We start from the raw sequence: 253,438 nt of genomic DNA on the forward strand, positions 1-253,438 counted from the left end.
CACTGAAACATCCTCTGAGTGGGATCTAGTGAGGGATGAAATTCTGCAAGCATGGCCTGAGTCAAGAGCCTAAAGGGCAATTAGCGGAGAGTGAGTTACATGGAAAGCAGGGTCTGTCGGTTCATAACCAGGACATAGAGTCCTGGGGCTGTGGGTGAGCTGTGGATAAGAAGCTGTGTAAAGCGGGGAGAAGTCTATGCCTGGGACAAAGGGGCTGTGTTTTAAATAATGAGTTTGGGGTAGAGCTGCTGAAAACAGGGGTTAATTTTTTCATACCTACCTTTCTGGTCATTTGGTAATTAAAAGTCATTTGCTACTGCTGCTATAGTTGACTATTTTTACTTTCCAAATGGCAAAGTATTGAACATTATCATTTAAAGAGATCCTTAGATTTGGGCATACTCCCTCTATTATGTTAACTAGTTAAAGCTAGGATCTCTCAGACAGGCTTGAAGAAAATAAGGGCTGATGTCTTTGATTTAGCTGCATTGTGAATTTTGTCCTACGATATTTATCATATGCCTGCAAAAACCTATATATTAATATAAACACTTAAAATAGGTGAAGCTTTCTCCTAATAACACTATTGGCAAACTTCAGGGTTGCCAGCATTTTAAGATGTATCCAAGAATAGACATTCTTCCCCATGACCTTTGTTACCTGAAGATACTGATAGGTCCAGCAGCACACAGCCAAGTAGACAAGTAGTACAGTACAGGGAAACTCAGCTTTCCAGCTAAATGGCTACACATAACTTCAACCAGAGAAAGGGGAACTGAGGACGTTCATGGGAAAGTGGATGATTGTGTTTGAGGGACTTCCTTGTAATTACAGGACAGAACCATTTTTCTTCCTAATTCTAACCAGTTCCAGGGCTAGATTCAACTCCCTTTTCCCCATTACTTTTCTGCATCCTCTGTTGGGACTGTGTAAACAGTATTTTGAAATGAAGCAACCTTTCCTACTACGCTGAGTTTGCAGCTCAGTCCAGAACAACACGATTAATTCTGAAAAGATGGCAAATTGCAGCCAGGATGCGAGAGTGAACAGGGTGCAGAGGGGGAACAGCAGCAGGTTGTTAAAATAGCTTTGATGTCAAAGCAAGGAGAACATGCGGCTACATCCTGCCTTATCATGGCTGGTTCAAAAGTAGTGTGAAAGGCTGTCTCTGGCCTGAGGACTACCATGACTCAGCACCCTCCTCTGCATTACCTCTGTGGCAGTTTACTTCAGTTGTGCATCTTGATGTCTTGTACAGCAGTTGTACATCACGTTTTCATTTTCCTGTGTGGGTGATGGGTGTAGTGAAAGGTCCACAGTGTTCCACTCTTAAACTGGCTTATTATAACTACCCTAAGGTTTCTCAGTTCGGGGAGGAGGGGAGGGAGAGGGTCTGTATTTCTTCATATTTCAACAAAAGCTAGAGAGTGCGCTCTATTTTAAATAGAGCAGTGCCTTCAAGGGTAAGAAAAAACCAACAGGGGGAAGAAGAACTGAGAATTTTGAAATCATTTTAAGATACTCAAACTGATGGAAAGAGACGGTTCTGAGAGTCTACTTTTACTTACATACGAGCAGATTAGATGTTGAATGACATCAGTAAATATTTAGTGCTGGAAATTCCTGAGGGAGTTTATAAGGCTGCCAGACCTTAGGCACAAGCCCCACGCTCCCCTGCTTCTCTGTAAAGCACCATTCTGTCTTTTGCATCAGCTCCCCTTGTCAAAAGTTGAATCATCAGGCTTTATAGAGAGTTCTGGTACACAGAATAAATCCCCAGTCTGGGGATGGCAACTCATCTTTTTAGAGACTCATGTGGCAGTAGCAAAGCTTTCGGTGCTCAGGAGAGAAGTCATCTTGCAGTCTGAATTGCTAGCATAAATTTAATTTAAATCAAGTTTCATTGTGTTGGGAAACACTACAACTAAAAATCCTGTTACCGTATTTCTGCCTCTTTCTTGTGTTATGCAACTGTGGTTTGCATTTTAAAAAATGTATTAAATCATGGAAATCAGAGATGGGTGGAAAAAAGCCTAATAAGTCATTTTATCCATTTCCTCTGCCCCTGTAGAGGTGAATGCTTTGTCTAGTCTGGTTTTAAATGTCTCGAGTGATGAGGCCTCCACCTCTTACACAAGGGACTTTTCAGCCATTTAATAGGCATCTTTGTGAGGAAATGTTTTCTTCGTACTGATCTCAATTTTTTCTTCTGCATAAAGCAATCCCTCTACTGTGCTCCCACTGTTTTAACTTCTATGAAATCTGGGAAATGTATCATATTTATCCATTTCATCCTGTAGCTGAATAATTCATAATCCTTGTTGTTTAAGTAATGCAAGAGATAAGTAACCAGTTGCTGGACAGTTGTTAATACTCCACTGAGATGGTGTGCCGTGTACCAGCAGACATATTTCCTGGCAAGTCATGGCTGAGGCTTCATTCAACATTAGTGAGAGAAAAATGTCAAGTGAAACTGAAGAAGTGCATCTTCCTAAGCGCGTGCGTGGCAATATTGCTGAAATTTCAAGAGGTGCTGAGGCAAACAGCCTATTTCTTTAGAAAGAGCTTTTCTTTCTGAAAGTAGATGATTTTAATAAAAGTACACTTTCAAAAAGCATTTAAATATCCTTTTCAGAAGCAAACCTCTGTGTGAGAACCACTCTAAGCCAAAACTCTTAACTTGTTGAGAGACAAGGCTGGATTGATTGCCGCTCACTGCAGAGCAGTTTTTGCTGACAGCTTAGCTCAGAAGAGAAATCTAATCCAGTGTTAAGGAGAAGGGTTTGAAAAGATGTCTTTGCAACTGTGTCGTTGGATCGGATCTGTGCGTGAAAAAGTGACTCATGTCTTGACAACAGAAAAGTGCATTGTTGATTTAATTACCACGTATTAGATAATCCTCTGCCTATCTCAGATGACAAGAAGGGGCAGTGTGACTAAGGAAACCCTAGGTGGACAGGTGGACCTCATAGTTTTACATTCAACAGATACTTAAAGTGATACTATGCTTTATAAGAGAACGCTAAGCCAGGATCAGGTGGGCAGTCAGCTGGGTCAGGAAGGGTCTCTCTAACCTTAGAGTGCTCATGGATATATGCAGAAAAGTCCATGAACAACCCATGTGGATGGTGAACTTCCTCATTTACAGCAATCTGCTATTTGGAGACCTCTTGAGATGGAGGTTATGTTTGTATCTGTGGGACTGAGTCTTGCCTGTGGACTTCTGTGACTCCCTTAAAGTGTTTTTTTTTTAACCCATTCATAGAGTTATAATCTATAAAATCCTGCATCAGTGAGCTCCATAATTCAATTATATTCTTTGTAGAAAAGGTCTGCTTTGTCTTAAAAACTCCCAAGATACCAGTTACATGTCCCCTACTTTTTCTGATAGGAAAAGCAGTTCTGAGGTGTGATTGCCCACTGTTTCCTTCACACCCCTCAGAACTTCATCTGCCTCTAGAAATATTGCCATCATAATTTTATCCCTCAAACCTCTCCCCAGCTGCCTCTTTTGGTTCTAGTCAATCTGATCTCTCCTTAGACAGCAGGCTTTACATGACTAGCACCAGCCATTTTACTTGTATTTTACCTTTGCTGCTGCTACTTTTTTGGTTTGAGGCAGGGCAAAACACTCAGAAACAGGTTCTAATTAGTATCACTTGTAAGTAAGTTGTATGAGCATGTAAGATGTCTGTACTCGCATGGCCACTGAAATCACTTTGTCATTGATACAATTCCTTATGGTGTATCTGAGGTGTTACACTTGACTATGTCAGTTTATATATCACGCATTATATGGGGGACAAAACCATGTGCATCTATAAACTTACAGGTATTCATTCCAATTGTCCAGTTCATATGGGTGCAGGGGATGGTAGACTCCAGGAGAATATTCAGTTTAATCTTGGCATAGTCTTTGTACAGATTTTAGCCCTATTAGGCATGTGGCCTGACGTTGCTGGACTGAGCAGCTACTCATCAGCAAGCGCTGTAAGATGCCTTCCCTCTCTTGCCATAGTGGCGCACCTGCCTCACACACTTGCTGCAGCTGTACACAACACACTACGGCCTAGAGCTTTTTTCATGTACCCCATGCAGTGCTACAGGCTTAGGGAAAGTGGCTGGAAAGCTGCTCGGCAGAAAAGGACCTGGGCATGTTGGACATGAGCCAGCTTGTGCCCAGGCAGCTGAGGCCAACAGCATTCTGGCCTGTGTCAGCAACAGTGTGGCCAGCAGGGCCAGGGCAGCGATCATCCCCCTGTACTGGGCACTGGGGAGGCTGCACCTCAAATCAGTTCGGTTCTGGGTCCCTCACTGCAAGAGAGACATTGAGGTGCTGGAGCAGGTGCAGAGAAGGGCAACAAAGCTGGTGAAGGGTCTAGAGCATAAGTGTGATGAGGAGCATCTGCAGGAGCTGGGCTGTTTAGTCTGGAGAAGGGAAGGCTCAGGGGGGACCTTATTGCTCTCTGCAACTGCCTGAAAGGAGGTTGTAGTGAGGTGGGGGCTGGTCTCTCCTCCCAAGTAACAAGTGGTAGAACAAGAGGTAATGGCCTCAAGCCGTGCCAGGTGAGGTTTAGACTGGATATTAGGAACAATTTCTTCACAGAGAGGGTGCTCAGGCACAGAACAGGCTGCCCAGGGAAGTGGTGGAATCACCGTCCCTCGGAAGTGTTCACAAACCATGTAGATGAGGCCCTCAGTGACATGGGTTAGTGGTGGAATTGGCAGTCCTGAGGTAATGGCTGGACTTGATGATCTTAAAGGTCTTTTCTGACCTAGCGGATTCTATGACTCTACTGTAAGAATACTTTTTTTTTTTAAATGTCTTTTACCTCATCTTTTATTTCCTCAAGGGTTGTGGCCTTTTCCATGTCCTCCTTCATTGCAAGAAGAGGAGATGCTGGCAGATAAAAGTATAATAATAATGCTGTTTAGAGGATGAGTCCTTTACATTTGGTCCAGTTAGGGCAAAAGCTGGAGGTCTCTGCTTTCAGCTGCCAGGGATGTAAGCAGGGGGCTCAGACTTTGCTGTCCTGGGCCCTAGGGAAGGCTCCTTGCAACCTCTGGAGGACTCTGTGTTGATGCTCTTTACATCAATGTTCTTGCCTTTACTTAGAAAAACTGAATGACTGTAAATAATTTAAACCACCCCAACCCAACATTATTATTGCATTCAAACTAGATGGGACTCACTTGCTCTCAGCAAAGAATAAAATTCTGAGGCGAAACTCAGGGATTTTGTGGCACTTTCAGGGTCAGCAGCAAATCTCTGATGACATTTTGTTTGTTTTGGTAATGAAACAGGCTAAATAAAGCTGTGTAAATCATGCAGGTAGTTGGTGAAACTTTGCAAGAGGATTCTGAAAGTGTGGGGAAAATGTTTCTTTGTTTTAAAGAAGAAAGAAGAAAGAGGCTTAATCACACAACAGGGCTTGGGTGGAGAGGGCAAACAGCTGGAGGTTAAGTTGATAAGAGATTATAGAAATAATGCACAAAGACAGGTACAATGTGAAAAATATGTGTGCAAACTCTGGTGAATTATCCACACATTGTAGAGTATAATTCTTGATCTAGCAGACTAAGAAGGTTTAAGCACACATTGCTTTACTTTATACTTTGTCTCCTAAAATCCACTGGTTTTAAATTTCAGATCAGTTTGAGGCTTACTCAATGTAACGTGAGTTTTATGAGAGGAGTTTGACTGCTGTAACTTTGCCTTTTATCTTTTACCTTTGCCTTTTGTCTTTTTTAGTTTTGTGAAAAGAAGTCATAGTGTGGGGACTCCTTTTTGTTTGTTTTCATTTCAGGAGTGGAACAATGAAATACGACATAATCCTGCAGACAGCGAAACTATAACGTGGTAGCAAATGGGAAAAGTAAAACTCTTCCTATCTGAAATAATGAAGCATTAATGTAAAATCAGTTGTTTCACTCAATAAAAATTCAAACTTTTTCAGTAAAGATTTGTCATGGTAAGCGTATTTCTTAATGCCTGTATTTGGAGGTCTTTCAGATTTCATTCCTGTTATTCATCGGAACGGTTTAAATGTAAAGGTGGGTATGTGATAGTATTGCACATTATTTTAACCAAATATGACAACATATTTCTGTTTGCTGCATGGGAAGGTAAGGTATTTTGTTTAAAGGAAGACTGCAAAAACTTAAACAAAAGCTGGGCAGATTCCTAGATGATCACTCAACCACATATTTGTAAGATAAAATGACAGTGTAATTCCTGGTTTAGAAAAGGATGTTCTTGCCTGGAAACCTTTAGTAAAGGCATCTCTAGAACCTGAGCCACCGGTGTTTGCCTCTTCTGAAGGCTGCAAGCTGCAGGCTGTCCCTCTTGTTCTTGGGGAGGCAGCAGTGGAGCTTGGCTGCGGGGGACATGGGTGTGATCTGCACACTGGGAAATGCCGCTGCCCAGCAAACACACGTTCCACCAGAGTGAAGTAATGCTCCTTTAGCAGGACTGCAAGGACTGAAAGTGTTGTGTAACTGCTGGCTTCAAGCAGAGCTGGACCCTGTAAGAGCACAGCTCACAAGGTTGTGCTATGTAGTCTTGTAGTAGTAGGTAGAATAGGAAGATTTATTTGCATTATTATCCAGTATGTGACCTCTGATGTAATCTGCATTTTAAATGGATGAGACTTTGATGGAGTGATGTTTACATACAAAAGTCATGCAGTGACTTCTTTTTTAAATTGAAAATCCTCACCTGTTGCACTTTGCTTCCTTTTTCTCTATTAAACTGAGGGAAGGCTCAGAACATATATGAGCTTCTGATTTCTAGATCTCATGAGCTTCTCAGCTTGTAGATATTTGAACTTGTTGAATAAACCCACTTTAGCTGAGAGTAAACCATCCTTGGCAAAAGGTGGAGTTGCGCCATCTTCCCTCTTCCTAATGTAGAAATAAAAGCTCAAATTAAAATTTAGGCATTTGTTTTTCCACAGGAAATTCAAACATGGGAAGTTTCTGTTCAGTTTCATTTTTACCACAACAGAATTTCAGATATTTCCCCTGTTTTTTTTTTCCAACACAGCCCGATGCGTAGGTTAAGGAAATGAAGTGCAGTGCATCAGCAAATGAGAGTGACCTTCACTTGGGAGCTCATAGTTTCTTTGTTGAACTGCACTGCTAAAATAACCATTTCAAAAAACAAATAACTGTGAGAAGAGGCAGCTTTTAGTGCTCAGCCAGAATCACTGGAACCTCCAAAGAGGAAAATAAATGGATCTTAGACCCTGATTCTTGATACATCATAGCTAAAAGCCAGCTCTCCACCTCCTCATACATAGAAAATACCAGGAGCTTCTTACACCTCACAAAGGAATGCAGACGTGTGCCTCTTGCCATTGACACATTATTCAAAAGGCAAATTATTTGATGAGTAGTTTCAATAAAGGCTTTGGTGTTCTGACCCGGGTCGCACCTCAGCATCACCTGGTTGTACGTCCCTATAGCAACCAGGTGGGGAGCACCGGGAATGCTGCATCTCCCAGACCTTGAGCAATCGCAGCTCTTGAGAGATGTTACCTGCCAGCTGTGCCTGCTTGTCTGAAACATAAATCATGACTGAATCCTTGAACAAGGAGACACAGCTGAACCATTTGGTGCCAGACACCTCCGGGAAATGCTGTAGAGCAATCTGAGCTGGCTTCAAAGAGAGAACTGGGAGGAAGATGCTTGCAGGTACCACAGGCATGCTTTTACACAGTGTCAAGGGATGAAGCCCTGTGCTCCTGTTAACGTGAAGAGGAACGGAGCATTCCATTCCCAGCACAGCACTGCATGCATTTACCCAGTGTAAGCAGCTCATGTTGCATGAAGCGTTCTCTCCCCCTGCAGTGCTGTGTGCTGGTGGTGTAGCACTAACCCACAGTCACGAGGCTGGACTCGATGCGAGGTTTCTCCCTAATAGGCCACATTGCCTGCTGCATCTTTATCTTCTGCACTGCACAACTATTACAAGCCATAGGGCAGTGGCACTTGAGCATCGGCTGCCCCAGCCACCTTCCCCTCCCCATGGCCTGCCACAGGCCTGGCACCAAGCAACCATCTCCTCCCATCCTTCCGCACTGCCAGCCCCTTAGCTCTCCTTCCCTGTTCCCCAAGGGCTCCCTCCAGTGCCCTGCCTGCCTCGCTGCTGAGATTCTTAAGGAAACGTTTCAGCCATGTTCTCCTTCCATTCTGCTTTGTGTATTGCTTTGATGTATTTCCTTCTGTTCTGCACAAGGAACAAGCCCCAAATCACTAGACAAATCACATCACTTAGACCTGACTGACTAATCAAACAGAACACTTGACACAGTTAACTTAGACTTTTCTTTTCCCTGCTTGCAGCACAGCATCACAGAGGTCACTGTTCTCTGAAAATAACTCGTTGCTTGCTTATTGCTTTAAATTGGAATCTCTTTGAAGATTCTCCTCAGTGGAGTGATGACAGATGCTTGCAATTTGAACTGCGTTGTGGATTGCAATTGGTTAAAAGAGTCGGGGTGGTGTATCTTCAGCAGTGTGTGGCACAAATGCTTGTAATGCCTGAACATTTGTGCATAGATTTTAAACTTGTTTAAGGATGTGTAGGATTGGGACAAATTTATCTGAAATGTAAATGATCATTCTTAGGGAAAAAAAAAAATATATAATTGCAATTTGGACTCATTTGGAGTCACCAGGTTTCTAGATATCGTAAAGAAGATTAAAGCATGCATCCCATGCCATCTCTGCTGCTGGCTGTCCCAACAGCTTGTACCACAAGCACAAATCTTCCTTGTGAGCTCACCTGCAGACTACATCATGAACTCTCTCAAACCTCCTCCCATCTGCTCAGTGATGGATTCTAAACCAGGATAGAGCAAACAGGATAATGTGGATGTTGTTGCTCCAGTGCTTTACTACTCAGGAAGAGTAGGGCAGGATCTGCAGGGAAGCAAAGGGAAGTGGAGGAGTGGGGGCCCCCAGAGGGGGCAGTGATAGTCTTGTAAGAGAAGAAATGTGTTAACTACTGAAAGGAAGCAAAGCTGGATAGTTACATGGTAGATCCTCAAAGGATGACTAACCAAATGGGGGTCAGAATGGGTACTGGGCAGGGTGACCAAGAGTAATATTCCCGTCCAGGTCTGGGTCCAATATTTGCATTAACCAACCTGGCATTCAGGATGTACATATTCAAGGTTCGTGCAGGACTACCCAGTGCTCCCTTGGATAGCCCTGCATGGAAAAATCCATATTTGCTATGGTAAAGGAAAAAGCCAAGGTGAAGGTAAAAGAATAAATGGAAAAATCTACTAGAAAAAAATACACTTGTAAAGTTGCATGATCCTGAGAAATCACTTAGGATGGATTTAATAACCAATTGTTTCAGCAGTAGAAGAAATTTCCTATTGACAAAGCTTTTCTTCAACTGCTGCCAAGCATAAATTGAGGGATGTTTATTTTGGTGCATTTATCTGACAAAGAAGGATTGTTTCTGGCAAGTATTTTATACTGTATTAAGAAATCAGTCAAAACAAGCAAGCATGTGAAAATTACATTTTAGAAGTCATTTAAACCCACCATGCAGAGTCTCATACAGTAAAGGACACAGTGAGGGCAGATGTGGCTGGTTCACAAAAAGTATATTCATAAGGATGGCAATATATCTGCCTCTTTTAAGTTCCTGATGTGAGCAAAATTCTTCTGTATTCATGGATTTGTTTGAATTTGGGTTTTGCAGAGCCTACTACATTAGATAAGCCTGGTTTTGGCCTCGAGCTGTCTTTGCTTTGATGAGCTCCTCTCTCACTTCCATCTTATACAAGTACAGTGCCCCTCTTTTAACAGGTATCCAGGTATCCTTTGCCATCTTTTTTAAACACAGTTACTTAAAAGTCCATAAAAGGCAGGAAATTCACAGTCAGATCAGCTCTCAATCTTCATAGTAATCTCCCCATAGAGCCTGACCACATATGAATAAGAATTGTCTTCCTTTTGTTGGATTTGGTTTGGAGAGAATTATGGTTTACATTACAACATTCCTGATAGCGTGGTGACTCTAAAATCTGATTTGCCTTGACTGCAAAGCTTTAAAATGAGGATTATATCCTTCTAAGTCAGGAAAATATTCACGTGTCTGCTGCTGTAAGAAATGTGGTCTTAGCGCATGCTAGTGTCAAGCTTGTGTTTAGGATATTTATTTTTAGAGAGGTGAATTTAAGCAGCAGCTTAAGACCGTCTTGAACTGGAACATAGTAGATAACATTAACCTTTCCTTACTGACATCTAGTTTATCTAAACCATTTGAACTGCTAGTAAAAAAAAACCAAATTAAAACCTTGCTAGTAATGTTGTTTATACACACTGTAAATGTGTCCTCTGTTGCCTGTTGATGGTGTTTGTAACTCTGAACTGTTAATTACAGATAATTACAGTTTGGTGCAATCTAACTCTTTAAACTGATTTTTTATTTGTATTTTTAGTTTACTCAACTCTGTGATGTTGCATAAGCTTTTCATTAGTACTAGCTGCTGTTGACATCAAAATTAGCAAGTAAATTTAGCACAATACACTAATGTGCAGATAGAATGCTTCCTAATGAGTCTTTGGGGGATTTTTTAGATCATCTCTTTTTCCCCGTTAAGACATCAGCAATACGAAGCATCTTTATCTTCTGCCATCATGCACTCTTACAGCTTTCTGCTGTGTTTCTGCAGCAACACAATACAATCTTCACAGTTCAAGCAATAAAATGATTAAGTAAACGGTCATAATATTATGATAAGATCCACTAGCCACAGTTCATCATCAAATTTTATATAGAATGTGTAAAACCAAAATGCTTTGGACAAGAGATGGAGAGGATCTTGGAGTCCTTTATTAACATGGATGATGGTAACAGAAGAGGTGTAAGTCACTGATAAACTGCTGCTCATTACAGAGATCTTTAAAGATAGTAATAGACACGTTTACAGCACTTAGCATTGTCTAATTCAACTCAAATAGAAATCAACCCATAGATTTCCCTGACATTCTGTCTTGGGTGCTTAGAATGAAAATGATAGAGAATGAGGAGCTGAACAAAAGGCAGTTACCTAACCTCTCTGAGTCCTGAAAGCCTGTAGATTGCAGGTTATTATGGTACCTAAATGATAGGGATATTTTGATAAAAACTTTCTTTTACCTCACTGAAGAGTCACAGATCAAAAAGCAGGGGCTGGAGCACAGGGGATGAAAGGCAATGTAGTCTCTCTGCTTTACATTTATGTCTTTACTTTTTCAAAATGGGTTCTAATTGTTTCTTGAAATGCACCTGCCTTTAGCTCAATACTTCCAGGCTCAGTTTATTTGTAAGAATTTGGTCTGGCTCTTTCACCAGCAAAACAGCAAACTCCAGGGATAAAAACAATGCAAGATTCAACAGTGGCTCTTTCTATCTAGACCATATAATCAATACAATTTTAGAGCAACAAGAATGTAGTTTCCTTTCTACTACAAATCAGAGAATAATAAACAGCAAAAAAAACACATCAAGCTAAAAGTGAATAAGAAATGCGGTTTGACCTGAGTGTTTTGTGTTTGCAGCTCACCCAGGAACGAAGAGGAGGAGATTCTTGTTACCAACAGCAGATTCTGGTCCCACTTTCATGCAATATTTATAGTGGTTATCACACATATTTATGAACACTGACCGTGTGGATCGGTTCGATAATAAAACACAGGATTCAAAGGTACATGTACTACTGAAATAAATCACAGTTTGTCTGAAGTATGTGCATACGGCATTTGAAAGTACTGACTGCAAGATTTCAGCCACGAGGCAAGTTTCTGTACTCTGTGGTGTCTTTGGAGTTGCGAAATACTGTAACAGATGAAATTGCAGCTCCTCTTCAGCACTAGGGAGAAAGCCACTGCTGCCACTAAGTTCGTTTTATTTAATCAGCTTCAGTTTCTTTGTGATGCCAATATTCCTCACCTTCTGACCGTCTTCCCAGGAGCTGGACCTGTTCTGCCCACTGGCAGAACCCACATGTGGGTTTTCAAGGCTGTTAATTACTTAGTGTAAACTGACTGTAACTTGTATTGACACGCCCTCCAAGAAGACGGCTCATTGGAGTGGTTTGAACCACTCCTGGATACTCTTCCAAGATGGATAAATTTGGAGACAACTTCACCTTGCATTTCAGATGCCCAATTCTACCTTTATTTCTGTTTAAATTACTGTCTTTTAAGAATCTTACTGAAATAAATCGTATTGCAGGAAACCCAAAGAAACAGAAACTTTTTCAGTAACGAAGACTCACAGGAGCACCTGAACTCTCTGCAGGGAGAGGCAGTGTGTGATGAAAGAGCTGGAAAAGAAACAATCTTACCCAAGGAAATGTCTGTTAGGAGAAACTGGGGGCATTATCTCACAGCCCTGTGTAAGAAGGTGAAATCAAACTCATATAAACCCCTGCTCACCACCCACCCCCCAGAAAAAATGTAACCAAAAAACCCTACAAAGAAGGTGCTGCTAGGCATTAATTTGAACCGTGGTTATCTGCAGAGGTAACAAAAACCTTGTTGCTCAAACAGAAAAGAGGAAATGTTTCATATAAAGGCCACAGAAAAATCTGTGCAATTAGCTTCTCTGCAGAGATGCTACTCAACTGAATTTAAATTGGGAGGTAACAACTCCTGTGCTTGCTAAGATTCATCTAAATTTGAAGTATAAGCTTCAAATCTAGATGATCAAACAACAGCATGATTTATCTGTTAGATGTATTGAAAGAACTGAGCCTAGGGCTTGAATGCACACGTTTTTTGACCACATAATGCAACATGGTACTTCTGATCTCTGATCATTCTTTAAGATTTCTTTTTGTGTCTTGAGCAATGTACACCACTCATTTGTAAGGGGGATTGGTCAAATCCCAAGTTCTCATTTATTTCTGATTTCATTGTGTGAATGGTTTACTTAACTCCTTCCCATTCTGCATTAAAAGAGGCAGCATTCACACTCCTGCTGTGTACTCCAGCTGGCACTTGAGCACCCCACGAGCCAAGCCTTAAACTCTCCCCTCCTGCTCTGCTCTCAACTTGCCATTCACAGTAGGGGCTGAGCATCCTCCACAAGGTGAGACACTTCAATTCCTACTGACTTGACAGCTCAGCTTCTTCTCACAAGACTTTTCCTTGAAACAATTTTGGGTACAGAAAGACATTCTGAATGTATTCATGTCGCAAAGTGTTCTTTCTGAGACATCTGCAGAAAATACTTTTTAGACCTTGTAAGTCTAAAGCTGCATTTCTGAAGTGTAGAAAAGAATCGTGTTTTCACCCTCTCTGATTCTCTGTGTAAGAAATGCTGCTCCTTTTTTTTAATAGTCTTAATGGACAAATAGGTTTTCCTCATGATCGTTATTCATTGTAAACAGAACTTCTTAGTGCATTGGAGAAGATGAGAAAAGAAACATACACCAGATGTTAGCAACACTATTTATTGTCTTATTGGAAGGTGCTTGGGTATTGTGGTGATGACTGCAGTATAAAAACCTATGCAGAATAGAAACTAGCAACCAAGACGCTTTTGAGCTGAAATGAAAATAGGATTAAATTGTCCAACTGTGCAGCTCTGGTATTCTTTTTTCTTGTACGTAATGTGATAGGCTTTGCATTATTCTCCAGAATACTTCACTGGGCCAAATTCATTCTTAGATTAAATCCATTGACTTTAATAGACTTGTACAAGAGCTTAGTTTGGTCTATTGTATGTCGGATGTTTTATGCATGCAGCATCATTCCTAGGAGAAGATTACTTAAGGATAAAAATGTTATCTGCGTTTCAAGACATGGTCCGTCTTCCAGCTGAGACCCAAGAGAGCAAAGTAAAAATGTCAACAAATTAAGAATTGGCAGTCAGTCAGGAAAAGAAATTAAAATGCTTTTTGAATTTTTTTTTTCCATAGTTCCTTGAGAAGCATTTTTATGATGTTAGAAGGAAAAATGTTTCGGGGGGGAAAGTGGGGGGGTTCGTTTATCCTGTATTTAATTCATTTCTATCTTCATGATTAAAGAGCTTCAGTCAGCTACAGAGACTAATTAGGCTATGCTATAACAAGGATTACTGAACTGTAATTATTATTTATTCAAATCAGCACAAGAATTACTGACAATAGAAGACAATAGAAGCTAATGGAGGAAGAAGCAAAGGAGACCAGTAGTGATTTCAACTGCGTATCGCTAACCACCCCAGCAGTACAAAAGTAGTCATCTAATTGACAGCCTGAAATAGGGGCTTGCTGATATTTGCTCACAAGACATTAATTTCAATCATATTTTTAAACACTACCTCTTTTTAAAGAAATATCCTTGGAAAAAGATTATATGTAGGCTGTGAACACTAGTATTGCTAGCTAGTTGATGAAAGAAAGTGCCAAGAAAAAGCTACAGGCACATATTTGCCTGGTATTTTTATTGCATTTAAATTGTGTGGGGTTTTTGCTCATTCTCTGAAAGAGAGACTGCTTGATTGCTGCAAATGCCTACGGCTTTTCATCTGCAGTTTTAACCCACCAGTTACTTCCAAGCTGTACTTCTAGCATTCGGAAAACAATTCTGCCAGCACTATAATTTCACTGAAGAGTTTCAACACTCCCAAAATGAAACAGTGCCCCCTTGAACTGCCCCAGGGCCTCCTTGCCCTCCTTCCCTTCCCTCCTTACATGCTCCAGCTACCAAACTTGCCAGGCACATTATGGTACAGTACTGAGGTTTAAACTAGGCAAAGGTCTTGATGCAGAGAAAAACTGGCTGATGCAGAACATCAGTATTAACAGCCCCGATTTGTCTTGCTCTAATCTAGAACAAAAAGCTTCAGTTGGGTTGAACAAAAACATTTTGATTCTGGTCAATCCTAAAATATTTCATTTTTACCCAATTGGGTAAAAATTGAGATTTTGTGAAAACTGTCTTTGCATTTAGTTGTATTTTCTGGAAATGGAGCCTGACACCACTTAGGACTTCGGGTGCTAGTAACGTAAGGGAAGAGGCAGCCATTTAAAGCTGCAAGTCCCTTTCTAGTCCTTCTCTGTTCTCCCCTCCCAGCCTCGTTTCTCTGCCCCTCTGTTCATGTGATTCCAGAAACTCACAGGAGGGAAAGCAGGACATGGGGAGGGAAGGTAAGGAGGAAGGTTATTTTCCAGCAGGTATGTCCCCGGTGAGCGGCGGTGGGATAGATGTGATTTTGTCATTCTAACAGCATATGTGTCTTGCCAAGGGATAATCAATATGTAAAATCCCCTTATGGAATTTTGGTTTTCCTTTTGATGCAGAAGAGATGTGCATGTTTTCCTCCTTTGCAGCCTCAGGTCACGTACGTTTCTCTAACTTGATGCTGCATGCATAAGGAGGGGCATGTGGCAGGGCACAATCACAGCCTGGGAGGATATCACAAAAGATCTGAAGCGCAGACACGGCTAGGGCATGGATGCATGAATAAAAGTGCAAATAAAGATGCTGAAGTCTCCTTCACTCCTGTAAATTTGAGAGATGTCACTTTCCACAGGGATCCATGAGCTAGAGCCTTTTCTCATACAGAAAGCATAGCTGCCATTTTTGGGCTACTGAAACCTTGGGACTCCAGCAGCTCATCCGTATCACTGACACTATGAGATTTGAGAGATGAGTCCATTTGCCTTTACCTACACAAATATATATCCATATGGTCCATTTATTGTAACTATGCAGTGTCTTCAATACTGACCTAGCAATCCATAATGATTTCCTTGCTACCAACAGCATGCCACCCTCAGCTCAAACCTGAAGACACAGGTGATAAAAATTAATGTCCAGATGTATGATATGTATTGAAAACACAATTTTGCATTGTTAGTTTCATATAATCTGTGTGATTTTTTGTGTCTGAGCTCCAAAATGCTGCAACAAAGATGCAGTCTTTCTACATAATCTCCTTATTTGTTTCCTAAATCTTTCATTCAGCTTTATGCAGATGTTCAGTCTGCAGCTATGCAAAATTTCAGATGGTTGTAGACATAGAAAACATGATCCCAAGTGTTTACATAAGCAAAATCCATCAGCAATGCTGACTTGAAAACCTGAGCTGACTGTCCCTGCTTCATCTCTGCAGAGTCGGCTGATTAGCATTTGGGTTTTAACTTACCTCTTCAAAGTACAGCAAGTATACAGCTTGGTTCTTCTGAAGCACTTATGAGTTTATACACAGTAGCTGAAATTGAACTTCAGATGTCACCACACCGATCTCATCTGTCCTAGAGCATGCGTAAAAAGAAAGTGCTGATACACACTTCCACGCTCAGAAAAAGTTCCTGGGTTCTACTGGCAGATACTGCTCCGTTTTGACCACTGTTTGTTATAAAAGCCCCTTGGAGCAAAGGCATCCTATTTATTTTTGCATCATAATGTCCCGGGCTGTGACTAGGACCCTGCGATGCAATAGAAATAGAAATAATGTCGTAATAAAGGCACTCGGAAAATTCTGCTCAGCTGGCTTTCTGTTGCAGGAATTTGGCTTTCCTCTTGATGAGGTCATGTGAAAGGAGCATTTATTTATTCATTCATTATTTTTGCATATGTACAAAAAGGTTCTGGAAATGCACCCTCAGCACCTTTTACACAGCTACACGTTATAAAAATAACACTAAACCAAAGTGCAGAGGAGCCTCTTAAAATAAGTAGTTAAAAATACACTTGCCTAATGAAAAGCTGGAATCACATTTCTATACAGTGAGATTCTGCCCCCATCACGGTCATGTTCAGGGAAAAATCAGGGTCTTTATATTGAACTCATAGATTCAACAAATACAAGCTCCTTCTGACTGTGCAAAGTCAAAGAGTTCCAGAGCCTGAAGGCCAAATGTAAGCTCTGTGGAAGAACTTGGGATTTCAAGTGACTTTCTAGGCACAGCAAATAGGGGTGGTGTTAGTGTGCATGAGATTCTCCATATTGCTCTTCCGTGTTCCTATCAATCAATAAATTATATCTATTCTTCCAGCTATTCATGTCTCCAATATTACATCAGAATAAAAGGACAGGACTCACACAGAATATGGAATATTGAGATCATCTTCCCCTCAACAGCTGTGTATGAAAGTGAAGATACAGCAAAAATGATTGGGTCATTACTAGGTTAGGGTTTCTTCTCAGAGAGAAATTACAGTTTTCTGCTCCTGTTGCATTTCAAAGTGTTTCTTTGGATTACAGTCATATGAAAAATCTAAATACTTCATGGAACTACCTCTGCTGAAAGCTTTAAAATCATCTTCTGTGTGATGTTCTTTGTGAACACAGCATTGTATTCTGGCAAGATACAGTGGCTTAGTCATTCAGGCTGATTACTTTTGTCAGGCACTTCATATTGAGTGATCTTGCTTAGAAGCAATTATTTGGGGGAGGGGTTGTTTTAAACATAAAGTATCTTTTAACCTTTTTATTTTTAAATACATCCACATCTGTCTCATTCACTGGTTTGATTCATCAGATGTCATGAACTACAGAAAGATACACTCAGCGTGGATTTTGGAGGAGATGCTCAGAAGGATAACTTAAGAAGGATAACATCAGCTGTTGCTGATGCTGGAGGCCCTTCTCAAGGTCAGCACTGGCCAGTTGTGGGTACTGCCAGCAGGTATGGTACGGGAGGTAGGGCAAAAGGAGCTCGGAGTGCTTCACAGAACTGAAAACCCCACACCTGGAACCTGCTCCAGTACTCAGTCAGTGCCCAGAAACGGCATGAATGGCATCAGGTCCCATTTCAATGGTAAGAAGTATATGTCCAAAAGTTAAGGGACTGAACTGAGGTTTATGAGGTTTAATGGCTGGGTGTACCACTCCTTTAGGGGAAAAGCATATAAAGCAAAAAACTTCAAGCTTCTTCAGCCATTCACAGTAACCTTAACAAAAGTGAGATTACTTGCACATAAAATGAATTGTCCCACCGGCAACTTAAGGGTGGAACAAAAATATATCCCCAAACCAGTCACTGACTGTAATTTAGGGGCTTTACATCTGTAAATGATCTTGTACGGGATTTATTATCATTTTATGGATTGAATTCATTAATTTTTTGATTATCGATTCCTGTAAACAATTATTATCATTTACAGGAATGATAATAAGACTACAGTTTCTCACAGTGGTGCCAAAAAGAGAGCTCATTAATATTTAGCAGTCAGAGTACATCTCTACATAATACTCTCAATGAAAATATGTAAAATGAAAGTCTTCAGTGTGTATAAACTAATACAAAACTATTCAAAAACCCAAGCACCTCTCCTCATGTGATGGCCAAGTCACAATTGAGGTAATTCCACTTTATTAAATTCTGTTATTTCATTTGGGCACACTGGCAGCATTTCACATCAATTAGGTACTCGTTTCAGCAGCTGTACCGTACCTATTTATATGAATGTGCAAACTACTTCTGTCAGTTTTTTACAAGATTGGCTAGCATGAGTCTTTCAGCAACACCATGGATATTCTGTATGGTTTCTGCCAAGTTTAGAAAATGAATTTTCTGCTGAAAAGCCATTAGCTTTCTGCTATCATTAAAATTATTCAATGGAAATCTGTAATAGTGTGCGCTTTTCTTAAATGCGACAAAATTTGACCCGTGGCGGAGGGGGAAAATGTTTCTACACAAGCAGGAGCTACCTCAGAAAAACCTCACAAAAAACTAGGCACTCAGAACTGTAATCTCCTTTCATATATTGCAGAAAATGTGATGTCTTTCATGGATAATTATGTCCCCAAGTGACCTTTCTGATGCAAAATCTATTGGACTGCTTTCTTCCACCTGGAAACCTTAAGAAATGCTATAAGCTAAATTGTCGTTCATTAACAAAAGGAAACCTTTTACTTTCTTCTTGTGGCCACAGTATTCATTTATGATAACTTGAGGGTAGGGGTGAGAAGTTGGGTTCTTTGAGAGATGTGCATTTTATTTAGAAAGGAATTGCAGTCTAGTAAAAGCCTAAAGAAATGGAGGTTAGCTGTTGGTGGGTAATTTCCTTTCTCTTTCTAAATAGTTAAGCAGCTATCTATCACAATTTAAAATGTTTTCTTCTAGCTCTTTTGGAGTCACAATACTTATTTTCGGAAAGCTCTAGCTGATGTTGACATGTTAATGCTTTTCCAAATAAATGGACATTTATGTCATTTTTATGGTTACAAAGTTAATCGTATCTCCATCCTCCTGTGAGTCACTCCACATGCACCCCAGCAGAGATCACTCTTCATGTCAGCTGTAGAGGTGAAAGTCCCCTATTTTTAGAGGAGTCTACTGTGCTCTGTAGAGCAACCAGTCTCAGCCCAGATGCTCAGCAAGGTATAGCCATTTATGTCACTTTCCTGGGAAGTCTATGATCAGGTCTCATATTTAAATGATGATTAGGAAAAACAAAGGGTTAGATAACATCTAGAATTTTTTAAGTAGCTTATGCTAATTCACATAGATCTGTTCTAAGCTTTCTAACAATATTGGCTAACGTTGGTGTCACTGCTTTGCTGATTACTTTTGCTAAAAACATATGAATAGTTATTACCATGTTTATATTATTGCATCTTAACCTTGCACTCCATTGCTAACCAAAAACAATCCTAGCAACTCAAACACTCTAACTGAAGAACATACCATATTACTGTTTTCCTTTCTATACAACAAATGTGACATTAAGACTTTGTTGGATAAGACAGTAATTTCTGCATTTAAACATACATCTTGACTAAGTTGTATGAAACAAATGTTTTGACTTAAATATTTCATGCTTGCATTGCAGCACTGGCCGAGGGAGAGGCTTTAAGTTTTGCTGAGGTAAGGCAGACCTCTTCACAGCTGCTCTTCTGAGCTGCTGTGGGAAATAGCAACCTTCACCTTGGAGGGGCAGGGGAATGGGAGGAGAAGAGTGATATTTTGCCAGGCATCTCAAGAATTCAACCAGTGTCCAGATTTGGAACCAGGTAATAGTTGTAAGACATCTAGTTCAGCATATATTCTGGGTTAGATCCACAAATCAAGCCAATTTATCATAGAATCAGACAGAAGTGTTGTCTAGGTAAGGGATTTGAGCATTTAACTGGTAAAATTTGTTCATCTTGCAAGGATGTAGAAGATTCTTTTATCTCTTGCAGGGGTTTTGTTGTGGTTGGTTTTTTTTCTGAGCATGAAAAACAAACAAAAAAATCATACAGCATACTGTGTGCGCTGTATGCATCAGTATACTTCTTTGTTACAGCAGGAATGAAGACTTGGAAATCACTGTGGTTTCTCTTGCGATTCTTTGTAAGGCAGCCTTCTCTTGAAGCAGAATGTTTACATCTGATTCCATCAGAGAACATCATGTCCAAAAGGCTGGTTGGTTTTTGTCCAGATGTAACAGGTGAGCTGACAAAATGGAAGCATTTCTTTGCTGATGGTTGGCACTTATTTTGTAGAGATAGAAACGCATACAAGGCAGAGGAGAATCCAGTTTTCAGGCTCACAGGTAGAAGGCATGCCAAGAAGGTTGACTCTGAATAATCCTGGCGCTATAAAGAACCCTGAGCCTCTCCGTGCAGGTCAGATGGCTCCAAAGATGATGGGCTGCTTCTACATACCAGTTGTTAGAACCAGTTATCTCTGAACTTCCTTCACCTCACTTCCATGCTTCCAGTATTGCAATGCATAGTGGAGAAACAGGCTTCATCTTCTCTTCTTCTGCAATGGCCTCAGCACTTATTGTAACAAAGGTGAGACTAGCCCAAAGAGAGACAGGATTGTGGCTCTGCCACAGCCAAAGTGACTGAGAACCGATGCAGGGCTTGTATCTTCATTAGTTTTGCAACTATTTTTATGGGTTTGTTTTGGACTGTGCATGAAGCTCCCTCAGATATGCCCCTTATCACAAAGGAAGCCTCTGCGTAATTAATTCCCAACATAATGGTCCCACTTCATAATTAATTTATTCATTCTCTTGCTGTATAACTGTTTCTCTACTTAACTGACTTTGGTAATAGTTCTCTGCATAATTGATTCATATTGCTGTTGATTCTCCCCATTTTTATTTAATACCAGAAATGATTTGCTGTATGACTGCTTCATTGCTTAACTCATTATCTACACAACCGCTTGGTATCATAATTGATTCACTGCTTAACTGTCCCACAGGATAATGAACAGCAAGTAATGGCCATCCACTTTCCACCTCCATTTCCTTTCCCTACATCAGCCTTTTCCTTTCTTTATGTGACAACCTGAAGCTTTCCTGACAACACACCCAGACTGCTTATGCATCCTCGCACATACCATCACACTGCTCCTGATCCTACCTAACTCTCTTCACAACATATAATGTTCTTCTTAAAAAGCACATGTACACGGGTGACTTTGCCTTGTTTATTTGCACTGCCCTGCCTGAGATATCTGGGGAAAAAAAATGCAAATAAATATCCAGAAATTTAAAAAGACAACACACAACCATCCCTTGCTTCTTTCCTTCCTGCAGAGATGACCCCAAAACTCCAATTTGCTCTTTCCCTATTCACATGCATGGAAATTATAGTTTGTTCTGAATCTTGAGTATGAGCCAGATCTCCAAGGAGCAATTAAAATACGGCAAGGAAAGTCCTGCCTGACAGTCCCAGTGCAGGACTCATTTAAGAAGGAAATAAGAAAAGGGCTGTGGAGACATGAAATTCCTATTTGCAACTTAGATGATGCCCTATGTGTAAAAAGAATGAGAAAAAAGTAACTCCTATGGAAAATCTCCTCCCTTATTTCTGTCTTTCTGCATACAGAGATCAGGAACAGCTGCTGCTGCCCTTCTGTGCCACGAGATTTATTCCTCCTGCCTCTATTTAGCCAAAGGTAGTGAATCCATCAATATTTTGTATACAAGGTAATTCTTGGGGTGGCAGGAAGGGATATTGGTCCAAATTGTTCTCCACTGTAAGGCACTTAGTTTTGATAGCTTTAAACACAGATGGTGTTTATCTGTTCATTCTGCAGGTAAAGCATGTCTCATAAGAACATGGAAAGATTTAATATTCGAATATAAATGCCATTTTCTTATTGCTGTCAACCACAGCACTTGAATAAATATTATACACCCTTCCTTCAAGAAATCACAGTAGGGTTATCTCTGGCAATTGAACCAGCTTCTAGAGAGACATTCTGCTGGTGTTTTCTGCAAGGAGCTAGGTGCATGACCCCATCTGAAGATTCACGCGATAGTTGTTTAGCAACTTAGGGGATCGGGTCAATTGGTTTAAACCTTGCCTGGGTCCCAAGACTTCGAATCGGAGCGGCACTGACAGGCAGCACTATTAGCAGTTACTGCCATCTACGGGTCGGATCACCTTAGCTTTATTCCTCAGTGATCGTTTCTTTGTTACAAATATACCTGTTCTCATACATAAACAAATGCAATAGAAGAAATTACAGAATCATCACTGATTTCTCTACTAAAGAGAAAAAAAAATAACAGATGCATGATTTCACCTATGCATCCACCTGTAAAGAATGGGAGAAGATTTTGAATGCTTAATATTATTATCTGCTCTAGACAAGGGAAAAGATGACATCGCTTCCTTTTCCATTTTCAGTGTGTTAGGTGTCACCTTTGCTTTGAAACCACTGAGGCACACTCATCCCTGATAAACCAGCACTGAAATGACTTCTAATGCACCTTATCATTTGCATATTCATTTGAATGCTGTTATAGCCTTTTCTTTATTTTTTTTAATCCTTTCAAAGTGGGAAAGCATTCATGCACTGGTTACTCACATCCTTTTCCAGCCTGGGAGGCTTCTAGCTTTCCCCATTTAGAATTAAGAGCAGTTTGGGGTATTCACCACTCCTGACAGCTGTTAATCCCCCTCAACTCTGTACAGTCATTTTATGTTAAACATTTGAAGTAAGTAACAGGACTATTCAATGCTGGTTTGGACTGTGCCTGTGGTCCTTTTAGCTCATTAGTCATTCTCTAACAGTGGCTAGCCCCAGATGCTTGAGCAGGAAAGTGAAAAACCTCCACACTGGAAAATCAATGCAAGGGCACAGGAACCTGTCCCTTTCTATTACAGGTAAAATCCTTTTCACAAGCCAACCACATTAATCTAAAAACTGACTTCAGTTTTTGATCCCTCCTGATTCCTGTTGGAACATTTTCACAAGGACTGTCCTGTGGAGTACAAAACTTTTAATTTCTAACTTAAATGTATTTATGCACACTTCACACCAAATATGCCTTTATCGGTAATGTTCTTTTGCATAAGCAGTGGTTCTTTTCTCTTTCTCTGCCTATTTTGCACTATTTTGTTTAGAGATGGAAATAAGACACTCTCCCAACCTTTGTTTTGCCCAGTTAAACAAGCCAATCTCTTTTTAATCACATGACAGAAAAGACTCTTCATTCCCTTAATTATCCCGTTGACAGTAGGTTTCCAGTTTGAATCTGAACTCATCTTTCCGGTATTGGAGTGCCAGAACTGTAGTTTGTATCTAAAATGACATTATACTCAAGGGTCAATGAAACTTTCCATGTGAACCATTGAAAATACCCTACTTGATGCACCTTAGGGTTACATTTGCTTCCCTTGCAGTCACAGCACATTGGTGGGTCAACGATGCCCCTTACATCTCATTTTACCATCCCCTTTGGTTTTCACTTAAAAGTACTATCAGATACTGTCATTAGTCGTTATTTTGCATTTTGTGTTACTTCACTATTTCTGTTACCCCAGTTTTTAAAGTCATGCACCACTTCTTAATCCTTCTCTGCAGATTTCCCTGTTACAACCAAGGGAGTTATAAGTCTAGATCAGTGAATGCTGTGTGCCTTCAGGGACAAAGTTTACAGGACACTAAGCATGTAACCTTCAGCACTTGTTTCATTTATGGTCTCTAAGTAGGACCTAATGACTTCCATGGGGAAACGGATAGATTAAAGTCAAGTGTTAAGCAATGTAGAATCATGAGATAGCATAAAGTTGTTCATTGTCCTCTCCTGGCTTGCAACTGCATTGCTGATGCCTCTTCATGCAGGAATTAGTCCCCAGTGCTCAGTTAGAGAAACAGATAGCTCTGAAGCTGCTACAGTCTTCTGAAAGGGCCTCCAGAGTTCACTGAATCTACCTGCTGGTTAGTATATAACAATTTTCAGCACAGAGAAGGTCAAACCCCTGCCCTGTCCCTGGCAGTGTTCAAGGCCAGGTTGAACAGGGCTTTGGGTAACCTGGTTCAGTGGATGGAGTCCCTGCCGATAGCAGGGGATTGGAACAAGATGATCTTTCAGGTCCCCTCTGGCCCAAACCGTTCTGTGATTCTAGGATTCTGCAAAACAGGGGATCTGGAAGATTACACTGGAAAGGGAAAAAAATGAAAGCATTGACCTCTGATGCAGAGATAGAAAGTCAGTTGTACTGGGAGACCTCCGTAAGTAGCTGTAGTGACTTTGCTTCTCTTAGAGAAGATGAAACTGGGCATTGAAAGGGACCATTGAAGAAAAACTACCAAAGAAAATACACTGCACCAATTTCTGAATCATCCATAGATGAAAAGACAACTACCTGCAGATTCAGAAATGTCACCAATTACTGCCATGCTAACGCCAGGCGATGTGCATACAATGGCCAAGCAGATACAATGCACATTAGACAAGTTTCTGCTTTTACTTACAATGAATATAAACACGGCCGTGCGGGTGAGACCACCAACGTCCCTGAACTTTTACAGTGCCAAGCCGTTTGAGAAATGGCTATTCATGTAGAATTAGTTTGTGTGTACAATAATGACTCTCTGATACACTGAAGTAACATTTATAGTTTATTTTGTAGTAACATTGTTGGCTTCTACCCTTCTGGTTTATCACTGCAGCAGCTGGAAGTAATCGCTGCTACAGGTGCCAGCCTTGTGTACGTGCAATGTCCTCACTGCAGTCACAAGGTGTGCTGCTGTGGCACTGCTATGTGCTGCAGTAGCTCACTCACCTTTGCATTTATATGGATACATTGGAATTATTCCATTTTCATACTGATTTACCATAGTTACTGATTCTGGTAAGAAGAAGAAAACATGCTGCGTGGTTTTTGTGAGCACGTAGGCAACAGAAAAAATAGGCTTGTTCTGAAAGAAGTGCCACCTGGAGCGCACCCTCAGCAGGTTTGCTGATGACACCAAGTTGTATGGTGTACTTGACATGCTGGAGGGAAGGGATGCCATCCAGAGGGGCCTGGACAGGCTAGAGAGGTGGGCTCATGTGAACCTCATGAAGTTCAACAAGGACAAGGTTCTGCACCTGGGTAGGGGTAATGCCAAGCACAGGTACAGGCTGGGCAACGGTGCATTGAGAGCAGCCCTGCAGAGAAGGCCTTGGAGGTGCTGGTTGATGTAAGCTGGACATGAGCTGGCTTTGGTGTGTGCTCGCAGCCCAGAAACCCAACCGTGTCCTGGGCTGCATCAAAAGGAGCGTGACCAGCAGATGGAGGGAGGTGATCCTGCCCCTCTCATGAGACCCCATCTGCAGCACTGCGTCCAGCTCTGGGGCCCTCAGCGTACGAATAACATGCACATGTTGGAGCGAGTCCAGAGAAGTGCCACAAAGATGATCTGAGGTTGGAGCACCTTTCCTATGGAGATAGGCTGAGAGAGTTAGGCTTGTTCAGCCTGGAGAAGAGAAGACTCCGAGGAGACATTAGAGTAGGATTCCAGTACCTAAAACCCGGTTCCACTGGGGCCAGGCTGAGCCGGTACTGTCTCTGCCCGCAGGAGAGCACCGGGGACACTCCACTTCCCGCGGGCCCGCCCGCGCCGCTCTTCTAACCGCGCCGCGTGGCGTAAACCATGAAATCAACTGGCGCCGATCACAGCGTCACCCGCGTGCCCTGCCACGTGTCGGAGGCGGAAGTGAGGAGCCGGCGCGGGGCCGCGTGTTCAGTGATGGCGTTCTAGTAGCAGCATCGGCAGCAGCAGCGGTTTCGCTCCTTCCCCCCTTCCGTCCGTCCGTCCGTCGGGACCGGGTGGCGCGGCCATGGCCAAGGGCCAGGCGGTTGTGACCGCGGCTGTGAGCGGCGGGAGGCGGGCGCTGCTGCTGCTGCTGCCGTTGCGCTCGCGCGGCGCCCGGGGCGCCGCCTCAAGTGACTGCCGAGCGCCCCCGTTCCCGGTGCACCGCTGCCTTGGTGACTGGCAGCGGCTGGTGGTTAGCGGCAGCGCAGGGCGGGGAAGGCACGTCGGTGGGACCCGTGGGGAGAGCCGCTGCGGGGAGCGCGGTGAGAGCTTGAGGGGGCGGCGGGGGGGAAGCGGGTGCCCCATCACCTCACCCGAGCGCGGTAGTCCGGTGGCACGGAGAGGAAGGGGGGCGCTTCGGGCCGCGGCTGCTTTGGGGTCCCTCGGAGGGGCCGTTCTCAGGGCTGGGTCATCTTCCCCTAAGGGTAGACTTGATTCTCGATCTTTAAAACGGGTAGCGCACCGCCGTATGTTCTCTCCATGTGTTTGAAAATAGAATGACTTCGAGGGCAGAGTTCCGCCTCTGACAGTTTACGTCGTGTTCCGGCTTGCTTTCTTTGTGTCAGCTAGTTTATGCTAATGCCCAAGTGGAAACTATGCTGTCTGAGGTTTGCATTCACTGCTGAAAGTATTGTCTGTAAAAATAGTAAATGTCAAATTGTGAGGGATTGCCTTTTTTTCTAAAGGAGGCAGATAATGGAGGCTTTTAACAGAGTAGCAAAAGTCTGAGGATTTAGTTCTCAGAGCCCTGCACTGCTCACAGCATCCACTGATTATGCTGCTAATGATAAAGGAACAATTCTAAGATCATGACACTTGGTAGGATTTTCAAGGACATGATATTCTTGGAGAGCATCTCAGAAGTGCAGCAGTAGTGTTGTAGTGTGTTTTCAAGCTCTTGTACATAGAGCTTCTTAGTCAGGTACCTTTTTGTTTCAGGCAAGCTGTAGTAACCTCAAAGCACAATCTAGTATTTTTTCATAAATGGAGAATATTTGGTGTAGTAAGAAAACTCCTGAGAAACATATTGATTAATATACTTTCCTAAAAATAACCTATATTTTGGTTTTGTCTTTGTTTTGTTTTTTCCTCCAGGTGTAAGCGTCTCTGCATCACCATCCATACAAAGCAAAGAGAATGTTTCCTTTTTGGGAAATAGGAGGCTTTTTTTTGACACTCATGCACTGGTATGCCTCTTGGAACAAAATGGTAATTTGCTAGAAATGGGTAGCTGTTTTCAATGTCATTTCGTGAGTGGCTCTAAAAAGCCACTTTTACAAAGGTTGTTACTTACTTTTCTTTGACATGTGATGTTACAGCTTCAGTTTTATGGATTTTTTTTTTCTACTTCCAAAAGGAAATAGCTTATGAAACTTTGGAATAATTTATTATCCTACTTGTAATTAAAAATGTGAAAGAGAAATCAAATTTTAAGGGTTGAGAGTAAAAACAGTTTTCATGGTAGTAGTTTAACACGTATTAATTGGATTCTTGTGTATTTAGTATATAGCACCTTGAATATGCAACAGTGTCTTATAATAGGATTGAATATGGGCTATTATATAAAATACAGCCTTTAGGATAGAAATAGAATACTATAAAATATGGCTGCTGTTATGCTAAAACATAGGTAAGGGAATAGATTATTTTGGATTTGTGCTAATGTTGCTGAGGTGGAGAAGGTACCTGAAGGAGAAGTTATGTACTGCTGAATTGAATTTTAACAGCTCTCCATCCCTGAAAAGGAGCAGTCTCCATCCCTTTTCCGTGCTGTGTAGTTTCATCTCTTCCTGGGGCCAACCTAATTCTCGGAAAACCCTGCAGCTCTTTTGCTTGGTTGAAATTCTGAGATGCCACTTTAATAAGCCCACTGAGCAGTTGTGTGAACACCGGGACACATATAAAGTGTCAGGAGGAGGGATAAGGACAATGAGAGAGTCAGGATATCTTCCTTTTGGTGGTGACAAACTGTTTTATTAGCTCAGCTATTAAAAGCAACTCACTCTCAGACCCCAGTGCTTTCTGATGCTTAACTGCTGTTCAATTTGAAACAGTCACGCTTTTGCAGGTGTCCCTTTTCATAATTAAATCTTATTCATGGCATTTTTACTCCTATATTTTGTAAGTGGAAAAGTTGAGGGTATTTCTAGGGTGATGTTTTACAATAGTTTCCAATATATTCAGTTTAAAAGGTTTCTGATGGGGACTAAGAGGCTAGTAGGCCTAAAATTAGAGCAGTTAGCTCTGTTTTCAGTTGTTGAATTTTGCACATCTTCAGCAGTACTGAAGATGTATAGTACAGTATACTGAAAATAAGTATAGTCTACTGAAAATAAGTATCTGCTTTTTAGGGTCAGAATTCTTGTTCATAGAAATAACCACACGTGAGAGATGACAATCCATAATATTTCTAGGAAATTTCCAGCATTCAAGCTGCTGATACTGTAATAGTGCTGTACTACAGAAGCAGCTATGCTGTGTCACCAGCTTAATTATTGGGTGGAGGAACTTGGATGTACAGACTCATGTTCTTTTGTTAGTGTTGAATCAAAAGGAGTATGTTTTATTATCTTCATAACTGACATTTGTTTAAACTTGATGCTGAATATTAATAAGTGGTGTTTCTGTAAACTGTCCGGATTTAGATCTCTCTCTGAATGCTGTTGCATTTCATTTTGCTTAGGGTTCACTACTCAGCAGTCGGAGGTCATTGTATCTGCATTAGTGAAAATTATGAACACCAACCTGGATATGATTTACAAGGATATGGTCACCAAAGTACAGCAGGTTAGATCAGAGATAATGATGAGGTTAAAGTAAATAAAAACCTTGTATGCCTGCTAATGAAATACATGTTGCTATTTATTACTGCTGGACTACAGTAAATAACCTCCTTCTATGCCCAGGTTTTTTGAATGAAAGTGAAACTTTTTGGTTTGTGCTAAATTAAATGTTGCTACTGGTGGTGGATGTTTTCTGAGACTGTTAGGTTCAATCCATGGGTGACTTTCTACCATTAAGATTAAAATGTGCAGATTTGCAAGGCATGCTAAGATAGAAGCAGCTCAAGAGGTGTGTATACCATGAACTCTGTCTGGGCAACGTAAGCCCATACTTCCTTACAGTCTTTGAATGCACAACGGCTTGTGCAAAAAGAGAATGAAGAATTGGAAGAAGGTTTGGTACATTGTGGTTGTAGCTTATTACCATTAGGCTATAGTTGGGTATGTAAAAGATAAAATATTACACTGGTCAGGCAAAACCTTAGGGAAAAATAAATGTGTGTGTACAGAGATGAGGTAGAGAAAGAACAGGAAAGATTTGTTCTCTGTTTTCTCAGCTCACTGAAGAGGGGAGAGAACAAAAGCAAGCTGGAGGCAGGGAGTAAGAGAAAGAGGTATGTCCATGGCAGCACTCTTTCTGTAGTTTTTGTGATACGTCTGGTATGCTGTCCCATTTTTTTCAGTCTTGTGGTCAGGTAGCCTAGTGAGACACCTTGAGATGCCACTTAGAAATACAGTGCTGCAAATTAGAATAGCATTTCCTGACAGAAGTGAAGTTAAAGTGCAGTGTCAGATTTGTAGGGTTCTTAGTCCAGAATCAAAAGCAAGAGACTACTTACTGGAGCGAGATCTTCAGAGAAGATAAAGGAGGCCCTGTTTGCATATGTAGCTAGTGTAGGATGTAGAAAAATGCCTATCCTTGAAAGTTTCAGAGAATTCTTGTTTGTCTTCTGTCAGCTCAGTGTAACAAATTGAGCAGAGCAATTAAAAGTATAAGTAATAGTGATACTGCATAGCAAAGCAAGAGTGGCACCTCCCTTGCAAGAGAGGGGTAAAGAAGGAGGTAGTTACAAAAGAGTATGGTTGTACTGGGAGTTTTGGTCTGAAAGCCAGCTTTCCTCATTTAGCTGAGAGACAACTCTTTATTTCTTAAGGCCTTTGCTAGCTTATTAATTTGAAGACTTGGAAGAAACTATTTCCTAGGCTATTGATTGAATTATTCTGATCTGTGTTAGCACTGCTGATTTTGTCAAATGTTACCAGCGTTTGAGATTAACTTGCATATTTTGTCCCTGTCAATTTATCTTGCTTTCTGAAACTCAGACAATGAATCTGAAATTGCTGAATTAAAAGTTTCAGGGTACCAAAATAGTCTATCATATTTGTAGGTACAGATGAGAAAAAGCATTATAGGTATTACATATTCTGAGGTTTTTCTTCCTTCTTTTAAAGGAAATTGCTCTTCAGCAAGTAATGTCCCATATTGGTGGCGTGAAAAAGGACATGATTATCTTGGAAAAAAGTGAATTTTCAGCACTTCGTTCAGAAAATGAGGTAAAAATTCCTATATTGAAAAGTTCTATTCTAGCACTTGCTTATTTTTTCTGATGATGTAAAAAAGCATCTTGTATCCAAGGGGTTGGCTCTGTGGCCACAGTGGCTTAACACCTTCATTAATGACTTTGTTAGCAGGACAGAACACACCCTCATCTTATTTTTTCCAATGATGTAAAAAAGCTTCTTGTACCCAGAGGGTTGGCTCTGGGGTCACTGTGGCTTAGCACCTTCATTAATGACCTTATTGATGGGGCAGAGTACACAGTCAGCATGTCTACAGATGATACAAAGCTGGGAGCTAGTGGCTAATATACCAGGCAGTTGTGCTGCTATTCAGAGGGGCATGAACAAGCTGGGGAGGTGGGATGACAGGAATTCCGTGAAGTTCAGCAAGTGGAAATGCCAAGGCCTGCACTGGAACATCCCTAAGCACCAGTACAGGCTGGTGCTGACCAGCTGGAAAGCAACTTGTCAGAAGAAGCCCTGAAGGTCATGGTGAGCACCAAGTTGACCATGAGCCAGCAATGAGCCTTTGGGGCAAAGGTGGCCAACAGCCTCCTGGGCTGTGTTAGGAGTACTGCCAGTGATGCCTGGCTGTGGTGAGATTTCATCTGGAGTGCTGGATCTAGTTCTGGGCTCTTCGTGCAAGGAGACATGGATGTGATTCTAGACAGAATCAAACAAACAGCTAGAGAGATCAGTAAGGGGCTGGAGCATCTGACATATTGTAATAGACTGTGAAAGCCTAGAAGAGAAGGCTCAGGGGGGAATCTCATTAATGTATAAAAATGTTTGAAGAGAGGGTATAATGTAGATGGAGACAGGCTCTTTCCAGTGTTGTCCAAAGACAGACAGTAGGTAACTGGCACAAATCAAAATGTGGAAAATTCTATTTAAGCATAAGAAAAACCTTTTTACTCTGAGGGTGGTAGAACTCTGGAATAGGACTGTATCTGTGCACATACTGAGGACATGCTGAGTTAAACCACACTTTTCACTTTATAGTCAATGTTGCTGATTTTGCAACTTCATTAGTACTTCTAGATTATGGGGCTTTATGTACAGTAATAAAGTGTACTTTTTTCTTTTTCTGCTTTCCCAGAAAATAAAACTTGAACTCCAGCAGATAAAGAAGGAAGTCATGGTAAGATACCATACTAATAGAATCAAGAATTAACACTAATTAATCTAGTCTGGGTAAAAAAAAATGGATGAAATATTGTTGCTTTCAAGATTTTTATTTTAAAAGGTGTGCTTAATTGTAGTGATATACAGGATACTGAAATTGCGGTTGGTGGTACACTGTCAACGGTAGTAAAGACAGTTTCATGCATATTTCAGTTACGGTGACAGAGAGCTGTGAATGGTACAAGAGGTGAAGAAAAATTTAACTGAATATTTTTTACTCGCATGTCCTTAATTCAGATTCAGGAAGTGGCTGTCATATCGTGCTTCAGGCTGAGTGAAGTTCTGCATTTAGGGCTGCCTGTTACATGTAAAGATGTGACATGCTTTTAAAATTACAGCACTTAATACTTGGTTTGGGTTGGAGTTTTAGGTGGTTACTTTTTTTCTTGTTTATGTGCTTGGGGTTGTTGATATTTGTTTATTGGTTTGTTTGATTGATTCTCTGAAGACTTACCTGTTAGCTGTCCAGAACTTAAAGTAATTTTAAATGGCTTCTTTAGGGCACCAAGTTTGGTCCCATTTGTTTGAGAACAAATGACCAATGCAAGAAAACAGACTCTCTGTAGAAAACTTAACTCTATTAAGGATAAGAATTTAAGTGTCAGTACTATGTTTGTGTTCTTTGTGGTTTACCTGTCTTGAATAGCATTCCAAACTGGTTTACTGTCAGAACAAGATCATCATAACATCTGTTATTTCAATGGGTGTGGAGTCATAAGCAGCCTTTACACAGAAACAAACATTCTTGGAAGTTGAAAATTGGAAACTGGGAAACATTAACTTTTTATGGACTTGAGAGCTGCTTTTTCCCACTGAGATGTCCTTATTAGTTGGAAGGGTGGAGCACTTTTCCTTCCCTAGGATTTGACTAAACTATCAGACTTGGATGCGTTGAGCTAACAGACAATGTAGTTGAATTCAGCCTAATGTCCCTTTGCCATTTCTTCCCTATTTTCTTTTTAATTTCCTTTTGCCCTGTCATCTCCATAAGTAGTACATAAATATCTCAGGGCTAATCCTGCATGTTTCATACTGTGCTATGAAGTGCTTAATGAATCTGAGTTTTCAGAATACCATTTTAAAATACATTCAGCATCTGATTTTTTGAATTGTAACTTATTTTATGGTTTTAGTTGCACATAAATGAGTTAGTGTAATCCACTGTAGAGCATCAAGGATTTGAGTCATCTTTCCTTAAAAGCTTAGGTGTCTTTAAATTTTACTTTTAACTGTAAATGTAATTCTCACAAGGGCGAGTGAGTTTGTTTGCTCATACTTGTTCCTGTAAAAGACAAAAAGACACGATGTTGCAAAAGTTTAACAAAAAACTATTTCTAGTTTTTATTTCATTAAACTGTAACATATCACGCTGTAATGATGTCCAATTATAAACCAGTTGAAGTTCAAAAATTCAGACACAGAAATTGAATGTAGTTATTGGTCAGACTAAGTTAATGAACTTTTGACTAGTTGCCATTGGCCTGCTTGAGAGATGCTTACCTGGTTTTAATGGTAGAATCTCCCAGAACATCAGCAGTCTTTTGCTTCTCCCACACATTCATCTGATCAGCAGTTTGCCGCATGACAAACTGTCAGCTGTCTGGAATTCCTGCCAGGAGGTTGTGTTAAAATGGCAGCTGTCACTGAGAAAAGCAGGAATCACAGCTATAGATGAAGGAAAATGCAAGTGAACAACTTACGGTAGTTTAAAAAAGTTAAATTTTAAAAATATAATAAATATTTCCTGCCTTCTAAAATGTCTGCAGCTTTTTCTGAAAGCCCTAGATGCAGTCTTTAGAAACAGGAGGGTTTTTTTTTCATTGGAAGGTTGGAAATTGCTTTAAAGCTGTTTTGAGCATCAAGGTTGCTTCATGGAGGAAGCCCAATTTACAGGTGTACCTAGGCATGGGTTTCTAGAAATCAGAGTGAGTTATGCAATGTATGAAACCTCCCCAGTATTTATAGAAGGATGTGCTCTCAATTAAGTTCTGTTCTCAGTGTTGTGGTTTTAGAAATAATTGTTCGGTTTTGATTCCAAGATTCAATTCATACTATAGAGCATGCACATTTCCTGGGGAAGAATAGGAATGCTTATTTTTGAAAATTATGTACGTTAATTGGAAAGAAGCTTGATTTGTGGAGAAAAGCACAATATATCTATGATATAATCTGTGATTCTAATCTGTGATTCTTTATTTGTCTAATTCTTTCTGCTTATGATTAAATAGAAAATCTTGATTGCTGTTTTATCATTTTTTGTCCATTAGGATGAAATTACCAAAGTTCGTGCTGATAACAAGTTAAACCTAAACCTAGAGAAGACCAGAGTAAAAGAATTGGTAAGTTTTGCTTTTAGAAACCTCTCAACACTGAGTAATAGCCAAATTTGGCTAACAGCATCCTACCCAAAGAGTGTTTTCATACTAATCCATAGTATCTTTCTGCTTCAAGATGGTATTAATCCAAGTTACTCGTCCTTATGCTGCTGTAACACAAGGTGCCATGTTTGGTTTTGTATCCCTGTCTATTTTGATATTGTTTTAATGTCAGGATTAAATCACTACATTTAATATAGTAGATATTTAGTCTAAATGTGCTGACTGGCTGCCTAGAGGTTTTCTGTGTTATTAGTAGATCTCTTTATTTTCACACTTAATGAAGTTTATGCATTTCATTAAATTTATCACCAGTGAAGACGTTTCATTTTCCTATAGCTAGAGAATTTATAGCTTAACTGGTGTGTAAGGAAATACATATTGTGAAAATAGTTGTCATTTTTTTTAATTTCATTGCAGTTCTAGCTGCTCGTGGTTCAGATTGTTTGAAGTTTGAAATATCTGGTAGAACTGGATTGATGAGATCTTAAATTAGAGTAACATAGATGGAGAATTAGAAGATTAACAAGTTTTTGCATTAAATGTAGCATTCTAAATAGAGTGCTCTTCTTACAGATATATTTTTTTAATAACTTTTAGGATCTTAAAGAAATTGCATCTTCTAAATGGGAAGATGTTGTAATTACATTTTTCCATTAATACTATTTCTTATTCAGTCCATTTTCCCAGATGTGTAATGAAGAAGTAATATTTATCTCCAATCCAGGCAATAAGGACTGTTCAAGTAGATATTATTTACCTTCTGTATGTGCCACTTGAAGCTTTTCATAATGATTAGTTTAGGTAGCAGCTGTGTCAGTGATTTAATAGAATGACTAACAGTCTGTTATCCCGTAGTAGATGTTTGAATAAAGTACAATTTGAGTGGATAAAGTTCTTGTTCAAAGGTTAATACTTCATGCTGACGTTTTAAAAAAGCATCGTATGTAATGTGTAACTGTGTAGATCATAAGCTTTGCAGTAACTGATTTAAAACCACTGCAACAGTGATTAATTAGACACTAGTGTTTTCTTGTATATTTATGTAGGATTCTGGAAGCTACAGTCTGTCTATTGTGCAGAACACTGGGTCTTTGAGCAGTGTGGCCTAGTGGAAGGTGTCCCTGCCCATGGCAGGGGAGTTGGAACTAGATGATCTTTTGAGGTCCCTTCCAACTCAAACCAGTCTGTGATCCTATGATTTTGACTGCCTCCCAGGAAAAGCAAACTATGCATGTTGACCTTCTCTTAAGAAAGTTAACCAACTTTGTAGTCTGTTGTACAACTATAATTTCATACTTTCTCTGAAAACTGCTTTTTTTTTTTTTTTTTCCCCTCTGCCCACACTTCAGTTGTGACAACTCTGCCTCTGCCATGCATGAACAGAAAAGGAAATAGGCAGATGAATGGGGAATGGGTTGTTTTAAAACCGTACTTGCCTTCCTGAAGAAAGCAGATGGCTCAGTCTTAATTGTGCTCAATGGATTAGTTAACTGTTCCAGAGTTACTGTTTAGAATCATAGGTCTTTGTTTTTCAGAAATACAGATCTGCCAACTTTTATTCCAGCTGCTTATTACTACATACAGCTTTTGCAGAAGCAAAGTATCTGATGGACTTACTGCGCTTCACAATTCAGAGGTGTGCGTGAACATCTGTCTAAATTGTGCTTTTCCAAAGGACAGCAATTACCTTACAATACTGTCTCCCAAGACAATAATCTCGTCCATGTTCAGTGTTCCACAGAATTTGAAGCAAAGCAATATGCTTTTAAGTGTGGGGGAAAAAGTTTAATGACATTGTCATGAATATCATGTTTATCTTTTTTTCTTGTGTGTGTGTATGTGTTTTGTTTTTGTTTTTCTTCCCTCTAGTATTCACGTAATGAAAGAAAACTACTTGAAATGAGGACAGAAATAGTGGAATTGGTAAGAACTTGGTAGCTGATTATTACACAGCAATTCTTTCTGTACTTGTGTTATAGACCTGGCATTCTTTTTTTTGGAGTTGTTCATGTCTTTAGGCACTTTAATATACAAAATGTCATTGTGCTTTATTTCCCTGTGTATTTTCATACTGGTACAGGTAACTGAAGTGTCTATGAAACAAAAAGGCTTTCATCTATATTTTTAGACCCTCTGCATATATATATACAAACTGTTTAGTAATTAGATTGGCTAGGAATGAACCTGTACTTTTTGAATGCAAATTAACATACATTTTAGGAGGAAACAAAAATACAACTTGAAGAGTTGGGTTAAACTTCTAACTAAACTAGAAACTGTTGGAATTGCACTGGTTTGTTGATTTATATTTTAGCATGCGCAACAAGATCGAGCTCTGACCCAAACAGACAGAAAAATAGACACAGAAGTTGCAGATCTGAAAACAATGCTGGAAACACACAAACTTGATAATATTAAGTACTTAGCAGGTAAGGAATCTGATAGTTGGCTCTGATGGTGAAACTATTAAACATTGTTAAATGTTTGGTAAACTCTTGACTGACTATATTCATAAAGGCCCTGATTAAAAAAAAAAAGATTTGAAATAGTCAAGATTAGCAGCCTTAGCTGTGTGCTTAAGCCAAGGTTTCCCATGATTTTTTTCTTTATTTCCATGGGCTATGGCTGATTTTTTTGTTCTTCCCCCCACTTTATATTGTTATAACAATGCATATGAGGAATCTGAAACACTGCCTGGCAAACAAGGGCCAAAAAGTTTTCCTGTGCCAGGCTTAATTGAAAAAAGCAGCCTGATGCATTTCTAAGATCTCTTCATCTGTCTGATGGAGATCTATATGCAAGATGGAACATTTCAGCTTTTCTGACTGTTCACTGCCACATACTCTTTAAACTCTCATGTTTCAGGCCATGTGCATTAGAAAAATACTATATATGTGCATGCATGCCTACACTATTGCCCTACATAACTTGAGTATTTTGACATTTTGCTACTGAGTGTGCAGTGCTATTAACGAGCAGGTTTGCAGTAGAAAATTATTCTTCTGATACTGATTTTTTGATTATTCTTTCACAGTCGCAAGTACAGTCACATCTGTTCACATTACTGTACTTCAGGCATATCCTTTAGGGAGAACCATTACTGGAAAATAAAAGGCACCTCATTAAAATGAGAGGAAATTGTTTTCCCCACCATCCCTACTCCAAAACAAAATTACATTGTGTTTGAAGTGCTCCTTCTGCAAATAATGGCAAAACTCTTTTGTGTGTGTATCTAGAAATCAAAAGTCGGTATCATTTCAATAGAAATTTTTTAAAACTGCAAACTGCAAAGCCTTGTTAAAGAGCGCTTTTTCATTTATTTGTTGCTGAATACTTGACTGTGATTTAATAATCCTGTTACCCATTTCCTCGCTTTACAACTGTAACTTGCCATATTGAGCTTTTGGTAAGCAACTAGGGATTTCTTTCAGCTTCTTGCTACTTTTCCAGCCCAGTTTTCCTGAATTTTTTTTTTTCTTTCCTTTTTCTTTGTCATTTTTGTGCCACTTCACTGTGAATTGTTTGGTTTTAAATTAAAAACCTTATTTTCTTACATGGAGGAGGGGTGGTGGTTACACTTCTAGTATTGAAGCAAGATGTGTACATAGCTCTCGGAACATTTCTTTAGAAAGCTAAGGATTTAATGTCTCCATTTCTCCCCCATTTTTATCTTCTTTCAGGTTCAGTATTTACATGCCTTACAGTAGCACTGGGATTTTATCGTTTGTGGGGATAATAAAACATGAATGTAAAGGGACATCTACTGTCTTCATTTCTGGGTAGGAAAAAAAGAAAACAAGGAGTTTTGTCTTTACCCGGACTTCAACCAAGTCTTGACTGTTTTATTTATTTTGTAAAGCAGACTGCATAGAGAATGTAACCAAAGATGTGCCTAGAAACAAACTGTACACATACTGTGCGTATTTTGAAACTTACCTCTGCTGAAAGCATAGTATATGCATTTCTGCCATTTGCCTCCACTCGGAACTGCAGTGTGTGCACCTTGCTGCTGCTGAGTGTCATCAAAGCAGAGACTGGCATTCACACCGATCATCTGGGGCTGCCTGCTCTAGAGAAGACTGTGTGGGATTATGTTCTGCGACCTGTTCACACCTGCTCGCTGAAGTCAGTTGCATGTATCAGACTGAAGTCCTGACTGTTAATGTAAAGCTGAAACTACATGTTTTGTGGCTTGGAGGCACTCTTGTATAAGTAGAATTTGTGTTAGCTGAATCATGCTTACCTCCCTCCTTCTAACACTTGTTCATACAGTTACTATGATCAAATATTTGGTTTGCTATTTTTATAACATTATAGTTATTAGCTTGTTTTCCAGATGGCTATCCAATCAGTCATGTTTTATGACAAGAGTACTGTGTAGTGATAGCAGTGTTTGCTGCTAGTTTTGTTTGTAATATATTTGTAGAGGTTTTTGTGACTAACTTGCTTTTGATACATGTAAGTATCTGATACTCATTCCATATGCTAATTGTTATCTTTACCACTGTAACTGGAAATTTCCAATGCAGTAAAATACACTAGTTGTATTAATTTACAGTTCAGTGATAGAAAGTGTCTCTGGTGCTGCCTTCTTGATGGAAGGGAATTGATGGTTCTAGAAAAGAAAGAGATGTTAAATAGTGGTTATGGAAACAGGGTCTTTGGCAAGGGAACTGCAATGCTGACAAGTCTTCTGGGATTTTACTTTTACTTTAAAAAATAATAAAAGCTCCTGTTAGTTCTTCAAATTTTGATAGCGATTTTATTAATGAAAGCAGTAACTGAGACCTGTGAGGATGTTAAATCCAGTTCTGAGCAAGCCCATGTGAACCGGTAAGTGCAACTGAAGGCAATGAAGGAAGGTGGCCAGTGTATCCAGTTATCTGCTATTCATCCACTGATGAAGTGACTGGTTTACTAGCAGAGCTGCCAAGTGTGTCCCTTCAGTTAAGGGAAATTTGCCCTTCTTGCTTGCTCTTAGGAGGAGAGAAGAATCTATGTATTGGTAATAAATGCTGTTAGAGGACAATCACAGCTTTGCTTAATGAAAGTAAAGCTGTTTGGCTATTTTGTGCCTGTACTGTCATAACCATTTAACTCTTGGTGATGGGGAGTGCCAGCTTCAATCATGTGCAAATGCGGAGGAAGCAATGGATGCCTATAATAATACTATACTGGCCTGAAATAAAGACTTTTTAATAATTCGTAAGGTATGCTAAGTTTTCATTATAAACCCAACTTTTAAATTTGAATTCAATCTCTTTGAAGGTAAGTCACTGCTAATAGGAATTCTTTTAAGGTAAGATTTAGCAAAGTCAAATCCCCTTCAATACTGAAGCGGAAAGAAGGAAATCTTACTGCAGACAACTGCCCCTCTGACTTGAATGAATCGATATTCAAGATCTTCACTGTTTTGTGTTTTAAAAAGATTTTTTGTACTGACTTCTAGGACTTGACACTTTCTCAAATCAGACAAGCAATAATTTGATGTTTGGAATTACTTCAGTGTTGGTTCTTGCCTTCCCATGACAGGTGATTCTCTATTTGTCTGTGTAATCAGCACATCCTTGCCTGTATGCCTGAGCATCTGATAAGCAGTTGGTAAAATAACTACTGAGAACTAATTTTATATATAGGGTCTGTCATGCCAAAAATAGTTACTATGCAAATAAATGTCAGGGCAAATGGAAGGAGGAAGTGAAAGATTATAGAGCAGCACTGTCCTGAAATTAGCAAAGTGTGAGGCAAACCAGCACTTCTTGGTGAGTGTTCTAACAAGGAACAAAGTTAATGGGTCCTTCAGGAAAAGGACACTATAAATAGAACATAAATATTATTTCCTTTCCCATAAAATTTTCAGGTGTGGTGTACAGGCTTGTTACTCCTATGTGCACAAATGCACAATCTCTCTTGTTTTCCCTCTTCAGTAAAAATCCATAAGGTAGCCATCTCCTTTTCACTGATGTATTATTAGCTAAATTGTTTGCTTCAAGGTTTTGTTACTGTTCAGTCACACGCTGTCCAGCTCTTTGTCTATTGGAAGTGTTGGTGGCATCATTCATTTCCCAGAATGTTGTAGAGTTGTACTTAAAACCATGAGTTGACAAATGGAAACATTTTTAATGTAGGTATGAAGTCTGCTTCAGTTTCTCTAACCACAAATATTTTGATTCACTAGAATAAACCTTACTTTAGTTGTGACTATTCACATAACTGACCTTGTCATAAATGATGAAATCCTGGCTCTGTGCAGCTATTCACAGTTCCTATTGGCTTTGGAGAAGGCACGCTTTTACATTCCAGATATTTTGAGTCATACCACTTCATGGACTCTTCTCTTATTCTTGCTACCATCTGTAGACCTTGTCCAGGAAAACTGGTGAAGATTTTTGCGTGTTGGGTTTTTCTTTTGTTTTGTTTGAGTTTTAATCAGCAAAGTTTGGTAAATTCCTCTGACCAGTCCATATGAGCTACTGGTTGCAAGGTGTGAGCATCTCCTACTGTGTTTTCAGGAATCAAGTAAACTGCCTTTATTATGATTTCTAAAATGATCAATACAAGACAAGTCAATATTTCACAAAACTGCTATGTAAAGTCTCTTTTAAAGGAATAAGTACACTGTAAAATCATTTTTTTAAATTAATTTTTTTTTTAATGTTTAAACCACAACAATATGGAAAAGTTGTATTCAGAAATTATTTATTTAACAATGATCTTTTTAATTGCGTTTCCTTTAGCTATATGTATCTTGAATTTATGTGCTTTTTGTTGGGTGGGGGGTTTTGATGGGTTTTTGTGTTTTGGGGGGAGTTTTAGGATGTGTGTTTGGCTTTGGGGTTTTGGGGGGGAGTTGTTTTGGGGGGTTGGGTTTTTTTTGTTTGATTTTGTTAGGGTTTTTTAGTTGCTTGTGTTGTGGGTTTTGTTTTTTTTTTTGAGTAAAGCTTTCTGTGTAAGCAATTAATTTTCTTTAGCTTCTAAATAGAAAGTTAATTTACAATCGAATATGTGTCTGGAATATTGGTGCTCACTTTAATTGGCAACAAATGCATATGCTGTTGGAGACAGAGGGCCTGCTCTGCTTTTGTTAGGAAAGCTTCCATTGGCTTAAAAGGTACTTCTTACCCTATTGCCAAGCATTTTAAAGCAGTAGTGTTGGTTCTTTATTTTACACTTAAATTCTATGCCAGAGAAATTGCCTCTTACTCTTAACATGTGGTTTTGTAACTAGATAAAGATCACAGAAGGAAGATATCAGTTATTTGCCTAGTGTTCCTTTGAAATCTATCCATTCCAAGGAAGAAGATGCCATTTTTCTGGGGAGGATGCCCAACTGCTATCAAAAAGAAAATACTGGAAATGAGCACTATAGTATTGTGACAAATATCAATCTTGGGCCAATGTTTATAGCCAACATAGGTGTATCAATGTGTTGTAATGTTTCAAATGCCCTGCCTCCTTTCACTGTTCCAATACGCACCCTATAAACTCTGAGAAGTTCATAAGGTTCTCCATTGCATTCTGAGATTATATTGCCTTGAGTCATGGCTGATACTATTCATGAATAGTTTCTTCTTGTTGCATGAGGAAAAGTGTAAAGGGAAAAAGAAGGGTGCTGTGTATTTTGGGATTGGGTTTTGGGGTGGTTTTTTTTTTTACCCCTCTGCATGTAATGGCACATGTTCTGTGAGAATTTTAACCAGAACTATATGGAACAGGAATATAATAATGGCACACTTGAAGCAGGCGACTGGATTTGGTCAAATTAAGCTTGTATACAGGGCTCCAAGGTTCGTTTCAGAACTGATAGGGTGAGTAACAGTTATCTTAGCAGGGGCGGGAAGGGAAGAAGGGCAGGTTTCTCAGCATGAAGGGAAAACTCAGAGTTTATACTGTTTATACTTGAATCTCTAGCATGCTTTGGTCTTTTTCAGGTGTTAGAAAACTTGTCCTCTTCCATAGGACTGTCCACAATGCGTGTTAGTCCATGAATAAACAGCTGTTAAATATGTCACTTCTGATTGTGATTTTGTCCAGAGTTAAGTTATGTCACTCCAGGTCATTCTCCTGTCTTTACCTAGGATTTGTTTTCTTGTGGTAAAGGTGTACTAAGCATTATATATTTACGAAATTCTCTCAGTGCTGCAAGAAATTAATAAATACAAAGGCCACTTCAGAAACTCCCTTTACTTACTGCAGCCAGATCCAGATAGTGGCTGGAGGTTTTGATAATCTTTTATATCACGGCTTTCATGTCAATTCTAATACCTTGTTATTGACATGCAGAGTTCCCTTGTGTTCCTTAGATGCCGGCTAGGCTAAGGCACCAACTGCCACCTTGCCTGAGCTACTGAACTCTACACTGAGCTTTTAAGACCAAATAAAGCTACAAGCATGAACCTATACAAAAAAATTAACCACCAGTGGTGCACAGATGAGACTGAGCATGTCTAATGTGGATGCTGCATGTGGGTTTTATGCTTTTGTACAGTATTTTTATTTGATGTAGTTAGTTACTTTGTCTCATGTGTTACTTTGCAGTACCATTCTGAAGGACTGGCTTCTGGGAAGCTTTTAAGAAGAAGCTGAAATTCTATAGAAGTTGAGGGGGCTCACGCTTCCAAAAGTCCATAGGAAGATTCTTGCAGAGGTCTTATTAGTTTTGTTTCCTCTAAAAAGGTTACTTGTTTTAAAATTAAGGGGGCTTTTTAGAAGTGGTTTGTTCTTTGGAGTTTTGTTTTTAATCCTCCTAGCCACCTTCCATTGTGCACTGCAGCACCCTTCTCTATGTGAATGGTTTCATTTTGAATATTCTGATTTGGAGATACCCATGACCACAGCTCTCAGAAAGCTATGCGAAAGTATTTCTCTCTTTTTCTGCTGTTAAGTAAAAGCACAGCCAAGACTTACAAAAATGTAACAGCACATTGTCTGCTAAGCTGTTAAGCAGTTAACTTGACTTGTTTGAAACAGGGTCCAAGTTTGCCCTAAGGTGTCAGACCATGCCTGACAAGTTATAAATTTGGTGATTCATAAAGTGTGGCTAACTGGGGGGTTGGGAACGTTTTAGGAAGCTAATCCTGTTTGATAAACAGTGGTGTAGTCATCAATAACAAAGCAAAAATATGCTCCCTGTGGAAGGTGAATGTTTAATAGAAATCTTGTATCCATTTACATAAATGCCAGTGTTTTGAGAGATATTCTCCTGCTGTTACCCAACAGGAAGAAAAATGTATGGTTCTGTATTTGGGCACTCCTAACTAGTTCTCCTTTGTGGTTCCTAACTTGAAATGTTCAATATGTAATCTAATAAATGCATTTTAGATTCTTTTATGTGCATTTGGAGTTTTAACATCGTTTTCAAGTACCCCGCATTGCCCAAGCTTGTAGAGAGATTTAAAGGAGGGAAGGGCTGGTTTTCAGTTTGTTCTTAATCAGGGATTTAATGTATTTCTTAATGAAGTAGTGCTTAATGCATTAAAATATGACCAAAGGCTCTCTTGCAAGCCTTTACTTGTTCACGGAAGTTAAAGGCTTATTTATATGAAGGTTTCATGATTAGTGTTGATTGATGCTTTTTTAAAGTTTTTGTACAAATTGTATTTCAAGTAGCAATTTAAATATTTCTGTACACTCTTAGAACATCACCACATGCAGCAAAACCACAAGACCCTGAGGTACTCAAAGATCTCAGAATAAAACAAGCCACAGGATCATGTATAAACAGATACAAATGCGGGGGAGCAGGGGGTGGGAACTGCAAGGTACTGGAAGTCTGTGTACTGTATAAATATCTGAGATACCAAATAGATAAGACTGTAGCAACAGTGAAAGAAAACATAAGCAAAGCCAGTTACTTCAGTCCATAAATGAAGGTTAAGGCATGCAGCTCCTCGTTGCTCTTGGACAAAACCCAGCAATAGCGACAGACGGCTGCTCCACAACTGCCTTTGCAGCATGTGGAGCTGCCTGTTCCTTTAACTGGTGGTTGCAGCGTGCTAATCCAGAAAATGGAGGCTTGCTTTCTGTGGTCCTGGGATGAAAAGCTTTGTTGCAAATATGTGAAGTTTTATATAGGCTGCATCAGGCTTGGTGTGAAAATTGTAACTTAAATATGGGGGGAGGAATTTGGTTGATTGATTTTTCAGATCTTTTCTTGATGTTGCTCTAGTGTACTGTGTTTGAGTCCCAATTGCAAACTACCAAAGGATGATTGTTCTTTGCTAATGACCCTTACTGAAGTAACAGGTGGGCTGGGTGATTTGGTGCTAAGTCTAAGAATGAGCTGTAGTAATGCTCATATGACAGAATTACTATGGAGAGATTAGAGGGGTAGCTAAAAAAAAAGCCGAAAACAAGAAAACTGAGTTGCTTCTTGAAGCATTGCTTCAAGGGAGGGGGAAACTTGAAATACATACATGCGATGAAAGGGAAAAGCTCAAGAAATTGTAATATTAAAGAAGGCCTATGAGTGATAGCAGGTAGCAAGTTAGTTGCTAAGTTACGAGGCAATTTTGGACAGCAGCTATGTAGGCAAGGATGGTTTAACGGGTCTGTGCCGAAGTTCCCATGATCAGAGATTATATAGAGGCATTATGTCAGCGTCAAATCATGGCACACAGAGTACCGTGATTCTGTTGCTGGGGAAGAGCTCTGTGCTGCCAGAGAAAGGAGCTGCATTGCTTTCTGCTCCATGTAGGGCTGGGGGAGGGGGCAGCGCCAGCCTTTGTGCCTCGCTCAGTCCCACACTCTGATGAGTCCTCCAAATTCCAGCTCCTACTGGGATAATTATATGGGGAAATCTAGCTTTTAAGAGCAGAGAGGTAGCTCCTGCCTATTTTTCATAGCACTTCCTACCAGGGCTGCAAGCACTTCAAAATATTATCCTCTCAGAAGAGATCCCAGCCTGCCTGAGGATAGCAAACAACGGCCCTTGCCATAATCTTTTCTGTAGTGGGGATGAAATAGGACTGTTGAGGGATAAAAAGAGACTCTAATCTTTTGCTGGGATCCCAAGGGTTGAATGGCTTTTTTCCCAGAATGGAATCTAGCCTTTCCAAAGACAAAGACCGGTGAATTCAGTGATGAGTCCCTAGCTAGCCAGGATAATAGATTCACTCAATTTAAACCTTGTCCCCAGAGGCCTGTATGTGGGTTGTTGTTGTCTGGGGTTCTTTTTGTTTTATTTGTGGTCTCTGCTACCACAGAGCTCAGATGGATGGAGCTGCTCATCAAATACGTAAAAAGCATTTGTGACAGAGACTGATAAATATGGCTGAGCACATCTAGATATTACAGGCTTTGTTTCTTGCAGTTGACTGGCATCAGTGCCAGAATCTTGATTTCATTCTTCTCCCATATATAATCAATGTTAGTCAACTAGTCAGACTCCAGAAGCCACATTTGATCTGTATGACAATCATGGTCCTCTGAGCTCTTTCCCCAGCACATCCGATTTAATTTACCTTGGATTGCTTCCTCCAGTAGTACAGGGGGCTTTTCAAATAATGTAAAGGGAAGAATCCTTGGAGAGGTAAAAGGAAGACTGCATGAAAAGAAGTGTAGTTTTACCAAGGGTAAATTGTGTCAGACTAATTTGGCACCTTTCTTTGGTAATAACTGTATAACAGACTTTGTAGGCAAAAAAACCCACAACAGGTCTAACAGATCTTGACTTCAGATTCCACAGCATCTGACTTGAAGAAATTACAAAGATAATGCTATTAAGAAGTAACCTCATGATGACATGACATCGCTGGGGTTTGAGAAAAAACAGTTCAAAAGTGGAGAAGAGCTCCTAGGATGTTCAGAAACATGATTTATTTAACCTAACAAATGAAAACTGAAGCTAAGCTGACTCTGGGCATGCTCTCAAGGGCACTATGTTAGTAGCAAACAGAAGAAAAATCAAGTAATTATGTAAGGTGAAGGACACAGACTTGTCATAAATACATCTAGGATGGAAATGATAAAGACGTTCCTGATCACTGGAGAATTTAGGATTTGGAATAATGGTCCAGTAGAAGCAGCAAGAAATCTGGCTGGAAGACTAGCATGAACCAACATGGCCACGTTAGACTGTGTGGTGCTTATGTTAGCAAAGACAGGACTCCATAGGGAACTTACCTCTGTTGTAGGTTTCTATAAACACCGGAGTGTAAAGCTTATTTTTTTGCCTAGCTGGAGACTTGTACCAGGGTTGTAACTACCTTATTATATCCATCAGTTCAAGTGTCAGGACTCTGACAGCATTTCTTTTACAGTAATTTCAGTAGATCAAAACCATGTCATGCCCTAGTGTTCAATGAATATGAAAAATGTGATTTTTAAAGTCTTCTAATCTTCTGCCAATGCATCTGAGATAATTTACTGTAAAGCTCAAGACAGCACTAATAGGCTACTCCCCTCAATGCAGCATGAATTTGAAAGGGTAAACATCTAGATTCTGAAGTGCACTAAGGCTCATGTTCATCCTGAAATAATCTTTTACATTTCTTTAAAGCTATTTTTAATATATGCGAACACCTAATTATAGCTAATGTGCACTTCAATTATCCTCCCTTCCTGCTAGGTCCTCAGCAGATGAACAGTCCCCAGAAAGAGTCTTTAGGCTGCGTGCTCCCCTCCTCATTACACCTTGATGGATCTTCTGTTCTGCTCCCAGAAGTCCAAAGGTGAAAACGGGTAAGTGTGTGTATATACATGTGTGTACATGTGTGGGGAGGGGCAAGGAAGGACACATCTGCCCTGTTTCACATTCGCTATGCCCAACCCTGATGTTTATGCACACAGTTATATCTATCTGTACACACAGTCCTGATACGAACAAAGAAGTTTCTCACCTTTGTATGAAAGCCATTTCTTGGAGTGCCAAAATCCTAGGCCCATAAGCAATTCAGGTTTTTACAGTCTTCTTGACTCCCCTCTGCAATCTGGGCCTTCCCTTCCATACTCAGCCCCAGATGCAAAAGCCACCTCACTTAAGGACAGCCTTAGCACCTTGCTCCCCTTCAGTGTGGGCACCTCTGCTGCTCCTCACTGTCCTGGTCCTGCAAGACTCTTCTGTGAGAGAGGCGGAGCAGTATTTCAACAGCTGGCCTCAGCCCAAATGAGACTGATGGGAAGTTGCAGCCATCTTGAGAGGAAATATAAAATGGAAGCCTCTCCTGGTATCTTGATGGTATAAGTAACCTCTGCTCCTTTTCCCTCCACCAACTCCAGCTGCTGGTCATCATCCAGATCTCAGATGTTGCAGCGCTGCCCTGCAAGCCTCTGCTTTGTTCTGTAGCACTGCACTGCTGGCAGCACTGTGTTTCGCCTTTGGTGAAATGACACACATCTGCTGTTCCTAAAGCGCTGTTAACCTGCCCTCCTCAGCCAATAGAAGAGTTGCCATAACCAAGCCGTTAAGATGTGATGGGGAGACAAAATTAAGTGATTTGGGAGGTGAAAGCTTTCAGCTTGCGTCTCCTCTGTTATTTACTTCTTTATTTAGGTTTCCTGGGGAGAAATAGCTAAAGCCCTTTAAAGAAGGTTCTTCATTGGCAGCTTGGTAAAGCAGCAGTGGGAGTGTGTATTGAAGAAACTGGAATAAACAACAAAACCAAAACATTAGGTCATGATTCAAACAAATACGACAGAGGGAGCACTTGGAGCAGACGATGTTTATTGCTCAGTGTAGTCTGAAATCCAGGCAGTGTGCAGATGTAGTCCAGTGGAGCTCTCCCAAAGCTGGGGATGGAATGGTGCACAGGGAGCAGACCACAGAGGAGCAGCACGTATTCCTTTGGAAAGGGGCAATAATGATTGTGCAGCAGACTGGGAATATTTAGCCATATAAAAGGTCTCAGTGCTAGCAGCAGCAACAGAAGCTTTTGCACATTTCTTTATTAAAAAAAAAAAAAAATCAGACTTAACTTTTAGGGTGAGATAGCAGGTCAGCCACCATTTCTTACACAAACTATTGCAGCTACAAATGACTGTGGGAAGACTTCTTATTCAGCCCTGTTGGTTTTCTTGGTTTTTTAAGAAGAGAAAAGAGCTGAACTTCTGAATCTAGTTTCCTGTGGAAACAAAGCTTACGCAATCGGTGTTTGTCCTGTACCTAATAATTCTCTGTAACCCTCTGGCAAATCAGATTTTGACTACAGTTGAAAGAGTGATAATGTTGAACATAATTCTCTTTTTAAAAACATTTCATGAAATCTGGCAGTGGGATGAAGGACAGACAGTCAGGTTGCTACCTTGACCGAAGAAAAGGGAGGAAGATCTCAGCCATTTTATGTTGCTTGCCAGCCAGCTGGCCAGTCAGCACACACGTGCTGACAGTGAGTATTTTTATAACTCCAGACTAGCTCCAGAGTCTGTCTCTCGGTAGTGACAGAGTCATCAGAGGCATGAGGAGAGCTGGGATTATTGTGGTGAAGGAGAAAGATGTGGGACAAAGGACACAAATCCATAGGAAATCAGGCTTCGTTAGTTCTGCTGCTCAGGAACAACATGTTTGTCTAACAATAGCTTTCTGCTGAAGCACGTACGTCAGAACCAGATTAGATTTCTATTTGCATACCTCCTTACCTTTCTCAGGAATGCCTCTGGCATAAAACTCCTCAATTCTCTTTCTTCCTTAAGGCATGGCTCTCTCCTGGCAAGTAACTATAAAAGTTGCATCTTATTTCTTAATAGATTTATTACTTTGTTTACTTAAAGTCAGATGAACTCGGTTTAATAACAACAAATGTTTTCTGCTTTTTTTAATCCTCTTGGCTCTTCAGAAACAACATAGCAGAGAGACAGCAAATGAGCTGGGTGCAATTCCATGTTGTGCACACACACACTGGCAGCAGAACCTGAAGACAGCCTTCTTCAATGTAAACAAGGCATAAATTTATCCTACAGAACCCTTGTAGCCGATGATCTGAGAGGCAAAGAATCAAATGGATTTCTGAAGCACAGGATGAGCCTGTAGCACTGACAGGAAGAACAGGATTTTTTTGTTTTCTTGTAAACTTAGCATGCTTCATATGTACTTGTTGAAATAATAATTATTAAAAAAAAACCAACAAAACAAAACCCAAACCACAAGAACACTTTTACAGCCACCGGTCAAAAGAAAGCTGTAGTATCCAAGAGAGTTTTTAGTCTGTCTAGGGTCTGTGTTATGCTTGTTATAATGATATCAGTGCTTCTAAATTAGAGTAGCAATGCCCAGATTCCACAGGGATGTGTGTCACAGAAATGCATGTGCTAGTAATTAGAACAGAGTTTTCAAATATTGCTTCAGATTTAGACAAGAACCTTTTTATGCAGCTGTGTAACAAAACAAGGAAGCTAGAGCCAGACTAGGGGGACAGCATTAATACACGACACAACCACTAACATAGCTTGAGACCTTCCTTGCTATTGTTGCCACTAGCCACACCAAGGAAAGGAAGTGTTTTCAAATACTAGGTGGCATTTCCGAAGCTCAGCTTTTATGGAAGTCCATCTAAACCCCAGCTGAACATTCCCACTGCTACCAACTCCAGAAATTCAATCCAAAGAATAACTACTTACTTAGAAAGAAAATGAGATACAATTACAGTTAAACAGATACTACTTTTTTAGATCACTACTTGGCTACTCAGTGTCCAGCCATTAGTATTGTGCCTTTGCAGGGGCAAATATTTGATGCTTCAGGGGAAAAAAAAAAAAAGGGCAGAAAGAGCCAACTAAGCTGACTAAGGGGTAGTCCTTCCTGATCCCCCCATGGACAAGGAGTCTGTGAAAAGAAATACAGAGCAATTACCCTAATCACAGTCTTAGCAAATGCGATTAATGATCAAACGGTTTTCCAACATTTCGGCAAATCCTGTCTTACTGTTATTTGTCTTAAATTCCTCCCACAGAAATAAGCTGTGTAAGTTGACGAAATGCAAATGTGAAAAGCACTACCTTTTGTGTCCCAGGGGTGCTATAACTTGATTATATCCAACCTACTCTTTCATAGCTGACCTAATTTCTTCCGTTGTTATAATTCTAGAAGGAAGTTTTTACAGTTTCTTTGTACATTATATGGATTAGTACTCCAAGGTACCTGGACAAAAAAAGAGATGAAGACCAGTCTTTTGCACCCGGTACACTGTTGTTTTAATTTAGCTGAGTGTGTCTAGTGGAGGAACACAAGAGCCTAATTTTAAGACTTTCTGATTTTGTTCACCTTGACTTTATGTGTTCGAAGGCTAAAATAAACCTTCTGTGGCACATGCACAGGAGCTAATGAATTAACTCCAGTGACCAGCTTAACTGCTAAGAAACTTTACACTGGGTCAAACCTAATGCATTGGTACACTTACAATCTAGCAGCTTAGATTTACTTTCTAAACGAACATCTCAAATGTGCCATTAGGAGGCTAAAATACACCCACTGGCAAGGGCTGCACCCCAATAATGTGTTCACCTGAGTGTTAAGCTGAATCAAAGGGATCCTGCTAAAAGCAACGCTGCACCCAGTGCAGTGGCAAAGGGGATGGGATTTGTCTCACAGTTTTTGCAGTAACTTGCTATAGTCTGTCAATGTTTGCTCAGTTGCACCTAGTCAAACTGGTTTACATTGTCTCCTGCTTCATCATTTGTAAGTAATCCTTTCTCTCTTTTTTTTCCCACTTCTTTTTATTCAAACTTGCTGGTGCTCACAGTTGTGCTAGGATTGTTATTAGAAAGCATCAAGAGGGTCAAAACCAGGGTGGGCTTTAGAGGCCTTGTCTGGAATTCAGACTTTAAGTGCTTAAAATCACTTGGTTTTGGTGTATGTTCATTTAAGCAATTAATACATGTGACTGTGTGTAGTATGGTGCTTCAGAGTCTTACCAGCCCTTCCCTATCCCTATGCGGTTCAAGTAACTACATTTTTCTGTGATGGCACATGCCTAGGGAGAAATCAGCAAGTGTTTTTTGAATGTCACAAGCTGAAACCTTTCCCCTTGCTCACAAGGGGAGACAGGCCAGCTTGCAGCAATTTTTAATCCAGGAATGCAAACTCTGGGGAGATGAAGTGTCTTGAATAGCTGTGACAGCAGACCTAATTCAGGGTAAAGATTCTGGGACTACATAAATGGCACATCGGAGAGGAGATGTGGAAGGAGCCTGCAGAAACCATGGATGAGTAACCTAGGTTATTGTGTTAATGGGATGATGTTTTGCTTTGAGGTCTACTACTGTAGAGAGAGACTGAGTCACTTTGCCTTGGCCTATGTCATGGGGAGGGGAAGGTTAGGATTTACATTTAATGACAAAAATAGCTGTACAGCTGCCAGGGAGTGCCTTGAGTCCCCCCACCACCACAGCTATCCAGGAGAGTTACAGGGAACTTTTCCTTTTAGCCTCCTTTATGCCACCAGCCTGTTTTCTCTAGCCAAGCCTCTCCAGACATTCTTTATGTCCAGGCAGCTTTATAGCTTCTCCACTGGTGTTTGGTGAGATTGCTTTTTCTTCTGGGTTCAAGCCTGGGAAGTGGTGGACAGCAGGGCCCCCACTGCTTCCCACTGCACCTCCTCTGGCCTGGAACCCCTGGTACAGAGGAACCTCTCTGAATTGTCAGGAGCCCCCCTCTCCAGGGAACATGGCTTTCTTCTCCCATTGGCATTGCAATGCTATCAGCCCCCGCTGAGGCAGTATCTGATTTCCCTGTTTTATCTTCGAGCACCAAGTACAGCATTTCATATATAGAAAAATGTGAATATTACATATCCTGTTACAGTGCTATAACATACAATGGGAATAGGCTGGTGTAAGTCCCTTTTATACAGCTTATTAGCCTCCCTCATAGGGAATTAATGTTTTTTATTGATGTAGTTGCATCAATACATAGCACCCCATGTAAAAATAGGACAAGAAAAATCCCTGAGGTAAGAAATTTTGCTGGCCAGTTTTAGAAAAAACTTCATATGCAACACTTCTGTTTCAGGTGTCCTGTTATTGTTTGTACACAAGAGAAGCTATTCTTTACAATGGGCTGATCAGTCATTTTGACAAGTAAGCATGCTCACTCATAAAGCAACATACTTACCGTGGGACTCACTTTGAGAAACTTGCTCTACCAGAGAGTGATGGGGCCTATATATTAGAGAAGGAAAAGAGCATTTCAGTCATAGGCTTGCCAAGATGGTGAAAAGGGCTTTAAACTAAAGTTGCTAGAGGAGGTGAACCTCAAAACTTCCCACTCCTACCAGTTCAAGTGCCAGCAGTACATGCCCAGAGCCTAGGGAGAGATCTCAAGTCAGCAAAACCTCCAGGGCCCCCAACACAAGAGGTATGTGGACCTGTTAGAACGAGTCCAGAGGAGGTCACAACGATGATCAAAGGTTGCAGCACCTCTCCTGTGGAGACAGGCTGAGAGAGCTGGGGTTGTTCAGCCTGGAGAAGAGAAAGCTCAGGAGACATCTTAGGTGCAGCCTTCGAGTACCTAAAGGGACCTACAAGAAATCTGGAGAGGGACTTTTTACAAGGGCATGTAGTGACAGGACAAGGGGGAATGGCTTTAAACTAAAAGAGGGGAGATTTAGATTAGATACACAGAAGAAATTCTTCACTATGATGGGGTGAGGCACTGGAACAGGTTGTCTGGAAAAGTTGTGGCTGCCCCATCCCTGGAAGTGGTCAAGGCTGGATAGGGCTTTGTGCCCTAGTGTAGTGGAAGGTGTCCCTGCCTGTGGCAGGACAGCTGGAACTAGGTGGTCTTTAAGGTCCCTTCCAATCCGAAACATAATATGGTTCTATGACCTAGCTCCATGCGTGACTAAACTGAGTAACTACGTAATTACGTATCTGTAACTCAAGCCTTCTCTGCTGCACCCGTCCTTGCATAGGTTTGTTTTATTCTTTCCTGTCATGTCCATTATTCATACTGCACAAAGCACAGTGCCCCAGGTGATGTTTTATCACAGGTAATTTTTGAATTGATACATTTTACAGCTCCCTTGTTCTGCTCAGAATTCAGAGGTGATACTGATTTAAAAATCTGAAGAAGACTCATCTTCAAGTGTATACAAACTTGTATTCTGCCCTACTCATTGCTTTGAGTATTAGGCAGAAGTGCCACTAGAGTTTTTACTGGACTGGTTATCCCCTCCAAATATGAGCATTCACATGGTTTATAGTAGAGGTGGCAGAGCTACGTCTACAGACTATCAGGCTCTAGGACCCCAAACTGGTGAAATTACTTTGTTTAGATTGGCATTAACAGAGCTACATACAACAGCACTGTTCAGAGGATGAATCCCTAAATTGGAAAGTTCTAGACAGAGATTCAAACAGACCATGGAATTGCTGGACTGGGCAAAAAAGCTGTTAGCCTGTTAAGTCAGCCTTAGTCATTTTCTTCCTTCCTCAGTGCAGCCACAATTTCCATCCTGCATACTGTCCTAAAAAAAATTTTAATATCTGTTTCAGTGCTCTCTAGGCAGCTAATAGATTCTTCCTTATATGTGTGATTGCTTGACTTTCATCAGCTTCTGTTTATTTGCTCACTGTACTTTTTAATCCCTCAGTGATGAGAGAAAAAAAACACAACCAACCAGGCAAACAAAACCAACACTAAAACTATTTTTTTTCCCCAGTTTCATCAAATTGTTCTTTAATATTGTTGGGCTTTTTTTTTTTCTTTCTTTCTTTTAGGCTAAATTAAGAGTTAACTCCAGTTTCCTCTCTGGCTTCTTCAAGTTTACCTGAAAGGGCCAGGGTAGAGGGGAAAGATAACTTGCCCAACTTTTATGATTTGTATTATATCTATTCAGGCAGAATGAGCAGAAGTATGAAACAAGGAGTGTCAACAAATTTCACAAGGATTAATGTTTGCATCACTGATAATGCAGAAGGAGAATCGCATGGCATGATAAGAAGTAAAAGTGATCAGAAGGCGGTGTGACTGCGAAAGGGGAAGAAAATGAAAAGTTGAATGATGGTAAAAGAGGGAGTCAGGGGAGGGATTTAAACAGGTGAGAAAATGTGCAGGAATAATTGTATTGACTTTTGGTTTGTAATAGCAGGGAAGGGGCAATTACAAATATCTCCCATGTAGATACAGAGGAAATGAAAAGGGAGGGGACATACAAGAGTAGTGTGACTTTGAGAGAAAAGGTTGCAAGCTTGAACATGGTCCCACTGCCTTGGGCTAGGACTAGTTTTGATTAGTCCAAGCAACGGGGTCAGAAAAAACGAAGGGCTTATAAATACAGTAGAGGGATTGGAGTAGCACTTCAGCGGGCTCCTCAGAAGTTCAGCAGCAGCCATGTGTGAACGTCAAATTGGCAAAGACACTTCCCCAGGAAGACATAGCGGCTAAAATGTAGAACTGGATGGATGAAGAGACCAAGATAAATGCACACGTCACTGATGCAGAATGCTGCCAACGTGACTGGGTACTGATCTGCATGGAGAGACAGAAGCCTGCTGAGATTTCCATGCCGAATGGGAATGGAAAAGAAAGCCTCAGCTGTCAAAAGGGAGAAGTGAGGATGGAGTCGTGAAAGCCAAGGAGGGAAAGTGTTGAGAGGAAAGATAAAGTTGGCAGAGAGATGACAAAAGTAAGAGACGGGGATCAGCGAAGATATAAATAAAGACAACCTTTTCTAAGGAAGCAGAAGTCATGGGAGCAATGAGAGTAGATAGCAGAATGTCAGAAATGCAAGACAGCAGAAAAGAGGCTTGGAAATAGTTGCTGTATGTGAATTGTGGTATTTAGTCTTGGTGAGAGATGAGCCAAGGAAATTACTAACTGTTGTGAATATTGAGAATATTCTAGTGTGCACACTAGAGGAAAGTTAGCGGAGGCTCTGAAGGACTAGAGGGAACAAAAGAGAGAGAAGTGTTAAGAGCATGTGAAAGAAAGTGGTATGAGTCTTAATATCTTTAGGAATTGGTCTATGCAGTCTTGCACTGTAAAAAGAAGTCATAGGAGAATTCTTACCATCATGGGTAAGGAAGCTGTTTTCAGACTTTTCTTTCCACTGTCTGAAACCTGCTGGATGTACTTTAGCATCAAAACTGGTTTTCAGGCAAATGAGCAAGATGGAAGGCAAGAATTAGCCATAAGGAGACAGAGTCAAGGGAAAGGAGGGAAAGATTTTGCTAGAGGAATATGGAGCTATTTAATTACCCTAATTGGCATAATCTATCGTTTCCTACAGCATCATTGTACTGAAAGTCTGCGTAATGAGAAGTAGGATTCAGATCACTTGACAGACAGGCAGATGTACCTGCTGACTTCAAAGCTTACGCCTGCATCTCTTTTGTCAAAGATGAGAAGCAGGGAAAGAAAAACCAGTTTTCAAAGTCAGGGTCAGCAGAGACGAGCATATCATTTGCATTTTGCTTTATTAATGTGGGTTAGCTCAGCAGGCAAAGATAAATGATTTCGTAACAGGAAAAAGAGGGCCAGTGACTGCACATCTTTTTTTCACCTAAAGTGCTGGTGAGGGGACTTTGGGGAGGGGGTCATATTCCATTTCAGTCAGGAAATACAGATGTAGGCTGGACCAAAAGGTCTCTGAATATTTCACCAAGGAAAAATCATGACAAAAAAAAAAAAAGGAGCTAGGCCCTGCAGTTATCATACAGGCTTGCTCCTAGGTGGTGATGGTTAGCTCCTGCTGCATTGGGTGCATGTATTCTTCCACTGTGTTTAGTCTGAGCAGCTCACAGACCCGGCTCTATCCCTGGTTTCCTACACAGAAAGTCTCTGTTACCCCTCTGTGGAAATGAGACCTCTTACAGCTTGGCTTCTATAATCTCTGAAAACTCCTCCTATTGCCCCACATTTCCCATAACTCAAGCACAAGTTTTGTCCCTCCCTTCCTATAAAGTAACATGGGGTTACTGAGTACAGAGCATCTCTTCATGGACATACGGCTGTGGAAGTAATTTGGCACATGTTTTAAGGAGTGCTAGCACTGATCATGCCCTACTGAGGCAGCTCAAAAGCATACAGATCTAGGAAAATAATTGGTATCTGTGTGGTTTTCCTTGCCTGAATTTTCTGTTTTCTTTGGGCTCAGAAGACTTTGAAGCTTTCTACTCTCCTTCAAACCATACAAAACATCTTCCTTAGCTGTGAGTTGGATCTCACAGCTAAACCAATGTGCTATGAAAGGAAGGTTGCCTTTTCTGCTCAAGGTTTTTGTGACTTTGAGCGCACTCCAGCTTGTCAGGTCCATGGTGGCATTAAGACAGTTTCTCTCACTGCACCAAGTAATTATTTGCTGCCAAAAAGGGGCTATTCCACTCCACTTCCTCCTTAGCTGTGCGCCCCAGCAGCTTCCCTTCCTGTGGCACTGGAGCTCATCTTCTCTCGCTGCAAAAATTTCAAGAGACCTAAAGTAGTAGAAAACTGGTTTTGCCAAACAAGGTGACCAGCATTTTTAACGGATTAGCCAGGGGAGCCATCCCACCATTAGGATCACATGAGCACAGCCTGGGCGAGTCAGGACTGCCCCATTTGGTGTCAGAGAGCTGTACAGATGCTTAGCTGCATCATCACACCATACCCCACAGCTCAATCCTGGCCTATACATCTGAGAAAGTTCATCTATTCCTCACTTATCAGGCAAACACAGCAGGACTGATTTAGCCTCTAGCTGTATGACTTTCCAAACATGCATCCATTTTGAATGGGAGCAATTGAGTTCTAGTAACTGTCTGCCTTCTCATCTCTGGAAGGCATGTGACACAGGCCTGATGGTTCAGCTCCACATCCACTGAGAGATGTGGTAACTCAGCAATTTCTTACCTTAAATCAGAATACAAAAATTACACACAGGCAGAGTTCCCAGATTGTCACAGTTAGGAATGGTGAAGCACCTACAAATTGTCCCAGGGCATGTGCTATTTTTTCCCTGATTATATTGGCTCTGGTACCAGAACCAAAGGACAGGGATAAGTGGGTACTGAATTGAGATGAATTTATTCCTATTTTGTATTGAGACTGACATATGTTTCAGTTTATGGCACTATTATTGAAATGAAAATATGTAAGGTATGCTGTATTTTGTGTTCCAATTTACTGGTGTAAATGAAGTGAGATTTTTTAATCCTTTGAACAAAGTTACCTCAGAAAAATTGTGGCACTTTCTTCTCCGGATTGCAGTGACCTAACATTGGTATATTTTTGTGTGTATGACTCTGGGTCTTTCTTCTTTTCTTTTCCTTCATGCTTTCTCTGTTGGCACAGAGATAAATCCAAATTTCAGCAACCTGTTCCCAGGGCTAAACAGACGATCTACTGCCTTTTAACTGTTATTTTTTTAATTTTGTGGATTCTGCTTTGTAATCTCAGACAAGAAAAGTTAAAAGCAGGGCAGCATTGCACACTCTAATCTTTTGGAGTATATTTATATCGTGCATGAACATGATAATTTTACTTAAGATTGAACATGTATCTAAGATAGAAAACCTGATAGAATATTTGAGAAATGAGAACAACTCTTTTGTCTTCAAATCTGGTAATTCAAAACTAATTTGTCAAACTAGAGGCTTGTGTTGGCTTGCATCATAGTGTTGTAATACCTGTAACATACAACATAACTACTTCTGTGATCTTTTGATTTGGTTTTGCCTAAACTTTAAATAGTACAATAAAATTTTCTGGGTAAGTAAATGCACTTATGGAAACTTTGCATTGTTACACAGGTTTCTAAACACAGCACTGTATTTTCATTTTGAAGGAAAATAGATGCCACTTCTTTAATTACCACCTTTTAGCTCTGTTTGCTTACTTAGAAACATACTTACATATCTAAAGAAAGGAGTCTCCTCCTCTTCGAAGAAGTTATGCAATCACTGTGTCTCACAAAAAACCTTGGGCGGGGGGGGGGGGCTTTTCAGCATGGCAAAGTGGATGTATTTCAGACCAATACAGAAATACGATCAGTTATAAATTGTACATGACTAAATGTGTGGGGTTTTTCCATAGGATGACAGGAATGTTTAAGTAGCGGACTGCAGTGGAACTGCAGCACACCTCACTATCTGTGGCCACCCCAGCGCATGTTGTGCTGATGTGATGTGTAAAAAATGAAAGATTACTTAAAATGACTTCTGATCTCTCACCTGCAGGAGGGCCCCCACTTGCTGCAGCAGTGCAGACAGCTTTGAATGAATCACAGTATTCCAAGAATCACTGACAAACCTTGTCACATGGGCAACCCACAGCACAGGAGCTGCCAGAATGATGCAGTGACTAAGGAGGCTGATGTGATCCCTGGATGTAGAATACCTTCTGTAGGAGTGAAGAGGTGATATTACAGTAACATTAAGGGAATAGTGTGTCTTGTTCTGGTGCCCACGCTTGAGAAAAATGATGTTGACAATTTAAGCTTCACAAAGGAGCAATAAGAGTTACATGATATCTAAGCAAAGATGATTTATGGTAAGAGACTTACAATCAGTCTCTTTAGTTTATTGAAAAGATTAAGAGGGAACCTGATGATGAACAGTAGGCTGTGCAGGTTCTTAACTGCAAGGGGCTCTGTCATCCTATAGTCACAGACATAGTCACAGACATAGCCACATCCCATGGCCAGAGGTGAAAGCTAGAAATAAGGTGGATAGAGTAGTTCAGGGTAAAGATCAATTATCTCCATCACAGTATTGTGCTTGGATCATATTCTGGCTTCACAGCCAGAAGCCCTTTTAATTACTATGGCAAAGGTGTCATAAAATGTATGCATGAATAATTGAGATGATATGCTATGTAAATAGGGCCCTATACAACTAACCTCCAAGAATTCAAAAGGGCCAACTGGGACATCTGCATTCTAATAGCTCTTAAGGGAGGACTGTGCAAATCAAGGACTTTTGCTGTTATGGGCAATTCCAGGACACCCTAGTTATGGCCTTCCCAAAATCATGACTGGCCTGTATTCCTTCCTGCGACATCTCAGCCATGCTAGCCTGTAAAACAATACATCATTCATCTTCAAATTCCTCCTTGGGGCTGGATTCAGAGGTCATACATATATTCAGGGAAAATACTCCTATGCTTCTCTCCCATTAAAATCAATGAGTTTTCAGGCTGTCTGAAGATAAACATAGAGTTCAGACTTCCCTGAATGCAGCCAAGCAGCCTACTGATTGTGTCTAGGTAAAGAGCCGGTAGGGATCTTTCTTTCATTTCTTTGACTTCACACCAGTTTATTTCATGTTGTCTATTTAGATGCTAAGTGCTTTAAAGCACAAACTGTCATTTCTATGGATGTAGTGTTTAGCACAGCTGAAGCCTGTCTTGATTGGGAGTTCTAGATGCAACTTGAATGCAGATAATAGAAATTTATAATACGACTTGAATTAACGCTTAGTCTCCCATGCTGTACAGTTTGACATCAGTGTTGCTTTATCCCATTTACAAAAGCTACAGTCTTTCTGAAAGGACTCATCAAATGCTGTTGTAGGAAGGATTTTGTGCTTTGTCTCATAGCAAACATTTCCAGAACTGGACTGTTTCTTTTCTATGATCATTGCAAATTAAGACCACACACATTTCATGTTCTCAAAGAACAGCAAAAGAAATCAACATTTGCTAAACATAAATTAATCTAGATCTAGCTAAGGACTCAAAAACCAAAATACTTTTAGTACACATGGGCATCACTATGTCCTTGGGTAACTGCCTGCCCTCAGCTCTCAGTACATAGCTCTAGTTGCTAGCAGATCCTGGTTGAAATTCAAATCAGTTTCAGCATTGCTGCTGTCTCTTCTGATTGACTCTGTTGATACACTCAGCTAGTGGGAGGGACAGGGGAGCAAAGCAGGCAGAATGGAGCAAATGATTTCTAACACACGCTTAGGCTATTCAGCAAAACATTATGGCTGTGGGGGCCTGACACTGCACAAGTGCTGGGATTCCCCATGCCCTGCCATGGAGCACTCCAGAAAAATGAGAGCAGTATTTTTTCCCTTTTTTTAATGTTGGAAGCATTAGGCCCAGACAGCGGTTGAAAACCACAGCTCAGTTGGTGATGAGCACTGTGCAGCAGCGGAAGCGTGTGGAAAAATTCTGGCTGACTCATCCATAATTCATCTGGCGTCCCAGGGAATGTGCGCACTGGAGAGGGATCCCTGGCACTCCTGCAAGGAAGAGGCCTGCTGCCACAGCAAGATGTGGGCAACAACCAGCCCTCTTTTACCCAGGTAACCTCGCAGTCCTCAGGCTTGCTGCTGGGCCGCCTCACTGCCTCTGTGAGGGACTGGTCTCCCTGCTCAGCACAGGGCAGGAGACTACAGCCCTGGAAGACTCACTGACTTGATCTTTATGATGATGCTGCTGTGGCGAAGGGTCAGTGCAAGAGCTGGCCCCATCCCCTGGGATAGAGCATGCAATGACTTGAGGAATCCATCCCAGTCTGCTCAATATTTCCATCTTCATATGTGTGTGCATGTGACATAAACTTTGCTTTGAGTGACTCTGCTCTTGGTGTACAACCTCTTGTTGGGCTGTGTTTCCAAGGGCTCCTGGCAAAGAGCTCGACAGATGTTATTAAACCTTAATGATCTGTTCACACAGAACCCAAAAGGTAGGTGGCTGCAACCCAGGGTAAAGCAGTTTTTAAGCCTGACCTTCAGCTTGGAGGTAGCTAAGCAACATATTCCATGTTGAAGGATTTCAGTCACCCGTTAGGGTTATTTTAAAACTGTGACTGGCCTGAAGAGACACGTAGAAAGTCCTGCAGGCTGTTTGAAAGAAAAATAGAAAAAACAGGATGAATATCAGAGACTATCTGTGATTTGTATTGTGTGCAGTAGCCTAAACTCAGGTGAGTTTGCAAGAGAATCTTATGCAAAAGAATGGAGATGTGTAGTGAGGAAAAAAATTATATAGACAAATGAAAGTAGATGTTAATTACTTTATCTCCATCCGTGCATGTCTTCTACTGCCCAGGGTTAAAGGAGTTGACTCCTTCAGGACTGACTGCTTCCACTGATTTTCTGAAAGGATGAATGAATCTCAGACTACCCAAAATACCAGACCCACAAAATAAGCTGTGGGAACTCTACCATTAGTCCTGGGACTGTGTGGTCAGCCACACAACATAGACAAAGTGAACAGTTGAAAAGCATGTATACTCAATAGTGCCCAAACATAACGTCCTAGCTGGGCTGCAGATTCCCCAAGACACCTGTAGTTCAAGAGGGCTGTATGCCATAATGGTTGCCCCCCTTTGGTTAACTTCCACCTGAATGATCTGTTGGTGAAAGCATGGAATAACTCGATGAAACGAGATTCAGAACTGATTATCTAGCAAGCGCAAGTCAAAATCATCAGTTAGATTGAGAGTCTGCAAATGTATATCTATACTATTTCCAGAAGCTGCATTTCAGGAAATTATCATTTCAGGGCTGTAGTCATTGTTGCTACCCTTAATCATTAATCAAAAAAACCCCAAGCAAGTAAAACCAAACACGAAACTATGACTTAGAGACATAATCTAGAAAATGCAGCATGTTTTAAAAATAAATATTTCACCTTGCCAAGGCAAAGTTCCTTTACGACATGATACTTAATCTCACACATACTTCTATGGTTATTTTCTTGTCTTAAATCTAATTACTTCTCAGTATTTCAGTTTGTTACATGCATTTTCATATCATGGTCTGCCACCATTCCCAAAAGTACACTCCATTGCACAATTCTCTGTAGTATTTATTTTGAGGCAGCTTCTGGGATAAAGAATTAGTCCTGGGATTTATCCACAGTTTTGACACTGGCCAGCCGGGTGACTTCCAGCCAAGTCACTGCACCTCTTCACCACCATTTTCCAGCAGTCAAAGTGGGGTAATAACCCTTTTTGAAAGCACACGGAGATCTGCAGATGAAGTCCTATATAGTTTTAACAGATGAAAACCTGAAGACTAGCACCTGTCAAAGTGCTTATTAACCTATAATAGAATTGGCAAAAACAGATGATCACCAAACTTTTCCTCAGTCTGTTTAAACAGGCACAATGGTAATAGAGACAGGCTTTTAAACTAGATGTTTGTGACCTAGTTGGAACATGTACAACCAATGCAGATTTTGCTCATTGGTTATTATGTTTGTTTTCTTAAGATGGCCTCTGAAGGACCACATGCAACATCTCCCATACCTGTGACTATGTGCACCCTTGGCCCAGCCAGGCAGACGTGCTGCTTGAACTGCAGCAGCCCCAGGACAAGGTAGAGAAGAACTGCCTGAATTTGAGAACAAAGCCTCACTGAGACACTTGCTTTTCAGTCCTGCCTGACAGCTGAGTTCCACACAGAAGGTATGTTAAGTTAGGAAAGCTTCCTGTAACCTCTGCCCCTTTGAAAAACACCCAACAGCCAGATTAAATCTGTTTTGCAGTGACTTTCATGTCATCAGCTAGAGCCGTCTCTAAAAAGGTGCAAGCACAACAGCCAAGTGATTGTGCTAGAGACGCATGAGTTAATTTTTAAATGTTTCCTGTTTCACCCTTAAGAATGACCTTTACTAAAAAAAAAGTAAATTCAAATTAGTATTAAATACATTTTCTTAAATAGAATCAACTATGGAAAAGGTTCTTTCAACTCCTTAACATACACAATCACGATACACTGATTACTGTACAAGATTACTATAGTATCTCTTTGAAGTTCGCATATGGAGTTCAACTATATATATACATAAAAAAAACCTAAAATGGGGGATTAGTCAGATTACTATTGGCTTGCCTTTTCTTTATTACCTCATGTTTATTTTCTCAGTTACACACTGAATATTTCAAACATTGCGTGCCCCTTAGTAGCAAATATCTCCATTCCTGTTCCAACACAGGACCCTGGCTTTTGATACCCGATACGCTATGTGCCAATGTGAAGCTTGATTTACCAGTGAGAATCCAAGAGAGTCCAATATCCTGCTAGCACAAGCAAGACTGGAGGACTAGGACTTTTGTTCTGGAACTTCTAGTCAGAAGCTCTTGCAGTATTAGAGTAGATGCTTTGTCCATCATCTCAGCCCTAGCAAACAAAGGCACAACTGTGTGGTACGTAATATTTTGATGTTTATTTTAAGAGTATCATCTTGCAATGGCATATTCAAGAATTTGTGTCATGCATCTGTTGATTTTGTAACTAAAGCACTGTTGGTCAATTTTTTTCCCTTACTGGTTCATAATTGTGGGAGGAAAACATGTAAGTAGATTGGAATTGTGCACCACAGCCATGAGTGTAACTTTTGTTTAGGCTCAGAATGTGGCACAGAGGAATCAAACTGGAGCCAGCTGAGGACAGCTCTTCTTCTAGGCTCTCAAGTTCCTCTAGGAGGATTTTATACAACCCTTGAAACCTAGTTGGGATATTTCTTCCAGTAGAGCTACACCTATAGTGTAGGCAGGATGCAGACACTTTACTGCAGTCAAACCATATGCAGCTTGATTACACTTTGCTGTGTTCTTGGCAGTACTGAAGGAGCATGAATTAGTGATTTTTTTTTTTCATGTATGCATTTGTAAAAGGCACAGTAATGGATGTTCAACATCACTGAGAAGCCAAAATAAATATACTGTGGTAATGACCTTTAGGATGTGGAAGAGAATGTTCTATCACTTAATGATAAGTAAATAAATAACAATTCATGCCTTATTAATTTGACAATGTATTTAAATTAAACACAATCGTATTGTAGAATCATATGTAGATGCTCAGTAGATAACTGGCCATTTCCTACCATGCTTTTTAAGTTCTGCACTAAGTATTAGAGGATAAATATTATACCTGTACTGTATGTCTTTTCTTCTTAGTTAAAAATTAAAGTAAAAGGTCATTCTTGAACAGGCTCAGAAACTATACAGGGTTTTACTAAAATACAGAGCTAATTCCAGCTACATACAGCTCCTTGTCTTGCTACCTTCCCTTGCTTTTAGGACTCATATTAAAAGGAAGAAGAGTTGTTTTTCAGGCAGTGTTGATGTCCAACTTCAGTACACCTCTTGTGAAGATGTTGCTGGAAATGCCATCTTTAGCATTCATGTCTTCAGAAACACCAAGAATCCTTGGTTGCCAAAGCCAGAAAGCAAAAACTCAGATAACCATCACTTGGCCCTTCTTGTTGGCCAATTTTTAACTACTGCTTCCACACATGCTTGTTACTGGCCGTTCATTAACGAGGGATGATCAACTCCTTGTTACAGTGTGTGTGTGTGGGAAGTCCTACAATTTTCTACACTGTTGCCCCAGTGATGCTTGCTGGTTTTGTCTTCCAGCTCACATCAGTCCTCCTGAGCTAATACCAAGCTGTAAATGCACACCCCACGAAGGAACATTTGGAAGATTTGTGTGGATGCATTTATATTCTCTATGGTTAGGCATGGTTATAATACTTCCTTTTCCTGTGTTTTTCACTGTGGTTCAATATTCCTGTACATAACACTGTGCCACTTTAATTATGGATCATGCTTCCATTTAAATTGATAGAGTTTGTATTTAAAGTTTGAAAGAGAAGTTGCTGCCTTCTCTGCTATTAATAGTATTAGTTTTATATAACTACATGATTCCCATATAGTGGATAAACTATAACAGACAAATAAGCATCTCTGCCCACAAGGAACTTTAACTTCTGCATAAAAAGAAATTAAATGATACAGCGCAGGAAAGTTCAATGCAGAAAAAAGACTGAGGTTTGGAGGGTAGACAGAAAATGCTGCAAAGATGTAGCAAGTGTGCAAAAGGTCAAAGCTTTTCCTAGAGATGAGGGGCAGTCTTAGGGCCAACATTTACACCTCATACTACGTACCACAATTCCTGGTGAAAATTGAGATGTCAGTAACTAAGGTGCAGAGGCTATTTTTCCTATGAAGTGTTTAATTCTGCAACTGTATTTCCTCTTACCCAAGCACTGTCTCACCTCTTCCTATGAGCCATGGATTACATGTCACTGAGTCATGTCTCACTTCAGCTGTACCACATATTTAGCAGCATTTGGTCTCATCTCTTCAGCATTTTGCCACCGCCACCTCTTGTTCTCCTTGCTCAGACACAAAGCTCAGGCTGGAAAGCAGGACAGCAAGCCAGCCCATACCCACTGCTGCTCTTCCTGCTGGGCCACCTGTGTGCTGGGTTGGACTGCACACACAGCTTGCCTTTGTGCTGACCAGGCATGTCAGAAGGATGCTTGGTGACACCCAACAGCTCATTTGGGACCCACAGAGGTCAGGTAAAGACCCTTGTGCTGAATTGCATCAAATAAAGAAATTCATGCTGCAGGCAGAGGATTTGGAGAGCAAAAGAATGCTTTGAACAATATGCTGTCTCTGTGAGCCAAATGTGTACTAAAAAAAAAATCACTAAAAGCAAAAAGAGCCCCATAAATGATGCTATCTAAAACAGCATAGATTTATATTTCCCATACAATGAGTTTAAAGTAAATATTTCATGCCTGTAAAAATATTGTAACACATTATAAAGGTTTCAAAGTCAAGCACTCATGATAATAAGAAACATGTTAATTTGGATTAACTTTTGCAGCTTTAATTCTTTCCCTCTGAGTGCATTTTCATCCTGGTAGCCTTCAGGTGTACGATCACAACTTTTTGCCAGAGCAAGAATATGTTCATCTGTTTTAGTCAAACATGATAGAATGGGAGGGATGTCCTCCAGGTGCCTTTCTCCACTAACTGCTGACAGAACCAAGGTGAGAACTTTGGTGAGACACCTAATGTGCTGGATAGTGAAGTGATTCCAGCTTCTAGTACTGACACAGAATGCTGTTACTGGGCATGCTAAATTTGTGCCAGGTAAAGCTCACCACCAGCTCATCCACAACCAATGCAAACCTTCCACAGAGAGAAAACATAGTGCTTGACAGCTTCTGGTATGCTTCCACAGTGCTGGCTAAGTGGCCCTGGAACCTTATGTCAATCAGAACTGAAACACATCTCTTGAAACACATCTCTCCATGCACCAGTTCATACCTTTCTGCAGCCTGGCAGTAACTTTTAGAAATGCACTTTCAGATTCCTAAGAGTCTCAAATGCACTTTTTTTAGCATGGACACTCATCTAAAAATCCAGGCTGGTTGGTGCAGCAAACCAAGAAAAGTCTAAAATAAGCTAAGGATACAATTTTCTGATATGATTTGTATTGCTCTTGCTACTGGGCTGGCTGTCCAGTACAACTTCATTCTACTGGTTATTGTTAGAGAGAATGACCTTCTCTAGAACATATGGCCTCCTACAGATGCCACTTTTTGTAAGGGTTAATCCAGAGCTGGGGATAAATGCTACCTGCCACATGAATTTCATATGGCACTTCTGTAAACTTGCAAGTTGCTAGAACCACCCAACAGCTATATAAAAGAGTGTGCTTGCATTCTGCATTCGCAGAATTTAGTCACAGTTGCTTGGCACGTCAACAACACTCACTAGAAGAAACGAGGAGTCACAAGAACATAACAAATTCACTAGAAGAAATAAGGAATCTCTAACAAGCAAATTTATCCTAGAACTTCTAATCACAGAATATTAAAATTAAGCAAACTACCTGCTTATCAAAACCTTCCTTTAATTACCAAGAACTAGCCAAGTGTGACAAATCCATGACAACGTTGAATTGATAGTTTCCTACAATCTTTACATTTAAAAATAATTTCCTCTCTACCATAAGTCTGACCTTACTAGGGCCCAGAAGCAGAGAGAGCATTTGCCTATTAACAAGCATTATTGTACATAAAGTACCTTAAGAAACAGAAAACTGAAGTTAGCAATATACAATGGAGAGCTTTCAGAGAGGGAAAACTCTGCACTCTACAATTTTCCTCAACCTTTCTCAAAATATACTAAATATGTGCAACATGAAGGACTCTATATATAAAGATTACTGTTTGTTTCTCTACAGAGCTTTTACTTGGAAAAGAATGTGGTCAAGTTAAACTAGGTATTGCTGATTTTCATTATTTCAACACAAATCTTTCAATACTTTTTTCAGCTGCCAGTCAAGGGAATGCAGTAAAAATCCTAGGTTTTACATTTTTAAAGCAAGTTTTTAATTCTTCTGTATGGCAAAAGCTTGTAAATATGAAAGGAAGGTCTCCTAAGAGCTCAGAAAACAGATGGCAGATAACCAACCACCTACCCATCTTCTCTAAATGTCTTATTTTTAAGAAAATGGGCTTTTAAGCCAGTTTCATTTGTGGGTGGGCATTGACTCATGAGTTTTGAAAGCTTACTGTGGCAAAGCAAATCTGGATCAAAACTTGAATTTTGTACTTCAAAAAGCACTGCTGAAATTTTTTTTAAAGCAACAAAAACGCTTGTATTCCATTTAGTTTTCAGACTATCTGAGTTAAATACGTATTTTTAAACCACTCAAGCATTCCCTGACATTGTTACTAGCCAAAACACAAGACAAATCTGTTAGCTTATCAGTCACAGGAAATTTTTAAGAAGATTCTAAGCAAGTACCTGTCAGAAATGCTCATGGATAGCTGGTCCAGCCATGTAGGGGAGAGGAGGTCAAGACAACCTCTCAGGCTGCCTCAGCATTTTGATTCCTAGAAAGGAAAACCAACTTTATTAATAAGACACTTCCAAGAATGGCAGTACCATGCATCTATACCAAATCAGTGACAATACCACAGCTGTTACATAGTGAAGATTTTCATACCATAATCTATAGTGTCCTCACACAGGTAAGTTTGTAAGGTAAGTTAAAAGAAGTTGCCAAGTAGATAAGATTTAGTCATTTTTAAGCTTATTAAACACCATTGTTGATGACAGAGGTTAGCATAGGTGTGGTTTGGCAAACAACAATAATTGCTGATCATAATAATAATAATGTTCACTAGAACAGGAAGCTACTGTTCCTCAAAGCTTCTCAGTATATACACTGCAATCATGACAGCATATATAATGGCAAGTTAATCTTGAAAACAATCGCCTGCAAAATCATGACCTTGTTTGGAATATTTTAATTGCTCTGTCATGCAAGTATTCTCCAAGGTTACTATAACTGAACAAAGTTAGAAAATGATTGCATTTTGTCAGACGATGTGCTTTGTAGATGCATGTTTTTGTACTCTTAAAATAAAAGGAGGCAACTGTTTGTACATCCTACAGGCTTCTGGTGTATGTAATATATTCCATAAATCATAACATAATGATCAGTCCTGCATAGTCAAATACTACCGTCTAACAACGGCAGCAGATTTTCAGGATTTCAGATTTCAGCAGCTATTCAGAATTTGATGCTAACTTGTTTCCCTGGAACAGACTTGAAGGAGGCAAACTGCAGATTGGCAGTAGGACTAGGAGGAGCTACAATAAATAAAACAAATAAAATTCAGTGTTTTTACCTTCACCCAACATTTTCAAGTTCCTAAATTCATTTAAAATCTAATTCTGCCACTAAGATTAGCATGTGTAACATGTGAATTTCTGTGAGAGATGCAGACAGGAAAAAAAAGTTTCTCTACATCATTTATTTCTCTACAACATCTATTTTACTGAACAGCCAAGTGAGCTAAAGAAAAAAGCATGACGAAACTCCATCTGCTTGCAATTCCAGGAGCCTTACTCATCTCACTTCCTGATTCTCCTTTTTGGCCTCCTTTCCCTTAGGGCCCTCCCACCCCTATAAACACCATAACAATAATTATCCCGTCAGTGGAGACTTAAACATTCTTGACATCCTAACATCTAACAAGTACAGGACATTTCACAAAGGCCTATCCTGGCTTTCAAGAAGTGGGTCAGCTTGACACATCCCATGTGTTTCTGAAAGCCTGCAGTCTTTGAGCTTGCTCATCTATGGTAATGGGCACCCTACCAATGCACAGACTGGAAACAAAACACTGCCTGGTTTGCTGCAGGAACTTCAAAATACGTAAAGAAAGTGCCTAACTTGCAAATTTCCACCCTAAGCATCGAATGTCCCATGGTGCCCAGCCACAGAGCGGTTTCCAGACTCGGCAGTTTCATGGTCCACCTGCCCCCTCGTCAGTTAAAAGGGTACTGGAACTCTTCCAGGAACTTTCAAGAGTCAGACTGCCAATGCACCCAGACTGGGCAAGCGGAAAAGGAGTGCAGAGTGCTTCAGTCATTAGTCCAAGGAGACTGGATGATTAGTCCCTTCCTTCTTTCCTTCCATCTCTTTCTGTTCCTCAACCTCACTTCACTTGGTTACATACCACAAAGGGATTTTTCAGTCCAAGCTGATCTGGCCAAACAAACTCTTTTACTGTAGAAATTCTGGCCACTGTGAATTTTTAAACATTTAAATCATACCAACTTGCTTCTGCCCTAAGCTGAAATTCATGACTCAGAAATGGATCTTGACCTGCTAGCTGAGAATCACTTCTAATAGTGTTATGATTTGCTGTCTGTTTTCACAAAAGGAATAAACCAATGTGTTTCATCATATTTTCTAGCCTGCTCCCACACAATTTTGTCTTGCAAATAAACATTCTTTTCATTTTATTTCTGTGCTCATTTTGACATTCTAGTTAGAATATGATGCCTGTACAGTAGCCCAGACAGCAGAGACTATGCAATCCTCTGTTTATGATCTATCCCCATGAACAGATTTTCAATTTTCCTTAAACTGTCTTTTAATACTGGGGAAAACAAACAAACAAACAAACAACAATAACTCTATGCACCAGAAAATGATCAAAAATAATTGTTCTTCAGTGTGGAAAGAGAATATGGTGAAGAGCTTTGAAAGAAAAGCACGAATTTAACTATGAATAAACTTGAAACTCATTAACAATTAAAGAAACTGAAAGAAATTTGACTACAGAAATTAAATTTGGTGAGATTTTGTACAACGAGTGGATTGTACTTCTATAGAACTTGGGGTCCCCATAGACACCCATGTACACACTGGAAAGGTAAAAAGAGAATACAGAGAACAAGCCTGCTCCTGCTGTGTATACACGCTGCTGTACAAATGGATATAGATCTCTCCCTATATATTTTTTCATCTATATAAATATATATATATATATACCATGACTGAAGCACTGGCAATTGAGAGATTTCTAATCACTCCTGGCCTAAGATAGGCACAGGTATAGTTGACTCATATGACAAAATTATTTCTATTAGCGGATTGCTCAGTTTCATAAAAGCAGAAGCACCATGTTATGTGTGAGCAGCAATATAGTAATACTGTAAATTGCAACTTGATTACCATTTGATTCAACCAAGTTAATAGCTGATGATGGCCTATAATTCATACATGATTCATTTTGGCAAGTCTTTCATTTGTCAGTTCATCAAGCCTATCCTATATATAAACAATTAAATTAGCAGGAAAAAATATTCCAAATAGCAAAGGGCTCAGCAAAAAATTCCCCCAGGTAGTTTGAAGAGATCTATCCTTAACACTGCTGAAATGCCATAGTATACTTCTTAGTGGTTTTCTTTTCTGATTAGGACCAGTAACTCAGCACAGTAGTTGCAAAAAGAAATAACACACTGGTGATTTCCAAGCAGCTTCTTGAAGCAGGGAAATTAATTCCAAAACAGTTACAAAGAAATCATGCACTGGAAAAACTTAACCAGGAGAAATACTAAATAAGAACAGCAAACAGTTACCATCACTGCAAACAGGAGATACTAGATTTCAGAGAAAAAGTGGCTGGAAATTCATCAGGCATGTGTACTAAACTCGTGTAATAGGAAGCTTGGTCCTACAGGCTGGACAAAGGACATGTACAGCAATAGACACCCAGGGAGAATCTGGCCTCTGGTTCTTGATGATAACCAGAATGCTATCAGTACCATTGGCACAGATGGCCATAGCCCACTTACTTGTTCTTAAAGAAAATAGAGCAGCCAACACAGGATTCAGGAGTTACATGAACCTCAGCCATGCAGAGGCCATGCAGAACACTCTGCTGTTGAGAGCCGCGTGAGAAGAAGGTGTGCTTGTGCAATCAAGAGAACTTCATTCTTACTGATGCTGCCTGGAGGGTGTCATTCAGGGGCTGCTCTCCCCTCTCCTCTGGCTCTGCACTCCCGGAGGAATGTACCAACAGTGAGCTGATGCCTGTGTATCGTGCCTGCCTGGAAGAGCTGGGCCCTCGTGTGATGGAGCTGCACTTGCTTTAAAAACCCCTGTCCACTATGTTGAGACCCTGTTGATACATTCAACAAGAGGTCAAGTAAAAACCCTCAGTTACTAGAATGCTTGGATTGCATTTTCTTTGGTTGAAATGGTCACTAAAATTAAACATAAATAAAGAACAAGCACACAGAAGAGACTCTCTGTGTATGAAATTAGGCCTAACAAGGCTTTTCTGCAAAGCAAAATAATTTCTAGATCATCCATCTACTGAAATTCTTTGAAAGTGTCAAAATAAAAACCCAGAACCCCAACCAAAAAAACAGAAGTGTCAAAAAAACCCACCCAAAACCCAAAGTGATTTTAGTGGACTAGTTAATATTTTACAGCGTTTCAAAAAGCCTTCAATTAAATCCCTAAGGTACAGACAACTCAAGCAGCTCAGTAATCACTGGACAGAAAGAAAAGTACTATCATGGCTCAAAAACTGGAGCTGGGAAACAAAGAAGAGAATTCAACAGTGAGTTTCTGCAATGGCGGAAGGTTAACAACAGCCTGCTTCAGGGCTGTGTCCCAAGTCTCATGTTGTTGCTGTGTTTACCACTGATCTAAAAGAGGGCTGTATTATCAGTCAGTAAAATCTGCAGCTGCCGTAATTATTTCAGTTAAGCAAGACAAGAGGGGACTGTGATGATGAAGAAGTCTTAACGAAACAGAATGCATCATGTAATGGTGAATTAGGTTCAATATTGAAAATGCAGAATAACACACGTTAAGAGAGGAACGAGTACTGCTTCTAAAGCTGACAAGTTCCAGTTCATTTACGACAACTGAAAAGAAGCAATTGGGCACTTATATAAATATCTATGTGCTATGTCTAATCCTCGGGAAGCTCTAGTGAGAAAACAACTAAGCTAGAGGAACACAGAAGGAATAAATAACAAACTGCTTAATACCAAGTATTAGAATACCTCTACATTAAAGAATTTTTCTCCTCTGGCATAGTCTAAAGCATATCTACCTCAGAAAAAGTGATGTGGATGAGTCTGTCTGGGGGCATGCTTGGGGGAAAAGGCTTTTATAGAAAACAGTGTTTTGATAGATTTGGATCACTTATCCTAGGAAAATGGTAAATGACAGGATAAAAGCAATCAGTAGCAGGTAACATCAAGAATTAACCACTCAAGTGCTTACTCTCCTTTCTTATTGTACAAGAAACAGGAACTTGATGGTGGCAATCTCAAAATGGATGACATGAAATATTTCTGCACAAATGCTAAGTGAGCCATGACTCAGAAAGTAGCCGTGGCAGAAAATTTATTGACATTCAGAAAAATAGTTAAGACACACCTACACTTTTGAGCATAGCAAATGTATTCTCCAAGTCTATGCAGCCAAACACTGTATTTCTTAAAAAAATAAGTCCAAACTACTAAGCTTGATGGTTTACAACAACCTCTAGGTATTAGAAAGCAAACTTAAATCTAGTGGGAGGTAGCCTACCAGTGCCAGGGTAATTGACCCACGGGCAGGATCCAGCACATGTTCTGATGTCTGCCCTAGGCATTTCTACTCTTGTGTAGTCTGCAGCTCCTTTTGATAGGGTGTTTTCAGATAATTGCATTTTGTTAAGCCATAGATGCTATTAGACATTACAGAGCAGTCTCGTGACACAGGATATGTAGGTGACTATAAGGAAGAAATGTTTAGCTTCGTATATGCCTTTATGAGTGTCACACCTCCATTACCTCACCAGCTGTTTCACACAGGTAAAGCATAATTAACCTCCTCTATTTCCTGCTTCTGTACAACACACTGGCAGCTGGAAATGGCTTGTGACATGCCCAATGTTTCAGGTTTTAGACCTGCCAGAGAAATTCCCTTATTCCCTTCCTCTTCCAATGTTTTCAAAGCCCTGTTTGCCTGCCTGTGAATGTTTCACTGCTGACACAAATTATCAGAGCAGGCAATCACTGATCAATCAACAAAATTATATGCAAAAAAACAACCACAGGGCGGGGGGGCGGTGGCTGGGAAGGAAGAGAAAGGAAAGGCCTTGAAGCCAGTGAAGGGTCTGGAGCACAAGCCTTATGAGAAGCAGCTGAGGGAACTGGGGTTGTTTAGTCTGGAGAAGAGAAGGCTCAGGGGGAACCTTATCGCTCTCTAGAACTACATGAAAGGAGGTTGCAGGGTTGCAGTGAGGTGGGGGTTGGTCTCCCAACTAACAAGTGGTAGGACGAAAGCTAACAACCTCAAGCTGTGCCAGGGGAGGTTTAGACTGGATGTTAGGAAAAATTTCTTCACAGAGAGGGTGCTCAGTCAATGGAAGAGGCTGCCCAGGGAAGTGGCAGAATCACAGTCCCTGAAGTGTTCAAAAAACATGCGCATGGCCCTCAGTGACATGGGTTAGTGGTGGTGTCAGTTCTGCGGTAATGGCTGGACTTGATAATCTTAAAGGTCGTTTCCAACCTAGCGGATTCTATGAAAAAGACCCCAAACACCACTCCCTCCTACCCCCCTTGCTCCCTTTGACCCTATCAGCCTGGTGTAGTACCCACAAGCACCCCCAAAATTCTCTGGCACCCGTGAGCCGCCCTGCCCTGCCCAGCTCTGCTCTCTCCTGCTTCTCATTGGCCTTGTGCCTCGGCACAGCCCGCGGGGCACGGGGACGCCAGAGTCGGGCCGGGCCTGACAGGAGGCACCCACCCAGCCACCGGACCGGTCTGTCCCCACCTATCTTCCCCATCCGCTGCCACCGACGGCGGCACAGACCGCCGCTCACGCTCGCCCCCACTTCCCTCAGCGCTTCACCGCCGCCCTCGCGCCTCGGCGCGGAGGCCCCGCCCCTTCTCCCCGCCCTCGCGCCGCCGCCGCTCTCCGGGCTCAGCTGACTCGGGGACGCACCGCGGCGGCGTCGCGCCGGACAGAGCGAGAACGCGCGCGCGCGCGCCACCGGAGAAGGCGGGGGGGGGGAGGAGAAGGAGGAGGGAGCCAACCCGCCTGCCCGCCTTGCCGTGGCGCCTGGCGCGCGCTCTCCGCCCGCCTCGCTTCCGCCGGGCGCCGCTGCTCTCTGCTTTCCTCTCCCCGCCCTCACTCCCTCCGGCCTGGGCCCGCCGCACCCGGCGCTTCCACCGGGCAGCTCCCATCGGGCCGCCGCTGCCGCCGCCGCCGTCGTCATCGCTCCCCAGCACCCCGCCCCCTTCCGAGACGCTCGGGTTGGGGGTGACCCGCCGACGGCAGTCTCACTCCGCAGCGCCCGGGCCTGCCTGTCGCTCCGCGCCGGGCCTGTCCGGTGACAGTCGCGACCGCGGGAGGTGGCGGCGGAGGAGGAGGCCGGAGCCGGGATGTCCGGACAACAGCAACAACAATCCCCGCCGCAGCAGCTCCCTTTGGCAGCCGCCGCTCCCCCGCCGGCGCCGGGGATCCCATCAGCCGCCGTCGCCGCCAACCCCGGCCCCGCACCGGCGGCCGCGCTCCTGCTACACCCGCCGCCGCCGCCGGCCACCGCTGCGCCGCCGCCACCCGCCGCCGCCGCCGGCAGCGGGCCCGCGGCGGCGGGGGGCGGCGGTGCCGGCGCGGCGCTGGGCCTGTCGGCGGGGAGCAGCGGCACCACCACCGGCACGAGTGCCCCGGCGCCGTTCCCGCACGGTGACCCGGCTCTGAACGAGCAGGAGAAGGAGCTAAAACGGCGGCTGAAGAGGCTCTACCCGGCCGTGGACGAGCAGGAGACGCCGCTGCCCCGCTCCTGGAGCCCGAAGGACAAATTCAGTTACATCGGCCTCTCTCAGAACAACCTGCGGGTACACTACAAAGGTGAGGGCCGGCCCTCGCCGCCGCCAACCTCCTCCGGCCCCGGCGGGGAGCGGGGGCCCTCGTTGGGCCGGGGGCTGCGGGCCGACCCCTCCGTCGGGCGGTGGGCACGGGAGTAACAATAACAGGAAATAACACACACTCCTCTCCCTCTTTCTTCTCCTTTTCTGCCTTCCGATCCCCTAAATTGCCCGCAGCGTGAGAACAGTCTTGGTTTTCCTTATTTCAGCTTTATTTTCTCTCCCCTCCCCCAGCTTCTGTCGCGGTGCGGGGGGAGGGGGGGGGGCAAGGGGCCGCCCACCCCCCTTCTCCGCCTCCTTGTGCTCCTGGAGTGGGCATTATGTAAACTCTGAGACTTCCTCCGTGGATTCAGGTATCACCAGAAGGTTTGGGTTTGAGGCAGGAGAATAAAGGAGAATCGGCATGACGTGTCCGGCTTATGGTAATGAGCCAGGAAAGAAGTGGCTTTTCTTTTTTTCGAGAGAGAAGAGCAAGGGTTAAGCTGTTAAACACGGAAATGACGGGAGGGGAAAGCACAGATAAAAACGCAGTTTATTTTTTAGACGGTGAAAAATGGAATTAAAACCACTGATAATAGTTTAGCCTAACTGTTGTGCAGCCTGCAGAGTGATTTGAGGGGAGGAATGCTAATAGGGCTTGTGTTAATAAAGGTGACTATATAACTTTCTGCCTAGATGTTTCATAGTTAAAGTTACCGACTTTCAGAGGTAAAAATTGGAGTATGCATTTGTGTAAATTCGCAAGAGGGGATGGAAGAAAAATTTGTGTTGCTTGTTATGAAATGTCATAAAACCTGGAAACATAAGCGTACACTCTGACCTGAAAAAACACAGACACATCTGGTGTTCTAGGCCCAAGTCCTAAAGTAGAAGTGGTGCAGATTCAAAACCACATCTGAGTTGGCCGCGAAGAACTGGATCTTTTGTCAGTCTGTAGTCAAATGAACGTAATGGGAGGGGAAAGAAACAACCTTGCAGTTACCCTTTTTCAGAGTTTACAGTGGAGAAATTCAACTGGAATCTCGATAAACATGTAACTGTTTAATCGGAGGAGGAAAACGGGAACACAAACACATGGCAGGATTTGGCTGCCATGAAGGGATTTAATGTACTCTCAGAGACTTTACAGAGAGCCATTATTATTACATACAAAATATTCTGTTAAAAATGCTAAGTTTAATGCCCCATACAAAGATAATAAAGGAGGCTGATGACTATAGAGCAGGTTTCTGGGAGGCGCTGAGTGATTTAAGGACGTGTAATTTAGTACTCAACTCTGAATTTCCTGGCTTTTGTTCAGTGCTTTATGACCTTGTATTTTTAGAAGCATTTTGTATTTTCTGGTGCTTGGTGGCAGCGGGTTGGGCTTTTCTTGTTATTTTTGTTTCATTTTGGTTTTCCTTCTAAGATGGTCATAGTTTTGTGGCCCTCAAGTCTTCCTGCTGTTTTGTTTAGCTTTGACCAACTCCTTTTGCTCATGGAGTAGAATTTAGAGATGGAATCTCCCTGGTCTGTCAGTGCAACTGTAGAAGTGTATTTTCAAGGTTTCTTGGCGCTATCTTTGTTTTTCCTCACGTCTTTTCTTTGCCTTAGTGTTTAAAAAAAAAGATTACCTCAAAGAAATTACAAGTGGCTCAGCATGTTTCTGAAGTACAGGTAACATAGGAAATACTGTGGATACCCTACCAGAAGTCAGAAAGCACACAATAAAGTACCTTTACCCTAGTCCTTTAATAATAGAAAGTAATGAAGGTTGAAGAGTTCCTAGATTAGCCCAGAGGACTCTGAAAAGGAGAGGTGCCAATATAACATGTATAAACTTTTCTTTCTCCTAACTGCAAGTGTGAGGGAATGGCTTCTTAAGTGGCCCATCTTCCTGGTAATTTAAGGAAGGTGGCTATTAGGGCAGCCCCATGTATGTGTTTGTAGCCTGGCACCTGGAGTTGCTAAACAGGCTACACAATTGATGGTATTGGGGCATTCCTACCTGAGAACTGGGAGAAAAACCCACTAAAACATCTGCTGCCTTTTCTCCCTTCTGGATCCTTCAGCCGTGAGAATACAGTAACAGTGAAGAAAATGAGGAGGTTCATGAGGAGAATAAGGGAAGATGGGAAATAAGAATGTGCTTAGCACTGCAAAATTTTGTTTCTACAATTCACTTGCAAGTAGAAGTCACAATCAAAAGCATTCAAAGTATCATGGAATATTGGCACTTTCAGTGCTTCTGAAGTTAGATCTGAGTAGTGGTGGAAGAATGGTAGATGTTTTTATTAAAAGGAAATTGAACAGGGCATTGAGCATGGATAAAGAGCTGTTGTATTCTTGACCAAGATACTCAGGGAAGGGAGAGAAGACAGATTGTTCAAAGAAGCCAGTAATTAAAAGCAATTCTTACTATACTGTGTTTCTGAAGTTGTGCACTTAAGCTTTCTCTGGTGTCTCTGTAGATTTTTCACTATGGAACGGTTTTTCTTGAGTAACTTCCTTCTGTCTGAGACTGATGGAAGGTACAAAGAGGTAACAGTGCTTTCCTTCCACCCTGAATGTGTTGGGGATACTTGCCTCTGAAAAAATGGGGGGGGGACAACAATCACAGCAAAAGCTTTCAAAGTAATTTTTTTTTCATATAATTAGCTTCATAATTTTAATGTGCTGATGTGTTGTGAGCAGTGATATTTTTGTTTTACTGGTTTGTGACAGGAATGGTGGTCCTCCCTGTGTAATTTTGAAGATTTTTTTCATTTGCTTGCATACCAGTGGACAACTTGTATGGAAACATGAGCTGCAGTAGATGTCTCTCTCTATTGCATTTGTGATGCTTTGTGTGCTGCATTTCTGGACCTGAAGCTTTTTACAAGCATCCTAGAGAGTGTGTAAAAATCAAAATTTCCACAAAACCAGGCACTAATCAAGCAGTGGAGGTTTAAAGAAAGGAGTACAATCTAGCATCGGGATACCAGCTCTTTAAATTTTGTTGGGTGTCAACAAAACCCAAGGGTCAGTGGTCTGTTGTATTATCTCTCAAAATCATAGCATTCCTTAAAAAAGGAAAACATACATGGGGAGGTGATTTCAGGGAAGGTGGCATTGACTGCTGTGTTGTTTACCAGAGCAGGCTAATTTCTTTCCACAGTGAGCTATTCTGTTATACTTTTATAAATTCTGACTCTTGATTAGGAAGCTCTGTAAAACTCTGGATGTGAAATACATGTATGTTGGCATCAGTGATGCTGTAATATACATTAAAGACTATACCCAAGGGTGGTTTTGGTTTTTAGTTGGGCAGACGTACATTTTTGTGTTGGTGCCAGTTAGCTGTGTAAGCTGATAAAATGCTAACGCTGTCCTAGTGGCTGTTGTACATGGTATATCTATGTAAGGGAAACATGAAAAACAGTAGCAGAAAAAAAAAGTTAGTCACTTCACTTAATTGTAATGTTAACAGCTCTGAGCTGTGGGGAGGTGGTTCAGCATAAGCATAAGGGTTCAGACAAATGTTTGTTAAATGTAAAGGAGTTAACCGCATAAAATATGTAGCTCTGAAGGCAAAACATCTTTTAACATTTTTCTACATATCTAAAATATTTAGAATTAACACATGTATCTCATTGGAAAAATGGATTTCGTAAATGCTGCATGTAATACGAATGTGCCACTAGACAGACAAGTTCAGTTTCCAGCAGATAATAATCTATGCTATGTAGTATAAGGGGATAAAAATACAGACTCAATGCAGATGTAGCCATGAAGGAAACTATATACAGAAACAGGTAAACAGACTAAAGCATTAGTTCTAAAACCATGGAAAGTCCTCTAGTAACTTCACTTAAGTTAGTCTTGTGACAGTTGTCCAAAAAAAGCTGAGGAAAGTTATGCAATTTGAGTAAGCTGCTATTGTGTGAACTTTTTCTAATGTATTACAGGCCAGGAAATCTTAGCCAGACATTTATTTACAATGCAGTTGCCTTTGAACTGCCTCTAGTGCCAAACTAAAAAAAAAAGAAAAAAAAAGAAAAGAAAAGTTTTATTTTCAGTACAAACCGTACATCCCAATTTCTGTAACAGAAAAGGAAATAACTAAACCAGAGGAGGATTCAGTAGTAATAATGTTGTCATTCACTGGTACAAGGATGGTGTCAGTTTTTTCTGGCAGAAAACACTTGAAGTACATTCAGTTCAGTATGCTTGTTTTGGACATGTTTGTAGCTCTGGGATATATTGCTTTTTTCTTGACTGGGGGAAAAGTTGAAGTAAAATCAGTAATTTGTGCATGGTTTTGTTTTTGGGTTCCTTCCACCCTGTTGTCTGAGTGGGACTTTCCTAATGAATTCAGCAGGTTAGGCCTTGATTATTTTATTTTTGGCAGCACAAGTCATTGAACCACCTGTTGGAAATAACTGCAGTTCAGTTTATGTAAACTTTGCTAAAGGGCACTTTCAGTAAAAATCATCATTGTAAATAACTGCTTAAAATCTAAAGCTTTATTCCTTTATCATGGTCAACTCATGGTTGATAAGCACTTTTAATGAAAGCCCAATTGAAAACAGTTCTGGTAATTGAACTTACCTGAGATCTGGTTTACAGTGTAAAGTCTGAGCTTTGTACACCTATTTTCCCTTCTCTGCCCCAGTGCATCTGTTTGCAGAATTCTCTTTTTAATGCTGAAAATCATCAAATTTTGGTGTTAAATAGTACATACTTTAAAAGTATTCTTTAAAATACTTTAACTGTAGTTTGCAACTATGAAAGAACTATGTTCCCTGGTATAGGGAACATAGGGTAACATTCGCATGATCTACTTCAGGCATTTGGACCCTCCAATTCAGAAATTTGGAGTTGGGTGTCAAAGTTGCTTCTTTCAAGCAGGGAAGTGGGGATTCTTGTTAGCAGGGAACATGACAGCAGTATATAATGCCAAGTTAATGGGCCACTCAGCTCAGTGTCCTATCAGTGACAGCAGCCATAAATGAGTCCCTACAGAAAAATCTAGAAAGGAGGTGTATCTGTGTGTTCCCCTCTGAGTTTCCAGCCATTTTAAGCCAAATGGCATCCTGAGCTGAAGGCAGTTTCTCAGGTAACTTCTGTTCTAGAAGCTTGCCCAGCGTCCACTTAAACAGTAGCATCTGTAACGTACTTCAGTAAGAAATTTTGCAGTTCAGCTCTGTAAAGAACCTCTTTCTTATTTTAAAGCTGGCTCATAACTAACACCTTGTGACTCTTCATGTAGTCCAGCATAGCTCAGTAGTATTGAAAGTCCTAAGTAGCATGTTGAGACATTAGAGGTATTTGTAGTTAAGTGCTTGATGCCGTTGAATTTGCTGTTAGAAATAATAACTGTATGTAGCTACAAATAAAAGCAACATACTCAAGTAGTAAAATGGGATTCATAGAAGATTATATTAAAAGAGCAGCAGTTCTAAATTTAGGGTGTCTCCTGGTTTAATGGAATGAAAGTAGTTTTGGGCACTGACTTCCCAAAGCATGTTGCTTCACCACATGAGGTGTTTGGCAATACTGGTAAGATATCCTGTTACTTCTGCCCCTGGGTCGACCTCTTATTTGTGGTGTGACAGCTGTGTGTGGCTGTGTTGTGAAGTGGATAGGGGAACTGATCTGCTGCTTAAAAAAAAATAATCTGGTAGGTTTCTTAAAGCCCGATCAGCTAATCAATCTGGTTCATGGTTTATCTTTGCAGATAGCTGTCTGGACTAGGGAAGGAGTGGGAGAAGGGAGCTTGTTTTAGGAAGAGGTCCTAAGAATACCTTAAATCAGCATTGTTTCCAAACACTTTAGACTGTGATTTCACAAAACAAAGTCTGCTGGGTGATGGATATACATTTTCAATAATATTTGGCTAGTTCCTACTACTTTAGTCTTCCCTGTGGAAGACTTGCCCAAATAAGGAGACTGACTCAAACTACACAGATTGTCAAGTGCATGGAGTAACCAAGGGAACTTATTTGCAGCCTATTTTAATGTAAAAACCTAAGAACATTTAAAAAGAAAGTATCCTTCCTTTGCCACACCCCTTCCTCTAACCAGTGCATCATTTAATCAGTGCTGTCTGAATTTAAGGGATCTCTCAGATGTTTAACGTTCTGCCCATAAAGTTTTGGGTGCCTTTTAGCTGAAGGATTGCTGCGTGCTTAGGAATGATAATCTTAATTTATAGTAGCTAATAGTAAGGTACCAACACTTGAAAACCAAGCAAACCTATGGAAGCTTTAAGCTTATGTACTTTGTTATTACCTTGGTTGACACAGCCTGAGGAAATAACTTAAGTGGTGAACAATAAAACATGCATGCTGTCTTGTGTATGGAGGAGTAAATTACTGTTTTTTCCTCATATGAGATGTCTGAAAACAACATGCAGAAGCTTATTATTGTAAAACCTGTGAGGTGATTGAGGGATCTTTATATAAGATGGTTTAGTAATAGCATGTTGAAGTGAGCAGTGCATTTGCACCCAGAAAAGTAAGATAGCTAAAGACAGTAATACACTAAGGTAAACTGGTTACATCAGAAAAACTTTGTGGGTTAAACTTGATCTCAGTGAGTGAAGAATTTGTGCTGTGTTAACAGTTTCAGATGCAGATGCATTCACAGTGGAGAGTTCTCCTTGGCTGACTGTATGCCTTTTGGTGAGAGATAGTGCTAGCTCTGCAGGCAGATAAACTGTTTACTGTTTTATCAACGTTTTCACTAGATGGCTCTGTTCCTAGAGGTGAAGGAGTGTAGGTCAGCTGTGCCTATCTTTCTGTCATTTTCCTGCAACATTTTCCTGTGTCACCTGGCTTGCTGTACATGAGACATGATTAATCTGTGCCTGAGCAGTAATTCCAGTGTTAATGCCACTGGAAGAAGTGTAGTTATAATTTTTTGGCATACACAAAACAATTGCTATGCAGGTGCAGTAGGCCTCCCTGTCTGGACTGGAGATGACAGCTGGAGTGCTTGCAGCCAGAATGATTTGCACAGCACACTCCAGGCAGTCATCTCTTCATCATGCCTCAGATCCACATGGAGTGTGGGCATGGTATCTCCATTAATTATGGCAATGACATCTGTTCGTGGTTGCCATCCTACTGAAATACCTCTTGCCAGGATTTAGTGTATTTTTCACCTTGCTCCATTTTATTTTATTTTTTTTAACTGTGTCCTGTGACCCCATGAGTAACGTTTATGCAATAATTGTGGGATTTTGGTGCGCCTGGGAGACACTGAGCTTCCTTGAACAGGTTGCTGCTAGAACAAGTCATCTGACCAAGCTGCCTTCGGAACAATGGGGCTGTGAAGAGGGTGACATGTTCAGAAGAGTTAGTGTTAGTAGAATGGAAGTGGCTCTTGGGTTTAGGTTGAAAACCCCTGAAGTAGACGAGAGCTGGTGGTGGGCATTCTTCTTGTGGCAGAGCTGATACATAGTAAGCCTTATGAGAAACAGGAGTAGGAGCTGCATTAGCTCAGTTGCAGTCTGTAACACCTCATGCTGTCCTCAAATAGCAGTAAAAACATGGAAATGTTTTAAATTATGAGTTGTACATTCTATATAGTGATGTTTATTCTGAAGGGCATTCAGAATTAAAGTATTTTAACTTGAATATTCAGAAGCACTGGGCATTAGATTAAGCTGTTACATCATGTTTCAGTCTATAAAATGAGTAAGCTGTGTGCATTTGAGAAAGTATACATTTCTTTCAAACCTAAGTGGGCTTTTGCCAGTTACATTGCTTATTATGGTTAAACTTTTTTTCTTGTTTCCCTTCAAATAATTGTAAAACCTTTTAGATGAGTATATCCAGAACTTCTCATAGCATGCTTAAGTTACAGTGCAGGTGCCTACAATGAAAACCTAATGTTGGAAGAAAATAGCATAAAAATGAGGTTGATTAGAATATTGTGTATTGTTTGCTCAATTACATAAGCCTTCTATTTTGAATAGTTGGTATGTATACCTTTGGGTCATCTGCTGCAATTATCTAAAATATTTTTTGTTGTGTTTTGAATACAATTGTTTTTCAGGTCATGGAAAAACTCCAAAAGATGCTGCTTCTGTTCGAGCTACACATCCTATACCTGCAGCGTGTGGCATATACTATTTTGAAGTTAAAATTGTCAGTAAGGGAAGAGATGGGTAAGCACTGAGTGTATTATTAATTCCTACTTGAAATACTGTCTCGCATCTTTTTTTTCAGTTGACAGATATCTTTTGTATCAAAACTTATTTTCATATTTAACTGCTTTTTATATAGCTTATTTCCTCACTCATGAGAAGTTGTTCTCTGATACTTGGTTGTTTTAAAAGAGTTGATTGTGGTATTTTGTGTCCACAAATCAGTGTACACAATAAGTAATGGCATCTTCTTGTTTTCTCTTGATAGAGAATTTAGGGTTTGAAAGGCCATAGTTTGACCCTCTTTACCTTTTAAAGGTTGGGTTTTGGCTATGCGACTTCACAGACTTTAATGTAATTTTAGGAAGTGTGCAGCAGACTGTCTGATCGCAGCAGTGCAGTCTTTCTGTGGATGTCATATCAGTTTGAAAATGGAAAGTTATTCTTAAGGCTGCTTGTTGATGAACAGTCATAAGAACAAATGGGAGTGTTCTGAATAGGTGCTTGGGAATTTGTCACCTTATGGAAAGAGTTAATGAGTGAGTGCAGCTGCTGCTTCCCAGAATCCATCTGAATTATGAATCTTTTGAAAAAAATAGCCTTTTAGTACTGCTGCTGATTTGTAGGGGCATTTATGAGTTTGTTACTACTTGTGTTCCCATAAGTTATCTCTGGGAAATTTCTTTGCTATGGAAAAACTTATGTCTGTAGTTGCATTTGTCACACTATGAAGACCTGATTATTATTCAATTGAGATAATAGCAAAACATGACTTGAAACACTAATGTCTGTGAGTTTTAGGAACACCTTTTGTGTTGTTTTTTTTTTATTATTCATTAAACTTTTTATTTTTATATTTCTTAAATTGCCCTGCTGCTCTCAGTTAAGGAGAGGTTCTTACTGTGATTTACTAGTGATGCATGTATCTCATCTTGAAATGTATTTCTGCCTGCTTAGTTTGGAAGATGGTTTTTTGAAGTGATAGATTTTGAAGTGTCCATGTGTGGGAATGTCATTTTATTTAACTCTTCTAACACTTCACTTTTGACCTCTTTCTGTTGCATTTTGGTAATTTCTGACTCACTAGGCCACTCGGGATAATCCTACAGAAGTAGAATTTGTTTTTTAAGTGGTTATTTGTGAGATGTACATGGCTGAGCCTTGTGAAGTTGCCTGCTGAGATTGCTTAAGAGAAACTGAGAGGTGCTTTTTTGGGTTCATGACAACACATACTGTGTTTCCTTGCTTCAGTCTTGTGACCTTTTTTCAGGGGCATTTAGTGAAATGCTAGCTGCATGATGAGCTGAGATGTTAATTTTTTTCATCATACAATATAGTATGGATATGGATACTATGGGGAATACTGTGCACAGAGCCAAAGCCAGCTCTAGCTTGACTGATACAGAGCAGGAGACTGATACAAGAGAGGAGCCTCACCGGATGTAGTATGTCTATCTTTAGGCCCTTTTTTCATGTCCAGGAGGTCTTTGTGAATCTCTTAGGGTTCAGTGTTACATTGCATTCAAACTACTAAATTAGCCTGTAATTAAAGTAAACTGGGGAATTAAATGCAGAGAAATAGAGGTAGGTCTACAGAAACCAGTTTGTGCCTAACAGGGTTTATTAGTACCTTTTTTTTTTTTTTTTTTTTTTGTTCTTTACTTTGTATCTGGTAATGGGAACAGAGGTCAGGAAGACCAGATCTGTAGAAGACCAGCATGTAACTAATAGGGTCAGTTAGTTCAAATACCTTAATGTTGCAAAAGCATCAAGGCCTGAGCATAGCTGTTGAAGCACTACAGCTGTATTTTATAGTACTGCATAAAATAAACCCTAGACTACCCAAGGCAACTAAAGTATCTGTCTGCAAGCTGAAGTATGACTTTCAACTTCCATAAACGTCAGTGAATAATTTAATGGTGTTTGAGTTACCTTTGGTAATAGCCTTTACAGCTTATTTTTTTTTAATAAATGCAGCTTAAAGTATTTAGTCCATGTACTATGTTGTATGGGCAAGTCTAACAGCATTCTTGCTTGTGTGCTCTGCTTATCATGGGTTGCCTCAAATCATCAAAATCGTTTTCTAAAAACCTTTACAAAAAAAGCTAGTCTAGGAAATCTAGGTTTTTGTGCTACTGTAGTACTTGATGGCACTGCTCCTGGAATATAGTCTTGTGTGCATCAGAGTTGCTGGGCAATCACAAAGATTGTTCTCCTCCTGAAGTAGCACAGCTCTTTTTAGTATAGGGCATGGATATGACGTGGCTTTCTGTATGGCTTCTTGTAGCTCTCTGTAGGCAACAACAGTATTGGTTTTGTCACACTGATGACCTAGGTCATTTAATTCTTTACATATTTGAGAGTTACAAGTTGAGTAGGAATTTGAAAGTGAATAATAACATTAATTTCACAGATATTCATGATGGTCAGCTTCTAGGCATTATGGACACAATAAAGTATGAAAGCAGGCTTACTAGGAAGTAAGAAATGGGTGTGGAGGTTGGCATTGCAGAGCAGATAAAGAATGAAGTTGCTTTTTTGGTACTGCAGTGGGGAGTGTTAGGGCCATGCAGCAACTGATGATTACTAAAAGGGAAGTGAGAAGTAAGGTTAGGAAAAGTAATAAGGTGGAAATATCATTCAAACAAAAACCGTCTTGATATTTGTACAGTGTTTGGCATGAAGAGTCCTGTGATTTTTTTTTTTTTTTTTTAATGTGCTTCTGCAGTACAGAGAAGTGTAATAATTATCTTAAATATTTTTAATCTCTTGTTAAAAGTGCTAAGCGGCTGTCATGTTGCTCTGTAAATATTTTCTGTTGTTCTTCAGTTTTCTTCCTGGATTTTATGTCTCCTTTTTCAGTCTGAGGACCTCTGTTTACATTCTTCTTTTACACTCTCTTTTGCTTTGTTTTGTTTGGCTTCATGTAGAACATTGTGGACAGTGATGTGAACGATTGGAGGTGGTGACAGTAGATGAGTAATGGGTGTAAGTATGGGGAACAGTACTAAGTTGATGATTAGAATGCATGGTAGGAAAAAGAGTATTAACTGCAAGAAATGATAATCTGCATCCCTATTGAAATCTCCAGTTAATGTAAACGTAAACACATACATGTGTGTCAGTTAATGCAAAGTATTGCAGCAAGTACTGTCAAGAATTTTGATGTAGTTGGGGTAGCTAAACATAGTCTTAGCTTTAAATTAAACTTTTGGAAGCTCTTAGCCCTCAGTTGTGATTGATCTGTCAGAGAACTAGAATTAACATAATGTAGTTTTTGTTCTGTAATTTCTTGATACGGTACTCAAGGGAGTGAGATAGATATGGCATTGCCTTTTGCACACAACTCTTATGTTTAGTTTCATCTGAATTTCTAGAATAGCAGCTAAATTAAACTACATCGTCAGTCTCAGAATGGGAATGAACAAGGGTCTGCCAAGTCATATGGTTCTTGTGATTTGAAGATACAAGCCTTAGTCTCTAAATCTGCCATAATACTGTACTGCCCCTTCACTTTCCAAAAATTACCACCATGGTGGCCATTCTCTTTTCAAGTCTTTCTGAAATCTGGATTTCAGTTTTCTCATGCTGCTTTTTACCGAGTTCAGTTTTGCTACTCTTTTACACGTTTGGGTCCTCTGGCTCTCTATAAAGAGGTAATGCATCTGCCTACAGCCCCACAGCTAATATTTTATTTCAGATACCAGTTAACATTTCTCTCTTTCACACAGCTAAAGATGCTTGCATGGTACTGTCATAGTTTGTATGTACTATAAGTCCTGTGGCTTTATGTTGCTCCTATGGGCATCCTTCATTAATGGTGAAGAGTTGTCTATAGTCTCTCTCAGTTGAGATTCTGTGAGCTTTGCTGTAACCTTAGGTTGCGCTCTAGCATTTCACACTAGGTATAAACGTACTGTGGTTCCGATCTCCAAGGGGCTGTCCTGAGGGTAACCACTGTCTGCCTGGCTTTCAGAAGCAAACTACTTTTCATTATTTTATATTATCAATAGCTTATGTGTGTATGATTTACTGAATGATCATTCATTTCTACATGAATTTCAGTCTTAGGCTTGTTGGTTTTGTAGTGAATCTCTTCGTTTCCAGTCAGGTCAATGTTTTTTGAATGTTTGCAGTTCTTACTCTAAACCATAGTTTGAAGACTTGGTGATTTGGCCATGAGAAGAAACAGCCTCTGAACGCTCACTGGGTTCACAACTCGTGTCCCATTTTGTGACTGTGTCAGCTTTATGGTAAACCAGATGGGTAGCTCATTCTTCAAAAGTTTATTTGAAGTGTTTGTTTTCAGCTGGGTTCATTCCCCAGTATGGCTGTTTGTATCACTTCCTGAATAGCTATGGCAGCAAAAGAGAAGGGAGCGGAAATGAGCATCTGGAGAGTGGGAATGCTACTTCTGGTCAGAGTACCAGATTATGCCAACTTTATTTTAGTTTAAATACAGCCTTTTGGTTTTTTTTTTGTTTGGTTGGTTTGTTTTTTTTTAAATCTTTCACCAGGAGAGACCTTTTATCTGTGGGTTTTTTTTTTTTTTTCCCCAGGAAAAACAGCTTTTTGGGGAAATGCCTTTAACCTCATTGTCTTGAATTTCTTTCTGTTCTTTCTCTTACTCATTGCTTTATCAACACAATTACTAGCAATGGGCAAATGACAGTAATGCCATGTATATCTGGACAGTCTTCAGTGCTTTCACAAGAATCGAGGAAGTTGTATTGTTAAAATGCAAAATCTTCTAAGCAGATGTGCTTCTTTTTTTTCCCAATGAAGAACGAAAACAAGAATTGGAAATTGTAAGCAATCTAAAGAAAAAATGAAAACTAGGTTTAGAAAAGCTTTAGTCTTTTAGCAGATAGCACTCAGCTTACACTTCTGTAAGCATCGTTGGTTAGTCTGTGGTGTGGTTGTACCAATTCAGATCTTCATGGGTATACTTCATATTGCATGTACAAATTCTGCTAAATGTTCTGCATTAAAATAAAATGTTACTATAGAAACTCACATAAAGTAATCGGTATGCTTTTTGGTAAAGCAGTGTTAATAAGGCTTTAGATTATGGCTAGATTATAACTGGTTTTTAACACTAGCCATTCAGTCATCTGTTGTTCTGGCAGTATCTTGTAGTACATGTTGTGTATGTTAAGTGAGTGAAGAAAGAAAGAAGGAAGAATTACCCAAAACAAAAATACGGTGAGAATTAAGTTTGAGTTTTCATTATACCTGTACCTATGGTCTAGCCTGAGGTGTTTCAGTGTGTTTGAGTGATGTTTGTGAAATACAAATGCTTTGTTGTCTTTTAGAGCATGTATGTGTAACTGTTTAAACAGAAACCATACTTTGATTACGCAGTAAGTTGGCCTTTCCTTTAGCATCCAGTATACCCATTTTCTTGTTCACAACGCAAGCATAAAACAATAAAATAAAATATAGCTGCTGTTTTGATTGTATTTTTGTACACTACTAATGTAAAAATTTTGTGCAGTCTTAAGAGCTTTTTTTATAGTTATGTCTTCACATCGTATCATTGATATGTCCTTATAATCACAGGCATTTGTTACAACATGCAAACTTCACTCAGTCTGTGTTAATATATGTCTTGCAGCATTATAAGCAGAGTACTTGTGTATAGAGTAGAATCTGATGAAGTCTGAAGTAGCTTTCTTGCATTAGTGTCTTCATTTGAATTGCAGCAGCTGCAAGAAGAGATTGGATCATGAATCAGCAAGTGTCTTTTCTTAAACTGTAGCAGTAATTCATTTTTTACCTGAGTGTACAAGACCAGACACTTGACAGAAATGAACAGCAGCTGCGTGTGTTAGAGGATTATTTGAGGTTTGTGTTTAACTGGTTAGAAATACATGGAACTGGAACAAGAAAGTTTTATTTCTTCATTGATGTTTTCTAAAACTGAAGATTTTTAATGTAAAAAGAAAGTCAAGAGAATGTATTTCATTTCTCAGTCCCTGCTTCTTGCAGAATGTGAAGTTATTTCTTTCTTATGAGGTTCGTTCACATAGAAATAGTGTATAGATGATAATCTTACTGCAGCCCAGACTTACGTTATTTTCTGTGCAGTTAATTCTTCTCTGACAGTGTGGTCACCAAAAAGTGCTTTAGGGAGAAGTCTCATAAGGTGAAATTATGCAATCTCAGAAAGTGAGGGGTGTCAGGAAATGAGAATCATTCTAGGAACATTACAGGAATCACAAGCAAAACATTACAGGGGTAATGGTTTTGAGCACTGTGCACGATGACTGCCTGACTTCTTTTTTTTTTCTCCTCTCTGTGTAGAACTGGAATAATCTGAAACCTGGGTTTATCGTGTTCAAAATACTGTTTCCTTGGAAACATTCCATAAAATTAAACTTGTTTTCAGTTTGAAATGAAAGACTCAAACTGTCTGTGGCATATTTTGAAACATTAAAATAGAGATAAATTTACCAGCTCATTTCTTATTATGATTGTGCAGACAATAAGGATCTTGGATTAGCATATTGCTACAAAATTTTAATGTGGAGTAACTATATTAAAAATGAAATTCAGATAGCTTTTTAGAGTACTGTGTTTCTGACCTTATAGAGTCAGTGAAGACAGTGTAAGAGAATTTTTCAGACTTCCTCTGCCCTTGCAAGTCAGTTGTGCAAGCCATTTGGAAAATCATTTCGTGTCAAAATTCCTACAGATGTTGCAGTCTTTTCTACTTGTACACTTTTCTAAGATACAAACGTGAAAGTAAAACTGCACCTGTTGTATAGCCTACATTTTTTTTAATTTCAGCGTTAATCCTGCTTTTCTTAGTAGTCAGTACATTTGAAACATTAGGATGTTTTCAGTGGCCTTATTTATGGGTGTAAACATGTGTTGGTGCTTGGACTTAGGCTCCTTACAGATATTACAGTAACTTAGGTTTTAACACCATATGGTTGAAGTTGCTTTCTTTAAATGGGTAGCATGTGGGTGATAAGATACCAGGTTGATTATTTACTTTCTTTATCGTCATCAAAAGAGCTTGGATTTTGATATAGCAGTTCTTCAGGTTATACTGTCGTTTGTAGAACATGTAGGCTCAGTGAGTCAGAAGGAATTTGACCCTTTGCAGGTAGGTTGCTTATGAAATCTTTATAGTAGGGAGGCTATTACCTTTTTTTCTTCATTGCTTGAAAGATTTGTTAAGTCATTTTTACTTGTCTTTACAAATACAGTATAGAATATTTGTTAGAGGTTTTTTTTTTGTTTTTGTTTCAGTTTTGTGTTTTTTTTTAATTTGTTGGGTTTTTTTGTCTTTTAACTCGATAAATGGTTATTTAATACTTAATTTTATCTTTAACCACTGGTAAGCTTTCTGAGGCACCTGTGGTTTGGTATAGTTTTTGAGATTCTGTATTACTCTCGATGGAATGGGTGGGATCGGATATAATTAACCTGAATTCTGATTATTATCAACCTCCATATTGAAGGATCTTCTGTAGACTTTCAGTGGAGTAGCTGGAAGATCTAATGGAACAGTTTCAAATAAAAATCAGAATTGTGTATCTTTTATGAACTGCTGGGGTATTTTTCCTTATGATTTAGTGGTTTAGTTTTGTATCATCTCTTACTGCTACTTTTTCCTTTTATTTGGTTCTGTTTGGGTTTGTTTTCCTCACACTTAGTCTATTCAGACATCCAAATAGATACTTTAGCTTCAGCTGCTTCTTACACATTTCACTGCCTAGGCTTTTGTGTCTGTGTTAGTGGGGAAAAAATAAGTATCACAGTGCCCGTATTTTTGACATTGACATTTCTTTTGCTTTGTGGCAGTGTTAATCTTCAGCAATTTTTAAACTCTGTAGTTTCACAGCATACCTAAAAATTTCTATATGACTTGAGGTTGTGAAATGTAAACTGGAAGATGTGCTAACACACTAAAATGGTGATCTATATCTTTAATGAACTGGAATAAGAATAAATACAATTTGAAATGAATAATCAAGAGTATATCAGGTGCTTTTGCTTTCTTGGTCCTAAGACCAGTGTAGCTGCACTCTCTAATGGTTTTCAGCCACAGTCTCTTCAGTTTCTCTTAAGTTGATTTTATGAATTCCATTGGTGGTTTTACATGTTGTTTTTAATTTTCTGAGCTCCTATAAGACTTGGGCACTTCAATAAATTGATGAGTAGCAACTGGTGGGACCAAAATGCTCAGGGAGATAGGCTTCTTAATATAAAGGGTCCCAAGCCACTTCTTTCCATTTGCCTAAATAGGTGATTGTCCTACACAGCATCCAGGGCTGTTTATGGGTGGGGAGCTGAGTTGTAGGCACCTTCTACAGGTACAGAAGGAAGTGATGGGGGAGGCAACATCAGAACCACACCATTATTCACCCTCTCTGATCTTTGAAACCACACTGTGTCATTCCAGTTTAGGATGGTGCAGCACCAGGAGTGTGCTGCTTCCTAGTGTTGACACCTCTCTTTCCCCAGGGCTGCTGTTCCAGCATGACATAGTCTGTGTGGACCTGTTCTTCCTGCCTGTTGCTACCTCCTAGACCAAACCCATTCATGTGACAGGACAGCAGGAAGTACATCGTGAACTGACAGAACAGTGTGGGCCTGCATTTCACCTGGTTACTAGCATGAATGTTTTTTTTATCATGGACTAAGGGAGGAAAAGTTAAATGCATGGCTCTGACACTGCTCTGATTCCTAGACACATGATACATGAACTTTAAGGTAGCAAACAGAAGGACAGTTTATGTGATTCCTCCCACTGAAGCAAGTCTTTTTGCAGGCAATGACTGTTGAGCTTACAGGTGCCAGGAAAAGGGAAAAAAACCCCAAACCCTTAAATGTAGTGGTTTGGCATAAATACAACTGCTGTTACGAATTTTAGAGCATCTAAAGTCTATCTGTCATAATACTGTTCCCCCCTCAGTTTCTAGCATACTGTATCTAGTTGAACGTGAGATTTGCTATCCCTCAGCTATAACAAACAATAAATTAGCTTAACTGGTGAGCCTTTAATTTCACTCGCTTCCAAACCATGAATTGTAGGCATTCCTTTTTCCTTTTGAAAGATGTCTATAGTAAATGTGTTAATTATTTGAAATGTTTTAATCTAATTTTACTTGAGTTTCTATGAAGTCCAAGTCTCCTTGTTCCCAGCTGTATTAAATACAGTGGGTCTGTGTTTACAGTTGTTACTGAGTTGAAGAGGAGGCTCAGAAGATATATCTGGGAGAGAAAAAACAAGTGCTACCAAAATGTTACCTAAATGATGATTTTCTATCTAGCATTTTACATTTTTTGTATAACCTTAATCTTGTTTCTGTAAGAATACTGAAATGAAATAGTTAACTCTTTTGGATAAAGGTGGTTTCTTTATATGACTGCCATTGGAAGGCTTTTTGCAGGTTTTGGAGTTCAACTTCCCTGAATTATTTTAGAAAATTACTTTCTTTAATAAATTATCCTTAACAGGAGACTTTCTGTCTTTACATGAGAATCCTTCATGCATCAAACTTCAGACAATGCTAAGAACAATTCTGCCATTATTAAAGACAAAATCAAGGGTTATTCACTTGTTGCTTTCATTTATAATTGTTTTGTTGAATCTGCTGCTGCAGTGGTGGCAGCAGCAGTAATGTAGCAAAGCAGCAAAGACTAATCCTTTTGTTGCCCCTTTGCTTCAGCTTTTCAGTATCTCTAAATGAGACACTTTATATTGCCAGATATGTATAGTATCTGCTATATGGTTCCAAGGTTCCATTTCATGCTGGTATGGTGAAGGGAAAGGAAGATTGTATTATACATTAGGAATTATCAGAGGAGGGCTTTGTAAATATCAAACACAGAAGCAGGTAAGGTAATTGTTAGGAGTGATCAATAGAGCAGAAAGTCCAGTACACAGTTAAGCATATGGCTTCTGAGATTTGCTGCTCAGTTTCGTTCTATGCGAAATTTGTTTAAAATAGCAGATTAACCAGTACTTCTTCGAAGAATAGTTGCTTAAAAATTGCATTATAAGAGATGGGAATACAAAGGTCTATTTCTTCAACTATTTTCCAGCTGGCATGGGTGATTATTTTTTTAATATATATACAGTTTATTATTTAATGACAGATTTATGGTAACTATTTTGAACTAGTGTCAGTAATTTTAATGTTTTGATAAACTAGGAAATATTAGGTGATTTTTACATGCTTGCTTTAGTCTCATGGGGGTTGGTTTAAGTTGTGCGGGGGGGGGGGGGGGCGGTGAAAGCCTTAAAGCATTATGCTGTTTCTCTTTTTGAGTTCTTGTCTTCCTGATCATGAAATTACTTTTGTTTATGAAACAGAAGCAAAATTGTTTCTACTAACTTCAAATAGTGTGATTTTGAGGTGGGGAGATGATTTTTTTTTTTTTTTTAACCTTTCCAGTACTTGCTATCAAATTGACAACAATTATGCTGGATATGACTTTATTAAAACTACCTTTTGTAAGGCTGACTTTTGGACTTCATTGACCTAGCTGTAACTTGTTTAGATTTAAGATTATGGGTAAGTACAGTAAAATACTGTCCCTTGTTAGCTCTTCAACAGATTCCCAACAGTTAAGTAAATGTTAAGTAACATTGCTGGAAAATGTCTCTAGACGGCATTCTGCTCTATGATCCAGGGCTTTAATGGTTTAGTGTGATCTTTTTGTAAGTGCTATGCTAAGGGTGCATTTTGGTGCAGAAATAATGCAGGTCTGCATGTATTTTGTAAATTATATGTGTATGGCTTTATCCCTACTTTCAAAATAAGGCATGGGCTTTGATGTTTTTGTTCGTAGTTTATGGCTAATATCAGTATTCTCCATTGATAACCCAAGATGCGTAAAAGAGAAGGAAGTTTTCATTGCTTCCTGCAAGGACAGAATCTCTCTGTGTCAAACCATATATACTAGGAATTACTTTTCACTTTCCTTGCTGTTATGCCACTCAGCATATGAAATGACCCCTCAGCAGCTTTATTGGTATATAACTAATCAGCACAGTGTTTCTTAGCAATATCCCAATATATATACACGTAGTCTTGTAAGAAAGAGATGCATTTCTTTTGTTCTTTCATTTTTCCAGTTACATGGGAATTGGGCTGTCAGCACAGGGTGTGAATATGAACAGACTACCAGGTATGTTCCAGTTTTCATTACATAAGTTACTTATGTTGGTTAATTTTAAATATGCTTGACTTTGATAGGAAGGTTCTGGTAAGCAGTAGTGTAGCATAACATCTCTGTTGTATCTGTCATCTGAATTACGTACAGCTTGCAGCTAAAATAAAGTTTAGCTTTTACTGTATGTTTGCTCCTGTACTATTTCCCACAATTCTGTGTTAGTTTATAACATTATATAATAATGTATTTATAACATTATGCAGATACTTTTTAGCAGACAAATTTTAAACACTGACTTGCACGGTCAGTGATGCTGTCTTGTTAACAGCTGTCTGCAGTACCTCTGTATAGCATTTACAGAAGCTGTGTGTATATGCTTTTTTTTCAGTCCATCTTCAAATGTGTAAGACAACCAGCCAACCCCCAACCTAAATAAACAAAAAAACAAAGCACCAACTGATTTTTGTTTTTATTTTTTTCCTGTTAGCCAAGTATAAAATCATGTTAAATTAACCTCAGAGTATCTGTATTCTCTTTCTTATGCATTGTTACTTTCTCACCCAGATTTTCTGGTGAAGATCCTTATGATGACAGTAGTTACACTGTGAGCCCAGTTAAGGGGGGATGAATTGCTAGTTTGTGACATGAACTTATTTTGAGTATGATTTAGGATGTATTGCAAGTAATTACCAGAGATACTGCTAATCAATGTAACTGCAGTAATTTGGGGTACTTAATTTACTGAGAGATGCTTACTGTGGTGCCTGCTGAAGCTACATACAGATTAAGGGCCTAATATGGAAACGACTTCCAAATTAACCTGTTAGGCAGAAGCTTGATAGAAGAGTTAACCTGCAACCTTTTAATCATTAAAAATGAGTTGTCAGGATAACTTCTTATAGCCAGAAGGTGTGCGTGTATGTTTATGAAATTTGGTGATTTGTGTTAAAGATCATGCTTTATATTATTTTGAATAGGCATTTAATAGACCTGTTAGGAAGATTATATGGTGCCTTAAAATTTTTTCCTTTTCTATGTGTTCTTGTTTAGTATTGTTCTTGTTTAGAATTGCAGAGAGTGTGGACAGGTATTTTCAAATGAGCTCAGACTAAAATTGCTTGTTGTGAATTTCACTGAGTAGTGTGACAATATGAAGCTTCTTAACTGGTTCTGCAGCTTCTTCACCTGCAATATTACCACCATATTTGCATACATAATGATTTGCTTGCTGGTTGTGACTTTAACCTGTATTGATAATTTTTTTTTTTCCTTTTAATTTTCAGGGCAGCAAAGCTTAGTTGACACTACAGTCTGGAGATTCTGCTATTATGCAGAGACTGCTTGCTGCTGAATAGTCATTCAGAATGATAAGGAGTAGAAATGTGATTCCCCAGAGATGCATGTTTGGATTTTAGCCAGGAAGAATTTGATTATGACATATGGTAGCAATAGTTCTGCAAGATGAAAGGGAGAACAGAATAATCTTCACTGTTTTACTGGGACATGTCAGATCTGCATATAGCTTTTCATATTTCCACGTTGTAGCTGATTATATTTTTGATGTTGCCAATTTTGTGAAAGAGAAAAATGTGTAATCTGAATTTGCATTACCTGTTACCTACTACAAATGGAATTGCCTTTTCAGCCATTTTGATAGAAGTTGTAATTTTTTAAAAAATTAAATAGATTTTTAAGATAAGAAATCTTAGAAAGCAGAAAGCTGAGCATAGTAATTAACTGTATTAACATAGTCTTTCCATTATTTCACAATAAAGGAAATTAATAAAATTGCAAATGCTTTGTTCTCTAGGTTGGGATAAACATTCATATGGTTACCATGGAGATGATGGACATTCATTCTGTTCCTCTGGAACTGGACAACCCTATGGCCCAACGTTCACTACGGGTGATGTCATTGGTTGTTGTGTCAACCTTATCAATAATACCTGCTTCTACACAAAGAATGGACACAGCTTGGGTATGGAGAAACATTACCGTTAATGATAACACTGTGTCTGTAAGTCTTGTAAATCTGAGACTCTGTTCATGTCAGGAACAAAGTGCTTGAATAGTTCTTTTGATAATCTTACATGATTTAAGTAAAGAATTGGGAAGAATAACTTCTTATGTGCCACTTGCAGTAACATTCCTTGTGAATTTGGAAGGATTTGTCATAATACCTCATTCCACAGGGCCTGCATTTGTGCACTCCATTACTAAATCCTCAAATAATACTTGATGCATATAAGGTAATACATAATAAGAGAATTGGAGAAATGGAGAATGGATATAGCTAAAACTCATTGCTGCTGTTTGAAGGACACTTAGCCTTCACTAAAACTTTACCTTGTATGGGTATTATTTTGAGCATATGTTGGAGAACAGTGTCTTTTGGATTCTCAGTCTGGAGTCAGGCATAGTTGGGCTAAAGCCATGAATTATGCAAGTTGTGCTAAAATTAAGTCTGTTAAATTCTTGTGGCAAATTTTAGTATTACGAAAGACTGAAAGAGAATTTTTGAGTTTGAAGACAGAAGGAAGGGGTACAGTTAAGATCTTTCGATGCAGTGTATATGTAATAATTCCATGACTTAGTGCAGTTTAGTGAACAAAGATACAGAGTGTAAAGAAAGAAGGGGAAAAAGATCTACCAGGCCCTGAGCAAACAGATTTAACTTCAGAGTTTTCCTGCCTCTGCTCAGATCAGGGCTTAGGTGTCTCCAAAGGGCAATTCCAAGTAATTACTTCCGTGATTCTATCATAATTTAATGTTTCTTCTAAATTGAATGAGTGTATATACCTGCGCTTAATACACTGTGGCAGTGGTACACTTTAACCATGCACTGTGTAGTAGTGTCTTTAGGCCCTGATTCAGGGTATATGTTGAAATGGAAGACAATAGGTTCATGTTGTTGTTTACCCCAACTTTAACTGGATTAAAGCTGAACTTCCGTTTTGGAACTAGTAGCAGTGTACCTGCAGGTAGGTTGCATCAGATCATTGGTCAACTAAAAAGACAGTGGTTTTCTGACTACAGTTCTGGTCATATGCATGGACGAGTGAAGAAGGGAGGAGCAGAAACCTTCTCTTCTAGTGGAAGTCTTAAAGCAGACTGGATTAGGCCAAATATGAAAAAGGTCACTCCAAGTGCTTAAAATCTCTTTAGAGGAGAACAGAATGGCATAGATGAGGAGAGGCTAGTAAGATGTCATCTGTCATAGACAAGAGTTTGACACACACTTGATGGATTTCAGAAGGAAACCTGACAGCTGTTCTGCTGTGGTGGGCTTTGCTAGTTTGAATTTCTGGCAGAGGAAAATTGATTCTTAAGGGGAGAAAGAAATTGTTTAGGGGAGAAAATAAATTAGAATTTGTGGCTGTCTTGCAGAGTTGTTTCTGCTATTTGTCCAGAATTCTTGTATGATCGTGACTTGGAGGACATTTATGTTTCTTCTTCGGGCCACAGATGCAGTCTTAGAGTATTGGAAATCTTTGGCTCAGCTTGGAATTTGACGCTACAAAACGGGCTAAGCAATTATTTACGCAAGTGTGAAGTTCTGGGTTAAAAAAAATCCACCACCACCACCAAAAAAACCCCTACAAACCTGGAAACTAAGCCCCCCCCCCAATACCTAGATGTCACTTAGTCATCAGTTATCGTTTATATGTCTTGCCTACTGCCATGGTTACTTTGGAAAAGGGCAAGTTGGATGTCAAAATGTGCCGAACAGGAACTTTATAAAAAGTTAGGGTGTGGACAGGTGATGAGTGACATGTTAGCTTTGAGATGTGATGGGAGGAAATGGATTCGGTTTATATTTTTTGTATCAAAGACATGAGTAAGGAATCCAGATGCTCTTGATGTTTGCAATCTTGGTTAAGAATGGAGATGGAAAGAAGAGGTGGAATTTAGGACCAAAGGTTAAAAATTTTGTTTTTTTTTAATCTTAAATTTGAAAATTCAATCATACAAAATAAGAGTTTGAAGGGATAAGTGGATTTCGGTCATTATGCACTTATGAAAAAATAAATTCAAAGAAATACTTGCAACAGTAAAGGAAATGCTGAAATACTATTATCATTTTTCTGCCAGAAGGAGATTTCCCGGTACTTACTTTTTAACTGAAAGCTCCCCCACTTCCTCCTCTAAAATTGCATGAAGTTCATGAAGTGTATAGAGGTCAGATTTTTCTCTAATCCTGAGACAGTAAAATCATTGCCTTGGTTTTAGTGGTAGATGGATGCTTGTAATAACACAACAAGATAATAAGCTACTCTATTTGAAAACCAAAATGCCATGGTGTGGATTAGAATGAAACATTTACCATACTGGTTCGGAGTATTACTTGCTACTCATGTAAAGATCATATGTACTTGTGAAGAAAAGTAATAGCAAACAAGAAAAGACGCCATTAAATCTTGCTGTTGCAGCATCAAGACATGCAAGTGAAGAAATATCTTCAGATATTCTTATTGTGCCTCTATTCTGTAGCCAGAATTTTCATACTTTCTAATCTGTGTATCTGCATGATGTTTGGTAAATCTTATGTCCTCTGTTGAAAAATTGAGGGCAAATTGAATACTTCTGGATGACAGCTACTTTTTGCCAATATTGCTCTGATTACTCAAGCACATCAGTTGTGCCTATGCATCACTGATGTCACTATCCTTAACTACTTATTTCCGAGATAGTTTGGGTGAGTTTTCTGAACATGTAATGATACACTTAAGAAAATGAGGCAAGAATCCAGACGTATGAAAATTCATCTTAATTTTCTCTTCATTACAGGCATCGCTTTCACAGATCTACCGGTAAGAGAAGTGCATTTTCAAACAGCTTTCCTTTGTATTATAAACAAATGTTTCAGTTGTAACTTGTGTTTACCTTGTGTGTCTTGGAAGTACAGCGATAATCATTTTAACCATTTTAATATCATAAATTTTTCCTCACCATTTAAGTGGTGATTTGTTAACCAAAGCCATTTTTTTTTGTTTTTAAACTGATTTTCACAGGGGTTTTTCTTTTCAGGTTTTGACAGGCACTTCTAATGGAAGTGTAGCAGGAAATAATGCATACAAGTAGTTGTTACGTACTTTGTTTGATATATACAGGCCTTACATACAAAGTGGAAGCTGTATTAAACACCAGCACGATGCACGTGTGTGTTCAGCTGTGTATCATGCACAGAAAGGCTGGCTTAAGTAGTTCATGATGAGTAACACATGATAAGTAACACATGATGACTGTAACTCATCCTTGATAATCTAATTTTCAAAATCTTTCTCTATACTGTTTACTCTGTCAGGTCAAACGTGTCAAAAGTTTTGGTTTGTTGCTTTTTAAAGCAAGCTTGGGGATACCTGAAGTTGTCTGGCTTTTCAGTCAATTAAATTGTAATTTCCTTGAAGTTGTTAGAAATGTGTTCTACATGCCACTGGTACCAGCAGCTGCTGCACTTCTGATTGTTTGTTGTTGGATTTTTATCTTTTTTTTTTCATCCACTTAATTTCTCATTTAATCTGGTTAGGGTGAAGTGTGTGATCCATTTCCATCTGGCCAGTGACTCCCATTTGCTATGGCCTTAGGAGTCAAGGACAAATATTAAGGAAAAATAAAGTCAGTAACTCAGGACACCTCCCAGCTGCACCACAGGGTTGGGTGCTGCTGTCCTGGACCTGTGTGATAACCAGCAGGGCTCCTTGATAGCACGTGGTACCAGCACAGGAAAACTGACACTGTAATCTGAAGTTTGAACCTAGACCCCTCCTCATTAGAATCAGTTGTTTTCATCTGATTAAAAGATCTGAGACCTGTGCTTTGTTGATTAGTCTGGACTAGGTAACACTGTGCGCAAGGTTTCTTAAAGGGGTGGCAGGGAAGTGGCAGGATTTGGTTTGGGCATGGTTTTTAACAACCAGACTAATTTCACAGAGCTTCAGTGTTCCTACTGATCTGCATTGTTGGTAACTTGTTTATTGATAGCTTTAATTTATGTAGCATATAGTTCTGTAGATCAGCGTACCATTATACCATGCCGTTGTTGATTGCAGTGTAAATATGATGTAAGTGTATTTATAAATAAAAAACAGCAACAAACCCCACCCACCCAAAACCCCAACTGATTGCATTGCCATTGCTGAGGTGCTTAGGTGCATTTAAGAAAGTTATGTGAATCCCAGCAGGCAGATTTTAGTTTTCTCGTATTTGGCATATTTCAGATTTGCATGGAGACCTGATCTCTGGGCAAAAATTAAACTGAGACAGCAATAAATGCTTTAAAGTCTTTTTGTAGATACAAGTCCAGGAATTCCTGAGAACTTCAATGCACTGTCACAGTTCTTTTTAGGCGCTACACTTGGACTTTGAGGCTAATGAGTTCTCTATCCTGTCAGTTCTTACCACTAAAATTCAGCGATGTTTTAAGTATTTCACCCCAAAAGGAAAATGGCCCACTTTGTAAGTTTAATTTTTGTTCTCTTTTTAAAAGAAAAAGGCTGGTCTTTAAAAGTAATTTAAAAATTGGTGTTGAGTATCTTGTAAAATTGAAACCAGAAGTTGTAAACTTTAGCACAGTTTAAAAAGTTAATTTCCTGACTAGAAAAAGAATGGTCAGTCAGGCTCTCGTATTTCACAGTAAAAACAAAAAAGTAATTATGACTACTGGGAATAAAATTAGTCATTGTATTGATGGATTGGTCGAAGTTGCTTTAACTGCTGGACGGATGATCCAGAGGTACTTGCTGCATCCCACTACTGGTAGCAGTGGGGATATTATTATAGGGATGAAAAAAAAAAGGAAAGTGGGGCATTTAGAATAAGAGGAAAAAGCTAATTAAAAAATTTCTTGCAGCCAAACTTGTACCCTACAGTAGGGCTTCAGACACCAGGAGAGGTTGTGGATGCTAATTTTGGACAGCACCCATTTGTATTTGATATTGAAGACTACATGCGAGAATGGAGAACCAAAATTCAAGCGCAGATTGACAGATTTCCAATAGGAGATCGAGAAGGAGAATGGCAAACAATGATTCAGAAGTAAGACTTTGAATATTGTTAATTTAAAAAAAAAAGAAGTTATTAATTGCATGATTCCAGAAATCTTTAAAGCATTGTAATTATTGTGCAAAAAAAAGCACAGATAGTATTAAAACCTAGTACAAATGGTTTTCTTAACAGGTTGATAAACATTTATAAATTTGAGCATGGGGAGGAGTTCTCTGCATCATTAATAATTAAGAGTTCCTAATGATGAGCGTAAGCCTTCCATTCTGATTTGCCCTATCTCGTGTGCATTGGGGAGTTTAAAAAAATTGATGTGATTTTAATGGACGGTTTTAATACATTGGGCTCTGGAAATTTCCCTTTGTGTTCTCAGCCTTTGGCATGCCAGGTTAAGTTGTGGCTCATTAATGTCTCACTTGGAAATATGGTGGTGTGCCTTTGCATTTCTTATTTCTTCAGTGAAAACAAGTAATTAGTGTGCAGATATTTAACTTCAGTGTATGTCATGAGCAAAAAAAGACAATTAGCAGGTACTGTTTTAATTGAGCTTGCTTTTGGGTGATGAATCATTTTAATTCAGAATTCACCGTAATCAAATGAGACATTGATTTTTTTAAAATGGTTTTTCTGCGCAGTGATTTGAAGAAGGTACTGGCCCTTCACTGAGTTACTTTTGTGTGACTTGTACGGAAGTTTCCGAATTTCAAGTAGAATTATTTATTCAGTCACTTTTTTTAAGAAAAAAAGGTTTTTACATTCAAGCAGCTCTTGATCTCTGTACTTGTATGTAATGTGTGTTTCTGGGTTTTGTTTTTGTTTATTTTTAGAATGGTATCATCTTACTTAGTTCACCATGGATACTGTGCAACAGCAGAGGCATTCGCCAGATCCACAGACCAGACTGTGCTAGAAGAATTAGCTTCCATTAAAAATAGACAAAGTAAGGATGGAAAGCATGTTGCATCCTTTTTCACCTCCCTTAAACAAAAATTACCTAAAGCTTTCTCCTAAGCATCACTGTAGAATTTCCTTTCAGCACTACTACATAGTACAGTTTTTTGCTGTAAAGTTACACGCATATGAACATCTGGTTAAGAACAACTTCCACACTAACGCTTTGGAACTTGTTTGATGTAACAGAATGTGATAAATTACCTGTTGTCTTTCTCTTGAATGGAAAATTGTGATCTGTCTTAAACAAATGTATGTAATGTCTCTAAAGGAGTGTTTGTGAGAGCTAATGGTCAGTCACAAGCAGGAATATAAAACAGCCTTGACAAACGTTTAGGTTTTTATCTTAACTGAAAAGGGGTAGAGTTTAGAGAATGCTTTGTAAGTTAAACCAGATTTGAGTTTTCCTGCTTACAGATGTGAGGGGGAAGAGGACAAAGTGTACTAACAGCAATTCGGTTCTAACTTGCTGTGGCAGTGTTGTTTGGCAGCCTGATGAAACACTGCCTCCCCTGTTTGTTGAAATCCCTGCTGTACAACACAAGCATTTGTGTGACTGCATGACATACCACATGGGGAAACTGCTCTGGTTGAAAAATAACCCATTGCTTGGGCTGTTTTTCATTCTGGATCAGTTTCTCTGTTGGTGGATAGAGCTGTGAGGCTGTTCGCAAGTTGTGCTAAGTTACAGCAATATAAGCATCAACTAATGCAGGGACTGGTATGGAAAGGTTTAGTCAACTGCAACCTGACTGGAAGTGTGTGTTGTAGGTGAGAGAGACTAAATTTTGGGTTTCTTAGTCAAAATTGAACCTGTGGGAGTGGGACAAAGTTTGGATATTCTTGGGTGATGATAGTTCGGACTGTGTTTATTCGTAAAAGCATGAAAATGAGATAGCAGAAGAGTGTCTGCAATCTTAATTTAAGTGTGCAGTCTGACTACAAAGCAGATGTATGCTGGCAAAAAAAAAAATACTGAGTGCTCACCTAGATATATGCAGGCTGAGTGCAGTTCTTAAATTCTCCTATCAAATATTTTGAGGAAGCATGATCTTTCTTTACACTTTTTTTTTTTTTAAGGAAAAAACCTTGTTGATTGATGGTTGCAGTGTCTTTTAATTGTTATTTTACATGTATTAATCCATAGCTGTCCATTTAACTGATGTTGGTTTTGGTGAGCAGAGGTTCAGAAGTTGGTTTTGGCAGGATGAATGGAGAACCCATTGAAACAACATAACAGCTGTATCCAAGTTTACTAGAAAAAAATCCTAATCTCTTATTTGTTTTTTGGTGAACAGGAATTCAGAAATTGGTTTTAGCAGGAAGAATGGGAGAAGCCATTGAAACAACACAACAGTTGTATCCAAGTTTACTAGAAAGAAATCCTAATCTCTTATTTGCATTAAAGTGAGTCTTCAAATTATACAGATGTGTGTTTATAGATGGCACAGTACCTTCTGAGACAAGACAGTTACTCGTTTAAAGGTTTCACAGAAATTTAAACAAAGTTAAGCAGCATTTTTTAGAAAATGTGTATAGTTCACTTTTTTTATGCTATATTATTTGCTACATGTTTAGGTTTTGTCATCAAGGTCCTGTTCTGCAGCATAATTCACATCTCGCTGTAGACTTATTTTCTAGAACTAAGCTTTGTAATTTTTAAAATCAATCAGTTTGGCCGTCATGTAAAACTTAAACTGCAAACTGATACAGTGTCATTTTGAAGAAGGTTAAGAGTCCTGTTGGCATAAGTTCATCTGTTCCTCCAAATGCGTAACTGACTTTAAAGACCAGTTTAAATGAGCTGTTTCACTCCGTGTCACTTTACTAGAAACCACTGGCTAATACTGCGGAAATTCCATAATCCCAAAGAGTTCTCTTGGCTTCCCAGGCATGCAATAGTCACCTTCATTCTGGCATTTTCACTTGCCAGCTGCGCTGATCCTCCAGAATTTTGAATCACGTTGGTAGTGTTAAAGATTCCAGAAAAAAAATCTCTTATCTCTTATAAGAACAAAGCACTTCAATTTCAGTGTTAAGTAACTTGGAATGTGTTTGAAGTCTGTCACGCTTAAGAGCTGAACAGAATTCATGTGGTAGTACTGCAGACTTACCAAAGAATTCACAAAATGCGAACATTCTGATGAAAGACTTCACTCAAAACCATCAATTCTGTGTTAGATTTCTCTCAATCTGTCTATCTAAATTTGCCTGTTCTATTGAGGCTATCCAAGCCTAAAACATAAAGCAGCAGTTGTGAGCTTCCTTAAAGTCCATAGCAAAACCTCCTTATCTAAAATAAAATTGACAAAGAGCAACAGCCTCTAAAGGGAAGGTTTGTATTGTGAGCTTGCTTTTCAGACTGTTTTCTAGTGCAAGTGCTTAATGTTAAGAGTTATTCAAAGCTTACTGTTCCAGACAGTCAAAACTATATTCTCATTTACTTTGAGAGAAATGACAGACATGACAAGGTAATGACATAGCCTTCTCAAGAAATAACCTTGCCCCGCCAATAAAATAAAATAGTTAAGAAAATACAGTTCAGCTCTCTGAACTTTGAGGACTTACTGACAAAGTCTGTTCTTGAAGGATAATATTCCTGCTCTCCTCCCTCACAGACTTTGTAATTGTGTATTTTTGGCTGAATCCTCCAAATCTTATTGATGATTGGGGTAACTGACATCCAGCATTTTGCTGAGTCAGACTTTTTGTGTATTTAACACTAAAATTAAATCATTGCTGTCACTGGTAAATTGAAATATGTAAGTTGCTTTATTAGCTTAACTTTTTTTGCCTTTTGTTTAGGGTGCGCCAGTTCATAGAGATGGTGAATGGTACAGACAGTGAAGTGCGGTGTTTGGGAGGCCACAGTCCAAAATCTCAAGATAGTTACCCTGTTAGCCCACGATCATTCAGTAGTCCTAGCATGAGTCCCAGCCATGGAATGAATATTCACAATTTGGCAACAGGAAAAGGGAGCAGCACGCACTTTCCTGGTAAGCTAATGTGGGGAATATATCACACCATGGAGGTTCTGGGTTTTTTTACAATGAAGTGTTAGGAGAAGTCAACAGATACTCACAAGACTGACAATTTGTTTTACTTAAGAGTTGATACTGAATGCTTTGCATAAAATTATAGTTTTGTTATTAAAATAGGCATTTCTCAGTCACTGGGGAAATGGAAATTGTATAAATAGAAACGAATCTTTTTTGCATGTGCTCTTGGTTTTACTAATGGTTTGCAAAGTAGGTTGCCACTGGTTCTAAGAAGAGCTTGCTTCTAGGAGATGGAAGGCTCCGACACAAATTTCTGTGTCCTTTCGATGACAATTTAAGGCTTGGGCAAGGTGATTTCAGTCCAGTAAGTGTTGTATATGATCCATTTCCTGTGGTGTTTAGGGAATAGTAGGAACACTTGCTCTTGTGTAGGAAATACCAAATGCCACCACCTGGCTTCTGGTAAAAGAGTTTCTGCTGGCAGCCATATTTATTCTGCACAGCTGAAAGAGTTCTGAGAGCGCCTCAGTGGTGGTAAAGCTTCAGTGGGAAGCCAATGAATGTTCAGAGCTGCCCCGTTCCTCTGGGGGGAGATCCCTTCCAAAGCACCTCTGCAGAGAGGAATTTGGACATACTGAAACGGTACGTGAATGTGTAGTCTTTGAACCCAGGACTCTTAAGGTAGTAGAGAACATCAACTTTCACTTCTGTTTCGTTCTTAAATCCAAACTGTATTTGGGGCTCTCTTTCATTTTTCTCTCAGTCGGATTGGGTAGGAAGCCAGTGTAGCCTGGTCACCAGAATACTTGCTGCCCTTAGCAAGGCAGCAGCTTTGCTTCTCTGCTGTGTCAAGACCGCTATGGTGTGTGAGTAGAGGTCCACTCACACTTTGTGTTTGTTCTTCAGGTGGTTGTTGGGATGTATGGTAGAAAGTAACTTTCTAATTCTGAAAATAGAGGCACCACTTAATAAGCAAGTTGATGAATGTATTATTAGAATTGGGGCTTGGGATTTCCTGAGTGGCAGCAACTCTTTTGTTTGTAAGAAGCCCTTCCTGGGACCTGTTTCTATATTATAAGATACTAGGGAGCCCTTGCTTTTGGGCTTGATGGAACTGGTAATTACATGTTTGCTTCAAATAGTAGTGTCGTGATTACATTTTAGAAGGGTCAGAAGAGATTTTAGCCAGACGTCATAATTTCACAGCATGGTGTAATTTCATTTAGCAAAGCACAATAATAACAATTAAAATAATTATATGGGGAAGGAGGGAGGTAGTGTTTAAGTGTAGCAACATGTATTTTCAGCACTGAATTTTACTGCGTATTTATCAAGAGAATTATGTGATTGGGAATTAGGAAGATGCATGTCTGCTTCCATTCATAATCATTACTGTGGCCTAGAAAAGATCTTCAGACCTTTAGAAACAATGTACAAGTTCTAAAAAAAAATCATTGTATGTTGATGCAGTTTTCAGTTTTCCTGGTTGTAAGTACAACTGGAAAACCTTCTCATGTATGTGTTAGTACTTGTTAAATAATGCTTAACATCTGCACTGTAGAAGCCTTAGAGGATCAAATACCTGAATCATGGGGGCTAAGTATTTGCATTTATTTGTTCCTGGTCAGTAAACTCTAGATTTGCCAGTGTACTTACTTCACGTCTGTAGATGGGTACTTACATGTAAGTTTGTAGATTATTACAATTATTGAAACTTTCTTTCAGGCTTTGAAAGTAGTTGCAGTAATGGAGTAATATCAAATAAAGCGCATCAATCTTACTGTCACAGTAAACACATGACTGCCAACTTGAATGTACCAGAGCTCAACAACATAAATGTATCAAGATCACAGCAGGTTAACAGCTATTCCAGGTGAATAAACTTCAGATGCTTCTAACTTGCATTAAGGCTTGTGTTGTCCATGTGCTTGTATCACAGAGAAGAGTTGTGTCAGTGAGTTCTGATGTGATTTCAGTTTCTTAAGGACAGTTAAAACATTTAGTATAAGGGGCCAAAGCCTTACGATCACTCTAGTGTGCTTTGGTTTTGTTTTAACTTTTCAAGCTCAATACACCTGTTTTCTCCTGTTTGGTTAAAGAAATGCAATGGACAAAAATAAATTACCTTGTTTATATCTGTTTATGGTCAGTTTTGAAGTTGTGTAGTGAAGATTAACTCTCTGGCACTCCCTAATGACGATTAGCTCTCTGGCTCTTGGGATTTTAATTTAAGCCACCGACATTGACTTAAGAACATTGCAGGCAGGTGATGAAATGTTTTCCAGATACTCTGCATTTGTGGCGGTATCTGCAAAGTACACACAACTGAGATGCATGTGAAATCTGGACTCCCTTCCATTGCACACACAAGAATTGTTTGTCTGCTCCAGCCATTGTCACTTGTGCAAATACATTTGATTCAGAGAATGAAAATAGATGTATTAACCAGGGTTAATACAGTTATTCATAGCCAGTAAATATTAAGCTTTGGGTTGCAGAGATGCAGCAGAGCCTCATTTGGTGTGAAATACAACAGTACTTGGCCAAGATGGATTCCCAAAACTACCACCTAAGATGCAATGATGCAGTAGTGTTAACAAAAGGTATTTCAGTTGGATAGTGATGATAGTGGGGGAGAAAGTAAGAGTAACAATTTACTACTTCGTGATTTGTGTTTGCAACAGCAGTTGCCTCTGCCACGAAGTCTGGCAGTGTCCAGGCAACTTTAAGGTTTTTCACAGGAGTAAGACAATTCCTTGGCCACAGTGTTGTCCAGTCAGAAAGGCCTTGTGGTTTCCTTCCTCAAAGGAAGCTGGATATAACTGGTTGCTTAGAAGCAAGATATTAAGCTTTCAAATTGAATCTTTTTGGTCTCGAAAGAGGTTTTCAGTTGTCATTCTCTATGTCAAAATAGAACGGGCAAAGAAAACTCAGTCCCCAAAACCATGCTGGCATTTTCTAACATTGCTTTTGTGACCTGCTATGAGCAAAGTGTGGTGAGCAGTTGTATACTCTGAATTTACCTCCGAGTATCTCTTCAGTGTCATGGCTTACTTAGTGTTTGCTTTGGGTTTTATTTCATTTTCCCCTGTCATTCCAGTGAGAGTAAATGAGAGGTAAATAAGAGCTCGAGGCTTTTGTAAAAGAATTATTTATCTAAATGTGATATTCTCAAAGTAGGCTGTATCTAAAGTTAACTGTGGATTGTTTTTTGGGTTGGTTTTGTTTGCTTTCTGAGGTGAGAATACTGTATTTTCTCAATGCATTTTCTCCAGCCTTATGTACAGCTGTATATACAGATGTATGAACAAGGTATGAACTTTTTGGTATGTATTCAGGAAGTGTGAAGTTATTCCTGAAGTGTGATGAAAATGTTCTTTTACTGAGTGGTAATGTTAGTAGAGAGCACTTTCAAATGTCCCCGGCGCTCTGGTAGTGCCACTTGCTACGGAAAAAAAACTGTGCTCAAACTTTGTAATATTTAAGAGCAGCTTTTCAGTAGCCAAGATGAGGAAGTACTATGCTGAAGTCGTGAAGAAGATAACTCTTAAGTGCTTAAATATGAGTAAAACTTTTATTTATTGCTCTCTTTGCAGCAATGACGTAGACATGGAAACAGATCACTACTCCAATGGGGTTGCTGAGACTTCATCCAATGGCTTCCTAAATGGTAGTTCTAAACATGATCACGAAATGGAAGAATGTGACACAGAAATGGGTCTGCAGTGATATTTCTTACATTTTTATTAAGTGATGGCAACAAGGTTATGTTTTTACTTGCAATGCTTCCCACCTTGAAAATTAGGAACATCAGCTCAAATCTTAATTTTTTGTTTTTTGTCACTGTTAGATATAAATCTTACAACCACTAATTCAGGTGGTTCAGTGCCAGTGTGACAACAGGGGAAACTGGTTAGCTCATGGATATTGAAACTAGTGTCTCTGTTGAAGGAAAGAGAAGAAACATCCTGTTGTGTAGGATGCCTGGATTAGGGTCAGCAGGTTGTTGCTCCCTCTTCCTTAGACCTTTTAGCACTCCTGGTTCTCATGGCACCTTTGCACTCGACAGTAAGGGTAGAAATTTCATATCACTTATATTAAAGAATTCAAAGTGCAAATATGAGATGCTCAAGAAAAGAGCCATGTTTGGGAACTGAGATAAATTTAAAAAAAAACTGTTTTCTGCCGAAAACAAGTATCCTGATTTACATAGTTGTGGTCTAAAAAAATAACTTTGTTTCACTTAACCTGCTTTACACTCAGCCATACCTGTTTAGTCAGTGACAAGTGAGTTTAAATACCCTCTGATTGTCAGTGCACCACGAAAAGGTACTGTGACTCTGTCGGCTACCATGCAGTCAGATCACTTCAGTGCAAGCAGGCTGGAGCTCAGAGAGTGGTCGTTATTGCTGGCTGTATCTGAAGAAGTGCAGCTGGTTCTGCAGTTGTAGAACTGCCTTCTCAAACAATTGATTTAAACAGGCATCAATTAATAGGTAGTTTAAATTAAATGTGTGACTTGGGGCATCACTGGTAAACTTTCAGAAAGCAGCAGTGCTCACAGGCACCTGTGAACCCCAAGAACAGTTCTGACAAGCAGCTGCTCATGCAGCTTTGCTGGTAAATACCAGCAAGCTGTTGAGAAGCAAATGTAACTCTGCTACAGCCCTGGAGGGGGGAGATGCAAATTGCCAGCCTGTGTTCCCTGCAGTATGCTCTGCAACTGGCTAATAACAAGGCCTCACTTCTGTGACAGAGAAAACAAACCACTTTCTCACTCTCTTGCAGCCTTTTCCACAGAGGCTTGCCGTGACAGACGTGAAGCGGCTGCACAGGGCACAGAGTTGTTTGTGGTTTGGTTTGGTTTGGCTTGGCTTTTGAATGTAGTTGCTTCTACCTGTGGAAAGTAATGTCCTAGTTTGGAGAGCAGCAACAAACACCACTTCTTGAAGATTTCTGGGTGCTTCACCTTTGTAAAAAAAAAAAAAGCAATGTGGCTCCTCAGCCTACATTGTTTACTCCCCACAGTTTGAGTTTGGTGGTTGTTTCGGTGGTTGTTTCAGTGCTTTTTTTGCCGTTTGAAATGTCTGTATATTCTCCTTAGTGCTGTGTATGTAGTGTTACGTAGGCAGGTTTTTTCCAGAGGTGATAAGCTCACATCCAAGAAAAAAGTAAAAGAGGCCTTACAAATCCTTTCTTGAAATAGTGGTTAGAATATATCACTAGAGAGCAGTGTTAAAATTGGGAACAAGAATGGTTTGGTAATTACAATGTACATCAAACTGATTCAGAACTTGATTCCACTGATGACAGAAAGCAAGGAATGGATAAATGCCCCTTTTGTTTGTTTGTCTGTTTTTAACAGACTGCTTTAGCTGTAAATCTAAAAAAGGCAGAACTTCAGGAGGAGCCAAGGGTTGATTTATTGGTCATGAACTGCATTAGTATCTTTTAAAATGACTAGTGCTGGGGAACATTGTAGCAAAGAGTAAAGAAATCAATTGCAGTGTTCTGCTTAATTACAGAAGAAGCCTGAAATGTCAAAATTACTAAACTGATACATTCTACAAGGAGTATGAGCATCATCTTGTCTGTTTGGGAGTTCAGGTGATCTTACTCTGCATTATTATCAGTTCTGGCTTTGGTGTATCTTTAGAAGTGCAATGCCAAAGAATTAAAAAAGCAGAACTTATTGTTGTCTTCATTAATTTTAAACTCCCATAAGATTTTAGGGTAAAATCTGGTTTATGGTCAAGTTAGTTTAAAATTCAGCATTGCAAAATAAACAGCATAGGTAGACAGCCTTTGCCCTTAGTTAACCATAAGCCTCTTAATGATCATAGGAGGAACAGTTGGGCAGTACTTGGAGCAGGGATACATTATGCCAAGGTCTCTGGCCTGGTGTTCTCTCCGAGAAGACACGTGCCTTTCAAGTGAAATCAGTGCAGGTTCTGTAGATCCATAGATAGTTATTGTTTGCTCTGTTGGGGTGATGATGACGCTGTCATTTTTGCAGAAGTAGATTCAAGTCAGTTGAGACGTCAGCTGTGTGGTGGCAGCCAGGCAGCCATCGAAAGGATGATCCATTTTGGAAGAGAATTGCAAGCCATGAGTGAGCAACTAAGAAGAGAATGTGGGAAAAACACGGCGAATAAGAAGATGCTCAAGGTATATTTAATCTGGAAATTGTGGCATTAAGTGGAATAACTGTGCTGCCCTGCAGAAACTTCCCACAGCATGGGGCATGGCAGTACTGTGCTGCTTTAACTGCTGCCATTTTGTTGGTGTTGTGGTCTGAGAGCAGTGTCCTAGTCAGCTGTGATACAGCACTGTCTCCTGGCTTGCCTGTGTAGGGCATTCACAGGGAAGATACTTTCATGCCTGTGCTACAGTTAAACCCAGAGATAAATTTAGCACTTTTGTCTCATTTCTGGCCATTTAACTTGGCCTCTTGAAACAAAGTGCTGTTTTCAGCTCTAATGATGATCCATGAGAAAGAGGATTGATACAGATGCCCAGAATGTGCTGTCTTTGATACTGATCTGTTTACCTTGATCTAAGATGGCTCTGGAAGAGAACTCCCCTGCCAAAGACTGACTGCATGCAGTTTTCAGTTTGTTTTCTTTTCCCCCATCACGTACTAAAATACCACTCCCGTTGTCTTTCTGTTGGGGAAAAACACTGCTTACTCAAAATGGCACAAGTCCTGTTACATTTCTTTTTATCCTTTTGTACTGATGAAGGTCACTGACAATCACCTTTGTGATTCTGAATCAGAATGGGTGAAGAAAATAGTCCTTGTGCTCAGTAGTAACATATAGCTGCAAGATGTAATAAAAATCATCTTTCCACAGGATGCATTCAGTTTACTTGCGTATTCGGATCCTTGGAGCAGCCCTGTTGGAAATCAGCTTGACCCAATACAAAGAGAACCTGTGTGCTCTGTACTTAATAGTGCAATACTAGGTGAGTACATACAAGCCGGGTGGTTTGTATGTATGGTATGGAGCGCCTGTCATTTGAGACAGGGAGCACTGCTGCCCACCATGCACCATCTGCTGGTCTTGGTAGAGGGCTGGCTGAATCATTAACAAAGCATAGTGATGTCGTGTACGCTCCTTCAGTAAAAGAGTTTTTCTCTGTCTTCTCTCCTGTGAAAACAGGCTGAGGGAGTTGGGTTTGCTGAGCCTGGAGACGGCTCCAGGGAGACCTTAGGTGCAGCCTTCCAGTACATGAGGGGGGCCTACAAATCTGAAGAGGAGCTTTTGACAAGTACATGTAGTGATAGGACAAGGGGTAACATACTGAGAGAGGGTAGATTCAGATTAAGACTCTGTGAGGGTGGTGAGGCACTGGCACAGCTTGCCCAGTGAAGTTGTGGCTGCCCCATCCGTGGCAGTGCTCAAGGCCAGGTTTGATGGTGCTTTGAGCAGCCTGGTCTAGTGGAAGGTGTCCCTGCCTGTGGCAGGGGTTGGAACTGGATGAGCTTTAAGATCCGTTCCAACCCAGACCATTTTGTGGTACTTCTGGGGGGACCTTAATGTAACAAATGTAGTCGTCTTTGTTGTGCAAAGCAAAATTGGTCCTGTTCAATAATGGTGTTCTGCAGGGAATTTAAAAGTGTCACTTTTTTGCTCCTGCTCTGTCTTGATGCAAAAGCAAATAGAGGAATTCTGTATGAACAGTTTAAGCTTAAAACCAAAGTTTTCAATGTATTACCATGAAATTAATAGCAGTTTTTTAACTGCTGCTGTTATTCTTTTCCAGAGACTCACAACCTGCCAAAGCAACCGCCGCTTGCCCTGGCAATGGGACAAGCGTCACAGTGTCTGGGATTGATGGCTCGATCAGGAATTGGCTCCTGCGCCTTCGCCACAGTGGAAGACTACCTACACTAGCTATGCATTTGAAGACCTGAAAGGTGTCATGGCATATTAAACATGGAAAGTAGGCCAGCTCTGCTGACTGGAATTTGGGATTTTAATTATGTACTAAGGACAAGTCTGTTGCTTTATGTTGCTTCCTAGTTTACAGCATGATGCAAATGATTTCTAACTTAGTGTTAGGAGAAAATTTCCATCTTGAAACCTCTTAGACAACTAAGAGTTGAAAACGTCACTGATAAGGTCAGACATCCAGATTGACAAGTACCAGTCCTTTACACGATTGTCCAAAACAAACCAAAAATCCTGCTACCTTGTGGTGGGACAGAAGGGCGGAAAAGACAGACGTATTAGCATGTGGGTGATGCAAATGTCAAGCAGGATGACTTGCCAACCTCCACCCCCATTGTTACATAGTTCAATCAGTGTAATTTGCAAAACGCAAATGGTTTGGATATATAGTGTTGATGGGAAGAAATGATATTTTTTAATGTGTACTGTAAAACTTGAATTACTCAGGAGCTGAGTGAATATGTTTGTTGCTACTTACAATCCCAGCCTGTTGATCTTAGTAGGTTTTTTTTTGTTTTTGTTTTAACATGGTCTTTTCAACTTTGTTTCCTTGTTTAATTACAGACAGCTTCTGTTGTGTAGACTCACCAGTTTAACTGTTGTATTATAACAGTATTACATGTCAACACAGTGTGGTTATGACCTATTTATATAAAAACCAAATATTTAGTCAATTTACAGTCTTAATTTAATCTTTGTACACCTTGCATTTTTAAAAGTGCTTAAATAGTACTATATTGCAATAAAATGTAGTGATACCATAATTAACCAGCCATTAAAAACTTACTTCTACATACATGGTAGCATGGAGGTGTATGCTACGTTTTCTTGATTCCAGAGTTCTGTCCTAGGACAGCGCTTCCTGTGTCAGCCTACTCAGAGAAGTGTCTCACTGCTTGAATGGGAGATGCCCCTTCCTTCCCTGCATGGGAGCACTGCACTGCCTGGGCTGGTGGCAGTTAAAGGTTTGTGGTGTTCTTGCTATAACTTGCCATAAAGCAAGTTTAGTGAGCAGCACAGAGTCAGGGCACCAGTGGAGCTTACTTGGTGCTCCCTGAAGATGGGCAAAAAAACCTGCCTTCAGTGTGACCATCAGGCTGGACAGCAGTGGCCTGCTACATGAGCTGGCTTAATGACTCTGGTGCTAGGGAACAGCCTTTCTCTTAGAGATGAAAAGCAAAAATCATTGACTGCTGTAAGAAATGCAGGATCCAAAGCAGTAAGTACAACACCGTTCACCTTTTTGTTCACCTTTTTATTCTCTACAAGGGAACTGCATCACGGAGGCAGCTCTCCAAGGCTGGTAGTAGCTCATGCTGTTGTAAATCAGTCTGAAGCAGAGTCACTGCACATGCCCAGCTGTTCCTTAGCTTCCCCTTCAGACAGGGGGAGGGAAGAGAACAGGAAGGTGAGTTCAGGCACTGTATTGTGAAGGTTGGTGCCTCCTGGGGGCTCCTGGCTGGAGCTCCAGAGTGAAGTCACGATGGAGCAGTGAGGAAGAAAAACACCTTTGTTGGCTTGAGAGGCTAACTTCCAATAAAAGTCCTTGGTAGCATCTTCTGAAAAAGCTGTCTTCATACTCACAGTTTAAGCTGTCTTGAGAGCCAACGTCTTCTAAACCTCGCTGCTTTTTGCTTTTTTTCTTGCCCTTAAAAGAATAAAAAGCTGTTAGCAACCATTTTCTTAACCCACCTACTGGAGAAGCAGCTGTCCAGTGATTACTGCAGTAGTTCAGAACAGAACTGACTGGAAAGCTGATAAAACTTTATCATATTTCACATTCAGCAGCTGCTTTCAGCTGGCCCAGGGGCACCAGTCTCCTTCAGGGTCTAGCACTGCTTTCACTTCTGAAACACAAGTAAATGCAGATGCTGCCTATTACAGACCAGTAGTTTTTGCCTGCAGTGCTCACAAGCCTTATGGGCTGCGGTGTGTGGCTGGAACTGAGGTCCCCTGCCTGTCCCCACTCATGTCTCCATCATTTTTTTTTATGCGAAGTAGGTGCTAATTCCCTATCCTCACGTGAAAGCATTTCTAAGTTTTACACATACCTGAAATGACTTCCAACAGCTCAGAGATAAATTTTAACAATTAGTGTTTATCAAGCAAACATGATTCCAGGCCCATACACTGTTTCTTAATGTACCAAAACTCAGGTCATTTTTTCAAGTCGTGTCTTAACATGCCCTTCCTTGAGGAGGGCCCATCTAGCCGGTCAGGCTGCAATAACCTCTTACCCTTCCCTTGCTATCTGCTTCTTTGGAGTTATTAGAAGGTAGCAAGATAGACCCTTCCAACATGGGAAAAGTGTTCTGCTTTTTTAGAGTACTTTAAAACCACCTATGTAAGAAGTGGTACTTACTGTGGCTTTTTATACTCACCCCATGCTTTGTCCACAAACTGAACTGCAGCTTTTTTAACTGGGTTTTTCTTGTTTTCAAGGGAAAAAAAATCGTTTGCTGAAACAGAAATGACTGTTAATTACCAAGTTTAGCCTAGAGAAATCCAGATGCAGACCCACTGAAGGAAAACTGCTTACGCTGTGCCCGGTTGGCATGTGGTCCGTAGAGCTGAGCGTTTATAAAGTCTTTGGCCAGCTGTTGCTGGAGGCCTGTTAAACTCTGGTCTTTTAAGCACACAGCTGTATAGTTTCCTGTTGACCTAGTTAAACAAAAGAGCTGTAAATCCCTGCAGTGTAGCTACAGAACCCAGACAACAGACACACTACTAGCCAGGGCTTTGCTACTTGGGCACAACACTGCCTGTAGTGGTTTCTTGATGCTTAGCCAAGCTTTGTAGCTGTAATTAAGAAAATAACAGACCAAGACCCTCAACCTGTCACCATATGCCTTTATGTGCCTCACACTGTTCCTTGGGAGTCTTGAACCAGTCTCCCCGGGAGCCAGTGCAATTCCTCTACAGGGACAAAGTGACAAAGATAAAAAGGGAAAAGACTGAAAGAGAGGAATATAGCGCTCAACAGCCAGACCTACAGCAGCACAGAATACAATGCCTAGTGCTGCTGTGCTTATGACTGCCCACTTACGTAATAGGTAAAAATTTATATTCTAGATCATATATATATACACACATCTTTTACACACATGCTGTATTAGAAGTATATTAAAAGTGCTTTAGCACATGCTTTCAGAGGAAGAGCAGGGGAAACATCAAATGAAGAAGAGAGCACAGCCATACAGTGACAGAGCAAGAGCTGTGAGACCCCCCTGCACAGGCAGAGGTGCCACATGGGGATGGGGACAGACAGACACCCTGGATCTTCTCCCGGTGTACCTGGTGCGCTTTCTTTGCTTGTCTTTCTTCACCAGCTTTTTGACTTGGCCTTGCCTTTGGACTTGCCCTTGTTTCTGCTTCACAGCCCCACCTCCACGGCGTTTACCTAAGGTAAATTGAATAGAAAATTTCCCAATTAATTATGAATCAAGAGCAGCAAGTGAAAGAGGGACAGGAATGAAACAACTGTTATTAGGCTGCGGAAAATAAGAGGTCTCTAGATAACTCCAGTAGGCATTTTTCAGCAGCTCCGAGCAGAGAGCTAGGAAGCACAGCCATCACAGAAGGGCTGTGAGAGGGAAGAGAAGCAGCACACCTCAGGGGAGCCACCCAAAGTACTGCCAGCCAGCTTTCCCCTTCCTTGGCATACCTTAACTTCCTTAACACCACAAAACAGGATTCATCAGGACAAATACTGAATGCAGCACAACAGCTATGAGTAACAAAGGGGAGTCCAGCCTCAGCTTCATTCTCACCATTAAGTGAAGTACTGTGGCTACTGAGTGTTCAGAGCATTATCCTGAGCTCATCTTTTGTTTATGCCAATTTTTTTAAAACAATAGTAAAAGGAAGAAGAAGTAGCAGTTGCAGCTCCCAGCTATGTAACTATGTGAGTACACATGAAAAGAGTTGTTTAAAAACAACCCAACGCTTAAAAGTATTTTGAAGTACAGGTGAAGAGCGCAACAAAACAGTGGTCAGGAATACTCCAGATGTTTGATTTCCTAGATCAGAAGTTGAAAAAAAGTTACCTGATTTTTTTACAGATGCTGTTAAATCATAGTATGATATATAAAGAACTATCAATGTGATGAACAACTCCATACAGGAACAGCCTTTATAACTGAAATGCTAAATATTCATCTCCCTCTGGTAATACTTGCTTCTTCTGTAACACCTGCCTGCTACCTCCTAAACACCACGGGCTATTTTAACTGAAACCATTGTACACCAAACAACTTATGTAAACAGCGCAGGAATCAGATTAAATACGACTTTTTTTCCACGTTTTCGGTTGCCAGCACCGTTCTGCCTGTCCAGCCTCTTCACATTTCAGACTTTAAGAGGCGCTTCTCCTGCTGCAGCTCTAACACTAAAACAAAGTTCCGAGGTGCCTGGCAGTGCACGAAGGTAGGAGGACAGGCACTAATATACCTGGGTTAGCTGCCGCAGCCTTCTTCTCGGGTCTGTGGAGGAGACAAGGCAACGTGTTACTCCTCCAGCCCACCCTTAGAGCCCCCTCAAGCCCCATTTCCACCCTGTCCTCCCCCTAACGCCAGGAGCCGGCGGGGCCACACCATGGGCCGGCACCCCAGCACCCACCCACCGCCTCACGTCGCCGCTCACCGTGCGGGCGGCGCAGCGGCCAGCTCCTGCAGCACGGCCTCGGGGAGCAGCTTTCGCTTCTGCGGGGAGAAGGGAGTTGTTAGCGGGGAGGGGAGGGGCTGCCGCCCGAGGGCTGCGGGCGAGGGGCGCGCGGTACCTTCTGCTCCGCAAACAACTCCTGGCGCCGCCGCCGCTTCTCCTTCAGCAGCTCCCGGTGCCTGCGGGGAGGCGGGAGGCGCCGTCAGTACGGGCTCAGGGTGGGGAACGGAGGGGGACGGCGATACCTGGGAATGGGAAGAGATGAGGCCTCGCGCGGGAACGTCGGTACCTCCGGGCCGCCTCCCCCACGAGCTTCCGTTCGGCCTCGGCCGCCTCCTTCGCCACGCCAAAGGACACCTCCTCCGGGGCCTCGTCCGCCTCATCCTCCGAGGAGGACGGGCCCAGGGCGGCGGGGGGAACCCCGCTCCTGCCCGCGGCACCCTTCACCCGCCGCGCCATGGGCCCTACACCGCCCGCGTGACCCCCACCCCGGAAGCGCTCCCTGCTGCACGCGGCTCCGCCCCTCCCCCTCCAGCCGCGCACGCGCACACACAGACGAGCCGCTGAGGTACGACCGGCAGCGGCGGGCCCGGCCTTGCGTTTATTGCGGTGGGGAGCAGGGGAGGGGCAGGACGGCGCCACCCGCCGCCGCCTCCCACCCGTACCAGCCCCCGCCGCGACCGCCAGGCTTGGCGCTTCCCCGGCGGGCGCTCCGAGGCGCTCAAGAGGTGATCTCCGTCTCGTGGCGAGCCAGCGCCGGCGGCAGAGTGGTCCCGCAGGGGCCCGAAAAGTGGAACCTGTAAGGAAGCGGCGGCTGAAGGGGCAGGCACGACCGGCGTCACGGTGCGTGCTTCTGGCAGCCCGGGTGCGTGTGACGGGCAGGTAGCGAGTTAGCCCCGCTGCTGAGGGAGGGGGACTTCGAGGACACAGGGACAAACTTCTGCTTCACACTCAGAAACATACAGGTGTGTCTTCATTGATTGGTTTGGGTGGGAAGGGACCTTAAAGCTCATCCAGTTCCAAACCCCTGCCCCACCACCTTCCACTAGAGCAGGTTGCTCAAAGCCAGGTCCAAGCTAGCCTTGAGTGCTGCCTGGGATGGGGCAGTCACAACTGCTCTGTTAAGAAGTGCAAGAACTTCCTTCAGTGTTAATTCTACCAAGAAAGAGCAACTGCCTCTTCTTACTTATTAGAACAAAACAGTATTTCTTAAACATAGGGGAAAAAACCTAGATCATGTTTGTTTAAAATTTTGCCAAGCATTTTAGCAGTTCAGAGCAAAAGAGTGAAGATGCAGGCGACTAAAGTTTGCTAGTTTAAAACTGGACAGCTTTACCTGAATCTGTCTGTAGCAGGAGTAGCTTCCATGTTAAACTCTGCAACTGGCACTCCTCTAGCAGATACCTGTGGGGCAAACATTGCAGCAGGATACACCACAGAGGAGGTTCCAACCTGCAGGCACAGGGTGAAAAACGAGTGTAGCAGGCCAGCAGTTAAACAGGCAAAACCAAACCAACCCACGAGGCAAGGACCCTTCTCAGAACACTAGATGTGCAAAACCACTAAAGCATGAAGATCCCTACCAAAATGAAGCCAAATCAGTATCTATTTAGTGTCACTGTACATGTAGCAGAATTGGGAGTGGTTTCTCTGATGTAACCCAAAGAAACCTGTTTGCAGATTATAACTGGAAAGACCTTGTATTCAGGAAAACAAAACAAGATGTTCCTTCTCTTAGTTGGGGTTAGTCTGTGAAGGGTACACAATATTCTAAGTAAGCATTTGGGTCAGTGAGCTGGAACCAGTGAGCATGTAAACCACCTCACAAAAGAAGGCAGCCTGTGATAACAGCTGGCTACCTTCTTACCACATTTTGTCACTTTTTTCTTAGCTGAGCCTCAAAATAATCGTAATTTTCACTGTTTGAGAAATTCAACAGCCAAACAGTATTACTGAACCTCTAACACTTGAACCTCTAACCCCTGTGTGTGTACTGAATGCAGATGGCAGATGCCAGCTGAGCACAATGCACACATGCTGAATCTGCTGATTTCCGAGTAGTGTATGTACGTTTTCAGACTTCATGGCCTTTGAAAGTTTCGCACTTGACACCAGAGAATCCTCAGGGGCTTTCAGTTTCCTCAGGGAAACGTGCATGCAACCCCTTTACCCAGGTGGTGCAACCCCTTTAGTGTGGCTTCCCCGTTGGTTGAGAGGCCAGGTAACAAGTGCGTCACTCACTACCAAGCAGAGGTCACAAATATCAAGCTCCTTCTCCACCTCAGTGAGAATGTCGGGATCCAGGGTTTCACCAAACCATACAACATGGGGACGGAGGAGCCCATTGCAGCCGTCCTCCTCGCACCTGTTTGAAAAAGGAAGAAGGTCGCACATGGTTGTTTTCATTCTCATTTGGGCATATCTGACCTACCTTCCATCCTCCACTTCTCTCTTTCACAGCCCTCCCCACACCCTCCTCTACTGTGAGCTGGGCAGAGGACAGCTGATGCTGTGCCACATGTATGCTGGAAATACACACGTGCTGCCTGGCCAGGTGGAACATGTTGCTGAACAGTTGTGCAACCCAAATATTTAGTAGTGTCAGCCCCCTGCTCAGTGCCTGGAATGCATGAAACTTGAAACATAGTATGTGCTACGGACCTCAGCCTCCATCGACTTTAACAAACTGGCCAATGGGTTTTTAAGGAGAAAGTGAACTGACAGACATATTGTGTTAGCTTCCTTTCCTTAGGAACCAGATGAAAAACATGGTGGTCTCTTGCATCTGTAGCCGTTATAAAAGAGCACCATGGCACATTTAAAGCCTGCAAAGGACTATGCTGTGGCCGTGCCACAGCACAGTGCTCCAGATTGACTAATGGCAGGCAGCACCCACAAAGCAGCAAAATGTTTACTGTGTAGCACTTAGTGTCTTACTTCAATTCTACTATGACTCCACTTACTACAAGCCCCATGAATTTAGGCATGTTTCAGCTTGGTGCTCAAGTACACAAACATGCCATGCCTTTCACATCACAGTAAACTTCCAGTGTACACTCCTGTTCTCTGCTGTCTCCCCTAACTGTTCTCTGAGGAACAGTCACACCTTTTTCTCCTGGAGAAAGTCTCCATGTCCTTCCAAAACTACATGAACAGTAATGTAAGCCTCTGAGATGCACAACAAAGCATAAAGAGGTAACAGCAAAACACAAATTAGTCCTCACGTACTGAGGAAGCTCTTCAACTGGAATCGCGGCATCCTCTGTGTCAGGATCTGGGGCCCTGAAGTTACAAAATCGCAATACATATTCAGCCATACAAAGTGCATTTTGTACATTAATAAAAACTCAGTATTCTCTAAAGCACACTCTCCAATCAAGAAATCTTTGCAACTTCAGCCAACTTCAACACCTACCACAACCCTACCATACCACACACAGGGGAAGCAGGTGTTTATCCAGGATTATCCCAGAGGTAAGCAACTGTCCTAAGCTGTTCAAACTCTGACAGAGGCACAACAAACATTTAAGTAACTACCTAAAGGTCTGGTGAAATACAAAGGGAAAATACCTAAAAATCTATGACCATATGCCTCTCCTCTTTTTTTTTGAGAGGTGAAAGCAAGGGGATGGCTAGAAAAAGGCGACTGAAAGATTTTTCTGCAACTTTTCAAGTTACAGAAATCCTGGGAACTGACACCTCCCTCCCAGTTGTTTATTACATCTCTATTTTGAGGCCTGTAATAATGAGAATCTTACTGAGGAGCCGAAGGACAAAAGCTGCTAGGTGCTAGACAAAGAAGAGGACAATACATGTATCGAGTGATGGTAGTTCAATTTCAGGAATAAGCACCTGATTTAATAAAAAACCTGGGGAGGTGAAGAGGATGGCAGAAAATCCACATTCTCAAAGAGTACAATTAGCTGATGTCCAAAATAAGAGTTTCAGACCATCTGAAATTCTTCTAATTAAAACATACTTAGCATTGTGCTAACAGTTATTCTTTCACAGGACTTACAACATCATGGGCTCTCACTGAAGTTACTGAACAGCACACTCATGGTTCCAAACAGCTGTGTAAAATTTAAGTCTGAATACTACTGATGTAAAACAGGCTGGGCAGCCAAACTCCTGTATGCTCCTAAACTGGCTCCTTTCCTACTGAACAGCAGACAAAGTAGAAAATGCATTTTACAAGCAGATGTATTAATTACCCTTTCCCAGCCAACGCGGGGCATATTGGACTCTTGTAATTTGCAGCTACGTTTCCACAGTTGGTGCATCGAGTTTTAAATAAACTACCTGAAACACACCAAGAGAAAACATCAGGGATCGAACAACTCGTCTGGGTCATGGCTGTGTGAGCAAGTGGTTGTGTTTATCCTGTATGGCCTTTATTTGACTTTGAAGACTACACCTCGTGAGTAACTTGGGTAACAACAGCCAAGTGTTGAAACCTGTCAGCATTATGAAGGAGATGATTTACACAGTGCAAACACATGCTTTTGTTCAGCAACCCAAGGTGACCAGTGCCACTGTTAAACACAGGCCAGACCCAGCAAAGAGACACAACACAGTCCCTTCAGCTGAAAGGAAACAGAGAAGAGCAGCAACAGTCCCTTTATGACTCAATCAAAATTAAACTATGCCCAATGCATATAAAGTACCCAAAACAACTTCCAAAAGAGAACATGGTGTTACAGTAAATAACTTTGTGCAAGTTATTACCATTTTAATGACAAGTTTCTTTTCTCCCAGTACTTATCCGGCTCTCTCTTCTTCCCCCGGGTTTGCTGGCCCATAAGCAGACAGGTAAGCTGATTCTTACCGTGGATTTCTAAGAGGTGCTTTGTGCCTGCCTTTCTGTGTAGTTCATCAATATTCTGAGTAATGACCACAACGCTCCGTCCTTGCTTGCTCAGTCGCTTTTCGCACTCTGCAATGGCAATATGTGCAGGGTTCGGGTGTTTACTCAACATCACCTCCCGGCGGTAGTGGTAAAACTCCCACACACGAGAAGGGTTTCGTGCAAAAGCCTCTGGAGTAGCCAGCTCCTGGAAAAGACACGACAAGTCTTGCTACCAACGAAAGCGCAAGAAAATGCCCTCCCCAGATGAAACCAGCTAGATTCCTGCCACTTACACTGCTCCCAGGACAAGATTATCAGAAGCAAATTATTTATAACCAGATGCAGTTGATGAAAATATACTTCAATAGCCCTTATAGGGATGACAAGTCCAATTATCTTATCAAATGAGGAAATAACCAGTATCAACAGTGTGGTACATGGTTTTACACAGTACACCTGTGCTGCCCCACCAAATTAGACTGTAGTGCAGCACAAAGAAAGATATTTCAATGCACACAACTTTTAGGGTTCAAAACTCTTTTTCACAGCAGCCATAAAACTCAACATTACGTGGATATATTTCCTTTGCTAGCAACTTCTTTGTGTAACACAAGCCAAATTATAGCCATTGTCAAAACCAAAGTCTAATGTCTTAGATTTTACCAACATGTAAAAGACAAGCTGTACTTTTCACAGTAATTTTAACTTTGCCTTATCTTCTTTTTAAAATAAGGAGTATCTCAGTCTAATGCTGCAACATGCAATTCTGCTGATATAAAAATGCTGAATGCAAGATTTCTGCTGCAGAAGAACCAGGCATTTATACACATGCATGCTTCATTTGAATTGATAGTCACTGAAAGGAAAAAATGCATCTTTAGATTCAAACCATCTTGAAAAACTCGCATCTCTGACCCCTTTTTAACCTCATCAAATCTTTCATGAGTGCTGCATTAAGAAACGTAAAGAAAGCCAACAAGATAGCAACATTTGAGGCAGCATTTACTGACAGTGTGGCAGTTATATGAAACACCTGCACCAGCATGCAGGATCAGACTCCTGAGGCACCCATGCAACTCACACAGGTGCTCGCCACTGCACCCCTCCACCCCACAGCATCTGCTTTGGCCTCCTCTCCCACCCCAGTGCCTCCCGATGCCGCAAGGTCACACCAGCAAGAGACAAAGCTTGTGGGAGAGTTAAAGACTGTGAAGAACAGTGCCCCCAAACAATAAAAAACATCCTAAAACATTTTTAAAGAGTATAATAAACCAAAATTCAATGAAAAACAACTAGTCACTGTCACTGGTTCTGTCCTTTGTTATTTTGGCAAAACGTTCTTAAGTTTAAAACAGGAAGTAGGAAATGAGGTAGGAAAACAGTGAGAGTGTTGAAAGATGATCACACAGCTAAGCTGCAAGGCAACAAGGAAACAAGGATGGAGAAAGACCCAGAGAGAACACTGATTTTCCCAAATAACTGATAAGGACAGAGAAGCAGCTGCAGCTGCAGACAGGGGTGTAAAGGGACAGCTCTGGGGAGTACTTCCACCCTCCAAGGTGCCCAGCTTCTCCGGACCCTTCACTATCACCCACCCAAGAGGCATTCCACCGGAGCTGCGCAGACAGTGCCACCAGTACATACCTGGGCTTGCCACTTCCTCCAGAAACCTCCAGCCCCTCTGAAGGTCGGGACCCCACTCTCTGCACTAACGCCAGCTCCTGTGATGATGACTATGTGCTTTGCTTTGGCAAACACCTCTCGAAAATCAGCCATATCTATGTGCAGGGAGCAAAAACAAACAGCTGCTCAAATGCTTGTACTTTTATTTAAGAAGCCGTAGAGACAGGACTGGCAAACTTACACATCTAGAGATGGGTTCCACCCAGTACACCTCCCAGTACTTTAAGTGCAGAATACTAACTTGTTTCTGAGTTTTTCCGTATAAGAATTTGAAGGGAAATTCCTAGAGATTCTCAAAAACACGTATGAGCAAGCCTGGGAGGGCAATAGGTATTAAACTATGAATACACTCAGTATTTGAAAGACAGAGCCTTAAACTAAAACCACGCAGTTAGTGCTACCTTGATTAACAACTGTTGCCACAGTCACCCAGGAACTGTTCGCTTCCTCATTGTAAGGCACGATCCCAAGATGGAAAAAAATCTACACTTAGTTACAAAGTATCACCTTCAAAATTAAAGGCATTTGGAAAAAAGCTTTTCCTGCTGAGGCATCTTGGTAATTTTCTAGGTTTGCAACTGTATTTTCTATTTTCGAATGCACATTCCCCCACTTTGCCTCTGCAAGGTAAAGTCCCTTGGGAAAGAAGATGGGAAATTTCCTTTGCATTTTTCTATGGGTCAAAACAACATTAAAAAATAACAGGTTAGTTACAGAGAGACAAAAAAAAATCTCTTCCAGCTTACCTCAGATATTAATTTTAAAGCAACATATTTTAGAATCAAAGAAAAGCTGAGGTGAGAAGGGACCTCTGGAGACTGTCCAACACCCTGCTCAAACAGGGTCAGGCATAGCAGGACCATGTCCAGTCCGGTGGGGTTTGATTGCCCCCCAGGATGGAGACTATAACCTCTCTGCACAACCCATTCCCATGTTTGACCACCCTCATAGCAAAAAGCAGTGTTTCCTTGTGTTCGAATGGATCTTGTGTGCTTTGTGTCCCTTATCTCATGTCCTGCCACTGGGCAGTACTTGAGAAGAGTCCAGCTTTGTCTTCACTCCCTCCCATCACATGTTTTTATGCACTGATAAGATGCTCCTGAGCCTGGTGTCCTAAAGCCTGAGCAGCCCTGGCTCCCCACAGCCTCTCCTCACATTTCAGATGCTCGAAGCCATTAATCATCTTCAAAGCCCTTTGATGGACTCTCTCCAGTTTGCCAACGTCTTTGTCACACTGGGGCACCCAGCATTGGATCTAGCCTTCCAGGTGTGTCTGACCATGCTGAGCAGAAGGCAAGGATCACCTCCCACAGCCAGATGGAGATGCTCTGCTGAGTACATCCCAAGACACCCACTGGCCTGTGTTGCCCCAAGGGCTTTTCGCTGGCTCACAGTCAATTTGGTGCCCATCAGGACCCTTCAGAGCCTCTTCCACCAAGCTGCTTTCCCACTGATCAACACCAAACTGTCCTGGTGCTTAAGATTGTTTCAATGCAGGACTTGGCATTTCCACTTGCCAACCTTCATGAGGTTTATGTTAGCCCATGTTTCCAGGCTGTTGATGTCCCCCTGGATTAACAGCATGACTCTCTGGTGACAGCCACTCCTTCTAGTTTGGTACCATCCCCAAACTTGCTGAGGGTACACTGCCCCATCATCCAGATTGCTAATGAAGGTGTTAAATAATATTTGCAAGATTCCTACAGTACACCACTAATGACAGGCCTTCAGCTGAACTTTGAACTGCTGATCAGAACCCTAATCTTCATGATTTACTCTGTGTTCTTCGGAGGTTTTTGTTAGGGGGGTTACCATGATAATTGTGAAGTTCTGTGCACAGTTTCAAGTTAAGGCACATCCTTAGCTTAAAAAACAAACACAACCCCCCCGCCAAGAAAATAAAAAGAGGATATTTACTACTACCAGACTGAACAAGGCTATTAGGGTTGCCCAATACCCTGCTCCTGAGTAGCTACAAATGATTGAGGGCCTCCATAATTCTTGTGCAAAGAAACAAGGAATGATTTTTATTACCTGCTAGGATTATGAAAAGGAACTGCAATTAACCAACATATGTTTGTGTGCATAAATTATAAATGCTAAAACCATGTTGCCAGGAAATCACACTGACTCAACTATGCAAGGATTTGGGGAACTATACAGAATACAGACATAAAAGATGAATTTTAGCAGCCAGGGAGGGGGGAGATAGGAGAGGAAACGAAGTTCAAGCTGTTCTAAGCATTCTGAACTAAGCTATAGATGACACCTATTACACAAAACCTTCCACGATTTAAAATCTAGCTTAAAAACCTGTCCAGGGTACACAAGGAAACACATTAATGTCTTACTTGAACTAGGACGAGCCATTTCCATGCAAAACTTAGGTTTCTTTGAAGAAGAAGCCTTAAGTCCACAATACACTTGGGAAGCCAGCCTTCTAGCGGTAAATTGAAAGAGACTCATCAGCATCCCTCTTAAGTACTTCACCTGAGGAGAAATAAGGGGAACACAAGCGGCCCACTGAGGGAGGGTATTTCTGCAAGGGTTTCTCCGTAAAAAAACAGGTACAAAGATTATTCATCGCAGTTTTCTCTTGCACCTTCCCTTCCTTGCTCTGCAAACCCCAGACACCTCAAATAAGCGATCCTGACAATGGGATGATCTTTCGCTTCCAGTTAAGAACCCAAGAAGTTCATTCTGCTCAAAGAACAAATTCGCTAAAGCCCCAAAACACACCGCCGCGGGTTTTCTACAACATTTAACTTGCCGATTTTGCCGTCTCACGCCAAAGCAGCTCCCACGATCCGACCGTCAACCGCGTTTTAAGAATACAAAACCAACCCCGACAGGCGCTTTGCTACGCAGGCTTCACCCGGGGACGGAGCAGCGGCAGCAGCCCCAGCGGGCAGCATGCGTACGTGCTGATGCCCGCCTGCAACAGGGCGAAGGCGAACCGCCCCGGGGGACGGAGTCGCGTCGGGAAGGAGGCGGCGGTGGCCGCCATTGCCGCCGCCGCCGCCGCCGCCGCCACCTCCCCCTCGGCGCGGAGGCCCTGGGCCGCAGGTTCTCCCCGCGCCGGAAGCCCTTACCTCAGCGCGGTGACCCGCCGCGGCTGTGCGGCCGAGCCGTGCGGCGCCGCGAGTCCCGCCCCAGGTTTGCGGCGGGGCCGGCCCTCGCTCAGCTCCGCCCTCGCCCTTTCCCTGTGGAACAGCTGACAGAGCTCCCGCCCGGCCACAAGCGTGTGGGGCCGATGGGGAAGGATGGAGCCCGGCCTCAACTCCTGCGGCAGCGCGGCCCTCTCACAACGCTTCCCTACTCCGACGTCTCACGTAGATTAAGTTATGCTTAATAACCTGGATGTGCAGTTCACACATTCACTGACCAAACTTCCATATGCTGCTATGCTACCACAGCTTGGATAGCTTAGAGTCTCCACAGTGTTTATGAGGAAGTATGGTTTTAGCTTGTTTTTCTGCAGAAACAAGACACCAACCACTTTTATCCAGCCTTCTCTTCACCCTTCCCCAACAACTTTAAATGCCTCTCGTCCTTTTCAGTCAATCTGAGATTTTACACATTTTTGTCCCTTTGAATGCCTTAAACTACCGGCTAAACAGATGAAGAGGTCCCTAAAATGCATATCCTGACATGGGGAGGGCTGAAAAGCATGTACTGCAGTCCCACCTAGCCCCTGCCGCTGACCTGGCCTCTCTGTACAGTTACCCACAGACAGAGAAGGATACCCAGAGGCTGCTCCTGCGCTTCTTTCATTACACTGCTGCTTCTTACTGCTTATGTCATGGCAGGATGCAATATGCCACCTCCAGTTGCAAACATGAAGGAAGACAGTTGCCAGGGAACATTCAAGATGGAACAGTACCAATTAAACCCTGTGCTCACGCTCACTGGGCTGTACCAGCTGCTCTCCCAGAGCTCTGGCTGAACCCACACAATGCATGTATGCTTGAAAAAACACGTAAATTCAGAAAACCAAGAGGAAGGCCAGCATGATCTTACCATTATAATTATCATGATAGTAATCAGGCAACACTGAGGTGGCAGGTTTGTTCCGGCAGGTCAGATGGAGGAGGGATGGGCTCTGCTCTATGTTATGCAGTGTTATAACTGGGGTTGGCTTGTTTTTTTTAGATTGAAGTCTTAGTATGGATTGTACACCCTGCATCTTAGACAGTGTACTTCAGATGCTGATTAATAGTAAAATAAACCAACCCCAAACCCAACAAACCAACAACGAAAATCAATTTGCAGTTGGATTATCACCACAGTTTTCTTCCACTAATTACAAAGTTCAAGACAGCAAACTACTAGTCTAACATTACTAACATTAGTGCTTCTGTTCACGCACCACAGCTTTGAGGAGCATATCAACTAAAATGCTTGCATTTTCACATTACCCCATTGCATTTGTTAGATATCCCCTTTCTAACTTTAAATTAACTAAGGGCAGAGCATGTTAATATGTAATGTTTGCAAAAGTACAGGTCTTTTAATAATAAGTCATGATAGCACAAGTTACGCAAAATGGGTACAGCATGAAAGGAGGCTTGCTTTGGTTTCCTTGGCATGTGTAGATTGTATACCCCAAGCAGTATAATCATCCCAGTGTTTCCAAAGCAATCCATCACTCATTCTGTATTCAGAAAGGTCTGAAACCATGGAAAGCCTAGCTCAGCTGATGCTAACCTGGTGTGAACACTGAATCTTTGCTATCGGAAAATGGCCACATCAACTCTCAAAGATGTTTGTAGTGGTCTTGGACAAATATGTTTATGCAAATGTGTGAAAAATGCACGTTTTCTGAAAAGCTTTATAAAAAGATTAAAGTGACATCTAAAATTGATTTCAAGCAGTGGTGTTGGGTGTAGACACCTGGTAGTGTTCTATGATCATCTGTGCTTGATAAAATACTTCTGCACAAGTCTTTTGTATTACAGCAATTTCCTCCAGCAGAGGTATTGTTAATGCAACTCTAGGTGGACACCAGAAGTATTAAATGTTCTGCAGAGACAGTCATATCACCAAAATCAATTAACATGTAAGAATCATGTAAGGCTCAGAAGAGCCAAAAGCGATGTCAAGGGCAAGCACGCTATCTCCCCCTCTCCTTTCACTCCTCCCCCAGCACATTACCCTCCTAGCTGCCAACTGCTTTCTACTCAGCAGAGGCATTGACATATTTAGCCACAAGGCTGTCCAATCCACCTCCCAGGAGCTTGTCCCGTGTCCCCTTGACCCACATAATGTCATTCTCTGGCAGAAGCTCCCCAACTCTGCTCCTCCTCCTATGAAGGACAGGGAAAACAGCAGGTGACCTGTATCTACAGGGGCTGCTATTCTCCTCTTAGGCTGCACAAACTGGTCAGTGTGGAAACAGATGAATAACCAGCACCCAGTCTTCTACTCCAGTCATATCATTCTCCAGCACTTTTACAAATGACTTTACATCTTAGCACCTCCAGCTAGAAACAGTGTGCTATTTGACCACGAGACCTCACTGTACCAAACACAGGCAAGGCATTTTTTTTTTAAATCCCAAGTAAACAGTCTGTATTCTAACACACAGTAGGTCTGTACCAATTAAATACAGTATGGCAGTATATAAATTACAGTTCTTTACAGTAAATAGTAAAATACAAGAGTCCGCTTACTGTACACAACAATCAAAGAAAGAACAGCAGCTTTTCAGTAAGGTCCCAGGTATCTCAATCATTCACTTGCTAAGAAACAAAGAACAGATACAGCAGGCCATTCACTTCACTCCTTTTTTACCGTGTTACTTTACAAATAGCCACAACACTTGTACAGGCATCTACAGTATCTACATGTGGAACAACCTTTTTAGGAATTCATGAGCACCAGACATAAATCCCTCCATCATTCCCAATATTAAAATAAACTTTACAGATTAAAATTACTTTAGCAGGTTCTATTTCAGCTTGATAATAACCAGCAAGTAACAAGTGCAAAGTTTGCAGTCATGATCCATTTACTGCTTCTTTGTTTCCCCATCCCCCCCCCACAAATAAACCAACCCCCTCCTCCCCCAAAAAGCCCAAATGTTGTCCTCTCACACCCTTGCAGTAATACTGTTCCTGCAGTCAAACTGCCCAGCTGGCTTATGTGAACATATGAAATGCCAGACATGTAGCCTCAGGCATTGTTAGTCATTTCAATCCAACGCCAAGTCAGCACAGTGGCAGGCCTCTAGGAAGACAAAAAATACGAAGCAGTTGGACATTTCAGTGTGCTTAAACACGGAACGTAAGGCTGCACGGTGCCCGGTGACTAAAAGAAGCATGGCACCATGTTACCAGTTAAAACATTTACAATAGAAAGATAGAAACAGTAAATGTGTCAGTCTAAAACAAGTTCTTTGGTAATTAAGAACAGCAAACCATAGCTTCCCCCCCACCCAAATATGGATTTACATCCTGCTTTTTCCACAATAAAATATTTTTTGTTGTTTAAAATATATCTTCCAAGTTGTTGTGTATCAAACAGTCCAGTACCTCAGTTATCTACAGGTCAGCTTTAACTGTATTTTAGTGTGCAGCCATATCTGCCCACTGGCAGAAAAACTATAGATACACAATCATATATATATATAATATATATATTATTTATAAAAAATTAGAGAATTAAGTCAAGGACTCTAGAGAATACACATTCCATATGGACAGATTAAAATGTACAATAGCTTCAAAAATCCATAAAGTTTTCTACACAGTGATGCGTGTAGTAAGTGCAAAAATACTGCAGTTTAGTTAATCCAAGATTTTCTGTTCTCCTGTTTCCTAGAAAAAGCAGAAGCTGCTGCATCTCCCGAATGGCAGAGGACCTCTCCTCCTGTTTTAGGAGTGGGTGATGAGCCTTGAAGAGCAGAACTTCTCTGTTTATCTGAAGTGGAAGGTGCCTGAGACCGTGAAGTGCTACTCCATTTCCTTACGGAAGCTGGTGCTTTGCTGAGGCGCCCAGGACGAACAAAGACACCGTGTCGTGGTTTGCAGTGAAAGTACTCTCTGCCTTTTACAATTCCATCATGCTTCCCTTCAATGAAAACAAATGCATGGAATTAGTTGTTGGTGTTTGGTTTAGCATGTACAATTGCAGCCTCGAAGTGCAAAGACCCTTGGTTATAGAATCACAGAATAGTTAGGGTTGGAAACGACCTTAAGATCATCTAGTCCCAACCCCCCTGCCCTCACACTAAGCCATCTCACCCAAGGCGCTGTCCAACCTGGCCTTGAACACTGCCAGGGATGGAGCATTCATAACTTCCTTGGGCAACCCATTCCAGTGCCTCACCACCCTTACAGTAAATAACTTCCTCCTTATATCCAAACTAAACTTTCCCCGTTTAAGTTTTAACCCATTACCCCTTGTCCTATCGCTACAGTCTCTAATGAAGAGTTCCTCCCCGGCACCCCTATAGGCCCCTTTCAGATACTGGAAGGCTGCTACGAGATCTCCACAGAGCCTTCTCTTCTCCAGGCTGAACAGCCCCAGCTTTCTCAGCCTGTCTTCATAGGGGAGGTGCTCCAGTCCCCTGATCATCCTCGTGGCCTCCTCTGGACTTGTTCCAACAGTTCCATGTCCTTTTATGTTGAGGACACCAGAACTGCACACAATACTCCAGGTGAGGTCTCACAAGAGCAGAGCAGAGGGGCAGGATCACCTCCTTTGACCTGCTGGTCACGCTCCTTTTGTTAAGTTTCTCATCAACCCACATCTCCAAGTCCTTCTCTGCAGGGCTGCTCTGAATCTCATCTTTGCCCAACCTGTAGCTGTGCCTGGGATTGCTCCAACCCAGGTGTAGGACCTTGCACTTGGCATGGGCATCAGCCCACCTCACAAGCGTGTCGAGGTCCCTCTGGGTGGCATTCCTTCCCTCCAGGGTATCAACAGAACCACACAGCTTGGTGTCATCGGCAAACTGGCTGAGGGCGCACTCAATCCCACTGTCCATGTCAGTGACAAAGATGTTGAACGACACCAGTCCCAACACCGATCCCTGAGGGACACCACTCATTCCTGATCTCCAGCTGGACATTGAGCCATTGACCACAACTCTTTGTGTGTGGCCATCCAGCCAGTTCTTTATCCACCGAGTGGTCCATCCATCAAATTGATGTCTCTCCAATTTAGAGACAAGGATGTCGTGTGGGACAGTGTCAAACGCTTTGCACAAGTCCAGGTAGATGACATCAACTGCTCTACCCCCGTCCATCAGTTCTGTAGCCCCATCACAGAAGGCCACCAAATTGGTCAGGCAGGATTTCCCCTTAGTGAAGCCATGCTGGCATCTGTCACACAGTCAAGACTATTAATGCTGAGCAATGAAGCCAGATGCATACCATACACTAGGGAGAACAAAACCTGGAAAGGAGGCCTTGAATGTGACCAAAAAGATGATTTCCCCAAATACTGCTTTGCTAACTAACAAAGTTTAAAAAAAAAAAAAAATCAAATGTTTGTTCATTTTACAAAATAAACTATCATCAAAGCCAATTCCTTGGAAGGCCTAAAACTTCACCGCCAGAGAAACTTCTAGTATCAGTGTTAGTATCTATTAAACTACTAAAAACATAACATCTTTTTCAAAGATCTGAAGCATTTCTGTGGGAGTTTCTAAACACTTGCAGAGCACTCACTTTTTCTGACCCTACTGACCTGGAGTTAAAGTAAACCTGTGCTCTGTAACTGAAAACTTTCCCCAGTGGGGGGAAAAAAAACCATAAATCTCTGAAAGCCACAAAGAACAAACCTGTTTGACAAGCAATGGCCATTGTTAGTACTGCCCGTGGACATGCATGTTGAGTTGAAAAACAGATCTGCCAGTTTTAGGCTTTGCATGTTTTTCTGATCTATAAAAATAGCTGGGTACCAATGGGAACTCCCACAACATGCAAAAGCATTATTCTGCATAACATGAGAGCAAGAGGGCTTTAAGATAGTTAAAAATTAAGCCAACCACCCCTCTAAAAAGAAAGTCTAGAATGGGGTGTATCAGATACCAAGCTTATATGGAAATGGAGGTACTTTCCAGGGCTGAACAGCATATGATGGCAGTACATTAAAAACAGATTGCATTGATAATCCAGAACATATTTAGTCTTACCCAGCTGAACATTTAGTTCAACTCCAACCCAGATTCCAGCTGAAAAATCCACCGTTCCAACATATCTCACTGTGCCCATCTTATTACTTCCAACACAGACTTGTTCACCCACAGCCACCCAGCTAGGCAAGGCATGGGCTTGATCTGCAGAAGCACCTTCTTCACCATCAGAACCATCCATGTGGTCCTTCCCAATAAAATCGTCTACAGAAGCACCAGGGTCAGTCTCATGCTCTGAAGTCTCTTTCACCAGTACAGAACAAAGAGGGCTCTCCACCACAGCTGCGTGCCGGCTGCTGGCTGCTCCTGCCATGGAGCTCAGCTGGCCCATGCTCTGCTCCTCGCCAGTGCCTCGGGGTAGGTCTGAACAGCTCACACCATTAGAAGACACAAGGGAACCCGACTGTAGGGCTGTCAAATGGTCAAAGTCCTTCCCATCTTCGACGCCCATGAACTCCGTAAAGGAATGATCTTCCAGAACATCCATCACGTGCTCAACTGTTGCTTCACGCGCTGAAAACTCAATTGTACGAGTATTTTTGCTATCTGAGGAACTTAACGCTGAGAATGAGCCAGCTCTGGGGAACTGCTGAGAGTCTCTGTCAGTGGCATTGAGGGACAGTGGTACTTGTTCCATTAAGGCACTGTTTTCTTTCAGTGGTGACACAGGTAACTTTTCTCTCACTAGCTCCTTTTCTGACTCTCGACATTCCTTGTTCGAGGAAAATCTTAACTCATGTGCAAGAAATGATCCTGAGGGATCATTAGAGTCCAGCTCCTTCATGTGACTGGCTAGCTGGTCTGTACTATCACTACAGGGAGCAAGCATGTCAGACAGAGTAGCATTAGAGGCACTGTGGGAAAAGTAGCCACTAGTAATACTGCTAGTGGTGGGGCTGCGGGATACCTCTTTCTCAAGAACTCGTGAACTCATGAAGTCTGATTTAGAAGAAAACCATTCCCTGTTCTCCAGGCTAGCATTGTAAACACTGAAGTCAGCAAATTCCTCCGGGACATAAGGCCGGAAATTTTGAAAACTTTGTGGACTTATCAGCTTCTTATTTATGGCCTCCAACTCACTGTCCTCCTCCTCAGAGTCCTGCAAGAGAAGAGAGAGTTTCACGGGATTAGGAACGTAGGACAGTAAAGTTTCCAAAATAAACTAACCTTCCTTGATTGCTTTTCCTTTCTGAACAGGCAGAAATATATTCCTTTAATATTCTTTAGTTGAAGAATGGAAGGCAGCTCTTGAAGAGCTGCTGGGAACACACCCTGTCTACACTATAGCTTGTTAGAAAATAAAGATAAATTCTAAACAGTTCAGAAAATACAGAGCGGTAAGTTTTGGCATGAGGAAAGCTCACAGCATGAAAAAGTGCATGTTATGTATTTTCATCATGCACAGTTTTTTAAAGCCACACATTATAAATTCCCCTCCCTCAAGATTCAGACTAATTCAGCCTATGGAGATATTCTATGGAGCTAACTGACCACCTAACAAGATAAGCATGAATATGAAGGGAAGAGCCCTTACAGGGTCTCCCCTGCAATCCTAATTATTAAAAACTATCCTGCACAATGGGATTTTCTATTAATCTGAGACCAGTGAGACTAAATAATTTTGCTTACCCCCCAGCTATTATAGCTGAACAATGGTGTAACAGCCATTCATATAGACATTCACCATGGCTGAAAATGAAGGCAAAAGGATCAAATACTACAGAAAACCTTCAAGGAAGCATTTGTGTGCTTATGCGTACATGTTTGGAGGGAAATAAGTGACACTAATCAACCTGGCAGGGTTCAGAGGTACCTCCCTGAATTTCCCTTTGATAACAAGCAGCAATGCACTGTGACCAGCCCACAGGAGTGGTTTTCACAGGGTCCATCTGAGGCCAAGGACTTCAGCCTGTCAAGATGCAGCTGTGAAAAAACCCAGCAACATGGTTGGGCTGCACCCCCATATAAAACACTGCAGCTAAGACTCCACATGGATGGGTTTTTAAGTACTTCATCTCTCATATAAGTATTATGTATTTACTTATACATATATATGCATATATAAACATGTGTGTACGCACACACACATATATATATTAAAACTGGTTTATGGCAAATTCCTACTATAAAGAATAGTATTTTCAAAAAAAAAAAGAGAAAATTGCTAAAGTAGTTAAAGTTCAGATGGGAACTTGTGTGCTTTGTGTCCCTTGTCTCATGTCCTGCCACTGGGCACTACTGAGAAGAGTCCACCTTGTCCTCATTTCCTCCTATCATGTGTTTTTATGCACTGATAAGACGGCCCTGAGCCTGGTGTCCTAAAGGCTGAGCAGTCCCATCTCCCCCCCAGCCTATCCTCACATCAGATGTTCCGAGCCATTAATTATCTTTGTGGTCCTTTGCTGGACTCACTTCAGTAATTGCCTATTTTTAAAGCCACATGTTATAAATTTCCCCCCCCCCATGACTTAGACTAATTCAGCCTACTGAATGTAGCCTATGGAGCTAACTGACCACCTAACAAGATAAGCATGAAGGGAAGAGCCCTTACAGGGTCTCCCTTCATATATTTTTCTATACATACAGTATATTTCTATACAGTATATTTCTTGTACTGGGGAGCCCAGAACCAGACACAATAATCCAAATACAGCCTCACTAATGGTAGTAAAGAGCAAGTATCACCTGTTGGTGACATCCAGTATACTGTTGGCCGCCTTTGCTATAAGGGTGCATTGCTGGCTCATGGCCAGCTTGTTGTCCAGAAGGACCCCAAGGTACATCTGGGCAAAGCTGCTCTCCAGCCTATAAGCTCCCAACAGGTACTGGTGCCTGGCATTATTCCCCTCCCTGCTTCCCTCCAGATACAAGACTTTGCATTTTCCCTTGAACTTCATAAGATTCCTCTCTGCCCAGTTCTCCAACTTGCTGATGTCCCTCTGAATAGCAGCACAACCCTCTGGTATATCAGCCACTTCTCCCAGTTTTGTGTCATCCGCAACGTGCACAGGGTGCACTCTGTCCAGCTATCCAGGTCACTAATGAAAGTGTTGAGCAGTACTGGCCTCAGTACTGAGCCCTGGAGTACAATGCTTGTTACCCATCTCCAAGAGGACATTGCCCCCCTGATCACAATCCTCTGGGCCCAAGACATTCAGCCAGTTTTTAATTCACTTCACTGTCCACCCATCTAACTTGTACTTGTCAGCCCATCATGATGACGTTACAGGAGACAGTGTCAAAAACTACCGCAGTCAAGGTAAAGTTGCTCTGCTCTCTCTTCACCCACCAAGCTAGTCACCTTACTGTAGAAGGCAACTGAGGTTGGTCAAGCATGCTTTCCCCTTTGTAAATCCATGCTGACTACTCCCAGTCACCTTGTCCCTCATGGGTTTGGAAATGCCTTTTAGGAGGATTTTCTCCATCACCTTGCCAGGGACAAGCAATATTTCCTCTCAAAGCTCCTCCTGAGCTTCCCGATTGAAATTCCAGAAACAGCAAATTTGGGTTCCTAGAATTCCTAACACACGGGGAAAAAAAGGAAGCTGCCTTGTACTACTTAGGCTATTGGTAGAAATAATGATAAAATCCTTGAAAAGATGGTAAAGAAACTGCAGCTATTTCCTGGGACATAACAGAAAGGGTATAATCAAAAACAGACTTCAGAACTGACAACAATAAGAATGTGCCAGCAAGAACAAGGAGACAAGACTTCACATCAAGATTTAGCAATAACAGAAGCAAAGCAAGCAAGAACACAGAGCAGCTTCCTTACACCTACTTTGTAACAAAGATACTGCATAGTTAAAAACTAAAGTGTCTGGGTTTTCAAATCCCCAAATTATGCCTCCCAAGTGACCTCAAAGATGCCAGCTCCCATTCTACCAATTTAAAAATCAGTGAGACTTATTTAGTGGCTGCACCACTTGTGCTTTAACTTTCATCTCCTGCTAGGAAGATTTGACATTAGCCAAAGCCCCCTCAGATGTGTTAATTACAGGCGTATTCAAACATGCTTAATATGAAAACATTTAATCTGACCTTAACATAGCACAGCATTCTTTAGGTTAGAAAAGACCTCTAAAATCATACAGTCCAACTGTTAACCTAACACTGCCAAGCCCACCACTAAACATAGAATCATAGAATGGTTTGGGTTAGAAAGGACCTTAAGATCACCTAGTTCCAACCCCCCTCCCACTAGACATATTCCACTGTACTCACATATTATATGGAACATGTCCTCATGTCACGGCGCTGTTTTTAAACAGCTGCAATATAACATGCATGTGGAAGTACTGTCTGAAATTTTAGGCTGAACGCTCTATTTCAGGCCAACTGAATAAAAATGTTCTGCTAACTGCCTTTTATTTTTTTTCCTTCCTTTGACAGATGTGTTTTGAATATTCATGAAAAGAACAGATCTCAGAGAATCACAAGAAAAAGTCCAAATATCATTCTTATGCCTACTTAGATGCAGAACACTAACATTAATAGTTAATATTAGCTTCCTGTATCATTTAGTTACTTTACTTCTACTGCAGTTTTTACATGCTTCAAAGATGCAAGTATTACACCTGAAGTGACACCAATCAGCAAGTGATTAACTAGGAGCATGAGGCTGTGTACCCTGGCATGAGAATTTACAGTATTGATTAATAATGTGAAAACTCCACTTTGGATCAGACAGTGAGGAGCTGATGGCTGAAGTTTCATGTGGAGCTGTGACGCTGCCCTGGTGTAATCTCTGAATTCGTTCTGAGAACACTATTCATCCAAATGTGTGAAATGTATCCTCCTGCCTAGTTAGAATATAGATTTGCTCCAGTTCACAAAAACACAGGGTAGCCTTGGAAGCCTACATTTTACAAAGGCTTCCTTAAAGTGATAAAAGGCCCCAGAAGCCACCATCTGGTGGACCCAATACCAAAAGCTGGCAGGCCTATGCAAAGTAGCCACCTCGACTTCTTTCCAAGAGCAGCTGTTAGTTCTTGCCTGCCTCCCTGGTACCCACAGGTACAGGGGACCTATGAGCAGACAGGGGAGTAGATCCAAATGACATATAACTCCATGGTAGCATAGCCATCAGATGGATGGATCAGCTCCCTTGATCTGACCTCCTATGCAACAGAACAAAAAGTTCAGTCAATACAAGGGAGAAGTCAATGCAAGGGTAGAGGCAAGCAGCTGAGAACTGAAAGAACAGCTCTTTCCAGGGCCCTGTTGGCTGCAGTAGGCTTACGCTGAATTAGTTTCATTCTAATTGGAAAAGCCTGGTACAGGACATTGCCCTTTTCCAGTTCTGAAAGCATCTGCTTATCTCTGGAAAGCAGTACAGACAAATGCCTTGGTTAATTCCAGGCGTGCATGGGGTGGGACCCTGTTTTCACTCAAGGGATTAAAACCACCCCAAAGTTGCCAAGGAAATTTTCCTAACAATTTAGTTTCCAAGGGATGTTTATCAACCCACCAGAAGATTTTGTCTTCCAAATACCTTCAATGCTATTTGTAGCAGTGACTCAGTGTGAGTCAGTATGTCAACTACCTTATGGGAAACTAACGTGATTGAGAAGAAAACAGCTGTTACCCAGAACCAGCAGCCAAGCTTCAAATATATACAGGATACTTTTGTGCAACAGCCTACAAAACAGCATTAGAAATGCAAACAGATTTTTTTAATGGCTTGCCTATATGGGAGGAATAAAAGTAACTGTAAAATATGAAGAATCCATCTCTAGCACTTTATGGTAAAAGAGGCCTAGAATACTTATGGGAAACGATTAGAAGTTTCTGGAGTTCAGATCTAAAGCGCTGATTAAAGCAAGTATTTACAGCCATGTTCCAGAGCCCCAAAACAAAGTCCGTGATACAGCAGAAATGATGGAAACCTTTTGTTGAAGCAGCGATGAGAAAAGGATTTGGCAGGTGAAGATTAAAATAAAACCCCTCCACCTCAATTCACTGCCTGAATTATGATGAAGACAGGCTGCAGGTTAATTTAGAGCGGCAATCTTATGAGAAGCTTTTTATAGTGTACCCACACCTAAATGCATGGTTACTTACACCAAATGGGATCATTCCATTTACTCTGGGGTATAGTCACAAAATCTGGGTAACATACAAAGTATATTAGAGTGGTAACATGGTTCACTAAACCACCCTTTACTTGATTGTTTGTGCCCTGTAAGAACTAAAGCAGCCCCTCTCCCACCCATCCCACAAGACAAATCATCTACCAGTTTTAAATGAAAACAACTGTTAGAAAACAACCAACCAAACACAAAATGCAAAAACCCAGAAAAGTTAGTTCCAATGACAGATTGCATTTGAAAGCCAGGCAAGCAACCATTCATTATAACCCTTAGTTTCAATCGATCACAAGTGATTACATCCACATTACACAATTTTTCTGCTGCAGTAGCATTAAGCCCACCACCAGCTCTCATAACAGAAACTGGTTCAAAACTTACAATCTTTTCCTCATGTATGCTATTGCTTTCTACAGGCATGCTGCTGGCATTGCTTCCTGAAGGCACAACACAGCCAGCGCAATGCACCTGAGGTGAAGGCATGCTCTGCAAAGGTTAAGACACATAACACATCACACAAACCACAACACTAAATGCATGCAAGTTAGAGAGGCATTAAGACATGATGAAAGTGAAACACCCATGCTGGCCATACATACAGCAAAATTCAAGTTAATAGGTAGAGAAACTCATGCACCCCTCCCAACAGTGTTTTAGGTCGAGGAAAAAAAGTCAGAATTATAACCACCCTAGAACACTTTCACAGGATTATGTTTTATCTATGAAGAAACACACCAACAACATCTTGCTGGAAAAATGCAGGTTACTATTAATTTAAAATACAAGTACCCTGTAAAGGAGAATACTTACCGAGACCTGAAAAACCACCCCAGTGTTTTAGGTAAAAGAAAACAAACACCAAAACCCCACACATACAAAGAACAGTGTAATTAATTTTACCAGAGAATGACAAAATTCTATTATAACAGATGCATGCTGCAAATGATTTGCCAAGCACACAAAACCACTCAATCTCCTTTAAAAAAGCAGGTGGTTTTCAAAGATTACCTCTTGACTAAGCAGAGGTCGGCTTTCAAGGGGGGTCTTCCTTTTATGTTCCTCTTTCACTGGCATTAAGGGCTTGAAAAATTTTGGTGGCTGAGGAGAAAATGCTTTAAAAGGGCTGGCCATTAAAGCATGGGAATTCTCCGCTACAACACCTAGGTAAAAAAGCAATAATATTGTATTTCAGTTCTTCATATCTTAAATGCAGGAGCATAGTTCAAAACAACTGAAGGTTAAGCCATGCTTTTGCAAGTTGCTGCTACAGAAAAATGTCAGTATTTTAGTATTCAATCACTGGCCCAAGCATGAGAGAACCCAGAGCTCAAGTGAGGGGAGATTACAACCTGCTGAGAAACCTGGAAACAGAAGGAGAGCAAAGAGCAGCAGTGTCTGCACCCTCCTTTCTGAGGCTCCACTACTTCTCATTTTCATCTTGGTCATAAAAACAGTAGGAAATGTCTTTGAAACTGGAACTGACAGCTCTTTGCTTCCTGACCCCGGGCCACTGCAGTTCTGCCCTGGAACCAAGACAGCAATTCTGCATGACCAGGATGATCAAAAGGAAATTACAGGCAAGGAAGCAATGAATAAACTCACAGCCCCACTTTATTGCAGCAGTATCTCTACCTGTATTGCCTGATCAATTGACCTGAAGAAGACAAGGCACCTGTGACACACTGACACAGCAGAGCAAATATCCAAATCACATAAAGAACCTGCAAAAGGATCCTCCACACTTTGACAAGAGCATCTTAATTTTCAAATTCACAAAACAACAGCAGCTCCTTTTTCTTCCCCCTTCACACACAGAGCCCCTCCCCCCCTAATCTCCTTCTACTGTTTTCATTCACATTTAGCTCATTCTTCTGATCTCCTCTTGTATTTTTGGATACCCCCAACTTCCCATCCTTTCCTGGATGTCTTTATATAGTTCTCCCTTTCACCCTACTTCCAGATTATGTTTAGATACTAAAGTAAGAAGCTGGATAATGCATTTAGTAGGAAAAGATCACTGGGAATTTAATTTTCAGTTTAATGCAGCAGTTAAAACCCCCACAAACACTGTCATTATATATATGCTTTGAAGTCTCACCACTGCCGTCTTTACTCTTGCGAGGCGACTCCCTGGGTAAAGTACCATAGCATGATACATCTTGATAACTGGAACAACAGTCAGATATATCTAGGTGACTTTCAGACCAACCCTGAGAAACAAAAAAACATAAATATGCATGCTGGTAGAGGCAAACATGGAAAAATTACCAGGTAAACTCAAAGGCAGGTTAAAACCAAAAAACTAACACTCACCCCCATCCCCCCCCAAGAAATGTCAAGTTATTGACTTAACACAATTTCCCTGTCTCACACAAATGCACTGTTTGGAAGCTAATTAGATTTTCAGTGAAATGTAAGTTTTGCTATACCTTCCCCTTTACATATGAGTTTATACAATTCTAAGATGAAGAGCAAAGAAGGACAAGGAGGATTAACTCAAAACAACATGTAACTAGTGCAGCATTTTGAAGACATGTAAACACACCATTAAAAACACTGTTTTCCTATTTTTTCAATTTTCAAATACATTTCAAAGAGGACAAAAAATAATCTGAGAATGCACGCCTTTTGTTGTCGCATGCACATACCTTTTCATCTTCGTCACAGGCAGAAAGATCTAGTCGGCTACAGGATACCTACAGAACACCAACAGGCAGAATGACAAAATGCGTACCTTTTCTTTATAAAATATAATGCCTTGCGGAAGCAACTTTTCTGTTATCTCTTTTCAGATAAGATTATTTGTAAGGACAGCTATGTTTGTGCTGTATGAGTGGGTGATAGGAGAACACAGGAAATGCACACAAAATGGAAACTATCCCTTACCCTATGATAAAAGTTAAAGGGACTTGGAAGTAAAAGTGAGGGCCATCAGGGCAGCTGTCATCCTAAACTACTTCCAAACCAAATATCCTCCTAAAAGAAGAGTTCCAACCAACCCTCCCACTTCCCTGTCAACTTTGTTATCTCCTAGGATGCATCGCTGTGGGGAGGGGCTTCGAGCAACTCCAAATTTCCATTCATGACAACTTTCCTACAGGTTGGTTAGTCCCAAGTCAGAATAACCACTACCTTATCACACTGTGCAAGCATCACATCAGCACACAAACAGCACCCCCTGCCCCATTAGTACTAATTTACCAGAGGATAAAGGGTTCTTACATTGTGGACATTTGGAGTGCTGATGCTTCTACGGATGTTTCTCGCTTTGGTGGAGAGTGCCTCTTTGACTGTGACTGCCTGTGTAAAGAAGAGAACATACTAAAATGAATGCCACAGTTCCCTCATAAGAAATGATCAAGTAGGATAGAAAGTTTTTCCAGTGTGGCTGTCAACAGCAAACAGGGCTTGCATCTACAAATCTTAATTTGCACACACAACCACCACAATCTACCAGAAATTCACTGTTTGGCCTTTGCCTGTTCAGGTTCTGAGAACTACATCCCTGCCAAGTATTAGACCCACCACTACTGGAATTTGACATTTCACAGAAGTAACAGTCTTACATTTATCCACCCAATATTCACTAAAAAACCCAAACTAAAACCCGAGAAACACTTCATATTTCTAACAGACCAACCATCTCTACTTGAATTCTCATAATCCTGTTCAAAAGGTGCATGAAGTGCCTTTTCCTTGCCTGTCTTAGTCGTTCGAGGCTCAGAATGTTCTCCACTTGCAGCACACCACGTGTGTATTTTTCGATGTACGTTTCCCCATCAGATGTGCCCTCATTCTCACTCCTTGCTGCCATCAGCGCCAAAGTCTCACGATCCTCAATTTCTTCTGTAGCCTAAATTACAAGTTACAGTACTGAAGTTTTTTTAATAATTAAAGCCTATTGTTTTTAAGGTATTAATTCACATCTTTAGACCACCTCAATCTGGAAATTAATTTAAGTCTATAATTGTTAACTTAATCAGTAATCCTAGTTATAATCAATGATCCAAGTCTTTTCAATACACATATAAATGATGCTGAAGTAAGAAGAGGTCATGTTTAGGAGAAGTTCTGCGTATTTGCTGTAGTCAACGTACTTCTAGGGATAATTCATATATAACCTGAAATTACTGATGTTAAGGATTAACTAATGGAAACTTCCTACGCAAGTAAGCACAACTTCCTTCCCAAATTGCAGATACGCTGTGTGGTTTCCCTAGAGTTCTACTGCACAAAAGTAACAATCACATGGTGACAAGACTATTTGTGTTTCCATTTGTCCAGGTTGTTTGCCTTTAAAATAAATTGTATTTAAAATTTCTGAGATTTTCTTATATAAAGCAGTTTATATTCCCGCAAAATCATTTTCCCAGCTATTCTGTTTCCACTGACCTGGACATTCCTCTGAATACCCTCTATATTTTCCCTGTAGACACTAATGTGATTTCAAAACCAGCTCTACTACAAGAACACAGTTAAACACAGTAGAAAAGAAAATAAAACTGTGGAGTTTTCAACTGTTTAAAGATAAACATGATCTCAACACTGCACTCCAGTATATACACTTTGGCAAGCTGCCTCATATTAGCAAAGCAGGACATTTACTTCCCAATCAGTATCACCCACTGCAGTAGGTCATTCTGTTCCTTTCAGTGAATTTGCCAGAGAAATATGGTATAATTTACCTTTGGTATATTGGATACTATTTCATATGTCACTCCACAGGCATAATATATGTTTTTCAAGGATATCCTCCTTTTCAGGCTCTGGGTAAAACTCTAAAAACAAAGTAATTTTCAATTATTATTGATAATGATTATTTATGACATCCTAAGAAATAAAAGGTCACAATGCAAAGACTTATTTTGCTACAAAAAGACTGTAATTTATTAAGTTCCTTTTTAGCATTAATGATCCTTTAAGTACTCTTTACAGCCCTGTGCCCAGTACACAATGATGGTAAGTTCAATCAGTAACAGTTTCCTCCTATTTTGCATTGATGCTCTATCCTGGTGTAGTAACTTTTAACACCAAAACTGTAGTTGTAAGAAGTCTCTACTGTACAGATCACAGAATCAGAGAATCAGCTAGGTTGGAAATGACCTTTAAGATCATCAAGTCCAACTGTTCCGCCATCATTTCTCATTTTGTCAGCCACCTGTTAAACAGGTAGAAAATTCCTTTTGCAATAGCCACACGTAACTCTGCTTTCTAGCCATAACTGAAATAGTAACCAGAGTTTTCATTGTTGTAATCATAAGCTTACCGTGCTTCGCTATCAGGTTAGTTAGCCTTACACTACCAACTGTAAACTTTAAACTTTCATCTAATAACATGTTTTAGAGAAATGAAATTGGCCAAGGATAATATACCAAATGTAAAAAGCTGCTTAGCAACCGCTTAGTAGTACTACAGCTGATTTGTGCTCTACCCCCACACTGCACTGTAAAATCTGGAGCAATTCCGAAATACAGTCTTGGTCTCAATCATCTAGGAAACAGAAAGGAACACAATTTCAGTGAGCACCTCACTGTCTAAGCCCACAAAGCAGCAAAGCAAGGGGAACAGCAACCACTCTTATGGCCAAAGAAAATACCCTATCCAAAAGCACCATGTTAAAGAGGGTAGAGAGTCTATACATTTGGGTAGTGGTAGGAAACAAGCCTAGTTTCTAATTAACAGAGGAAGTAGCAGACAGAAAAAAGATCTGTTGTGTTTACATGGCACATTTAAGGGCCCCAGAGATGCTTTCAGGAATAGAGTGGCTACAGTGACCCTATATTAGATAAGCTATTGCAAACTTCTCTGAATCAAAGAACATTTCAACCTGTAGAGACAAAAAGGTAAACTTAATCTTTGTTACAAAAGGAGCACCTGTTACACTCTGAAGCACATCAGCTTGATGAGAGGACAATTCAAAGGAGTGCACAGCTTCACTGCAGCCTATGAAAATCTATCTTTTGTAAGAATAGGTGGGACCAAACTTACACAATATTAAGCAAGTAGCTAAGAAAATTAAGGATATGAAACAAAAATAATAATTAAAACTATATATAAACTTACTACCTGCTTGTTATAAATATTGGCTGCAATCCTTTTGCGTAACACCAGCTCCATTGCAGCAGGATGGCTGAGCTGCACAGTAGTCTTCACTATTAAGTAAATTCTCTCATTTTGAGGCGTTACCCTATTCAGATGCACTGAATCATGGACAGAAGAGTCCCAGGCAGCAGTGGCTGAAACCTACGCAGAAAAACAAAGTGAAAGAAAAGAAAGGGAAATCAAAGATTCGACTACTGTTAACAACAGATTTAATTTGCAATGATTTAATATGAAGCAGAACAATTATTTCATGAGAGATAGAAGCATCATTGATAAAGATAAGCATCATTGAACAAAGTGGAGTCAAACCTCCTTTTCATAGTAAGGAATTTATCAGAAACAGCATAATAAAGGTACTAAGATATTGTGGAAAACCACCATGAACCCGATCTCTGCACTGTGCAAACCCTGCCACAAAAGGAAGTCTTCACACAGCTGGAGACAGAGAGGAAAGCAGAAGCAAGACTGGAAGAAGAAACACAAATCTTACTGCAACTGTACTAAAATTTAATAAAATTCAGCATTACATCTTCCTTCTGTGCTGGATTAGGTTATAGAGGCCCACACAGAACAAACATGCTCCCATCCTGCAGAACACCATTTTTTACCCCCCCTCTCCCTCCTCCCCAGGTTCAGCATCCCATTTATTCTGGAAAGGGTCTCTTAAGCAATGGCCTAAGTTGGCATCCGATGTGAAAGAAATGAGTAAAGAAACTCCAAAATGGGTTTAAGCTCGATTCATTTCCACCAGTTCCCAAACTTTACATTTAAAAAAAAGTAATTGTGTATTACAAAGGAAAAGGCTTTATTTTAATACTAAGCTTTGCCTAGTGTGCACAATAAATGAAGGGGCTTTCTCTGAAGAATCAAGAGCCTTCAAGAGGAATGATGAAGGGGTGAGGAAAGAAGAAAAAGGGATTTTGAGTTAGGCAGCTGAATTATTCTTTTGCCAAGGGCAACTAAGACTTGTTACCTCCAAATTAAGGCAGAAGAGCTAACAAGTCATACCCTCTTCAATTCTAAATAAATAGGCTAGAAAATGAAGGCAGCACTAGATACAGATGGTGTACACTAGGTACATCTAAGACAAGAAGATAATAATAATGACTAAATACATACAAGTAGAAAATAAAACATAGAAAGAAATTGTTAACATAAGCTGCAGTTGTCAAGAAGGAGGCTTGCTAACAATTTACCTCATCATCACTGTGTTTTATGATCGGCAGATAAAAGAATGGACTCCCATGCTCCTTTGGTAGTATTGAGTTAACTCCTGATGCATGGGGACCTATAAGTTGTTCATTGGCACTGAGGTCATCAGCTAATGAAACAAATGTGCAAAGAATGACATAGTTTTATACCAAAGGATATTAATATATAAGAGGCAAAGTTGTAATAAAGTGCTACCCATATTTCATAATACATCTAATCCTGATTAATCTTCTTATTATGCAGTACTTTGAATACTATTTCAGCATACAAAAGAAGGGAAGTAAAACCAGGCTAAGACCCAGCAGGACACATTCTCAAGTAACCTAAACTGAATTCAAAACTATTTCTAGGTATTCATAATGTTAATGTGCCCAGCCAGAAAACTTCGATTTATCCACCTGTCAGCCTAACCAGCTCATCTCTTAGTTAAATCACTTCTGATGTCTCAGGAAAACTTTAAAACGAGAATAGCAGTTCTGGCTACATGAGGCTAAAAGCTAAACAAAACCAACCAACCAAACAAGTTGTGGAATGTTCCATCAATCTAATTAAATATCCTATTTGATCTTCTGTTAATCTCTGTTGATAATGAAAAAAAACCCAAATAAAAACATTCCTTGTAAGCACAGATGAAGGAAAGAGTGTACATAATTTTCCAAAAGCAGCTTCTAAAGCAGGTATTCATGTGTTGCCTACATAAACACATCTGGTAGCCCTCACTGCAATGCTGGATGTGACAAGGCTTGTGGATCCTCCTTTGATTTATGCCTCAGGTTTATATTTACAGCCTTGCTTCCTAAATAGTCCTTAGATGTCATGCAAACTCGTCTCTTGCTGCTTACAGTGTGTATCTGTATCTTAAGAACACATATCAATAGTTTTCTCACAGGTAAAACTAAATACCTTCAAAGGGAGAGCATTTAGATTCTCTAATAAAATGCTAACACACTCTTTATTAAAACAGTTGTTTAAGACTCTACAGACACCTCAATAGAAGGAGGTCTGAAAGCATTGGGAGATTCTCCATCAGTGCTTTAATGACACTTGGATTTGTGCATCAAAATGTTCACAGGATTTTCTTATCTGCTGCTTGATTTAAACTAAACTTGCTCTCAAATTTCTGTTGTATAGGCTATACTTTACTCACATGTTCCTCATTTTTTAACTTTAGTTTAAAATAGTTGTACATGATTAATCCAATATACAGAATCAGAATTAAAAAGCATTTTACAAGCCATATTAGACAGTGCCATTGCCAGGACTTGTTTGGTTTCATACATTTCAGATTCATTCCTCCATTTATGAATTCCCTACCCCCCAACTTTCTTAATCTGCTGTTACAACATACCGTTCAAATCAAGGAAGAGGACAGGTATATGTGTTTCCATTCCTGCAGGTGGAATCCTGAAACAAAACAAACTGCTGGGAAGAAGGAAGGCAAATTCATGCCTAAGCTAATTTGGGCAAACAGATCTCCATGCAAGACTCATTAACTGTAATCAATGACTACAGCTGTCAACATTTTGATGACTAATCTGAATGCCTATGTTGCAGACAATATTTTGTTTATCTACACTTGAAGCTGAACATAGTGCTTTGCCAAAACTTGGTTCAAACTGCAGAGCACATTTCAGTTGCTGTATGACAGTTTTAAACATCCTGTTCTGCTTCTTATAAAGTTAACTGGTTGTAGTCATCTCATTCATAAATGTTAACAGACTTTCAAACAACTTTAAATCAATAAATACACTTTTAGATATATCACCACAGCTCAGTTCAAGTGGATAACAGGAAAAAATGGCAAGGAAAGAGTATCACTACATCATTCATCCAATGAAGAAGAGATATTAGACATTATCAGAATCATCAATGTACACTTGGTTAGAGCTGTATTTCTTGTCCACAATTTCCCAAATCTAATGTATTGCATTCCTCATTTTTGCAGGTCATTTCCAATGATCTTAGTTAAAACACAAATTTAAACGAAATTAAGAGAAATATATTAGAAATTCAAATGAAACAGAAGAGAACACATCCTTTGAAATCAGAATTTCTTCCCCTCCCACTCCTTATCAATGAAATTATCATGGGTTCTATCATCCATTTTTGAACCCATCCTTTTCTGAAAGGAGTCAAACTACAGGATAACTTCCTCAGGTTTTTTGTAAAATTTTAAAGTGCTATTATAACAGTATTTTACCTCAAACTATCTCAAAGCTACTTTATGTACTCGGTTAACTAAGCAAACCTTTTTTACATTTGAACCAGCACCTGACCTTCTTCCAGCCTTCTGCCAGCTGAGCAGAATTTGTAGTATTAGAGAAAAACATGGGGAGCAATAAAACATGCTGAGATTTTTACCTTCTCACATGTATTGCTCATGTGCAGAAAACTAACTACTCCCATGGTTTCTCTGAACATACCAATTTGCAGGGGCACCGGGGATTCCACTGCCTGGTGCTGGAACAAACACCGCATTCCTCTCTTCTGTCAGCCCTACCCACTGTTCGACCAGCCGGGCTTCCCGTTCTAGATCATCCTCAGATTTTTCTACAGAGAAAGAGATTACTGTTAAATATGAGATACATGTTTCGTGGTATAGGGAATAAAGGACTTATGATAGGAACTTTTAAAGCTTCAAACCTTGTTTATTGCTGATCTTTTGAATCTGCTCATCTAAGTATTCTCTCCGTTTTATCAATGCATCAGACCACCTTTCTCGAACACAGTTTAAATCTTCTTCCTAAAATGGAAGGAAAAAAGAAAGTTATTAGGCTGCACTGTTAAGATTAAAGGGCAGTGAATTTCATCAGAATTTATATTTGAGAGCTTGCATGATGCAGAAAACCGTCTTCACCCCGAATGACATGCACACTGATTAAGTACCTCATCACCCATGAATGGAAGCGTATTTGCTTTCAAATCTCAATTCCAACAGAAGGAAAGGAAAATGTGACTGCCTCAGTTGCTGAACAGAATTATACACCACAGGCTAATTACTCACAGAAAGGGCAATCAACCTTTTTCATAGTATATGGAATAGGAAAAAACAAGTATCATCAGCTGATCACAGGTTCTCCTGAAGATTAGACAGGTCAGTATGCCCTCAAACCTGCACAAAATTCCATTGCTAGCAGCTGCCATCAGTGCAATTAAAAGATTTCTCATGCAGACAAAACCCATCATGCAATCATGCTTTGTGGTATCACAGAAAATCTGGCTCATTCTTCTCTGTGATATGTCAGGAAGCGCATAAACAGCCCGCAAGAAGTTAGTACCTTGATGTTTTTGAGACTGATGTAAAACCTAAAACATTATCTGAAGGGATGTCAGCATTCTCACCTAACTGGTTTTATTTGCATAACGCTGCACTAGAAATAAGTCTGAAATGTGGGGTTTTTTTTAGGCAATTCCTCTTCTGCCCTTTGTCACCTCTTAGGTGAGTATTCTGTTATATTGCATAAACTGTGACTGTCTAGTATTTACTTGTCACACAGAAAAACCACAGGCTCAATGTCTGGTTTTGTTTAGATAAAAAAAGAATTGCTTCACTGAAGTGTCTGTATCCTCCTTGCTGGCATCTTCCCCTTTCTCTCCCACAAGCATTTCAGGAAACTGCACAACTTAAAAGGTTACGACGTTTTCTTTAGAAAACAAACAAAAAGCCTTTGCTGTATAATTTGGTTGGGAAAGATGCCTGCAGCTGCAGGTGGCTGTTGTTTTCCCTATGATAGCCACTGGAAACTGTTTTCATTCTAAATTACAGTTTCTAAGCTTTTATTCACATAGGAATTCATGTAGCCAGTTAGGAGAGCTGACTTCTAAGTACTAGAGAAGAGAGCAGGCTGCAAGAGTATAAAGTCACAAGGTAAAATGAAGTAACAGTGTTTATAGCCCAGGTAGCCTCTTAAATGCACAGCACATATATATTTCAAAGCCGCTTTTGCTTGCTCCGTATGCTTGTTCATTTGAAAGTTGCTGGCTATTAGCATTAGCTGTGCCCCATGCCACAGGATTGACAGCAACAGCAGCAATACCTGGTAACTATCCATATCACCACCATCATCCTCCTCCTTCTGGTAGGAGAAAATAAACGTTGTAAAACACAAAACAACATTCATTTCTCTCAACAGAAACTCACACAAATAACCCAAAACACGAATACAAACACTTCTGCCACAAACTTGGAAAATGTTAAGATTACAACACTCACAGTTTTACTAACAGGTAGAAACAGATACTTTTTTTCATTACAGGATATAGCAGCTCAGCCATGATTTGAGTGTTAATGAATATATTTAATTAGAAAAAAAAGTAACCTCTCCCCACCAGAATACAGTGCCAGAAACAGGACTGAGCAAACATACCACCCATCTTCAAGTTTTACAGTTTCATCTGTCTTTAAGGTTATAATTACTTGTGGTTCTGAATGTAACATTTATGACAGAGGGCATCTTGCTTCCTATGGTAGCCTATTCCACTTGTTCTTTGTCATCACTATTAACATCATGCTTTAATTTCAATATGAATTTGTCCAGTATCAGCTTGAAGTCATTTATACTCCCTTAAGGACTTTTTCTGCTATATGAAATGGCCCTTTCACATTGAATGATGGCTCTTTTTGATTCTGATCAAATAACAACCCAGTCTTCTTGAAAATGTAAATAATATTTGACTATAGGACCTTTTTTCTACTAATTTACATTTTTTTCCCTGCTTTTCTCCTCCTCATTTTTCACCATCCTTGTAAGGGAGGGAAACTAATGGCATTACGAATCTAAAATTAATCACTTCTACTCATAAAGGTAAAAAATACATATTCCTCCTGCTTATATATATTCAGATAGCACACTCAGTACTTCACCAGTTATACACCCAGCTATAAGCTGGAAAAAGAAGGAGATTTAATGCCTTACACTCACATTTTAAGTATGAACCTCAAACATGTATAAAACTGCAAAATATCATGTACCAGTGTGCTGAAGTCCCTTTTGGAATTGAAAAAAATAACTGTCTTACCTGGTAGCTGTCCAAGCCCCTTTGCAGTTTGGTTGACCTGGCAGTCACACCACCTATAGAGACTGAAAGAATTGCTTCTACCATGAGAGGCAGTGTTCCCGAATGTTGTACAGGTTTCACGGTCACCTGAACTCTGCGAGAATGACCCTGAACAGGTAATTGAGAGACAGAAAGAAAGAGATAGAGAAGCAGAGATACACTAAGAATAAAATGAAGAATCAATTTTAAGCATGAATAAGAAGACAGGGGAAATACACGTACCTGCCTAAGCTGGAAAATTCCGCCTGTGTTAACATCTTTTGCCTGATGGAGCTCAACTGCAGTATATTCTCCCATCTCATTCAATTCTTGTATGGAAATCCACATTTCTATTCTTCGAGTTACTTCATTCCACCTAAAACAATATCCCCACAAAAACTAATGGTTGCCTCACCAAATTATACTGTGTGCACCACAAGTATTAGAAAGCCTTTAGAAAGCTGATGGAAGCATTCATGGGTAACTTTTTTTGTACCTGTCTCTCAATGTCCTAGTTTTAGCATGAAGAGAATCAACTTCCCAAACAGAGCTGCCATTGCCAGTACATCTGTGACCCCACACCTCAATAGCAAGAGCTCCTTCTGAAATGAACTCCAAGAACTCCTCTGTGACATTCACCACATAGTCCTGACAATAAGAAAAAACAAATCACATCCAATCAAATAATTTTATCTTCTCACCTACCTTGCAAGGACACACCAAACAACTAACTCTTCCATGGTAAGACCATACAGTTTGGATCATAAAGCTTGACTTAAGAAAACTGTGAAATACACCACAGCAATTTATGCTTCTGCATATTCTGTTTTATCCTTTGAAAATTTCCATAAAACAACACAGCTCCAATGATCTTTAAGTTACTGAGCTTACCGAACAAGTATATAATAAGATGTCATTATAAAAACTATAATTTCTGCCGCACATTAGAGATGACATCTGAATTTAAAAGACCACTATTTAAAAGATTTTTTCATTTTGCTAGATTTTGAAGAAGTGATGAAGCAAAATATGATGGCATTCCAAAGTATAGTCAAATGTCATTAGTCACACAATTTGATTCCCTCCTTCTTCCCACAGCAAAGCAAGGCCCAGATTCTAAATAGCTTGTCTCAAATATATCATCCTCTTGGTAACACTACTTCATAATAATAGTTACCTTGCAGTGAGAGAAGGTCACTGTAAAATGAGCATCTTTGCTCTGAGGTGAAGGCACATCTGGACCTACCACTGGTGCCGCTACTGTTGACTCACATTGATCCCAAAATGTATATTGACAAAAAACAAAGTTGGAGAGATTAGGTGGCAGTCCAGTTGCTTCTTTTATTTTTACCTGAGGAGACAAAACAGATGCTGTCATATATATGACTGTTTCTTCTTCAATAGCAAATTGCTCACAAACTAAATATGTAATCCAAAAGTATCAACAGCCAAGAAGTCTCTTTTCTCTTTAGAGAATTTTAAGCAAGTGACAGCTTACATTGCTTAGTACTTTACATTGGACTGACTACATAGCTCCAAAGGCCTGAAACTGTTAACTTCATCATGCGTTCTCACTTACCCTGCAGGAGAGCTTTTTTGCTCTGTGAATAATTTCTCCATTGTTATCCATGACTTCTAGACTCCCACTCTCACTGGAGTTCTCCGATGAGTCATCTCCTTCTACTACCCGTTCTGGGACAGACCCAGTGACTCGCATTACTTCAACATGCAACCGTCCTGCAACCTAAGGCAAGACAAATACTGAGAACCTGTGCATAAGGGACTTAAAAGACATTAAGATGGTAGATATCTAACTGTAGGAGGTGTGCAGAAACAGAACTGCCTCAATCACCAAATGAAAAGTAACCATGGCAAAAGAGAAGAAAGGAATAGAATACGTTTATAACTACAGAACATCTTAATTCACGCACAACAGAAAAGGTATACTGTACTTCAGAACATTAATATGCCAGGTTTTGCTCAGTTACCTACATTGATACTAGGAATTTCATTCTACCAGCTGGGCAAATTGTAAGCAAGTAAACAGAGAACACACATAGCAATTTGTAAAACACTTATTCACTTGGAAAGAAGGCAGTAAGCATCACTTGCTTACAAGTGTGAAGTCTCCCAGCACAGAGGGTGCCCACAAAGGTCCAGCCCACCATCCACTCACCTCTCCCTGCTGGCTGATGATGGGCACAGCATACTGCAGCTTAACATCGTAGAAAAGGCACTCCAGAAACACGTTGGCCACGCCAATTAAATTGTGGTTCTCCTGCGCTTCGTAAAAAGGATCACCTCTTTTGCCAATCAGCTTCCTGATCTGTTTGAAGGATCGTAAAAATTATGTCAGAAACTGTAAGCATGAGAACACAAACCCAAATAACCGCACGGTATAAGATCATGGCACAAAAATTAAGTCACTACCAATCTTTTCTGTCCCTTCCTATTACAGGAGTAGAAGGAGACTAGAAGCATATCAAGTCTGAAATGAAATCTTTGAGATGAGCCATTATACAATCCTTTCTTTATAATGATAGTAGTATGATGACCTACATTTTTTAGTGATGTCAAGACAAAGCAGATTTTATCATGAGCAAGCAGAGTAGCCACTGATTTCAGTAACTTTCACCTTACTTTCCTGCTCTGCTTACGCTTTTTAAATGAAAGGACAAATCATCCCCAAGTTGAACAGCTGGTCTGGCTGCTGAATACCACTACAAGGGCAAAAGGGAAAGTGCAGGATGACTCCCACTTAGGCCTGTAAGTGTTCTTAAGGCTCCCATAGAGCTCACATCTGCAGCACTTTTTATGCAAGTACGCCATACACAGCCACAAAGAAATCATGCAGATTCCTAGCACCATATGCATTCCTCAGTGGGCTTATTAGCCCCTTCCCTTCTCCACCTTCAACACATGCATTTGACCTACATGTTTCTATGTAGCACATAGAACACATGCATTATGGATGACATAGGTCATGGCAAGGGTGATCCTGGCTCAGGCAGACAATTCAAAGGATGTGCTATCAGTTCTTACTAAAGTCAGCAGCAAAATCATCGTTGTCTTCAACGGGCACAGATGAAGTGCTTGACCTCCCCTGTGTTATGATTTTAGAGACTCCCACTGTCCCGTCCAAGGCATGTAACAAAGGCACAACAGCTGTTCAAACACACTTGAGAATGACTCCTGATACAAGTAATTTAGGTGCTCCCCATCAGCCACAAGACAGCAAGATGTAATTCCTGTGCACTTCTACCTGGATACCTAGAGGACGTCTTCTGGAACACCAAATCTCATTCTATCTCTTGCCACTAAACAAGCAAGCATTTGATAAGTCTTACACTAATTTGCTGAGGCTAACACGCTACTTAAAATTCTCTGGAAATGCCATTTAGTTTGTATGGAGATACTGATGTAGACTATGCATCTTCAATTGATCTCTTCCCTGCTTTAATACTGGGGGACATACAAACAAAATTACAGAATATTTCACATTTTAAGATCAAGTTCTACCCCACTAAAACGTACAACATATTAAGAAGGGTTAAAAGAAAACTAAATCTCTGATCCCTTTCAGAAAATATATACAATACCTCAGGAATTTTTTCCTTCCACTCTTGATAGATGTCTCTCATGTCAATCAATTTGTTCTCTAGTTTCTCAATGGTCCACACTTGAGTACCTTTGCCTTTTCTTCTCACTTGAATAGCCGGCTCACTTACTATCGCACCCCTCTAAATCAGACGAAAAAAACAAACCAATCACTGCAGGGAAGGTGGATTTAAGTAGTTTAACTCTTCTCTCAAACCACATTCCTAAAAAGGAATAAAATGCCGAAAATCTGGCTTCTCTCTGCATGCCAGCCATACTATCTCTGTCCTCAAACACAGTATACCCTATACACCCGAGGATCCAGACCTCTTTGTCTTTGTCAGACAATTACTATTCACACAGGAACTCTCAATAAAATCACTTATGACAAGTATTTTAACCTAATTGCTATCATTATGTTTACAGCAGGACTACAACTAGAAAAGCCTTAAGACAAAAAAACTGCAGGTATCTAACAAAACACAGTAATTGTTGCAAGCTTAACTAAAACACAGGTTTTACAGCAACAGAGCACAAATGTCTGTTGACAATTGTGACCGCATGTGCATATGGTGATCATACACTTGAAAGAACAGGAAGAGCCGTATTTAGTGCTCTGTTCCCATTTTCACTTACAATTATTCACTTTAATATATTAAAGTCAGGCAGCTCTCATATTTTGCATACGCATAATCTAACAAAAGCAGCATGTGATGGCCTCAAGTTAGATGACTGTTATATACATCTGCATATTTTAGAGCAGCCATAAAATTACATTTTCCAGGATTCTTTGTTGTCATTACCTTCTTGTTGGCACTGAGGTTTTCAGCAGGGATCTGAAGTGTTACTTGATAATCTGTTAGCTTACTCATTTCTTCTGCTAAGAAGTTTGCTTCTCTCACCAGTGTATTTGCTTTTACAATCTGCTCTCGAAGTTTAGCCAGGCTCTGTCGAAACAATTCATCCCTGCGGTGCAGTAGGTAACATGAAAAATACACAGAAACCTATTTCTATTATTGGAAAGCTGCAAATAGAGGTGCTAACAAAGACTTTTTTGAAAAAAGCTTAAGAAGAAATGCTGTATAGAACTATGTCAGCCAACACGAAACAGTGTCAGACAACATTATTGAAGAAAAGCAGTGATTACATTAAACAAACGTATGACTGTTGAGGTGAGTCTAGCACAGTAATGCCCAAATAAAAGCATACAGCTCTATGGAAGCTGCTACAGTGATGATCTGTTAAAAGCCCCAAGGACATTTCTAATTTTCCAGAAACAACATAATTGCAGCTGTCTGTCTTTAATCTGGAGTCCTGTTCCACAGAAACTACCAGTCCCAACATGTGAGACTTCATCTTGATAAAATCTGCTTTCCCTCAGATTGTGATGTTGGAACCTGCAATCACTGAAGGCCACAGCTTTACATGTGAGCAAGGTCTGCAGTGCAACAGACCCCCAGAGCTCCCTGCATATACTAAACCATCTCAAGTGTACCCATTAAGATTATTTAAGTCCTATACATCCAAAGTACTTTTCAAGTAATAGATGAAGGAGCACAGGTTAAAGCTTTTGCACTCTGAACAGTTACTAGTCTCTGGAGAAATTCCAAAGAGGTTTCTAAGGCCTGTCTGAGCAAATCTGTTCTAACATAGCAGCTGGCAAGCCTGCTATGACACATACTATACCTCCACCTGCGATACCAAGATACACTCTCACCTGCGATTCTCATCATTAATTTGCCTTTTAAAAGTATCATGATTATTCTCTGAGCAAATGCAAAGTCCCCCTTTCTGCCTTTCTTTGTAATCCCAACAGCACTTACTGTGTCTCATCATCTTCATAAAACTCATGATCAAACTTCAGATATTTTGCTGACCTGAACCCCCCTGTATGACTTATTAGCTTTTCTGAGTAAAGCCCTACTGAAATACAGTATATTTTGTGCAAATACACTTCTCATATCTACAAAACACACTATGGAAAGCCTAGGATGACCCAATAAACTCACAGGTCTTGCTGTGAATACAGGAAAAATTTTCCTATTTGTCTTAATTCATGTAAGCTTAGACCTTTTGTGTCTTCATAGTACCAACCACAAACAACAGTTCTCCAAACAGAATTCTCCTTGAGTGTTTATCTTTTTTCCAAGTATCTCTGGGTAATTCAAATTGCACTCTGCTGGTTTGCTGGTACCATGCCAAAGTGGTAAGATGACCAGCAGTGTTAGCAAGCAGCCCTGAATTCTAGTGCCTTCAACATGCTAAAACATGCAGCTTTGTTTTGCTCCCCTATCCGGCCTAAGTTTGCAACAGTGTGGGTTTTGCTGGATCTGAAATAACTGCTACTATCAGCAGATTTTTAGTCCACTTCCATATTTACTCCTGGCATTATAAGGGAAATTCCTTTCCCGCTGCCTCTTGCTTCTGTTATCCAGGCCATCAAGATTAAATAAGCAATTCCAGACCATGGGACTGACACATTCTACAGACAGCTATAATTTGTAATTCATCAGAAAACAAAGGTAGAGTCAAGAATTAGTCACTAAATAGTACTTAATATTGAGTGCATTACACCTGCAACCACTGCAAGACAACTGCCTAGCCTGAGAAACAGGAGGCAGCTTTGATCTTCAAGTGCTGTAAGATCCATGGGACTCAGCTACATCAGTTCACCTTCCATGATACAGGACACTATCATTTGATGAGTGTTGTGGGGAGACTCTCACACCAATCTTAGCTAGATTTTCTAGAAAGGAATAGTTCAAGACTATAAGGAAGACTTACGAGTAATTCAACCAATTACTATGGGCAGTTCTCACTACAGTTACGGCTTTTTATATACAGCTGTGCCAGCACCCTTCCGGAAACTTAAGTAAAAAAAACTGTTTCAGATAGTATTTCCTAATTCTTACCACACAAAACATATGACAAGCTCCATCAGGATATTAACCAAAGCAAATACGTACTAAACATGAAATCCTGAAACAGTTGTTTAAGCCACAAAACCATGGGAAACTTAAATCTGACACTCAAGAGGTATCATTGCAAGTCTCTGGGATTCCTGATGCCAAATACAGAATATGCTGAAACAAACCTCTGGTGCAGTATATTCCCTCTACCCCCCCTTGTCTCGATAAACTCAATTTGTTCAAAGTTACAATGGGTTAACAGGTTTTAAGACCAAGTCAGGCATCATCTGTCCTTCCATAGTCAGCATAAAGCCAAAATAAACTCTGAGCAATGCGTTCTAGCTGATCTGACAGATACAACCACGTGCCTCATACATCTGATACCTTTCAAATTAACTTTGCTGGCTGATCCAATATAGCTCAGCTTCATTTGCAATGGCAACAGAACAAGAGCTAAAACTGCACTAATCAAATCCCATGCAATCCAGTCACTTGGCTCTTTCACATGTTCTTCACATCCAGCCTTCCCCTTTTTTCCTGCACTTTTTGCCCTCTAGTCAGCTGGTTGTTAAACAACCTCTCAGCACCATGTTGCCATGCTTTTACAGCAGAAATCCCTCAAAGATTTTGTTTGTTTCTTATTTAAAAAGGCTCTTTCTTGAAGCCTAAACCCCTTCTAGAACCATAAATAAAAATATATATACCTAAGAGGATCTTCTGGAGGACAGGAAACAGATAATTAGTTCTTCCAGAAAGCTTTTTATTCAATGTCAGTGCCACCAAAACATTATCAGTCCTTACTGATGGCTACAAAGAGCATTCATTCACCTCTTTTTTTCAATGCAGTACTCTTCTTGTAGTTCAACAATTACATAGACTAAAGCATTAACCCATGAAACAGAGAAGCAAAAATGCTTATTAAAGCGAAGTTCCCTCCTAAGAAACGTCTGACAGCTACTGGGAAGGCTGGCAAAACACTGAGCCTTGACACCTTTCCAGATTCTCAGTATTTATGTCATTACCTGATTATATTGGTTAACTTTAAGTTGATCTGTTACAATTTTCCCTTCTTAACTCTCAAGGAAAGGCAAGTTTTTTGCTACTTCCTTTTCCCTTTTGCTAAATCTTTTTAGAGGTATCACTTCCATGGCAGTAAGCCTACTTCTCATCTCTGCTGCTGCAATGACTTCATGATAGCCTTGCTGTGCTGCTCAAAGCAGTTCTGAAATGCAGTGATTCCAACTAGCATGCTTCTCATTTTGCACTCCTTCTGCAGCCCTAAAAAAGCCTGCAAATCCCAACCACAACTCTGCAATGCTTTACATTCAATTCCCAGTGATACTGTTTTTAGCTCTTAGAGGGGCAAACAATTATTTTAATTAAAGTTGAAACAGCACTGATTCTCCCCATACTTGCTATATCAAACATTCTATTAATTGCTGGTCAACAGTTTGTTACTTGTTTAGGTTTTTTTCCCAGGCCAAATTGGACAGAAATTACAAAACAAGACCTCAAACAAAAAGTAAACCAAGATCTGTTCTGTTCTATTTCTAACACTCTGAATTTGAAAGCTGCAACATCATCTTGGCCATCTGTGTTTAGACTCCTCTTGTACATGGGTTTTGTTTTTAATGGTGAAGAATAAAGCAAAAATAATAAAAACTGGTAATAGCACTCAAACTCACTACATGTAGAAAAAAATGCTGAGTGAATAATGAAGCTTCCATTTTAAAAGAAAATAGATTTTAAAAGAAAATTCTAAGAAACCTGTTAATACATCAGGTCATTCTTCCTGCTGAATTAATCCAATGACAGAATACTTATTTGCATGATGAAAACATAAATCATGTCAGTCGCTTCCCCTAGAACTTCCCTCCATGGAGATGCTGTCCCTCTTTCTCCAATGATACCAACAGCAAGCTTCTCTCATTGCCAAGATGCAAACACACACATGCTGCTTCAACTCTGCTCACATCTTCCTTGATCAATAAATGCTTACTTGTCATTTCACTTGTGTGTTAAATCAAATGGGAAGATCTTGTACACATGTTAAACATCAGAACCTAAATCCTAAATTAAATGCTAACAGTTTGGCAGAGGCAGATCTTGTACTGCATGCCAACTCCGCAAAAAAATATTACCAATTTCTGACATACAGTTCAAGCCCCACCTTTCACCCACTGTAGTTCTTATTAATTCCTTTGGTTTAACTACAGTATTCTCACCTCTCTTCTGTCCAGAGATTTACTTTCTGCTGTGCAGTCTGCGCAGTGTAGGAGAGCCTGTCGTTGCCATGCTGATGCTGCCTTTCCGGAGATAGCTGCTGCCGCAGCAGCTCTAACTCACGTTCATACATCAGCCGCTGCTCTTCAAGAGCACTCCGCTTCTCTTCCAAGTACTGCTTTTCCAAGATCTGGACCACATTTTGTACTGGGTCTAAAAAGACACACACACACAAAAAAGAGAAAGAAAACAGAAAAGTGAGAAAATGTCATTTTAGCATCACAGAATACTCATAATTTACTTGCTAACAGCAATCAACATATCTCAGAGTCTTTGCAAACAAGATGGTCATTGCTCCCAAAACAAAAGCCAAACTAATAAATAATGCATTAAATAGACAAATCCAAGCAAGGGGAAAAAAAAGCAGCATGCAAAGAGTCTAGAACAATGGTTAAGACCCTCAATCTTGCATATTCAGTACTGTGAAGTTATATGTTCCAGAATACCAGTAGGAAAAAAAAAAAAAAATAGACGGAAAAGGGAACAAATTAATAAGAAGAAAACAAAGCAAAATACAAGGGAAGATGATGTTAACCAGAGAAGGAAACGACTTAAGGGAGTAAAAAGCAATTCAACTTTCTCAATTTTGGCAGAGAATTAAAGATGTTGGAGAGCTGTGGATGAAAATTTAGATGAACTGTCTGACTAGTCACACATCACATTGTGCCAATGCACTTCACGGCACTGAAACAGACAAAGTGCGTTCTGGGGGGAATTCCTGCATTTAGCTTTACAAACCACATTTCATCACAGTAACAACCCAGTATCCATCCAGTTGGATACTCTATCCTGAAACAACTGCTTGCGTCCATCAGCTAGGGTTAAATCTAAATTGCATTCAAACTAAAGAAACATTACTCTGGTTTTAGGTCCAGTGCCAGACTGTGCATCTGAAAAAGCAGTCTTATAGAATGAGCTGCTTCTATATATTACCAGTACATATCTGCTTCGTGTATGTATATCTGAAAGCTTAAATACAGCCAAAAAAAAGGTGGTTTGCAAGAGAACCAATCTAGATGCGTGTCTGAGTAACACCACATCCCCTAACACATTGCTGATTCTGCACATCGGAAGGAGAAGGGAGAAGAGTTGGAGCAATGGATTATTAGGCAAAGAAACGCTGCAGCTCTAGGACACCAGGATTTTCAAATGCAAAAAACCTTCAGCTTTAAAATAATTTGTTTGTGATAACTCTTCCATTTTGCAAATACTAAAAAAGCGCTCCTGTGACTTTTAACGATGCCATTCTGACACAAAGGAGGCAGAAAAATACATCTAGTTTAAATTAAGTTGTCCTACTTTGGAACTAAAGATGTGGGCTCAAAAAACCTCCCCACCTCCACCACCCCCATAAAAAAAAATCCAACACAACCAACAACAGCAACAGCAGAAACCTACATCAGTGTGATTTAATAATGAACTATCTTGCCTTCAATACCAGAACCCAGTCCTTGTAAGGTTTTGTACAAGTTCTCCTGATACTACAGTGCTACATGGAAAAAATAAATTGGCTTACTATAGCATGCAATAGAGGGTTCACACTAAAGGTTCTGTATAGTTTTCATCACAAACAGCGTATGCTGATCACTACCACATACATACACCTTCCCAAAGCCCACATCTCCTGTATCTTTGCAAACCAGCGTAGCGTTAGCATATTTAGTAATCTGTAACAACTGAGTACTAAAACTACTAAGACTAATTTTGCTGAAGACAAACTAACTTGCTGTCTGCAATTTTAACATACATGGCCATTAAGGCAAGTCACTTCATGAAACAAATCCTTCTTATTATAAATGCCAGAGAAGCAAACAGGATCTCCAGGGTTCTGTTACTGCAGTGGGTTTAGTTTTGCCTCTTAGCATCCTTTTTTTAAATATTAAGATTGATGTAAAGCACATCTTTATTTTTAGGAGAAAATAAACACTTCTGCAAAAGCTGCTACTGTGGCCCTAGACTTATCCATAGGAGAAATCACTGGCTTCACACAAAGGCATCATAAAATATCACTGCAATGGTAATTATAAAGCACAAGTTTAAAATCAACCGGTATAAATAGCAACAAAACAGCAAAACAGTGATGCATAAAAGCGTCTTAAAATAGCCAGAAATATTACATTTTAGTACATGACATTCTCAGAAAGGCAGTTAGCTATTTTTAGCTTTTAAACAGACAGTGCAACAAAAACAACTAACTGAACCAAGTTCTAATATTCTAGACTACAAACCAAGTTATTACTGTTGACCTGCATCATCATTATCTTTCTAACTTCTCCAGGTAATACCGGAATTACCTTCACATGCATAGGTTTTACTGCATAATCACCAAAACAGTTTTAGTTATGTGCAAGAATGGCTGAGAAATCAGGTATTACGCAGAAGACAGAGAAGAGGCATGGAAGAAATTAAAAGCCTTCTATTGTGTTTGCAAACACAGGAAATGAAACTAAGGCTGACTCATTAAGATGAGACTCTCCTAAACTGCTCAAACACCAGCTCCAAGTTCAGGGTGCAGATTTCCTTAATAAAAGGGATCTTTTCAGCCACTTAGATTTACAGGAACACAACCCCCACAGCATCAAATTATACCATGGAAAATGTTTGGAACAAGGTGCAAGAACCTAGTCTAAAACTTCCCAATTTCAGTGAAATCCTCTACTGCTTGGTGGGTGGGAAGGGGAGAAGGTGGGTTATGCTTGCATCGAAATGAAAAAGGTAAATCTACACTTCTAGAAAAGTCTTCAATTTATATTTTGAAAGAGCTTCCACAGAAAACCCCACACCTTTCACAGTGAGGAAGCAAAATATGGTGTGAATTATAAACTACCTAGTTGGAAGATGAAAAAATAAAGCCAAGCTTTTCACAATTTGAAAGAACTACAATAGTGTTTAAGTTAGATTTAAAAACTACATTCCACAATTTTGGATTTTCATGCCAAATCAAATAAATTAGGGAAAATTCTACCCAAAGCCTGCCAAACTCACAGCAAATTCCATACAGTGTTAAAAGCCCTAACTCTCAATCCTTTACATATTTATGTGGCAAAAGTTCAATGGCCATGAAAAGACCATTCATACACACTTAATCCTCTTCAAAATATTAGAGTATTCACTTTGAACCAGAAGAACACACTTTCTTCATAGGATGAACAGCATTTATTACCGTCCTGCAATGTCACTTATTTCACATCTGGAATCTGTTAATCCAGTAAAAACAATGCCGAGTTAATTCCTTAGGATTTCATTTAAGTTCATTTTCCTAAGCAAGCTAGAAGAAGGTTATGACACAGGCTGCTTTACTAAGTTTCATCAAAATTCCCACCCTGAGCTGTACCAGTTCTGTTTGCTTAAAAGAAAAGCTGCATGATCTAATCACATTGTTTACTTAACCACTGCACAGTATACAAGAATAAAGTAAACTTCTTTGCTGCATTCCGTGTTTGACCAGCATCACAAATTAGCAGTACAAAGCTGATCAGACAGAATCCCACAAAGAAAGTGAACATGCTGAAGGGAAGAAAGAATCTGGATGTTTTCTTTACAGCTGTTTTCAAAGTTACATTTTCCTCAGAGCTTCTTTGGAGACGGATGCAGTATGTGACACTGTTGTACTGGTTACATGTCATAAAAAAAACCTGTGTTTGCACCCTGGAGAAGCTAGGCTATTTACTTGAAGAGAGTTACTGTTGTCAAACAGATCAAGGGGGGTGAGGGAAGAATAATAAAATCCACCCCAAAACCCTCTTGTTTTGAGCTGTACCAATAGATGCCTGTAAAATAATTATCTAATCACATTTTTAAAATATGCCTTTATTCTCCCCCCCATAGTTTCCCTAGTAGAATTACCTGTCTTTAGTTATTTCTTCTTCCTTACCCATACTTATTTTTCATTTCAAGGAAGAATAACTAATAGTATTGTGACAAAGCTGCTTTACTTCTTACCTAACAAACTGGAAGCCTGTCAGAAAAAAAAATTATTTTAGCTATATCATTGAGAAGAACAGAACCTGGAAGCGATATCTAGCTTCGATTCAAAAGACCAGCCTACAACCGTCACAGCTACTTGTTTTGTCAGGGTTTTATTATCACTTACTACTCCAACTTAGTTAAGCAACAAGCTTATTGTTGTGTCTCCTGCTCCCTGTATGTGGGAGGGAACAGAAGAGACAACAAGAATAATAACTGGGTTATGATGCCTCTGAAACTGTGTGACATGGATGACTGCTAACATTTGCTGTGCATTAGGGAGGAAAGAACTCTAATGAAACAGCAAGGTCTGTACGGTTCTTGGGCAAAGACACAGAAAACAATCAAGGCAAAAAACTGCTTTCACATCACAAAAGTCTACTGAACTAGAACGTAAAGACACCTGAAATATTGTGAAGAATCATTTCAATCAGCTAAATACCAACACATGACCCCACCCCAAAAAAAATGTGACTCCCTGGTCAAAGAACACTGACTTGTAGACTGCTACGGTTTAGTCAAATCCCTGGTTAGTGACAAGCAGATCAAGCATCAATTAATGCTTTCAAATTTCTCCAGCAGTCTCATGCATGAGCCAATCAAGTTCAAAACCTTTGTCCCAGTTTTGACATAGATATGGGATGGTTTGAGGCCTTAAAACAGGCAACAGAATCTTCAGGAGGGATGACAACACTGAAGACCACCAGGACGGCAGATTCATCTGAAATTCGTCTCCTGGTATGAGTGAACCATAACAAGAATATTTCTGTTATCAAACAGTTAATTTCATATCAATTTAAATGGCCTAACCCTGTACCTCACATAAGCAATCCCATTAAACTGTAAACATTTAGAATATTTACAACATTCTGAGAATATTGCTTAAAATATTGATGAATATCAATATTCTAAGAATATTGATTACAGCATCAAGCACATGAAACCATCATGCTGTACTTAACAGCAAAACAGAGAAAGTTAAAGAAAGAATAAGAGGAGACCAAGAAAAAAGTAAGCCACAGCAAACAATGGAAATACTGCAAAGATATGACGAAAGGAGAACAGAGAACAGTGGAACACCATCTACTGAGTCATCTTGGTCAATGGCCAAAACTCAAGGCATTTGCCTCTCAAATTTTATCTATTAAAAACCCCATACAAAGCATTTAGTAGTTTACCAAGCTTTTCAGCATTTCTGTATACCGTATCATGTGAACTGTAACTTGCCTCCTGGATATCATGACAACACCATAGTTTTATATAGACCATACAGTTATTTTATATATAATGTAATTTATTATCCTGTCCAAAAAAGGCATCACAACAGGTTTTAACAAAGATGAAATAAAATATTGAGAATGATCAAGCATTAAAAACCATGCTAGCTGATGTTTTGACTATTGGTTTGCTATTGTTTTTGTGTTGTTTTTTTTTTTATGAAGGTTAAAATGGTGTCAGTAATATTTGATACAAAAGGATAAAACTAACTGAGCCGTATCTGAGCACCCTTTTGTTTGCAGTAACTTGTAAACCCAAGAGGTTAGCAGGAATTGGATGATGATTTGACAGGCATATGATCACAGCTCAGATGCACTACAAAGGACAAGAGATAAAATTGTGTGTCAGGGCACAAACCAACTACTAATTTGTGCATACATTGTTATATATATATGTATGTACGTACGTATGTATGTATACGTATAACACTGTTTCTGTAAAATATCTTTTTCTGAGAAAGCTCCAGTGGAGAAAACATACCACTTATTTTTACCCAGAAATAAAGTTCCATGCTGAATTTGTTAGACAATGCACAAGAACATTTTTATCTGGCAACTGCCTTACCATTACTATTCAGTGTCTTCATAATAACTTCCATTTGTGCAAACTCATAGTTGTAGTCTGGTTCTGAAGAAGCTTCACTAGCTGCATCCAGATCATGCTCTCCTAATGATGTTTCTTTCTCAGGGTCTTTGAGCCAATCTCGTCGTTTCCTCTTTGGTAAATTGATTCTGTGTAAAATTGAAATTCAGTTTCTAAAAACATTTATGCAGAACAGTGGAAGAAGAAACCCAACACAAAAGAGGCTGACTGTAAAAACGATGGAATATAAATATCAACTATTACCTAAAAAAGTGGTTGTTTCCCCACAGTATTCTATCTCCATGCCATAACTGAGTGACAGAACATACCAGCGCACCATTTACACAGGACCTGAAAGAAGAAAATAAAATTTCAGTGAAATCCTAAAAATAGAAGGTTGAAAATTAATCACAAGATCTACCATTTCTCCAATCTACAGACAGTGATTTGATGCACAAATCTGCCAGATTCTCATTAAAGAATCAACACGAAAGATGCTGGTCTGATTTCTCCTGTCAGAACTGAGCACAAAGCACCTTTCCCCTTTAGCTTTGGCAGGTACAACTCTTCAGTAAACACACAGACAGTTGCTTTTGGTTACATGGTTTTCTTTAAATGCCCATGTCTCAAACTGGGTCACTGCCTGTTTCTTATAAACAGTCTGTAAACTTGGATGTATGCAAATCCTGCTGATAAAGCTTCCCAAGATTCAAGTTAGTCAGAGAGTTGTAAAACATACTGTTAACATATTCAGCATCCAAGTGTAAGAAAAAGACCCTTAGATCCAAGTTACATTCTTTCAACAAATGGAGTCTCTATTATTAACAATATTATTTTTGTGAACATCTGGTATACTGCTATGTTTGCATTTAGGTCTCTTTGTATTTAAGTTTCAATCACAAATGGGAAAAATGGAGCTGTCGAACTTTTGCATATGCAAGTCACAAAGCAGAACATTTTATTTGAAAGGAAAAAAAAAGTAAAATGGGAAAAGCCTTTTCAGATGGAGCATTCTGAATTCAGCTGTCTCTCAAGTAAGTCAGCACAAATGTGACCATTTGCCTTACAGCCAGATTTTTATTATTTTTTTTTTTTTTTTTACAATGAAATCTTGATAACTAAATTTTTCTTGACACTACAATCTTAAGAACAGCTACTTAAGCATTGCAGATCAGGCACGAGTAAAACAAAATACATTTTTTCCCACTGACATGTGCCTTTGCTCTTGCCAGTCAAAATGACTGATTTCCAGTACAGTAACTCTATCACAAGTCTGAATCCCATCTGTTTGGAATTTTGTGCTGTAGGCTGCAGAAATAAAATGCAAATGCCAAGAGGTATTTTACTGAAGGTAGAGTGAAAGAGATCAGATTTTTTAAAAGACGTCTCTCAAACTTGTGTTTCTCATTCAAATAATAATCTATACGTTATTTAGATATTCAGATTTCAGACAAGAAGTATGACTATTAACTAGAACAAAGGTACTGCTTATCACATGCCATTGGAGATGAAGTGACATACATTTACAGTTCCACCCAAGAAGCCACAGTACCCCCAAAGTGAAAAAACACTAAAATAACAGAAGCAGAAACAAAAGGAGAAACGTGACTTCACACTGCATATTTATGAGGCACAACAGTAATTAAAGATTTAGGAAAATAATGTAATGATCTCAAGATCTTTAAAACATCTCTTTCTCACAAAATGCTGAGCTTCGTAACAGAAACTATTCATGAGGCACAGTTTAGCCTCTCCCATCAAGACACAGCTCACTATCTCATCACACAGGTCAGGATAGCCAGAAGCATCTCAGTGATTTCATTGCCACCCAAGAGAGACAAGCAGTGGTCCCTCATTCCTACTGGATACTTTCTTGTGATGCTTTATTCTGACCCACACCACTGATTGATAGCCTGTCATGCTACAGAGTAGGTGGTGGGTGGGTGTGTACACAATGGGGGAAACCTTCAGTTTTATTACTCAATTTCACTTCTGAGTATCTAAGTCACCTATACTGAAGCTACTCGTTGATCAGAACACAAGATGCTTCTGACTATGTAAAACAAAAATGAATGTAAGTTATCTTCTGGTAAAGACAAGCAAACGCTTCACTGGAAAGTGCTGCTGATCTTCCTTACCTTGCATTTTCTTTTGGTGTGAGTGTAACTTCTCCATCTAAAGCAACATCAATCTCACAGTGCTCTGGTTGGATTCCTATACCAAAGAGCTGTATATCCTGAGAGGTATCTGCACCAACTCTTGTGTGATCCTAGAAAATAAGCTGTTACTAAGAGACAAGTAAACTATCACTGTTTATATAACTAAGAAAATATTAGCTAAAGCACTGAGACTACACAATCTACATGTTCTCTTTTGCTAAGCACTTCTGTAGAGCAGAAAGGGTACCACAGCAGATTTGAAGACTGTAAAGGTCACACAGAAAACTGCTCTTCTGTTCTGTACTTTATTTTCATATGGTTTTAAATAAAGCAGACTAAAGCAGTTTACACACAAATTGCTATTTAAAAATGTTATCAAACTATGCTTGCATACAAGCAATAAATGCAAACAGTGAAGAAAACCAGACATGTCATACAGGCATATATGAGGACAACATGGACAGTAAAATAAGGTGCACAGAGTTGGCTGCTTTTCAGAAAATAGCTAACAGCAACTCAACTAAACACACTAATCTCTACGTAATTTCAAGTCATACTGTAAATTCTACTGAAATACTGGACTTTGCTGCTGTTGGAGAAGTGATTTGCTACTGTTCAAAGACAGAACCCTATCTTTGCAGAAAAGTAATAAAAATAGGATAGCCTTTCATATCTTACTCACAAGGAGCTCACACCTTCTTACAAACTTACTAAGTTTATATTTGACACTATTTCACTCTTGACATGAAACTATGTGAAACAGAATGGTATGAAATCCAGTGGCACTAGGAAAATACATTTATGTAAATTTTTACCAGCGCTTTTTTCTCCTCTTTCTCTTAAGCCCTTCTGTCATGGAAGACTATGTTTACTCTTACTGATTATTACTAAACATCATCTCTTTATGATTAACTCATTAGTATTTAAAGCAATCCTCAGTTGACTAACAAAAGGAAGCATCTAACATGAGGCTCTCAAAGTTCAGCCCAAAAGGCATTTCTACTCACATATTTCCTGGAAAAGCTAGAATTTATCTCAACACAAGCACACATGGAGCACTTCTCCCATTGTTGGCAATCAGGAGATCAATCAGGAAAACAGTGAAGCTGGGAAACACATCCTATTTTGCTGTAACTAGTCTTAAAAAAATCTGAATTCACCCCAAGCAAAAAATTGAGCCAGAAATTCAAAACGAGTCATTTCATTCTGTGCAAACATCCTGTTCACATTCTTACCTTTAAGTAGTAAACCAAAAGCTCATTGAGTGCAGGGTCTGCATTCAGATTCACCAGGTAACACTTGTCATCCCCAACCTTGATACCAGAAGACTCAAGGGAAATTCCCATGCTCTCTAACTGTCTTTGCCTCTCCTGCAAGCACAAAAATAGGTTAATCTTGCCTGCTACAACACATAGAGACAAGTACAGCAAGTAAATGAAAGCAGACCAGCTAAAGCTAAAGGTGCACATGCTGAGCACACATTCCGTATGTCAGCAGCAGAAACAGAACTTAAGTCACTGGTCAAGTCCCGTAAGTTGAATAGAACTTATTTTTAAGCACCAACAACAAAAAGTTAGATCTAATCCTCAAACATCTGCCTCCTCAAATTGAAACTTACTTACCTGAGCAGCCCTATTGATTTTATTAGGGCTACTCATAAGTAACACAATGCGACTTTGAAACTCTATGTTAATTAAAAGCTAGTCGCAGTTGCAATTACTTCAAAGATAATCACAGTCATAGATCATTTAGAATATAGCATGCCCTAATTCTTGTTTATTCATTTGCAGTATTATTATTAATCCAGCTAAAGCATCTAATTGCTCACACATCTTTTGCTTTGCTACAGTTTGGGCATTGGAGTTGTTGTTTGGTTTGTGTTTGGTTCCCTCCCGTTTTCTCCTTTCTTTTTTCTTTTACTTTTATTTAAGCAGTGGTTGCACCAGAGGCTGCTTCTGGAATATTGCGACTAGAAAGGGAAACGAACAATAATTTTCTTCAAGCTATAGATGGTGGAAATTATGTAAACGTACTCTGGAATCTGGAAGTCTCATTTTAAGTACAGTAATAATAAACAATCTGTAGTGAATACATATAAACATTTTCCTTTTCTGGTTAAGAAGTCACTAAAAGGAAGAGCGACAAATACCACCCAAAATTCTGACCCTTTTGTAATTCTTCATTTTCCTAGTCACTTCAAGGGAAACACATCCAAGATCCCACTGTGGTCTTTAAATAAATGAGCTGCCCAAACATATTTTTGATGTTTCATTTTAAAAGCAAGCATTGTTTTTTTATCCATGATATCATGACACAGCTACACTTATTTTAATAAAATTTTGTCTTAAAAAAAAATAAATTCAACAAAAAAAAACACAAAACCTCACAACAAAAAACAAACAAAAAAACACAAAAAAACCCAAACAAGCAATGAAAAAAAAAACCACAAAACCCAAACAAGCAAGGAAAAAGACAAAAATCCAGAGCAATTTTAAGTGGCTCGTGGGGAAACAGCACAGTCCACTAAAGCTCATGAAATTCAGCCGACTTGCACTGTATGAGTATCTGGCCTTTCCTCCTCATAATCATAATTTCGTAATTTCTGAAATACCTGTGCAATTTCTTCTGTCTTCCTTAGCTTTTCTTCCCACGTGACTGTTAGCTCTTTTATTAGTTTTTCAGATTCTTCCAATTTCTCCTTCAGTTCTGGTGCCTTCATGGCCTAAAAGACAGAAATCAACAAAAACCCCTCAGCTACTTTACCACTGCAACATCTGCTTACACAAGGAAACAGAGCACAAAAACAATGTGAAATGCAGCAAGTATAGGTTTTGAGTCTATCCCCAGACTTTTCCTGGTAGATGATGATGAAGAAACAGGTTACTTGCAAAGGGAGAGGACAGAATGAACCTATAATGGGTACAAATCTGAAACAGCTGAAAATTGACATAGCTCCAGAGGATAACGTAACTGACAAAATTTCTGGGCCTGGCCACTCAAGCTTCAGTGTCTGTATATAACTGAATATTTAAAAGCATTAAGTCTCAGCTGTCTGAAGTTCAGCCATGAAGTCTTTCTTCCAGCAGTAGCCTCCAACACAAATTCCTCTCGATATTTAGTCTTCCATTCTATCTTTGTTTCGTAAGTGCTCCTAGAGTTGCATTAAAGCTTTCAGGCTGACCCCACTGATGACCTTTGAAGGAAGGCACGCTCTGGAGGTAACACAGGCTTCTGATTTCACAACAGGAAACAAAAGCAAAGGGCTTGAACACATCCAGTGCCAAGTAACAATTCAACAGGCTGGCTGGTTCTATATAACTGTTTTTAACAGAAGGTGTAAGAGAAAATACTTAAAAAAAAAATAATAGTAAGAATTTGGATACCTTCCTACTGATTGTGTTCAGCCACAGTCTGCCAACATAATAATATGCTACAGTAACATTTTCCAATTTAAATATGGGGCTAGAACAGCTTTTTATTTAAGCAGAAAGTGAATGGCTCCTTTTTCGTAAAGCCTATTTTCCCATTTCAGCCTGTAAGGAATTGTTCATGTGAGGAACACTATTTCCTTAAATGAATGTGAAATTTAAACACCACACATTTACCCTCAGATACACTTCTGTTCTTTTTCCACCAGTACTTTGTGTCCTGCCTGAAAAGATTAAAAATATTTTCCTAGTGCAGTGCCTGATTTCTCCAGGTATCACCAAGTAAGCTATCCTCCTCTGATACTTTACTGTCAAATTTGAAGTATAAATCTAAGATAAGCAGCAGTCACACAGTGTTATTTGTTAACGCAGAAAAGCAAATTGATGACAGTTCCAGTGCTGCGATTTTCACTATTTTGTAATCAATTTTTTACAAATGTCAGTAAGTCTCCTAAACATTTTGTGGTCCAATACCAGATTTATAGCGTTTCATTTTTCCATTTGACATCATAAAATTACATAGTCCACCAATGCAAACAAAAAAAAAAAGTCTATTAATAAGTCTACATAATGAAGCTGTAGGAAGCTTATCTGTGCTGCATCAACTGTTGCTTGACATAAAGGTCTCCAAGAACAGACTATTCTGACAAGGGTCACCATCAGTACAATGTTGTCCTCATTTAGAAGTGATTAAAGACAAGCAAACATTTTGTTGGATTTATTTCAGGAAACAAAGTTAACTGTTAAATAAAAAAGAAAAAAAAAAGACAAAAAAAAAACCACCAAAAAAACACCAAAAGAAACAAAAAAAACCCACAAACCAAAAAAAAATCCCGAAACAACCAACCCCAAAAAAGTCATCCAAAGAATCCAAAGTGCATGACTCTTCCTTTCCTCATTTTGGAAGACTTGAACAGAAAGCTAGTCTTCCAGCCAGAGTTTGATATTTCCTTGGGAAACTCAGTTTACATTGTACTGTGACTAATGTTACCTCAGCTTGCGAGAGCTGTTCTTTCAGTTTTTCAACTTCTTCACGTAGTTCTCTGATGACCCTAGCATTTGGATCTTCATTCACCACAGCATGATTAACTATCCTTTTGGCTCTATCTGCATATCTCAGAGTAGAGAGTGTTTCTTCGTAGTTGTCTGCTGCTGGACTAATAGTAGCTATCATGGCAGTTTGGCTGTTTCCTCCCAAATTGTCCTGTAGAGTATATCCACAGAAAGTCTGAGGGTTAAAAATTGTTCTGGGACTACACAATGGCTTTACAAAGATACTTAAAATACAAAGGTTCCTATTTAGACACTGAAAGGATATAAACTAACTAGTATGATCCATAAACATTTCCAGCCACCTCCACCAGCTTTGATTCCACCACAACTGAAAGCAGCCAAATAAGACTTCACATGGAATTCACACAAGATCCACTTACATGTCTGTATTACTCGGAATAACTTATAGCTAAGAGAGCTTTGTAGCTCATTTCTGTAAGAAACGATGAAAAGTCCACATACACTAAGGTATGCTACAATGATCCTACAAACTATTAAGCTGACATCTTGTGAACAGGGTGAATGGAAAATATTAATTACCTTGAGAAGCCAAGTGAGTACAGAGTCTCTGTAAGGCACAAACTTGTTCTTCCCCTTCCCTGCTGCTTGGTCAGCAAGTGATGATATAACCAAGCCCAGTGTTGAAAGTGATCTATAAATGTAACACAGTAGCACAGCTTTAACACATATTCCAAATGTAGATTCAATAAAACACAGAAAAAGGATTTCCTAAAGATTTTAATTTGTGCTCTGCAGAACCACACGTCCCAATTTTTAAAATATCATAGCATAACTTAAGTTGCAAATCACTACAGGAGATAGAACCATAGAATAGTTAGGGTTGGAAAGGACCTCAAGATCATCAAGTTCCAACCCCCCTGCCATGGGCAGGGACACCTCCCACTAAACCATGACATCCAAGGCTTCGTCCAACCTGGTCTTGAACACCACCAGTGATGGAGCATTCACAGCTTCCCTGTGAATGATCAGCTAACCCATTGCTGAATACAGGGCGATGTATTTATTAAAGATACACATTTGGAAGAATTACTTTTTCTCAGAGACTAAAAATCTTTCTATCCTAGACACTGCCTCGTGACCCTCTTACAAGTCAGCGCTGGCAGCACAGCACAAGTCCCCCATCTCTAGGAACCATGTTTTAAGAGCACTGGTTTAAAACCAGACTAAAACTGAACAATTCTCTAGCTATAAGGAAGCATTCTCAAGACAGAGCCAGTTATGGCCCAGGAGAACTAGTCTGCCTGATGAGCCAGCAACTAATAAGGCATCAGACAACAATGGAAGACTGCTCATCAGAAGAGACTGATTAGGAGGTCCCTTGATAAATGGGTTCTTATAACTGAGGTAGAGCCTCACTAGTTTCTTGTGGGGGAAACAGACCAAACAATCTCCCAGATACAAAAGAGTTGCACATGCATGAAAGACAAAAGCCCCAGAACAGTTTAGCAGCCAGCCACATCCCAAACATCACTTGAGTCGTGAAGAAAATGGAGATAACTTGTTACTTTTGTGCATGTACCACTTCTACCAAGAGGGGTAACTGTCCCAGGAATCTGTGCAAAGCATATGCGCATTATATAATCCAATTGTTAAACAACCCTATGTAAATTCTAAATGACATCAGGGCTCTTGGGGTAAGTATGTTTAAGATAATAAGCTTGCTCAGGAGCCTGAGAACTTTAAACAGATGCCTCAAGGGTTTTAAAACAAACAATGCTGAAGCCCAAGAGCATACTGCTGTCATGTTCATGCCCATATATCCAGCTACTCTCTGTAGCTACCAAGGAAAACTTCAGCAGCATCACAATTAGATGGTCAAATAAATCTTCAACTTTACTGTTCCACTCCATCCTTTTGAGTTTCCTTTCCAAAGTAGCAGCACTATTTTAGCTAATAGGCAGTGTTTGCACAGTATCTGTAAATGGGCCTTACTGCTGCTTGTAACTACCACTGGTTCAGAAATGACATTTCAAAAATGACAAAAATGTTGCAGAAGACTATTTCAAGGAAGGTATCTGAGGGTAAGGTAATAAGAACCATTACATATGTCACAAGATGTCCCATATTGCATATGGCACAAAGACAGCATTGACCTGAAAGCAAAATTGAAAGAAAAAGAAATTTAAGGAGAGGCTATGCAATCTGGTCTCCCAGAAAGCACTCTACTTTGTAAATTTATTTATAGGACAACTTTCCAATCCACCTTTGAAAAACTCATAGCAAAAAGGACAGCTTTAGCTTGTGACCTAAACAGAAGTCTAACAATCTCTGAAACCTTGTGGGTGGTGGTTGGGGGAGGAAGCATTGGTTCTTGCCTCCAGCCTCCACAGACAGAGATGACAGCATGCTAAACATGAGAGAGCAAACAGTAGGATGCGCTATGCTGCTCCATAGCAACCTCCTACAGCACAACTGAAAAGTACCACCAGCACACTTCAATGGAGTCCATCTTCAAGGAACATAATGTTAAAAAACCACCTCAACCTATTTTCCTGAAATTCCTTTTACTTGTCTTTAAATGAGGGGAAATGTGAAGACCAAAGCCAAAAAACAGAAAGAGAGGGACAAAAGAGACAGTCAGAAGGAAGACAGGAAGAACAGGGATTCAAAAATGCCTGTCCCTGAAAAATATTTCACAACAGGGCTGCAATACTAATTTGAGTTATGGGCACTACATTTTAATAAACAGGAAATTATAAGCTACAGTTTATTAACACGCACTTAAAAGATGTGACAATGTTTCTGCTCCTTATAAATACTGATTTTATTTTAAGACTATTAACATCTGCAATAAAAAACAAACTGGAGTCATTTATGTATTTTGCTTGAGATTTCACAATACAAAGCCATTTAAAGACTTTAAGGAAAGCAGTAAAAGAAATGGCTGCTCAACAAAATAATTACAGGACTCATCAGCTGCTTTGCTTCATGCTAAATGATGCATCAGAGATCCACCATTACCCTGATCCTATCTCTCACTATTTATACAATGAATCAACTGGAAGGCTTAAGCCCATAGTGCAGACTGAGGCAGTTCAGAAGCAGCACAGTGAATTTATGTCATGCAAGAGCATGGGAAGGTGCCATTTCTGCTCACTTTCAGTCCTCCTTGTCCCTATTCCTTAGGCATGACCAGGCTGCCCTTGCTAGCAGGCAGTGGGGACGTTTGCACACTTCCACCACCAGCCTGGGTCAGCCGTGTTGAAAGTGAAGTGGTGCTTCCTCACTACAGGGAACAGCTCTGTCCATAAATGACACCAATTCTGTACAATTTACCACCAAAGTTTTCAATGAGCAGAATCCACCTGACTATTAGTTAACTCTGAATACAAAAAAAAGAAAAAACCCTCCCTAAAACCAGATTGGAGACAGACCTGTCTCAACCCATTCCTTCCTCCGCCTACATTTTAAAGACATCTTTTTGCATTCTCAAGTTAAAAAGACAACCGCTATGATTTTACTAATCAGAGTTAAAATTGCAGACTGCTCACAGAAAGTATTTTTCTTAGCCACTAATTTAAAGTTTGTTTATTCTACTTCCTCCTACTATTGTATTCCAGATTTTCGACTACACCACAAAGTTGTTAAGCACCTGTGTTTCAACACTCTGTATGGGAACTAGCACATCCTGGGGAGGAACAAGCACATACAGCTTTCCTATAAAGTATGGCAAGTCCCCCAGAACTCTCAATAATAAAGAGCAGATGCCCAGTATCTTCACCAAGGAAACTCCTCATCAGCTCTAAGAAAAAACAGAAGTAACTTTTATGACAACTTTATGAAGATTTTAACAAAATGACACAACTCTCCATTGTTTCAGGAAGTGGGAGTGCAATCCATCACATCCCCTCTGCAACATGCTGCCCCAAGATAGGAAAGGATGATTTCTGGGACTGCGGTGGCAGCTACCAGGGCCCCAGCCAGGTTTCATCAGAAACAAACGGCAGACATCTGCAGAGACTGGCAGAATGTCACACTGTGCAGTTTTGGTATGCACAGCTGAGTGTACTTGTTCCCTACCTTGTAAATACAGAAACAGGTACATAATTTCCATCTTTTTCTGCAAGGCAATAAAACACAGCACAAGCAGATTTATTTGCCAGGTAATTTCAGCAGCTCCATTTCTGAGTTGACTAAACATAACACATTACCAACACATGTTACTGCTGTTTCATGAAAGAATAAAAAGTAATAATAAAAAAAAAAATAGCTGGCACTGTAAGGTGTAAGTTTTAAGTATACTGTATCACTCCAGAAAATATTGCCTTTCTCTAATAAGATGCATCACACCCAAGAGAACACCATATACAATGCTCTCAGAAGAATTGGTCTGATAAAACATGCATACCGATTTTGAGGCTTCCAGTGAAAGTCAGACTTTAATAAAGTGCCTAGTAACAGCAAAAATCTAACAGACGACACCAAGCACAGCATTAAGAATTCTCTTTTGCCTACGAGTTCCAAAAGGGTTTTCAAATAAAGGACGCTTAATAAATGGACTATGAAACTCAAATTTATATTGCACTAGAATTTAACTGGTGAGAAAATGTAGAGGTGTCCATTTTCTTTTTAAAATAGCTTTTACAGAAAAGTTTGGTGCTTGCATCTGAAGTCCTGTATTGTCAAAGAGGTTCAGCATGGGCAAAACAACCTTCCCCTACTGCACCAATACCGTAAAACTTTAACACTGAGTAAACATCCTACTAGGAAAGAAAAAGTCTTTCTGTATGTATAACTACACTTCCAACTTGTTAACAGCTGTGGGGAGAGTTGGCATTTGAATTCTTCCTCAGGAATTTGAAAGAAACATTTAATTTCATCTTTGTTTATGCAAAATACAGTTTGTAGTAAAAGCAATCTGAATTTAACTAATAACCTGTGGGGTAAAGGTGCAATACCTGCCATTGGGCAGGGGCACAATTTTGTTTCACAAGGACTGCTCAGCGTGGCTACTAATATGATATATTAATCACAAAGTAAATTAGAAATTAAGCTAGAAAGAGCAACCATGTTCAAACTCTAAAAAGAGGTAATTTTAAATCATTTAAAGTATGAATGCTGTTCAAACACTCTTTGTGCTGTCATTGTCGACTTAAAATACCAAAATATTTTGTAATATTTTAAAATTACATTGAAAAAGTAGTGGCTTTTAATGTAACAGTTGAACTCTCTCTTTCCCAGGAAAATTAGTATATTTAAGACAGCAGTAATATTGTGCTAAATTCTTGCTTTTGGGCAGTAACACAGTAATTACGGCAAAAAAGTGCCTTGAAACTTGTCATTGCTTGAGTACAAATGCTCAAGGCAATGCTAAACTAACACAGCTTCATTCTGAGCTGGTTTTCTTAAACTATGAATTATACCCTTATATATTTTAATATATGTTGGAACAAAGCCATTCAACTCTGCAACTCTGCATTCTTCCTTGAGCAGATGATGAGACAAAACACATGAGCCTGGGGACAGGGTGTATAAATGAATCACAAAAGGTATATACTTAATTAAAGAGTGCTGCTGTCACTTTTTCCAGATAAAATTCATATAGACCTCATCTGAGTCAAGTATGATTCAGGGTCCCTATACCAATGTAAAGAAACACAGTGTTCAGCATGAAGCAGCTGAAAAATCTGTAACAAACTGCTTCTGATGAGGTCTATCATTTGAGCTGACTTGTGACAAGCACACCAGAGGTGGCCAGGAAAACAACAGTGATTCTTACAAAGATTAAGACCTGCAACCTGCATATGCCAATGTCTTACTTGTTTATGTTGCTGCCTTCCTTCAGGCGTTCTCCTGCAGCTCCTGTTTTGGACACTCTCTCACTCCCAGCCAAATCCACCAGGCTGACTTTGCTGACCTTCTCTCCAGAATTCTGTGCAGATGGACATGGAAAAACAACATCTAAGAAACACTGGCACAAAGTGCTAACACATCTGGCACCGGCACCATGAAATACTTTTCTCCATAATAATGCAGGTTAAAGCACCAAATTCAATATACAAGAGAAGAAGGAATTGTTTTATAGGTCTTTAAGAGTCACTCATTTATTTTGTAATAAGGAATGAAGCACCAATGAACCAGAATCAGCTGTATGGTAATACCAACAACCTTACTGGCAGAGCAGGCCATGAAAACATGGCAACAGTTAAGACCTAAACAACAGCTAAGACCTAAGACAGGTTTCATGGTAACAACAGGATATTAAGAAGCAATCCAACTGTTTGCTTTATCTGGTGTGCTTCCTCACTCTTCCAGGGTTCTCTCAATCCTACGGTCTTGATAGTATTGCTTTGATTACTAGAATCCCATGGCATTAAAGGTAGAAGCATGGCTAAACATATAACGTATGTGTAAGAGGAAGAAAGGAAGGAAGAATTCACCATGACTTCATAATTAATCATCAGAAATACATACACCAGAATGCAGGTCATAAAGTGTTTGAGTCACTATAATATTGAATACGGCATGAGAGCGGCTGCTTTCTTCATTCATGTTGGTTGCAGCAACTGTTCGTGATTTGTTTCCCTCTGACATCAGTGACTCAATATCCTAGAGCGAAAAGAGTAAAAAGTGATGCTAGGATAAACACACATACTGTGCTTGCTGAACAAAATCCCCATCTAGATGGAAGGGTGTGTTCGTGTGGGACAGAGGAGGAAAGGAAGGCAGAAGTAATGAGAAAATTCTTTGCCGTTCTGAGATGTACAAGGACAGGGGATATGCAATTCTGCAGACTGATGTTAGATCATGTCTGCTTTAAGTCTTACACTTAAAACCCCTTGCAACTACAGGCGATGCACATACTTCTTATCTGCTTCTAAAACATGATGGCCACATCCACATTATAAATCAAATCGTTGAATGCCATAAACAAGCCAGCACAGATCAACTTACACAAGTGAAAACAATGCAGCTTTTCACTGAACTGCACTAATACTATCTTCATTTAATTGGCCCAAAGGGTTACCTCACTTGGAGCCTGGAACTTCCCAAATATATAAAACCAAAGATGACTATGCCAAGTCTGATATATGTGCTTACTGAGCTTGCCAACATAGTTTCATAAAAGTCATCAGCCAGAAACTAATTATAAATAGAATTTTCTAGAATTTGAAAAAAAGGTGGGTTTTCAAAGCATGCATTTCACCATCAAGAACTGCAAAAGCAGTTTTTATTACTCTATAATATGCACAGATGCTTCAGAAAAACAAAAATCCCCATTAAAAAGCTAACTGGTTCCAACATAATGCTACACAGAGCATGAATGTTTTTTAAAAACCAACATTTACAAATTAACTTCCTCATAAAAAGAAGCCTACACAATTCAAAAACTGCACCACTTTAATTATTTCCATTGTAGCTACAGTAGTTCATTGGCTTCTACTTATTAGTAGACTTATTACTGACTTACTTGAATATGTTTTGGCAACTCAAGTGTGCTCAGATGCTGCCATGATTTAATTTACGAATTATAAAAGCTATGTTGTAGCCTCTCATGCAATACATCCATATAAAAGAAGAGGCTGTATTCAACAACAAAATCAAAATGAATTCATGCTGGAAGACTAATATTCTTATTTCGGAAGCCTTGTATTTCATGTGCAAAGGAGACACTGTGTTCTTGATGTAGGCTGCATGCATTGAAAACAGCAAAATACCGCTATTATATTTTTAACCAATACAAAGGCAATTCCAATGCTTTTACATGAAATAAATACTCCTGAAGCATTAGAGAAGATCTTTGCAATTGCCAGACACCATAAATGCACTCAAGAACCAAAATGTCTGGATAGACACTTATCTCTTGTAATATTCTTACTGCTTATGTAAAAGATGTTATTTATAAACTTGTCATTGGTTTAGATTTACCTCAAAGTTTGTAACAGCCAGCTGAGACAGGCCATCTACGTATGGTCCCAACACTTTGTGCTCTCGAACCTTAAGGGACTGCCGACTCCTATGAAATAAAGTAGACTTTACACATAATCCACTAAAATGAACTTTTTTGAAATACAAAAACTGTAGTATGAAATGATAAAAATCTTCTATATAGTAGAAGTCAATTTATGCCTTTAATTGTAACAGGAAGAAAAAAAGTCTTCCAGATTTTTTTAAACTCAAATTAACAATAAAGACTCAAATTAATCTAACCAGTTTTAATCTACATATACAGATTATTTTTAATGCATCCTTTCACCCTAGTATTTGTGGATAGAACAAAACCTGAGATTCCTCATTAGGCAGAAAGAATGCTGACAAAAAAGGAAACAAAAAAATCTTCCGCTCTGCCCCCCAGCAATTTTCTTCAATTCTTGCATTTTCTACACCTTATTGACATATATAAGTCTCAAATCTATCTTTTTAACTAACTTGTATACTTCTGCACCTACTGCAATTATGTTCAAGAATCAAAATACACACCACATATAATCAATGCTCATATTAAAAAAAAAAAATAAAAAAATCACAACTACTTCCTGCCTAGACATCTCCAAGCCAAAGAGCCTAACCAGTATTTCTGCATAGAAAAATGGAAGAAAGAATGCCACGGGTAAATTCTGAGGTATTAATTTTCCACATTGAAAAAGTTTGACATTTAACCCATGAGAACCAAGCTGTAAATAAGTTTTGAATTCCTTCTAGCTGATGAAAATTCATGCCTGAATATGGTCTGGATCATATGACAAAAACACCCCAGAATTCACCTGTACATTGTTCATGTATTATTTGCTTGAATCATTCAATGGTACCCCAATATTTAGATTGATCCACACCAGTTACTACTTTACATATAAGCTTTACATGGATATTCTTTTCAAGTGCTTGATATCTAATCTTTTGTAAAGAAGGCTTGTGAGCATACAGTCAGGAAAAAAAACCCAAACCAACTTCTCAAGAACTTTCAAGAGGATTTCTACTTTTATAGTTTCAGAAAAAAATAAGGACGGCTGTGGGACAGAGTGAAGCTACTCACCCTTTTGGGTCAAGCAGATCTCTGACTTTCTCATTGTAGATTTCCATATAGGACACTTCAACTTTAAATGTATGAGATTCATTTTCTTCCACAGAGATTCTCTGAAATAAAGCACAACAGAGCCGTGGGATCAGACCCAGCTGCTCTGCATTGCCCATCATTGAAAAGGATTTTCCTGAACCTAGAGGAAAAAAGGAGAAGAAAATGCTTTAGAATGTAGTTTCTGAGCTACTCATTTGTTCACGAAGTACGTTTTAATTCTCTTTTTATTCCTCCAGAAGCACATATCAGAACGACACGACAGGCTATTCCAGACAGAGAGGTTGCTCTTTGGACTCCAAGGTACAGGAAAACAAAAAGAAAAATTATCTTAAATGGTTTTTCTTTTAGCATTGCTTGGGCCCCCTTTGAACACCCTCAAACATTAAAGACTGAATGAGCCTTTGGTATGAACTACTCCTTTCAGGCTTTGAAAGCAGCCCCAACAGGTACTAACTAGAACATATTTGCAGAGATGCTTTAAGAACTTTATATTGTCACTGACTGTGCTAAATGTTTAACATTTAACACTGTGATATTTCAAAGTACAATTTTTAAATATTATCTAGATTAATATTTATGTTTTGTTCATCCCACCTCCCATGTGTATGAAAAGTGTTCTTCCCCTTCAGCACACAAGACTCACCTGTCTGTCCATAGGCAAAAATACAAGCATTATATCCCTGAAAGGCCTTTTCAAGAATTCCTTCTCCAAGGCACTTGAACACCACTTCTTGACCTAGAAAATAAATATTTCAAAGTTTATTTTAAATGGACTAAAAGACTGAAATTTTCTGGAAACAAGAAAAAAAAAGTTTGCAAATTATTTATACTATTGAGTGCACTGATGAACAAACAAATGATTCCACATACAACTGCATGACAAGTTCAAAACCACTGCCTGAAACTAGTGTGTTTAAATATGTTGCCGATTTTCCTGTGAAGGGAGCAGTTCTTTGAAAAGTGTCATAAGTTGAATGCTTAGGAAATAAAATAGATGTCTAAATTTTGTATTATTTAAGTGCAAATTTTGCAATTAATATACATTCCTTATTCAAAAACTAAAACCAAAAGAGTCCTGTAACTGAATTGCAATGTAACACATTAGTGAACTAGGATATTAAAGGTACAACAAATACCATGCTCGAAACAGTAGTGGTTGTTCTCTTGGGAACTGGCCTCAAGTCTCACCATAAGCTATTATGATTCACTCCGTGACAAAGTGATGCTGGAACCAAGATGACATTCACTCTAATGACATTCAGGAAGGGAATGTATATTAAGAGGCTGCAAGACTTTCAACAGGGCTGTTTGAGGATGTAGTCTGCAAAATCCCCAGTTTGAAACACCAGCTGCAGAACTTCATAGTCTGAAAATTGCCTCCCTGTGCCAGGCAGATTTTAGATGCACTTCAATCTTTTACATGTAGAAGATGAAAATAGGCACGGTGGATGATCTTTTATTTTTTTTTTTAATAGGAAACCCCACAATTTGTACACCATGAAGAGGGTCAATGGCTTGTCTACTTTGAGTTCTGATCAGAGAATTATATCAGCTGTGTGTACACTCAAAACAAGCACAGCTGAGCTAAGGACAGTATTTATACAGCTTCTGATGTTTGGTTTTAATCTTACATTCACTGCCTGCTGACTTTCTGAACAGCTATGATCACTGCATCTCTCATTTTGCTAAGTTATTTTCAGCACTTGTCAGTCACAAGAAGTGATTTTGTACAGTGGATGCAAGAAAGACTTCCATAGTTCCCAAAATGGAACATACTGATGTAAAAAAAACTAGCTATAAATTTATACATTACATTATCCTTGAATAATTGGTAGCCCAGAAAATTCCTGCAGAACCACCTGTGCAATGATTTACAGGCACGTAACTAGAACTACAAGTACTACATTACTTTTATTTTCCTTTAACTGTAATCTAATTTCTCTTCTGCTGTAAATAAAAAAAAAAAACAACAACAAAACAGTGATGCCCTATCAAATGGTCTTTGTGTATCCTTCCAGCTGATCTTCTGAAATTCTAAAAAGTGTCACTGCTCCAAATTAAATACAGGAATACAGGAGTTAAACATAGAAGAGAATCTGCTGTACTCTGAAATAACTCCACCTCCTTCCCCATACACATTCATTCACTTCTCATTCCAAATCTATGTTGAGACAGCACTGTTCAAACAAACTGGAAACAGCTATAGAGAATGTTAAACTACAGAAGAATCAATAAAGAAAACATATCAGTGGGAGATAAGAACATAAAACACAGAAAAATTTGCTTTCCACCCACCTCCTGAGGGCCCATTTTGAAGCTACCAAATATCAAAGAAGCAGGGAGCCACTTATTATCTTGCTGAGCAAGAATGTAAACATCAAGCAAACACTTAAGGAGAGTATAATTATTAAAAGTATATATATTCCATAATAATTATGAGTGGAGAATAAAACCGTTTTTCAGAAGAGGAAAAAACCTTCTGACCAGCAATAAATCAGTAACCTTCATGTTCCCTAAGCAAAAAAAATACCCAGCAGATACCAAAGCATTATAAAACTGTGCACAGTCATGATAACCGTAAAATAACTTACAGAATCCCTTACTGCTAAATATCAGGGAAGAAAACAGGTCTGAACCTCACAGGCAAAGCTGGATTATTATTTTTTATTTTTAGTTTTTCAGGAAAAAAAATAATTTTCAAACAGTCAACACAGAGTCAGTCAGACACAGATACATAATTCTAAAATGGTACTTTTATAACAGGTTTTAAGAGCTCAGCAAAACCAGCATAGACAAACAGGTCATTACAGAGTGATGTTTACAGTAACCAGACAAATTGCCATGGCATAAAATAAGATTTGTTTTTAAATGCACTAATAGAAAAGAGTGCAAGATGTTAAACTTCAATCATGGATATTTTACGCATTTGCTAATGCAATGCACTGTTGAGGGTAACAGCATATCATCCAAAATATTTGGTTAGTTTTCATTAAGAAACCTCACTGTTTCTCCCACAAATTTAATTAGTGGGTTTGCAAACTGATTTCAAGATCTGTATTATATGTAATTATGTTTATGGGCAGTTACAGTCAAAAGAAATAATGCAGTTCCATTGTCTACACTAATGCATTTTTGTTTGCTAAGTAAACCTGTATCACCTGCAATTAATACTTTTGCTTACAGAACTTTTCTTCCATAGACACCTAGTGTTTAGAGGTAAGCAGAAGTTTTAAGCTGATTCCAACTTAATTTACAGTAAAAGGGAGAAATACAGGAAAAAACCCCAACCATATTTAGTTAACAGAAAGATTTCCCCTACACCAACCTTTACTGTCTTTTAGACAAGGTTTCCCAATCTTCCAGCTGGCTAAGACCATATAGGCTCTTACAGAGGCAACTAAAGGCTTGAGACCAAAACACCCATCCCCTCTCCCATCTTCTGCTCAGAACATGGGCAAGCCTTGTGTGACTGACAGACATGCAGTCAGCCAAGCTGGGGAGAGCATACCCAAGGCTGTTAAGTACACAGGATAAGGAGACAAGCTGCCAGTTCTCACCAGCCAGGATCTCCTGTCTGCTCATCCCTTTGAGGACTAGGGAGCTAAGTCTAGTGAATTCTCCTTACAGATGACAGCCTAAAAAAATCTTATTTCCTTTAGTTTAAAGAGCAAGACTGTCAACCTGGAATCACTCAGTGAGAAAGATTAACAGTGCTGCTGTGTACCCTGTACCTCTAGTTATGTCACATGTGGCAGTGCCCCTGATGCTGCAAGGTGGAAAAGCCTACTAAGACACTGTTAGAGATGCTCTGCTAATCAAAACCTGAGAAACACTGAGGGATGCCCACTCAGTTCTGAAGGTGTACATCAAGACAACAAGAAAACCTTTTCTGCATTTACCAGACAATGAAGTTGTACAGCTGTAACTGTCTTCACAGCCTCAAGACATTATCTGCACATTTTGACAAGTGTAACAACAAGCCTGACGCTAACAGTAGGCGGAAAACAGTAACTCTTCAGTAGATTAAATTAACAACTCTCAATCTCTCAGGCTGCCACTTCCAGGAGGAGATGGACCCAAGAATCTCTCCATTAGCTCTTAGGACTGAAGATGATTTTCAGTCCTAAGAAACTCTTCACTATGAGGGCACAGGTTCCCCAGAGAAGATGTGGCTGCCCCATCCCTGGAAGTGTTCAAGGCCAGGTCAGATGGGGCTTGGAGCAACCTGGTCTAGTGGAAGGTTAGTTCCTTCCGTCTAGTTCCTGCCCCCCTGTGGGTGGGGGGGCTTGGAACTAGATAATCTTTATGGTCTCTTCCAACCCAAACCATTTGATGATTCTATGATTTTCACATGTTCATCACTCCGACATGCTTTTGACATTCTTCCATAAATATATAAATCAAGATAACAAATGTTGCAGTAACCACACTAAAGATACAGAAGACTTCAGCATTCAAAATGGTATCTGTGACTTACCTGAAAGCTAAAGGAAACCCATCCTCCCCTCAGATTTACATTTTTAACCTACATTCCTGGAACTTTCAAATGCCATGCTTGTGCTATTACTATGTATCAAGGGTATTTAGCATGGCACTTGGAAGCTAAAAAGTTTTTTTTACATGTTCTCTACCTACTGAAACGGCTGGGTATCCAACAGAAAAAAATTTAAAACAAAGGTAGCAAAGTATGGCAATGCACATGTAAACAGTGGCTCTTAAATTATTAAGAAACCTAAAATAAAGACTTCATATTATCTACCCATAGAGCTGCATGCAAAAATCTTAGAAATCAGAGTTGGAATCTCTAAGCCAGTATGAATTATTGGAACATTTAAATTTGGAGAACATGCAAGATAATTAAAAGTCCCCGAAAACAGAAACATAAATATATAGCCTAACATGCAGAAGCACAAAGCAGAATTTTCAGAACAAGGTATTAAATTAATCTAACATCCCTATGCTCTTTCCCCTTCTCTTCCTCCAAATCATCCCCTAACAGTTCCTGAAGCCCCAGTCAGGAAATCCAACTTGACAGTGCAGCTGGTGGAACCTCCACATTGCAGAGAAACCCTAGGACCCCTTTCACAATCTGCAAAATTAAGCTATTTACAAATAAAGCTTAAACATTCTCAAGTTTGCCTGACTGGTGACAAACAGCAGAAGAGAAAAAAGAAAAGGGAGGTGAGGAAGGAGGGCCACTCCATTTCCAACAAAACTCCCTTTTAAAACGGCAATTGCTGCCTTTCCCAAGAGCTGCCCAATTAGCAACAAACACATTCAAGTTGTACTGTAACTAAAATTTGTTTCAGTGTGAGATTTTTAGATGTCTAGTATTTCTAGTTCACAACAACCTGTCAACTTGAAACAGGGATGGCTCATCTTAGCACAGAGTCATCCAGCCAGGTTGTGACTGCAACATTATGACACAACACTGGCACTCCTGAAACCCCCTCCCTTACACAGCAAAAATACCTAGAACCAAGTTAACACGTTATGTACAACACTGAAAAAATCAAGTCTCTTAAGGACTTAATCTTTAAGCCAGAACATTTTAATAAGCAAATCTTGATAGCAATAAATTATAGCTGCTTCCATGACTTAATAATTACAATAAAACCTGATCTGTGGAGATCAGAATTATTAAAAGCTCTGCTAGATAACAGTATTTAAAGAATCTCTTTAAAATGGGAAGAAAGATGCTTATGGCTCACCTTAACAAGAATCTAAAAGCACAACAGCCAGCATCATCTAACTATTACAGCCTAATATAACAGTACTGACAAACCACTGGAGTCTTTACTGTCATAAGCCTTAATCCACTAAAAGTTCTCCAGTGCTTCAAATTAGGTACTGTAATGTCTGTCTCAGGTGCCTGACCCATACAGCACTAAATCCCCACTAAGTTTCCCTCAAATGTGCATGTCTGATGTCAGGTATGTGACATGAAACTAAGCCCCACATACCATGTAGAGGCTCCTCTTATAAAAAGGGGAATGGGAAGGGGAAGAACAAAGCCAAGGGAACAGTAAAAAAGGCAAGAAAGGGATAGGTTTCTCCCATGTAACAGCTTAAATATTAGTCAGAATTGCAGACCGACACTCATGCCTGATCAAAATTTACAATCTCTCGTGAGGGCAGAAGCGTACAGTTCTTTAAGGCAATTTGTTTCCTTTTAAAACAGCTGCTGAACGAGCAGTAGTCAGCACACATATTTCCGATGAAATTAAATCTTAGCCCAAAGTCAGGTGTTTAGCCTTTCAGGGCAATGCAGCCTGCAGAAACACAGAACTGAGATTTCAGGCCAAATGTGATGCAGCTTAAGGAATTTCCACCAACAAGTTGATACAGCACGGGTTCCTTGGAATGGACCTGCCCAAGTGCCATGGTAGTTATTTATACCATCTCCTGAATCCTTCCCAAACTGAAGGGTTTCTTTCCTTCCTTTTCAAAATCCACTTCACTGCAGACTTCAATAGGCTCTTACTGTTGTCTAGGCTTAGAACAAAGAATTCTTTGTTCTCAACTCAGAGAATTTCTCAATGTTCTCCTCTCCACCAAAATGCTGAGCTGTTATTTGTCTCTGTGAGCTGTTCAAGACAAGCAGGTGCTACCCATGAACTGATTCTTGAACTATTCAAGTCAAGAAACAGACAGGAGTAAGAAGTTACTCTGCTTAGTCTCAAAATATCTCTCCTGCAGCCTGTAAGGCAAAGCTCCAGCCCTTTTCCAGATCAAGGCAAACTCATTCTATCCTAGAAGCAAATACCCTTCTCTCCTCAAAAATTTATTTCATTGACCTATTTTTGTTTTGTTTTTCTGATAAGAGATTCATATTCTCACTGAGTACCCAATTGTGCCTTTCAGAATTAAACAGACAAAAAAGGTGCAGGAGCTAACATCTGATGAAGAGCACAAACCCAAAGATTGTAACTGTTTCTTGTGTGGAACAACCCAGCCACAAATTATTCAGAAGCACAGAGCATCAGTATTCAGAGTAATCCTCCATCTACCTGCTAACTCATTGAATTAAAAAAATCAAAACCAAAAAAGAAACAAAACCCAAACCAAAATGAACAAAAAAACAACACCCCCACAAAAGAAACCACCCATCCACTTTAGCATCGATTATAAACACTTCATTTTCAGTCATAAAAGCAATTCAGAGGGGGTTCTGGACCTTGCAATCTCTAAGATGCGATGCCAAGTTGTTAAAAAGCCTCCATCTCCTACAGCATCTGAAAGCAAAGCACACTTACACAAAGGTCTTGTAAAGAGCTTACTCCTTTTCTATGCTCCAGACTCTCTCTTGGCTTTAAGAGACAGAATACTGCAAGAACAGCTGCAAAGATCCCCTCTAGGTATGTTTCATCACATGAAGGTTACCTTCACTATTCTGTTAGTGAGACTGATGGATCGTTTTAGAATTTTAGAACCCAATTTTCCAGTGGGGAAAAAAAAAAAAAATTGCTAAAAAATCAATTCTGTTACCAATAGCAACAATCTCTGTGTTTTCAAATGCTGGAAAGAGAAGGTAACTTCCAAAATGGAATAAGATCCCTTGTGCTTCCTGAACACAAGTTCAGAAAGAAAGTTAGTAAGTACAAAGTAAACCTTATGTTTAGCCAACAAAGTTGAAGACATCTCACAGAATAAACTAACTATAAGAGAAGATGGCTAATCCCATTTCATGGTCAACTCTGCTCCCCCACAGCCTGAACGTTGTAACCAATCACCCAATTAAGCAATGAACTTTATCCAAACAAGAACCTCTCTCTTGTGCAAAAAATATTAGTAAGTGCTAGTAGTACTGTAGATCAATCAAAGCGAAAACTAAACCTAGCCCATAATCACATGTGACAGCTTTAAGGATCCTGTAACAAACATGCATTCCAGGAAAGCACAAACTTTGGTTTTGTTGACATACAAAACCACCCCAAAACCAACACAGAAGAGTTACCTAACTAAGCCAAGACTTCATACATATGCTGTCTGCAGTTCACGCCATATTGTGAAGTTTCTGACGTCGTACATGTCAATTGACAAAATGTTTAATATGTTGTGATATACACCACACTACATCTGCTTATCATAATGCAAGATGAGCATGTTTTGGTTTCGTACAGAGAGCAATGCCTGACAGGGTAGCCTAGAACTTGAGAATGTCTGGTTAAACCTTTCACATCTTCCAGTGTACTTCTTTGATGCAGATTAAAGGGTTTCTCAAGTAACTAAATTAGTCTCACATGACTTTTATTTTTCAAGTATTTTACTTAAGCCTGAAGCTCATATATTAGTTATATTTACAAGCACTCTGGACTTAGATTTCAAGCTTTATACATGTTTCTTTTTAATTGTGCCTGCATTCACAGAGATTACTTTGGGCAGGGAGTATTTAATACATCTGTCTACCTAGACCTAGAACTCCACTGAATTTGCCTGTAGACAGAAACAAGTTTAACTGGTTAGGGATGTTTCTGTGGTCTCCCTCTTCTCTATCTGTGGTTTATAAAACGCAGCTCCCAGCTGCACACTGGAGGCAAGTGGAGCCAAGATCTGAGTATGTACCATCACCTTCTTCCTTTAGAAGGAATGGAAGCATGCAGACACAAATAGAGGTACTGCGTGCTCCAGACTCTTAACAACCTGAATTAAGAATACGGTGCAGTGCACATGATCAATACAAAGACAGTTACTGAAAGACAAGGAGACACAGAAGTTTTTTGCCTGATGAAACATATATTTGCTCAGGCAAGCAAGAAATACAGTGGAATCTATGATCAAGTGCAACTCTCAAGATTTGGGATTTGATACCAGGGACTACAGCAGTCAGACATATATTTTAACATAAGTATATGACAGTTCATATATTAGACCACTGATCTCAATCTTTGAGCTAATTAACCCTATCAACCTTCAAGATTTCTTATGGGCCACAGAACTTTGTGATATGAATACCTAAATTGAGTGGGTTTTTTTTCATCCTTTCCATGGTCCACAGCTTTAAAATCCCAGTGTTCAGAGTCAGCTCTACCAAAACAAGTCCTCTTATGAAGTATGAAAATGCTAATACACAAATCCAGTTATGAGAAAACTAACTATTGGGATTACAGTCTTGCCTGGATTATCCAGCTTTTGAGAGGAAGGAGTCATAAAGCTGAGCACTCAAAACCACTGGAGATCTGAACTTTTAGACTATGAATGACTTGAAAGACTTGAAATAAGCACGCTACCTGAGGAGAACATGCTTTATTCTTCTCATGCACAGGAACACGGCACTGAAAACACACACATTCATCACTAGCATTAGTCATAAGAAATCACTGACGCAGAACTGGAATTTCATTCTAAGTGACAGAAGAAATCCTCACAAAAGGCACTGCCAGGAGATAAAAAAGACCATTACAGGTTGGATGTAAAAAGCACCCTCCTAAACCCCTCCTGGGCACCTTAAAGCTTCCATTCCTTCTGAACTGAGGCACCAGAACTCAGATGACTCAATCCCTGTAAAAATGAGGAATCCACTTCTGTGAAGAAATCTCTTGAACATCACAGTTCAAAATGAAAAAAAAACTTCCATGAAACACAAACCCAAACTCTGTGTTCTCAAATTATTCACACTACCAGATGTATGGAAAATAGTTTACCTGCATATTTTGTGGTGTTTGATTCATCCATGGACCAGAAGCAGTGATCAAAGGCAAACACCTGTAGAAGCATATAAAAAGACAAATTAGGAACTCTGGTTACACAGCATGTCTCTTAAAGCAGTACAATCTGTGACTCTTGAATTGCAGTTAGACTGCACTGTTTTCTGTGGATCCTAAATCAGAAATATAAAAAGGCTTCATCTGCAAGAATACTTTTGGGAAATCTTGAGAGTCACAGAACTGCAATACTTATTTTCTATCTGTATTATTCACAACACTGCTCACTGAATCTCTTAATATAGACTTGAAAACTCAGCCAAAACCTAATAATTATCTCCACTCTTCTCTAGGCAGTAATGCTGACAAAAGTTTCTGCCAGAGCCTGCTTTAATGAAAAGACTTAATACTACTTCAGTCAAGAGTTCCAGCTGGGTAGAAATCAAATGAGATTCAATATTGTGCTCAGTGGACTTGTGTACCTGGAAGAGCATCTTGTAAAAACACTTAATACGCTGGGATTTGATCCAAGTTACTTTTTCTGCACATCTGAGCGTATCATGGTATAGACATTCAACACTGTTGTTTGACAGCTTTATATTGCCACAAACACACCTTAAGCTGAAACGCATTTTCCACATTTTACCATGGTGAACTGACTGCGGATGAGTAAATTATACAAATTCTTTTTCTTTTCCCTTTGGGATCCCAAGAGGACAGGAAACAACCCAAACAACCTTCTTTGTTAAAACTTCCCATGAGCCAAGATTTTCTCTGCCTGGTCTTCCATCAGCTGATCTCCTTAGTGAGACAAGCCATGAAGGTTAACATAGAGAAAGAACCACAGGCTCTATTGGCAGAAACACCAAATTCCTTGTGGGACAAACCCTGAAGTGCAGAAGAAGATGGATCATTTCCTTTCGGCTTTTGGGGATGTAGAACATCTTGGATTCCCTGCTACTGTACAGTTACTACACCATCTGATCTACAGATATACTGTAAGCTAATTCTTCCCAAAATGTCTGTTGCTGGGAGTATTTCAGAAGGCTTAAACCAGGTAGCACAGTAACCTCACCTCCTTCCCTTTCCCCCAGCGTAATGCAAAACACATCAAATGGCCCAAGAGAAGACTCCATACTGAGACAACATTTAGTCCACAAAAGGAAAAAGAGTTCTGGAATTCCCTTTTGAAAACAAACAAACACATAATACCAATCTAACAGGGAGGTCTAAGTCACTTACTGCAGGACAAATAGAATGAGACAACTTCATGAGTCAGGATGTTCCCTGATGTGGCAGAGTTAAAGATGTAGCTTTGCTATCGAAATATAAGCAAAATGCAACAGTCACCTCATCTCCACATAAGTAGGGGCTTAAATTACTAAGTAGGGGCATGTGTTTGTTGTGCTTCAGATCTAAGCATTAAGAACTCCCTGTCATCAGTAAGAATGCTCTAACCCTTCTCCAAACTTTTATAATCCAAAACCTACTGTTTCTCTTCTCACATTCCACTTGTATGAACTTTTCATCACAGGACTTGGTAACAATATCTATCTACAGTGGATCATGCTGCCCAGTTGAAAGAGTTACCCAGCTACACATGCTCTTGTGTAATGACTTAAACGTCAATGCAGCAGTACTGTAGGCCTATTTAATCTGTTGTCCTATGCATTTTCCCCTTGTTTAACATGGAAAATCATGACAGGATTATTCAGTGACTCCTAATTTAAACATTGAGACTTTAAAAAACTCAAATATGTGCTTTCAGCCAAGCATTTCTCATAGAGAAGCAGCTTTTTTTTTTTTTTGAACAGTAAAAATTGGTCAGACTGTTGAGGGTTCAAAAATGACTATGCAAGAGGAAGAAAAAAATTCTGTCTCAAGATAAAACCAAAGTAAATATAGCATTTTAGTATCTTTTCATACATAAAAAGCCAGGACATGGCCTTGGTCTATATATAAAACTTGTTCTGGAAATTTGCCAAATCCTTCTAGCAGAAGTAACAAGATTACTTTAAAATAAAAAAGCATCAGGCAAAAAAGTGGAAACTGCTGGGGCACCACTATTTGTGAAACGTGTACAGCAGCTGCAGTAAAAATCCCTTCTCCATTAAAACAGATGGGCAAACATTTCAAAATTATTTTGATCAGTGGTGACAAAACAGCAACCTTGAACATTCCCAGCAATGATAATTTAAGGAAGTGCCTAATCAAAGCAATTTTCAGGACAACTCAGACCTTTGGGAAAACAGATTTCAAATGCAAGAATTAACAGAGTAAGAAGGCATAAAAGAACAAGAAACTTGGCCCCAGTCAGTGAGGCTCTTCCCCAGGTACCTAATGAAGGCATTTCACAGGAAATGCCTGTAGGACCGTGTCCTACCTGAAGAGTGACCCTTTTGATCACCTTTTCTGTTCAAAAATGGCTCACTAGTTACTATTTTCCTGACCTCCAGTACAAGAACTGTAGGACATGCAGTCACAAGAGCAGCACACAAGCACACTCAGGATCAAGACACAGAACCTAAGCTGTGATGGAAAAGAAAAAACCCTCAGTCTTATCCTTGGTGCTCCCTTCCTTCTTCCATTTTCACTTATTATTATTCTTTGAAAACAAAAATGTTGGGTATCACTTTTTCTTTCGATAGGAGTATTCTCCCCAAGATCTATTTCCTCGAAGAAGGTATTAAGCCTCCTGTCAATATAATTATTGAAGCTATCAGGAGTTCTGATAATGCTGAAGTCTCAAACTCAGTGTGGCCAATACTCACACTGGGAATTACTGGGCACTGGAAAATGCCTTTTTAGCTTTTTGAATAAAGCAAAAATCTTTACCAACTTCTATATATAATCTATATCAAAACTACTATTGAAACATTTGGAGAGCGAGATCTGTGACACACAAACAGAACTTTTTAAACTTCGAGCTCTCTCCCTGAATTAGGTTTTAACTACATTTTGGAGAATCTATTCCATTTAGGTGTTTTAACATCAAAAGAAAAAAAGGCAAATATTTTTGTTTGAAATTCAAAGTTTTAAGTTGCTACCTCTATCTCCACTGAGATTTCCTGAACTTAGAGTTACTTTTCTAAGCATTTTGAGTAAGCCTCTGACTATATGGGCAAGTATTTCTACTTTCCTACTACTCTGATGTCAATTCCATAGCCACTGAACCAGGAAGCTTAATGTATTTTCAGAAGGTAAGCAAAAAGGGAAAACCACGAAAGACAGGTACAGACCTACTTCAAGTGTCTGCACAGGTAGGCGTTCAACCTCAAGCAGACGTAAGTTCACACAGGTGTTGGCCAGTTCTCACAACCAGACCCAGAATTATTCTGGGCTTTTAAATTACAGAGGTAACTAGGAAACAAGCCTTACAACTGTCTTATTTTTCCAAGATTCTATTCCTCATGCCTCATCCTAGCATCTAAAGAGAAAGCTAGATAAAAGGAAACTGCCAAGAACCTGCCCCACTAGGGTAGTAGCTTCTAAGCCAAACGTTTTAAGTGGAGCAAAGGGACAAAACAGGGTCATTTTTTTCCCTAGCTCTATTATTTCAGCATTTGAAACTGCACAATACTTCCAGTCTGAGTAGTATAGCAGCTGTAAAAAAGCTTGGACATTGCATTTCAGACATCTAGAACTAGTCAAGTAACACAGCTACAAGTAATGGAACGTGACTCACCAGGACAGACCCTGCACAACTGGAAGTCCATAGTAAAAATATGTATACAAAGTTGAGTATGTACTCATTGTATATTCATTGTAAGCATTTTAACTCACAAACATTACATCACCAACATAAAAATGGAATGTAATGAGAAAGAATTAGCCAGTAAATGTTAGATCCTGGTACTACTGTATCCAGTGTCAGTGTACGTGGGCACATGGAATCATAGAATAGTTAGGGCTGGAAAGGACCTTAAGATCATCTAGTTCCAACCCCCCTGCCATGGGCAGGGACACCTCACACTAAACCATGTCACCCAAGGCTCTGTCCAACCTGGCCTTGAACACCTCCAGGGATGGAACATTCACAACTTCCTTGGGCAACCCATTCCATTGCCTCACCACCCTTACATTAAAGAACTTCTTCCTTATATCCAGTCTAAACTTCCCCTGCTTAAGTCCCCTGTAATAGTTACATAGGCCAATTTTACATTATAGAGAGCAATACTCGAAGTGTTATTAACTATTAGAAATTAAATAAAAGAATTGTTCTGGTAACCCCAAAGTTTAAGTAAAGGAAAGATAAAGGGCTTTGATTCAAATTTCTTCAGCAAACACCTACAACAGCTTAAGACAGCTGTTGGCTATTTTGCTAAGGAGGCAGCTAGATCTTATGGCTTCCATAGCAAAACTGTGATGCAGGTCCATGCACCCACTGTATCAGGGAAAAATCTGGAGTTTTGTTTCAAATTCACCTGTACCTGTGGCTTTAAACAACATTTCAGGTTTTAAACTAGAAGAGCCATTGTACCTGACCACTACACAGCATTAACTTCTCACAGAATCAGAAAAGACAGCCATGGGGTAATCACATTTTAAATAGCCAAACCAATAATCTGCGGAACTTGCTTTTATTAAAGCCCCTAATCCATGGCTTGAATTAATAATTTTATGAGTTTACAAACTGAAGTATAGCTATGTGAACTATTTACAGGTAATGGGTACCATATCCAATATTAAGTGCTTACCAGATTAAGCCAAATTACATAATTAGTGTTAAAAGGAGTCTAATTTCACATTCATTATTCATTGTTTGGAAGCCTAATCCTCAGTATAGACCAGACAGAGTCTTGGGCTTCCAGTATTTAGCAATACATTGTCCAGACTGAACACAATCCCTAACATACTGTCTATGTAGCTACAAAATATTGTAAATGCACAACTAAGGTTTAATTGCCATTTCCATCTGACCAACAGGTGGCAAATTAATCATGTTTTGTGTTTTTAAGAAATGACAAACACAAGACCTACCACAGGCCTAAAAAAGCAGGAATAGAAAACCTGAAGTTAGCCTACAGAACAGCTCACAAACCTCAGTTCAGAACAGCCATTTTACCTTTGTGGGAAACTTACAGGAAAAGCCCAGGTAATAAACACAATGTTCACAGATATAGCAAAACACCCTAATATCCTTATATAACTTTTCCTACCAGTGCTTCAGAGCTACCAAGTTGAACTGGGATTACAGTTCATCCATGACAGATGATGAACTGGCTCGTTAAAGCAAAGAAACTTCCAAAAGTCATGAAAATTTTAAAAAATCCTGATTTGAAGATCAACTACATGCAGCACCTTAAAAACTGTATAGCTCAAGAACCATTCAATCTCATATCTTTAAAAACAACATCTACTTCCAGTGGTAGTAAGAGCCACCTTCCATCTCAAAGAGATGGACATTTCATACAACATCGTAAGTTTAGGTATTAATGAGCATCTAACTATATACCTAACACTACTACTACCATCATGGCATATATACACAAGCTGCACCTGTAATGTTTTTGTCCAAGAAATGCAAGGTTATAATTAAGCTTTGACAGAATGTCAAGAATAACTTTATCTGCCTGTAATGGAACACGAATGATAAAGTACAGAAAATGAATGCCCTTGTAAAAAAGTTTTTGTGAAATTACAATGACAGAAAAGAGGGGTCTTTTTGCATTTTAAAAAAAAAAAAAGATGAAATTCTTTCATATTAAATACTACATTTGATTAGTAGAACTTCATAAAATGCTTTCCAAAATTTTGAGAAACTAATAAGAAAAAAAACAGGTCCATAATTTTAAGAAATTGAATCAAGAGTCGGGGGATGAGGTGGAAATCAATACAGCTTTCCCTTTTAAAATGTAGTACCAGTGTTATTAATTGTCACCTGCTGTGACCTTAAGTTATATACTTTTGTTTGACTTTTCAAATATGATTATTTCATTTCATGTTAAAATAGTCTGCTCCATTTTCCCTGCCTATTGGGAGCAAGATACCTCACTACTGAGAAGCTGTTGTCTTCTGACACTTAAAAAATTAATCAAAACAATAGATATTTAGATTTTATTTTTATATATATATACACACACGTGTATAAAATAGCTGCCTGAACCATAAAGTACATAAATATCCATGCAAGACAGATATATACATCATTATGCCTCCCAATTTCTATTCCCAAAAGGCCTACAGAATGCTCTGCTGCACCTGCAGAACTCAGATTTGCATATATTGTTTTTTGAAGATCACAAATGAAAGAAAATAATATGATGTAATGCAATAGCTCATTCAGAGCTAACTACAGCTTTCTGCTGTAAAAAGTACCATCTAACAGAAAGGATAAAATTATCATTAGGTTTCTGAAGCAAAACACCAATGCAGTGTTTTGCACATGCTGACATGACGTAGTTCTCACAGTCTTTATTTTAAATTTTAAGCAGGACTGTATGCAGTTAAATGTTTGACACATTATATGTATTTACTCTTGTTTACTTACTAATGTTTTTTGGAATGCATTAAGATCATGGTTTCTCCTGGTCACAGCTTTAATAAGTCACGCTTTCCCTGCATGTCAGCTGGATTAAAATATTTTTCTGGCATTATAAAGTCTTTAACTTAAAAGTACGAGGAATAGATTTTTTCATGTATTGTCATTTATCAAATCTGTATTTGATCACATCCTACAGCAATATGCTCAACACTTCTTCATTGCTCAACATCTGCAAGCAGGTACAAATGCAAAAAGAGACAAAACACTTACCTTAGGTGGTTTTCTAGATGATTGTCAAAAAAATCAGTGACGATGAGAATTACGAATACACCATTCACATAAAGGGAAGGGAGAAAAGAAAAAGAAAAGAAACATAATCAGTGTACATCATTACTGCCATCTGAACATTTTTGTAATCCACAGTGTATTTAAGAATAATCAAACCATAAGGTATTTGTATGATGCATCACAGCTTTTTAAACCATTTAAGTAACTACTTTACTAATACAGACCCACATGAAAAAGAAAGGAAAACGTCAGATTCCTTGAAAGTATAAAAATCTAACAGCACTTGGTTCTAGAAGGAAGACAACCATCCATTTTGTCAAAGTCAAACCACAGCTCATGTTTGTTTCTTCACCCAGGATGAAGGTCCACTGACTTCAGCAATGTTACACATGTAAAACCAAGGTAAGAGTCAAATAAATGTTTCTTGTAGAGATCATAGAATTGTGAAGAAAAATAAACCTGTGTTTTGTTTTCCCTAGCCACAGAAAACCTACACAGAGCACAGGAAGCCAACAAATAAACACCATTACCCTTTATACACAACTCCAATGAGCACAAGCAGAAATAAAACAGAAATGACAGACCCCCACACTAAAGACAGCAGCTCAGAGTACTTCAACTTGTCCTTAAATGCTTTTATGCTTCTGCTGTCAGCCATAAGACCACAAAGTAAATTAAATCACCTGCTTTTTTTGGCAGGATTGGTTTTAAGTGAGATTGCTGCCCTGTCTTGCTATATAGCCCTGTGCTCGCTAATACCAATGCAAGAGAGAAGGTGAAAGTATGGTGCAGAATTAGACTGACTTTGGCCATTTATGAAAACTACAACCTTAGGCATATGTCCAAATTATGTACTGAAATAGGCCTGAAGTAATACACAGAAGAAATTTCCACTTGATCTTCATATCTAGGAAAAAAAAAGAAAACCAACCAAAAAACAAAACAACAAAACATACAAACATGGATGGATAGGAAAAAAACAACCAGTAAGGTCTACAGACCTACAAGCAGAGAACATGGTAAGGTTTCTAAGATACAGATATGGATGAAAGGTCTCTATCTACCCAGTAAATGACATGCTACACAAAATTCAAAGCTATAGAGGGGCTACATTCTCAGTGCAGAAACACATGGGACAAGGGCATGCTTTCTTCCACCAGACTGCACATACTGACTCCACCAAGTCTGGGGGAGAAGAACACACTGAGCAGTTTTCTTAGCAACCCACAGTACAACAGCTCAGCAAAAAATGCTGAGGAGACAGAAATCCACAAACGTATCTTATGCAATTTTTTCTGCCCAGTCTCAGCAGCTACATGCCTGCCTAAACCAGAAGTTACATAGCTGGTACATGGTATTGGTATAATGCAAACACACTTCACCTCTGCGCCAAACCACTCATTTCACCTGTAGCCTTTCATTAACAGTGGCTACACAGGCTCAGTTCATCACTAGCTCTTATCCGGATGCCTCAGAACTTGTGCAGAATGCACTGCTCTCTAACTGAAAAATACATTTAGCTGTACCTTGAATATTTTTCACTTGAATACATTTTCTGATGTGATGAAAACTGAACATTATCAGCTTGTCCAGCCAGAGGCCCAGCACAAGCTCTAAACTTCCAATCCTTTCAAAGAAAGCCATTCAAAAGTTTTTTATAAAGCTTTTAAATACACTCATATCTTGAAAAAAAATTCCAGAATGCATTAGCTTTCCTTGGGAATTCCTGATAGACTGCTGTACAAGTTCAGCAGATGCCCTAAACAGTTAATTGAAGGAAAAACCAACAAAAAATGTATCAACTGTATTTTTTTTCTGAGATCATTCTTATAAGCCCCAATTGGAAAGGGTACAGAACATCACTGAAGTAAACAAATGGTTTGACACATTTCTTAAGATATTTACTTAAGCAATATAAGCCACTTTTAGGAAGTTTCCTCTTATTTTTCTCTGATGCCCATTTTAAGAAAAGCATAATAGTAATTTTCAAACCTCTGGTGCATATCAGAGCTTCTCAGTTGAAAGCAAGATGCTCACCCCTGATCCTCTGAATTTCAAAGCAACAGGAGCTGCAGCTTCCTAACATATGTGACATTCTACTACTCTGAGCTCTTTGGCTATTAAGACCAAACTAGCAACTCCAGAAGTCACCTGCTAGCATCACCAGCAGCAAAATGCTCAAGGGCCTCTGGACTAAGCCAGCTATACTGGCTCACAGGATAGAATTTCTTAAGCTATTTGGAAATTCCAGCTAACTAACTCACTGTAACCGTTATCCTGGCAGTGATTCAGATGGAGATACTCCAAAAATACTTTCTTCAAAGGACTCAGACTGATAAATAAAGAACTGTTTACAGTTTACCAGAAATCACATCTGTAGCAGTTTAAAGATGTGCTATAAAACCTGCATTAGCATCCATCAGTTTTTCACAGAATTTTGTTTTGTTTTAGTACATGCTTCATGGTTTCTTTCCTTACCCATAAACCAGAAACTTTAAGCTTCATATACAAGTGAATTTGTCTTAATCTTTACCAAACGCTGACTATAAAACTGTGGTGATTCCATGTCATACCTGGGACTGGGAGGGAGAAGAAGCTGGGGGGGGGGGGGGGGGGGAGAGGGGCTGAGGGAAGAGGAACAGACAAGAGATCAGAGATACAACAGTTGGAATTGTTAATTCCATGTCTAATCACCCGTGGCATCAATGACAACATGCAGGTATACCTATTGAATGACAACAAAATCCTCTCTAGAGTGGACAGCTAGTGCACACTTAAGGAAATTATCAGAGTTACCTAACCTTGCAGTTCTACACACAACTAAATCTACATAACAGTAGATTTTGGCTTAACCTAATGAAGGGCATCTTCCACCTGCACACTCAGATGGAAGACTGACTTTATTCACATGGCTATAGCTTAAACCCAAGGTAAACACCACCAAGAGCCTGTAAAATACTCTCATAGGTCAAAGGAAAAGTATGAATTTCAACGACCACAAAGCCCACTGAGCCTGTGAACTTCCTCCTGCCTTTGCCCTTAAGTCATTATGATTTTAGTAAAATATCACTAGAACGATTTTCTAACTTCACTGAGCAGTATGTCCTCTGCAGATATCTACTCAGGTTTTATCTTTTACAACAGTACTAAGCCTCTCCTGTCCTGCTTGGCTAACACGCATCAAGATGACAGAGGGTAGCTACCTCAAATTTTTATCTAGAAGCAGAAAACCCAAATTCCAGAAAGTTTTGTGCTAATACAAACATTTTTTTTTTCCCTGTTGTCTCTTGCTAAAACTAAACTCTTAATGCTTCTCACCTTTGCTAAGAGAAGTGATTCACAGTGTCAGTTCTCATGTTCTATGTTAGCATGTGAAAACTCTTCCTGCCTACATTTACATTTTCTCTCTACCATTTACCCATTGCATCTGACAGCATACAATGAGAAGAGTGTGTTTCACTAGCAAATTAACAGCAGCAAAGGTTGGTTCTTCTTTTTTTAACTACCCATACTATTTCACAGCAGTCTCCCTTTGTCATACAAAAAGTTGATGTAAGTTGGCATTACATATTCTGACTAGAAAACTAGGCACATGCAATACGAAGCAACAGAAGACACTCTTGCACTATGAGCATCCGGAAGCACACAATACTGTCATCTTAAAGATTTAATCATTTTTGAATCCACACTTGATTTTTTGTCCCTTAATAAGTGTTGACAAAATGTCACTTCTACCAGTACGAAAAACATTTTTATACACCAAAAACCTGAAAGAACTGTTTTTGCTCCCCATTCCATATACTGGGGTTTCATCACCCCACTCATTACCAGTCAAGAAAGTCACCTTCAGTAGGGACAAGGTATGTTTAAAAACAAGACCATAGGCATAAAATCAGGTACTCCACATTGAAGGAGACAGAGGAACAAGGCATCTTTGAAAAACAGGTCTTAAGATTTTTTGGAACAACATCCTTACAGCCCAATTCATCTCCAATTTGGCTGTGCTAAGCAGCCAAGTAGGTCACAATTGTACTATAATTATTCCATATTCTGGGAAGTATTCAGTGGATTCTTTTCCTTTCTCACAATTAGTTAATGAAGATGAAGCAATCATAAGTAGCTATGTTAAGTAACCACACATAGTATCTATAGCAGATGACAAACAAAACACATGGCTTTGCAGCTTGCTCTTCTAAGCTGACTACACCAGAAATTATCATCTAAGACACTGACTTTGAAATACCTTTTTGCTCTTGTCACATGTGCAAGCACAGCAAATTTATGGTACTCCCTGTTTTCCCAAATACATAACTAAGTGTTTATATGTGGTGGCTACATTGTCACTGATGTGCTCCTCAGGATCACTGATCAAAAGAGTTATTACAAGCAGCTAACTCAGACTTGACTGTTGGGACCCTGTCCCCTACTATATTAAATAATCTGTTTTCGCCCAGTCTTTAATTAGACTCTAGTTATTGTAATGAAAACCTGCTACACCTATTAGAAGTACAACATAACCACAATCACAAGCACTTGTTCTTGTAACATCCAGTTAGACTCACAACACTTGTTCTTGTAACATCCAGTTAGACTCACAACAAAAAGGCAAGTCTACCTCATGATTCCTACTAATGGTAGTTATGCTACAAAGTAGTCCCGACCCTTTAAAAACCTATTCTTTTTCACTCCTTTTCAATAAAACTGAATACGAAAGAACATAAATGAGTAGTAACTAGCCAGTATGAGGAAAAGAGAGAAGGAAAAAAGAATCTGGTCTTGGAACCGAAGATCTATTAGCTCTTAAAACTAGTCTCAAATGAACAATTCTTAGCCTGAATGTGGAAACATATTCTAGAAGTGTTAATAAAAATTACTGTGGCATTTATTAGGTGCCCATTATTCTTGTTCTATTGCATTTATTACTAATGCTCTAGAGCAGAAAAACACCCCAAGCATTAACTGGCATTTAAACTCTGTGCACATACACTGTTGAGGCTCTCACACCCAACCAACCAGTTACTTGGATTAGCTGTTCCCAGTTATTAACTGCCTCCTAGCTCTCCAACTTGAATGGAAAATGTTCCCTTTCAACACTACTGCTCCTTACAAATTCCTTCAGAAATACTGCCTCCAAGAACCATTAAAAAACTAGGCTGCAGTGAAGACAGACCCATTGTGGAGGCAGCACTCAGAGCTATTTGAAAAATAATATTGTTATTTTATCACTTATATACAGTATTTATTGCAAGACAGATCACTTTCAAAGGCATGTGAAGGAAATTTGATAAGCAATGTATCTCTCATCGTTTCATGAGTTAAATTCAACTTTGTTACTTTGCCTGTTTAAAATTACATTACAATTTGCTACATAGCGATTAGCAGCTTCACTGAAGAGGATCAACACAGAAGATCTCTAGTCAGTGGAAAGAACTGAAAAACACTGGAAAGAACTGAACTGTAAGTGTTAACTGAGAAACTGGATCTGAACCTGGGTTCTAATACCTCACTTCCATTAGGGAGGTGGTGGGATATCACTCTGTTTGCTGGGATGCAAGCATAATCTTTATCATTCAATCAGAACAAGGATAAAGCTGAGAAGTTAGTGAAGATACATGTGTAAGAGGCCTGACCATGTGCTCAGGCTGGATAACAGACAAGAACCCCCAAGACTCACTGTCATATTTCTTTAATACAACAGTGAAAATTATCATAATGCTTTATATTACTAATGAGATTTCAAGAGAGATGCTAATTGGGCTTGATACTTCATCCTTTCACACAGCCCTGCAAATGCATGTTAGCATTCTTCAAATGTAACTTTTGTATGGAAAAGTTGCCTAAGACTCAGCAAAATGCACAAAGTACTGATTTTCTTTCATCCTAGCATGCTTTTATAGCGACATGAATAAAGTGAACTTATCAGAAAGAAAATGCTGTTCATTAATTTGTATTCAAAATTAAAACTTTCCCCAGGTGTGACGACAATATACATTAGCATAGCAATTTCCACCACTTCACTAAAAAGATTTTGCAGAAGAAAGTCTAACTCAGCTGGATGCAACTTTGAGAATGATTGGATGACTTTGAGAAGATGACATTATCTGTTTTAAAAGACAGCGTTAACAACTGCTACCATTTGCCAGAAGGTAGACACTATGCAGAGAAAGGTGGTGACGATGATTCATGGGATAAAAAAGGTTCATTGTGTGAACAACAAACCAAGAATGTAAACTCAGATCAACTCTACATAAACAGACAAAGCGAGTAAGGTGTACTGATTTGTTGCAGGATCAACACCTAAAAGTACTGAGGAGACTTTATTCTTGTATAGCACTCATACAAGTGAGATCACTTATTATTCTTGTATAGCACTCATACAAGTGAGATCACTTATCTCTAGAACACTTAAGCAGCAACTCGGTTACCTCTAGTAACCTAGCATGCCATGAAATGAACCACAAAAGTCACCCAAAGGCTAGAAAAAAATTCTTCACAGTGCGTGCTCCAAGTTTATCAGTTAACAAAAAGAGAACAACTGCCAAGTTGTTTTTGTTGACGTTCACAAAGAGAAGACATCAAGCACTGAGCTACTGAACCTAACAGGAAAGGCACAACCCAAACTCATTTTAGAATCTGTGAACTGATAATTTCTGGCAGGGAAGACTGGCAAGTGCAATAGCACTCACAGATTTTCCATCTGGGGGCTTCAGACAGAGGTTAGATGCCTTTCTGGTGGAGAGGTATTTTACAATACACGCCTCATCAGAGAGGTAAATGAGTTACTGGGCTGAATACCTTGTCAGAGAACACATTGTATACAACAAGGAAGGTGAGAGCAACAAAATTTAACAGGCTCCCCCTTTCCCAGAGAGCTGTGAATTTATGACAATTTGTATAAACGTTACTTTACTTTCAGCCACGAACATTTCCTTTTTTTATAGCAAAGCTTGCAGGCAAGAACTGTCTAGCAGGAATTATGTTACATATGTAGTGACATGCACTTGGTAGTAATGACAACCACCTCCTCACCACATACTACACAGTAAGAAATAAAGGAGAGAAGCAACAAGCACTCCAGACTTCTAATACAACTTCTACATCTAGGACTGTGGAAAAAGATCCCAAAATTTTCCTGGACTGAAAAATGAAGTACACACCACTTTATATACAACAATATAGGAAATATTTAGAGCTGTAGCAACAATAACAGTAATATCTATGCAGGATCATCTTATGACTGGAATATATGGCCTTAACAGATCACAGATTAAAAGACCCAAATGGTATTTGAATCCAGTATTAAGCACATTCTTCTTCTAGATCGAATTGAATCCTAAATGGTTGAATTCGTGTTCTTAAGGAAGCCTGGCTTTACATGCAGGAGAATAATAGAATCAGGAGAAAAAAATCTAAAAGTTAAAAATTAGGGACTAGAGCATTTTTCCTGTGAGAAGAGACTGAGAGAGCTGGTACTGTTCAGTCTGGAGAAGGCTCAAGGAATAACCTCATCGATGTGTATAAGCACCTGAAGGGAAGGTGCAAAGAGACAAAACCAGACTCCTTTTTAGTGGTGCCCAGTGGTGCAACCAGAGGCAGAAACTAAAACACAGGAGGTTCCCTCTGAACATCAGAAAACACTTTTTCACTCTGAGGGTAACTGAGCACTTGCACAGGCTGCCCAAGGAGGTGGTGGAGGTTCCATGTTGGTGATACTCGAAAACCGTCTGGATGTGGCCCTGGGCCACGGGCTCTAATGAGGCCCTGCAAGATGATCTGCAAGGTCTGTGATCCAAGAATTTTTAATCATTACTATAATTCCAAACCTGTGTCTATTAAGAATCAATAAAACAAACAAAAAACCTCTAAAAATCCTTAGATTATGCGGTCCCCACACCAACTCATATGCATCAGTTTCACAGAAAGAAATATTCAACATGAAATATAAAACTTGTAGCAGCCCAGTACCCTTCAGTGGACTTTCACACCTGGTTTTATGCCCAAGATTTCTTCATGTCTCCAAAAAGATACAGGCAGTCTGTTATGAAGAACCCAACAAGGGATCAAAGAAGATCTCTGGGACATGCAGTTTGCAAGTGTCACAGTCAACAATGCTATAAAGTCATTTAAGATGAAGTCTGAACAATTCAAAGTCAGTCATGTTCTGCCTCATGAAAGGATACACATTATCCTGCTGTCTAGAAGGCTTTCTTGATTTATGATGTTGAAAAAAAATCAAATCTTATTTATTTGTTCTTGTACCAACATTGTGTAATTTAACACTTGAATCCAACTCAGCTTTCTACATATGCTCTCATATGTTACACTCCCCTCCTAGCTCTTCCATGTAGGTTCTGAAATCTTCTAGCTATCTTAACTTAAAATCAGTTTGAATTTATATTTCTTAAGCATAGTGAACTGAAGTATAGAGAATATTCTAAAAGAAGTTCTACCAAATATCTTTTAGAATGGCATAGTTTCTACAGTGTATTTGGACTTCAGAGCTCATGAAGTAACAATCAAATTTAAAATTTGAAAAATATGTACATTTGTAGAAGCAAGAATATTTTTGCGTAGAAAACATAACTATCTAGTCTTTGATATATATTCCTAGAATACTCTTGAAGAACTATTGCCTATGTCTTCTGTGGATTTCAAAGGGCTGAATTACAAAAAAATTCAGTTTGCATTACAGATCAGAAAGAAAAAAGGAGACCAGAGCCATAGAAATCACTTCATTTCTAAAAGCTGAAGAACTACTTTAGTGAGCGAACTCTCTCTGAGAATACATCAGAAACAGGGAAAAGAAAACTTTGAAAGCAGATATTGTATCTTTAATTAGGCTGCAGGTGAAACAGTTTTATCTCTGCAGGGGTGGGGAGGAGGAAAAACTGGTAGGGTTTCAAGTGCGTATGCTCCGTTTCAGGTCCTAGGCAGAATGAGTAAGCTTCAGACTAACAGACATTGGCAACAGCTGCTCTAAGAAAACCTCACTGTAATTGTTCGAGAGACAAAGCCAGTTTAAGTTTCTGCTCTCCTCTAGCTTCTTGTTCCCAGCTCTGTACCATTGTCTGTCATATTCAGCCGAGCCTCTACTAGATACATGTACAGCAAGAGGGGCTGGAGTGTCGGGGGGAGCATTGATTTGCTTTGCTGTTCTTTATTTTTAAAATTATCATTGTTGATTTAGTTTACAGAACCAGAAACCAGCTGTACCAATTGCAGGGAATGTGCACAGTAAACATCAATGTGCAAATGGGAACATGAACCAGGGGAGAGAGAGGTGAAGTAGCACTGAGTACTAGGCCACTGGCATATCAGATAAGGGACAGATCCTACCTCTAACAGTCATTAGACCCTTTAATCAAGCCACCTGATGAACACAGTGGAAAGCTCAGCAGCAGGCTAGTACAGGTGCATAACAGAGGCACTCTCACCAGCCACAGGCAGTAAGAAACTTCAGACAGAATTAACTGTTTGAGCTTAATGGCCTTTGATAATTTTTCTTCTCTATTTCTTTACCTAACCATTTTTTTAATTGCATGAACTTTTAAAAGTGATACCATCCTGTGACACAGTCCACAGTTTAATTAGGGGCATATTTTTTAATTTGTTTTGAACCCACCTCCTGATAATTTAAGGTAAAATCTCACAGTTCCTGTAAGAGACAGTAAAAAAATTCCTCCTGCTGTTTATGGATGTGCAGGTCTCTAACCATATCCATTTCCCTTTCCCGGCTGTTGTCTTCTAGACCAAAGACTTCTCAGTTTTGCATTAGTTTCTCATGTAAAAGTGGTCTGTAAGGTCACCACCCTTACTGCCATTCTCTTCCTCTTCCTGGGTCCAGCATGCCTTTTTGAGGCAGTAGGGCCACAATGAACACAGCAGTCAAGATCACTTTGCAGCTGCACAGAGACATGAAGCTTCCTCCCTCACTCCTTGTTCTTTCGCGACATGCTTCCCCAGTATGTCACAGCAGTCCCTGGACATTTTTCACTCATTTGCTAAATGCCAAGCTGCTGTTCCCCTTTAATGAGCATAACATCAAGATGGTTCTTCTGAGAACAGGGACTCCAGAAACCACACTGGGTACATAATGTTAGAAGAGATCTGTGTTTCACAGAGAGTTTCATGCACCCTTTTATGAGCCAACCACAACCCACCTGAAGGTGCTCCCACAACTTTCTGTGGTTGCCATGCTCTAACAACAGCAGCAGCAGCGTAGTGCTGCCAACATACTCTGTCATACCAGTTTTAAGCCCTTCTCTGGTTCATTTATAAAAAAAATACCAAATCAAGCAAAGACGTCTCCAGGACTCCACACAAGATGTGCAGGGATGGGGGAGAAGATTTTAGTGGCTCATCCTTACCAAGTCTGTGATTCTTATTAAAAAAGAGAAATCAAAAGTCACAGTCCACGGGTTGTGACTGGCTTCTTTTCCTCCAAAACACTTGAAGAATAAATATCATTGCCTTATTACCTTAAAATAACTCACTGGGACCCATAAAATTATTCTGAGTCATGACTCTTTCAGAAGTATTTTTTACAAAGAGGCTAAGGAAACTTGCAGAAGGAATACATTCTTTCCAAAGGGAACAAAATCATGTGCAAGACCTCAGCTAAACTATGCACTCAGTACCATTCATGTAGGAATTGCTGAAAATCATGGTAGAAAATAATTAAGTCTGACACTAAAGAAAATGCTACCAAAGCTCATGCTAGACATTCATTTTTTAAACTAAATTAACAACATTGATAAATTAACTGCAGACTCCCTTGATCAGCTTTCTGCAATTATCTGAAATGATGATGCCATTATTAACACGCCATTTACCATTGTTTCAGAAGAAGTTGCAGATTAAAAGAAAATGCAGCAATTTAAAAAGATGATACATAAACCCAAACCCAAACTGACAGTACTGAGTTGTGAAATATAGCAAAAATATTCTTCTACTTCAGGAACTATCTGCACAATCAAATCTAAAGTTTGGGACATGAAACAATATTCAGGGTTTGGGTTTTTTTTTCTTATTAAAACAGTGTCACACATTTATGGCATTATCCAATCCAAAAGCTTCGTCCAAGAAGTAATACTAAAGGAAAGAAGGCTAGAGACAGTATTTTTACTTCATAATCTAAAGGACTAAAAATATTTGCTTTATTTGCAGTTGTTTTCTCAACAGGCCACAATGGAAAACTTTACGGACTTCTTGGGTATTCTATCCCTCACTTTCCAAATACTGAGGATCAAGATAAATGTAACACACAAAAGCTTCCTTCAAATACACATCTTTTAATCTCCCTTACTATGCTATAAACTGAGCAGCTACATTTTGGAACTGCAATTCTGTTTCTACTTAACATACCTCCCACAGAAATGGAAGCTCTCCATACGTTCTTACTGAACCTACTCCTCTGTGCAACACCTGTGGCTAACTAGTCAATAGAAAAGCAAGTGTAAAAGCCTGTAACTAATTACAAAGAAAATCCTTTCTTGAAGTATCACATTTGCTGCTGTCCCATGACAACCTCTTTAGTGTTGTAACAATCCTCCGCTCTGAGAATACCCCTGGGTGAGATTCTACTAATAACTAGTGGGAAAACATATCTTTTGAGCATCAGAGAATTTAGAAAGAATATTACTAGTAAATGTGCATTTATTTTGTTTTTAATTAATATGAACTTTTGAAGCTTTATAAAAACAACTAGGAGAGATGACAGGAGATTCCACAAAGACATCCAGCTCCTCCTCCTCCTTCCCATTGTTTGTTACCGAGATTAACTTGGCAATAAGGACAAATTCTTTAAAACAGAAAGTAAGTGCTCAAGATCCAAAAGCTGACCAGTAAGATTTCTCAAAATTTAAACTAAAGAAGTTTAGTTTTGCTTCTAAAGCCAGTGCTTAAATGTCCAAAAGTACCCTTTGGTGGGTTATAAATTAAGGTAGTGAAATGGTATCAGAGAATAAAACTGAAGGTTAATAAACACAGAAGATAAAGTTCAACCCTCAATACTTTACGAGACAAACACAGGAAAGCCTTACTGTACTTAACCAACCAAAGCTCAATATCCTGAAGTGAAAAGGAAGCAACTCAAACCAGTTTAGAAAGGAGGGAGAAAGAATATCAGCCTAGAAGGACAGAAAAAAAAATCCATTAAGCAGCTGAAAAAAAAAAAAAAGTTTTCACCTTTTTTGCCTTGACATACTCTAATTACAAATACGCATGTGTAGTATTTTCCTGCCAGCTTGATTATTTTCTGATCCTCCTTTTCTGCTCTTTTCAAATGAAGTTATTTTTTTAACCACTGGGTTAAAGCACTGGAGTGAACCTAAGTTAATAAAGCTAAAGAACACTTTGAAACAAAGTGTTGACATACCACCAACATTAATTTTGCCCTGTATTTTCAACAGGGTCTTACTAACCCAGCTCGAAATCATTCATGCCCTGGACGTTTCTGATTGAACTATACCAGAGTGACTTCACATACAAGCTGCAATGCTTAGGTTTCAGTTTTCTGCCTATTCTTTGACCATTTTTCCATGGATACTTTTCAAATCCTGTTTTAACTGCCACATGTTTTAGTATTTGTTGTAGCAACATGATAACAAAATGTACAAGCCATTACAACCACACACTTCTTTCAAAAATACAAAGACAGCGTTTATGCCACTTGCAGAGGATGTACATCCTCAATCCCCAAGCCAAGCTTTAGGTTAGGCACTAGGTATACGGCTTGGAAATAGAACTGTATAATGGAAATACTGACCAGCTCTTTGCCATAGCATTGCTAGCAATGTAAATACCTACGATTACAAACAATATCATCATGTGAGCATTCCAGGCCAGTCTATAAATAGCAATTCAGAAAGAACAGGCCTCTCACAAATATGGTGCGTCAGTACAATGTGTATCTGCTAAAAATATCAAATATGTGCAGTAACAGCATGCAATGAAAATAGGTCTGAATTTTGTGAATTAAATAGCTGTTTACACACCCTACCCTATAAATGATGACAATTCAAAGGACTACTGTGATGAAGTTTTGACTGAATAAATGTACACATTGCACATGAGTGCTACCAGTATTTAATTTATCAAGGAACATGTCCATTCACAATACTTCCCTTAATTATTAACTCCTACTTCAGAGCTTCAGAAACAGCATGACTAAGCAGCTGTCTTCACATTCTAATCAGAATTTATGATTCAGAAATTAACTTAGGATTCCAGCAACAAAAGCAAAAGGGAACACGATACTATGCAAAGATTCTTAAGAGATAAAATGGTCATGTACATCTACCTACATAGATTATAAAAAGACACTCAGAGAAAATGAGTGCTTTGTACAAGAAAATACACTGTTTTGATACTGTTAATTATTTTTCCAGAAAAAAACCCACAACTGAACAACAGATTCATATTGACGGTTACAGCACGTATTTATACAATAGAGGGAGTGGACACATTCCTCAGGTAGCAGATCAGTAATACGCAAGGTTTCAGAAACAATCAGAACTTCCTGAGAGATAATGGAAAAGATAATTCATGTATTACTCAGGATAAGCTTACTCATTTTGCTTTGACAAAAAAGGAAGGCATTAGACACTGTTAGGAAAGAAAATGACAATTTACTTGAAAGCATTAATGACACTAAAGTTTTATCAATGGCTGCAAATGACTATTTTAGCCATTCGTATGGATAGAGCCAAAAAAAAAGCTACTCCTGTGTGTCTACAGCATGCCTCACGCCCTTTACTTTCTATCCTTCAGCCACTACTGAGAAACTATCTCACAGGTCAACTACTTAATTCACTTTAACAAAGCAGTGACAATAAAAAAAGTCAACTGAAAGAAGGAGAGAGAGAAAAAAAAAGCAACAATTTAAACACCTGTCCCAGACTCATTATCTTAATTTGTGGAAGCACCTATCAAGCTCAACATGACTGAAATCAGTTCTCCTTGTATGCATGTCCCTCAGCTTTGCCCTTCTCTTGAAGGTTTTAATGGGAATATGTATGCCAAGCTTTTCTAAACTTTTGCAGACTTATTACTGATTTCACATTCACACAGAAGCTGCAGCAGCAAGGAGTGCTCCAAACAATGACATAAACGAATGTACATCCTTTATCGAGCAGCCCCTTTTATTGTAAGGCCCAGAATAAGGACAGGCTGCCACAGCTCAGTTCTGGACAGATTCCCAGTGAAGCACCAACACGTGACCAGCAGTACATCACACTACTACAGAAACCAGCGAGTAACCCAGACCCACAGCTTAGGCCCAGCAGGATGGTCAGAGTGAATTAGCCAGACATCCAACCAGCACTGCACAGGCACCCCTTTGCCAGGGAATGGTGGCACCCCTGCAGAGCTATTGATCTTCCTCTCACCTCCAAGGAAGAGCCGCTAGTCTGACTACAACTGTGTTTCTGAATGGAAGTTGCACCAATAGAACTGAGTTTTCTGTTTAGAAAACCAGAGACTGGGTAACCTTCAGCAAACAGCTTCTAGAGAGTTAAGTGAAAAGAAAAAGACAGGGGTCAGGTCTAGGAAACCTTAACTCTCTATTCCGCTTTTTTCGTCATTATTAAGTTCTATTTATTTACTATACAGCATTGAAGATTTAAACTTACCAGACAAGCTCTTTAGCGTGAAATAAGAAAAGCACACATAAGTAACCACAAATCAGTAACAACGCTAAGCCAATGCCAGATAATTTTGCAGCATCTTGGCACATTTTTATAATCTTCTGTTTAGTGACAGTTACAGACCTGCTTCAGAAACTCAGCTATTGTACAGATACTAGAAATACATAGAAAATAATCCCAGATATAATTGGAAATTAAAGCATTCTCAGTGTTTAAGAGAACTAATTAAGTCTCTGTGAGGGACAAAAATATAAATCTAAACACGAATGGGCTCTTTTCTGACAGATTCATACACATCTTTTAATAGCATCGAAACCAGCTATCTTTGTTGAAACAAATAATAGCAAATTATTGATTTTATTCCTAACAGGACAGATCTGTGTCCTGTCACCAAGAAGAGCTGTTAAATACAGAGAATGCATGTGAGACAGTTTCTGAGTTGCATGTTGAAACAGGAATGTGCTTCTTTTGTTCTATTTCTTTTCCCCTCATTTAATCATAATGAAGTCACTTGCGACACTGCAGCGGTTTCCAGAGCAACAGTCCAGTCATATGTGATGAACATAAGATAAGGGTGTGCATGGGAGAGCTCTGTAAGCTACCACTGATTTTGATGGGAAACTCAGTATATATCTGTTTAGGCTGAAGAGGCAACTGAATCTGTCCTCTCCTATATGCAAAGATAGTTTCATAATGGGCTCAGACTTTAAATCAACAATAAAAGATATACAAGGTGAAAAAATGTTTCTTCCTAAAATATCTGAAAAGGATGTGCAAATCACCTGGTCTGTTCCACAGGGAAAATGTATAAAAACAAAGCAGAAAAAGTTACTGTAACACAGCACATCCAGTTGCAATAACATGAATGATAATCCAATGGCTGGCTAGACGCATCATCCTTCAGTATTTGGCTACCAGATTTCCGCAGAACTTGAATCCAGAGCAGAAAGTTTTAAGTAATAACCCTAGATCAAGCCAGGTGTATATATAAACCAGGCCCCATCAGAAACAGAGGATTGTGCTTTGAAAGACAGGAACTTCAGCGTGAGAACTGCAGCCTGAATTCATCCAGAGATATACTTAGTCCTGTATCTATAGACGAATCACCTTTAGGGGTTTCATGAGGTGTCTGCAATCTTTCAAAAGAGAGTGCTTGAAATGCCATGGGTTAACCAACTTATGTGTCTATGTCTTGGGGCATGTTTCATATACATACTACATATTAATGCTTAACCCACAGCGCAAACAACACAAACTGCACAGTCAGCATCATCTAAATATGTGAGGGAGAGGAGCTTTTCTTTCTTATACTGTAGTAATACCTCAAGGATTATTAATATTTTTCCAAGATTCTCGTCAGAAAAACAGTGATGGAAACACACTGTAATAATCTCCATCAAACCATGCACCCTCCTCCTGAAGAAGCAGCCCCAAACAAGTCTTTGAAGAAAGAATTATCAGCAAAAACAATTGTTTCCCTATTGGCATTGCCTAACTATTGGCATGAAAGCAAACCAGGGACTCTGCTTCAAAAGCAAATCAGCCCTTGAACAATCTGCAGAATTTTCATTCCCATAAGCACTTCACACTTCAGGTCAAACACAACACTGAACAACAGCAAAAGGGATGCTCTGTAGAAATGGCGCACAGCTGTGAAAAAAAAGTTCTGATCTGTATAAACAAGTGATACAACTCAAGTTGTATGCGAATCAAAGGCGAGAAAAAGAGATTGATAGTTTCTGTTTAAAAGGTAGGGAAACAAACAAAATGAATTTTTGGAAAATATCTAAATTCTGAATAACACAACAAGCACAATCTATCCAATGCCAGTCCTAGAGAATAATTTAGTATATCTAAAGTAAACCTATCGTTACTGCAATATAAGCTAGTAGCTCCTAGTTAAGCTTTCAGAGCATAAGCAAACAACTGCAAGAGAGATTTTGGAAATGTATGTTTTAATTTGGGGAGGCAGTAGAAGGGAAAAGAATACAGCAAGATCTGGGTGAAGTAGTCATTTCCAACTAACTGAGCAGTTTAAAAGTAATTTGTATAAACCTAAGTTCTCTTTAAGCTTGTTTCAAAAAAATTAATTATATGGCCCATTTGAAGAGGTGCCTCAAAAGGTTTTTCTTGGAGGTCTCCTCATTACACAATAGCCACTCTCTTCCAGAGACACAGCTCACACAAAGAAAGGGGGGAGGGAGAGGGTAGGGAAAGGGGTGTGTGTGAGTGTGAGAGAGAAAATCACAAAAGAAAATAAAAGTGTACTCTATACACTGAGTATGCTTTAGCAATCTGCAAGTCCCCACTGTACTTTCATGGTCAGATCCGAGTTGTTATCGAGGAAGACACAGTGAAATACACCCCAGATTTCCCTGAATGAAAGATTATTGTTTTCACACATCTCAGCCTGGTACCAAAACGTGGCACAGCCTAGAACATAAAACCAAAGTTAGAATTTAACCCCTTCACACTAACTCTTCTCCAGAAGGGAGACACAACATGGCAACATTAGACAAAACCTTGAGTGCTTCTGTTACCCAACAGCAGCAGGCATACCTACACCCAGCCTGCCTTCACTCTTCTTTCACTGCCAACAGCAACACGATTAACCAGTGTGAGAATTGCTAAGAACTCTTAAACAGATCAACCTTAGAAATATTCTTCTAAAATGTCAGCTGAACCATTACTAACTTACACGTACAACTGTAATTCAAAGCCATTATCAGATATATATGCTCATTCCTTTTACCTTTAAGGTTGCATGAGATGCTAGAGCTTCTGCACAGAATCATAAAATGGCTTGGGTTGGAAAGCACTCTAGTTCCAACCCCCACTGCCATGGGCAGGGATGCCTCACTAGACCACGCCACCCAGGGCTCTGTCCAACCTGGCCTTAAACACTGCCAGGGATAGAGCATTCACAACTTCTCTGGGCAATCTGTTCCCTATACAACAAGGGAAGGTTCAGTTACTCTGGCAGGGAACTATGAAAAAGTCCACCTTTGCTCTCCCAGTCTTGCTCAGTTCTTTCCTTGACCACATCCTGCAGCGAGCTTCAAAGTCAAAGCAATTATTTAATGCTTCCTTCTCCCATGCCATAACTGAAAACAACAGTTAAGTCTGGAGTTTTAGGGTGGTTTTTTATGAGTTACTACTGTTCCTATGCAGGTCACTTTAGTGTATCTTCATCATTCACTTCATTGCTCACTTTTCAAAAGGTAACAGAAGAGAATCTTTTCTGCACAGCTGTCCCACCACCACCAAGTACAGAAATTTATCTGAATTGATGGTGTCATCTGTGGATCTAAATACTAAACAAAAATATTAAGGTGCTGAACAGAACAAAAACTCAAAATACAGAGCACAAAACCTCAAAACTTAGTAAGAACGTAAAGCCTAACTAAAAATATCTATATTCTCTTGTCTTGGGGAGGGCGGGGAAAGAAGTGGAATAAATTTAAAAAAAATAACCAACACACAAGCAGATGCATTCCTTCAGAAAATACATTTCAAATGTTTCTGCATTCACAGAAAGCCAAACCAGACAAGTTACTTTTATGAACTCTTTTCCTTTTTGCAGACCAATTCCTGAAGAGCTTTTGAAAGCCATCTAGTCTTCATTACTGCAAATTACTTCCATAATCTCAGAAAATTGTGATAAGGGATTTACAGCAATTTTCCCTTCCCAACAGAAACCAGTGCCTTCTGACCCAATTCCAGCTAAATCACCTCATCTAAGCTGCAATCTGTATCAGAGGATGTTTTTCTTCCAATGCTGAACACTGACCATTCCATTCGCAACCTCCTGCAGTCCTTGTGTGACATTGCCACTATTCTCCATCTCTGCCACAAGCTGAGGAAAAAAGAAAACATTTCCCAACAATTCAGTCTCCATTTTTTCCTCCAAATCCAAGACTTGCATGATCCTAATTTACTGTAACTCCACAAACACACCATCTGATCCATTACGCCATGTCTCTTTACAAATATTTCACTTCTCTGCCCTCTTGAATTAAGTTTATTTATTAAAAAGGTGCTTTCCTTAACATCACTGTTGTCTATAATAATGAAGTTCACAGAAATTTAACATTGTTTGCTTCAGAACTTGGTGTTACAGATACTCAATGCATCTTAACAAATACTAGCAAATACATTACTTGGGGTCTCTAACAGCACGTTAATTCCTCCATGTTTACAACAGAGCAGCCATTTATCTTTGCCCAGTGATGGAAACTATTACTGCCATCTGTGCTGATTCCAGCTGGTATAAGACTAATACAAAATTCTGTTAGCTGCTCTGGGCTGCTTATTCAGCTGGCAATAATAAAAGTCAAGCTCATTAACAGCAGACTTGCATAGCAAACTTTCTGCTTATCTCAAGGAAGCAACTAAGCATCTCCTTGAACCTTTCCACCATCAAAAAAAAAAAAAAAAAATCCAACACCAAGCAACTCTATTTACTTGGCACTTGTTTTTAATAACAATCTCAAAGAGCATTACAACTGCTTTTTATTCCAAGCATGCCTATTGACTGGGCTAAAATTATTTATTAACAACTGAAAAGCTGCTACATCAAGGCAATAAACTGTTTCCTGTACACAAACTGAAGCTAATTTCTAAAATCAAAGACATCCATAACACTTCAAGAGGAAGTCAGGGAATGAGCACCTCTGAAGCAAGCGTTCAGGAAACAGTTTTTTCTCTCTCTCAAACAATACTTAATTGAATGTTCATTAAGATCTTACATGTCCTTTCATATTTTAAACAGACACCTGACAAACTACTGGAGAACACTCAAGCAATTCGCCATCTTAAATACACACTGGGGAATGTTACACTCCCCAGCTTGCAAATTGCAAAATTCTGGGACTACGATCTGTGAGATACTAAAAATGAAATTTAACCACAATTTTAGTGGGCTTTCCATCCTCCCTTCTCCTTAAGTCACAGCAATATTACTGTAAGCGGCAATAAGCACTAAAAGCAGGGAAACACCACTTGCTTAATTATGTGCAACTTTTTACTTATTAAATGCATACTTAGAGCAGAAATTGTGAACTGTCACCAGCTCTTGACTATCATGCTCCCTCAAAACCAAACAACTCTTCTTCCTCATCTACACACTTCATTAGAAACCCTCTTGACACAGCTCATAATCCATAACGCTCTTCTATCTTTTGTCCTTCTATAGCTTCTGTTCAAAGCATTACTTGTCTCAGAGTGGTCAGCCTTCTTCTGCTTGCACTAGGCTTCAATTTTCCACATTTCCAAACTACGATTCTTATCTTTCAGTAAACTGTTGAGCCTAAATATACAGACAAATATCAAAGAAAAAGCTGCTGTTAGAGAAAGTGGTCCTAACTGGTGGACATAAATAACAAAAAAAAACCCACAACATTAATTAACCATCTTTCTTTGACGGTTAAAAAATGTGTTATTGGATACTTCCTCTCAAACCTATGAAATCCCGTATTGCAACTCAGATTAAACTGCTCATTTTTAAATTTTTACTATACTTTTCTTGATTTGCAAATACCCACCACACCAGCACCGAGACACAATATTAAGCAAAGAAAAGGTCAGAGATGTAGCTCTTAGTGCAGGCTTTGAAGAAAAAAACCAACATTTTCTGTGACATCAGAAACCTAGAGGATGGCAACCACTATCCCAGCTTCATCCAAGGCCATCTGAGGTCAAAGCCTTCTACATTTCAGAAAGGAGAGTGACTTGTCCAGAAAGAAGAGAAGCACAAAACGGTCAAAGGCAAAAGGAAAGACCTATCTTGTTTCCTTAAGTTAGCAAGTACATCTTTTCTTCCCTTTAGCAGTTATTCATTTACCATTAGCAACACTAAGATACTTTTTTTAAAACAATATTCATTAAAACATTTTATAAGTATCACAAGAGGGAGAGGGGAAGAAATTTAAATGCTACAAAACACCTTCAAGAAGATAATCTTCAAGAGGAGAACTACTTAACACTAAAATTAACTCTCAGGGCATAGTATTAAAAAGCTGAAGGGTAGTAACTTCTGAAGTCACCTCATCTGATGTACCAAGCACTACCTGATCACACTCTGGAGTTCAAGGTGAGCTGTTCACCCAGGCTAAGTCAGCTGTCTGAAGTTTTGCTCACTTTTCTGCAGAAAAAAACCTGAAACTTTCAATCCTAAATTAGCAACATTTCATTTTAGGACGCTAAAGTAAGAAGGTAGGTACATGGCAGAGGTGTAGCTACTATGCCAAGCAACCTGACCTCATCAACTCAGAGGAATTAACTACCACTGTACCTCACACAGATCTCATATGGGAGAAGGTGCAATTTAGAAGGAACAGGAAAAGCTGTTGATAATAAATGAATATTGACTTTTAGTTTTCTTCATGTATTTCCATTTAGTAATTCGTGTCTCATGCATCACAGTAAGACTGTCAGCATTTTGCTCCCTTTCACAACCAATATGTAAGGTAACTACTGCACAGGAGCAACTGGAAAGCGAAATTTTTCCTGAAAGTGGTAAAGATACTAATCGTGTTTGCCGGAAGTAATGACCCTCCACCTTTTGAAAACATGCCATGAACCAAAAGCAAGGGTCAGATTGTGGGTTTTACTACATGAAAATTAAACTAATGTTGATTCTTCCTTTTTTTTTGCCAAAGGTTTTACTTTTCCTATTATAAAATTAGAATGGTTTTACTATTTATTAATACAGTGACAATTCTAACACAGGGAAATTCCAAATACAGGGAATTTTTATGGCTGGGTTTAAGAATCTATGTTGATTTTACAACTTCAAAATATCTCAAATATTTGCTTCTAAGCTACTACAAACTGTCCAATAAATCTGAACTGAAATTAAGGACTAACCCCTCCACATGGTGATTCCTTCCAATGCCTTCCTAAAATGCATCTTCCCTACCCTCCCTAAAACATTGCTACTAACACCACAAATGTCAGTTGAATCTCAGGTGATTGATGGCTTTCTACATGCCTTACCAACTGAGGTGCAGTGCAGTCTGAAAGCCAGTAGTATACCTTATTCTGTAGGTATAGTAACCTAAGGAAAGTAACACTGCTTCCAGAAGACTAAAGAAGCTTACAAGCTTTCATTCACAGATTTCTCAATGCTCAACTTAAATGGTCACACTACAGCAGTGATGCACAGTATTCTGAGCAGCTCCAAGAAAGAGAGAAGCCTTGATCTGAAGTCATTATGTCAGCTACAACAGATTTTTATAAAACATCAACACAAAAGGTGATCAGTCCATGAAAGAACAAAGCTGTAATTTTAACAGACACCTCCAATTCAATAGAGACTAAGATTAAATCACTGTATCATGATTTGGGGAAATCTCGTGATCATCTTATTAAAACAGGAAGCTGCATCACCTGCAGACATCCAAAACCAGTTAACAGAAACGTGTGAAGAGCAGGAAGGCTCCCTTTTAGGGAAATTTAAAGATCTAACACAATGCAAACCTAGTGTTCAGTACATAAACTGCCTTCAAAGAATATTTCTTCATAGATGCTATCTCTGCATAAGTTATTATACTAATGGCTATAAACAGCCATTAATTCTCTGTATCTCAATACTCTGAATAAGCTCAGACATAATGAAGTTACCAAGAATCAGCTGAACCACAAGCAGCAGTTGCACAGTAGCAAAGTTTGCCTGGCCCAGATATTTTAGCCAGTTCACATCACTTACATAAATTGTTGCTTTTGATTCTTTATTTCTTTTACTTTTTTGCTACTTGCTCTTTTTGACAGCTTTAGATTTTAAGTTTAGTACTGATGCACAAAATAGCTTGGAGGCTTGGCCTTACTGCCAGTCATGTGTAAATTAAAAAGCTACGATGGTATAATTAAAATTAGCTGTTATCTATTCCCCCCAAAAAAGGTGTTATTTTGTACTCATTACTATGAGCATATTGCGGTAAGAAGACAGTCAGGAAGAAACCTTACCGGAGACCTGATGTGTGCCTACCAGACGAGTCTCCTGAAGCAATTTGCAAACTGAATTTATTCTTGAGAGAATACAGTGTTTTACCTCCTCAGGTTCCTGAAGAATTAAGTAAATGGGATATGGTCTCCCTTATGCTCCTGCAATACATTTGGAGAAGCTGCATGACAAAAGGATCATCATTGCCACTTTGACCAACTATTTTCAGCCCTTTGAAATGTCATGGTTTGTATTTCAAAATATATGAAAGATACTCCAGTGTGTAAGGCATAAATGATTAAGACAATTCTGAATATATTTGTTGTTGAATTCCAGCACTCATTCATATCTTATCTTTTGAACTCTACAAAGTTCTACATGAGAAAGCATCCACAGTACATTTTTCTTCCTCAGAAACAGAACTTCAGGTCAGATGTGCCATATGCAGAATTATTAAATTGCAATAGACATTTTTGTCATTTTACCTCTCAAAAAGAAAACCCACAGCTCATAACCAAATTTGCCCCAATAATGTAACTGATGATATCTTTGCTGATTAAAGACAGCTGGAACCCTTTGTTCAAGGAAGTGGGGAACATGATGAAGAATACCCTTCTCACAGCAAGAACATGCTCAGAACCGATTATTCTTCACCTGCCTTTGAGCTCACCAGAGAACTAAGTGTTCAGAAAAGGCAATTCTAGAGAAGGGACAGAAAATAGGCACTATTTGATGTCTACTTTAAGAACACTAGGTCAAATATTAAAAAAAAAAAAGGGGGGGGGGGGGAAGCCTTACTTCTATTTCTACAGTCTTTTGAAGTCAAAATTTGTATACAATCCACAGAGATCTCTAACTTACTATTAGATTTGCTTACTGGAGTCTTCTTTTTGGGTTTTGACCTATAAGTTTAGCAACTCTGGAAAGTATTTTGAAGCCTCTAATATCAAAACCCTATTTAAAATGTAACTTTAACAGAAGCATTAAAAATCTCTTTTCATCTTCAGCTCAATCCTGTCCCATTTGCCAAAACCACAGCATTTCACACAAGCCCAGCCAAACTACTTACGCAACTCCTTTCACATGCTTCATCAAACTTCTGCTCATCAATTTATTCCATGCAGTGCTCTGCATAAAAGCACAGTAACATGCTTGAAATAGGCACCCAGCAGATTAGCTTAAAGATAACTTTATTCTAAAAAAGTGTCTACTGGAGAGCAACAACTTTTCTCTCAACAGAATTTACCCATGAATTTGAAGCAACATGATGACTTTGGTAGCAAAAATACTATTCTCATTCTCAAAAGCCACTACAGGAAAGGCTGACAGGTCTACTTCCCAACAGTTTTTAAGCTCGACAGACAATACAGACACAATTAACTGACAATAGCAAATAAGGAAATTAAGAATCTAGCTTCTGAAAATTCCAGAGGGCTATAATTATTAACAAAAACTGGATTTTGGGTCTTTTCAGGTCTCTCAGATAAAGGCCATACTGACAAAACTAAGCAACTTTTTTACCAGATTCTTGAGACAGTTTAATCAAAGATTACCACTCGTCATAATCACATTCCCAAGCTAAGTTTCTACTTTATGTAACTATGGTATTTATTGATGGTAGACATCATACAGGAATCTACAAAATACACAAGCAGAGAAATCCTGAACTCTGACTGCAAAGCATACCACTGTCAGAAAACAGTTGTTTCCTTATATAATTTGTTTCTCTCCAGATACATATTTACATTTAAAACATGTGTCCAAAAAACATGCAGTATTCCCCATGGAATTTTACTCAAATAGCCTGAAGTCTACCTACAGCCCAAATATTTTAAAGGTAGCATGATCCTTCTTCCTTGAAAGAACTGTTCATTCTTAAGTCCTCCCTGAATCTTTTCCCTTTCCTTGGCTTGCAGCCAACAGTATTATCCCCTCAAAATGTTTTTTTTTGAGCTGTTATCTCAGACTGCAGAGCCAGGTTTACACCCACAATTCATTTTATGAACATCTGTTTACAGAGAGTGAAACACTACTGTATTGTTATACTTAAAGGTAGAAGGTGTTTGAAACATCTTCCCACTGCCATGAACTGTGAGAATTTTGCTCTTCTTGCAGGTTTACTGGGCAGACAAAAAGCAGACACTGAGTTCAGCCAGGCTTTTATTACCACAGGCACAAAGCAAAAAAGTGGCAAAGACACAAGCTAGTGTCTAAAAACAGAGAAGGTGCACAGACATTTTCAAGTGGCGGAGAGCACCTGATTAGGTACCAAATGAGTGCACAGACCTGCCTGCAGACTGTGAGCAAAGGAGCATGCCAAGTTCAAGGAGGGAGAGTTTGAGAACATGAGAGGCTGTATCACCCTGCAGAAATTCACTAGGGTGTAGCTGACTGTTTTTAGCTCCCATGAAGCAGCAGCAGGCTAAGCACAACTGCATTGTGAAAACAAAGTTACTCCCTTTTAGGATTTGTCTTATTACGGGGGGGGGGGGGGGGGGAATTTAAAAAAATTAAGCTCTAAATTAGAAAACATGGTCATTGTACAATGAAATCGAGCTGTCACACCTTAGGACTTTCAGAACAGGGGAGAGATAACTGAGTACCTAGGTACATAAATGTGAAGTAGTTGATAACGGGAGAGAAGAAACACCAATAACCACTGTCAGAGAGTACTACAAGGTAAGTTCCTCAACGGAGTCAGACACAAAAAGCCGATGAAGATGCTGGGACACAAGCAACACACACACATGCTACCATACCAACTGTAGATGATTAAATGGAATCAAAGCTTTCACAGTATCACAGTATCACAGTATGCTGGAGATTGGAAGGGACCTCAAAAGATCATCTAGTCCAATCCCCCTGCCAGAGCAGGAACACCTAGATAACGTTACACAGGAATGAGTCCAGGCGGGCTTTGAATGTCTCCAGGGAAGGAGACTCCACAACCTCCCTGGGCAGCCTGTTCCAGTGTTCCGTCACCCTCACTGAGAAGAAGTTCCTTCTCAAGTTTAAGTGGAACCTCTTGTGTTCCAGTTTGTACCCATTACCCCTTGTCCTATCATTGTTTGCCACTGAGTAGAGCCTGGCTCCATTCGTGACACTCCCCCTTTATATATTTATAGACACTTATAAGGTCACCCCTCAGTCTCCTCTTCTCTAAACTATAAAGACCCAGCTCCCTCAGTCTTTCCTCATAAGGGAGATGCTCCACTCCCTTAATCATCTTGGTTGCCCTGCGCTGGACTCTCTCCAGCAGCTCCCTGTCCTTCTTGAACTGAGGGGCCCAGAACTGGACACAATATTCCAGATGGGGTCTCACCAGGGCAGAGTAGAGGGGAAGGAGGACCTCTCTCGACCTACTAACCACCGCCCTTCTAATACATCCCAGGATGCCATTGGCCTTCTTAGCCACAAGGGCACAGTGTTGGCTCATGGTCATCCTGTCGTCCACTAGGACCCCCAGGTCCCTCTCCCCTACACTGCTCTCTAGCAGGTCGTTCCCCAACCTATACTGGAACCTGGGGTTGTTCCTGCCCAGATGCAGGACTCTACACTTTCCCTTGTTATATTTCATCCCGTTATTCCCTGCCCAACTCTCCAGCCTGTCCAGGTCTCGCTGGATGGCAGCACAGCCTTCTGGCGTGTCAGCCACTCCTCCCAGCTTAGTGTCATCAGCAAACTTGCTGATAGTACACTCAATTCCCTCATCTAAATCGTTGATGAATATATTAAATAATACCGGTCCCAGTACTGACCCTTGAGGCACTCCACTAGTTACAGGCCTCCAACTAGACTCAGCCCCATAGACTACAACTCTCTGGCTTCTCTCCTTCAGCCAGTTCGCAGTCCACCTCACTACCTGGTCATCCAGTCCACACTTCCTCAATTTAGCCGTGAGGATGCTGTGGGAGACTGTGTCAAAGGCTTTGCTGAAGTCAAGGTAGACCACATCCACCGCTCTGCCATCATCCATCCACCGTGTTATTTCCTCATAAAAGGCTAAGAGATTGGTCAAACATGATTTCCCCCTGGTGAAGCCATGTTGACTGCCCCTCATAACCCTCTTATCCTTGATATGCCTTAAGATGGCACCAAGGATAAGGTGCTCCATCACTTTCCCAGGGATGGAGGTGAGGCTGACCGGTCTATAGTTACCCGGGTCCTCCTTCTTGCCCTTTTTGAAGACCGGAGTGACATTTGCCTTCCTCCAGTCCTCAGGCACCTCTCCCGTTTCCCAGGACTTGGTAAAGATGATGGCGAGTGGTCTAGCAATGACTTCCGCCAGTTCCCTCAGCACCCGCGGGTGCATCCCATCTGGACCCATGGATTTATGGACGTCCAGATTGCTCAACTGATCTCTAACCCATTCCTCATCGACTAAGGCAAGTCGCTCCGTCGACCTGACTTCATCTAAGGTCTCAGGGGTATAGGGCTCTTCAGGACTGCCTGCAGCAGAGTAGACAGAGACAAAGAAGGCATTCAGTAACTCTGCCATCTCTGCATCTTCTGTCACCAGGGCACCCATCCCGTTCATCAGTGGGCCTACATTGCCTCTGGTGTTAGTTTTGTCTGCCATGTACTTGAAAAAGCTCTTTTTGCTGTCCTTGACCCTTCTTGCCAGGTTTAATTCTAAGGAAGCCTTAGTCCTCCTAGCTGCCTTCCTACATCCCCTAGCAGCAGCCTTATATTCCTCCCAAGTGGCCAGCCCCTCCTTCCATGACCTGTAAACTCTCCTCTTCCACTTGAGCATACCCAGCAATTCCCTATTTAGCCACACAGGTCTCTTGGCCCTCTTCCTTGACTTCCTACGTGTCGGGATGCTCCGATCTTGAGCACGGAAAAAGCAGTCCTTGAATGTCAACCAACTATCTTGGGCCCCTTTTCCTTCAAGCAGCCTTGCCCATGGGATTTCCCGTAGCAATTGCTTGAAAAGGCCAAAGTTTGCCCTGCTAAAGTCCAGGGTTGCAATTCTACTTGGTATTCTACTAGTCCTACCACACAAGATCCTGAACTTCACCATCTCGTGGTCGCTGCAACCAAGGCAGCCCTCAACCCTTACTGCTTCAACCAGATCCTCCTTGTTAGTGAGGATGAGATCCAGCAGCGCTCCTCTCCTGGTCGGCTCATCCACCATTTGCAGGAGGAAGTTATCATCCACACACTGGAGGAACCTCCTGGACTGCGGCTGGGTTGCCGAGTGGTCCTTCCAGCAAACATCAGGGAAGTTAAAATCCCCCATGACGACCACGGCCTGTGACTGTGAGGCCTCTCTCAGCTGCCTGTAGAAGGCCTCGTCAACTTCCTCACCCTGATCTGGGGGTCTGTAACAGACACCTACAACAGTATCGCCCCTGCCAGCCTGCCCCTTAATTCTCACCCACAGACTCTCAACTCGCTCATCATCTGTCCCCAGACAGAACTCGGTGCATTGTAGTTCCTCCCGCACATAAAGAGCAACCCCACCACCCTTCCTGGCTGGCCTGTCTTTCCTGAAAAGGACATAGCCCTCCATGACTATATTCCAGTCATGTGAGCTGTCCCACCAAGTCTCTGTAATTGCCACCAGATCATAGTCTCCTGACTTAACACAGGTAAGAATTCAGAATAAAGAGCAGAGTGTTGCTGGGAGTTGCTAACAGCACTCAATCTCTTATTCTGAAACATCATCATTTCCAGAGATAACATTTTAAACATTATCTTTAAAGAGCATAAGAGAATGCAGGTAGAAGGTCAGGAAGACGAAAGGCAGAGGAAGATGAAAATTAAATTTGAGAAGAACAGAAAAAGGCATAAACTTTATCTATGGATATGGTTGCACACAGAAACTGCACAGAGGCTTAATATTAAGATTACCTATGTATGTTTAAAGAGCCTGCGTGCTGATAAATCAGCCCTACTGGTCTCAGCCATGTGCACGCTAATCCAGGAACTTCAGTATAGTCTATGGCCTGTGCTGACACCTATTCAGAGGCAGTTAAGATGGTAGATCTAGGTTTCTGCACTGGGATATGAAGTGTGAGCAACTGATCCTATACTGCAGCTACACAATGGAAAGTCTCTTCCACAGAGAGAACAGTGAAAAATTTAGTCTTTACTGTTTAATAATTTTTTCCTGGTACTGCAAATACCCATGCGGTACTGCAAATTACCCACTGAACACTCAGCTCAATCAGCAAGGTCAATAGGTGTTTTACCCCACTTTCAGCAAAGTATTTCAACTACATTGTTTCTAATATTTAACAAAGTACTTTAAATTTATCCAAAATGTTTATACTCAGTTTTATGGTTCCATTTAGCACGATCTGTGTTGTGATCTGCAGTCAGCTCTACTGCTCACAACAAGTGTAGGCTGAAACACTCTTGAGAACAGAAAATTCCGGATAACACAGTGTATACTTGGAGCATGTTACAGATATTCACAAACAGCACATCAACACTGTAATCAATTAGTTATCCCTGCAAAGCCAGTCCCCACACTCTTGAGTTTTAGGAGACCCCCATCAGCTTTGCCTCACTACCTAAGCATATGCTCATCCTGCACTGCATCTGAATTAGTGAAACAGCAACGGAGGCCCACACCCACCTACTTTTTGCCCTTTTCTATCCCTGGCATTGCTCTTAACTCCATTGCTGCCACCTCCTCCCATCACCAAGTTCACAAGGACAGCCACAAACACCAGGTATAGCATGAAGAACACAGGCTAACAAAGCCCTGCTAGACACCCAGTATTTCCACTTTCCAAGTGTGTGGGAGTCCAGCACTGAGTCTTCTGATCTGACTCTGCAAAGGAGGGTGAGGCCCCGCAACTCTTATCAGCTGAACTTCCATGAAACTGAGCTGCAATTCTTCTGTTTCAGGAGCTGCAACTCAGCTAATTAGCTCTGCCATAAATAACCCACAGCCAAAATGATCTACCCACAGATCTGCCTGCATAGCAAATGAGAGTTACAAAAAACAAGCTAGAAGAAATAAAGCAGAATAATTACATGTGGTCTCTCAAAAAGTTGACAAAAATACTTTGAAGAGAATAAGAAGTCATCTATTAAGGAAGAAGAAAGACTCAGAACAAGTAGATCAGTATGAAACACCATGAAAAGTCATATGAAAGGGTACACAGGGTCTGAACTCTGATAAGTATTACATTAATTACTGACCTAATAAGGCAAATACTACTGAGGTCAGCAGTTTGCAAAGCAGGTGAGCAGCAATACTGCAAACAAAATTCAGGTTTGACAAATACAGATGTTTAAAATTACTCAAAAAGGTGATCACGTTAACTTTTCAGTGCAGCTTTCCCACTTTGACCATCATCACTAACATTTTAAAAAACAAGCAGCATCAGCACTCAGTTTTTAACAATTTTCAATGTAATAAGGAGTCAATCGTTTCCTTTTTGCTTAGCCATTCTACTTCAAAACCAGCTAAAAGTCATGGGTTTTGACTGTAACTCCAGACTGCTTCAATTTCTTTCCATCTACTAGATCTGCAAACTGAGACTTAAAGAGTATGAATAGAAAGATATGCTTCAAGAGAAGCTAAGACAAGCATCCCATTTCAAATACTCTTAATAAGCAGTGCTGAGCCAAAGAAGTGATCTGCTCATATGGAGAAAGAGCTATAGGGAGAGAACAAAAATAAAAAAGTTATGTGATTTTTAAAAGAATCATGAATTACCCAATCTAGAGATCTTTAAGGGAAACGCTACACCACCACCATATCGCACCCTTTACTCCTTCCATTTAAAGGAAAAGTGCCTAGCCTAAGCCAACACTCACCTTGAGCTCACTAAAGTGCATCACTGCTCATTACAGCTACCAGTCAGATTGTCAGACTCTTATTGCTCTTAAAAGTTTCTTGAAAATAAGAAAATTAGCTAATTTAGTTTTCAATTTTCCTAACTGCATTTCATTGTTAATATTTCTCTTTCATTTATATACCTTGATGAAAAATTCCTCCCTCAAACTTCAGTTCTGCAATTCCATTTTATAATATCACACTTCAAAGTCCACAGACAAAGCCCCAGCATCTGCTCTCCCCTTTTAATCACAGGAAAGGCAAGCAGGCAAGAAGTCACTTTTGTGAGCAACTCACTTGCCTCAGTCTTTTCTCAACTATGATGAAGATGCAGACACCTTGAGAAAAAAAATAAGTATTTAAAATGCGAGATCCTCCAGGAGTCACCCTACAACACCCTTCTTGACAAAGGATGACAGATCAACTTGGCTTAGAGAGATTTTTTATAAAACCCATTTTACACCTTGGTCATATGAATGCATATTTTTTTCAAAGTCTATTTGACCAATCTTGTGCATCAGCCATAAATTTCTTCCTCTTTCAGGTAAGAAATTCTCAAACAGCAGCCAATAATATGGGTCAGACCACACACCAGAAGAACTGTAACTCAGAACACACACAAGCATTATGAAGCACTAAGGGCATTCAGCCTGCCCAACACTGCAGTCTGCATTTCTGTGTTTAAACTAGCACAAAGTTGCTAGATGCCATTCTGAAATTTCGAATAAAGGTACACTACATTCCTTGAATCATGTGCAAAGCAATCTGTGTGCACAGATGGCAATAAGGACAGATTAAATTAAGGGCACAAAGCTTGCAAACCATTAGTATTTCTATAGAAAAAGTTTCTTATTGCCACATTCACAGCTGAAAAACTGATACTTCAAAAGCTACTTGAGAGAATGCAGCCTGTCCAAAGAGTAATTAACAACAGAGGAGATTAGACTTTTTACATAGATGTCTAAGTTCAGCACTCATCCACTAAAACTTGCTGAGCAGAAAACAAAATTGGCAAAAGCTACTTTCTAACTTTCACCATGGGCAAGCCAGACATTCCCCTCCTTCAGTACTCAGCACTTCTGACAGGAAGAGGGAATCCAACCATGGAACTGGGATGCTGAGAGGAACAGATCATCTACTGAATTAAGAACACTTAAATGCTGCATCTTCAAAAAGACTTTCATCATTCTTCTGATGGACACAAGTGTTTCCAATTAGACTATTTCACAGCCAATTTATACAGATTCTCAATCATGATGTTTAATGTAATATATAGTAAAAATTTAGTGTTAAAATACAAGTTATGACTATGCAATGAAAATTAGGAATACTACATGAACTTCGCTACAATGTTATAAACACCTCAAACAATAAACATACTAACGACTTGGAAGCTCTTGACAAGGAAACTACATGGCAAGCTGTACAGTAATCAATGGTCTGTTTACAAGAACTGGTTTTCCTTTTTCTTTCAACTTGGATCTCAACTAGAACACACATGAAGACTGTAGTACCACCCTGGAGAGTGCTAGTTTCTCATACACATTTTCAGGAGAACGGAAAAAAGCTTAGTGGATGCTGCTGGGTTTTGGCTGGTTTGTTTTCCTCCAACATGTACTTTGAGGAGTTTCATCACATTGCTGGACATCCATTTCTGTATCTCTCTTCTGCCTTTTGTTATCCTTCTAGTCCTGGTCCCCACATATCCCTTCTCTATATTCTACCACATCAGCAGCAAATCCATTAACAAGCCATTCTTTGCACTCTCTTATGTGTCAGTTTCTCTGCAGCCACTGAAGCAGCACTTCGCAAGGGCACTCCAGTCAAGAATGCAGGTACAAGGATTAGGTTTACAACAGAAGAAGAATGAGAACTACTCAAATTTTCTTCTTTTAGATGTAACAGGCACTATGGAAAACGACAGATTGTTTTTAAGACGGTTTCAGAATAGCATATCCACTCTGGTCACAGTAAAAGCTCCAAAGCAGCAAAGCCTCAGTGGTGGGATGATGCTCCGTAATGCACTTCCAACAAAACCTTCAAGAACCATCTTTTACCCCAGTACAGTACAACAGCAAATTAGAGGAAGACTGCAGATGGCTTCTACTCTTACTCCCTTACATAAGGTCAAAGTCCTCTTTAAAATACATAATCAAACTTTACAACTTCTTGCTGAGCATTCAGAGGATAGATTGCCTTAATATCTTCGCCTACATACAGTGAATAAAAGAACATTTCTTTATTTTATCAAATGACTAATTTATATTTCAGCCTGATTCCATTAGATAAAATTCTCTGAAAACATATTTGAAATCTAATGGAAATTCATAAACATCTCAAAATAGGGAATGACAACATGGCATAATAGCAAGGAAAAAATACCAAAAATCATCAAAACGCTCAGGACTTGCATCATTCAGGGAGATGGCACTACTGAGCCAAAACAAGTCTGGAGCACGGCAGACTTGCATCACATTGCATATATTAAAAAACCCTCACATTGACAGATGCTGACAAAGAAATTTCCCAAAGCAGACCAGGACACTGCTCATTTAGGGCCATAAAGCAGCTTTGCCAGTAGAAAACTTCTGCCAGCTGTGTGCCTTCACTGGAATGCTCCATTGACTTGTCTTTAGCAAAAGCTCATCTACCGTAAAACAAGCCTTGGCTTTTGAATCAGAAAGTAGAATTGAATTTGAAGTAAATAGGCAACAAAAGTAAGAACTATGAAGTATTGCGCAATCCTTTTCCTTCAATTCTGAAAGAATCAAACTTGTGAAAGACCTTCTGAGCCACACTGCATATGATTTTAATCACAAAGTCAGACAAAAAGTGGAAAACACATGGGAAGAAGTATCGAGTACTGTGCTTTCTTATCTAAGATCTGCTGTTCCTTGTCATCATATAAAAAAAAATATTAAGCAAAACAGACAGCTCCACATACTTGGATTTAATGCTAGAAAAATTATTTCAGTAGCTCAAGACAGATTCAGAATTTTGAAGCCTTATACTGGAAAAAAAAATTAAACTCGCCTGGAGGCTTTCGTAAAATACCTGGAATTGACATTTACATTTCAAAAGAGACTGTGGAGTAGATTGAGAAAATGTAAACTCAATAAATAGGGTATCATGTGTATTTTTTCATTTTATTTGCAAGTCTAAAATATTCTCCAACAAAAAAAGGCATGCAAAAAAAATAAGTGTTGACACTTTCAGCAATGTGGTTTTAAAACAAAGCATCAAACTTTATAGAAAGGTTACAGTTCACAATGCATCCTGGTAGTTTTTTAAACATATTGAACAGTATCTTCATAAACACATGCAGAGATAAGCATGCCATTCCAGGAACAGCAGCTGCTTTGATTCATGTTTATTAAATACTTAAAATTCTTTGAATATACATACACTGCAAAAAGAAGACACAGTGACACCACAAATCGCAACATAAGCCAATACTAGCCTACTATCTATGCTGTTATTGAACACAAAGAGGCAACAGCACAGGTTTGGTGTGGCTAGCACCAAGAAAACAGACCACAAGTTACATACCCAGGTGCTCGTACACAGTGAGGCTCTGCCCCTGTCTTCAGCATCATCATTAACCACGCTTATTACCAGAGATTAACAAAAGTACACAGCAACATTTCAGACACACCTTTCTACCGATGTGCTGATTGATACACCTCAAAATAAGAATTATACCATCAATAGGCACCAAGATACATTCATGGCTTTATCTGTCAAAAGAGCAATTGCGGTGTAAATCTTCGTTCTAACACTTATATAGCAAGTAAGTTAATATAGGAAGATAAACCATTAGGAACTTCATTAGGGGCCATTACCATATAGATTGCCCTGTGGTGATCTATGTGAAATGAGAAGGACCATTCAGACTACCTCCTAGTGAAATAGTTACATCTTATAAGCCACTAACTTCATATTATCTGAGGAAGAAGTAGATGTATTTGGTAAGCATGTACGTGCTTGAGGATGTCTCGACTTAGGATGTAGCAAAATGCCACATAAAGGTCGTAGCTGATGACCAAGGAATGTATTAGTTCAGGATATGTTTACAAATTTCAACAGATGTTTCGATGACTGAAGGTTGTTGGGTTTTTTTTAATTACTTTTTTTAGATTAAAAGGCAACTATCAAAAATAAAGGCCAGAACTGCAGAGGTTAATTAACACAGCATCAGAAAGCCATTGATTTCCTTTTCCTCCCAAAACAAGAAATGACATAAAGGGACACCCTCCCTTGGCATTGAAAACAGCTTGTGTAACTCCTGCTCTTCATCAACATGGATATCTTGAGCTCATGCCATTGATTTTCAAGTCCTATCAGCAATGCAGTTTTCTGATTGACCTTCATACAGCAACTTTTCAATGTGTTTGCTGTTTAATCACCAAGCTCCTCCCTCAGCCGCCAATGAACACCCATCACATGCCACTCAACGATCTCGTGAAGACACACAGTCAACTCAAGCTCCACCTCAAACTCTGATGACCATTTTTATATCAAAGTCAGGTACTGACTAGACAAGCTTGTACCCCTTTTACTGTCTCCTGTAAAAAGAGACACAGCAACATTACTTTTAGCCAACAACATGACTATTTTAGTTAACTTGGTGCTTTGGGTCACAAGTTAACTTGATAGTTGAGTCCTGTGGTGCACATCATTTCACAGTGGAGGTCTTTTCTCTGTAGGCTACACTAAAATTCACTGTCTTGAGCCAACACTTCCACACCTCCTTGAAGAGCCTCACAAAATAGAAGGAACCAAGCAATTGGAGAAATTATTCAGTTAAGCAACAGCATCTGTAAAGCACTGCTGCAGCAGCTGGCATTTTGCTATAGTAGGCAGTAATTGTTTCCATTAATAGATTCAAACCATACCCAGGGGAGGCCAAGTAGGCAAAGACACTGCACGCTTTCCCACTGTTAAGGACAGTCTGTCCATGCAAGAGACACTAGCAACATAGCCAGAGGCAGCTTCTGCTGCCAACTGTATCCGCATTCAACTGTAGAGGAATGAAGGTGTTCGAATCTGTTAACTTCTCAAACACAACTGCAACAAGTACATTAACAAATTTGAAAATTTAGCTCTAATATTATTAGCAGACATACCACCAGATTGACTCCATGAACAACAACAGCCTGTGCATGCTACACTGTAGACCTGAGACCAAGAAGGGATTTGCTTTGTCCCCAAAAATTCATAACAAGATTTGCAACCCCAGCACTGTGGAAAGGCAGCTGGTGTGAACTGCTTCCCTCTGAGCTCAGAGTCTGCAGAAGAGGGACTTCTTAAGCACTTCCTAAGGTATTCTGAATCTAGTCCACACCTGGGTCACTACAATACGTTCACAAGTATAATTTAATTTTGAAAAAATTATTTAATTACAATGAATCTAGTCATAAGTCTGAAATCTTACTAGAAGCACAGTTAACAAACCTACTAGATGCAGAGCAGAACAAAGATAATCTTGTTTCCAAAACAAGAAAGCTGTCTAATATTTATACCAAGTGAGCAAAAGAGGTGAAATTAAAACATTTTAGTCCTGATATCCCCAAACAAAAGGGCAAAAAAAGAGCTGCACAGTTTTTAAATTCATAATTCATTTAAATAAACAACATATTCAAGGAGCATTGACTAGTAATCCACTAGTAAAACACCTCTGGCTGCAGTAATAAGCTTTTACAGGTACAGGTACGTGTGTACCTGCCCCTTCTAAACACAGAAGCTAAGTGTGCCCCAAAGGCCAGCTAATCTTTTTAAACAATCTTCTAATGTTCTACAATGTGAGCATTTCTAACATCACAAACCAGAAAAATTGGACAGATTCAAAGCTGAACCTCGCTTTACTCGGACTGTTTGAACATAACACTCAGTAGTCCAAAAGCAGAAAATGGCTACAAAGCAATGATTGCCAAACATGGTCATATCAAGCACAGTTTTCTTTCTCTTCAAACACTTTATCTATTTTTGTTCTGAAATACTGCCAGCTAAGTGTTACTTACCCACAACCCCAACAGTCTCCAACGGTAGTTCTAGCAATGCCATTTTAAGGCCAGAGCACAAGGTCCTAACAGCTGTCTGGATCTTATAAACATGGTAATATAATGGATGTTGCATTTGTTCACAGTTCAGGCCACCTTAGGAAGAACCAAGAACCATGCCAGACAGTATTATGGATTACAAGTTTGTTGTTTTCTCATTTTGTTTCAAATTACATAGAATTTAAGAAAACTTATTTCAAGGAACTGAATCTAGTGTCCCATCTGAGGCATGAATGAATTAAAGCAATGCAAAAACAGCTCCCAAAATGCCATTTTCCAACCACACATATTTCGTAACTCGAATACATCTCTTCTGCAAAGGTTCAGAGCTAACAGTTCACATCCTGAACATGGTGGTCTAACAGGAAAGATAACAGAAAAGGTCCAAGTCAGATTACTTTTACAATTTCCTGCACACAAAGATAAAAGTTGCTGTCTGCTATTATTTTATGATCTACCTCAGACAGGTGATAACTCAAAGTATATTTCATCAAAGGCACGATCTCATTGATCATTCCTTCCGATAACAATATCATTAGCAGCTACCCTACTTCAGCTTCCACAGGTTTCAGTCTGAGAAAGTGACCATTACCAGAAATGCATCTTCTCTCCCTACAACAGCATTCTTCTCTCATCTCTGATGCTATTCAAAGTAACACATCCAAAAAGATTAAGTGCCACAACCACCACATGAAGGACTACGCACTAAAGACCATCCAGAACCATGTTTTCTCCAAGGCAGGGGGAGCAATAGCTGTTTTCTGGAAACAAGAGCTTTAGGACAAACTGTCTTGGGATGAAATCTGTGCTTCAGATATTCACCTTTGAAAGTATCATGAGCTACAAAAACTAGATACACTCACATCTCTTCTTAGGTATTTATTTTATTAAATAGCTTACACCTACAAAAAAAAAAAAAAAAAAAGCCCCCACATATCACATATTCTGGAATCTTTAGTAGTTTAAAGCTGTGAGAGTTTTACCTAAGTAGAATTGGGCCTTGTTGCTATTTGTTTGTGATCAAAATGAAGATGGAAGACAACAAAGCAAGCAAGCCATAAAATGTTTTTTAAATAAAGGCAAGAAAGATACTTTCAGAAACTAAATTAATAATAACAATTAAAAAAAAAAAAGTGGTAATTTTAAGTTCAGCTCCACACTGATGATTTCTTTCTCATTTTCTGCCCTGAGATTTTTAATAGGGCAAAAGTTCGCACAAGGGTGCTGTGCTTTAATGGAATAAGTTGCCCAACAGATGAGTATGTGTTTCAGTCAAAACTGCAACTGAAATATTATTTCAGTTCTACTGTCTCCATAGTTCCTTGTTTATTTCTGTCAAGACAAACGTTTTGCTTACTAAAGAAAAAATCATGTCATGAAGAACTGTTGTCAGGGAACTAAAACTTTTCAGATCCTATGCGTTGAAATTGTTGCTTAGAGGAAAGGGAGGAAAGCATATTTTAACAATCAAACGCAGAGGAAGAACCCAGCAAAACCTGATTTGTTCTACTAAGAAATAAAATCCCTAAGGTAAAGCCAGATTTTTCATAGACATAGAAAGGTGTGAAATTTCCACTGTAAAAACCAAAATATTTTGAAGCATTGTAACTCCATGCTGTAATTACCTCCAAATTACATTTCAATACTGTACCTTTTTGCCAACAACCAACATTTAAAGGAAGACAGCAGGAGGTACACAATTGGGTTTGAAACATAATACCCACTTCTAAAAGACTTCAAGTTAGAACATCTTTTTCAGGGAGAGTGTACTTTGAGAAAGGAAATACAGATTTCCAGGTGAAGACAGGAAAAAAAAAAAAAACAAACAGAGGGTTCCCAAAAAGACAAAATGTTCTTCTGGGGAAGAAAGGGAAATCTGTATTGGTTTGAGGGAGGAAATGGGTAAGAGACAGAAGAAACTAAATAATACACAAGCACAGTTAAGCAAATGCAAAAGAAACTACTCCTACTAATAAAACAAGGTATGAAGTCCAGCCACCAACTTACAAAAACCTTGCCAGCATCAGAGATTATACCTGATACAAGCTAATGAAAACCCTTCCTTTCTGAACTCTGCCTCCTATTATTTCAGCTGATAATGATTTTCCTGTGCTGAACTTTCAGACTCACTGTTCAGTTTTACTATGTTTCAGTTTTCCCCCTTCATTAGTTTAGAACACTCCAAGTCGTGAGTCTGTGGGGAACAGCAGGCCTGCTGAGTATAAAAGAACACAACACTTGTATTTAATAACAATTGCTATTTTGTAGCAGTGCTAAGGTACAGATGCTGTGTGGTCTAGCAGTTAGAAAATGCAGTCAGAACCCTGTTCTAATTTATGGTTATAACTTATTGCTTAGCTCTGATAGTGAAAGTTGGACAAATGACAGCACTGTCTCTCAGTTTAGGTCTTTTTCACCACTTGTAAAACAAGCATTACCGATCAAAAATTCTTCAGAACTATCCTTAAATAAAACTCAGCAACTGCATCAGCATGCATCTGAACTTAGACTTAATTCAGTAACTCCTTACAGAATAGTCAAAACTAGTACAATCTGATTTCCCCAACCTTGGACATTCTTCCAAGAGCAGATGATATAATTATTAAAGAGCTTCCTAACTTTACTTTTGAAAATTCTATCAGTATCTTTTAAGATTATAACTGAGAAAATAAAACAAATAAAGAGCATGGTCCTGAATTCTACTACCCACACCCTATAGCCTCTTGGCTTCAGATGAATTAAGAAAAGCAGCCCTGGAAACCAAATTTGCTTTATAAGGCTACTTATTCTTATTCCAAAGGGCAGTACAAACTTGTCCTTCCATTCAGCTAGAAAAGGGAAATTGCCATGTAAAAAGATAAAATGCAAAATGGAAGAGGTAAGACTACACAGAATATTAAAGTGATGCATATAGTAGAGACAGACCAATTAACCACCCTAACACGTGAAATAATTTTTGCAATGACATGGTTGCTCTGAAAGAAAAATCCAGTTAAGCTATAAAAAAAAAACACCAAAACCTACACAAAGAAAACCAAAAATCAATTTGACATCTCTAGCCCTGCCAAGGCATCAATCCAAGTACAAGCAGCAACTACTCAGCACTTCAGAACCAGTTTACACAGACATTTAACGGTGGGTACACATAGAAGAACCTAATTCATTTTTCATCATAAGAAATCAAACTATTTATCTTGAATACAAAAAACAGAAATCAGCAGTTTAGCATTGAAGAAAATGTAAGGATCTTTACAAGGCACTAGGCAAGTGACAAGTCCATTAGACACCTCAACCGGTCACATACAACATTTGCCACTAGGAAAATACCCCAACTACATGTTTGCATGTGTGTGAGTTACTTCGAATCAGTATTTCTGACTGTTACTTCCAAGAACAGGAGGCAGTTGTTTCAAACACACAAGCTACACATGTAACAGCCAGCCAAATCCCAGCCTCACTTTGGGCTGCAAGCAGGACAGCTATCACTTGCCAACACAGCTGTCAACAGTGAGGTCGCACACAAGTGTCGCAGCTCACCCGGAAGGCCCCTGCCACAGAATCAGAAGCAAATTCCAAGCAAGTAAGAGAACTTATATATATTACAGGTATTAAAGCCAGATAAACACAAGCCACAAAAGCTCTCAAAAGACGAGAGTCATGGCATGGTCCCACTGAATACCTGCAGGCCAATATGCACAACAAGCAAAATTCACACATGACAAGCCCTTTATTAAGCCATCTGGCCCTTAGGCTCTTTAGTTTACTGAAGCAATGATTTTTAAGTCTTAATTCTGTTCTTGCTTTGTAAATTCAATTTGTATTTCATGTTTTATATGTCAAATCCACTCTCTTTAAAGAGTTAATGTCATTCTTATTATAGCAGTGTTATGATGGATGCCAATATATACAGGAGGAAAAAAACTCAAACCATACTTCCTAAATTGATTAGTCTCAAGAAAAACAAGATTTTCATTATACAAAGAGATGCTAAGAGCCACAGAGGCAGTATGACTTGTAGAAGATCACACAAAGATCTATGAAAGAGGCAGGAAACAAGCACAGATCTTTCAAGCATATTAACCACAACAATGGTTCTGCAGACAATGCAAATTGGATTTAAGTTAAACTGTTGTGATTACAGCTATACTCCCTTATGCGGATTTATGCAAGAAGCAGCTTCACATCTTGGACATGTAAAAACAGAAAATGTCTCAACCTTTTCCGCTGTAAAACTATAAAAGCATGATATTGCCTTTGGAAAAAAAAAAAAGCTCACATTAGCTTCTTCATAACTATTATAAACTAAATCAGAAACATTCGCAATTAAACCTTGAGTAGTAGAAATGTGTTCAGATTAAAGTCCCGATAACCATGCAAATGATTTCACACTTTTTGGCATTAAACAGATCAACTTAAGTTGAGCAATCAACAGGTAACCGAACAGATAAAGCATACAAGGTAACTATTCCCCTTGCACCTCCCCGTCTTTCCCTACACTCCCTCAAAGGAAAGAAATCTTTTCCTGTTCTGATCTATTTTTACAGTCTAGTGCATTGGTATTTTGGATTATTTCCAAGGGTATTCTTTACTGAGGCATCACAACTAAATCCCACATTTCAAAATTATTTTAGCATATTCTCATAGGCTGCTTCACAGAACACTGAATTAATAGAGGATCTAGCAATTACAGCCTTTTCAAATTCAAATACATTAAAACCTAGCAAACAAACTTAAGGAAAAAAAAAAAACAACACATCACTAGCATAAAATTCAGATTCTGCTTCTTGTTCCCTCACAGGTTACATCAAGTTATTAGCCTGCACCGCAGAGAAATTTGTGAAAACAGCACACACAGTCAAAGTCTTTGCCCAATCAACAGCTCTCTTTTTTTTTTTTTTTTTTAGCAGTTAATCAAAAATCAACTTTTAAACCTGGCAGGCCAGTAGTGATCTTCTGTCTGCACACCCCACTCTGGGGTCTGGTCCTTGCTTTCCGACCACAACACAGTGACCCCCGGCCAGCGCCGGTCCTCGTCCTCTGCCCCGAAAGGCACCGGGTAAGACCATCAGGACCCCGCCGCTCCCCTAACAAAGCCAAGCGCTTGCGAGGCTGAGGAGCCGCGGCTGGGTTTTTCATATGGGGCACGGCGAGTTGGGCTTTTACCTTTCTCCCTGCTTGGTGTTGGAAGGCGGAGGGTGAAGCACAGTCTGGTTCCCTTCCATCTCCACGATGCACTTGGTATTCAGGTCCAGCTCTGCAAGGCGACACGGCGGGGGACTGTACCCGGGGCCAGGGAGAGCACCCCTGCTCTCCCCGCCGCCGGAACAGCCGTGCCTGTGCGAGGGACCGCGGGCCGGCGGCGGAGGGGGGTGGTGGTGAGGGGGCTGTGAGGGGGTTTATCCCCCTCCGGCCAGGGGAAGAAGCCGCCTGAGGCGCGCCCCGGTGCCGCCCCCTCCCCAAACCCCGCCGCCCCTTCCCCAGCTCCGCCGGCCGGTTACCTCTCCTGTTCATCGGCCGGACCCTGACAGCAACTTTCACCTTGGTGTCCGACATCTTCCCCCTACCCCCGGGAGCGGCCCCGCTCAGCGGCAGCTCGCGGCCTCACAGCGCCGCGCACAGCGACACGGCGGAGCACCAACGTCCATGCCGGAGCGAGGGCGGGGAGCCGGGACAGGCGGGGAAGGCGAGAGGCGGTGTGGGAGGGAGGGAGGGAGAGGAGGAGGAGGAGGAGAGTCCGGCTCCGGGGAGGGTTGTGGTGGCGCAGCCCCAGCCGCCTCCTTGCTCAGCCGCGGTCCACACGGGCTCTGGCGCTGGTTGCCCACGGCCTCGTTTGCACAACTGGTGCTGCTGCTGCCGCCGCCGCCTCCCTGCCAATCCCGACCGCCATCTTCCGCCTCCTCCTGCCGTGCCGCCTGGGTTGCGGCGCCCACCCGAGCGGCGAGGGGCGGGGAAGAACCTCGGAGCCGGAAAGAAACGGAAACACCCGAGCGCCTTCGGTACACAAGGAGAGGGAGTTACACACACACATCCCCCACCCCGCCTCGGGCGGCCGCTTCCTCCCAGTGAGCATGCGCAAGGGCAGCTTGTGCAGTGGCGAAAAGGGAGGGAAGGTGGCGCTGGCGCGCTCGGCCCCGCATGCGTAAAGACGGCGGGAGCGAGGACTGGGGGAGGCATAGGGATCGGGGCTGGCGAGGGGCTGTGACCCCGGGCTCTTCCCGAGAGCCATCGTCGCGGTCTGCGCGGGGGCGCGCTGTCAGAGCACATCCGGCAGCTCGCCTCTCGGGGCAGGAGGTTTCCTTGCAGCAAGGAAAGGCCGCAGAGAAAAGCCCACAGACCACCCCGAATGGGATGCCATGGCACTAGGGGACTTTTAGTGACAAAAGATGTGTGATGCACGATGAGAAAATAATCATAGGATCACAGAATGGTTTGTGTTGGAAGGGAACTTAAAGCTCATCCAGTTCCACCCCCCTGCTGGGACACCTTCCACTAGACCAGGTTGCTCAAAGCCCTATCCAACCTGGCCTTGAACACTGCCAGGGATGGAGCAGCCACAGCTTCTCTGGACAGCCTGATCCATGGCCTCACCACCCTCACAAGAAAGAACTTCTTTCTTATATCTAATCTAAATCCCCCCTCTGTCAGCTAAAGCCATTTCTCCCCTTAGCCTGTCACTACATGCCCTTATAAAAAGTCCCTCTCCAGATTTCTTGCAGGTACTGCAAGGCTGCTCTAAGATCTCCCTGGAACCTTCTCTTCTCCAGGCTGAACAAGCCCAACTCTCAGCCTGCCTCCACAGGAGAGGTGCTCCCAACCACAGAGCATCTTCCTGGCCTCCTCTGAACTCACTGCAAAAGGTCGACATCCTTCATGTGCTGGAGGCCCCAGAGCTGGATGTAGTACTTACTGCGGGTGGCATCTCACAAGAGCAGGGTAGAGGAGGGAATCACCTCCCTTAACCTGCTGGTCACGCTCCTTTTGATGCAGCCCAGGATACAGTTGGCTCTCTTGGCTGCAAATGCACACTGAAGCCAGCTCATGTTCATTTTCTCATCCACCAACACCCCCAAGTCCTTCTCTGCAGTGCTGCTCTGAATCTCTTCTCTGTCCAATCTGTAGCTGTACCTGGGATTGCCCTGACCCAGGTGCAGAACCAGCACGTCACAGCTCAGGCCTGGAGCTAGCATGGATGACCTGGATGAAATGTGTGTGTTGTGCATTACACAGGCCTGGGAGCAGTGCTGCACCTTGAGGTGAGGGAGCCACAAGCCCTGCCCTGGCCCCAGCCTGGACTTTGCCTCCTTATGACAGGTCTGAGGCTGCTCATGCCATAATGCTTTTCCAGGCAGTGGTGGGCCATCATGGATAAGTGCCTGCCCAAACACCGCAAGACAAGGTTGTGTCCATCTACTATCAGTGGGGGTTGAACATCAGGGGGTGAAGCATTACAAACAGTAATGCGTTACCCCAGCAAGCACAAGCTCCAAGGATGGCTGAGTTTCCAGTCAATAAGATGAGAAGGATTTTTAGTTAAATCTGCATTAGGTTTATGATCCCAGGATAGGCTTCTGTTTGAAGTGTCCTGTCAAAACTCCGTTTTCTCCCTAAAAGTGTTGTCTTAGCTTCAATAAAATATCTTCCAATGAATCAATCCTTACCATCAATGCAGCTAACTGGCAGGAGTCCCAGTGCAAAATAGCAATGTTTGTAACATTTTCTTTACAGAAAAGACAGGCTGAAACCCAGATGAGATAGATTATTCTATCTGCTCTGGGGCTAAACCATTGCAGGTAGCATGGGTTAACATGATGAATAGATTGCTGCACTGAGAAAGCGCAGACCTTTTAAACAGAGGTGAAAACAGCAGATAGAGCTTAGAAGATAAACAACACACACACCCTGGCTGCCAGCACACCAACCAGAACCACAAAGTGACTGAGAGGAACGTCTCTGGGGAAGGCCCATCTGCCCCAGAAGGCCATGGCTTGCAAGAATGCTGGAAGGAAATGAGAGATGCACTTAGTGCGGTGAAAGAGAAGCGTTACCAAATAGAGCCGGGCATCTGGAGAGTGTCAGCAGTAGGAGCCGGGGCACGTGGATTTCTTGCCTATGGAAGTAGGCATAAGGAATGAAGTTCATTATGAAATGCATCGTAAGCATGCGGCTCAACAAGAAAAGGAACAGTGTTGAAATGAGACATCCTACTTATGTCTGCAGACTCTAAGAACCCAGATCAAAGTAAGTGCTGGCTCAAGATAAGGCATGAAGTCTGAAATGGCTGTGCAGAAAGGGTGTTGTTCAGTGAAACTTGGACACAATTGGGTAAGAGAAGACCGCCAGCAGATGTAAGGGAAAATACTCCCTTCCGTCTCAATTTTCCACCTCTTAGTGGAAAAACTACATCACTGCAAGATTAAATAAAAACAATATTAGCTGAGGAGAAACTTAAGGGAGTCTTTATGAGATTGACTATGATTTTGGCAATGGAAAGAGCCCTGGGAAGATTTTCGCTAATGTCTGGAATTATATTTCACCATTTGGAGGTGCAGAAAGGCAGCCATGCAAAAGCGTTTGAAAAGGGAGATGAAACCTAGTTTTTTCTAATACAGGCTTCAACTTTTCTCTTCTTGTGAAATCCTGATTTTCTTTTTTTAGTGTTAGGTAGTGGGGAAAAGGATTTTTATCCTTTCACTCACACCAACATGCCCTGAAAAACACCTGCCAAGAATGAGCTCCTGGTTCCACCAAGTTTTTCTGTCCTCTTGAGGAATGGCTTTTAGCAACCTCTGTACGATGACCTAACAACATCTATTAGGCAGCATGCATGCAGCAGAACATATTTCTGGCCTCCCCTAACTTTTGGCATTACAGCAGAATAGGAGGAGGGTTACATTATAGAGGCCCCATGAGATTTTGGGTAGCCCAAAGAGCAATCTGTGAAGGACTGCAGGAGCTAAGTGCCATTCAGGCTGATGTTTCTCTTCCGGAATTGTATCTCCCCATTGAACACAGCTACCATATGGAACCCTGTACATCTCTGTCTTTGCTACAGGTAGCAACTGTGGATGAATGTCTCTCACCTGTCAGCATTTGTTAGCTTGATCAGTTCACATGCTCCGTGGGAACCAGCAAGAGATACTGATGGATCATTCACCCATCCGAATTAGCTGCCAGCTATCCCAGACATGCTGATGGATGGATGGGAGAAACCAGATAAGAAATGACAGCTCACTGCTTCAGCAGTGAGAAAAGAGGATAGCTGTAGAAAGTGGAGACTAATGGTGGCTGAGAGGAAAAGGGATGGGACTGTGGAGACCATATAATCTGAAGCCATCCTTCCCTGATTTCCTTTTCCTTTCCCTGCTTTCCTCCACCCCCTATTTTGTTCTGGTTCTGCAACACTGCAGTCAATAGGATTTTTGCAGCTTTACTAGAGCCAGGATTGAGTCTTTGCCTGTCTCTTGCTTTCCATCTGTTTCATTTTTGTTTCTTCCCTTTCAGCATTTCCATATATTTTTCCATCAATCCATAGTTCAGCAAAGAGCGTAAAGAAAACCACTCCTTACTGTAGTTTGGTGAGAAGTTCCAACTGCTCCTCATCTTCCCAAGGCATAACACAAATAATGTGATTTGACATGAAGGCATACCCATGTCTTCCCATATATTCTAAGCAGAAGGATTGACTGCTCTACTCCCTGACATGGAAATGGGAGCAATGCTGTACACCTGGAGTTGATGCCTGAAGACCCACCGGTAGGGCAGAATGTTCCACTGACCTCCTTTCTTCAGCAAAGGGCAGGGAGAAATGTCACAGTGCCTGCCAGGAATATCCATCTTGTCGGCAGCATCCACAGCACATACCCTGCTGTGCCTGACTTGTGCGTGCTGTCAGTGGCATGTCTAACTTCATCTCGCGTCAGGGGCCGGAGCAGAGGAGGAGCTGGCAGCAATGAGAGCACAGGAAGCAAAGCAGTGATTTTCTTTTGGTGTCAAAAGAAAGACAAAGGATTTCATTTTACGGTACCTGAAATCCAAAAGGTGCTTATGATGAGGGGTTTTTACTACTAAATTTAACCCAAGGCACTAATTTTATCAGATTGACCAAAATCTAAGTTTTCTGTCAGTTTCCAAATTTTTACTGAGCATTTTTTTCAATTGTGATTAACAGAGAAAACAAAACTTTACTTTCAGCCCAAATGAATTACAGCATCATCCAGTTTGAGAGAAAGAGGTAAATGAACAAATACTGTATAATGGAACCAACACATATTTTAAGGTTAATAATCTCATATATTACACTTTCACTAGGAAAAAGCCTAGGAAGACATCATAGCTCTAATAAAATACTTGCTAAATCTTCCACTGATGTTTGAAAAGAACAATGGATAATTAGTTGTTTTTTTTTTTTAAATAGCACTTAGCATTCAGAAAAGAGTCCTGGCCATTCTTGAATGGAGAAATACTTCATATTGGAGGGATGGGATAAAATATGACTCTGCATTTGTGACAGAACACAAATAAGTGTCCTGTTATGCACACAAACTTGTATATTTAATTAAATAGAATACATTTAGAGAGCACCTAGGGATGCAAGTGCCTGCCCATAATTGTACACAGGGAACCAAATTAGTGTCTCACACACATCACCAGGTTACTTTTCAAGTAACCCTACTGGACACATACGTTGAATTTACAACAGAGTACTCGACAGCAGGATTTTACCCAGTGACCTCGCTGAGGGCACTTTTCACTGCTTTTCCACTTCCATTTTGGTCCCAGTTCAAGCTGGATGTTAGTCAGGCTGGATGTTTGCCACCCTTGTCTTACCGGAGATCTGTTTTGACTGTCTCTAAAGCTGTGCTGGAGGCATGAAAATCTTCTCTTAAGTCCAACATATTTATGGCAACACTGGGCTCAGAAAGGGACTGTGGTGACAAGTGCTCTTCTGACACTCAGAAAGAAGTAGTTTTAACAGCCAGTGTTAGGAATAAATAAAGAATATAGGCACCCAAACATACCCCTGCTTGAGAGATGCTGCTGAAAGCCAGATGAGGTGGCTGACAGCCACATGTCTTTTGATTCCTGTGTAGGATATTGCTTTTAACAGGCACTGCAGCTTAAACCTACTCTGAACAGAGTTGGCTTACAGGCAAGAAGAGCCTGTGGTGAACAGACTAAATCTGTTCTTACAGGCTAATTTACATATGTTTTGGATGACCCCTCTGGCTTTACCTAGATGGGGTCCTAAGCTCTGGCAGGACCCTATCTCTGCCTCCACACCCACTCTGGAGTGCCTGAGTGTGGATGCCACCCTGGAATCAGAGGTGAACAATCATAGCGAGTGTCCCTGAGGCAGCCGCATCCACATCTCAATCAAGCTGAAACATTCCCTGCTGTGGGGGGAGAAAACACCAAATGCAATTTCACTGATCAAATAGGATGTTTTCTCCCTGCCTCTGGTACAGTACTGCAGTAGTCTTTTAGAAACATCATCCCAATATTCAGCACAGTGAATGAGTCTGACCTCTGTGAGAGGAGCCACTCAATTTCAGTTGCATTTAACTCCATGACCATTCTGTAGAGGGTAATCCCTTCACTCCACTCACTGAAGAACAGGGGGCAGGGAGCTCTGTTCCCAATCTCCTGTCACTTAGCAGGAAGAAATAGTGTCAGATTTCTGTGGGAAGTTTAATGGTCATTCCTACCTACAGGAGAAGTTATATTAATAGAAATAAATGATCTTAGAAGCAGACTAATGCAGCAATAGCCAAGAAACTGAAGGGAAGAAAAAAAGGGGGAAAAATGTAGCAAGAATAATTCTTATCTTTCTCAGATACATTTTCCTACACCCTGAAAATCTGATTGAAGTTTTCACTGAACCCAAAGGGAACCTTTCTGTCATCTCAGGAGGGATTCAGGTTTTGGCAGGGATTTTAACATCCCTGCAATCCTCACCTTAGATATGAACAATAGTCCGTCCTCTTCTGACAGCTAGTCACTGTGCTGTGTAGCTCACATTCCTTGGTTGTCAGGGAAAAAATGATGTGCTGATGAGTTTATTTACATTTTTGTTGCTATTGATGTTAATTATCTGTATGCCACCCCTTTTTCACCTCAGGAAAACACTCCACGCCTGACTCAAATACTTTCCTAAATTTGTTTATACTGGGGGGAGCAGGACTGTGGATATTCATCCTGGATTCACAACCACGTGATACCATAAGGAAAACATATGTAGTTGGGGCTGTTATCACTTACATTGTTTCCTACAGGGAAAGAGGAAATATGGATGACATTGTAAAAAGCACAGCTGAGACTCTACCTGGAAAACTCAGTACAGCATTTAGGGGAGAGGAGTTCAAACTGCAAAAGACCCACAGAAGGGTTACTGCAAGAACTGGGGAGTGCTGAATATTATCAAACGAGCAGACTATAAAAGTTTAGTTTGTTTAGTCTACTAAAATGAAGACTGAGAGTGGATATGGCTGTTTGTGCTTCCTTTCAGGCCAGTTAAATGCAGGGTGCTACTCAAGTTCAAGGAAAACACTAGCACAAGAACAACTGGGTGTGAACTGTCTTTATGCAGCCCTTTTATTCTGGGCTGTTAGGACGAGAGCTGCCAGTAGGTCACGGGAGGTTATCCCTGCCCTCTACTCTGCACTGGTGAGGCCCCATCTGGAATGCTGTGCCTAGTTCTGGGCTCCCCAGCAGAATAAAGACATGAGCTTACTGGAGCGAGACCAGTGCAGGGCTACAAAGATGATTAAGGGTCTGGAACGTCTCTCCTATGAAGAAAGGCTAAGAGAACTGGAGCTGTTCAGCCTGGAGAAGGCTCAAGTGGGGGATCTTATTGATGTACATAAATATCTGAAGGGAGAATGCAAAAAGGATGAAGCCAGGTTCTTTTCAGTGGTGCCCAGAGACAGGATCAGAGGCAACAGGCACAAACTGAAACACAGGAGGTTCTCTTAGAACATCAGGAAACACTTTTTCACTGTGAGGGCGACCGAGCACTGTCATAGGCTGTGCAGGGAGGTGGTGGAGTCTCCACCCTTGGACATACTCAGAAAACATCTGGACATGATCCTGTACAACTGGTTATAGGTGATTCTGCTTGAGCAGGGAGGTTTGACCCAATTATCTCCAGAGGTCCCTGCCAACCTCAGCCCTTCTGTGATTCTGTCTCATAACACACTCAGGCTGGAAATGAGTTGACTTCTATGCTCAGAGGAATGAGTTGCCTCTCACACAGAAGGCCAGAGGACAAAACCTAGCTAATTTTAAGAGTGAGCTTGATTGTATTAGATGCCATGATAGCAGGGAACCTGACCTGCTGACGCTACCAGACACATGCCACTATACAGTCTTTCAACATCATGGTGATGATAATAGTTTACGGTAGTGGAAAGGGAAGGAAAATAAAACAGTTTTGTACTGTTAAAAAAGATCACAGTGTCCCAAAAGAATTGATATCACCTATCTGTAGTTAATATAACTATTGAGTTATTATAAGGGATTGATGTTAAATTAGTAGATTTATATTTTTTTTTTTTTCCTTTTCTTCTATGTATTAGCAGAAATCTGAAGCTTCTCCTAAGAAACAACAAACTGCCACAGCTGGTTTCTAACATTATTTACAATTTAAATCAGTAGGCAGGCCCTATCGAACTGAAGAAAATAACCCTCCCATTATTCCCTCTACCCGGCGAGGTCTCACCCCTCTTCATCTTTATGATAAGGAATGTCTGGTATGCAAGCGTCACTCCAGCACATCCCTGCAGTTCTCTTGTGACTGAGAGTCCCAAATGGAGACGAAAGGCACTTGTGAGCAGGGTGCTGGCTCACAAACGCTGTCCAAAGCATCACTAATTACTGTGCATTTGCTAAGTGCAGTGTGTGCTTTACCACAGGTAAAAAATGAGTCTGCACTCTCCAAGTCTCTTCAGTTAGCAATCAGATACTACACACAGTCCGTCTAACAGACAGCAATGCTCAGGCTCTGCTTTCAGAGGCAGGCTTTTTGCTCAGTAGGGATGAATGGGAAAGCTGTAAATATAAACAGTCTGATAAGTGGCAGCAGCCTCTTGGAACAGAAGTGCAGCATTCCTATTAACCCTTCTGCACTCAGTCACAGTCCCCTTGCTGGTTTACTTTCTGCTTTCAGAGAGAAGCTGAACTTTGCTGGCTACCCTGCCTGAGACTGCCCCTGGGAGGAGAAGGAGGGTGGGGAGGGAGAAGTGGATCCACCAAGTTTGCTTACTAAGTAAGCTGAGATGGTAACCATGCTGGCCAAGCCAAAATTTCTCCTTACGCAATTACTTTTTAGTGATGCATGCAGATGTGTGCCCTAGCCAATGCAAGTTATCTTTCGAAAGTGTGGAGAAGAAAAGAAGTTCTTGCTTGAAATAGATTAGAAAGGAGAACAGTATGCACCAGGAGGTCAGCATGTAAGGAAGCTGCATGAGGCAAAATCTTGAGAGACGAGGTGGAACTGCCTCTGTTAAAACATAGGGAAGTCAGCTCAGCACAGATCCTGACAGCTATTGAAGTCAACAGAAGATTCACTTTAAGTTCAACAGGTTTCATCAGTCCCTGTAGAAGGTGGAAACAAGTGCTGAAGGTGATAATTAAGGTGCATCACAAGATGCTTTTATTTAGAAAACAAAACACCTAATCACTCCTCCTCCCACTTCTCCCCAGCCTGCAGAACACATACCAAATATAATCATCTCATAATCATCAACAAAAAAATTATCAGCAACACATCATGCCCTCATTTTTAGATTGAAGAAGATGTCAAATAGCTCAACCACTGGGTATCCTTTGTTGTCATGTTACTTCAAATGTCATCCTCTGATTCATGGTAAAAAAGCTTTCTCTTCACAGGTGAAAACATGAGGAACAAGTAGCCTATGCAGGCTTCCAAGCGTCTTGTAGTTTATCTACATGAGCATTTGACAGCGGAACTGACCAGGTATAGGAGGTATCCTAAAAGGGAGGTATCCTATAGGAGGTATCCTATACGGGAGGACCTCTGGATCACTAGGATCAGTCTGCTGCTATTGCAGAGAACCACAAAAAGAAGCCAGTGTCTTGCAAGTTAGTAACTTCTGCTTTAGTTTTTTCCACAGTCACTATTACAAACAGAGCTGCACAGGGGGAGCTGGGATAGAAGGGTTCCTAAAACTGTTAGTCCACACACAGTTTAAATGGTACTGACCTTCACCCTTTTCTCTCCTGTAATAAAGCTTGCATGCCTGTCTCCCAAATGCATTCCCTGAATGACTGAAGTCCTTTCTCATCATTCATATTATGATCTGAGGTTTCCTCCCTTTAACCTGACAGTAAAGATAAAAGGCTGTTTTAGAAAGAAACAGCAAAACTAAAACTTGGACAGAACGTCTGGGGGAATTAATCTTCCTTCTGAAATCAAAGTGGTGTGAACACACGCATATACACCACACCATTTGACTGAACAACAGCTCATGGAAAATGCAGTTCTGGAATGGACTAAACAATCAATTGGGGAGAATGGGTGAGGGTTGTGCAAATAGGCACAAATAGGAGCAATGTGGTTGAATTTCAGTGATCAAAAATTTAGGCTTATCATTGGGAAAACTGATTTGAGATTTAAGTTCAACACAAGCAAAAGGGTGAAGTCCATCACCTGATACAGATATTTGAAAATAACTCAGTTGCATGTTTTTCATTACTGCACTGAAAGATACAAGGAAGACAGATTTACTTCTGCCTTTAAGATACACTGATAAAAAGTGGCTTTTGTTTATCTCAGTAACACTGACACACTGGAAATGTAAGAACAATAACATCAGCTGCACTTTAACGATAACACCCTCCAAATACTGAACAGCTTTATGAACATCACAAAATAAATGATAAAGAGACCTGTAGCTCTAATCCTGGGCCTGGGGCAAGTTCAATTTCACTTTGCTATCCTAGGGAAGAAACTTTTCACCTGGTCTTTAAAAGCCAGCATTCCTCCATCTGAAATGAAACAAAAAGTGACTAACTACCCTGCAACCGTAAAAATCCCTTCACACAGTCTTCTTGGGACCTAGAATCTATAGTGTTGTCTCTAGCATAGTGAAAACACTCTAAGTTTCCTAACCCATTGGAAGGTTTCCTAACCTATTGGCTAAGACCAATAACATCCTCTTCAGGACATGCAAGAGCAGTTCAGGTGTAAGGTCTTCACTGATGCCAGTTCAGAGTGAGTCTTGCCCCAGACTGCTGGTTACTGAGCAGCCACACATCCAAAAAGGGAGGTGTGGTACCGATCCACTTAATCCTGATGGACTGTTAGGAACCAGGCATGGGTTCAGTATGTTTTGAAGGAATAAATAAGAAAAGCTAAACCATTATGTTGAATTTGTTTCACAGCAGATTTCTGATGTTGAAAGTCGTAACTAGTTCTAATATAGTCTAAACATGCACAGGCTTTCAGCATGGAAAAAAAAACAATGCAGCATTCCCAGAAATTGTCATAATAAAGTGTGCTGCAAAGACTTCTCCAGGGCAAACCTTTGCACTAGCCTGAATCTCCCTGACTTCAAGTCCAGTCCTGTGGCGTTTATTTATGTGGACAATTCCATTTCCAGTAGTCATGACTGCACAGATAAAATATTCATGACAGAGCACGCCTCAACTCAAACAAGTCCCTTCAAGGAATAATAAGGATAGAAAAATACTAATACACATATTTGAAATACTTCTGGCTCCATAAAATCATGCTGTAAGTTGAGTGGAAGTTGGTGCAGAACTCAGTGAAGAGCCCTATTTTCTACTTATTTAAGGACAGTGACAAATACGGGACCCAGGCACATCCTTTTCTTATGATTATGCATTTTTAATGCTTAATCTGTCTGACTCTTTGATGGATTTCTTACAAAGCGGTATCTTTAAAGTCATATCTTTAATGACATCTTTCTTTTCACATTAGCTCTTTAGCCTGTGAGACTAAAGGATGATTGTTCTCTATTTCTTACTTTCAATACATGTCAGTAGTTACTAAATACTGGTTAATACTGGTTAAATTCCATAGCCCATGTTATCCAGGAAATCATGCTAGGCAAGCATTCATACAGGTTTTATTTTTTACCTCTTTATATTTGGAACAAAACCCCCAAATAAACTAGTTACCTCCTGTGATTATGTAGGTGTGATGGTTCTTTCAAGATCATCCTCTTTGTATCAGAAGTTTTAAAATCAAGCTTTGATATGGGACATTTTTGTTTGTTTTTTTTTTTTTTTTTTACATGTTCAGTTTTCTCAGAATAAATTCTTTCATTTTCCCATCTACATTTTTTCCTCTTTAATCCTATATCCTGCTTAAAATTGCCTACCCTTTATTCATTACAAAGCATATAACTATATTTAGTTTAAATGATTTATAGAATCTTCTAACTAGCAACATTTTCCTGATTAAAAACCCAATATACTCCATGAAAGCAGGGTTTATTCTCACCTCAACTCACTGCCCATATAATCTCTCCCACAAAAAAAGAACAAAAATTGCCTACATTAAGAGAGATTTTAGAAAAATGCTATGTATGTATTTATTCAGTTATCAGGAGCATACTTCCCTAAAAGGCTTAGCTGAGTCCAGATCTTCTTTCCCACAGATCGTTGCCACATATACAGAGCTGAAAGTAACAGATAGCTCTCCTATGGATTATAATCTGAAAAGTGCCTAATTGTGGCTGGGAGATCTGTCAAACGTAGGTTATTCCCCTGCCAGAGGTCAATGCTAACCAAGAGGCACCAGCCTTTATCATCTGGTCTGTTTTCCAGGCTGAAATGCTTCACATCTTAAGAATGCATTCCCTTTACTGGAACGATGGGTGTGCTCTGTGCTCTGACCTGGGAGTTCGCCCTCTGCTTTAGGCACAGACACCTTTCATTACTTTTTTTCCATTCCAGAGTGGATCTCTTCTCCTCCTTTCTAACCTCAACATGGAGTAAGTAACTTGATCGCTGCAGTGGGGCTTCATGGCAGTACACCTTGGAAACCATGCACCTTTGTGGAGCACACTGGAAGCAATTGTCTAGGAATACACCATTGTTTAGAAAAGTATTAATTTTCATGATTTGTAGGACTCACCAAAGGAATTAGCAACAAGAAAATCATGAGTAAAATGTCAAAACTTCTCCTAAAATCAGGAAGGCAACTCCCAGCAAGAGGATAATTAAACACAGATTCTTCCTGCTTCATTATGGCACCAGTCTTGTAATGGGAAGTCTGAGATCTAGTCTCAAGGCTGCCAAAGGCTTCCCTTGATTCTCAGCTCTCCTGTCTGCAGCTGCAGGGCCAGGACATTTATATCATATTTGCCTCAAACAGAGATTGGAGCACCAAGTTAAAAAATATCTGTAGATCTCTTAGAAAGCTGTGGTGAGAAAAAGGTCTAAGTGCAGTGCATCATCTGCTCACTGACAACCTCTCCAGCACCAGATAGCTTTGAAACTGTCCAGAAGAATCAGACAGGTTTCTTCTGAGGAGCACCCTACAGAAAGCCTAGGTCCCAAGGAAGAAAGCTGTTTTTTCACCATTGTCAACCCTTTCAGAGAGGAAAGGTCTCCTGGATTCAAGGCC

The 253,438-nt window shown here is 40.1% G+C and overlaps 5 protein-coding genes and 1 long non-coding RNA gene across 18 annotated transcripts; 3 read left to right on the plus strand and 3 right to left on the minus strand.

Moving 5' to 3' along the window:
• Positions 1-25,921: 25,921 nt before the first annotated feature.
• Positions 25,922-38,443, plus strand: MCUR1 (mitochondrial calcium uniporter regulator 1). Of its 3 annotated transcripts, XM_062617979.1 has the most exons (9): positions 25,926-26,245; positions 27,078-27,191; positions 28,666-28,769; positions 30,218-30,319; positions 31,425-31,466; positions 33,778-33,849; positions 35,758-35,811; positions 36,203-36,317; positions 37,569-38,443. In XM_062617979.1, exons 1-9 carry the CDS (start codon positions 26,008-26,010, stop codon positions 37,622-37,624), a joined length of 897 nt encoding a protein of 298 aa, XP_062473963.1. In that variant the 5' UTR covers positions 25,926-26,007; the 3' UTR covers positions 37,625-38,443. The 3 variants fall into 3 exon arrangements, with proteins under 3 accessions (XP_062473965.1, XP_062473963.1, XP_062473964.1); XM_062617981.1 differs by lacking the exon at positions 36,203-36,317 and having other exon boundaries at positions 25,922-26,245; XM_062617980.1 differs by lacking the exon at positions 27,078-27,191.
• A 150-nt stretch (positions 38,444-38,593) lies between these two features.
• On the plus strand, positions 38,594-62,744 carry LOC134163274 (uncharacterized). 2 transcript variants are annotated; one of them, XR_009964670.1, is made up of 6 exons: positions 38,594-39,650; positions 46,457-46,577; positions 53,658-53,824; positions 57,973-58,151; positions 59,831-60,045; positions 61,961-62,744. It is a non-coding gene; the product is annotated as an uncharacterized LOC134163274 (long non-coding RNA). The 2 variants fall into 2 exon arrangements; XR_009964671.1 differs by lacking the exon at positions 53,658-53,824 and having other exon boundaries at positions 46,457-46,569.
• Positions 62,745-73,803: 11,059 nt separating this feature from the next.
• Positions 73,804-113,664, plus strand: RANBP9 (RAN binding protein 9). Of its 6 annotated transcripts, none has more exons than XM_062617996.1 (14): positions 73,816-74,727; positions 82,767-82,878; positions 93,956-94,008; positions 95,804-95,971; positions 98,782-98,804; positions 100,844-101,028; positions 101,823-101,935; positions 103,245-103,353; positions 104,752-104,942; positions 106,671-106,818; positions 108,542-108,615; positions 110,962-111,113; positions 111,800-111,911; positions 112,713-113,664. In XM_062617996.1, exons 1-14 carry the CDS (start codon positions 74,259-74,261, stop codon positions 112,841-112,843), a joined length of 2,040 nt encoding a protein of 679 aa, XP_062473980.1. In that variant the 5' UTR covers positions 73,816-74,258; the 3' UTR covers positions 112,844-113,664. The 6 variants fall into 6 exon arrangements, with proteins under 6 accessions (XP_062473981.1, XP_062473983.1, XP_062473984.1 ...); XM_062617995.1 differs by having other exon boundaries at positions 74,073-74,727; positions 108,542-108,663; XM_062618001.1 differs by lacking the exon at positions 73,816-74,727 and adding an exon at positions 75,031-75,166 and having other exon boundaries at positions 108,542-108,663.
• Positions 113,566-118,068, minus strand: NOL7 (nucleolar protein 7). Its single transcript, XM_062618014.1, has 8 exons — positions 117,849-118,068; positions 117,678-117,738; positions 117,542-117,600; positions 117,350-117,381; positions 116,195-116,300; positions 115,440-115,561; positions 115,282-115,359; positions 113,566-114,548 (listed from the first exon to the last, which is right to left on the minus strand). The coding sequence occupies exons 1-8, from the start codon at positions 118,016-118,018 to the stop codon at positions 114,481-114,483; spliced, it is 696 nt and encodes a 231-aa protein (XP_062473998.1). The 5' UTR covers positions 118,019-118,068; the 3' UTR covers positions 113,566-114,480.
• A 139-nt stretch (positions 118,069-118,207) lies between these two features.
• Positions 118,208-127,306, minus strand: SIRT5 (sirtuin 5). Its single transcript, XM_062618004.1, has 9 exons — positions 127,184-127,306; positions 126,443-126,581; positions 124,053-124,186; positions 122,388-122,613; positions 121,774-121,861; positions 120,788-120,841; positions 119,801-119,924; positions 118,896-119,011; positions 118,208-118,356 (listed from the first exon to the last, which is right to left on the minus strand). Exons 2-9 carry the CDS (start codon positions 126,561-126,563, stop codon positions 118,281-118,283), a joined length of 939 nt encoding a protein of 312 aa, XP_062473988.1. The 5' UTR covers positions 126,564-126,581; positions 127,184-127,306; the 3' UTR covers positions 118,208-118,280.
• Positions 127,307-129,714: 2,408 nt separating this feature from the next.
• Positions 129,715-240,850, minus strand: KIF13A (kinesin family member 13A). Of its 5 annotated transcripts, XM_062617986.1 has the most exons (41): positions 240,324-240,850; positions 239,989-240,079; positions 198,364-198,376; positions 191,610-191,670; positions 182,609-182,701; positions 181,924-182,104; positions 180,819-180,906; positions 179,364-179,498; positions 178,709-178,821; positions 173,469-173,580; positions 172,867-173,079; positions 171,059-171,169; positions 169,683-169,817; positions 168,427-168,557; positions 166,553-166,639; positions 166,271-166,437; positions 165,041-165,163; positions 160,405-160,615; positions 156,074-156,236; positions 155,273-155,413; positions 153,850-153,999; positions 153,253-153,417; positions 152,851-153,024; positions 152,170-152,321; positions 151,917-152,049; positions 151,656-151,802; positions 150,674-150,712; positions 149,280-149,379; positions 149,060-149,186; positions 147,985-148,040; positions 146,621-146,745; positions 145,389-145,565; positions 144,008-144,100; positions 143,023-143,175; positions 142,545-142,622; positions 141,971-142,018; positions 141,421-141,532; positions 140,331-140,482; positions 139,704-139,808; positions 133,234-134,332; positions 129,715-131,162 (listed from the first exon to the last, which is right to left on the minus strand). In XM_062617986.1, the coding sequence occupies exons 1-41, from the start codon at positions 240,376-240,378 to the stop codon at positions 130,876-130,878; spliced, it is 6,096 nt and encodes a 2,031-aa protein (XP_062473970.1). In that variant the 5' UTR covers positions 240,379-240,850; the 3' UTR covers positions 129,715-130,875. The 5 variants fall into 5 exon arrangements, with proteins under 5 accessions (XP_062473970.1, XP_062473971.1, XP_062473972.1 ...); XM_062617987.1 differs by lacking the exon at positions 165,041-165,163 and having other exon boundaries at positions 240,324-240,847; XM_062617988.1 differs by lacking the exons at positions 150,674-150,712; positions 165,041-165,163 and having other exon boundaries at positions 240,324-240,848.
• Positions 240,851-253,438: the final 12,588 nt, after the last annotated feature.

Source organism: Pezoporus occidentalis, unplaced genomic scaffold, assembly GCF_034315485.1.
Source record: "Pezoporus occidentalis ecotype Australia unplaced genomic scaffold, CSIRO_AGI_Poc_V1 ctg2, whole genome shotgun sequence".
In the NCBI taxonomy this organism is placed as follows: domain Eukaryota; kingdom Metazoa; phylum Chordata; class Aves; order Psittaciformes; family Psittacidae; genus Pezoporus; species Pezoporus occidentalis.

What these genes read in the sequence shown, in the direction of transcription:
- MCUR1 (XM_062617979.1), top strand. Translation starts at nt 26,008, where the DNA reads ATGGCCAAGGGCCAGGCGGTTGTGACCGCGGCTGTGAGCGGCGGGAGG. An exon ending in TGGTCACCAAAGTACAGCAG is followed by an intron (nt 28,770 to 30,217) that starts GTTAGATCAGAG and finishes CTTCTTTTAAAG; the next exon opens with GAAATTGCTCTTCAGCAAGT. An exon ending in AGATAAAGAAGGAAGTCATG is followed by an intron (nt 31,467 to 33,777) that starts GTAAGATACCAT and finishes TTTGTCCATTAG; the next exon opens with GATGAAATTACCAAAGTTCG.
- RANBP9 (XM_062617995.1), top strand. Translation starts at nt 74,259, where the DNA reads ATGTCCGGACAACAGCAACAACAATCCCCGCCGCAGCAGCTCCCTTTG. An exon ending in AGAATGTGACACAGAAATGG is followed by an intron (nt 108,664 to 110,961) that starts GTCTGCAGTGAT and finishes TCATTTTTGCAG; the next exon opens with AAGTAGATTCAAGTCAGTTG. An exon ending in CGAATAAGAAGATGCTCAAG is followed by an intron (nt 111,114 to 111,799) that starts GTATATTTAATC and finishes ATCTTTCCACAG; the next exon opens with GATGCATTCAGTTTACTTGC.
- NOL7 (XM_062618014.1), bottom strand. Translation starts at nt 118,018, where the DNA reads ATGGCGCGGCGGGTGAAGGGTGCCGCGGGCAGGAGCGGGGTTCCCCCC. An exon ending in AGTTGTTTGCGGAGCAGAAG is followed by an intron (nt 117,601 to 117,677) that starts GTACCGCGCGCC and finishes TTCTCCCCGCAG; the next exon opens with AAGCGAAAGCTGCTCCCCGA. An exon ending in ACATGCCAACCGGGCACAGC is followed by an intron (nt 115,360 to 115,439) that starts GTAAGCAGTTTT and finishes TTTCTGTTTCAG; the next exon opens with CAAACGATTTTTTTTCCCTT.
- SIRT5 (XM_062618004.1), bottom strand. Translation starts at nt 126,563, where the DNA reads ATGCTGATGAGTCTCTTTCAATTTACCGCTAGAAGGCTGGCTTCCCAA. An exon ending in CCCGCGTTGGCTGGGAAAGG is followed by an intron (nt 120,842 to 121,773) that starts GTAATTAATACA and finishes TTGTAACTTCAG; the next exon opens with GGCCCCAGATCCTGACACAG. An exon ending in CCAGTTGAAGAGCTTCCTCA is followed by an intron (nt 119,925 to 120,787) that starts GTACGTGAGGAC and finishes TTTTTCAAACAG; the next exon opens with GTGCGAGGAGGACGGCTGCA.
- KIF13A (XM_062617986.1), bottom strand. Translation starts at nt 240,378, where the DNA reads ATGTCGGACACCAAGGTGAAAGTTGCTGTCAGGGTCCGGCCGATGAAC. An exon ending in GTGATATGGATAGTTACCAG is followed by an intron (nt 149,380 to 150,673) that starts GTATTGCTGCTG and finishes CTTCCATTTTAG; the next exon opens with GAAGAAGATTTAAACTGTGT. An exon ending in CCCGGTGCCCCTGCAAATTG is followed by an intron (nt 148,041 to 149,059) that starts GTATGTTCAGAG and finishes GTTTTGTTTCAG; the next exon opens with GATTCCACCTGCAGGAATGG.